This window comes from Hordeum vulgare, chromosome 1H (assembly GCF_904849725.1).
Source record: "Hordeum vulgare subsp. vulgare chromosome 1H, MorexV3_pseudomolecules_assembly, whole genome shotgun sequence".
In the NCBI taxonomy this organism is placed as follows: Eukaryota; Viridiplantae; Streptophyta; class Magnoliopsida; order Poales; family Poaceae; genus Hordeum; species Hordeum vulgare.
In genome coordinates, this window is record NC_058518.1 from 164,838,521 (window position 1) to 165,126,878 (window position 288,358).

Consider the following 288,358-nt stretch of genomic DNA (forward strand, 5'->3'; position numbering starts at 1 on the left):
GCAATGATCTAGAATAGCAGAAGATATCAAAATACAGACAAGCCATGTAAATATCATGCTAGCTATCTTACAATCATGCAAAGCAGTATGACAATGAAAGTACAAGTCATATGAAGTGACGGTGGAAGTTGCATGGCAATATGTCTCTGAATGCCTATGAAAATGCCACGATAGGTAGGTATGGTGGCTGTTTTGAGGAAGATATAATGAGGATTATGTGCAACGGAGCATATCATATCACAGGGTTTGGATGCACCGGCGGAAGTTACACCAATCCTCGAGGTGAGAATGAGCAATGCACAGTACCGAAGAGGCTAGCAAATATGAGGAGGTGAGATTGCGTATGTCCATGGTGTCACATTAGTAATAAAGAACTCGTATACTTATTGAGAAGTTTTATTAGTTTTATCACAAATCATAGTACTACTTGCATGCCCCGAGGGAGAGGGTTGGGAGGAATTAACTATCGCGCGCCTCCGACTCGAAACAACACTAGGATTTCAACAAGGAATATAAATGCTCACACATCATCACCATGCCCTTTTAACTTTTAGACAAACAAGAAGTTAAGACCTCTTAATACCTACACTTCTACAAATCAACAATGATGCACTCATACCCTTTCACATTACCACATCAATATCATTAACCCAAAAAATTTGTTTAATGTGCTACATGTAGGTTTTGATTATCCATCCTTAAATACCTATTATTTTTGGACTAGTATTATAACCCATGCACATTACTGTCAAAAAAATATAAGGGAAGAACGATATTTCAATTATTTCTACAAAAGACCATAATCTAGTGAATATAAGTGAAGCAAAAGAGCATTCTACAAATAACGAGTTTCTATATGTAGAGAAACAGGCTTTCAACTTCAAATGATATAAGTGAAGCACATGAAGCATTCTATTAATCAACCCTGGACTTTTCCATACTAGCATGGTGCATAGATAAAAGTAAAATAAAAGTCACATAGCGCTTCAAGAATTTATGCATATCATGTTAACAAAACAAAAAACAAAACATACTGATAGTTGTTGAAGAAGAAAGATGGGATGCCTTCCGAGGCATCCCCAAGCTTAGACCCTTGAGACTTCTTGAATATTTACTTGGGGTTCCTTGGGCATCCCCAATCTTGAACTCTTGTCTCTACTTATTCTTCTCATATCACCTCCTCGATCTTCGGACACTTCATTCACACAAAACTTAACATAAATTTCATTAGAGAGGTTAGTTCATATAACATCAAATCTCATCATGTCCTGCCATAACATTATTACATATTTATAATCTATCATTAATCAATGTATTCTATCACAATTCTAAGGCTCCCGAGTCAATGGGGATCAACAAGTATTCAAAAATAAGCACGCAAAACAACTATAACAACAATTTGTGGAAAACATGACAGTCCGTAAGATGAAGATGAAACATATACTTATGTATCATACAAAATTGTTAAAAATTACGAAGTGGTAAAACATTTGTATAACAGAAATGTGTAGAAGTTTCAGATTTTTTTTGACATTCCAGTAAATATGAAAAATCAAACGCTACAGCCAAAGTTTCTATTTTTACACATAACATATCAATCAAGAAATTTAAACATCCTAAAGGCAATTCTCGGAACTTTTTCTTGAAAACAATATTCTAAATGACATCTAACAGAAAACAATAAAATAAATTACTCTCCAACAAAAACACATATTATGTGATGAATAAAAACATAGCTCCAATAAGATATACCAATAGTATTGAAGACGAAAGAGGGGATGCCTTCTGGGGCATCCCCAAGCTTAGCCGCTTTGAGTCTTCCATGGATATTACCTAGGGGATGCCTTGGTAATCCCCAATCTTAGGTTCTTGATGCTCCTTATTCTCCTTGTATCAACGTCTCACCCAAAACCTAAAAACTTCAAAACTTCAATCACATAAAATTTAACAAAACTTCGTGAGATCCGTTAGTTTAAGCCACATATCAAAAACTTCAGGTACTGTTATAAGTTGATTCTTATTTTATTTCTTGCATAGGTTACTGTATTCTAACTTCTCCATGGCTTATACTCTCCGGTATAATCCATACCATCATCAAAACAAACAAGCTATGCAACCAAAAACAGAATATGTCTAAAACAGAATAGTCTATGTAGATACATTTAATTGCCATAATTCTATAACTCAATTCTTTTTGGAAAAATAGGAAGGCCTGAAGAATTTAATATCAACATTGTGTAGAAATTCAGCTTAAAAAGGTGTTCAAGTAAAATCAACGAAATTCTGCATTCGACGTCAAAGCATATGTTTTTTGCACCATATCTATTATACTCCTCATACAAATCATCACAAAGGCTTTACTTGGCACATTATATTTATAATACAATGAATATATAAAAGGGTACAATTATTTTTGGTGAAAAGTTTTTGTAATCAAGATTAACAAAGTTTCCATGGGCATAAACAAAGTTCAAGGCTAGCCCCCACTTCAACGGTGCTTGTACTTCTCACTTTCACTTCTCTTTTTGAAAACGCTTTAATTAGGATCCCCACTGTATTGATTTATTTATTATATATATTTTAAAATTACACAACATAAGTAAATGACTCTCTAGAACTTTCGGGTTGTCTCCCTCGCAGCGCTTTCTTTAAAGCCATTAAACTAGGCATATAGAGCTCAAGTAATTGATCCACCCGGATCCCAAGGTATATCATAGTCAATTTTAAGTAACAATGATTTGTAATTTAGTAGTGAGCACAAAGTGATGTATACATGTAACAATGAAGTATAACGCTCTTCCTATGCATTGACATGTCATAAAAGAACAATCATGCACATCAAGTCAAGGCTAATACATAGCATACGTAGTTTCTTGGAATTTTACCATACTGGAAATATAGAGAGGTGAAGACTTTGTTCCTCTCTCATAATAATTGCAAGTAGGATCACCAAGAACATGCATATTATATCCCTCAAAATCATCATGTGTAGTGGTAAAACGCAACCCATCAATATAATCCTTAATAAGTGCAAACTTCTCCGATATGGTGTAGTTGGGAGATTTCAAATATATAATAGGACTATAATGTATGGGTGCAATAGCAAAAATTTCATGCTTAACATAAGCAACTAAAGCAATTTCATGTCCAAAAGCATAAATCAAATTGGTGTCCTGACCACAAGCATATCAAGCATCAAGTTCATCAAAAGGGATATTTCAAATGAATCCAAGGGATCATAGCATTCATCTTTCGGTATGTGGAAAGGGAAATTAAATTATGTATGAGTTGAAGTGTTACCCTCATTAGAAGGTGGGCATGGGTAGTTAATCCGCTCTTCCTCCTTTTTTTTTCTTTGATATCCTCGTCATCTTTCTCATCTAATGAGCTCACAATTTCAGCAATTTCTTCTTCCATAGAACCCTATGAAATATTAGTCTCTTCCAAGGCAGCGGTCAATCTTTCAATAAATTATATAGCATAAGCATTAGAAGCATAGTTTTCACAGAAATATTTAAGTACGACAAAAATTTCAGATTTGTAAAGAGTAGCATCATACATTTCAATCGAAGTAGCAATTTCATAAGCACCCTTAGAAGCAACAAATTCTTCAATTTGTTCAACATCATAATAACAATAGGCCTCCTTGGCAAAAGAAGATAATATTTCATTATCATTGAACACACATTGGTAAGGAAGGTGTTTTTAAGTTTCTTCATAACAACAAGTAAAATCATATATTTTGCATAAATTCCCAGCATAGCAACACAAAGTATTAATTTGATGCCAAAAGAGTTTCCCTTTTTGAGATACGCGATGTCGCACATAATAAGTATGCTCATTTAAAGGTTTTCCCTCAACTAAGATACTTGGGTTTTCAGCACGAGCACAAAGGGATCGAAGATGATCCAAGTAATAAGCATCAATAGAAGGATACATTTTGGATGTTTCCTCAACTTTTGGAGCCGCAAGTACATCTAATTTTTTTTTGGTGTTTTGCATTAACTAACCATAACTAAAGATAGAAAACAACTAATAACAGAAAATAAAAATTACATAGCGATAAAGCAAACAAGCGCACACGAGAAAATCAACCGCTACGGTATTGCTCCCTGGCAACGACATCAAAAAAAGATCTTGGTAACCCACAAGTGTAGGGGATCGTTTGTACCTTTTTTGATAAGTAAGAGTGTCGAACCCAACAAGGAGCTAAAGGTAGAATTAATATTCTCTTAAGTTCTATCGACCACCGATAGAACTCTACGCACACAAACGCTTACTTTACCTACAACAAGTATGAAACTACTTTGCGAGAAAGAAACTAGAAGTACTTAGTAGGTGTAATAAATTGTTTTCCAAGAAAATAAAGAACGTGTAAAAAAAATAGGGGTTATTTTGTAGAAAGCTTTTTGTGTATCGCAAGAGAAATATTGTCCATACAAAACTTAATATAACATGATAGATACTAATCATATGCAATGACAGAGAGGCATACGCTAACACACTTCCGTACTTGAATCATATGCACTTATGATTGGACCTCTAGCAAGCATCGGCAACTACTAGAAATCGTTAAGGTAAACCCAGCCAATATTTTAAACATCAAGTCCTCTTTACTCCCATACGCACACAATTTGCTTACTCGGGTGTAAGCTTCTGTCACTCTAGCCAGCCACTCTAAGCGAATCATGAACACATTGCAAACCCTCTAGCGTTAATCATTCATATGTGTGCCTCACAGAAGGCACCTTAGGATAGAACCATGTAAACACACAACTCATATCAATAACATCATATCAAAATTAACCCGTAGGACAAAAGAAATCTACTCAAACATCATAGGATAGCCCTACATCATTGGGTAATAATATATAGAATTAAGCATCATGTTTAAGTAGATACTACGATGGAGAGAAGAGGTTTTACACCACTGCAAAGAGGAGAGGAGGAGATACTTGGTGATGAGGACGTCAAAATTGTTGGTGTAGATCGTCGTCACGATGGTTGCCATTGCGGCGCTCTAGCTCCACCGGGTGAGAGGGGGAGAGAGCCCCCTCCTTCTTCTTGTTTCTTTGCCTCCTCCCTAGGTGGGAGGAGGGTTTCTCCTCTGGTACATGGCCGCCATGACACTCGGAGGACAGCATCCCCTCCGGGATTGGATCTCTCTCTCTGTGTTTCTCTTCTGTTTTCGCTACCTCTTTTCTAGCCCTTTATCGTTTCTTAAATATCCGGAGATCTGTAACTCCAATCGGACTGAAATTGTCGGGACTTTTATCGGTAAAATATCTTTCTTGCGTACAAAGGAGAGCTCCAACCGACTTAAGGGCTGGCCATAAGCCATCAGGGTGCCGCATCCCCTAGGTCGCACCCTGTTGGCTTGTGGACCCTCGGGCATCATCTTGCATTGATTCCTACTCCCAAAATTCACATATATTCCAAACAAAATCTTCATAAATTTTTCTCTTATTTGGAGTCCGTTTGATACGGATTTTCTGCGAAACAAAAAAGACACAAAAACAGGAATTGTAGCTAGACATCGGGTCAATAGGTTAGTGCTCAAAAATAATATAAATTGGTAAATAATTACTCAAAAGTATCCTAGAATGATAATATAATAGCATAAAAAATAAAATATTATAGATACGTTGGAGACGTATCGGTATATCAATATTAAAAAAAGCCTATAAATGAAACATTGTCTGTTGTCCCCTCTACATGGCGAGTATATGTTTAACATCGTCCAAGTGTGTGTTGAAGCTTTGTAAGTGAAAGTAATGCCTAGCGCAAAGGTTTCAGATATCGATACTATGCCCTCAAAGACAGAACCATTCCATATCGTGAGGATTCCTCTAGACGCCAGGAGCGAAGGAACAAATGCAAATTTATCAAATCCTTTCGGGCATAGAGATCTAATTGTGGTCACATCGATCTCTTGCATTTTTGTTTCTTGTGGGTAGATAACCGCACAACCACTGGCATTAATTGCATTCGAAAGTGCTACTTGCTTCTTACTAGAATTAAGTCTACGGACATTCTAGCAAAATATTACATTTCTGTAGAAGTACCATCAGCGGTAAATTAAATCAAAAGTTAAATATTAAGCACACCCCGCATGGTCAGAGTCCACCTCCATCAGATCTTCGGGACTAGGTACCACACATAGATGAATTTCTTCAACCTGCATCTCAGAGATAGAAGTTCGCGGTGGGATCTCTTTGTTCGAAATACGACCGATTTACCGTAGGATTTTATTAAAAGAAAAGCTAGGGAAAACATGACTACTATAAAATAGATGAAACAAGACATGCAATATAAAATTGAGACGACGAAAGACATGTGCACATATGATCTAGAAGAGAACATATGTAGAGCCGTTCTATATACAGAAGGAATCAAATGGAGTGATGAGAAGAAATGGAACATATCTAGAAGTGAAACTATAGCAAAAAGTTGAGGTAGGAACTCAACTAAAAAGAACATGAGTACGTACTAAGTTGCAGCAGCAGTAGGGTTGGTGTTGGCGTTGTCGTTAGGCATGTTACCCAAGAGGTGGTCGACGTCGGGGAACTAGTCGTCATCCGGGAAGAGATCGTCGGTGTCCGTGATGAAAGCGAGTAGTCGCGCTGAGCGCTCCCCAAAAACCTTATCGCCCTTCTCCCGTACTGTACTTGAAAAGACGGAGTTTCGGAGGCCTACTGTCCCGACCTACGGTGCACGCCGCAAGTAGGGATGGGAAAGAACGTAGCAACAATACAGAGAAAGGAACCGGTGGCGAGAGGAAGTTCTGATGCGTTCTCTCTAGAGAGGAGCAACCTCGCTTTTATAGGCGCAACAGAAGGAGATGAGAGGCCATCGACGGGAGCCGAAGAGAGCGAGGGAGACGAAACGAACAGACAGCAGCATTCGCGTTCAATATCCACTACAACAAAACGTTCGGCTTCCGAGTGGCCTTACGTATACCAGTCGTGCATGGAAAAAATTTAGTTCGGCTAGGCTAATTCCCGCAACCCATGGTGTGGAGCGGCATGGCGTGCCGAGGTGAGGCGGGCGGCGGCGGAGGAGGAGCGCGCGTATGTCTCTCTTGTTCTCAAGCTCATACATGTGTGGAAACATCGTCCCTTATAAGGAGGTCCAACTCCCACTAAACTAGCAATGTGGGACTAAACATTTCCACCTCTTGCCTTGCACAAATGGGCTGCGTGGGCCTCTGAGATTTATTAGGAATTTCTGAAATTATTTAATGGGCTGGCCCAAAATAGATAAAAATTCCACCAATCCGCCACCAGATCCTAGAGGCACACAAAATTGCCTTTGGTTCCAAAACATTATTTTATATACCGATACTGTAGTGGAGACTGTTAAGTTGAACTTTCACCTAGAACTCTATGCTACACTAGTAAGCAATTTGAATAGTGGATTAGGCCTTGAACTGTAAGTTTTCTGCGAATCTAGCTTCACACAGAACCTTCATCGATACTGGGCTACCATGGGACTTCCCTGCGGGTGGAGCTTACGCGTCATACTCCGAGATCTTTCATGAATTTACTAGAGAGCACCCTACTCTCATAGATTGCGACGTTAACAATCAGAATCATATAGGTATGTTCTTCAAAAGATGTTCTGCAGGACAACATCTCTGCTTTAATAAGCCACTTAGAACATATTAAGATATATAGCAACCTGCCATGCAGTTTAGGAAAGTATTGCATCTTCATGAAGTGGTATTATCAATGATAAGGAGACTTTCCTCTGAGTTGACCAACAGTTAGTCTTCCACATCTAATTCACGGGATCTCCGATCACAAAGAATAGGTTACCACTGTGAATAACTCAAATTGTGGGTCTCATACCCATCTCCCTCGATGCATTATCTATCACATTACGTGATAGACCCTTAGTAAAAGGATCTGCCAGATTTTCAGATATTTTGACATAATACAATGCAATCACTTCGGAGTTTCTCATTTTTTCTGACAGATTTTAACCTTCTCTGAATGTGTCTTGATGACTTCATGTTATCCTTTGAGCTTCTCACTTTCATGATCACAGTTTGATTGTCGCAGTTCATAAGGATACCCGGTACAGGTTTCTCGACAACCGGCAAGTCACTCAAGAGCCAGCGAAGCCAATCTGATTCAAATGTAGCTGTATCTAGTGTTGTGAGTTCTGCTTCCGTTGTTGACCTTGTTAAGATCGTTTGCTTGCAATACTTCCAAGAAATAGCACCAACTCCATGAGTGAACACATATCCGCTCGTGGCCTTTATATCATCAACATTAGAGATTCAGTTTGAATCACTATACCCTTCAAGCACCTTTGGGTGTCCAGTATAGTGAATTCCATAATTTGCAGTGCCTTTCAGATAACGCAAAACTCTCTCTAGAGCTTTCCAATGCACATCTCCTGGTTTTGAGACAAACTGATTCAGTTTGCTAACAACAAAAGAGACGTCAGGTCTTGTAGCACTGGCTAAGTACATAAGCGAGCCAATAATCTGAGAAGATTTCAATTGGTCTCTAGCAATTCTTTGATTCTTTCGAAGCAGCACGCTCGCATCATATGGTGTGGGGAGGACTTGCAGTCACTATACCCAAAGCAACTCAAGATCTTTTCCACATAGTGAGATTGAAGCAACGTAATCCCACCATCTTCGTATCTAAACAACTTGATGTTCAGAATGACATCAGCCACTCCTAAATCCTTCTTCTCAAAACAATGAGATAGGAAATCCTTGACCTCTTTAATAACATTCAGATTTGTTCCGAAAATCAGTATGTCATCAACATACAAGGAAATGATAACTCCCTCGCCCCTACCATGGCGATAGTACACACATTTATCAGCTTCGTTTACAACAAAGCATGCAGTTGTTAGAGTTCTTTCAAACTTCTTATGCCACTGCTTGGGTGCTTGCTTGAGTCCATATAAAGACTTCAGCAACTTGCACACTTTTCCTTCGTGACCATCTACTACAAACACACCTGGTTGTTCCGTGTAAATTTCCTCATCCAACTCTCCATTTAGGAAAGCAGTCTTAACGTCCATTTGATGAACGAGTAGACCATGTGAGGCGGCTAGTAAAAGTAGTACTCGAATAGTGGCCAGTCGAGCCATGGGTGAGTAAGTCCTTTTGGGTATAACCCTTAGCCATGAGTCGTGCCTTGTACTTTTCGATAGTACCATCAGGCCTAAGCTTCTTCTTGAATACCCATTTGCATCCTATAGGTTTGCACCCATAAGGATAATCAGTGATCTCCCAAGTTTCATTTCCCAAGAAGGAATCCATCTCAGTACGGACTCCTTCCTTCCAGTAGTCAGCATCTTCAGACGCATAGGCCTCTGAAATAGAACTGCGAGTGTCATATATGAGATACACAAGAAAATCATCATCAAAGGACTTTGCAGGCCTCAGTCTCTTGCTCCTGGTAGGAACTTCATTGTTCTCCTCCACAGTATTTTCATAGTGTTCCATCGAAATGATAGGTTCAGTAATTGTAACTAATTCATGGTTTGATGAATTAAGCATCTCCTGTTTAGATGAGGTAGCTATATCCTTCATGGGAAAGATATCTTCGAAGAAAGTCGCATCATTCGACTCCACGATTGTACCGACATGCATGTCAGATACCTCAGATTTTACAACCAAGAATCTATATCCAATGCTATGAAAAGCATATCCCAGAAAAACACAATCCACAGTTTTTGGTCCTAGCTTGCGCTTCTTTGGGATTGGCACATTGACTTTTGCCAAATCACCCCAGGTTCGTAGATAATAGAGTTTTAACCTTTTATTTTCCCATTCCTCAAATGGAGTTATCTCTTTGTTCTTTGTGGGAACTCGGTCTAGGACATGACATGCAGTCAATATCGTCTCCCCCACCATGCCTTGGAGAGACCCGATGTGTCTAACATGGCGTTAACCAAATCAGTTAGAGTAGGGTTCTTTCTATCGGCTACCCCATTTGACTGAGGTGAATAGGGAGGCATCCTCTCATGGATTATACCATGTTCCGCACAAAAAGAATCAAATTCATTTGAGAAATACTCTCCACCACGGTCGGACCTAAGCCTCTTGATCTTTCGATCAAGTTGGTTTTCTGCTTCAGCTTTATAGATCTTGAAAAAGTTCAAAGCCCCATTCTTAGATTTCAGAAGATACACACGGCAGTATCTAGTGGAGTCATCAATTAACGTCATGAAATATTTCTTTCCACCTTTTGTCAAAATACCATTCATTTCACATAGATCTGAATGTATGAGCTCTAGTGGTGCAAGATTTCTCGTTTCGGCAGTCGTATGAGACTTACGAGGTTGTTTGGCTTGCACACAAACTTAACACTTAGATCCCTTGATGGTGGTGAAGCTAGGGATTAAGTTCAACTAGACTAGTCGCGACATGCAACCAAAATTAACATGACAGAGACGTGAATGTCATACATTTTATTCACTATTGTTGTAAACATGATTAACAACTTTATTGCAAACGTCTGCCAAGGATAAATGGAATATGCCTCCTGACTCGTAGCCTTTACCAACAGAAGTTCCACAATTGGATATTACAAATTTATTAGACTCAAAGACAATCTTGTAGCCATATCTACACAAATGAGATCCGCTAAAAAGATTTTTATTCACGGAGGTGACATAATGCATGTCCTTCAGCCGCATGACCATCCCCGAAGTAAACTTCAGATCGACCGTGCCAACACCATGAACAGAAGCACTTGAACTGTTGCCCATCAGCATGGTGGACGTCCCTGTGGACTAGCATCCTCCACATCAGTGTCACCAATGACAACATTAGTGTACTTTCCGCCTTTCCCATGTTGACGCTTGTCATAATGGTTAGGGCAGTTAGGTGCCCAATGATGAGGATCTCCGCACACATGAAAAAAACCTTTCTTCTTGTCATTCTTCTTCTTGAAGTTGGTGTGTTGTACGGCCTTGTTATTCCCATCGAACTTTGCTTTACCATCAAACTTGTCCTTGTTCTTGAAATTGTGGGGCTGGAAGTTTTTCTTCTCTACCAGATTGGCACTAGAACCCCCCTCAATGCCTCGAGCATGTGTGTCTTTTGCTCTCGCCTTTTCTTCCACATCAAGAGTACCTATGAGTTCCAGAATGGAAAACTCCTGTCTCTTATGCTTCAGTAGGTAGCAAAGTTCCTCCAGGAAGGAGGAAGTTTAGTGATGATGCCTCCAGCAACAAACTTGTCCGGTAGCATGCAATTGAAGTCCTCAAGTTCTCTTGCAAATGGTTGTATCTCATGAGCTTGCTCAACCATGGAGTGCTCTTCAGTCATCCTGTAGTCATAGAATTGTTCCATGATGTACATCTCAGTGCCAGCATCCGAGACCCCAAACTTGGCCTCGAGTGCATCCCACATATCTTTTACATTATCAATTGACGCATAAGCGTCAACTATGTTCTCACCAAGAACGCTCAAAAGAGCAGCCTTAAACAAGGTATCCATTTTCAGAAAAGCTAGCTCCTTTTGAGCATCATGATCTCCTTCAGGTTTGCCAAGAGCGGAATCATAGCAGCTCATGGTTTGAAACCACAAAACAGCTCTCACGCGCCACCTCTCATAGTGGACACCCTCAAACATAGGAGGTCTCATGGAAGCAGCAAAACCACTCGGGCTAAATTTCCTATAATAAGGTTTTTGGATTGTTGGAAATATGAGCAATTTACCGTAGGATTTTATTAAAAGAAAAGGTAGGGAAAACATGACTATTATAAAATATATTAAACAAGACATGCAATATAAAGATGAAAGGAGGAAAAACATGTGCACATATGATCTAGAAGACAACATATGTAGAGCCGTTCTATATACACAAGGAATCATATCAAGTGATGAGGACAAATGGAACATATCAAGAAGTGAAACTATAGCAAAAAGTTGCGGTAGGAACTCAACGAAAAAGAACATGAGTACGTACTGAGTTGCAGCAGCACTAGGGTTGGTGTTGGCGTTGTCGTTGGCCATGTTACCGAAGAGGTGGTCGACGTCGGGGAAGTAGTCGTCGTCCGGGAAGAGATCGTCGGTGTCCGTGATGGAAGCCAATAGTCGCTCTGAGCGCTCCCCGAAAACCTTATCGCCCTTCTCCCGTACAGGAGTCGAAGAGACAAACTTTTGGAGGCCTACTGTCCCGACCTACGGTGCACGCCGTAAGTAGGGATGGGGAAGAACGTAGTAGCAACACAGAGAAAGGAACCGGTGGCGAGAGAAAGTTCTGATGCGTTCTCTCTGGAGAGGAGCGACCTATCTTTTGATCTTTCTTTTATAGGCGCAAGAGAAGGAGGCGAGAGGCCAGCGATGGGAACAGACAGCAACGTTCGCATTCAATATCCACTACAACAAAACGTTCGGCTTCAGAGTGACCTTTCGTATACCATTCGTGCGTGGCAAAAATTTAGTTCGACTTGTTCTCGTAACCCAGGCCGGGGCGGGTCGGCGGTCGAGGAGGAGCACGCGTGTATGCCTCTCTTGTTCTCAAGCTCATACATGTGTGGAAACATCCTCCCTTATAAGGAGGTCCAACTCCTACTAAACTAGCAATGTGGGACTAAACATTTCCACCTCTTGCCTTGCACAAATGGGCTGCGTGGGCCTCTGAGATTTATTAGGAATTTTCTGAAATTATATAATGGGCTGGTTCAAAAATAGATAAAAGTTCCAGCACTCTTTAGCAGTAGGCAAGATATATTGAGTATGTGCAGAGCTGGAGGTAGGGTAGTAGGAGTAACTCTAGTCTTCACCTTGGATTTCTATGGGCGGGCATCACTTGGTGGTGCAACCCTGAATCCATCATAGTTGTTGGACCTAGTTCTACAACGTAGCAAAGTGGTGTCCATTGGAGCAGCAGCTTTCCCACGACGCCCATTGCAGTACCAATAGAGGTAGTCACTCGTGCATGAAGAGCAGGTATCTCCATGTGTGTCTCCCGTGCAGTTTCAGATAACATATTAGAAATGGCATTCACCAGATCAAGCATAGTTTTAGTTAACATACAAGGATCATTGATCATAAAGTTATCTTCCAGACCAGAGGCAACCGGCAGCGGTGCGAGTTCCTGGTCTCCCTCCAACACCTCTTCTATCATAACTCAAGAGGTAACTTGAGGATTCATTGTCATGGTTGTAGCATAGGAAAATTCGAGCCCTGGTTCCTTCGTATCATTTTGGACATAGACCTGCAAGTATTCTCGACGAGTTCCAATAGCCACGAATCCAGGGTACAACTGATGCCAGTAGAGGAAGAAGAGTAGCAAACATCATGTTATTAAGATGTTGACAAGGAACTGGATCTGTGAGGAGAAGAGGCAAGATGATGAGGACATGACTACCTTTGATATTATCACAATCGTTGCATATGCGTATTTATTTGAGGTGATTTCTGATAAAACTCATGCAATGATTTATTTATGTTATCCGAAATAAAAATACTTCACCTGTTTTTATTTTATGCCTAAATGCAGAATGGCTAAACACTTTGTATGAATCACGTGTGATGACATGGGAAGAGGAAATGGTTGGATGCTATTAAAGAGGTCCTCTCATGTCAAAGGAAATAATTAGTTGCTGTTCAAGAAGTTCTCTCACGTCACTTTTAACCCAAGAGAAGATAGAGTCCAAGTCTTTCACGTTCTGGACTCAGATTTAGACTGCACAGACATACTTGTAGCAAAACGCCTTCAACCTTTTCATCCATACTCTGAATTGGGTGATTCTTTTTGGCTCCAAAGTAGATTTTGCTGGCTTTCAGGCCCAATTGGAATCACCTTCAAATTCGTCTGAAGCATGAAGATATCGACCAAACAAAATGACGTTGCACCAGAATCCGAGTCAAACAACAAGTCCAAAGGTGTTGCACCACCTCCACTTGGGCCCATAGGCCTTGTACGACCTAGGGTTAGTTTTAGGCTGCCTTGGGATATCCTACCACCTCCTTGGCCGCCACCCCTTGTTCCTATATAAGTAGATCAACCTAGTAGCTTTTTGGCTGGATTTTGTTTAGATTACAAGTTCACCATAGGTGCAACTTGGCATTTTTGTTTGTGTTCTACGACCAGACAAAGGCGTCACAGAACCCCACCTTCATCAATAAAGCTTTCCTCTTATATTCGCAATATCTTGATTGCATCTTAGTTTCTAGCTTGTTCTTCGTTTGCGTGCAGGAAACAGACCTTCGTGGTTAGGTTGATCGTGATCCGGCATGGTCAGTAACCTCTCGGAGTTAATTTAGTGATTGCTAAGGCGCGACGTCCTCACACGTTCGTAGTCGGATCATCAAAGTCGACTCTACCAAAACGATACCCACGATCAACCTGACCACGAAGGTATGTTTCCTGCACGCAAACGAAGAACAATCAAGAAACTAAGATGCAATCAAGATATTGCGAATATAAGAGGAAATATTTATTGATGAAGGTGGGGTTCTGTGATGCCTTTGTCTGGTCGTAGAACACAAACGAATAACGCGAAGTTGCGGCTATGGTGAACTTGTATTCTAAACAAAACCCAACCAAAAAGCTACTAGGTTCATCTACTTACATAGGAACAAGGGGTGGCGGCCAAGGAGGTGGTAGGACATCCCAAGGCACCCTAAAACTAACCCTAGGTCGTACAAGGCCTATGGGCCCAAGTGGAGGTGGTGCAAGACCTTTGCAATTGTTGTTTGACTCGGATTCTGGTGCAATGCCATTTCGTTTGGTCCATATCTCCACCCTCCGGACGAATTTGAAGGTGATTCCAATTGAGCCTGAAATCTAGTAAAATCTACTTTTCAGCCCAAAAGTAATCACACAATTTGGAGTCCGGATGAAAAAGTTGAAGGCGTTTTGATACAGCTATATCTGTGCAGTCCCAATATGAGTCTAGAACGTGAAAGACTTGGACTCTATCTTCTTCTGGGCTAAAAGTGACGTGAGAGAACTTCTTGAAAAACAACTAATTATTTCCTTTGACATGAGAGGACCTCTTGAATACCATCCAACCATTTCCTCTTTTCTTGTCATCACACGTAATTCATAAAAGTGTTAAGCCATTCTGCATTCAGGCATAAAATAAAAATAGGTGAAGAACTTTTGTTTCGGATAATATAAGTAAATTATTGCATGAGTTTTATCATAAATCACCTCAAATAAATACGCATATGCAATGATTGTGATAATATCAAAGGTAGTCATGTCCTCATCAAAAGATTTGAACCCCATGGGCAGAAAGGCCAAACGGCAGCCATGCGGTTTCATTCCCGTTGTGATAGTCATTCTATCAGGTACTTGCATATTCAGTGTAGAGTTGTTGACAGAATTCTCAGTTAAGATCAGAGCAACATTAGAGCCATTGAAGCTGCTATCGTGAGAAGCTGTAATGGAGTCATTCCAGGTTTTCTTGGCGCTCTCAGTGATATTGTTGTCAGGAACCAAACCATCACTACAAGAGATCTGATATACTATGACGAAAAAGCTCGTGACAGTGGCTCGTAACGTCACCGAATATGATAATGTGTGACGCTACGCACCTAGCATCACATAATCCGCCAAATCCATGACGGCCACATAATCACCGTCACTCATTACCATATTTTGTGACAGTGTTGGTAGTTTCCATGACAGACATGGCTGGGTCACAGAAGAATTCAAATCAGTGATGCTAGTATATTGTCACGTATTGTCTACTCATAAGATCTGAGGAGGTGGGACCCACATGTTAAAAAAGAAACACATTTTAAAAATATATCATAAAAATTGTAAATCCGCTTTGTCAGTAATTTACCATTTTATTTCTTCAAATACTCAACGGGATAAAAGACACCTCGTCACGGATAAAAATTTGCACACAGGCAAAAATTGAACCAAAGACCTTGCACCGAGGGCTTACCAGTTGGCAAGCAAGTTCTCAATGACAATTTGTACGCATAATATTATTTGTTAATACGGAGCACCGATATGTATAAATTATGCGTATCGCCGTCCTGTACGTCATCGATACGCCGATACGGCTGATACGACCGTGTAACAGGTATAGCCGGAGTATCATGTTTTTTTTATTTTTAGAAAAGGTAAAAAATACCGATACGTGTTGTTCATTGTCCATGATACGGCAGCCCAGTGCAAGCCCAATACTAACCCTAACTCGCGTATTCCTTTCACTCTGTTCACTTCACACGCGCACGGCAGGGAATAGGCGCTCAAGCGAGCCGCCGCCGGCGCCTGGACTCGCCTCGCCGCCGTCGCCGGCGCCGCCATCGTCGTCGCCCGAGGCGAGTCCAGCCGACGGCGGCGTTTCACTCTGTTCGCTTCACACGTGCACGGCAGGGGATAGGCGCTCAAGCGAGCTGCCGCCAGCGCCTGGACTCGCCGCTGCCGCTGTCGCCGCCGTTGCCGCCGCCGACGGTGTGGACTAGCCGCCGCCGCTGCCGCCGGCTGGACTCGCCTCCGACTGTACTAGCCTCGCCGCCGCAGCAGCCGGCTGGACTAGCCTCGCCGCCGCATCCAGCTTGAGTCGCTCGCCATCTGGAGAGGTCGCCTCCGCGAATTGGTTCGCTGCCCTGTCAACTCCCAACCCGTCGCATCGACTGAACTCCGTCGCCGTTGCCGGTCATCACTCGCCTGCAAGTAAGTTCATCTGGCGAATTCTGCTCCTCTTTAGTTGATCTATCCATTCATCTTTTTGTCTTCAATCATTAGTGCTGAAGTAGGTTGACATCGTAGTTGATTCAGCAGGTTGGTTCCTTGTAGTTGTAGATTACTATTCAATAGGTTGTAGAGAACACGTGAAGAATTGTGCCAAAATGCTAACCTCCTTAAGCCTTCTCTTTAGCCAATAAAATTCTTCAGTAATGAGGCTCCTCAAAGTACAAGTAGCCAGCCTACATATAGTATGTATAGAAGCCAGCCTGCATATAGTATGGATTTGTTTTAACGAACTGAATTTCTATAGATGTGCAGTCTCTGTTTAAAGTAGCTCATGTGCAGCCGAGCCGTGATCCCTCCTGCTGCTTCTTCTTGACAGGCTTTTGCTGCTAATTCTGCCCATTATTTATGTATTTTCGGGTGAAGCAGTTGATAAGTCCTATACTGTTTAGTATTTTGGGGGTTACAATCCCATTAGACCATTATTAACATTTGTGTAGTATTTTTGGGGTCACTGAGAACGATAGTTGGGGTCCTACGATCACCTGTTCATGTCGTGATACAACACGGACCAATCATTCTTATTGGTGCGGTTCAAACCAAATTTGCAATACTAGTGGTCAGTTTGGTATAACAGATCGTCGTATTAAGAGACAGAGAATGATTTCTAAATGCATTTATCCTTTTTTTGTACTGTATTAACCATCGCACTCTGCATGTATTTAAGTTGCAAAATTTGGTTGGATAGTCTGCATGCAGTGATTATCTCTATAGCTTCTGGGACTTCGTAATGTTGGAATCAAATTATAGTTTGGAGATTAAAGTTTGGTGAGATGTTTAACATGTACTAAAAAAGTATTATGCTTGCTAGACTTCATGGTAAATAATAGTTTCATGTACATATTGAAAATGTATTGCTCAACGTCTTTAGTTTTCAGTTTTTACGAATGTAGGAAATACGAGCAATATTGTATTGTTTACGAAAAGTAAATATTTTTCATATGGCACATGTGTGCTAGTTATAGTATAAGCATATTTTTCTCATGAGTAAATTGATTTTTTGAAGGACAATGGATCGAAGCTGGATACACGGAACTCGTTTCACAACATCGTACTTGAAAGGTGTTGAGGAGTTTATGGATATTGTTCGCCAAAATTTCCCTGAAAATCAAGACGTACTATGCCCATGCCGAAACTGCCTGAATCTGCAACTTCAGAGCCAGTCAGTTGTTGAGGAGCACGTACAGTGCACTGGTATGTCTGAAACATATACGAGGTGGATCTTTCATGGTGAATCATTGAGTGATGATGAAGGGGGTGAGATGGAGGATGTTGCATACACGTCTGATGACGATGACTTTAATGAAGACAACCGAGATGATGTTTCGTATATGGTAGATGATTTAGCTAGGTCTGGAAGGCGAGGCGAGGATCAGCCAAACCTCTATTGCAAGCTAATGGAGGAAGCCAAGAAAGAACTGTACGAAGGATGCAACGAGTTCACACGACTATCCTTTATCATTAAGCTCCTCCATGTTAAGTCATACAACCGGGTCACAAACAGAGGATTCAGTATGTTTCTTGAGTTGTTCAGCGCGGCGTTTCCACATGTTGATATACCGAAGTCATATGAAGCAGCTAAGAGTGTTCTTCGTGAAGTTGGGCTTGGTTACGAGACTATTCATGTACGCAAGTTTGATTGTGCACTGTTTTGGGGGAACTATGCCAACAACACACATTGTCCTGAGTGCGGGACATCAAGATGGAAAGACGCGGAGGGAAGGAAAAAGATACCCCACAAGGTTCTTAGGTACTTTCCTATAATCCCTAGGCTTCAAAGATTTTTTGTGTCAAAGGAACAGTCGGCAGATGCTAGGTGGCACAAGGAGAAGAGGGTCGCCGAGAAAGGTGTTATGAGACACCCAGTTGATGGTGAAGCATGGAAGCACTTTGACAGAGAGCATGGTTGGTTTGCTAAAGATGCTCGTAACTTTAGGCTTGGCATTGCCACGGATGGATTCAACCCCTTTGGAAACATGAGCAACTCATATAGTATGTGGCCAGTTTTTGTCATCCCGTACAACTTCCCGCCGTGGATGTGCATGGACCAATCCAATTTCATGATGTCTTTGCTTATTCCTGGAAAAAAAGCACCAGGAAAGGAGTTCCATGTATTTATGCAGCCATTGATAGCAGATATGATGAAGCTTTGGGGAACCGGTGTGGAAACGTATGATGCATTGATTGATGATACATTTACTTTGCATGCTGCGTTCTTGTGGTCTATTCATGATTACCCTGGACTAGCCACTCTATCAGGCCGTAGCACTAGAGGCTATTATGCATGTGTGCACTGTGATGAGAACCCTTGCTCCGAGGCTCTGGAAAAAAAGATTGGGTATGTTGGGCATCGCAGATTTCTTCCCACCAATCATCGTTTTAGGAGAAGCAAGGATTTCAACGGGTCGGTTGAGAAACGAGATAAACCTCGTAAGTTCACAAATGCCGAAGTGTTGGAGAAGTTAGAGAAAGTTAAGAATTTCAAACCAGGGAAGTATCCAGGCAATAAGAAGAGAAAGCGCACTCTGAAAGATGAACCAAATTGGAGTCAGAAGGTTAGCCTATATGATCTGCCATATTGGTCAAACCTAAAATTAGCATACAACATTGATGTGATGCACGTCGAGAAGAACGTATGTGAAAATATACTTGGGACCCTACTCGAGATTGAGGGAAAGAATAAGGATACAACAAATGCCAGGATAGATTTGCAGAAGTTAGGAATCAGGGAAGATCTGCATCTAAAACCTGATGGAAAGGGCGGAATGGTGAAGAAAAAGGCAGAGTATAATCTCACCAAGGAGAACAAGAAAATATTCTACGAGTATTTAGCTAATGTGAAATTCCCAGATGGGTATGCTGCTAATCTAGCAAGATGTGTGGATCTTGAAACATATAAAGTGCATGGGTTGAAGACCCATGACTGTCACATACTACTTCAGCAAGTCATACCAGCTGCACTAAGAGGGCTTGTGAGAAATGACATATATGAGTCCATTGTTGAACTTGGTAATTTTTTCAGACAATTATGCTCAAAAACTCTTCGAGTTGATGTGCTTCGCCAGATGAAGGAGGATATTTCTGTAATTCTTAGCAAGCTTGAGAGGATTTTTCCACCCGCCTTCTTTGATGTCATGGTTCATTTAGCTGTTCACCTTCCTGAAGAGGCAATTCTTAGGGGACCTGTTCATTATGGATGGATGTATCCAATAGAAAGGAGGCTTGGGCACCTAAAGGGAACAGTTCGTAACAGAGCAAAGCCAGAAGGGTCAATTGCCGAGGCATATGTTGTGTATGAGTGCTTGTCCTACTCCTCTAGATATCTAACAAATATTGAGACAAGATTTAACAAAGAAGATAGGAACAAAGATGGGAAGAGGAATGTTTCTTCTGATGAACTGGCAATTTTTTCAATGGCTGCAAAAGGTCTTGGTGCATCAAAACTGAACCTTTATGATACTGAGTACGACCAAATGGTTTGGTACGTGCTTAATAATTGTCCTGACGTAGACAAGTACATGGAGTAAGTATTCTTGCCATCTTTTTATGCATATTATGCGGTTGGCTCGTAGAGATAATGAATTTTGATGTGTTTATTTTATGTTTGTTGTTGTAGGGTTTGCCGAGAAGAGTTACGAATGAAAGGTGTGGCTGACATTGAGCAAACACTTAAGAAGGAATTCCCTACGTGGTTTGAGAAGCATGTAAGCTATTTGTTTTTGTGTGTCTTATATCCATCTTGCATTACTAACGGCATTAACCTTATCATTTTGATGTGTGGCCATCATGTACAGATTCATAATATAGGAGAGAAGAATGTTTCAGAGGATTTGTACTCGCTATCATGTGGCCTAGACAAGCGTTTACTCGTGTACTCTGCCTGCAACGTGAATGGTGTTCGATATCACACTCTGGATCGTGAGAGGAAGAGAAGAACTCAAAATTCTGGCATCATGGTAAAGGTAGAAAAAAATGGTGCAGAGATTCTGTACTATGCTGTTCTGAAGGAAGTTCTTGAGTTGATGTACTCGAAAAACAAGCATGGTGACAGGTCAGTATATTTGTTTCGTTGTGATTGGTATGATATTACAAGCAAGACGACCGAGTTGAGAGATGATGGGTACTTCAAAAGTCTGAATCATAAGGCTCTTAGGTACAAAAAGGATCCATTCATATTGGCTTATCAAGCAGAGCAAGTGTTTTACATGGAGGACACGCATCTTGGAAAAGACTGGAAAGTGGTACAGACTTTTAGTCATAGACATTTGTATGATCTTCCTGAATCAGAGACGGGTGAGCTCAATGCTACAGATGCATACCAAGAAGATATCATAGCGCCAACTTTTACAGTGAACAATGTTGATCCGGTGTTTCACACTTTTGGTCGTGATGATGAAGAAGGCACACCTGTTGATCCTAAAATCATCGCCGAGATTGAAAAGATTGTCGAAAACAATGATGAAGATAGTGCCACCGACGAGGATGAAGAAGAAGATGACGGGTTGAGTGGAAACAAAAGTGAGCACTCAAGTGATGATGAAGTTTAGCATGCTTTCGGACGTTTGCGCATTCTGTCTTAGGGGTGTGTGCGAGTTGTGCTGGCCTATGTTTATACCGGGTGTTGATGATTGATGAAAGACTTTTTTGATATACACATTGTGGAGACCTCCTTTTATTTTATTGTTATCTAAAAGATAGCACTGAATTTTCTACTAATCCCTAACGATTTTGTTGTTTTTTGTAAACGCTAATGGCCAGTGTCAAATTGCAAATATGAAATATTTTTTCAAACAAATTGCAAATATATTAATTTAGATCATGAAAAAAAAGAACAATGAACCAGTGAACGAGTCGACGAATTATAAATGTCGTCTTGCCATAGCGCCCTAGGCGCGGCGTGGTGCGTCTATGCCGATGGCGGCGGTCTAGACACCTCCAAGGAGAAGCATGACACCCGCATGCGTCCTTGTCCATATGATTTCGCCCAACAGTGTCTCCCAAGATGCATCGCCGCGGGTTCATGTCACCACCCCTGCAACACGACTATGGTGGCGCACCTCTCGGGTGACAGGGAAGCTGCACCACGTCACTGCCTGCGGAGGAACGAGACCGTAACATAGCTTCGCGCCATGCCCTCCCGCTTTGCAGCCCACCTCCATGCCTTGGTCCCCACTCCGGCGCTGAATGGGCGCCACCGGCACCAGTAACACCATGTCCAAAGGGGGCATGCAGGAGTGCACGGGCCAACCACCGGTGCAGCTTTGCCTAACAGCGACCCCTGGTGGCGGCGAGGAGAGGGAGACGGGGGAGGAGGGTGGCGATCGGTGGGGTGGGGTGAGACGCCTGAGTCAATCTTAAAAGTGATTTATTAGTTTGAAACGAAATCTATGTAATAGAATATTTTTGGGAAACGCTTGCCATCAACCGGCTGATAACAACATGTGCGCCCGTCGCCTCCGTGGCCACTGGATCTATCTTAATCGAATGGATTGAGGGTAACTGAGTCGTTGTTGCAATTTTTTCCAACAACTAGTCTGTTGCGGGATCTGAATCTAGCGTGAATCCTTGACCACATTCATGTATTCTTTATCATTTCATCCCGAGGCAGCGGGCGCATCACAAATAAGGTGATCATGATTTGTCGTTCGCCAAATGTCCGATGCGGTCGTTGTTGTAGATTATTATTTTTGCAGCAATACCTTTGTTGCAAAAGTTTTGTAACATGAACTCTGTTGCTAACGTCCGAACGGAACTCATCCTTGTTGCAAAGCTTGTAGTTGAATCTGACGGCTCCCCGTGTTTAATCATATCGCTCCACGGGCGTCAGATCTTTTAAAAAGATCCGTCGGCTGACGCGTAGCATTATATTGCCTAATTTTTTTCGCATCGAAATAATTATGGAAGCCTTTAGTTTTCTGAAAAATATTTTATATTTTTACGACAAAAAATTTATTTTCTCTCCACCAAAGAAACATGTTTCCTCCATTTTTGCAATTTTTTGGCGTCCTACCCCGCCTGTCGGTCACCACAAAAACATCAGCCCCCACGATCTATTCCCGCGCGTAGCATCCCTTGTATCCTCTCGTGGCACTCACCTCTTCCCCCATTACCGCCACCAGCAGATCCTCTCGTGGCACTCACCTCTTCCCCCATTATCGCCACCAGCAGATCCTCTCGTGGCACTCACCTCTTCCCCCATTATCGCCACCAGCAGATCGGAGGTCCTTCGATCAACCCGCTCCAGCCAGGTCGTGAGCCGCCCCTTCCTCATCTACGAGAACGCTGCTGCAGAGCGTGCCGCCACCGGTCGCAAGTTCGTCGATCTCGTCAAGTACGTACTTTATTTGTTAACTGCCCCTGATCTCGTCGTTCTTTGCTACTGTACACGCGGGTGTACAATCTGCTCCTGCTGTGTGCAGACTCTAGACAGTCCACATCTGACAGAGCGTGTTCTTATTATGTTATCAACTGTCTGAAATGTGATTTGTTGATCGATTCATTCATATGGGGCTGGGGTGGATTATACTACAGTCATTGACGGGAGAGTATAGTGCTCCTAGTTTTAGTATACTACACTGCAATTAAATCAGAATGTTATGTGCCTGCACCTGATTCGCCTTGAGACCAGTAGCTTTAATTCTGCATTTTAATTACATCTGCTTATGGTTGGAGAACGGGTATGTGTAGCACCATGGAGATTGTCCTTGGCTTTGTTGGCTGAACTATTTTTTTACATCTGCTTATGGTTGATGCTCTTCAGTGTTTGTGTTGGTTCTCTAGGTGTGCCCAGTTCTTGTATTTTTCTTGTCTCATTTATCTTAAATCTGGGAGCATCCAGTAGTGTTTTGTGTTGGTATTTAGGTGAGCTAGATAGACAGACTTGCTGAGAGTTGACTACATAGTTGCCTGACCCTTGACAAATCTGACTTGTTTTGCTGCAGCTAAGCTAAACTACAGGATGGCCAAGCTAAATTAGGTGCTGCCCAACAAGGTTAGTCAGACTGGTTTAGAGAGTTAAAAAACTAATGTCATATTCTGCTGTTTCCTGTCATATATTAACATATTACTTCATAATTTTCATGACATCCTTCTTTTCCTATGTAGCACGACCATGTCGGCAACACCGGAGTATGAGAGGAACAGGTTGGCAAGGATTGCGAGGAACAAGGCAGAAGGTGCAGCGCCTCTTGCGTACATTAAAAAATTAGCCGGTCAACTGGTATACGGTGGGAGTGGTCAGGAAGAACAAAGGAACAAAGGTAAGGAGGCTGTCAGTGGCTCTGAATATGAGCCAAATGATGATGAGCAGGCTGATGATGCTAATGAGGATTCTTGGGAAGAAGAGGAGCATGAGTCAACTCTACTTATCTCAAAGGCAAGAGTACTATATATATATATTAGTGTATTACATAGTAGATAACACATTTCTTTCTAACCTGTTCATAAACATGTGTTTATCAGTGTTGGTACAGAGATTCTAACCTGTTCCCAACTTATCTGAATCAGGAAAAGCAAGCTTCTACAAAGCCACAAGGGAGAAAGCATGCTCGGCCCAAACCTGTTGTACCTACCACCACAAGAACCACAAGAGCATCACAATAAAAACCTAACCAGACAGAACAGATCCCATCGAGTGACAATGACAATTCACTTCTCCAAACTTCCATGGACAACAACACACCTCAGGCTGATACAGAGATTCAACATTCTCAAGACATGACAAACACCTCTCACCAAATTGATAGCACGGTTACAGTACATGGCCAAGGTATATGCAACATCATCTCTTAACAGTGTTTGCATTCTAGTTTCCACTTTGAAATAATAAAGTTCCACCTTTTTGCTACCTTGTGATGTAGGTGTTGTAGTATGCTCCACTCGTCCAACTAATCCAGAAACCTCAAAGAGGGGTAAACGTAGACCAACCATGGGGCATGGACTACAGGATTATGCTAAAAGGAACGGAGGGATGAAGATGAAGATTGAGTTCTCAGCTGGTAGAGTGAGACCCCTTGACCCTGCCCAAGCAGCCAAGCTTACTTCTCAGTGTGGTATACATGTTCGTAAACACATGCATGTTGCTACACATTGGAAAGATTACAGCAAAGACGGCCTAGACCATCATATTCCTAAGGCTATTGGTCATGTTGCGGTGAGACATTTTCGTTCAGTCTTCAGATTCTCGTTTTCGCATGTCATGCTGTTATTTAATGGTGTATCTTACCACTCACTGTTTTTAGAAACATTTTGAAATGGATCCAAAAGAGGAGCTGTCCAGAAATGTATGCAAAAATATACTCCAGAAAAGTATTCGACAACAACGGTATAGGTTGAAGAGGGATTATAACAATGGTTGTACCTTTCAAGAAGCGTTAGCCAATAAGCCACCCAATGTGAGTCAGGAGAATTGGGAAGCCCTTGTCAACAAATGGTCAGATCCAAGAAACAAGGTCTGTAGTCAAATATGCCACTAGAAACATCTATAATGAATCTTAAGTTTACCTTCCTTGCAATTTTCTTTTGTTGTGACTTTGATATGAGCAACAACACTACTTATAATACTAATATTCATTTGTTCATACAGGAACTTTGTCAAAAGAACAAGGATAACAGAGAAGCTGTCAAGCATCAACAAACTACAGGCTCTAGGTCTTATCCTTCCCATTTCCACCAAATTGTAAGTATTCTAGCTAACTCATTGTTGTCCCATGTCGAATACAACATGACTTCATGTACGGAATAATGATTGTTTGGGACACTTGTAGAAAAAAGACAAGTACAACAATGAGGACCCTAGTCCAATTGAATTTTTCAAAGAGACCCATACGAAAAGAAAGACTGGAAGTATGAGTCCGGCTGCACTTAACGCTTATGTGAGTTTTCTTTCTCTTTTCTCAATGACTTGAATACATGTTGGTGTTGTCTCACTGTTTTGCTGTTGGCGGCTACTTATATTGTTGTTGTGATGCTGCCTTCCTATACCATTGCTTATTCTGCTGTTGGCTGCTGCTGGCTATACTTTAGATAAAAAGTCTCCCTCATATGTTCGAAAGTGCCTTTCTGCTCCCGAGCTCATTTGAGCTCGGGTGAACAGTAAAATCTAAAAAAATTCGAAAAATGTTTAAAAAATTCTGAATTTTTTTTGAGACGAACTTTGACAAAAGTTCTAAGTGCATGCAAAAATTTGGCATGAACTAACATTTCTACAAGGCGTGACAAAATAATCAACATAGATGCTCTGAAAATGCGCATTTTCAGAGCATCCACTTTGTTTATTTTCCCACGCCTTGTAGAAATGTTAGTCTCAAAAAAAGTTAGAACTTTACACTTAGAACTTTTGTCAAAGTTGGTCTCAAAAAAAGTTAAGAATTTTTTGAACATGTTTCGAATTTTTTCCGATTTTACTGTTCACCCGAGCTCAAATGAGCTCGGGAGCAGATACTCGCAAGTTTCAGATTACTTTATTTAGGAAACCATACTTCATATCACACATACATGTATCTCAGTTTTATAGGTGTTTACGGTTCTTATCTATGCTTTTCTAAGTGTATAATCTAACCTTTCAAGAATACATTCTTATACAGACTGCCATGCTAAATAGAAAGAGTGAAGCACAGCCAGAAGATGAGCAGCCAGTATCTGATACACAGATTGTGGCTGGTGTTCTAAAGGAGCATAGCTCCTCGAGCACCTTTCTTTCCACTATGGGGTACCAATCAAGATCTGGGAGGTCTAGGACCTCCGCTTCCACAGAACGTGTTCGAGAGCTAGAAGAAAGAGTCGAACAACAGAAGAGAGATGCAATTGAGGCACATGAGATGTATCAGCGACAATTGACCGAAAGAGTTAAAGCGCAAGAGTCCGCACTTGAAGAGATGCAAAATAAGCAACAACAAGAAATGGAAGCTTTGAAGAAGAGCCAAGAAGAGAAGATGAAATCCTATGAAAAGAAGCAAGAGGAAACAGACAACCTTATCAGTTTCCTCCTACGGAAACATGCAACACAAAACTAAGCAACATACCTAATGGTTCATGAAGGCCATCATTATGTGGTGGTGGTATCTAGAAAATACATATTTTGCTTTTCTTTAGTTATGTTAGTTTCATTACGTGGTGGTGATAACTAGAACTTACATAGTTTGCCTTTCTTTAATTATGTTAATTTCACATTGCAAGTTATTTATTGTCATTTTCTTTGAATGTACGATGATATTTGGTTGTGTTAAATATATATTTTTATTTGGCAGTCGAGTATATATTGTTGTATGTATTGAAATTGAATTTTAATTCAAAATTTATAGTAAAATAAATTTCGAAGTGTTACCAGAATAATATGATATAAAATTAAATAAAAATTAATATTACAGTCACAAAATAATTCTACACAATAATACGTGAAAATATCTGGAAAAAATATTTTTTAATGAAAATGTAATTGGCAAAAGTATTTCCAAAATAAATATTTATTTAAAAAAAGGGAAAACAAAAAAATGAAAAATAATTTATTTTTAGAGAATAAATTCTAATAAAATTACATGACATCAAAGATGACGTCATCCACCTTCGGTGACGCTAATCGGTGAAGTTTTAGGGCCATGGGATGGACTCCTAGGTGTTATGCCAGTGACGATACACCATCTGCACCGTCACTGAAGGTCCCATATTCCGTGACAGTCTTTCGCGCGCCGCGTCACTAGGAGGAATCTGTGACGGTGATTCTGTGACGATGCTCGTGACGCTCAAAAAACGACACAACGAGGTTTTCCATGACGTTTTTGGATATTGCATGATGATAGTAGCTCGTCACAATATACCAGATCCCTTGTAGTGCATCTTGGACTCTTAGTCCTTGCGCATGCAACTAGGCTTGAAAGTTAACCAGATATGGTGGCATCGGGGGGCAGGCCTTTCACCCCAAGAAGCGTCAGCCTGAACCGCATCGCCAATCTCATCATTGTTTCCACGTGGCCCACCATCGTGCGGTGGTGCTCCATTCTGAACAAGCCATTCATGAACATGTTACTGATATAACCATTCTGCCATGAGGTCTGTACCAAACTGTGGGTGGGGGTTTCCATCAAGTGGTGGGTGTTCTTCCCTGTCGGTGGAACTTCAGGAAGAAGGGCATACCATTCACTGCTACGCATGATGGTAATTTGGGTTGTCCACCACTCACAAGCTCCACCAAGTTGATGAATGATAAAGATTTTTGGGATGAGGCACAAATGAATGACTCGCGCATGGATCAGCACAAATTGGTGATCTTTCCTAGGTTGTGCCAATAGATAAGTGAACCAAATCCCCCCACATCTTATTGATGTAATAGTTTGTTTGTTAATCATAAGATAAACTGAACAACATCAGCCAAATCTCTGGCCCAAAGGTGGTTGCTCGCATATTGAGCACGAAATTATGTATGACAAAAGTGATGAGGAGGTCCTCGTCCTCTAGCTCAATCGGGGTATTAACCGATGAATCTATGACAAACGAATCCACAAATACAAAAAACCCAATGCCAAAAGGGTGTTCACTAACCTTAGTAGGAAATAGTTGGAGTTCATGTAGCCGACCTTGATTGTATCTCTGATGTCCGCCCTCCAGTGTAGTGGCACGAAGTGACTAGCCTCCGCAATTGCCAAGAAGTCACGGTTCAGCAGGGCATCAGAGTGACCACTATGCCACTGCGAACGACTTGATCCGCCAGACCTGGCTCAACAGCGAATCCATGAGGGAGGAACGGCACGGGGTTCAACGGGTAGTTCGCCATGAGAAGGGATAACTCTGTTGGTGGAGACGACGGTAGGGGTGAAATAGAGTTGGTGAGAGCTAGTATCCGGGGCTTTTGGGGGATAGTGTAGAATGCGGAGCGTCCGGGGTAAAATGGGAAACATTGGATTTATTAGGTCTCTACTGCCATTTTTTCTCACGTCTGGGTTTATATAGCATGATCGTTCCACGTGTCTATGAAATCCGCAGGCACGACATCGAATGATTCCAGAAGTTTTGTAGCTATGGGAATTCTTGGAATCAACCAAGATTTTTGGGTCCTTGTTTTCAAACTAGGAGTTTTTTATTTGAGCAAGTTACAATCAAAGTCGTTCACATACACGAGCGTACACTCACACCTATTAATGCACGCACGCACACCCTATCCCTATAAGTTCCTTCAAGAGACTAAGCTGACACATCATCTTCAGATTGACGAAGTCACCACTCACGCCTTCTTTGTCGACGGAAACGTCCCCTCCCAGTGAAAGCACATCGCCCAAAGACCTGGAATAAATCCATAAAAATGCAAGCACTAGCGTTAAGTTCTGGGACTTGAACTCTGGTGGACAGGGGATACCACAGTCCTCCTAACTATCCAACCACGGATTGGTTTGCGTTTCCAAACTAGGAGTTGACGGTCGTAGGCTTAGCCAATATTTTACTTGATGGACAATCAATCGCCTTGTGTCGAGGAGTCGAGCACTTGAAGCATATAATTCTAGCTTGGCAACAGATTTTGGGGTGGCACCATTGTAGACTTTTAGCATATAAGACAACCTAGTTGTTGGCTAATTCACAAAGATCAGCCTCATCATAATGGCTTGGGCCAAGTCTACTATCTGAAGGACCCAATAAACGGCAGCCACTCCACATGAGACAGAACATATTTGAATGTAGATGATAGGAAACATTGAGGGGGTGAAGGATAACACATCAATCAAGAAGTTAAAATCTCCAAATTTAATGTGATGTGCTCTCAATTCAATCCTCCAATGCTTCTTTCCTTAGGAACATGGCCAAATGGGCAGGAACTTTATTATCCGAGGTAAGTGGGATAATCTCCGAAGAAGGCTTATGATCATGTTGGGATAATAAATTCTCTTTTGAAATTTGGCTCTCTTGTCTGGTGATCGGGGGTTGTTCAACATGGATGAAGAATAGTTGATGGATGCAGATGGTCCCTCATCATTTTTCTTTGATAAGGACCCATTGAGCATAGGAGTGAGGATAAAGTTGCTAATAGCTTTGATACTGACATCCTTACTAGATGATCCATGTCCCAAAAAGCGCAAGAGATGAACGAATGGCCACTGGATGGCGACTCACCAGATCAGATAAAACCACATCTCCATGCCATTGATTTTTCTTGATTGGGGCATTAGCACATTGACCATTGTAAAGGTGGAAAAGATAGATAAAATCGGGCCAAATTATGCCTTTGAGTCTATAGATGAAATACCCCAACCTTGTTGCTAGCCACTGAAAATCAAAATAAATGTTCACTGATCTCAATCACTTTAAAACCATAATTCATTCCCCCAATGCAGCATTGTAAAGCAACACCAACATATTGCACTCACACAGGAAATGAAGCCAAAGAGAAATAAACCACCAAAAAGAACTCCTTCGTGCCTTGGTAGGGAGAGAAATGAATCGTGGAGCTAAAAATATTGCTCACCTGAGCAGCCAGGGCCAAGTCTATTGCAAACTCCCTGTGTAGGATGCCCTTCATGGTGGAGGAATCCCACTAGAAATTTCCATGTCGGCCGGAGACGAAAACGGTAGTGGAGGCAGGTGGGAGGGACAGGGAGGGAGCCATCGAGGGTATTTGTTAACCCATGCCATTTTCCATTTATATTATCTATCTATCACTACTTATCGCTTGCAATTAACGAGTTCAAGGGGATTGACAGCCCTCTTGCCCATGTTGGGTGCAAGTGTGTGCTCTTTTGTATGTAGGCGTTGAAGACGGGAGTTTGCGTGGTTCTCCTATTGGTTCCATAACCTTGGTTATCACCGAATGAAATACTTATCATGACTATACTGTATCTCCCATCCTCTCTAGGGAAAATATCCCAACATAGTTTACAAGTAGCAGGAAGAATTTCTCACGCCGTTGCTGGGGAGCATGACCAAATACCTATCAAGTACCTTGACACAATTTATCATTCACTTGTTCTACTTTTTATTTTATTTTTCAAAAATATCAAAAACACAAAAATATTTATCTTTGCTACTTTACTTGTTTGCTTTTTATACTTGCTAGTGTGATCATTACTTTGCTTGTTTCATCACTATGTCTCAAGATAATACCAAGTTGTGTGACTTCGCTAATACAAATTATAATGATTTTATTAGTACTCTTGTAACACCGCCACTAGTGCGGAGTTCTATGATATTAATGTTGCATTGCTAAATCTTGTTATGAAAGAGCAATTTTCTGGAAGTCTTAATGAGGATTCTGTTTCGCATCTCAATACTTTTGCTGAATTGTGTGGTATGCAAAAGAAAAAGGATATCGATAATGATGTAGTCAAACTGAAATTATTTCCTTTTTCAGTAAGATACAAATCTAGAGCTTGGTTTTCATATTTACCACATAATAGTATTGCAACATGGGATAAGTGTAAAGACGCTCTCATTTCCATGTATTTTGCTCCTGCTAAGATTATATCTCTTCGTAATAAAATTATGAATTTTAAACAACATGAGAAAGAACATGTTGGACAAGCATGGGAGATAATGAAATTGATGATTAGAAATTATCCCACACATGGCTTGAATTTGTGGATGATTATAAAAAAAAATATGTGGGACTAAACTTTGTGTCTAGAAATCTTGTAGATTCTCCTGTATATCGTACCTTCACGGAGGAGACATTGGGAGAGGCTACCAAACATATGAACAATATCATGACAAATTATTCTCAGTGGCATACCGAAAGAGCTCCAACTGGGAAGAAGGTAAATTCTTTTGAGGAAATTTCCACTTTGAGTAATAAGATGGATCCTCTTATGAATATGGTTGCTAGTAAACATGCTCATGTTGATCCCAATGACATGCAATTATCTACTCTGATTGAGTAAAATAATGATGCTATTGATGTGAACTTTGTCTTTCAAAATAACTTCAACAACAATGCTTATGGAGGAAATCGCAATACTAGATCGTACCCCGTCAATTCCTCTAATAGTTATGGTAATTCCTATGGAAATTCTACCACTAACAATAGTAGGATACACTCTAATGTTGAGAACACCATTAAAGAATTTATTAGTTCTCAAAAAAGTTTTCAATACTTCGGTAGAAGAAAAGTTGCATAAAGTTGATTGTATGGCTAGAAATATGGAAAGAATTTCTCATGATGTGGAAATGCTTAAAATTAAAAAAAGTTCCACCCAAGCATGATATTAATGAGTCCACTAAATCTATGAGTGTATATAGTAATGAAAGTAAGGAGAGGGATGCTAGGTCGAGAGCTAAGCAAGAATTCTTAGAAAAAGCTCTTCCAATCGGTTTTTATCATAATCATGACAAATATATTAAAATTATTGGTGTTTCTACTATTGAATATTTATTTACTTATCTTGAAATTAGTGATAAAGGGACTCGAGATGAGTCAAATTTAGCTAGAAGGCGCCTTGTTTGTTTGGAGGGTGATGAACCTAGTGATAAAAAAAGAAAAAAGTGGTTTGGAGAGGTCAAAAATTTAACTAGTGATGTGCCCAATATCTTGGAATACAAGCAGTTTAATTATTAGAGTTGTTCTATGGTTGAATGTATTTCCTTGTTGCAATCCATTATTAGTTCACCCAACGCCTATGAACAAAGTAAAGCTTTTACTAAACATATCGTACGAGCGATGGTAAAAGCTTACGATGAGAAACTTGAGCTAGAAGTTTCTATACCTAGAAAATTGCATGATGAGAGGGAACCTAGTGTTAAAATCAAGATTAAATTATATGAATGTAATGCTTTGTGTGACCTTTGTACTAGTGTTTCGAGAAAACCTAAATCTCCTTGTGATGTGATTGATCTCACAGATATACAAGATTGTTCCCTTAACTTGCATTTTGGATATTCTACCATTAGGAAACCTTTGGGTAGAATAAATTAGGTACTAATTATTTCTAATAGAAATTATGTGCGTGTATATTACATTGTGCTTGATATTGAGTGTAATCCATATGGTCCAATTATACTTGGTAGACACTTCTTACGAACTATATGTGTCATTATTGATATGGAGGGAAAAATAAGATTCCAATTCCCGTTAAAAAAAGGGACGGAACACTTTCATAGGAACTGATAAAACAACCTTATGATTCTGTCATGGGGCCCACTTATGGACTAAATGTCAAGGATGATATCACTTGGAACTATGCATTATGCCAAGCTAGGGGCATAAAAGGATAGCGCTTGTTGGGAGGCAACCCAATAGTTGTCTTATTTTTTGTGTTCTACTTTATGTTATGAGTTGATATGATTACTAATATTGTAAACATTGTATTTTTATGTATTAATTAGTGTTTTTTTCAAGTAAAGCCTTTGGGATAATTTGGATGATAAGTAAAATTGATATGGTATAATAACAGAAACATTTACGCCGAGTGCAGAATTTCTGTGATTTTACTGGAACTTCTTTTTTATCTAAGTTTTCTACAAGTATTGGTATACAAATTCCCCAGGTTTTCCTAATGTTTCAGAATTTTAGGAGTTACAGAAGTATGCCTTACATGATGATCACTACAGACGGTTCTGTTTTAGACACATTCTGATTTTGCTTGCATAGTTTGCTTGTTTTGATGATGTTATGGATTGTATCGGCGGTATAATACATGGAGAAGTTAGAATACAATACCCAATGCAATAGTGAAATATGAATCAGATTATAACAGTACCTGAAGTTTAAGATTTTCCTATATTACTAACGGATCTCGCGTGGTTTCTGTTGAGTTTTGTGTGTTGGAGTATTAAGTTTTGGGGTGCGATCACGATGGATGAAGAAATAAGGAGTAGGAAGACCCTAAGCTTGGGGGTGCCCAAGGCACCACAGGTTAGTATACTGGGAAGACTCAAGTGTATAAGCTTGGGTATGCCCTAGAAGACATCCCCTCTTTTGTCGTCATTCCATCTGTATGTCACTTGAAGCTATATTTTTATTCATCACATGATATGTGTTTTTCTTGGAGCACCGTGTATTATGGTCTGATTTTGTTAAGTTTTCCACAAGCATTGGTTTCTGGACACACCTACCTGAGAGAAACATGTGTTCACCATGATTTGTTAGAATACTCTATATGCTTCACTTATATCTTTTGAGCTAAGCAGATGCTCTAGTTCTTCACTTACATCTTTTTTAGCACGGTGGCATGTAGATTTTGTAGAAATAATTGCACTATCGCTCTTCACTTATATTTGTTTGAGAGTCTAATGGCAGGAAACCGTAATTTGCATGGGTTATAAGACTAGTTCATATTAAAAAACTTTCGCGTAGTATACAAAAGAGAAATTATGGATTAATGATATTGATGTCATATTATAAAGGGCATGAGTACATGGTTGTCAGTTAGTAGAAATATCGACAATTAAAGGGAGTTAACTTCTTATTCATCAAAATATTTTTTATGGTATGGTTATGATGTGTGAGCATTCTTATTCCTCGTTGAAATCCTAATGTTGTCTATGTCTGGGGCACGATGGTTAACTCCTACAAACCTCTTCCCTAGGGGCATGCAAGTATTACTTTGCTTCAAGAGAGCTAATAAATCTTTGCAATAAGTATATGAGTTCTTTATGACTAATGTGAATCCATGTGTGTATGTACTCTCAACTTTTTCATATTTTCGAACCTCTTCGGTATCGTGCATTGCCCATTCTCACCTCGAGGATCGGTGCAAACTTCGTTGGTGCATCCAAACCCCGCGACATGATACGCTCTGTTGCACATAAGCCGGCTTATAGCTTCCTCAAAACAGCCACCATACCTACCTAGCATAGCATTTCCATAGTCATTGTGATATATATTGCCATGCAACTTTCAATGTTACGTCGCATGACTTGTGTATTCATCATCACATTGCTTTGCATGATCATGTACCTCACATAGTATTTGTGGCAAAGTCATTGTTCATTATTTTTTACATTTATGCTAGATCATTGCACATCCTGGTAGACTCCAAAAGGCATTCATATAGAGTCGTCTTGTTTAGTAGTTATTCACTTCAAGTTGTAAGTAGATAGAAGTGTGATTTTTCATTATTAAAGAACTGTGTGAGTGAGGAAAGGACGATGCAGACAATGATTCATCCACAAGTTGGGATGATACTTCGGATGAAAAATAAATAAAAAGAAAGAAAAGAAAAATAAAAATAAAAGAGAGAGAGAGAATAGAAAGAAAAAGATATAGTATTAAAAAAATAAAAAATAAAAAAAGAGAGAAAAGAGAGAGTGTCATGTTTTTCACACTTGTACTTATAGAAAGCACCATGTTTTTCATATAGAGAGTGTCATGTTTTTTCATTTTCATATGCTAGTGGGAATTTTTACATTATAGAACTTTGCTTGCATATTCCAATGACGGGCTTCCTCAAATAACCGAGGTCTTCATGAGCAAGCAGGTTGGATGCACACCCACTTAGCTTCCTTGAGCTTTCATACACTTATACCTCTAGTGCATTCGTTGCATGGCAATCCCTACTCCTAGCATTGATATCGACTGATGGGCATCTACAGAGCACGTTGGTCCGCCTAGTTGATGCAATACTTTATTCTCCACTTTTACTCCTTTGAAACCTACCACCATATTCTATTCCACCTATATATTATGTACATGGTTCACTCTCATGTATTGAGTGAGGTATAAAATGTTGAAACGCATTAAAAAGTACGATACAATTGCTTGGCTTAACACCGTGGTGTATGGCATTTGTATTTATGTGGTGAAGACGGAGCGATGGGATGCTACTTTGATAAAATGAATGGAGAATAAATATTTTTAGGGATCATATATTTTAAAATTTTATGATAATGTTACTTACGATTATGGATATTACTATGTTGATGTTTATTGATTAATCATTTCTCAATGATCATACGTGAAAGAGATTACATGTTAGGTCGTCTGTCACGTCAAAAATTCTATTTTTATCATTTACCTACTCAATGACGAGCATGAATTAAGTTTGGGAATGCTGATATGTCTCCAACGTATCTATAATTTTTTATAGTGCCATACTATTATATTATCAATCTTGGATGTTTTATATGCATTTATATGATATTTTATATCTTTTCTGAGGACTAACCTATTAACCCAGTGCCCAGTGCAACTTGTTTTCTGCGTGTTTTTTGGCTTTTCAGGAAAACAGTATCAAACGAAGTACAAACGCAATGAATTTTTTAATGATATTTTGGAAAAAAATAAGACCTCAAAGCTTCGGAGAAAGACCAGAGGGCACACGACATGCCCCCAAAACATCAGGGCGCACCCTCCTAGCTTGAGGCCACCTCCCAGCTCCTCCAGCCCTAACTCTGCCTCTAGAAATCATATTTCATTGGAAAAACACCAAAGAGCCACCCAATATACTTCTTCCACCGCCGCAAGTCTTTGTTCCGCTGTGATCCCATCTAGAGCCATGTTCCGGTGCCCTACTGAAGTGGGTCAATCATGGAGGGCCTCTACATCAACCTTGATGCTGCCATGGTGATGTTTGAGTAGTTTAGCACAGACCTAAAGGTGCATAGTTAGTACCCAAATGGCTATCTCTCTCACTATGTTCTTCATTTCCAGGATCAATGTGATTCCCACGGTGATCTATCTTATGTAATCACTCTTTTGCTGTGTGTTTGTTGGGATATGATGAATTGTGGGTTTATGTTCAGATTATGCATGAAAAATATTTGACTTATCTTTGGATTCTTATATGCATGATTATGATAGCTTCATATTTCTCTCCGATCTATGGGTTTAGTTGAGCCAACTAGATGGATTTATCTTCAATGGGGGTGATGCGTTGTAATGGGTTCAATCCTGCGGTGCTCAATCCCAGTGAAAGGAAGGGACATGACACGCATTCTTATTGCTTCCATATTAGGTGAGTATACATCGTCTACATCATGTCAACTTTCTTAAAGTGTTACACGGTTTTACTTAATACTCTAGATGCATGTTGGATAGCGTTTGATGAGTGGAGTAATAGTATACTCTATCATGTCAACTTGCTTATGTCAACTTGCTTCATATTTCTCTCCAATATATATATCCAGGCAGGAGTCGGTCTACTTGCTTACAAACGTGATGCCTATATGTCTGATAATTGACATAAATAAATATTACGTAACTTTCCACTTTTCCATCAATTTCCCAATAATAATTCGTTTACCCACCGTATGCTTTCTATAAGAGAGAAGCCTCTATCAAAAACTATGCCCCTAGTTCTTCACAAATCAAATTTCAAAAACACCAAAAATATTGCTGCCATTAATTTACTTTTATTTTATTTTGCATTTATATTATCTATCTATCACTACTTGTCGCTTGCAAGTAACGAGTTCAAGGGGATTGACACCTCTTGCCCGCGTTGGGTGCAAGTATGTGCGCTACTGTGTGTAGCCGCTCAAGACGGGCGTTCCCGTGGTCCTCTGATTGGTTCGATAACATTGGTTCTCACTAAGGGAAATACTTATCTCTACTATGTTGCATCTCCCCTCCTCTTCAGGGAAAATCACAGTGAATTTTACAAGTAGCATCAAGCCGCTCGAATTACTCAAAGGAGGATACCATACTAACATACTACATCACATAGAGTCAAAAAACATACTACATCACAACCATTTTAATGCATGTTGACATACAAGATAACTCATTATCAACTCCTAGATATTGAAGCATCGAATGAGAAACTATAATCTCTAATTTTCATCACAATCATGTTTACTCATAATATGTTGAATTAAGATCGAATGATATAAACATATTTACAAAAACAGAAAACAAAAAGAGTTCATACCAGCTTCATTTACCATGATCACTTCATAAAATCATCATAATTATTGCCTTTCACATGCACGACTGCATGATGTGAAAATAATAATAGTGCAAGTGTGTCGCAGACTGAACTGGAATGTGTGAAACAACTTATTCAAAGGAGAAAACAATGTAATTTTGTATCTTCATTTGATCAGCAATAATGAATATGAGAACCACTCAACAGTTTCATCATGGTGTTCTCATTTGGGAGGCTCTCTAGGGTTTCTGAAATATATGTGAACTTATAGACCAGAGAAGAAGGCTGGAGGAGCTGGGAGGTGGCCCCAAGCCATCAGGGCGCGGCCACCCCCTGGGCGCAGCCTCTTGGCCATGAAGTTAAAGCTACGGATCAATAGGCTACGGAGATGACCATCAATCGATATCAATGCAAGGAGAAGGGATTGCAATGCCACAGATGCACTATAGTTATAAGTGTATGAAATCTCAGCTAAAGCTAAGTGGGCGTGCGTCCAACTTGCTTGCTCATGAAGTCCTCTGTCATTTGAGGAAGCACGTCATCGGACTATACAACCCAAGTTCTATAATGAAAAGATCCCACTATCATATGAAAATGACAAAACAAGAGACTCTCTATATGAAAAAATTGTGCTACTTCGAAGCACAAGTGTAGAAAAAGAGGTAGTAGCATTGTCCCTTCTCTCTTTATCTCTCATTTTATTTCTTTCTTTTTTCCTTTTTTCATATATTTTTTCCTCCTTTTTTCTTTATTTCTCCTTTTACTTCTCTTTTTTATTTTTTTTCGTCCGGAGTCTCATCCCGACTTATGGGGGAATCATTGTCTCCATCATCCTTTCCTCACTAAGATAGTGCCCTAATAATAAAAAGCATCACACTTCTATATACTTACAACTCGATATGAAAGACTACTAAACACTATGACTCTATATGAATGCCTATGGTAGTGTACCAGGATGTGCAATGATCTAGCGTAACATGTAAACAATTATGAACGATGGCTTTGCCACAAATACTAGGTCAGCTACATGATCATGCAAAGCAATATGAAAATGAGTGTACTAGTAATATGATGTAACGGTGGAAGTTGCATGTCAATATATCTTGGAATGGCAATGGAAATGTTGTGATAGGTAGAAATGGTGGTTGTTTTTAGGAAGATATAAGGTGTCTTATGTGCAAAAGAGTGTATCATGCCTTGGGCTTTGGATGCACCGACGAAGTTTGCACCGATCCTCGAGGTGAGAATGGGCAATGCGCAGTACCGAAGAGGCTAGCAAATGTGGAAGGGTGAGAGTGCGTACATCCATGATTCACATTAGTCATAAATAACTCACATACTTATTGCAAAGATTTATTAGCTCTCTCAGAGCAAAGTATTACTCGCATGCCCCTAGGGAGGAGGTTGGGAGGAGTTAACCATCGCGCGCCCCCGATCTAAACAATACCAGGATTTCAACGAGGAATAAGAGTGCTCACACATCATCACCATGCCATAAAAATATTTATATGAACAACAAATTAACACCCTTTAACTATCGATATTTATACTAATGAACAAGCATGCACTCACGCCTTATCATATTACCACATCAATATAATTAACCCAGAATTTCTCTATTATGTGCTACATGAAGGTTTTGATTATGCACTCCTTGAATACCTATTGTTTTTGGACTAGTCTTATACCCCATGCAAATTACCATAACTATTTATTAAACTCTCAAGAAAATATAAGTGAAGAATGGGAGTTCAATTATTTCTATAAAATCTATACGCAATCGTGCTCTAAAATATATAATTGACACACTAGAGCAATTTCTTAGGTCAAAAGATATAAGTGAAGCACATGGAGTATTCTAACAAATCATGGTGAAAATGTGTTTATCTCAATTTGGTGCGTCCAGAAAGAAATGATTGTGGAAAACTAAAAAACAAAGGCGAACTAAGACACACTGCAATCCAAGCAAAACTCATATCATGTGATGAACAAAAATGTAGCTCCAAGTGGCATACTCATGGATTGAGATGAAAGAGGGGATGCATTTCGGGGCCTCCCCAAGCTTAGACACTTGAGTCTTCCTAGAATTTGACTTGGGGTGTCTTTGTCACTCCTTATTCCTTTATCAATCGTGATAACACCCAAAACATGAAAACTTGAACACACAAAACTCAGTAGAAAACTCATGAGATCCGTTAGTATGGTAGGCAAACCATAAACTTTAGGGACTATTATAAATTGATTAATATTTTATTATTGCATAAGTTAATGTATTCTAAGTTCTCCCTGACTTATACCCCCCCCCCCCCCCCCGTCAATATAATCCATAGCATCATCAAAACTAGAAAACTATGCAAGCAAAAAACTGAATTTGTCTAAAACAGAACAATCTGTAGTCATCAGCAAAAACATCATACTTATGTAACTACGAATGTTCTGAAACAATAGGGAAAGCTGGGTAATTTGTATACTAATATTGTGTTAAACATTCAGATCAAGAATACGTTGCAGTCAAATCATAGAAATCTTGCACTGCGTGTAAAAGTTTCTTTTTTGCATCGTATCAATTCTACTTATCATTCAAATCATCCCAAAGGCTTTAATTGGCACACACACTAATTTAAACTTAAATAACACAATCATTGTAGTAGAAATAATCATGTTGACTTCACTGAAACATAAAGTAGAACAAGAAAAATAAGATAACTATTGGGTTGCCTCCCAACAAGTGCAATCGTTTTATGCTCCTAGCTAGGCATAATGCATTGTTTCAAGCGTTGTCATCTTTGCCACTCAGTCCATAAGTAGTGTTGGGGATATTACCTGTGGTGTACCCAGGCGACTTGGCTTTGGTCGTGGCTCCCCAAGTTGGAGGATACACCCTTTCCAAAGTCTTTATGGATGGTGGCAACAACATAAACATCCTATACTTCGATGCCTTTCGAAGGATCAATCTCTGCGAGAAAGACTTGATGCCGTCGTCCACGGTTTTCCACGGCATTGTTCCGGGTAAGTCGGCGTATCCAATTGGGTGGATTAAACTTAACGTGGCTATTGGCACAGAGTCCAATTACAGGAGCGAGTCACTCATGTTTGAGGTGGTCAAAATCAAGAGCCCTTACCAATCATTATTTGGTAGGCCGGCTTATGCTCGATTCATGGATCGCCCATGTTATGTTTATCTCAAGCTCAAGATGCCTGGTCCTAAGGGCCTATTACGATCAGCGGAGACAGGAAGATAGCCCAAGAGTGCGAAGAAGGAGACGCGGCTTATGCCAAGACGGCTTGCGCGACCGAGGAGCTCAAATTTCACCAAGCCAATGTTGACCCGGCGGATATGACGCCGCTGAAGAGGCCAACAATTGACTCTAAGCCGCCCCTCAAATTCAAACCAACAGACGACACGAAGGTGGTAGACTTCACACCTGGTGACTCAACCAAGCAGTTCACTATTGGGACGGGTTTGGACCCCAAATAGGAAAGTGCGCTCCTCGAAATCATCCGTGAGAATTGGGACATCTTCACGTGGAAACCTTCTCACATGCCAGGTGTACCGAGAGAATTCGCTGAGCACCATCTTAATATTGACCCAAAAGTAAAGCCAGTTCGACAGTATATTGGCAGGTTTAATGAGGAACGATGTAACACAATTGGAGAGGAAGTCACCCAGCTTTGAGCCGCCGGATTCATCATCGAGGTTTTTCATCCTGAATGGTTGGCTAACCCGGTCCTGGTGCTAAAAAAGAATGGCACTTTCTGCATATGCATCAACTACACCGACCTCAATAGAGCTTGTCCAAAAGATCCCTTCGCCCTTCCCCGCATTGATCAAATCATTGACTCGACGGCGGGTTGCGAGCGCTTGTGTGTTTTGGATGCTTACTCAGGATACCACCAGATCAAGATGGCTGTGGCAGACCAGGAGAAAACGTCCTTCATAACCCCCTTTGGAGCCTTCTGCTATGTGTCAATGTCGTTCGGGATCAAGAGTGCGGGGGCGACTTATCAGCGTTGCATCCAGAATTGTTTGCATAACCAGATCGGATGCAATGTCCACGCTTATGTTGACGACATCGTAGTCAGATCTCCGAAGAAGGAGTCGCTCTTGGAGGATCTCAAGGACACTTTTGACAATTTGCGTGTATACCAGATGAGGCTTAACCCCACCAAGTGTGTGTTTGGTGTTCCTACAGGAAAGTTATTGGGTTTTCTGGTGTCAGAACGCGACATTGAAGCTAACCCAGACAAAATTGAAGCGATCACTTCGCTAGGAAAGCCGGCCAATATCAATCAAGTCCAACGCATGGCGGGTCGTATCGCGGCTCTAAGTCACTTGATAAGTCGCCTTGGGGAGAAAGCCATCCCTCTTAATCAGTTGCTCAAGAAAACTGATCGTTTTGTTTGGACGGATGAAGCCAACGAAGCCTTTGAAGCCTTGTAGCAACAACTAGCTAAGCCGCCGGTATTGGCCTCGAGGAGCCTATGCTCTTGTACATCGCGGCTAATTCTAAGGTGGTAAGCATGGCCGTGGTCGTCGAGCGGAAGGAAGAAGGGAAGGAATATCCGGTTCAAAGACCAGTATATTTTATCAATGAAGTCCTGACCTTCTCCAAACATCAGTACCCGTATTGGCAGAAGCTGGTCTTTGGGGTGTTTGTGGAGAGTTGGAAGCTGAAGCACTACTTCTAGTAGCATCCCATCACGATGGTCAGTTATGCCCCCCTTGGTGACATTATACAAAATCGAGAGGCGACTGGACGGATTGCTAAGTGGGCCATTGAGTTAGGACCGCATCATGTGTGATATACTCCCCGTACAACCATTAAGTCTCAAGCACTATTGGATTTCATCAACGACTGGACCGAGTTGCAGATTCCAAAAGATAGGCCCGATCACACATACTGGACCATCTATTTCGATGGATCTAGGTAGTTGGAAGGCTCGGGGGCTGGTGTGGTGTTAACTTTGCCTCAGGGTGACAAATTATGATATGTCCTCTGACTCATGTTTCCATGCACCAACAATGCAGCAGAGTATGAAGCTCTGCTCCATGGGTTGCGACTTGCCAAAGAGATGAACCTAACCTGAGTCAGATGTTTGGGCGACTCAGATCTAGTGGCACAGCAGGTATCAGGCACCTGGGATTCTAGAGATCCCTTGATGTCGGCTTAGAGGCGTGCTGTGTCGGACGTGGCGGGTCACTTTCATGGTTATCAGGTGGATCACATCGATCGACGACTCAATGAAGCAGGAGATGCTCTTTCACACCTCGGTTCACAATGTAAGCCGGTTCCCCCCAATGTTTTTTTGGATGTGTTACATAACCCCTCGGTGAGGCTACCTTCAGAGGAAGATTTGGCGGTGCCGGACCCTGAGTCTCAACTTGTGGCGGCTCTTCGTGCTACCCCAGATTGGGCGATTCTCTACATGGCGTATCTCACACGAGGCGAGTTACCCATGGATGAGTTACTCGCTCGCCAAATCGTTCGTCGATGCAAATCCATGGTCATACATAACGGCGAGCTGCATAAGCAAACCACTTCAGGGGTATTTCAAAGATGTGTCTCTTCCGACGAAGGATGTACCATTATCAACGAAATTCATGCAGGCGACTATGGACATCATGTCGGGTCACGCTCCCTGGTTGACGGCTCATGCAGATGCGGAAGAGATAGTTCGCCGATGTGATGGTTGCCAGAAATTAGGACGCCAGATGCACGTGCCGGCTCAGGAATTACGGATGATTCCAATTACTTGGCCGTTTGCCGTGTGGGGCTGGACATGGTTGGTCCTTTTAAAATGGCATCCAATAAAAAGACTCACCTATTGGTGGCGGTTGACAAGTTCACTAAGTGGGTTGAAGCAGAACCCGTTAGTAGCTGTGATGCATACACGACTGTCAAATTCTTAAAAAAATTGATCTTCCGGTTCGGATACCATCATAGTATCATTACTGACAATGGTACTAATCTATCAAAGGGCGCAATGCAAGAGTTTTGCGGACGGGAGCATATCCGGCTTGACGTTTCTGCAGTCGCACACCCCCAGTCTAATGGACAGGCACAAAGGGCGAATTAGGAAATATTGTGAGGAATCAAGCCCCGGCTTATGGTAATTCTAGAGCGTACTCGAGGATGTTGGGTGGAAGAATTGCCCTCAGTGTTATGGAGTATCAGGATCACCCCAAACCGCTCCACGGGTTTTACCCCCTTCTTTGTGGTCTACGGGGCAGAGGCAGTTTTGCCAAGTGACATCACACACGATTCACTGCGAGTCGCCGCCTATGTGGAACAGGAGAACGAGTTGGCATGACAAGATTCGATGGATGCTTTGGAGGAAGAGCGAGACTTGGCTGCATCGCGATCAGCGATCTATGAGCAGGACTTCCAACGCTATCAGAGCCGCCACGTGAAGAGCCGGACTTTTCAAGAGGGCGACTTAGTGCTCCGGTTGATTCAAGACCACACTGGTATGCATAAGTTATCACCTCCATGGGAAGGACTATTTGTCATCAGCAAGAATCTTCGGAACGGCTCATACTACTTGGTGGATCTTCGCCATGATCGGCCAACTACATAGGTTGAGACAACTCGCCCCTGGATTATAGCCCATCTGCGACCTTACTACACCTAGAGCCATGGGCTTCTTTCTTTTCTGCAAATCTCAGAACTTGTAATCTTTTATTTATAAAGCAATAAAGCCGACACCCACAAACTTCTGAGTCCTTTGCCGTTTCAGCTTCTGGAAAGCATGAGTTTTTATTGTTCTATGAGTCGTCCAAGCATGGAAGCTATCAGTACCAAAGAGCATAAGTCGCCACACTTCACTTGTTTCAAAACTGGGACTGAAAAGCCAAAGAGGACCAAAGTTTCCACGCTGCACGGTTCAAACATGGGCGCCTTATATGGTTTTGAGAATTAAGCCGGCTTACTTGGGAGCTACTAGTTCGCAAGTCGTTTTGCGGTAAGGGCGTAAAACGCTTCTGCAATCCTAAGTCCGGCTTTTCCCTAATCATAGGTCACTTGGGGGCTTCCACTCACTGAGTTCATCCTGAATACCCTCTTGGCTAGCGAAAAATTACCGCATTACAAATGGTTATACTAGACCATGTGGTAGACGAGTTGCCCTATGGACCCATGTACTCTTGGCGAGTCAATCTGCTTTTTGGACCCTAAACTCACCTTGGTTAAAACATGAAAGGTACCAGCCAGAGCCACACATGGAAAATAGAGAAACCATTGGTTCATTGAACCTGCTTCACTGAAGCTTGACTCGCGCCTCATCAGCCGGTCTAAAAAAACTTGGGCTGTTGCAAAAGCCTTCTTAGGGTAGCATTAGAGTTTTGCAAACTCGTCCTATCCTGTCGTAGCTCATCGAGCCGACAAATTTTTACGATTATCTTCGTGGCACTGCCGCAAGGTTTCCTAAACCTTTATATGACTCGTCGTGACTCACTGAGCCGGCTCCTTGCTTATCACTCGCCATGACTCACTGGGCTGGTTTATTTCTTGCCACAACTCATTGAGTCAGCCTATGGTGTTTTTTCCCTGACAAACGGGTTGAAGAAGATATTCAACAAGAACACTTTCAAGCATCAGGATTGGTAAAGGCGATTCATGATTCGCAAAAAGGGATAATGGTTCGGAAATGTCAAGCAAAAGGCATGGATGGAAGATTGTTTCCCTGAATCCTAATAACTATTACATGGTTCACACAGCCATACCGGGCGTCATCTCCCGGTCAAGGAAATATAAAATTCTTTTTCCAGCAATGATTACACCTTGGTTAGACTTAAGCCGCCTCTGGGTCGCCTTGCCTTGAGTTCTCTCCATCTTCAATTTGTAAGTCGCCGAGTTTCCAGTTGCACTTGGACAAGGCGACGAATTCATCTTCGTCGTTCAGAAAGACAGATAGGTCTGCTTCAAAGTCGAAGGGATTCTTGAGCCGGCGAGGAGTCAGGCTGGTCATTCCAAACGAAGGAGGAGTCACCTTTTTGTTGTTGTCATCATACGCAGCCTGGTATTTGTTCAAGTCCAAAGTGGCCGCCAGCTAAGTCGCCGCGGCACGGGAATCTTTCACAACCCGGTGGTAATAGTCTTCAGTAAACTCCGACTCGTCATCCTTCAGCTCAGGGTAACCAACTGCTACTTTCTCTGGCTTGAGTTCAGGGGCATATGCCAGGCATCGAGTGAGGGTGGTCGGACCTCCCTTGCGGGCGGCTGGCCTCTTTAGCTCCTTTACTTGTGGTGGCAACATTGACAAGCAACCCATCATTTTCTTGATGGACTTGATTGGCTTCTTGTTGCCCATCACTGCCTTCATCATCAGCATGCTCCCTGTATATAGTTGCTCCGTAAAGGTGTAAATTGCCTTCAGCTTGAGGATGCAGTCGTCTTGGAGATTGGCGGCTCGAGGACCTACAAAGGATAAACTTCAGTATTTGCAATCTAAATTATGAGTTCTCTTTCCGGACAAGGGAATTGCTTCTTAACAAAGATGGCTTGGGTCATGTTAGAGACGTGCTTTTTTTGCGCGGAGAGCTCCTGTAGGGCGGCTTCTAGCTTTGTCTCGGATTGTTCTGCCCGCATTAGGATGGCGGCTTGATCAGCGTTGGCTTTCTTCTCAAATTTTTGGTGGTCGGCTTTAATTTTGTCTATATCAGCCAGGGCCAACAGATATTTTTCTTCAGATGCAGTCCGAGCATCCTGCTGTTCAGCTAAGCTTTTGTTCAAGTCAGCAAGGGATGGCTCGGCCCGGGTCACAGATTCCTGCAAACAAATTTTGGGGAGACAAGTTTCATAACTATTGCAAGCAACATCCCTGACACTTGGGGCTAATGTATGATTCTATTTGAAATCATACAAAATACAAGACCCGACTCATCTTTTAAAAGATGACCCGGCCCTTGGGGGCTATAGGATGAAGTTTTCATCTCATACAAGACCCTTCTCATCTTTCAAAAGATGACCCGGCCATTGGGGGCTGCAGGTTGAAGTTTTCATCACATATAAGACTCGACTCATCTTTCAAAAGATGACCCGACCCTTGGGGGCTACAGGTTGTAGTTTTCATCTAATTCAAGACCTGACTCATCTTTCAAAAGATGACCCGACCCTTGGGGGCTATGGAAAGATATGGGTCTACCAAATATTGCAACAAACATAATTCATCAAGCAAGACTAGTCTCGTGGAAGGCTAATGAATGGAAGAACACATAATATAGGACGTACCTCATGCTTGACTCTCATCACGTTGATCAAGCTCTTCTCCATTTAATAACTCGTCTCCACGCGACTTACGAAGCCAGATCAGAGTTGGTCAAATTCGAGCTTCTCATAATGGGGAAGCTTCAGTTTACTCATATCTTGTTCTGCGGAAGGATGGGACTCTTTTGATGCATGTTTGGATAACATCGCTCCTGCAGGTTTGGAGTAGCCAGTAGCAGTAATAATTACGGTATCTGGATCTTCAGTCGCCTTGGAAGAGCTCGGCGGGTTAACATTGTCAGTGGTTTCCTTTAAAGAGCCCGGGGAGTCGATCCGGACGTCGGGAATATCATCCGCACGATCATCATGAGCCGCCGTTTGGTCTTCATCAAGCTCTGGGGCAGTGGTGCTCATGCCTAACACCTCAGTCGTCTTAGGAGCAGAAGACAAGTCGCCAGTTTTTCTCTTCTTTGCTTTTTCTCTGAGATGAAGACATCAAAGTTAGAACAAGTATCATTATTGGGAAGGAAAAAAGGTTAATACAAGAACTTACCCCTCTACTCGAATCATTGGTGGAAGAGCTGACATCACTGAGTCGCCAGATGAAGGAGGATAAACCTGAAAGAATAAAAGTTTAAGGAGTGAATGAGTTGTGAATCACATTTTCTACAAGGAGGAGAGTGTGTTCAACATGAGTATACCTCACTTGTGCGCTTCCGACCGGTTGTCTTTTTAGGTAACCCGGAAACTTAGTCGCCAGAACAGCTTCGGGTTTTACGTTTGGGAGTAGACTTCGCCTTCTTCGAAAGGAAATCAGGGTCTAGATAAGCATTTGGGTGAGACATGGGAACTTTTCCACAAATCTACTTGGCCAGCCTAGGTGAAGAGGAAGTTGAGTCGGAAGAAATAGAAATTACCTCAACCGCGTAATCTTGGCTCTCATAGTCATCGTCCTACGCATAAAGGTAACAGGATATAAGCATAAGTCGAAACATAATAATAATAAACAAAAGGGTAAATTTTTACCTCTGACTGTTCTTCGCCGGCTTGGGACTCGCCGACGACGGATGACTCTTTGATGGCGGCTTTGCCCTTGCTCTTCTTCTTCTTCGGTGGCGGCTTAGTTGTTTTCTGGGCGGTCACCTTTGGCCTTCGAGACCAAAATGGATCACCTTTCTCGTGGATAGAATTAAATTTCAAACCTGGAACACTGCCACATATGTTGAAAAAGGTAGAAAGAGGCGACTTAGCTTGTTACCGATGGAGCCGGGTTGGTGAGGCAGAAAGGCTTGAGCCCGACCTTGGCACACTTTTCCGAGGACTCGTCGGTTAACTTCTTGATTATGTCAACAATGTCTTTCTCGGAGAGTCTTCTACGAAAAAAAGCATTGGGGATGGTTCACGCTGCCATCATACTCACACATCAGACCATCCCGGTGACTCAGAGGAAGAATATTCCACTCCACCCAGCAACGGAATTGGTCAACCCGAGTGAGCCCATTATTGGTCAATGACCGCAGCTCAGAGAAGATGGGGATGAATTCTGATTCTTCTTCTTTGGTAAGTTTGTCTGGCAGCTTGAAGTCCATGGGTAAGCGGTCTTCTCTATAACCAGGAAGTGGGATCTCACCGGGAGGAGAAGTGTCACGACAATAAAACCAAGACTCGGCCCAGCCTTTGGGATGGCTGGGCAGGAGGACAGACGGAAACCCACTTCCACGGCGCCGCTGGATGTTGACCCCTCCGAGTTCCAAGTTGGGCCCGTTGGAAAATTCGGTCTGGCGGTTCAGATGGAAGAAGTTCCAAAATAATGGAACTGTGGGCTCTATCTGCAGGTATGCCTTGCAAAATACTTGAAATTGACAGAGGTTACTGCTGGAATTGGGTCTCAGATCCTGAGGGTGAACATTGAGGAAATGCAGGGCATCTCTAAAGAACTTTGACCCGGGCGGTTGGAAGCCTCGTTCAAGGTGATCAATAAAAACGACTACTTCCCCCTTCCCAGGATTGGGAATCACCTCGCCTGGGGTGGTCCGCCAACCAATGATTTCCTTACAATCAAGATGACCCGACTTGACAAATTTCTCGAGAAAGGCGTCATTAATCTTGGTTGGTAGCCAATCGCATTTCGAGATGCTAACCATGACTACAAAAAAGAAGGAACAAGGCGGCTCATTAAGGACCATAGAACGTGGTAACTCATTAGATTGAGATTAACAATATGACTATAGGGACATTATGACTCGCCGTTAGGTGACCAAAGGTCTGGATATGAGGATATTTCTAACTCGTCATATGAGAGATTTATGCTATGTCTACAAAGGTGTTAGGACTCGCCATTCGGTAATCGAAGGCGTAGTTATGGTCATGTTCTAACCCATTGTGGTGGAAGAAGGTGAGTGGCGACCTAGAAAGGATTTTTTTCCTTATGGATATTTCCGGGAGTAGGTTAAATAAGTTTCTAAAAGCAAGCAATGAAATACGGATATACGGGTGGATCAAATTAAGGAGATAATGCTCAAATGAAGCTGCGAAGACTACGGAGCAAGAATGCGAAAGGAGTACCGTATGAATCTATGAAGTGAAAACATCAAAATGGTCAGCAGATGCGACGATGCTACCGTTCTTCAATACTACGGAGTATCTATCAGAAGTATGACTGATGGATCTAAAATAGAAAAGGGATCATCGCTACATTCCGAAGCTAACCTAGACTAGACATGGCAGCGAGGTCTAACCCTAATGCGGGAAGAGTGTTTACATGAGAAAGAAGGGCGGCCCCCGGAAGAGAATGCGGAATGTTTGCGACGGATCCTGCGCCTTCGGTTGGCCTGGAGATGTCCGGACCGCGATGGCTAGTGGCGAAGCTTCGGGAGCGATGAAGAGACAGGGGCGCTGGCGGGAGGAAGACAAAGGTTGATGAGGAAGTCGAAGTGGGGGTAGGTGACGGTGCCCCCACTCCCTCTGCGGTTATTTAAAGGCCATGTGGTGGAATCGAGGCGGCAGGCGCAGGAATAGAGGCGACAAACTGAAAATTTGCAATGATGGCGCATGGATTTCCGGGATAAATAAATAGCGGTGACAAAGATCCATTAGGTGGTTGCGTCATTAAGTCCCGAAATTGGAGGGATAAGGTGATGTCATCAAAAACTGCTTGGTGGCTCAAAAAAATCATGATGGAAGGCGGCTTGTCATTCGTCAAAGGATAGGAGTGATACAAGTCGCCCCCCATGAGTGGAAGTTTATTGGTGTGAATAAATATAAGACAATCTGGGGCCTAATGTTGGGGATATTACCTGCGGTGTAACCCGCCCTAACTGGGCCGGGTCACTGAAGGGGCAACTCATCCTTTGGTAATACAAGCCTTGGCCCAGGGGGCCCAGCAGCCGGATGGCGGTTCAGGAGCTATACAGAGGATAGGCCGCCAAGGAGGTTTCCAGTCTTGGAAAGCACGGTGACTTAGAGATAGAGAAAATCACGATCTTTAGGGTGGCTAGGACTCTTGTAAATCCTAGGTCCTCGACCTGTATATAAAGGCGAGTCCCTGGGGAAGATAGGGCAGGTTAGAAGTCATCGAGAGCTAGGTCAGGCGAGTTACGCCCTCCTTGTAATCGAAACCATCATCAATCTACACAAAACAGGATGTAGGCTTTTACCTCCACGCGAGGGGCCGAACCTGGGTAAATCTGAGTCTCGCTTTCGCTCACCCCCATTGAGTCGCCACCAAGGTGCGATGGCTCCTTCATTAAGTCCTTTCATGAGGACATCTTCCATGACAAAACGATGACAAGTAGCCCTCATGATAGATTCATAAGGTGGTTTATTTCGCTTCCTAGGGAAGTTTTCCATCCCTTTTTTAATGGGAATTGGAATCTTATATTTCCCTCTTTCATATCAGTAATGGCACCTATAGTTCGTAAGAAAGGTCTGCCAAGTATTACCGGACAAGACATATTGCATTCAATATCAAGCACTATAAAATCTACACCCACATAATTTATATTATCAAGAATAAGAACATCATTTATTCTACCCAACGGTTTATTAATGGTAGAATATGCAAGATGCAAGTTAAGGGAACAATTTTGTATATCGGTGAGACCAAGTACATCACAAAGACATTTCGGTATAGTTGGGACACTAGCACCAAGGTCACACAAAGCATTATATTCATATTTTTAAGATTTATTTTAATAGTAGGTTCCGTTTCATCATGCAACTTTCGAGGTATAGAAACTTCTAGCTGAAGTTTCCCATCATAAGCTTTTATCATTACTTCTACAATACGTTTAGTGAAAGATTTATTTTTTCATATGAATTAGGTGAGCTAATAATGGATCGCATCAAGCAAACAAATTCTACTAAATAAAAACTCCCATAATTAAAGTCCTTGTAATCCAAGATAGTGGGCACATCACTAGTTAAAGTTTTGACCTCTCCAAACCACTTTTTTCATTTTTATCATTTAGATCATCGCCCTATGAACAAACGGGATGCCTTCTAGATAAAGTTGAATAATATCCAGTCCCTTTATCATGTATTTTAAGATTATTAAATAAATATTCAATGGCAGAAGTACCAACCATTTGAGATCCTCATCATGATTACCGTAAAAATCGGGTGGAAGAGCTCTTTCTAAGAATTCTCGTTTAGCTCTCAACCTAGTGGTCATATCCTTGCTCTAATTAATATATATTTTGATAAATTTAATGTGATTATTTATATCATGGTTTGATGGCAAATATTTATTTTTTAAGAGTTTCCACATCGAGAGCAATTCTATCCATGTTCCTACCATATCATCAACATTATGCAACTTTCTTATAGCATAGTATTAAAATATTTTGAGAACTAATAAATAATTTAATGGTGTTATTAAGATCAAAGGGTAACCTATTATTATTAGTAGAATTATTTCTATAAGAATTACCATAAGAGTTGTCATATCTATTAGAGGAATTACCTGGATACAACCTAGCATTGAAATTCCCTCTATAAGCATTATTGTTGAAATTATTTCGAGAGATAAAGTTCACATCAACACAATCATTATTTTTCTCAATCAATGTGGACAAAGTCATACCATTGGGATCAACATGTGCATGTTTACTCGCAACCATATTCATGGAGCATCCATTTTATCGCTCAAGGTAGTAATTTCCTCGAGAGAATTTACCTTCTTACCAGTTAGAGCTCTTTAGGTATGCCATTGAGAATAATTTGTCATGATGTTGTCTATAAGATTAGTGGCACCTCCCAATTTCATCTCCATGAAGGTATCACTAGCGGCAGAATATAGAAGATTTCTAGACACAAAGTTTAGTCCCGCATAGAAATTTTGTATAACCATCCATAAACTTAAACCATGCATGGGAGAATTTCTAATCATCAATTTCATTACCTCCCATGATTTTCCAACATGTCATTTCTCATGTTTTTTAAAATTCATAATTTTATTATGAAGATAAATAATATTAGTGTGAGGAAAATACTTGGCAATGAAAGCATCCTTACACTTATCCCATGTTCCTATACTATTACGAGGTAAACATGAAAACCAAGCTTTAGATTTGTCTCTTAGTGAAAAAGGAAATAATTTTAATTTGAAAATATCATTACCCATATTATTTTTCTTTTGCATATCACATAATTCAACAAAGCTGTTGAGATGAGAAGCCGGATCCTCACTTGGACTTCCCACTAGTGTTAGATGGTATAGGAGTAATGATAAAATCATTATTATTAGTATTTAAGAAGTCACACAACTAAGTATTATCTTGAGACATAGTGACCAAGCAAGCGAAGTAACAAGTAAAGCAAGTAAACTAGCAAGTATAACTAGCAAACAAGTAAAGTTAGAAAGTTTAATATTTTTGTATTTTTGATTTTTATAGCAAGCAAAATATAATAGAAAATAAAACGTAGAAAAAGTGAATTATAATTTTTTTAAAGGTACTTGATAGGAAATTGATGATACTCCCCGGCAACAGCGCCAGAAATCCTTCCTGATACTTGTGATCTGTGTTGGGTTTTTCCACGACGAGAAGAGAATGATGCAGCAAAGTAAAGGTAAGTATTTCTGTTAGTGAGAATCAAGATTATTGAACCAATAGGAGAACCACACAATTTACCATCTTCAGCGCCTACACACAAAAGAGCACACACTTGCACCGAACGCAGGCAAGAGGGTTGTCAATCCCCTTGAACTCGTTACTTGCAAATGTTAAGTAGTGGTAGATAAATAAATTAAATATAAAAATTAAATACAAATAATAGAAGGAAGTGGGGTATTTACAAGTTTTTGAACATATATTTGTGAATAGACCCCAGGTCCATAGTTTTCTCTAGAGGCTTCTCTCTAGTAGAAAGAAATTACTGTTGGGAAATTTATAGAAAAGTTCATAGTTATGTAATATTTATTGATGGCAATGATCACACATATAGGCATCACATGTATTAGCAAGTAGACCGACTCCTGCTTGCATCTACTACTATTACTCCACCCATTGACCGCTATCCAGCATACATCTAGAGTATTAAGTAAAAATGGAGTAATACTTAGAGGATAATGACATAATTTAGGGAAAGTATATCCAATAAATATGATGAACCCCATTGTTTTAACCTTAGTGGCAGCAATACAATACGTGTCATGTCCCTTTCAGTCACTAGGATTAAGCACCACAAGATTGAACCCACTACAACGCACCTCTCCTACTGAAGATAGATCGGAGAGAATTACGAAGCTATCACATTCACGCATATAACAATTCATTGGAGACTCAAAAACTATTCATGAATAATTTGGACATAAACCCACAATTCAACAGATCCCAATAAACGCACCGCACAAGAGTGATTACATAAGATAGATCACCGCAAGAATCGTAGTGATCATGGTAATGAAGAACATAGAGAGAGACGTAGATATCCATCTAGGTACTAACTACGGACCCGTAGGTCTAAGGTGAACTACTCACACATCACCATGGGAGCAGCAAGGTTGTAGAGGCCCTCCGTGATCGACCCCCCCCCCAATCCGGTGGGGCGCTGGAACATGGCTCCAAATAGGCACATGGTAGAACAAACACTTGTGGTGGCGGAAAAAGTGTTTTGGGAGGCTCTCTAGGGTTTTTCTAATATATGTGAACTTATAGGTGAGAGAACAAGGATGGAGGAGCTGGGAGGTCGCCCCAAGCCATCAGGGTGCGCCCTATTGAGTTGGGGGCACCCCGTGTTCCGCCCATCTTACTACGGAGCTTCTAGGTCTTTATTTGGTACAGAAAAAATTGTCAAAAAATTTAGGGGTATTTGGACTTCGTTTGGTACAGTCAAGAAAAACCGAAAACATGCAAAAAACTACAACTCACACTTTACACTAGGTTAATAGGATAGTGATAAAAAATAATGCAAATCGGCAAGTAAATGCCTAAAAAGCATCCTAGAATGATAATAAAAATAACATGGAACAATAAAAAATTATAAATACATCGAAGACGTATCAGGGGCTATTGACGGTGCAATACATCGAGGTACCCTACCTCCGGTTGATAAGACCGCCAGACCGGCCATGGAGGCCGGTTGTAGCATGGGCCCCTTGCCACTAACGGTGGGCCTCCTATAGAAGTATATACTTTTAATTGTACAACATTACATGTACTCTAGTAGAAAACTTGGGCATCAAGCTATGTAAACTAACTTGGGCACATTTAACCCTACCCCTCATCCACCTATATAAGGGGAGGTAGCAGCCTCCCAAGTCGGTGTCTCCACATCTCCTCAGATCTCTACCAGATCCAATCCCTTCATCAGACAAACACCATAAATACAACACGACATGCAGGATGTAGGGTATTACTTCACCCGAGGGTCTGAACCAGGGTATAACTGGTGTCCCATGTGTACCCTATTCTAATCCTCTATGGGCAACCTGCCCCATGAGGAACCCTATATACGGATCTGATGGATTTTGGCTCCGTCAATGCACGACTAATCTTTATTTGCAGAAACTTTCTAGATTCTACTACAGGTGGTACATTCATGGGGTAAATCTTGGAGATGCTACTAATCTTCTTGACAACATGACCCAAAACTTTTCCAATAGCACACCGAGCAAGATCCAACTAGTAAGAAGGTAAATTATTTTGGAGAAATTGAAGTTCATACGATTATGTCCATGCTTGCTAATAACAATGTACTATTGATCCAAATGATATGCCATTATCTACTTTGATTGAGAAAAATAAATATAGTGTTGATGTGGCCCCGACTTGTAAAACTTAGCCCGCATACTAGACAAATTATATGTGTATGCATAAACTTATAAAATAGTACCATGAGAACAATCATCATATAATATATAGTCCACAAAGAACTCATGTACTTATTAATACATATCAATGATGATGTACAAATAACTCTCAATACATAGGGAAATAACATCATTACATGATTGCCTCTAGGACATCGTACTAACCATTTGCACACTCCTACCACTTCTCTAGTCAGAGCATCTATGGCCGGACTTGGCAAATCTGACCCTCGAATGCCCATGTACATGCTCAGGCGCATCCACGGATAGTGACCGGTCAAGCCTCAAATAATCTATTCTACAACCACGTACCTCACATTTGGGACCTCAAATCTGTACTATTGCATGCAACGTAAAACGATATTTAGAGGAGTTAGTACCCCTCCGTCGTTCCCATGTCCAACAACCGGCTGCACTCCCAAGAGTGTTGGTCCAATCATCGGCGAGGTAGAGTAGGACATGGGACACTAGCTGGCTCATGGGACTCGAGCTCCCGTCGTCTCCCATGCCCTACTCTTCCTTGTCGGAGCCCGCAACCCGATCGATGTCGGTGGACGTTAGATCGATGACAGATCCCCCTAGAAGGAGTCGGTGTTCACCACAATGCGATTGTGGTGCGTGCATTGGTTCATCATACGGGCCCCCTAAGAATGCGACTCCGCCTCACCAACATTCACCGCCACAAGGGTTGTTCCCGCCTCCCGCGCCAGCTACCTCACATGGTGGTCACGTCGTGCCATGTTTGCGTCGGAGTACAACCATGTTGCGTACTCCAACTCAACATGCCAAGCGAGGGGTTACACGTCCGCCACCGTGTTTAGATGCTAGACGGACATAGAGTTGCTTGGTTTTCCGCCTAAGTTGGTGGATGGTGGGTGCTAGAGAATTTTAGATGGAGGTTAACCTGGAGTTGTGCAGTTCCCAAGATGTGATCCTATCCTTATTTTGGCACAAGGGCCTCGGCAGGGATAGAAGCATATCTCATCCCTTTGAAAGAATGGATATCGTTACAAGTACATGTACTGAAAAGATGAGTATATGGAATTGGCTTACACTCACCACAAGTTACATCAGAGTCACATTAATACAACAACAAATTCAATCATCATAAAGAAGAGCAGGGTCCATCTACGGACAAAAACAAGTGATAAAAGAACGACGGTCATCCTTGCTATCCCAAACTGCCGTCAAGGAACCCATCCTAGATCAATGATGAAGAAGAAGAAGAAGAAACTCCAAATAGCACAATCAGCGCGCTCACGTCAAAGTAACTCTTTACATGTACCTGAAACGGGTGTCGTAGTAGTCTGTGAGCCAAAGGGACTCAGCAATCTCATTTCCAAAGGTATCAAGACTAGGAAAGCTTAGTGTGTGAGGTATGGTTAAGTGGTGACGCTGCAGCAAGCGACTAAGCATTTATTTGAGGTGGCTAGCTTACAAGTACAAGAATAAAAGAGGAGGATGGTCTATGCATAGCGGACATGAACTATTGATGATCAAATGAATGATCCTGAACACCTACTTGCGTCAGACATAACCCCACCTTGTCCTCTTCCAGATAAAGAACTCACGAGAAGATACAGTCACGGTTACACACTCAGTTGGCAAGTTTTTAATTAAGCTAAGTTCAAGTTATCTAGAACTGGATGTTTGTGACAGCCCGAGCCGATGCTCCAGAAGATTCCCCTTTTAATTCGTTGTCGCAGTGTGTTTTATTTTGTTTGTTGAATTCATCACCCATTATGCATCATCTCCATCATCTCTGGTGTGATTTCTTCCCTTGTTGTGTTCATTTGTTTTTCCCTCTTCTCCTAGCCACTCCTTGATCCTTTCCTTTTCCCACCCTCAACTTATTTCAATCCATTGGGATCTTGGGTGTCATACCAACTTCTCTCATTAACTCATTCGCAATGCCTTTGACATTCTTCCCATGATATCCCTTGCACTTTCTTACTTCCCTTTGCTTTCATTTATTTGAGCTACAGATGTAAATGCTCAAATAAATGTTTTTGTTGAGTCCATAAATAATATCTATTGTATAGGGTCACCATCTTAAATCTCTGTCCAATTGGGATTAGTTTGGTTATGGTTAAAATTTAGGCAAGTTTGAAATAAATTCAAAACTTGTCCGAATTTATATTCTGTAAAATCCCCAAACCAATTTTATTAAATCCTCCATATTTTTCTGGCTCCGGGAAAATATCTCGCTTGTTGGAATTCCATCTACATCCATTGTTTTCTTTCTTTGCAAGTTATCTGTAAAAAAATAAAAAAAACAAGAAAATGAGGGAGAGAGAGAGAAGCCCAGCCTGTAACCTAGCGGCCCAAGGCCCAACTGGGCTCCCTCCAACCCTAGCGACATGAGAGCGTCGCTCGATCCCTCCTCCCTCTCCTCCCGACAGCGCCGCTCCCTCCCTCGTCTCGTTCTCCCTCCTCCCGATCCTCTCCTCGGGAACCCCTAGTCCCGATTCCGTCTCCCCTCTCCCTCTCCACCTCGCTCGCCCGCCAGGGAGGAGCTCCCCTGCCCGAGCCGGGCGTCGTACCCGCCAGCAAGCTCGACCCGGTCGCCGCCCAGTCCTGCCGTTGGCCTCGCAGCCAGCATCCAGTGCTGCAAGGAGCTCGCCGCTGCCCTGCCGAAGCTCTTCCAGCGTGACACCCCCTCCTCTGTCGGCCTTCCCCACAACCAGCCGAGAGCCAGCGCTTCGACCCTCCTGCCACCCTGTCGTGCCATGGGTTTCCTCTGTCGCCGCTTGCTGCTTGCTGCTGTCGCCGCTTGCTGCCGCCGCCGTTGTTGCTTGCTGTCGCCGCTTGCTGCTTGCTGCTGATGCTGCTTGCTGCTTGCTGCTGTCGTTGTTTCCTGCTGCTCTTGTTGTGCTGCTGTCGCTTTTGCCTGCTGTTGTTGTTGTGCCTGCTTGCTGCTGTTGCGTGCTTGCTGCTTGTTGTTGCCTGCTTGCTTGCTGTTAGCCGCAGCTGTCCCATGCCCGGCGCCATGAACCGCGAGTAGGACCTCGAGCTCGTCGCCTCCGTTGTTCCGGTGGCCCCTGCCCAAGTTCCACCACGGCTCCCATGAGCACATCTTCCACGTCAAGTTCTCTGCATGAGGCCAGTTCCCCTCGGTTATGTCGAGATCGATTACATGGACGGAAGCCTTGCTAGACCCGAACCTCTATGACCGTCTTCAAGTTTGCGAGTGCAACTACTTCCACCACGACTCGAATGGACATCAGACTCATCAAGTTCCTCTCCAACCCGTGTACGACTATCGTAGCCGAAGATCACGAGTACTACTACTTACACGACGTCCACGACAACCTTTGTTCACCTACACCGCAATGACTTGAACCGCTCCGATATGCACAGGTCGAAGGTATACCGTTGGAACGTTGTCGTGAACCGAGTGCATGTGATGTATGAGATGAACCGTATGCTTGCACCATATATGTGGCTACACATGCTTCTTTTTCTTCTTGCGAGTGTTGTTGTAAGCTTGCATGCATGACACATTCATGGCATAATATCTTGTGTTGCATGTTTCTTGTAACGTAGCGACTTTCAAAGTCCCGTGTGTTAAGTTTGACAGCCCGAGACCGACGTTCCAAAAGATTCCCCTTTATTTCCGTTTCCGTCTTGTGGTTATTTTATTTTGTGGCCTCGTCATGTAGTTTGCATCATGGCATCATGCATGGCATTTTGCATCGTCTGTTACGTGTGGTGTTTTGAGTGTTGTTCTTCGAGTGCTCACCGAGTCGTAGTGCGATAGTAACTCCCCCTCTTATTTCATTTGTATGTGGTTTTGCTAAAGTTCTGTTTTAACCCCTATTTAAAAACAATCGTCTTCTTTTAAAGAAAGTCATTTTATTAAATGTGGGGGCAACCCCTCTGGTTTTTTTGTTATTTTTCCTTTTATTTATTTTTAAAACAAGAGACCCATTTTCATTTATAAAAGTGGGTATTTTATTCTTTTGTAAAAAAAGGGTTTTGTTTTATTCTTAAAAAAGGTTTTATTTTTATTTGTTTCAAAAAAAATGCCAAAATTATTTTATGGTTGGGGTTTCAATTTTCAAAGGAGTCAAAAGCATTTATTTTTTTATTTTGTTCAAACTTTTCCCTTTTTGTTTGAGTTTCTGTTTTTAATAGGAAAAAAACAATAGAGGAGAAAGGCAAAGGAAGAGGGAGCCACCAGGCCCAAGGCCCAGCAGGCTCCCCTCCCCTGCCCTAGCGCCCCCAGGCCCGATCCCTCTCCTGTGTGCGCCGTCGTTCTCCCATGCGTGGTCGTCCTCCCCTCGTCCCGATCCCCTTCTCCCCCCCACCTTCGAGCGGCATCCTCCTGCCCCTGCTCGCAGCGCACCTCCCCTCCAGGCCGCCGTGCTCGCGCTGCCCCGCCGCAGCTGTCCGCGTTCCGCCTCGCCTCGCCGTCTCCCGCGCCCCCCCTGGCCTCCCGTGGTCGTCGCCCCCACGCCTCCCGTTGCCGGTGCTCGCCCCTCGTCCCGAGCTTGACGTCGACCGCTGCAATGCCCTCCTGCAGCAGGCAGAGCTCGCGCCGTGGCCCCGCGCCGCCCCGCCGTGGATGCCTCCCCGAGCCGCCTCGCGTTCCCTGCCGAGCCGCCCCTCCAGGGCCCGGCCTCCTCCTCCGCCGGTGCGCGTCCTCTGCGCACCGCCGTCCTCTGGAGCCGCCTGGCTCCATCCCTGTCGTTCCCCTGCCGAGCTTGTGCTGGTGCTATGCTTTGTTGTTGCTGTTGTCGAGCCTGCATGTGTTGCCGTTCTATTGATTGCTGCCCTGCTGCTTGTGCCGTCTTGCCACCGGTGATGTTGCTTGCTGTTGCTGTAGTTGCTGCTAGTTGCTCGCTGCCACTACTGCGTTTGCTGTTGATGTAGATGCTAGCTCGCTAGGTTGCTGAGCTTATTGTGCCTATGTGCTTGGAGTTGCTCTTCCTGATGCATGCTATAGCGTAGCTAGCTAGCTTGTACTGGTGTTGCCTTGCCTGCTTGCGTTTGGCCTACTGTTGCAGAGAGTTGTAGTTGCTGCTATGTGGTTGTAGATTCCCTACTAGCTTGCTTGCTTGCTGCTGCTAATTAGTTGTTTGCTTTGCTTGCTAATAGATGCTTGCTGTTGCAAGTTGATGTTGTTAGATGGTGGCATGTTGCGTTGTGTCGCCGTTGCCTGCCGCTAGTGCTTCTTGCGTCGTGTTGTTGTTTGATGTCGCTGGTTATGTCGGCGAAGACCGCGTGCGCCATTCCCTCCTTCATGGAACCGACAAGATCGGTGAGTACCACGATGTCCTCGATGACCCCCGGAACGTGTTCGGCAACCGATGTGAAGACCGTCACCCGACGCCGAAGATCGTGTACCGACGACAAGAGAACGACTACAGTCGACGAAACCCGAGTACCAGTACTTCCACGACGACAACTACTTCCACGACGTCCGCTACGAACCGATCCGCTCCGATATGCACGCGTCGAAGGTATACCGATGGAACGTTGTCGTGACCGAATGCATGTGTTGTATGAGATGAATGTATGTTTGCGTCGTATGTTTCCCATTGCACGTTGTCCCTCTTATGTTGGGCCCTAACACATGGGAACCCGGTAACCGGGATCACCCCATCTTTATTTAACGTTCCCACACACAATCCCTATATGTTGGCACGATATCTCGACGAGTTATCGGGGTAGGAACTTTGCCGTGGCATCATTTTCGTTTTTCCGCCATGGTTCCCTCTCGCTCGACGTGGCGACACATGTTTCTTTCTCTTCTTGTCGTGGTGTTGATGAACTTGCATGCATGACGCATTCATGGCATATATCGTGTGTTGCATGCCTCTTGTGCCATAGCTCTGTTCTAGGTTTCGCGTGTTAACCGACTAGGATGTCATGTAGGATCATCGCTTCACCCCTTGCCATGTTAACAACAATTAAGTATTGCCGTGTAAATAATTGGGAGTGAACTAAATGATTAATCGTGGAGTTTCGTCGATATGTAACTCGTTGCATATCGAGCTTCACTTAATGTGTAGTGTTTGCGTGAGGTGAATAGCCATGCCATCCCTTGCATTTTAACTTGTTCATGCATCATATTAGGATATGCATCATGTTGTGCATTGTGTGGTGAATATTTGTGTTGATGTTTGTTTCCGGTTTGCTCCGTCTCGATAGAGTTCCGCAAGCGTGTCGGAATGTGAGGACCCGTTCGACTACGTTGGTTCGCCGACTTCTCGGAGTTGTTCTTCTTCCAAGCGGGATCTCAGGCAAGATAACCATTTCCCAGATATCATTACTATCATTGCCATGCTAGTTTTACTGCTGCTATCGATTATGTCCCGTTGCCTACCACATGTTAAATATCAGCCTCTCAACCATGTCATGATAACCTTCAACATGTTCGACCTAGCAAACCACTGATTGGCTATGTTACTGCTTGCTTAACCCTGTTGTTAGCGTTGCTAGTTGCAGGTGTAGTTGCTTCCATGTGATAACATGGGTTTCTTATTATATCACCCTATTTAAATGCTATTTAATTTAATGCACCTATATACTTGGTAAAAGGTGGAAGGCTCGACCTTTCTAGCCTGGTGTTTTGTTCCACCTTTGCCCCCTTAGTTTTCGGCTACCGGTGTTATGTTCCATAATTGAGCACTCCTAACACGATCGGGGTTGTTATGGGAACCAAACCTTGAGTTGCCGAACTTTGGTACTACATTTGTCCAACAACTAATGAACTGCATAGGGAGTAATTAACTCGAGGAAATTTAATCAACCCCCGGGCAGTGCTCCTCATGAGTGTTGGTCCACCCACCTAGCAGTCGGCGGAGCCACCACGGGGCAACTCAAGGTTTGGTTCCCGTCCACTTTGCATAGACGGTGTGTCCTGAGAACGAGATACGCAGCTCCTATCGGGATCGTCGACACACCGGGTGGCCTTGCTGGATTAGTTTTACCTTTGACGGATTATCTTCTGCATCGGGAATCCGGTGATGCTTTGGGTAATCTCAGAGTTTAGGTTTTCCACTAGGGAATCCGACGAGATCGAGAGCTTCGTGATTGAGGATTTCTATGTGGCTTGTGGTAATTTGTGATGGACTAGTTGGAGCACCCCTGCAGGGTTAAATCTTTTCGGAAATCCGTGCCCGCGGTTATGTGGCAACGTGGAAACTTTGTTTAACACTGGTTCTAGATAACTTGAAGTTAATTAATTAAAATATGCCAACTATGTGCGTAACCGTGACTGTCTCGTTTGTGAGTTCCTTCTCCGATCAAGGACACGGTGGGGTTATGTCTGACGTAGGTAGGTGTTCAGGATCATTCATTTGATCATCAGTAGTTCACGTCTGTTACGCATAATTCTTCCCCCTCTTATTTCTTGTACTCGTAAGTTTAGCCACAAAATATATGCTTAGCCGCTGCTGCAACCTCACCACTTAACAATGCCTCACCCATTATGCTTTGCTAGTCTTGATACCTTTGGAAATGAGATAGCTGAGTCCCCTGTGGCTCACAGATTACTACAACACCAGTTGCAGGTACATGTAAAGGTTACTTGACGCGAGCGCATTGATTGTTCATTTGGAGTTGCTTCTTCTTCTTCTTCTTCATCGATCTAGGGTGGCTTCCAGGCCGGCACCCTGGGATAGCAAGGATAGACGTCGTTCTTCTTTTCTCGTTTTTTTTGGTCCATAGTCGGACCCTCCTCTTACTCTTGATAAATATGTAATGTACTGATGTGACTCTGATGTAGCTTGTGGCAAGTGTAAGCCAATTCTATACATATATATATATTCTTTTCAGTATATGTACTTGTAACGATATCCATTCTTGTGACACGACGAGATGCGCTTCTATCCCTGACGAGGCCCTCATGCCAAATTGACGATAGGGTCGCATCTTGGATGTGATAAGTTGGTATCAGAGCAGTATTGTCCTAGGAGCCCCCTTGATTGATCGAACTTGGTCGAGTTGGGTCTAGTGAAAAACTACTTTGAGTCTAGTTATATATCGGAGAGTAGGATTCTTTTTTCTCCTCTTCTATGCTCTGGTGAGGAATCTTGACGTAATAATTTATTCTACTCCTCTTCTCACTCAAATTTTTTTTAGGATCACACGGATATTTTTGGAATCTATATGATGCCGATGTGACGGAGTTCTGTCTTGGTGCCTCCTGTCTGACTTGATTTTCTTCTGGGGAGTTGAGCTCCAGGGGATTCTCGAGCACATCGTTATCATTTAGATTTCTTAGTATCTCAGGACCAAGGATGTTCGTAATTGCTTCAATACGAGTAGTGGCGAGATAACCCCGATGTCCCCACTACTAGTGCAGATTGTTCGGGAGTACTGCCATACTTTGTATCATTGTGATCACGAGTGTCTGTAGTAGATGAAGGTCCGAGATTCTGGTTGTGTGTTGACAGATGTGATACAGGTGACGGGTTAGTATAGGAGTTGTGTGATATTACTCCATGTATACGTGTACCAGATTGCATGACCAGATATTTCGGGAATTCTTAGGTAGGAATTCAAGTAGTTACTTATAGGACAATCTTTCAAAAAATGCATGATGTTAGGTTGGGGTTCGACATCCAGTGGATTCATTTGTTGACGGTCGACTTAAAGCGGTTCTCGTTGTGTCTCAAAGAGTCCTTGTAGCTTGCTACGACTCGGGGACGCTTCGTATGTCGGGTGCACTGCCTTGCACTTGATGTCTACTGTAAAATCGAGCCCGTGCGATCCTGTCGACGAAAATATCGGACGAAATCTCTCTCATGAGTTTGTTTTAGCTTGTTTCATAAGTCTCTCCCTTTGTTTTGTTGATTATGGTAATTCGAGTTGCTTCGATGTCAAGTAGTGATTTCAGATCTTTCCTAAGTGTTGTTCTCATAGTTTTATGAGAGTGCTAATTCTTTTGCTCAATGAGTGGTCTTATCAATTCTTGTCTACTGGAGTTGTCATATCTATTCTTTTGCAACCAGTTTGCTTCTCTTCAGTAAATTCAATCCTCCCTAATTGATGAAGATCATTCTCTCAATTCTTTTCGGGGTTCGTCTCATCTGTCTCAAGTTGTCTTTGTTTCTTCCCGCCCTCCCTCCCTTTTTCTTCGGTGATTCAATTTTCATCCAAGAGTTTTCATTTCATTGTTGTTCCCGCTGTGTTTTCTTCCGTGTGCTATCTGGTGTTTCATTGTGATGATTCTCAAGAGTTCTAGTGCATCATTCCTTCAATCTGGTTATCTTTTTTCCTGTGAATTTAATTCAGCTATCCGTGTCATCTTTTTTTTGACCGGCTACTGTAGGGAAACCCCCCCCCCCCCACAACCTTTTTTTCTTTTATTCCCATATATAAGAGCAGTATGTACAAGAAGAAATTAGAATGTACAAAACGGAAGAGGAGCTAAGTCTACAAACCTCAAGGAGGCAAAAAGGAAACCCATTTAAGGAGATCATCCGTGAAACTAGCCTTAATTCTATGAGCTAACAGGGAAATGTCATGAATGAAGCCAGATCTCCATTTTCTGAACTTTGGCTGCTCCTGGTTGAAGACCTTTGCATTTCTGATAGTCCAGATGTACCAACATGCAGTGAAGACCACCTCAGCAAAGAAGGGGTTATGGAAGTCTCTTTTAGCAGCAACAGTAGCACTTCACATGGATGGACCCTGCCATGTGATCTGCAGGTAATTCCAGACCCTAGTACTGAAAAGACAAGTGAAGAATAAGTGATCTATGTCTTCCTTGACTCGAGCATGACATAGAACACAGAGATTGGAGTCGGAAACATTCCAGTGATGTCGTTCAAGCATGTCTTGAGTGTTAAGCCTGTCCATGATGAGCATCGAGGCAAACATCTTAATCCTCATGGTACAACAGCTTTTCCAGATCCAGTTGAGTAAAGGGTTTGGTGTAATACTGCTGTGAATGTGAGTATAGTATCTCTTGGCTGTGTAGGCCTTAGCATCTTTTCCCCATACCCATTTGTCAGAGGCCTGATGATCAACATCCAGGTCTTGAAGCAAAGATTGGACTGAAAGCAGCTCCTGGTAAGCTTGAGCAGACAATGGCAAGTGGAACATAGAGAGCATGTTGTCATCATAAAAGGCTGTAAAGACCTTTTGAGCTATGCAGAAAGGATCAACCACAAAAGAAAACAATCTTTGGAATCTAGCTGCCAGAGGCCTAGTGGAGTTTCCAATCAACCAGGAGTCAGACCAAAACAGGAAGGAGTCACCCTTGTTAGGCTGAACATATGTAACTGATCTTAATTTGTCAAGCCGTTTAAAGATATCCTTCCACCAAAAAGAACCACAAAGGGCAGTTCCCTGAGGTACTGTGTCATGATTGTAAGTGTTCCAAATCAAGTGAACCCATGGGATATCAGCATAATTTAGAAATTTATCAACATGCTTGAGCAGGAGTGCTTCATTCTGGATTGCTAGGTTCATAATCTAACCCGCCTTTATTTTTAGGTCTGCACACCTGAGGCCAGGTAGCAAGAGGGGGTGGATGATCTTGCCTATTTTTCTCCATAGACATTGCCTTTGAATTCTTTCAAGCTGCTTTAGTATGCCTGGTGGGATATCCAGACTGCATAGAAACAAGATAGGCGCAGAAGACAGTGCTGAGTTTAAATAATGTAGCCTTCCCCCCTGAGCTAGAAAAGATGAACTAGCACTGAGTCTTCTTTCCATGTTATCAACCAGTAGCATGAGATCAATGATTCTTGGTTTAGTTGTCCCAGCTGGTAGGCCAAGGTATGTGAAGGGCAAAGATCCCACTTTGCAGCCAATGGAGTCTGCCAGATCCTAGAGTTGCTGTGGAGGACTGTTAACAGGTAGAAGGGCAGATTTGTGATAATTCACGTGTAATCCACTGGACTGGGAGAAAAGTAAGAGCATTTTCTTGAACTGTAACAATTGAGGTTTATCAGCAGGTAGGATGATAAGGGTATCATTAGCATATTGCACTATGGGGAAATCCTTATCATTACAAGGTATGGGCAGTTGAATCTGATCCTCCACCAGCAGTTGCTTAACCAGAGGCTGTAAAAAATCAGCAGCAATAGCAAAAAGCAGTGGGGACATGGGATCTCCCTGCCTGACTCCTTTCTTGCACATAAACTTTTTTCCAGGCACACCATTGATTAGGACCGCAGATGAGCCAGAAGTTAGCAGCTGCTGGACCCAGAGTATCCATTTGTCATTGAAGCCTTTGTGTCTGAGAATCTGAAAAATGAACTCATGTTCCACAGAGTCAAATGCCTTTTCAAAATCCAGCTTGAGAATGACTATAGGTTTCTTGGATTGATGGCATTGGTGCAGGTACTCCATAGTCCATCCAACAAAATCTAGAATGGTTCTAGACTTGATAAAACCATATTGATTCTTGTGAAGACACTTCACAATCTGCAACTGTAGCCTGTTAGCAATCATTTTGGACAAAAATTTGAGACCCATCCCAGTAAGTGATATTGGTCTGTAATCTCCCACTTGTTCAGGTGATCTCTTCTTGGGAATCATAGTAATATAAGATGAGTTCATGTTCTCAAGTTGAGCATGGCCAGCATGGAAAGCAGCAGCAAGTTGATAAAACTCAGGGGAGATAATGGGCCAGCATTTCTTGAAGAAAAGACCATTAAACCCATCAGGACCTGGAGCTTTGTCAATGGGCATTTCCTGAACAGTCTTGTCCATTTCAGACTTAGAAAAAGGTTCTGTGAGAATATCTAGACGCTCCACCTTATGAAGCATGGATTGTAAATCAAATGCCATGATAATGCCAAGAGAAGTTCCCATTCTATCCTTAAAAGATGCCCAAAAGCATGCAGCAATTTGATCATGATCGGATATGATGCAACCATCATTTAACTTGAGAGATGCAATGGAATTCCTCCTATATCTCTCAGTAGCCATAGCATGGAAGAATTTAGTGTTTTCCTCACCAACTTTAACAAATCTGATAGTGGCTCTCTTTTTCCAGTATAAGCACTGGAGATGCAAAAGATGCTCCAAATGTAATTTAACAATTTTCCTGAAATTAGCCTCTCGTCTGAAAAGTGTCCTCAATTCCTCAAGCTCATCCAAACACAACACAACTTGATTACATCTGGAGATGAACGTTTTCAACTGAGATAGATTTGTTTGCCACTTTTTCAGAGCCTGCCTAAGATGTTTCATCTTATCCATAATGACAGCAGTAATATGGGTTTTCCTGGAAGGAATGAGCCAGGATTGCTGAACACATTCCATGAAGCCCTCCATTTCAACCCAGTAGTTTTCAAAGCAGAATAGGTTGCACTTAGGGATGGAAGTGTTGACAGTGACCACACAATGAACATGATCAGAAGCTGTCTTTGCAAGGGGTAGCACTTGTGTAAGAGGATATGAGGAGATCCAGTTGGCTGATGTGAAAAACCAGTCAAGCTGCTCCAGAAGAGGGGAGTCTTGCATATTCGACCAAGTGAAAGATCTACCTTTAATGGGTAGTTCCAGCAATCCCAGATGCCCAATAATTTCATTGAAGATGAACATGTCATTTAGATCAGCCCCAGGAAGGTTTCTGTTCTCAGGGGATCTAATGAAATTAAAATCTCCAAGAAGCAACCAATTATCCCCACTGGGTATATGAAGATTGTAGAGCCAGCTAACAAAAAGATCTCTGGCTTCACCTTGACAAGGACCATAGACATTCACCAAAGTCTAGGATTCACCAGTGTGATTTGAGGTAAAGGAGATGATCAAGCAATAGGGTGTGCATTCAACTAACTGACCAGTAAGAATGGAGGAGTTCCAAAGGGTGATAAGCCCCCCTGATGCATCCCTGGAGGGAGAGTAGGCAAACTGATCAAAGCGTTTGGGACAGAAACATTTGACTGTACGAAACTCAATTGACTGCATTTTGGTTTCCTGCAAGCACACCACAGCAGCTAGGCTCTCATCAATCTTGTTACAGACCGCACGTTGCCTATGGTCTGAATTTAGGCCACACACATTCCAACACAGCACATGCCAACTCCTCATAGAACGACTATCCATTGCACAATATATATAGACCAAAAGCAGGGCTATGTAATAGCCTGTGCGACCAAGGTTCAGATAACCAAAAGACAGAGCAAGCAGAAGTCTCACAGTACATGGAGCCAGTATAGTAACAAATTAACATATGTGAATTAAACATTAGCAGACGATGGCGCGGAATCAGCAGGATCTTCCATAAGTCGATCCACCGTTAGCTTCTTAGGGGCAATGCCTAGTGACTGCCCAACCTCGTGAATCACCGGAATAGGAGTGGCAGGAGGTACTTTCACATCATCAGTCTCCTGCATGGAGAGGGCATTGGCTTGGCCTTGGGCTTCCTCTTCTTGGGGACGTGCGCTGGCAGCTCCTACAGAATCGGTTTGAAGCCATCGCGCTTGATGGAGCCGCGAGTACATTGACGAACAGAGGAGTCGACGACAGGAGTGGCCTTCTTGCATGTCCCTTTCTTCGTTGGAGCAGGAGAATGAAAAGAGAAGTCCTCCGCAGATGAAGGATTACCTCCTGCACTGAGAGTGTGCTGCAAGCAGGCTCTGGAGGTGGTAGCACTGGAGTAGCACGGTCGAAGGCCGTCGCCCATGATCGCTTGGGGATCATAATGGGCTCCAGAATTGGCATCTCCAGCTGGCGAGGCACGTGCATAGAAGTAGCAGCTCCCATGAGAGCATCAAAAGTGCGGGACTAGGATAGAACTGGCGGCAGAGGAGGCCCGTAAAAAACCGAGGCATCCCCAAAAAAGAGGTTGTCAGACTGAATGTGAGGGGGTTTGTAGAGAACAATTGCCAGAGGATTGTCATCTTGCGCCTCCTCCATCGCAAGTACATCCTCCTCCGGCTCAGCATCATGACCCTGGGCAGCCGGTGCCATGTCAGCATCAGGGGCAACTGGGTTAGCCACTATCACCTCCAGGTCAGGGGCCGGGGGTGCTTGATCAGCAGGTTCCGCCTCCATGTCACCCTGCGGCTGAGGGTCGAGGTCCACAAGCTCATGAACCGAGTCTGATGAAGAACGACTCGGTTGATCAATCACCATGGACTCTTGATACTGAACAGGATTAGCGGCAGGTGCTTCCGTGGCTGCTTCAGTTTCCCATCCTCCTCCATCAGCGGCTGCCGGCGGCTGTCCCCAACCACCCGCGTCAGCAGCAGCAGCAGCAGGAACCACTGGATCTTCAGGTGCCAGTGGCACCGCATTCCAACCCAATGCAGGGTACGGGGGCAGAGCAAATTGCAGATTGTCGTTGACGAGATTTCCAGGAAGCGGGTGAGGGTTGCCATTGAGGGGCATGGGATCCTCATCATTAGGCAGTATTTCAGCAGCCACCACCCCCAGGATGTATACCGGTGCAGACCAGGACACCTTGCCCCCCCAAGCAGCATATTCAGAGAAGTTGATACTGCGAGGGACAAGTCGGTCATCTGGGAACGAAGAAAACACGATGGAACGAACCAAATAAGGATCATCACTGACCCAATGGTGGAACTCTCCGAAGGTGTTGACAGCAGCCCGCAGATCTTCAGTATTGCGGAAGTCGAGGGGGACTCCCAGAATCATGAGGAAGCCATGGCGAAAACCCTCTTGCCCACGGAAACCAACTCCCTGATCATGTCGCAGGAAGCGCACCACAGAGTTATGAGCAACTTCCTGCGGAACCATGTGGATCGCAGCATAGCTCTTCGCCGCATCTCTGAGTTCAAATAGACCAATGCCCTCAAACCATGGCTGGGCAGATCGGACATGCAACCCTCGGTGAAGAAGAAGAGCAGCTACTTCTTGTTGTACCTGGACCATGTTGTCAGCCGGGGGCGCTGGGTGGACGTCAGCGATTACGAAACGCTCATGACGTCTGGTGATGGGGACCGCAGCCGTGGTGTAGGTCAGAGGCAGCTGGTCAGGACCTCCGTCGATGATGTTATGGCCAGGCGGGAGGAAGAACTCAGGATCAAGCTCGAAGTTCGCCATTGCGGGAGGCGGTGGCGGAGTGGCAGGCGGCATCTCGGAGGGAGTTCGAGGATACGACGGCGATGAGACAGGACGGAACTGTGCTGCAGGCGTTGCGGTTTCACCAAGAGTATCAGCAGTTCCCGAGATATCAGCGACAGGGGAGGTGGTGGGTCTCTTATAGTTCCAAGTAAGACAATTATTACGCATAAAAGAGGCTTCTCTAGATCGTGCGTGGCCCACAGTGCTGTCAGCGAATCCAGGCGAAGCCGTGCAGTTGGCAGATAGATGTCCCCGAGCGTTACAAATCGAGCAAGAAAAGATTTCCTCAACCATGTCATTAATAAGTTCATCAAAGGCCAGATGGGCTTCCTGCGAGGAGGGAATATCCATCCTAGGATTAGGTTCGGGCCGGGAGAAGGAGGTAACCTCAGCAGGCTCATTAATGAGCGTGGAAATCGGCCCAGAGTCCAAACTTTCCACCGAAAATTGATTCTCATAATTCAAAATACCAAGAATCTCGGCGGGATCAGCTGCAGCACCTTGTTGCATGGGATAAGTTCTGTTTAATTTGGCAATTTGAAAATCATCTCCGGGAGATACGGGGGATGAATCTTGGCGAGAAACTGTGCCAAACGTAATATGCGGCGTGGCTGTCGTCCACCGGAGTTCGGTCGGCGGTGGCGCAGAGATGATGACGCGTTCAGGAGAAGGCACCAAATAACCAGCCTGTTCAAGCGTGAGTAGCTCCTGGTGGGAAACAGGACATCTGTAACCCTTGCAAACCTCATATTGCTGGAGGGATGCAAATGTGAGCTTATTTCAAACAGATGATCCAGATTTAAGAGAAGATTTTAGGGGTCTGGAATGCATTGCCATCAGACCTAGAGAGGCTCTCCTCTTAGATGGACTCACAATAATCCATTCAGCATCGCATTGCTTCTTCCACAGAGCGAATTCCTGACGCCAATTAGGACCACCATGGCCCCATAGATGAAAAAAGCACTTAAAACTTGAGCATTTGAACGAGCGTAAGTCAAGAATATGAAAACCAACTTGCATGCAGGACACTTTGAAGGAGAAAACCGAGTCTGTCACTTGAGAGACACGGAACTCAATAGCCGATCCCCCAATCACAGATTCCAGAGCTGCGGCGACTTTGTCCGTAGAGAGACGGAACACATGACGACCAAAAGAAACCACCATGATGAAAGAGCGGTGGTGCTTCATAGGGTGCACCGTAACACCAGAGTGACGATAAACCTCATCGGCGAAAGCCAAACCATGCGAAAAATCCAGATCCAACGTAGAACCACCCATGCAAGCCATGCACGACCACGTGAGGGGGGTCGGGAGGGTTCACCTGAGCAGAGGAGCGGTGAGGAGGGAGGATACGCCGGCTAGAGCGCCAGATCGCCATGGGGTCGCCGCGGTGGGAGGTGGCAGGTGGGAGTCGCCATCTTTTTACCCTTGCCCTTTATCCGTGTCATCTTATCCATTCATCCTTGTAATTCTTTCCTATATTGGAAATTCTTATGAGCCTATCTTGTTACTAATTCCTCTCTCTTTCTATCCGTAGTGTTAAAGATATTTGAGATGTTCTGGTTTTCAATCCTTCAGTTATTTCGAGGTGATAACCTCATCTAGTATTCTTGTACCGGTGCAATATCTCCCGTTCTAGCAATCTTTTCAACGTTGTTTCTTTGAGTGGGCCCATAACCCACAGGTTTTCCCAGGATCTTATCTGGTTCTTTAATCTTTTCCGGAGACCTCCAAATCTTTTCAACTATGACGTAAGTGTGAATTTCATCAGTCACATTCTTCTTCAAGATCTATTTGAATTAATTCTCATATTGGCTCAACCTTTCATTCTTCTTTATTCTGGAGTGTCTCATTAATGCTTGGTGTTGTTCCTCGTCATTATTCTCAGCTTTCTATTCGAAGGAGTGTTTCTCTCAGTCTTGCTTCCTTCTCGCGAAGACTGTCATCTCAGCATCGTGTATCCTCTCATTTGTTGTCAATCACGAGTATCCCTTTCTGGCTATCCGGTGCATTTCTGAGTTGTTTTTATTCTCGATCCTCCGAAGGCCATCATTTTAGAAGATTCTTCATTCTCAGCTTTCAGCTTTCATCCTCAATTCTTCTCAATTGTTGTCTCTTCATTCGTCTCTCGATTGTCCGGTGTCTTGTTTATGTTTTTATCTTAGGTGGATCATAATCTCTTCGTTATCTTGCATCTCCATTAATTCTTGGTATTCCCATTCAATTGTGAATTCTTATCGGTGCTTCCTTCAATTTTGCCTTAAGTGGTGCTTCTCTCTCTATCTCTTCAAGATTCTTTCAAGAGGAATAAGTTGTATGCTAAATCCATTGCTTGTCATCAATTAAATTGATGAAGGATAAGCATAACATAATTCTTATTCTTGTTCATAGTAATCTGAATTCTTCTTCCGTAGTGGCAAATGATATCAATTCCTTTTTCTCAAGTGTTCTTATATTTTCTTTTCTGGAGTTCCAAGTTCCATCAAGTATCTCTTCGTGAAGCTTCATCGAAGACTTTGCAAGGCTTCAATCTTATTCTTTCATCCTTCATATCTTTGCATCACTCATTTGTATACGGAAGTCCTTCGTGGTGGTTCGTCAAGATTTCATTCATTCTGAAGTGTTGTTCAAAATTCATGTTGGAATACCTCAAGTATTCTTTCTCTTGCATCTACAGTGCATTTGATCTTCCTTTATCCTTTGAGGTGGTATTATAGCATTCTTGTTAGTGTAGGAGTCTCGAAGAGATTTTCTTTCAAGTGTGAGATAATTAAATCCACCGATTATGTGATCATGATATATTTTCAACCCATGATTTCTTCTTTGAGCTATCTTGGTTTGGATTTCACCTAAAGCTTTTCCTATGGATTGTTGCTATCATGGTGCTTGTCATTAATCCAAGTTCTCAATGTATCCTCTTGGTGTAAGGAATTGTTCATATCTTGTTTCTCCCAATCAATCCTTGTTTCTGTTTGTGGCTGGTTGTCACTTCATTAGTTTGAAAAGGTTCCCATAAGCCCACTACTTACTTGTTCTTTTCATTGTTGTTTTCCAACGACTCCGTTCAATTCTTCTTGCAAGGGTGCTTACCAAATTCATTGAGATAGTAGTTGTCATTCTTTTCTTCATTCTCTTCTTCCATATGAGCTAGTTCCTATTCTATTGTTCCAGAGGCCTTGTGATATTGCTCTTTTGGGTCAATCTTGTTGTTCTATCAAGGTTGTGGTGTTCCCTTGTTCTATTTAGTTGTTTGTTCTGAATATTGTCTATTTCTTCCATCTTATCGAATTTTTTGTCCCATTTTCCTACCGAAGTGCTGCCGAAATTTTCCGTGAATTCTTGCTTCTTTCTCATATCATTCCTCATCTCTTTGCAACCTTCAAGGATCGTTGGTTTCACTCGTTTGTCAACAAGTGACTAAGTTTTACCTCTTGCTTTCTCCTCCTCTCCCCCCTTTCATTCTTGGATCTCGGGGCGAGATCCTCTTGTAGTGTAGGAGAGTTCTGACATCCCGAGACTGACGTTCCAGCAGATTCCCCTTTATTTCCATTTCCGTCGTGTGGTTATTTTATTTTGTGGCCTCGTCATGTAGTTTGCATCATGGCATCATGCATGGCATCTTGCATCGTGTGTTGCGTGTGGTGTTTTGAGTGTTGTGCTTCGAGTGCTCACCGAGTCGTAGTGCGATAGTAACTCCCCCTCTCTCCCCTCTTATTTCATTTTTTTGTGGTTTTGCTAAAGTTCCGTTTCAACCCCTATTTAAAAAAAGATTCGTCTTCTTTTAAAGAAAGTCATTTTATTAAATGTGGGAGCAACCCCTGTGGTTTTTCGTTATTTTCCTTTTTTTTATTTTTAAAACAAGAGACCCATTTTCATTTATAAAAAGGGTTTTGTTTTATTCTTCAAAAAGGCTTTATTTTTATTTGTTTTAAAAAATGCCCAAACTATTTTATGGTTGGGGTTTAAATTTTCAAAGGGGTTAAAAGCATTTATTTTTTTATTTTGTTTAAACTTTTCCCTTTTTGTTTGAGTTTCTGTTTTCAATAGGAAAAAAACAATAGAGGAGAAAGGCAAAGGAAGAGGGAGCCACAAGGCCCAAGGCCCAGCAGGCTCCCCTCCCCTGCCCTAGCGCCCCCAGGCCCGATCCCTCTCCTCTGTGCGTCGTCGTTCTCCCATGCGTGGTCGTCGTCCCCTCGCCCAGATCCCCTTCTCCCCCCTTCGAGCGGCCTCCTCCTGCCCCTGCCCGCAGCGCACCTCCCCTCCAGGCCGCCGTGCTCGCGCCGCCCCGCCGCAGCTGTCCGCGCGCCGCATCGCCTCGCCGTCTCCCGCGCCACCCCTGGCCTCCCGTGGTCGCCGCCCCCACGCCTCCCGTCGCCGATGCTCGCCCCTCGTGCCGAGCGCGACGTCGACCGCCGCCACGCCCTCCTGCAGCAGGCGGAGCTGGCGACGTCGCCCCAGGTCGCCCCGCCGTGGATGCCTCCCCGAGCCGCCTCGCGTTCCCTGCCGAGCCGCCCCTCCAGGGCCCGGCCTCGTCCTCCACCGGTGCGCGTCCTCTACGCGCCGCCGTCCTCTAGAGCCGCCTGCCTCCATCCCCGTCGTCCCCCTGCCAAGCTTGTGCTGCTACTGCGCTTTGCTGTTGCTGTTGCCGAGCCTACATGTGTTGCCGTTATGTTGATTGCTGCCCTGCTGCTTGTGTCGTCTTGCCGCCGATGATGTTGCTTGATGTTGCTGTGCTGCTAGTTGCTCGCTGCCATTGCTGCGTTTGTTGTTGCCGTAGATGCTAGCTCGCTAGGTTGCTGAGCTTGCTGTGCCTAGCTGCTTGGAGTTGCTCTTCCTGATGCATGCTGTAGCGTTGCTAGCTAGCTTGTGCTGTTGTTGCCTTGCCTGCTTGCGTTTGGCCTGCTGTTGCAGAGAGTTGTAGTTGCTGCTATGTGGCTGTAGATGCCCTGCTAGCTTGCTTGCTTGCTGCTGCTAATTAGTTGTTTGCTTTGCTTGCTAATAGATGCTTGCTCTTGCAAGTTGCTGTTGTTAGATGGTGGCATGTTGCGTTGTGTCGTCGTTGCCTGCTGCTGGTGCTGCTTGCGTCGCGTTGCTATTTGATGTCGCTGTTTATGTCGGCGAAGACCGCGTGCGCCATTCCCTCCTTCAAGGAACCGACAAGATCGGCGAGTACCACGACGTCCTCGATGACCCCCGGAACGTGTTCGACAACCGATGTGAAGACCGTGAGCCGGCGCCGAAGACCGTGTACCGACGACAAGAGAACGACTACCCTCGACGAGACCTGAGTACCACTACTTCCACGACTACAACGACGTCCGCTACGAACCGATCCGCTCCGATATGCACGCGTCGAAGGTATACCGATGGAACGTTGTCGTGACCGAATGCATGTGTTGTATGAGATGAATGTATGTTTGCGTCGTATGTTGCCCATTGCACGTTGTCCCTCTTATGTTGTGCCCCGACACATGGGAACCCGGTAACCGGGATCACCCCATCTTTATTTAACGTTCGCGCACACAATCCCTATATGTTGGCACGATATCTCGACGAGTTATCGGGGTAGGAACGTTGCCGTGGCATCGTTTCCGTTTTGCCGCCATGGTTCCCTCTCGCTCGCCGTGGCAACACATGTTTCTTTATATTCTTGCCGTTGTGTTGATGAACTTGCATGGATGACGCATTCATGGCATATATCGTGTGTTGCACGCCTCTTGTGCCGTAGCTCCATTCTAGGTTTCGCGTGTTAACCGACTAGGATGTCATGTAGGATCATCGCTTCACCCCTTGCCATGTTAACAACAATTAAGTATTGGCGTGTAAATAATCGGGAGTGAACTAAATGATTAATCGTGGAGTTTCGTCAATATGTAACTCGTTGCATATCGAGCTTCACTTAATGTGTATTGTTTGCGTGAGGTGAATAGCCATGCCATCCCTTGCATTTTAACTTGTTCATGCATCATATTAGGATATGCATCATGTTGTGCATTGTGTGGTGAATATTTGTGTTGATGTTTGTTTCCAGTTTGCTCCGTCTCGATAGAGTTCCGCAAGCGTGTCGGAATGTAAGGACCATTCGACTACGTTGGTTCGCCGACTTCTCGGAGTTGTTCTTCTTCCAAGCAGGATCTCAGGCAATATGACCATTTCCCCAAATACCATTACTATCATTGCCATGCTAGTTTTACCGCTGCTATCGATTATGTCTCGTTGCCTACCACATGTTGAATATCAGCCTCTCAACCATGCCATTATAACCTTCAACCTGTTCGACCTAGCAAACCACTGATTGGCTATGTTACTGCTTGCTTAACCCTGTTGTTAGCGTTGCTAGTTGAAGGTGTAGTTGCTTCCATGTGATAACATGGGTTCCTTGTTATATCACCCTATTTAAATGGTATTTAATTTAATGCACCTATATACTTGGTAAAAGGTTGAAGGCTCGGCCTTTCTAGCCTGGTGTTTTGTTCCACCTTTGCCCCCTTAGTTTTCGGCTACCGGTGTTATGTTCCATAATTGAGCGCTCCTCATGAGTGTTGGTCCACCCACCTAGCAGTCGACACACCGGGTGGCCTTGCTGGATTAGTTTTACCTTTGACGGAATATCTTGTGCATCGGGATTCCGATGATGCTTTGGGTAATCTCAGAGTTGAGGTTTTCCACTAGGGAATCCGACGAGATCGCGAGCTTCGTGATTGAGGATTTCTATGCGGCTTGTGGTAATTTGTGATGGACTAGTTGGAACACCCCTGCAGGGTTAAATCTTTTTGGAAAGCCGTGCCCGCGGTTATGTGGCAACGTGGAAACTTTGTTTAACACTGGTTCTACATAACTTGAAGTTAATTAATTAAAATATGCCAACTGTGTGCGTAACCGTGACTATCTCGTTCGAGAGTTCCTTCTCTGATCGAGGACATGGTGGGGTTATGTTTGACGTAGGTAGGTGTTCAGGATCATTCATTTGATCGTCAGTAGTTCACGTCCGTTATGCGTAATTCTTCCCTCTCTTATTTCTTGTACTCGTAAGTTTAGCCACCAAATATATGCTTAGCCGCTGCTGCAACCTCACCAATTAACCATGCCTCACTCATTAAGCTTTGGTATCTTGATACCTTTGGAACTGAGATTGCTGAGTCCCCTGTGGCTCACAGATTACTACAACACCAGTTGCAGGTACAGGTAAAGGTTACTTGATGCGAGCGCGTTGATTGTTCATTTGGAGTTGCTTCTTCTTCTTCTTCTTCATCGATCTAGGATGGGTTCCAGGCCGGCAGCCTGGGATAGCAAGGATGGACGTCGTTCTTCTTTTCTCGTTTGTTTTCATCCGTAGTCGGACCCTGCTCTTACTGTTGATGAATATGTAATGTACTGCTGTGACTCTGATGTAGCTTGTGGTGAGTGTAGGCCAATTCTATATATATATATATATATATATATATATATATATATATCTTCTTTTCAGTACATGTACTTGTAACGATATCCATTCTTGCGACACGACGAGATGCGCTTCTATCCCTGACGAGGCCCTCATGCCAAATTGAGGATAGGGTCGCATCTTGGGCGTGACATTAAGCGACTAGGATGACATGCATATCGAGCTTCACTTAATGTGTAGTGTTTTCTTGAGGTGAATTGCCATGCCATCCCTTGCATTATTCATCTGTTCACGCATCATATTAGGTTGTGCTTCATGTCGTGCATTTGCCGTGGTGAATATCTGTGTTGATGCTTGTTTTCGGTTTGCTCCATCTCGATAGAGTTTCGCAAGCGTGTCGGAATGTGAGGACCCATTCGACTATGTTGTTTGCCGACTTCACGGAGTTGTTCTTCTTCCAAGAAGGATATCAGGCAGGATGACCATTCCCCAGATACCATTACTATCATTGCGATGCTAGTATTACCGTTTCTATCGATTATGTCTAGTTGCCTACCACATGTTAAATATCAGCCTTTCAACAATGCCATGAAAACCTTCAACCTGTTCACAACCTAGCAAACCACTAGTTGGCTATGTTACCGCTTGCTTAACCATGTGTTAGCGTTGCTAGTTGCAGGTGCAGTTGCTTCCATGTGATAACATGGGTTCCTTGTTATATCACCATATCTATGCGATTCAATTTAATGGACCTATATACTTGGTAAAAGGTGGAAGGCTCGGCCTTCCTAGCCTGGTGTTTTGTTCCACCTTTTCCCCTTAGTTTCGGCTACCGGTGCTATGTTCCATAATTGAGCGGTCCTAACACGATCGGGGTTGTTATGGGGACCCCCTTGATAATTAATTTTACGTTAAAGATGGTCTGGCAAGGCCCAACTTTGGTACTACATTTGCCTAATAACTAACGAACTGCACAGGGAGTAATTAACCCGAGGAATTTAATCCACCTCCGGGCCAGTTCTCCTCATGAGTGTTGGTCCCACTTGAGCGATGTTCGGTGCCCCCTGGTCACCCAGGGTTTAGCGATCCCGACGTCTAGCTCATCCCTCATGTCCTGAGAACGAGATACGCGGCTCCTACCGGGATCGTTGACACGTCGGGCGGCCTTGCTGGATTACTGTAACCTTTGACGATATATCTTGTGCATCGGGATTCCGGTGATGCTTTGGGTAATCTCAGAGTTGATGTTTTCTACTAAGGACTGCGACGAGATTGCGATCTTCGTGATCGAGGATTTCTATGTGGCTTGTGGTAATTTGTGATGGACTAGTTGGAGCACCCCTGCAGGGTTAAATCTTTTCGGAAAGCCGTGCGTGTGGTTATGTGGCAACGTGGAAACTTTGTTTAACACTGGTTCTAGATAACTTGAAGTTAACTTAATTAAAACTTGCCAACTGAGTGCATAACCGTGATTGTCTCTTTCGAGAGTTCCTTCTCCGATCGAGGACACGGTGGGGTTATGTCTGACGTAGGTAGGTGTTCAGGATCATTCATTTGATCATTAGTAGTTACGTCCGTTATACGTAGATCATACCCCCTCTTATTTCTTGTAATCGTAAGTTTAGCCACCAAATATATGCTTAGCCGCTGCTGCAACCTCACCACTTAACCTACCTCACCTATTAAGCTTTACTAGTCTTGATACTTTGGAAATGAGATTGCTGAGTCCCCTGTGGCTCACATATTACTACAACACCAGTTGCACGTACAGGTAAAGGTTACTTGACGCGAGCGCGTTGATTGCTCATTTGGAGTTGCTTCTTCTTCTACTTCATCATCGATCTAGGATGGGTTCCAGGACGGCAGCCTGGGATAGCAAGGATGGACGTCGTTCTTCTTTTCTCGTTTGTTTTCGTCTGTAGTTGGACCCTGCTCTTCTTCATGATGTTTGATTATTGTACTGATGCAACTCTGATGTAGCTTGTGGCGAGTGTAAGCCAATTCTATATATATATATATATATATATCTCATCTTTTTAGCACATGTACTTGTAATGATATCCATTCTTGCGAAACGACGAGATGCGCTTCTATCCCTGACGAGGCCCTCGTGCCAAATTGAGGATAGGATCGCATCTTGGGCGTTACAAGTTGGTATCAGAGCAGTACCGACCTAGGAGCCCCCTTGATTGATCGAACTTGGTCGAGTCGAGTCTAGTGAAAAACTACTTTGAGTCTAGTTATATATCGGACAGTAGGATTTTTTTTCTCCTTTTTCTATGCTCTAGTGAGGAATCTTGACGTAATAATTTATTCTACTCCTCTTCTCACTCAAAAAAAATTTAGGATCACACGGATATGTTTGGAATCTACATGATGCCGATGTGACGGAGTTCTGTCTTGGTGCCTCCTGTGTGACTTGATTTCTTCGGGGGAGTTGAGCTCCACGGGATTCTCGAGCACATCGTTATCATTCATATTTCTTAGTATCTCAGGACGAAGGATGTTCGTAATTTCTTCAATACTAGTAGTGGCGAGATAACCCCAATGTCCCCAGTACTGGTGCAGATTGTTCGGGAGTACTGCCATACTTTGTATCGTTTGATCACGAGGGTCTGTAGTAGCTGAAGGTCCGAGATTCTAGTTGTGTGTTGACGGATGTGATACATTGGACGGGTTAGTATAGGAGTTGTGTGACATATTACTACTTGTATCCGTGTAGTATATTGCATGACCAGAAATTTCGGGAATTCTTAGGTGGGAATTCAAGTAGTTACTTATAGGACAATCTTCCGACAAATGCATGATGTTAGGCTGGGGTTCAACATCTAGTGGATTCTTTGTTGACGGTCAACTTACAGCGGTTCTCGTTGTGTCTTAAAGAGTCCTTGTAGCTTGCTACGACTCGGGGACAGTTCGTATGTCGGGTGCACTGCCTTGCACATGATGGCTACTGTAAGGATCGAGCCCGTGCGATCCTGTCCATGAAAATATCAAACGGAAATCTCTCTCATGAGTTTGTTCTGGCTTGTTTCATAAGACGCATCCTTTGTTTTGTTGAATATGGTAATTCGAGTTGGTTCGATGTCAAATGGTGATTTCATATCTTTCCATGAGCTGTTCTCGTATTTCTATGGCAATGCTCATTAAATTCTTTTCCTCAATCAATTGTCTTATCAATTCTTGTCAACCGAAGTTGTCATGTTAATTCTTTTTTCAACCGGTGTGCTTCTCTTCAGTGAATTCTATCCTCTCCAATTTTGCAAGATCAATCTCTCATTTCTTTCCGGAGTTCATCTCATCTGTCCCAAGTTGTCTTGGTTTTTCCCGCCCTCCCACCCTTTTCTTTAATGTTTCAGTCATCATCCAAGTGCCTTTATATTCAGTGATGATTCCGCTATCTTTTATTCTGTGTCATATCCGGTGATTCTTTGTAAAGATTCTCAGGAGCTTCATTTTCATCTCTATTTGGTCTGGTTATTTTTTCCAGTGAATTCAATTCAGTTGTCCGTGTTCATCATATCCTTTTCATCCTTGTATTTTTCCTGTGTTGGAAATTCTTATCAAGTCTTCGTGTTGTCAATCCTCTCTTTTCTATCCGGAGCGTTGAAGTTATCTCAGTACTTCTTGTTTTTTTCAATCCTTTCAATTATTTCGAGGGCCTCACTAATGGCCCACAAGTATAGGGGATCAATCATAGTCCTTTCGATAAGTAAGAGTGTCGAACCCAACGAGGAGCAGAAGGATCTGACAAGTGGTTTTCAGCAAGGAAAAATCTGCAAGCACTGAAATTGTCGGTAACAAGTGATTGTGTGGTGAGATGATTCGTAGCAAGCAACAAGTAACAAAAGTAGCAACGGTGCAGCAAAGTGGCCCAATCCCTTTTGTAGCAAGGGACAAGCCTGAACAAAGTCTTATAGGAGGAAAAACGCTCCTGAGGACACACGGGAATTTCTGACATGCTAGTTTCATCATGTTCATATGATTCGCGTTTGTTACTTTGATAGTTTAATATGTGGGTGGACCGGCGCTTAGGTACTGCCCTTACTTGGACAGGCATCGTACTTATGATTAACCCCTCTCGCAAGCATCCGCAACTAAGAAATAAGAATTAAGACAAAGTCTAACCATAGCATTAAACTAGTGGATCCAAATCAGCCCCTTACGAAGCAACGCATAAACTAGGGTTTAAGCTTCTGTCACTCTAGCAACCCATCATCTACTTAATACTTCCCAATGCCTTCCTCTAGCACCAAATAATGGTGAAGTGTTATGTAGTCGATGTTCACATAACACCACTAGAGGAAAAACAACATACAACATATCAAATTACCGAACGAATACCAAATGCACATGACTACTATTAGCATGACTTATCCCATGTCCTCAGGATAAAAAGTAACTACTCACAAAGCATAATCATATTCATGACCACAGAGGTAATGAGTAGCATCAAGGATCTGAACATAAACTCCTCCACCAAGTAATCCAAATAGCATCAACTACAAAGAGTAATCAACACTACTAGCAACCTTACAAGTACCAATCGGAGTCGGGAGACGGAGATTGGTTACAAGAGATGAACTAGGGTTTGGAGATGAGATGGTGATGATGAAGATGTTGATGGTGACGAGTCCCCTCCGATGAGAGGAGTGTTGGTGATGACGATGGCGACGATTTCCCCCTCCGGGAGGGAAGTTTCCCCGGCAGGATCGTCCTGCCGGAGCTCTAGATTGGTTCTGCTCAAGTTCGACCTCATGGCGGCGGCTGATATGTCTCAAATGTATCTATAATTTTTGATGGTTTCATGTTGTTACCTTGTCTTCTTTGGATGTTTTATATACCTTTTATATCTTTTTTGGGACTAATTTATTAATTCAATGCCAAGTGCCAGTTCCTGTTTTTCCTGTGTTTTTTACTCTTTTCAGATCTGATTTTGGAACAAAGTCCAAACAGAATAAAATCCCCGAAATAAATTTTTCCAGAATAGAAGAAGATCAGGGGACTTGAGGGCCAAGGCAGGAGGCCCACAGGAAGCCCACAAGCCCTGTTGCCGCGGCCAGGGGGCCCGCGGCAACCAGGCTTGTGGCCTCCCTCGCGCTCCCCTGCTCTAGCTCTTTGGCCTATAAATTCCCTAAAATCCCAGAAAAATCAGGGCATCCACGAAAACACTTTTCCGCCGCCGCAAGCTTCCGTTTCCACAAGATCTCATCTGGAGACCCTTCCCGGTGCCCTGCCGGAGGGGACTTTGGAGTTGGAGGGCTTCTACATCAACATCATCGCCTCTCCAATGACTCGTGAGTAGTCCACTTCAGACCTACGGGTCCGTAGTTAGTAGCTAGATGGTTTATTCTCTCTCTTGGATCTTCAATACAAAGTTCTCCATGATCTTCATGGAGATCTATCCGATGTAATCATCTTTGGCGGTGTTTTTGTCGAGATCCGATGAATTGTGGATTTTTGATCAGATTATCTATGAATTATATTTCAGTCTTTGGTGATTTCTTATATGCATGATTTGATATCCTTGTAAGTCTCTCCGAGTCTTGGGTTTTGTCTCGCCAACTAGATCTATGATTCTTGCAATGGGAGAAGTGCTTGGTTTTGGGTTCATACCGTGCGATGACCTTTCCCGGTGACAAAAAGGGAAGCAAGGCACGCATCGTGTTGTTTCCATCAAGGGTAACAAGATGGGCTTTCATCATAGATTTGAGATTGTCCATCTACATCATGTCATATTGCTTAAGGTGTTACTCTGTTCTTATGAACTCAATACACTAGATGCATGCTGGATAGCGGTCGATGTGTGGAGTAATAGTCGTAGATGCAGAAAGTATCGGTCTACTTGTTTTGGACGTGATGCATATAGATATGATCATTGCCATAGATGACGTCATGACTTTGCGCGGTTCTATCAATTGCTCGACAGTAATTTGTTCACCCGCCGTCTACTTGCTTTCATATGAGAAGCCACTAGTGAACACTACGGCCCACGGGTCTATTCACAACTATCGTCTCCACTTTCACGTTTACTTTGCTTTGTTTCCTTTTTTCTTTCAGTTCTCACTTTGCAAATAACCTATAAGGGATTGACAACCTCTTCATAGCGTTGGGTGCAAGCTCTTTGTGTTTGTGCAGGTACTTGTGACTTGACGCGATCCTCCTACTGGATTGATACCTTTGTTCTCAAACTGAGGGAAATACTTACCGCCGATGTGCTACATCACCCTTTCCTCTTCAAGGGAACACCAACGCAAGGCTCCAAGGCCGAGGGGGAATCCTTTGCATATTTGCCAAGGAAGTCCCTATAGGCTTAGCCCGTAGCAAAAGGATTCCTGGCGCCGTTGCCAGGGAAGGTCTTTGGTTGCCGTAGCAGCGGCGAAACCACGAAAAAGCTCCTCCTGATTTTTTCCTGGACGAAACCCTTCATATAGCAAAAGAGGGGAGCAAGTGGGCCAGTGGGCGGCCCACAAGCCCTCATGGCGCGGCCTGGGGGGTGGCTGCACCGTGCAGGCTTGTGGGCACCCCCTGGTGCCCCTCTGGCACTTTTTCGGCCCAGTATTTTTGATAAATCAGGAAAAAAATCCTCGTTGATTTTTATGGCGTTTGGAGTTGCGCAGAATAGGTATCTCAACTTTGCTCCACTTTCAGGCCAGAATTCCATTTGCCGGCATTCTCCCTCTTCATGAAAACCTTGCAAAATAAGAGAGAAAAGGCATAAGAATTGTACCTTGAAGTGAAATAAGAGCCAAAGAAGCGATAAATATCAACATGAAAACATGATGCAAAATGGACGTATCAACTCCCCCAAGCTTAGACCTCGCTTGTCCTCAAGCGAAAGCCTAGCTCAATAAATATGTCCACATGTTTAGGGAGAAAGGTGTCGACAAAACAAGATATGAACATGCATGCATCATGATCACGGTCAGAACAACATACCAACATATAATCTCTCATGCTAAAGTGATAATTCCTTCACAAAGTAAAGCATGGATCAAGAAACTTATCGAGAAGTAACAACCGATAGCCTTTAGTCATTGAAGAAATTGCAATTTATCACAACATCAGAAAGAGTCAAATAAGAGCTTGTAAAGATAATCCACATACTCAATCATTCTTTCGTTCTCTACAATTTCTAGAACTCACGTGGTACTCATGAGATCAAAGTTTCAGCTGGACACAGAGAAAGATAAGGGCTTATAGTTTTGCCTCCCAACTGCTTACCTCAAGGGTAATGCCAACAATAACAATTCATGAATACTTACCTCCAAGTTGACATATGAATATAGATCTTTCCCAAGCATGTGACGGTAGCCAAGACAAAGGCAAAATAAGGAATTGGTGATGACCATGACTCTTTCAAGGGAAAAAAGTAAAGGTACAAGATAGGCCCTTCGCAAAGGGAAGCGCAGGTTGTCAAGCGCTTTTGAGGTTTGGATGCGTGTCCTCTTAGTGCGGAGGAACGTCACTTTATATTGCCTCCTACGATAAAGAACTTTATTATGCAGTCTGTCGCTTTTATGTCTTCCTCATCACAGGTTCGTACAAAGCTTATTTTCCACACACTAATAGATCATACATATTAGAGAGCAATTTTTATTGCTTGCACCGATGACAACTTACCTGAGGGATCTTATTCAATCCATAGGTAGGTATGGTGGACACTCATGGAAAAACTGGTTTGAAGGTTTATGGATGCACAAGTAGTAACTCTACTTGGTGCGGGAGGTTTTGGCTAATATGAGGTGGAAGCAATCGTCACATGCAAAGGGATCTCTAATAATATAACATTGTTAGGAGCCAAGCAAACACAATTCATTATGTTGTCTTCCTTGTCCAACATCTACTTCTAGGCATGCAATAGTTTAGTGAGTGTTCACAATCATAGATGGTGTCAGAGATGATATATTTATATGTGAACCTCTCCTTCCTTATCACTTCCTATTAATTGCAACAATGACCAAGGTCTACGTTTGCCTACCCTCAACAAGTTTCAATCATCAGTCTTTTTGTATGTGAAGCCATCACTTCCCATAAGATCATTACATGATCTTTCATGCTTTTTTTCTATTCTCACTCTTTTGATCATGGCAAGAGGCAAAGCCCTTCAACTAAGACACTCTTTATTATATGGCTCACGAGCAAGAATACATCGGGGGAGACACAAAGCAAAACTCAAGACTAAAACACTAAGACTTTTTACACTACTAGAGAAAGAGAAAACTGAAAAGGAAAACTAAAAAAAAGGTAAAGGCAAAATATGTGATGGTGATACGATACCGGGGCAACTCCCCCAAGCTTGGCAAAAGCCAAGGGGATTGCCCATACAAATGCTCAGTTGTCTTCCTTTGGTGGTCATGGTGGAGTTGTTGCAACGTGAGTTTGATCCTCCGTCTTCCAAGGCATAAGTGCTCCATCATGGAAAGATGAACGAGTCTCCGGAATCCTCAAACTTGCACCCAACCATATTGATTTAAATCTATACTCATACTCACAGTTTTGGTTTTGCAGGTCATAGATCTGACCCTGGAGTTGATCAGTCCTGTCATAGATCCTGGAGAGATGCTTCCCAATGTCATTGGCATCAATCATGTGCTTGTTGGTGAACTCCGTGATCATCATGTGGTTGACGTTGAAGACTTGTTGCTCCACCATCCCTTGGCACTTGAAGACTTGTTGCTCCATTGCTTTGAGCCTCGTCTCCACGCTTCCGGTCTTCTTAGGCACCTCAACATCACGGATGTGCAACATCCCCTCACGCATCTCGATAGATTGAGGGTGTTGCAGCACTCCCGTGAGGTAGGGATTGATGACCTTCTCGAAGATCTTGTCCTTCGAAGCTTTCGGGGAAGTCATGGCGATCTAGATCTACAACAGAAACAGGCTCGAAACGAAAAACAGAGGAAATCTGTATGATGCAGGGGTTAGACCAAACGGAAGTATATATAATGTTTTATTCAGGCCAGAAGGAGTACCCCGCACGAAAATGGAGTCTGGGAGGCGCACGAGGTGGCCACAAGCCCTCACGGCGCGTCCAAGTGGTGGGCCCGCGCCGTGCAGGCTTGTCGCCTCCTCGCACACTTTCCGGACTACTTCCAATTTTTGTATTTTTTTCAAATATTCCAAAACGGAGAAAATTTCCTACTGGAAAAGTTTTGGACTCTGTTTTCTTACCAATCACATACCTCTTCGTTTTCGGAGTCTGAAATAGGCTGATAAATGTCCCTTAGGTATTCTTCCGGAGTTATGGTATTGATGATATTGCTTTCAACATTTATGGGAATACGTGAGATAAAATGCTTGATTCTCTGCCCATTTTCCACTCTCGTACAATTACCTTCCATGTTGTTGATCTTGATAGCACCGGAACGATATACTTCCTCAACAACATAGGGACCTTCCCATTTAGAGAGAAGCTTGCGTGCAAACAATCTTAAACGAGAGTTATATAGCAAGACATAATCACCTACATTGAACTCACGCTTTTGTATCCTCTTATCATGCCACCTCTTAACCTTCTCTTTGAAGAGCTTGGCATTCTCATATGCCTGAGTTCTCCACTCATCAAGTGAGCTAATATCAAATAACCTCTTCTCATCGGCAAGTTTGAAATCAAAGTTGAGCTCTTTGATTGCCCAATAAGCTTTATGCTCAAGCTCAAGAGGTAAGTGACATGCTTTACCGTACACCATTTTGTACGGAGACATGCCCATGGGATTCTTATAGGCAGTTTTATAAGCCCACGGTGCATCATCGAGCTTCTTAGACCAATTCTTTCTAGACTTGTTGACAGTCTTTTGCAGAATTAGTTTAATCTCTCTATTACTTAGCTCTACTTGACCACTGGACCGAGGGTGATAGGGAGACACAATTCTATGGTTGACATCGTACTTAGCAAGCGTTTTATGGAAAGCACCATGAATGAAGTGTGAACCACTGTCGGTCATTAGATATCTAGGGACTCCAAATCTAGGGAAGATAACTTCTTTCAGCATCTTGATAGAGGTGTTGTGATCAGCACTACTAGTGGGGATAGCTTCTACCCACTTAGTGACGTAATTAACAACAACTAGGATGTGAGTATACCCGTTGGATATTGGAAAAGGTCCCATATAATCAAAGCCCCAAACATCAAATGGTTCAATGACAACTGAATAGTTCATAGGCATTTCCTGACGTTTACCGATATTACCTACTCTTTGACATTCGTCACAAGACAAGACAAACTTACAGGCATCCTTGAAGAGAGTGGGCCAATAGAAACCTGATTGCAATACCTTGTGTGCAGTTCTATCTCCTGCATGGTGTCCTCCGTAGGCCTCGGAGTGACACTTCTGTAGGATCTGTCCCTGTTCATGTTCAGGTACACAACGTCTAATAACAACATCTAATCCTTCCTTATAGAGGTGAGGATCATCCCAAAAGTAATGTCTCAAGCCAAAGAAGAATTTCTTCTTTTGCTGGTACGTGAAACTAGGTGGTATGTATTAGGCAACGATATAGTTTGCATAATCAGCATACCACGGTGCACTACGTGAAGCATTGATGACATTCAATTGCTCATCGGGAAAGCTATCATCAATAGGTTGTGGGTCATCAAGAACGTTCTCCAACCTAGACAAGTTATCTTCTACTGGGTTATTAGCACCCTTTTTGTCGACAACGTGCAAATCAAATTCTTGTAGCAAGAGAACCCATCTAATAAGTATAGGTTTAGCATCTTTCTTCTCCATGAGGTACTTAATAGCAGCATGATCAGTGTGAATAGTGACTTTGGAATCAACTATGTAAGACCTAAACTTTTCACATGCAAACACGACTACTGAAAACTCCTTCTCCGTAGTAGCATAGTTTCTTTGGGCACTGTCTAGAGTTTTACTAGCGTAGTGAATAACATTCAACTTCTTATCAACTCTTTGCCCTAGAACAACACCAACAAAATATCCACTAGCATCACACATGATCTCAAAAGGTAATAATAGGTGCAGTTACCAAAGCCCTCTTAAGTATTTCGAAGGCTTCCTCACAATCATCGTCAAAAACAAAAGGAATATCCTTTTGTAAGAGATTGGTAAGAGGCCTAGAAATCTTAGAGAAGTCTTTAATGAACCTTCTATAGAAACCAACGTGACCAAGGAAACTTCTTATACCTTTGATATCTGTGGGGTATGGCATTTTCTCGATTGCATCAACCTTAGCCTTATCGACTTCAATACCTCTTTCTGAAATTTTATGTCCTAAGACGATGCCTTCATTAACCATAAAGTGGCACTTCTCCCAATTCAAGACAAGATTGTTGTCTTTACATCTCTGTAAGACTCGATCAAGGTTGCTGAGCCAATCATCAAAAGGAGACCCGTAAACGGAAAAGTCATCCATGAAGACCTCGACAATCTTTTCAAAAAAGTCAGAGAATATAGCCATCATACATCTTTGAAAGGTGGCAGGTGCATTACACAAGCCAAAAGGCATACGTCTATAAGCAAAGGTACCGAAAGGGCAGGTGAAAGTGGTTTTCTCCTAATCAGATTGTGCAACTGGTATTTGGGAGAATCCAGAATAACCGTCTAGAAAGCAGAAGTGTGTGTGTTTGGACAGCCTTCCTAACATTTGGTCGATCAAAGGCAAAGGGTAATGATCTTTCCTAGTGGCTTTATTCGGGGTTCAACTCATCCTTATCATCAGGGACAGCGGTAATGCCTCCCTTCTTAGGGATGCAATGCACCGAACTCACCCAATCGCTATGAGCAACATGATAGATAATACCCGCTTCTAGGAGCTTTAGTATTTCTTTTCTTACTACTTCTTTCATCTTAGGATTTAATCTCCTTTGATGATCAGCAATTGGTTTGAAATCAGGATCAGTTTTGATCTTGTGCTGGCATAGAGTGGGACTAATGCCCTTAAGATCATCAAGAGTATATCCAATAGCAGTACGGTGCTTCCTCAGAGTTTTTAGTAACTTCTTTTCTTCATGCTCTGAGCGGCTAGCACTAATAATGACAGGATATATCTCATTTTCATCCGGATAAGCATACTTAAGAGTATCAGGCAACTGTTTTAGCTCGAACACAGAATCACCCTTTGGTGGGGGTGGATCCCCAAGTAGTTCAACAGGCAAGTTATTATTAAGGATAGGATATTGTTCTAAGACAACTCTCTCTATCTCATCCCTTTCATCCATATGCATATCATTTTAATTCTCAAGCAAGTATTGCTCTAAGGGATTAGTAGAAGGCACGACAATAGAAGATATGGCAATAGTTTCATCCTTACTAGGCAACTCTTTTTCATGAGGTTGTCTACCAAACTTGGAGAAGTTGAACTCATGTGACACACCTTCAAAGCCAACAGTGACAGTTTGCTTCTCACAGTCAATATGAGCATTGACAGTATTGAGAAATGGTCTGCCAAATATGATGGGACAAAAGCTATCTTGTGCGGTAGCAAGAACGAGGAAATCAGCAGGATACTTTGTTTTACCACAAAAGACTTCAACATCCCTAACAATTCCCACAGGGCAGATAGTATCTCTATTGGCAAGCTAAATAGTGACATCAATAGGCTCTATCTCAACAGGTGCAACCTCATCTTTGATTTCATCGTATAAGGATTGAGGTATTCCACTAACACTAGCACCCACGTCACATAAACCATGATAACAATGATCTCCTATCTTAATAGAAACCACAGGCATGCCAACAACATGCCTATGTTTGTCTCTAACGTGAGGTTTAGCAATTCTAGAAGCATCTTCACAGAAGTGAATATTATGTCCCTCAACTTCTTCAGACAGAAGATCTTTGATAATAGCAATGCTAGGTTCAACTCTAATTTGCTCAGGGGGTGTAGGTGTTCTAATATAGCCTCTACGTATGACAGTTGAAGCTTTAGAATGATCATTTATCCTAACAGGGAAAGGTGGTTTCTCAATGTAAGCACTGGGAACCACATGATCATTATAGGCAATGACTCTCTCTTCAACTGGAGTGGGTTTAACTACATTGACTTCTAAAGGAGGATGGTATTTAAACCACTTCTCTTTGGGGAGACCAATATGAGTGGCAAAATATTCACAAAATGAAGCTACTATCTCAGAGTCAAGTCCATACTTAGCGCTAAAGTCACAAAACGTATTTGTCTCAACAAAGGACTTAACGCAATCAAACGTGAAATTCGTACCTGACTCCTTACCTTCTTCAAGCTCCCATTCTTTAGAGTTGTGTTTAATTCTCTCCAATTAATTCCATTTGAAGTCAATATCTCTCTTCATAAAAGAACCGGTACAAGAAGTGTCAAGCATGGTGCGATCATCATGAGAAAGTCGAGCATAGAAGTTCTGAATGATAATTTCTCTCGAGAGCTCATGATTGGGGCATGAATATAGCAATGATTTAAGCCTCCCCCAAGCTTGAGCGCTGCTTTCTCTATCACGAGGCCAAAAATTATAAATATAATTCCGATCATGATGTACTAAATGCATAGGATAAAACTTTTGATGAAATTTCAATTTCAACCGATTGTAGTCCCATGATCCAGTATCATCACATAGCCTATACCATGTCAACGCCTTATCCTTCAAAGATAAAGCAAAGACCTTCTTCTTGACCTCGTCCTCGGGCACACCTGCAAGCTTAAATAAACCATAAACGTCATCTACATAGATCAGATGCAAGTCTGGATGTGATGTTCCATCTCCTGTAAAAGGATTAGCCATCCGTTTCTCAAGCATACCCGAAGGAAATTCAAAGCAAATATTTTCAGTAGGTGCAGCAAGTTGAGGAGCAACTCTTTGTGCTTCTGTTCGAGGTGAACATACCCCGAACAAGCCCCTCAAAGGATTAGTATCCATAGTGACAAGTGACAACAAATTTCAGCACACTATATGAACGTTTCCTTACGAAGTTCCACTTACCAAAGGCGCTTCACTCCCCGGTAACGGTGCCAGAAAAGAGTCTTGATGACCCACAAGTATAGGGGATCAATCGTAGTCCTTTCGATAAGTAAGAGTGTCGAACCCAACGAGGAGCAGAAGGATCTGACAAGTGGTTTTCAGTAAGGAAAAATCTACAAGCACTGAAATTGTCGGTAACAAATGATTGTGTGCTGAGATGATTCGTAGCAAGCAACAAGTAACAAAAGTAGCAACGGTGCAGCACAGTGGACCAATCCCTTTTGTAGCAAGGGACAAGCCTGGACAAAGTTTTATAGGAGGAAAAACACTCCCGAGGACACACGGGAATTTCTATCATGCTAGTTTCATCATGTTCATATGATTCGCGTTCGTTACTTTGATAGTTTGATATGTGAGTGGACCGGTGCTTGGGTACTGCCCTTACTTGGACAAGCATCCCACTTATGATTAACCCCTCTCGCAAGCATCCGCAACTACGAAATAAGAATTAAGACAAAGTCTAACCATAGCATTAAACTAGTGGATCCAAATCAGCCCCTTACGAAGCAACGCATAAATTAGGGTTTAAGCTTCTGTCACTCTAGCAACCCATCATCTACTTACTACTTCCCAATGCCTTCCTCTAGGCGCAAATAATGGTGAAGTATTATGTAGTCGACATTCACATAACACCACTAGAGGAAAAACAACATACAACATATCAAATTACCGAACGAATACCAAATTCGCATGACTACTATTAGCATGACTTATCCCATGTCCTCGGGAACAAAAGTAACTACTCACAAAGCATAATCATATTCATGACCAGAGAGGTAATGAGTAGCATCAAGGATCTGAACATAAACTCTTCCACCAAGTAATGCAACTAGCATCAACTACAAAGAGTAATCAACACTACTAGCAACCTTACAAGTACCAATCGGAGTCGGGAGACCGAGATTGGTTCCAAGAGATGAACTAGGGTTTGGAGATGAGATGGTGCTGATGAAGATGTTGATGGTGACGAGACCCCTCTGATGAGAGGAGTGTTGGTGATGACGATGGCGACAATTTCCCCCTCCGGGAGGGAAGTTTCCCCGGCAGGATCGTCGTGCCGGAGCTCTAGATTGGTTCTGCTCAAGTTCCGCCTCGCGGCGGCGGCGAAACCACGAAAAAGCTCCTCCCTGATTTTTTTTCCTCGACGAAACCCTTCATATAGCAAAAGAGGTGAACAAGTGAGCAAGTGGGCTGCCCACAAGCCCTCATGGCGCGGCCTCGGGAGGTGGCCGCACCATGCAGGCTTGTGGGCACCCCGTGGTGCCCCTCTGGCACTTCTTCGGCCCAGTATTTTTGATAAATCGGGAAAAAAATCCTCGTTGATTTTTATGGCGTTTGGAGTTGCGCAGAATAGGTATCTCAACTTTGCTCCACTTTCACGCCAGAATTCCAGTTGTCGGCATTCTCCCTCTTCATGTAAACCTTGCAAAATAAGAGAGAAAAGGCAATCCCTCCTTCTATCCAATTGTTTTCAATAGTGGTTTATTTAAGTGGGCCCATAACCCAGAGGTTCTTTCCTAGGATCTTATCTGGCTCTTGTAATCTATCTGGAGTCCTCCAATTCTTTTAAACTATGACATAAGTATGAATTTTATCAGTCATATCCCTTCTCCAAGGCTTATTCGAATTAATTCTCTTATTTGGCTCATCCCTTGCATTCTTCTTTACTCCGGAGTGTCTCACTTGTTCTTGTTGTTGTTTCTAGTCATCATTTTCAGCTTTGAAGACCGAAGGAGTGTTTCTCTCAATCTTAGTCCATTCTCTTGGAGATTCATCATTTCAGCCTTGTGTTATCATCTTGATTTGTTGTCAATCGTGAGTAATCCCTTTCTTGCTATCCGGTGCATTTCTGAGTTGTTTTTATTTCTCGTTCCTCCGAAGGCCATCATTTCAAAAGACTTCATCGTTCTCATCTTTCAACTTTCGTTCTCTATTTCTTCTCCATTGTTGTCTCTTTGTTCGTCTCTCGATTATCCGGTGCCTTGTTCTAGTTTCTCTCAGGTGGCTCATGATCTCTTCATTCGCATGTATCTCCATTAATTCGTGGTGCTCCCATTCAATGTGAATTCTTACCGGTGCTTCCTTCAATTATGCTTCAGGTGGTGCATATCTCTCTCTCTCTCTTCAATTTTCTTTCAAGAAGAATAAGTGGTACGCTAAATCCGTTGCTTTTCATCAATTAAACTTGATGAAGGATAAGCATAACATAATTCTTATTCTTGTTCATAGTGTTTTGAATTCTTCTTCTGGAGTGGCTCATGGTATCAATTCTTTGTCTCAAGGTGTTCTTCAAGATTCTGGTGATAGTAGTTGTCATTCTTTTCTTCATTCTCTTCTTATGTATGAGCTAGTTCATATTCTCTTGTTCCGGAGGCATTGTGATGTTGCTCTTTTGGGTCTATTATGTTGTTCTATCAAGATAATGGTGTTCCCTTTTTCAATTTAGTTGTTTGTGATGAATCTTGTCTATTCCTCCCATCTTATCGAATTTTTTGTCCCATTTTCCTACCAAAGTGCTGCCAAAATTTTCCGTGAATTCTTTCATGTTTCTCATATCATTCCTCATCTCTTTGCAACCTTCAAGAATTGTTGGTTTCACTCGTTTGTCAAAGAAGCGACTAAGTTTTACCTCTTGCTTTCTCATCCTCTTCCCCTTTCATTCATGGATCTCGGGTCGAGATCCTCTTGTAGTATAGGAGAGTTGTTGCAGCCCGACACCGACGCTCCAGAAGATTCCCCTTTTAATTCGTTGTCGCAGTGTGTTTTATTTTGTTTGTTGCATTCATCACGCATTATGCATCATCTCCATCATCTCTGGTGTGATTTCTTCCCTTGTTGTGTTCATTTGTTTTTCCCTCCTCTCCTAGCCACTCCTTGATCCTTTCCATTTCCCACTCTCAACTTATTTCAATCCATTGGAATCTTGGGTGTCATACCAACTTCGCTCGTTAACTCATTCGCAATGCCTTTGACATTCTTCCCATGATATCCCTTGCACTTTCTTACTTCCCTTTGCTTTCATTTATTTGAGCTGCAGATGTAAATGCTCAAATAAATGTTTTTGTTGAGCCCATAAATAATATCTATTGTATCGGGTCACCATCTTAAATCTTAGTCCAATTGGGGTTGGTTTAGTTATGGTTTAAATTTAGGCAAGTTTGAAATAAATTCAAAACTTGTCCGAATTTATATTCTCTAAAATCCCCAAACCAATTTTATTAAATCCACCATATTTTTCTGGCTCCGGGAAAATATCTCGCTTGTTGGAATTCCATCTACATCCATTGTTTTCTTTCTTTGCAAGTTCTTTGTAAAGAAATAAAAAAACAAGAAAATGAGGCAGAGAGAGAATCCCAGCCTGTAGACCAGCGGCCCAAGGCCCAACCGGGCTCCCTCCAACCCTAGCGACAGGAGAGCGTCGCTCGATCCCTCCTCCCTCTCCTCCCGACAGCGCCGCTCCCTCCCTCGTCTCACTCTCCCTCCTCCTGATCCTCTCCTCGGGAACCCCCTAGTCCCGATTCCGTCTCCCCTCTCCCTCTCCATCTCGCTCGCCCGCTAGGGAGGAGCTCCCCTGCCCGAGCCGGCCGTCGTACCAGCAAGCGAGCTCGACCCGGTCGCCGCCCAGCCCCGCTGTTGGCCTCGCCGCCAGCATCTAGTGCCGCAAGGAGCTCGTCGCCGCCCAACCGAAGCTCCTCCAGCGCGACACCCCCCTCCTATGTCGGCCTTCCCCGCGCAACCAACCGAGAGCGAGCGCTTCGACCCTCCTGCCGCCCTGCGGCGCCATGGGTTTCCTCCGTCGCCGCTTGCTGCTGTCGCCGCTTGCTTCTTGCTGCCGCCGCCGTTGTTGCTTGCCGTCGCCGCTTGCTGCTTGCTTCTTGCTGTTGTCGCTGTTGCCTGCTGATGTTGTTGTGTTGCTGTCGCTGTTGCCTGCTACTGTTGTTGTGCCTGCTTGCTGTTGTTGCCTGCTTGCTGCTGCCTGCTTGCTTGCTGTTGCTTGCTTGCTGTTAGCCGATGATGTCCCATGCCCGCCGCCATGAACCGCTAGTAGGACCTCGAGCTCGTCGCCTTCGTTGTTTCGGTGGCCCCTGCCCCAGTTCCACCACGGCTCCCGTGAACACATCTGCCACGTCAAGTTCTCTACGTCAGTCCAGTTCCCCTCGGTTACGTCGAGATCGATTACATGGACGGAAGCCTTGCTAGACCCGAACCTCTACGACCGTCTTCAAATTTGCGAGTGCAACTACTTCCACCATGACTCGAATGGACATCGGACTGATCAAGTTCCTCTCCAACCCGTGTACGACTACCGGCATCGAAGATCATGAGTACCACTACTTCCACGACGTCCACAACGACCTTTGTTCACCTACACCACAATGACTTGAATCGCTCCGATATGCACGCGTCGAAGGTATACCGTTGGAACGTTGTCGAGAACCGAGTGCATGTGATGTATGAGATGAACCGTATGCTTGCACCATATATGTGGCTACACATGCTTCTTTTTCTTCTAGCCAGTGTTGTTGTAAGCTTGCATGCATGACACATTCATGGCATAATATCTTGTGTTGCATGTATCTTGTAGCGTAGCAACTTTCCAAGTCCCGTGTGTTAAGCGACTAGGATGACATGCATATCGAGCTTCACTTAATGTGTAGTGTTTGCTTGAGGTGAATTGCCATGCCATCCCTTGCATTATTCATCTGTTCATGCATCATATTAGGTTGTGCTTCATGTCGTGCATTTGTCGTGGTGAATATCTATGTTGATGCTTGTTTTTGGTTTCCTCCGTCTCGATAGAGTTCCGCAAGCATGTCGGAATGTGAGGACCCGTTCGACTACGTTGGTTCGCCAACTTCACGGAGTTGTTCTTCTTCAAAGCGGGATCTCAGGCAAGATGACCATTTCCCTAGATACCATTACTATCATTGCCATGCTAGTATTACCGTTGCTATCGATTATGTCTTTTTGCCTACCACATGTTAAATATCAGCCTTTCAACAATGCCATGAAAACCTTCAACCTGTTCACAACCTAGCAAACCACTGATTGGCTATGTTACCGCTTGCTTAACCATGTGTTAGCGTTGCTAGTTGTAGGTGCAGTTGCTTCCATGTGATAACATGGGTTCCTTGTTATATCGCCATATATATGCTATTTAATTTAATGGACCTATATACTTGGTAAAAGGTGGAAGGCTCGGCCTTTCTAGCCTGGTGCTTTGTTCCACCTTTTCCCCTTAGTTTCGGCTACGGTGTTATGTTCCATAATTGAGCGCTCCTAACACGATCGGGGTTGTTATGGGGACCCCCTTGATAATTCGTTTTAGGTTAAAGCTGGACTCGCAAGGCCCATCTTTGGTACTAAATTTGCCTAATCACTAATGAACTGCATAGGGAGTAATTAACCCGAGGAATTTAATCATCCCCCGGGCCAGTGCTCCTCATGAGTGTTGGTCCCACCTGAGCGATATCCAGCGCCCCCTAGTCACCCAGGGTTTAGAGATCCCGACGTCTAGCTCATCCGTCGTGTCCTGAGAACGAGATACGCGGCTCCTACGGGATCGTCGACACGTCGGGCGACCTTGCTGGATTAGTTTTATCTTTGACGAGATACCTTGTGCATAAGGATTCCGGTGATGCTTTGGGTAATCGCAGAGTTGAGATTTTCCACTAAGGAGTCCGACGAGATTGTGAGCTTCGTGATCGAGAATTTCTATGCGGCTTGTGGTAATTTGTGATGGACTAGTTGGAGCACCCCTGCAGGGTTAAATCTTTTCGGAAAGCCGTGCCCACGGTTATGTGGCAACGTGGAAACTTTGTTTAACACTGGTTCTAGATAACTTGAAGTTAACTTAATTAAAACTTGCCAACTGAGTGCGTAACCGTGACTGTCTCTTTCGAGAGTTCCTTCTCCGATCGAGGACACGATGGGGTTATGTCTGACGTAGGTAGGTGTTCAAGATCATTCATTTGATCATCAGTAGTTACGTCCGTTATACGTAGATCATCACCCCTCTTATTTCTTGTACTTGTAAGTTTAGCCACCAAATATATGCTTTGCTAGTCTTGATACCTTTGGAAATGAGATTTGTGAGTCCCTTGTGGCTCACAGATTACTACAACACCAGTTGTAGGTACAGGTAAACGTTACTTGACGCGAGCGCGTTGATTGCTCAGTTGGATTTGCTTCTTCTTCTTCTTCTTCATCGATCTAGGATGGGTTCTAGGCCGGCAGCCTGGGATAGCAACGATGGACGTGTTTCTTCTTTTCTCGTTTGTTTTCGTCTGTAGTCGGACCCTGGTCTTCTTCATGATGTTTATGTATTGTACTGATGTGACTCTGATGTAGCTTGTGGCGAGTGTAAACCAATTCTATATATATATATATATATATATATATATATATATATATATATATATATATCTCATCTTTTCAGGACATGTTCTTGTAACGATATCCATTCTTGCGAAACAACGAGATGCGCTTCTATCCTTGACGAGGTCTGATACGTCTCAAACGTATATATAATTTTTGATGGTTTCATGTTGTTATCTTGTCATCTTTGGATGTTTTATGTACCTTTTATATCTTTTTTGGGACTAACTTATTAATTCAGTGCCAAGTGTCAGTTCCTGTTTTTTCTGTGTTTTTCGCTCTTTTCAGATCTGATTTTGGAACGGAGTCCAAACGGATAAAAATCCCCGAAATGATTTTTTCCCGAACGGAAGAAGATTAGGGGGTTTGTGGGCCAAGCCAGGAGGGCTACAGGGAGCCCACAAGCCCATTCTCCACCCCCAGGGGGCGGCGGTGGGCAGGCTTGTGGCCTACCGGGCGCCCCCCTAACCTAGATCTTGCGCCTATATATTTCCTAAAAATCAGAAAAAAATCAAGGAATCCATGAAAATACTTTTCCGCCGCCGCAAGCTTCCGTTTCCGCGAGATCTCATCTGGAGACCCTTCCCGGTGCCCTGTCGGAGGGGACTTTGGAGTTGGAGGGCTTCTACATCAACATCATCGCCCCTCCAATGACTCGTGAGTAGTTCACGTTAGACCTGCGGGTCCGTAGTTAGTAGCTAGATGGCTTCTTCTCTCTCTTGGATCTTCAATACAAAGTTTTCCATGATCTTCATGGAGATCTATCCGATGTAATCCTCTTTGGCGGTGTGTTTGTCGAGCTCCGACGAATTGTGGATTTGTGATCATATTATCTATGATATATATTTGAGTTTTCGCTGATTTCTTTTATGCATGATTTGATATCCTTGTAAGTCTCTCCGAGTCTTGGGTTTTTTCTGGCCAACTAGATCTATGATTCTTGAAATGGGAGAAGTACTTGGTTTTGGGTTCTTACCATGTGGTGACCTTTCCCAGTAACAGTAGGGGCAGCAAGGCACACATCATGTAGTTGCCATCAAGGGTAACAAGGTGGGCTCTGTCGTAGATATGAGATTGTCCATCTACATCATGTCATCTTGCTTAAGGCGTTACTCTGTTCTTTTGGACTTAATACACTAGATGCATGCTGGATAGCGGTCGACGTGTAGAGTAATAGTAGTAGATGCAGAAAGTATAGGTCTACTTGTTTTGGACGTGATGCCTATAGATATAATCATTGCCATAGATGACGTCACGACTTTGCGCGGTTCTATCAATTGCTCGATAGTAATTTGTTCACCCACCGTCTACTTGCTTTCATGAGAGAAGCCACTAGTAAACACTACGGACCCCGGGTCTATTCACACCTACGTTTCCACTTTCGCTTTTACTTTGCTTTGTTACTTTGTTGCTTTCAGTTCTCACTTGGCGAACAATCTTTAAGGGATTGACAACCCCTTCATAGCGTTGGGAGCAAGCTTTTTGTGTTTGTGCAGGCTCTTGTGATACTCCTTCACTGGATCGATACCTTGGTTCTCAAACTGAGGGAAATACTTACCACCGCTGCGCTACATCACCCTTTCCGCTTTGAGGGAACACCAACGCAAGGCTCCAAGGCCACGGGGGAAATCCTTTGCATATTTGCCTAGGAAGTCCCTTAAGGCATAGCCGTAGCAGAAGGATTCCTGGTGTCGTTGACACGCTTATTTCTGGCGCCATTGGAAGGTCTTTGTTTGCAGTAGCAGAAGTATTTCTGGCGCTGTTGCCGGGGAAGGAGAGATCTATCCAAGTAGGTCTCACAAACTCATCTCCTGCATTTACTTTTTTGCCAGTTGCCTCTCGTTTTCCTCTCCCCCACTTCACATTTGCCGTTTTCATTTGCCTTTCTCCTTTTCCTTTTTTGTTTGCCTTTTTTGTTCGCCTTTTTGTTCACCCTTTTTCCTCGCTTGCTTTCTGTTCGCTTGTGTGCCATGTGCCTTCAATATGCTTGCATCTTTGCTTGCTGAAAATCTAGTGATATGGATCCTCATCCACTTGCTAATCTCTTTAAGAGACCCACTTATGTGGAACGAATTGCTAGTGAGTTGAGGGCACTTGACTATCTTTATGGAATTTTGCTTGAGATGCGTGAATCTGAAAATAGTGATTCATGAGGGCTCCTTCGATGAAAAGCATGATTGCAATGGTTTCACTATAAATTCTATTAGTGACAATCATGCTAAAAATATGCAAAACCCTAAGCTTGGGGATGCTAGTTTTGCTATGTCCACTACTTGTTACAATACTCATGATTGGGGTGATGATCTTTCTTATGATCTTGAAAATTTGTTCAAACCTCATGATGAATATGATATTTGCAATAATATTGAAAGTGGGTTTGGAGAAGTCATGACTTTAGTTGATGATAATCCCACTATTTTTGAAGAGCGTCAACTTTGCATGCATGTGGATCATGAAAAGAATATCCTACGGGATAGCTATATTGTTGAATTTGATTATGATCCCACATGTAATTACTGTGAGAGAGGAAAATATTGTGGTAGAAACTTTCATGTTACCAAATTACCTCTCATTATGTTGAGATTGCTATTGTTTCTTTCTTCTTCCTTGCATTTGGTAACTATTGGTTGTCTTGCCAATTTGTTTTCGTATAAAATGCCTATGCATAGGAAGTATGTTAGACTTAGATGTGATTTTCACATGCTTTCTGATGCTCTCGTTGTGCTTCAATTCTTGTCTTTTGTGAGAGCATCATTGAATGCCTAGCTAAGGGCATTAAACAATAGCGCTTGTTGGGAGGCAACCCAATGAATTTTTCCTTTTTCTTTCTGTTTTCCACACTTTCATAATTCTGTTATGATTGTGTTTTTTGTGTTTCTTTTTGCGTTTGTGCCAAGCAAAACCATTATGATTAGTCTTGGGGATGATCCTTTGGTCATGCTGGAAAAGACAGAAACTTTCTGCTCACAAAAAGAATTTTCGTTTTTTTTTCTGTAAGAGCTTTTGAGTTGATTCTTTTTTCTGCTGATTGTCACGCAAATTCTTCAGACTGTCGTAATTTTTCATAATTTTTGAAGTACCAGAAGTATACGACATATACAGATTGCTACAGAGTGGTCTGCTGTTAACAGATTCTGTTTTTGTTGTGTTGGTTGCTTATTTTGATGAAACTATGGATAGTATAGGGGGTATTAGCCATGGAAGATTGAAAATAGAGTAGCCGAACATCAGCATAACTATAATTTAAGTTTTCTACAGTACCTAAGGAAGTCGTGGTTTGCTTTCTCATACTAATGTTTTCACGAGTTTCTGTTCAAGTTTCGTGTTGTGAAGTTTTCAAGTTTTGGCTGAAGTTCTTATGGACAAAGAGATAAAGAGTGGCAAGAGCTCAAGCTTGGGGATGCCCAAGGCACCCCAAGAGATTAAAGGATGTCGTAAAAGCCTAAGCTTGGGGATGCCCCGGGAAGGCATCCCCTCTCTCGTCTTCAATCCATCTATTATGTTACATGGGGCTATATTTTTATTCACCACATCTTATGTGTTTTTGCTTCGAGCGTCTTGTATCGTAGGAGTCTTTTATTTTTGTTGTGTCACAATCATCCTTGCTGCACACCTAGAGAGAGAGACATGCACTCACTGTGATTTTGTCGAGCTTCACTTATATCTTTTGGTAGACAATTCAGCTCACGTGTGCTTCACTTATATCTTTTGAGCTAGATAATTTTGCTCTATGTGCTTCACTTATATATTTTAGAGCACAGCGGTGCGTGACTTGATAGTTGATCTATGCTTTGAAAGTAGTCTCAAAAGGGGTAGTTATCCAAAGTGATACGAAAACTTCCACCTTCATGTTCATTGAATAGTTAGAGAAGTTTGATTCATCTCAATTAGTTTTGAGTCGTGATTTTGGTAATATTGAAGTTATGCTAGTAAGGTGTTGTGGATCTAGAAATACTTGTGTTGAAGTTAGTGATTCCCGTAGCATGCACGTATGGTGAACCGCTATGTGATGAAATCTGAGCATGATTAGTCTATTGATTGTCATCCTTTGTGTGGCGGTCGGGATCGCGCGATGGTTTATACCTACCAACCCTTCCCCTAGGAGTATGCTTTGAATGCTTTGTTTCGATTACTAATAAAACTTTTGAAACAAGTATATGAGTTCTTTATGACTAATGTTGAGTCCATGGTTTAAATGCACTTTCACCTTCCATCATCACTATCTTCTTAGTGTCGTGCAACTTTCGTCGGTGCACAAAACCCACCATTAGCCTTCCTCAAAACAGCCACCATACCTACCTACTATGGCTTTTTCAAAGTAATTCCGAGATATATTGCCATGCAACTACCACCATGACATGTGCCACCACGTCTACATTGCCATTGCATGATCGTAAGATAGCCAGCATGATGTTTCCATTAATGTCTATGCCATGCTAGATCATTGTCACGGTACACTACCGAAGGCATTCCATATAGAGTCATCGTTGCTATAAGTTTTGAGTTGAAAGTGTGATGATCATCATTAATGGAGCATTGTCCCATGTGAGCAAATAAAAGAGGCCAAAGATGCCCACCAAAAAAAAAGAGGCCAAAGAGCCCACCAAAAAAATGAGAGAAAAAGAGAGAAGGGACAATGTTACCACTTTTCCACACTTGTGCATATTAAGCACCATGATCTTCATGATTGAGAGTCTCTTGTTTTGTCACCACCATATGCCTAGTTAATGTGACCATCTTCTCCTTGTTTTGTCTTGCAACCGCCACCACACTCCACACCATCTATAGTGCTAAAACCATGACTCACGCTCATGTATTGCGTGAGAGTTCAAAAGGTTTGAGAAAGTAAAGGTGTGAAACAATTACTTGGCCAATACCGGGGTTGTGCATGATTTAAGTTCGTTGTGCAATGATGATAGAACATAGCCAGACTATATGCCTTTGTAGGGATAACTTTCTTTTGGCATTGCTATTTTGAAATTTCATGATTACCTTGCTAGTTTGCTTGAATTATTATTGTTTCCACGTCAATAGCAAACTATTGTTTTGAATCTAATGGATCTGAACATTCACGTCACATAAGAGGAGTTACAAACGACATCTATGCTAGGTAGCATGAAAGCATCAAAAATTCATTCTTTATCACTTCCCTACTCGAGGACGAGCAGGAGTTAAGCTTGGGGATGCTTGATACGTCTCAAACGTATCTATAATTTTTTATGGTTTCATGTTGTTATCTTGTCATCTTTGGATGTTTTATATACCTTTTATATCTTTTTTGGGACTAACTTATTAATTTAGTGCCAAGTGCGAGTTCCTGTTTTTTCTATGTTTTTGGCTCTTTTCAGATCTGATTTTGGAACGGAGTCCCAACGGAGTAAAATCCCCGAAATGATTTTTTCCCGAACGGAAGAAGATCAGGGGGCTTGTGGGCCAAGCCAGGAGGGTTACAGGGAGCCCACAAGCTGCCTCTCCGCCACCAGGGGGCGGCGGTGGGCAGGCTTGTGGCCTCCCTGGCGCCCCCCTGACCTTGATCTTGCACCTATATATTCCCTAAAAATCAGAAAAAAATCAAGGGATCCACGAAAATACTTTTCCGCCGCCACAAGCTTCCGTCTCCGCGATATATCATTTGGAGACCCTTCCCGGTGCCCTGCCAGTGGGGACTTTGGAGTTGGAGGGCTTCTACATCAACATCATCGCCCTTCCAATGACTCGTGAGTAGTTGACTTCAGACCTACGGGTCCGTAGTTAGTAGCTAGATGGCTTCTTCTCTCTCTTGGATCTTCAATACAAAGTTTTCCATGATCTTCATGGAGATCTATCCGATGTAATCCTCTTTGGCGGTGTGTTTGTCAAGATCCAATGAATTGTGGATTTGTGATCAGATTATCTATGATATATATTTGAGTCTTTGCTGATTTCTTTTATGCATGATTTGATATCCTTGTAAGTCTCTCCAAGTCTTGGGTTTTTTCTAGCAAACTAGATCTATGATTCTTGCAATGGGAGAAGTACTTGGTTTTGGGTTCTTACCGTGTGGTGACCTTTCTCAGTGACAGTAGGGGCAGCAAGGCACACATCGTGTAGTTTCCATCGAGGGTAACAAGGTGGGGTCTATCGTAGATATGAGATTGTCCATCTACATCATGTCATCTTGCTTAAGGCGTTACTCTGCTCTTTTGGACTTAATACACTAGATGCATGATGGATAGCGGTCGACGTGTGGAGTAATAATAGTAGATGCGGAAAGTATCGGTCTACTTGTTTTGGACGTGATGCCTATAGATATAATCATTGCCATAGATGACGTCATGACTTTGCACGGTTTCTATCAATTGCTCGACAGTAATTTGTTCACCCACCGTCTACTTGCTTTCATGAGAGAAGCCACTAGTAAACACTACGACCCCCAGGTCTATTCACACCTATCGTTTCCACTTTCGCTTTTACTTTGCTTTGTTACTTTGTTGCTTTCAGTTCTCACTTGGCGAACAATCTATAAGGGATTGACAACCCCTTCATCGCGTTGGGAGCAAGTTTTTTGTGCTTGTGCAGGCTCTTGTGATACTCCTTCACTGGATCGATACCTTGGTTCTCAAACTGAGGGAAATACTTACCAGCGCTGCGCTACATCACCCTTTCCGCTTCGAGGGAACACCAACACAAGCCTCCAAGGCCACGGGGGAAATCCTTTGCATATTTGCCTAGGAAGTCCCTTAAGGCGTAGCCGTAGCAGAAGGATTCCTGGTGTCGTCGACACGCTTATTTCTGGCACCATTGGAAGGTCTTTTGTTGAAGTAGCAAGGCACTCGTTCCAAATTGAGGATAGGATCGCATCTTGGGCGTGACAATGTTAAACAAAGTTTCCAAGTTTGCCATATAATCGCGGGCACAACTTTCCAAAAGATTTAACCATACAGGGGTGCTCCAACTAGTCCATCATAAACTACCACACGCTACGCCGGAATGACCTCGGTCAGGGAAAGCCGTGATCTCCTCGGGTTCCTATTGGAAAACCTCAACCTCGAGATAGCCGAAAGTATCCTCGGAATCCCACGCACGATACGCTCGAGAAAGGTAAAACAAGTCCAACAAGGCTGCCGGCGTGACAATGATCCCTGTGACGCCCTTGATTTGATTGTACGCTAATCATACCCGCAAATGCGTACGACCAAGCTCAAGGACTCACGGGAAGATATCACAAGACAAGTATAGACACAAATAAAAACATACAAGCTTCGTATTACAAGCCAGGGGCCTCGAGGGCTATAATACAGAAGCTCGATAAACACATGAGTCAGCGGAAGAAACAAATATCTAAGTACAGACATGAAACATGATAATGCCTTAGATAAGGCTAGCACAAAAGATACAGTGGTCGAACGAGGCGAGGCATCCTTCCTGGAAACCTCCTAAACTACTCCTGGTCGTCAGTGGCCTCCACCTAGAAGTAGGCACTGTCGGGGTAGCAGCCGTCGGCGGCGGCATACACCATCTCCTGGGCTCCATCATCTTGTCGCAGCAACGGATCAAGGGGAAAAGGGGGAGAAAAGAATCAATGAGTACTCATCCAAAGTACTCGCAAGACTGACATCAGAACTATGGTAAGTATGCATCACTATCAAAGGAAGGGGTTTTATGTGGACGGACTGCAGCAAAGCGGAATAGAGAGATAAGACTAGTCCTATCGAAGACTAGCATCTTTAGGGGTCTTGCAGCAATAGACGAGAGAAGAACAGGTAACACAAATAATAGTCATATTGACAATATTAAATTAAGGTCACGCCCAGAGATCCTCCCTCGCCTCCCTGAGAGGAAGCAATCCCGGAGCAAACATTCCAGTTAAGTAACAGTTGTAGTTGTATAAGATCGGGGCACAACTCCAAGTCGTCCTCTAACCGTCGACACGGCTATCTGAATAGTTAGTTTTCATCCCTGCACGGGTGCACCAAGTTTCCCGTCACGCTCGATAAACTCTGGCCGAACACACTTTCCTGGGTCATGCCCGGTCTCGGAACATCGACACGTCGCAGCCCCACCTAGACTCAACAGAGAGGTCAGCCTGTCGGTCTAAATCCTAAGCATGCAGGGGTCATGGGGCCATCACTCTTTGCGCTCCTGCACGATGCGAGGGCGGCCGATGTCATTCCTGGCACCTCTTATACAAGAACGGTGATAATCTAGACCACTCGGGCGCCGCTCCATTGCTAACGTGTGAAGAGCTTCGGCTGATACCACGACGTCGAGTACCCATAACTTATCCCACGTAGACGGTTTGTGCGAAAAGGTATCACACCAACCCAGATCAAATACCCAAATCCATTAACATTTTAATTAACTCATCAACACATCCACGCGGGAATCCACCCACCAATCATTTATTCATCAATGTTCCCAGTAACACCGTCAAGTAACTGTGTGGTTCTAACATGAGGTGGGCCGATGTATCACCCTTAATGGATTCCGAATTCAAGGTGACCCGGGAGAAATCACACTCGATGGGCCATGCTTGATGGGTTTTATGACTGAGTCGTTATCAGAGGTGGTGAAGGAGGAACCACCCTTTCAGAACTACCGCCGGTCAACTACACTACAACGCTAACATCGGAGTACATAACGAGGTGTCATTCGGTACTCAATAGTAGCTCTGGAGCATCGTAGAACTAAGTGGGGTGAGTGATGTGTCGGGTCTTGGCTCGTTGATTAGTTGATTGAGACTTGATGATAAAGCGGGGGCCACTTGACTAAGGGGGCAAAGGGGATGACTGGTCCACCTATACTAAATAGTTTTAAGGTGCAGAAGAATAATGTAGCAGTTTATCAAAAACAGGCTATGCATCAGATATAGGAGCTAATTACAACGGTAGCAAAATTCTAATGCAATCATGTGGGATAAACGATAGGTGATATAGGAATGATCAAGGGGTTTTGCTTGCCTTGTTGCTCTGTGGCAAAAACGGATCGTCGACCGGGAAGTAGTCGATCACTAGATCATCATCGGTCTCGGGGTCTACCGGAAACGAAGTAACAGAGGGGAAATACAACAAATAATAGAGCAATAAAATGCATTACAAAGCATGCCAAGGTAATAAACTGAGCTAGGGGTGACCTAACGCAGTACTAAACATTATAGACGAAGTGGGAAAGTATCTCATGATATTTCCCGGGTCGATGGCTATTACCGCACAAACGATCCTAATGCAAAATGTCCATGTTCATCATGCTAGAGGCATGTGACAGATGAATGGATAGTGTAATCAGATTCGTTAGATTTTTCTAAGGAACTTCCATATATAAAATCTTTTCATCTGACTTACGGTTTATTTTCTCTTAATTTTCAAAGTTTTTAAAGATTTTCTTGAAAAAAAATTATTATTATTTCAGAAATATTAAAAAAATGCTAGGTGCACCCCGTCGAGAGCACCCAATAGGGTAACAGGGGCTGACGGGAGGGGCCCAGTTGATTGGTTAACCAGCGAGTCAATAGAGACTGACTCGTGGGTCCCTCCCGCTAAGTGAGAAGCTGACTAGTACGGCCCTATCCACCAAACAGTGGTAGGGCCCCATCTGTCAATGTCTGTAACTAAATTATGTTTATTTTTAAATCCTGGTTTAATTAACGAAGTGGGTCCAAGTCAGCACTGAGTAGTACTGTTTGACTAATCATTGATTTAATCTAACCTAAGTACGTGACTCGCTGGACCCACGGGTTAGTGACCCAGCACGCGGTGGTTGGCATTTGCTCGTGTGGTGGCGCACCGTTGTTTCTCCGGCGAGCACCAGGGACTGTGGGGTGGCTCGAAATCGCAGCTCCGGCCACTATTTAGTGCGTTACGACCAGCCAGGAGAAGCTAGAAAAGCCGCCAATTCATCCCGACCATCGGGGGAAGCTTGGGTGGTCGGTAGTGGCGCTGGCAACGAAGGGGGGCGACGGTCGGTTCGTGTGAGCGGCAGAACAGCAGCAGCAGCAGCACGTGGGCGAGTTATCTAGGGAGCGGGATCAACGGAGGGGATGCTGTGGAGCAGGCCCACAGGACGCACAGGTGATCAAGAGCACGTGCGGCCTACGCACGATGGCAATGGCGGCCGGCAAACCTCGGCAATGACGGCAGCTAGTTAGCAAGGGCTATGGGGCCCATAGAGACGGAGGAGCGGTGAGAGGAGCTTACCGGCGTTGATGGGAAGGCCTGATGAAGCCGGAGTCGGCGGAGAGGAACGAATTCAATGGTGGCGTGCGCTGATGACAACAAGGAAAAGTGGTCGATGGCGGCGCTTGATAACCCACAAGTGTAGGGGATCGCAACAGTTTTCGAGGGTAGAGTATTCAACCCAAATTTATTGATTCGACACAAAGGGAAGCGAATGAATATTCTCAAGTATTAGCAGCTGAGTTTTCAATTCAACCACAACTGAAAGATTAGTGTCTGCAAGCAAAGTATCAGTAGCAAAGTGGTATGATAGCAACGGTGCAAGAAACAGATCTGTTGACGGCAGACTATTCCTCACTTGTTGTATCAATGGCGCCAGTAAAGTGTTGCAGCAAGTAACAACCAAGTAGCAAGTAACAGCAGTAGTGACATCAGTAGCAAGTAACAACAGTAGTGACAGAAGTAGCATGGACCAGTAGTAAAAGACTCGTAGGCAGTGGATCGGTGATGGATGAGTATGGCGGATGTGATTCATCATGTAACAGCTATAACACGGAGAGATAAGTAACTAGCTCCCGTTCGTCAATCTAATGTAGGCATGTATTCCGTATGTAGTCATATGTGCTTAGGGAAAAGAACTTGCATGATATCTATTGTCCATCCCTCCCGTGGCAGCCGGGTCCTTATGGAAACTACGGGATATTAAGGTTCTCCTTTTAATGAAGAACCGGACCAACGCATTAACACGTGGTGAATACATGAACTCCTCATACTATGGTCATCTCCGGGAGTGGTTCCGGCTATTGTCACTCCAGGGTTGCCGGGTCATAACACATAGTAGGTGACTACAACTTGCAAGATAGGATCTAAAACACACATATATTGGCGACAACATAATAGGTTCAGATCTAAAATCATGGCACTCGAGCCCTAGTGACAAGCATTAAGCATGGAAAAGTAGTAACAACATCAATCTCAGAACATAGTGGATACTAGGGATCAATCCCCGTCAAAACTAACTCGATTACATGATAGATCTCATCCAACTCATCACCGTCCAGCAAGCCTACGATGAGATTACTCACGAACGGTGAAGAGCATCATGGAATTGGCGATGGAGGAATGTTGATGATGACAATGGCGACGATTTCCCATCTCCGGAGCCCGGAACGGACTCCAGATCTGCCCTCCAGATGAAGAACAGGAGGTGGTGGCGCCTCCGTATCGTAAAACGCGATGAATCCTTCTCCCTGATTTTTTTCCGGGCGAGACGGAATAAATAGAGCTGAGTTTGGATGTGGTGGCGCCACGTGGGCCCCACAAGCCCTCACAGCGCGGCTAGGGGGGTGGCCGCGGCCTGTGGGCTTGTGGCCCACTGGTTCACCTGCTCTGGTGGATCTTTGCGTAGGTATTTTTCATTGATTCCACAAAAAATCTCCGTAAATTTTTAGGTCATTCCGAGAACTTTTATTTCTTCAGAAAAACAACACCATGGCAATTCTGGTGAAAACAACGTTAGTCCGGGTTAGTACTATTCAAATCATGCAAATTAGAGTCCAAAACAAGGGCAAAAGAGTTCGAAAAAGTAGATACGACGGAGACGTATCAGCGCTATCGCCTGGCTCCGGCTCGATCCAGTGCTCAAGTGGGTCGAGGAAGGTGAGGCGGAGCTCCATGGCTAGTCGGAGTCGAGGGAGGAGGATGGTGGCCGTGAGCTCAGCTTGGCGCAGCCATGGCTGCACTCGCCGAGCATGGGGAAGGGTTAACACGCGAGGAGAGGGAGTGCGGGAGGGGCTAGGGTTGGAGGGAGCGAGAGAGAGAGAGGAGGGGCTCGTTCTTATCCTCCCGGGGCTCGAAGGCTGATCGCGAGCATCGGGTGCTATTGCGTGCTCGGCCTTCTCCTTTCGCACGCGCGAGGAAGGAGAAAGGCTAGCGTTGGTAGGCTGGGCCAGTCTGTAGCACCGGGGCCTCACAACCGAGCAACCTTTTCATTTTACTTTATTTTTAATTTCTCATTTCTGTTTTATTTATTTTTAGTAATTATTCTCTTTAGCAAAAATGTGTGACGTGGTCCACTAAATACCTTGCAATGTTCTGCATGGCCACACACAATATGAGGATTATTAGAATCATTTTTGAAATCTCCATTGAATTTAAAATGTTTTTAAATTGCAATATGCTTCTATTATTTAAGGTGGGGCACACAAATGGTTTGGTGATGTTGTTTTCCATAACATCAATTGTTTTGGTATTTTTCATAAATGTGCAACAATTTTCCCACAATGTTTGAGGATTTATTTTATCAAATTAAATTTAAATCCCTTTTATTGGTGGGATTTGAAATGATATCTGAATTCCAATGTGATCACTATAGGTTGATTACGGGGGTTACTGTAGCATAATCTGGGGATGTCTCAACTCTCCAATAAATGAAATTGTCGTCCCGAGAATTCAGAGGTAGAGGTAAAGGGGAAACGTCTGGTTCTGAAATTCTAACGAGTCTCCTCGGTCTTGTTTGCTCTTCCTCAAGAAATTGATCCCTTTTGTTGTTGTCTTCAATTCTCTGTTTCAGGTCATCGTGATGAAGTCGTCATCCTTCCTTCGAGATCTTCATCGTCCTACGAATGCGATATAGGGAATAATTCTGGAAGAACATAGATACACAAAGTTGGGCAGCTAACGGCAAACTCTGTGAAGAAGATATGAATTGATTCCTCGAGTTATAACTCACGAAATTCATTGAGACTAACATGCGATGGTACAAAGGTTTCGAATGGTTAGGCAATCGTTTCATGCCTAAACAGAGATGAAAGGTGGGTTTAGAGCAATGGAAATAAATATTGATTATGATAATGAATAGATCGTCCCATTGAACGGTGGCTCGGCAATTTCATATGAAGCCAAGTGCAAAGGATACTTTGGAGTCGAAAGATGTACACGAGAGTCAGGTTTTGATCCTGTGGAACTTTGGGTTATGGGTCCACCATGTGGGCGAAGAGTAGGCAGAACAGTGACACCTTGCACGGTCTTGATAGCAAGACCTATCAGAGGATAACCTGTCAGTTATGTTGGCAACAACGTCGGTAGCAAGGGCGAGGGACGAATAGAACCATTTTCCTGCTCGTTTAAACGAGGCGGGCCAATAGGCAAGGCTCTCGTCCACCGGCGGCTACCAGAATGTTATCCACAATAGTAACAGGGTCTTACTGATAGAGTTGTACACCGAGGTTTTTACCTAAGTAGGGAATTACCACTGCTCAGATAAGTTATATTACAAGAAAAGGGTTAAACATGCCAATGGAAAGGAAAAGGTGTCCACACACACAAGTATCTAGAGTATACCATTCCCGAGGGAAATAGAGTATGGTATACAATATAGGTCATCAAGTACATAACCATTGTGATAAAGGGGCAAGGAGAATCATGATGTTTATCCATACCATACGGTTTCGATAATCGATGAGGAACAATTTTGCATTGCGCTTCCAATGTTCGTGTTGAAATTTGAAGTACCACATCTGTGATTCGAGGTAGCATCGACATGGTCATCAGATAAAGGTCGGAATTTGGGTACACAAAGGATCCATCAAGAACAACTTACAAAACAATGTTGGAAATATGCCCTAGAGGCAATGATAAAATAGTTATTATTATATTTCATGTTTCAAGATAATCGTTTATTATCCATGCTATAATTGTATTGAATGAAAACATAAATGCATGTGTGGATATATAGACAAAACAATGTCCCTAGTAAGCCTCTAGTTGACTTGCCAGTTGATCAAGGATGGTTAAGGTTTTCTAGCCATATGCAAGTGTTGTCACTTGATGACTGGATCACATCATTAGGAGAATGATGTGATGGACAAGACCCAAACTATAAACGTAGCATGTGATCGTGTCATTTTGTTGCTATTGTTTTCTACGTGTCAAGTATTCATTCCTTTGACCATGAGGTCATGTAACTCACTGACACCGGAGGAATACCTTGTGTGTAGTAAACATCGCAACGTAACTTGGTGACTATAAAGGTAATCTAAAGGTATCTCTGAAGGTGTCCGTTGAGTTAGCACGGATCAAGACTGGGATTTGTCACTCCGTGTGACGGAGAGATATCTCGGGGCCCACTCGGTAATACAGCATCACATATAAGCCTGGCAAGCAATGTGGCTAATGTGTTAGTCACGGGATCTTTTATTACGGAATGAGTAAAGATACTTGCCGGTAACGAGATTGAAATAGGTATAGGGATACCGACGATCAAATCTCGGGCAAGTAACATACCGAAGGACAAAGGGAATGGTATACAGCATTATATGAATCCTTGGCACAGAGGTTCAACCGATAAGATCTTCGTAGAATATGTAGGATCCAATATGGACATCCAGGTCCCGCTGTTGGATATTGAATGAGGAGTGTCGCAGGTCATGTCTGCATAATTCTCGAACCCGCAGGGTCTGCACATTTAAAGTTCGGTGACGTTTCGGTATAGTTAAATTATAGGTGTTGGTGACCGAAGGTTGTTCGGAGTCCCGGATGAGATCACGGATGTCACGAGGGCTTACGGAATGGTTCGGAAACGAAGATTAATATATAGGATTGTTTCATTTGGCCTTTGGAAAGATTTCAGGCATTACCGGGAGTGACGAATGGGTTCGAGGTTTTCACCGGGAGGGGGCCACCCACCCGGGAGAGAACCCAATAGCCCATGGGTGGCGCACCAGCCCTTGGTAGGCTGGTGAGGCCAGCTCAATGGGGCTATGTCAGAAAGAAGAAAAATCAAAGGAGAAAAAGGGAAAAAGGAGGGAGGTGGGAAGGAAGGAGGGGACTCCTCCTTCGCCAAACCGAATTGGAGTTGGAGTCCCCTCCTCCTCCACTCGGCCGACGCCCTAGGTGCTGTCTTGATCCCCAAGGATAGCCCCACCCCTCCTCCTATATATAATAGAGGCTTTAGGGTTTTTCAAGCACAACTTAAGCCACGTACAACCCTAAACCTCTACTTCGTAGTTCTTCCTCTACATCGGTTTTCTACACAGCTCAGGCGGAGCCCTATAGGAACAGATCATCACCATCAATGGCACGCCGTCACGCTGCCGGCGAACTCATCTACTTCCCCGTCTCTCTTGCTGGATAAAGAAGGCGGAGATCGTCATCGAGCTAAACGTGTGCTGAACGTGGAGGTTTCGTTCGTTCGGTGCTAGATCGGGACGGATCGTGGGACGACGGTGATTTGAATCACAAAACTGTTCCACTACATAAACCCCGTTTCTTAGATGAACATCACCATGATAGATCTTCGTGTGCGTAGGAAATTTTTTGTTTCCCATGCAACATTCCCCAACAGTGGCATCATGAGCTAGGTTCACGCATAGATGTAATATCGAGTAGAACACAAAAGTTTTGTGGGCATTGATGTTCGATTTGCTGCCCTCCTTAGTCTTTTCTCAATTCAGAGGTATTGTTGGATTGAAGCGGCCCGGACCAGTATTACTCGTACGCTTAGGAGAGACCGGTTTCATCAACTAACATGCAACTTGTTGCATAAAGATGACTGGAGGGTGATTGTTTCTTCAACTTTAGTTGAATTGGATTTCACCGAGGCGGTCCTTGGAGAGAGGTTAAATAGAAATTTGCACGTCTCCATTGTGGTTTTGCGTAAGTAAGATGCGATCATACAAGATACCCATAGCAGCCACGTAAAAGATGCAACAACAAATTAGAGGACGTCTAACTTGTTTTTGCAGGGTATGCATGTGATGTGATATGTCCAAAGACATGATGTGATATATTGGATGTATGACATGATCAAGTTATAATAGTTAAATATCGACTTGCACGTCGATGCTACATCAACCGACAGGAGCCATAGGGTTGTCTTTAAACTAAAATTTGTGTTTGCAGATGCGTTTACTATATTGCTGGGTTGTAGCTTTCGTAGTAATAGCATAGATAGCAGGACAACCTCGATGGCGGCACGATGATGGAGGTCATGATGATGGAGATCATGGTGTGGCGCCGGTGACGATGAAGATCATGCCGGTGCTTTGGTGACGGAGGTCAAGAAGCACAAGATCATGGCCATATCATGTCACTGATGAATTGCATGTGATGTTAATTATTTTATGCACCTTATCTTGCTTAGAACGACGGTAGCATTATAGGGTGATCCCTCACTAAATTTCAAGATAAAATTGTGTTCTCCCCGACTATGCACCGTTGCGACAGTTCGTCGTTTCGAGACACCACGTAATGATCGGGTGTGATAGACTCAACGTTCACATACAACGGGTGCAATACAGTTGCACACGTGGAACACTCGGGTTAAACTTGACGAGCCTAGCATGTGCACACATTGCCTCGGAAAAGAAGAGACCGAAAGATCGAGCATGAATCGTATAGTTGATATGATTAGCATAGAGATGTTTACCACTGAAGCTACACTCAACTCATGTGATGATCGGACTTGAGTTAGTGAATTTGGATCATGCCACAATCAAGTAACTAGAGGGATGTCTATTTGAGTGGGAGTTTATTAGTAATTTGATTAGTTGAACTCTAATTGTCTTGAACATAGTCTAAGTCCACTTTGCAATATCTTATGTTGTAGATCAATGGCTCACGTAGTAGCAACCCTTAATTTCAATACGTTCCTAGAGAAAGCTAAGCTGAAAGATGATGGTAGCAACTTTGTAGACTGGGCTCGTAATCTGAGGCTCATCCTACAAGCTGGGAAAAATAATTATGTCCTTGATGCAGCGCTAGGAGATGAACCACCTGCTACGTCTGATCAAGATGTTTTGAACGCTTGGCAAGCACGTAAGGAGGACTACTCAGTAGTTCAATGTGCAGTCTTGTATGGCTTAGAACCGGGACTTCAACGATGCTTTGAACGTCATGGAGCATATGAGATGTTCCAGGAGTTGAAGTTTATCTTACAGAAGAATGCCCGGATAAAGAGGTATGAGACCTCCGATAAATTCTATGCTTGCAAAATGGAGGAGAATTCGTCTGTCAGTGAACATGTGCTCAAAATGTCTGGGTACTCAAACCGTCTAGCTGAGCTGGGAGTTGAACTTCCGCAAGAGGCTATCACTGACAGAATTCTTCAATCACTGCCACCTACCTACAAGAGCTTTGTGTTGAACTATAACATGCAAGGGATGAACAAGTCACCCGGCGAGTTATTCGCGATGCTGAAAGTAGCAGAGTCAGAACTCCGGAAAGAACATCAAGTGTTGATGGTCAATAAGACCACTGGTTTCAAGAGAAACGACAAAGGCAAGAAGGGTAACTCCAAGAAGAGCAGCAAAATTGTTGCCACTCCGACGAAGAAACCCAAGGCTGGACCTCAGCCGGAAACATAGTGCTATTATTGCAAGGGGATGGGTCACTAGAAGCGCAACTGCCCCAAGTATTTCGCTGATAAGAAGGCAGCCAACGCCAAACCAGGTATATGTGATATAAATGTTATTGATCTGTACCTAACCAACTCTCGTAGTAGTGCCTGGGTATTTGATACCGATTATGTTGCTCACATTTGCAACTCAAAGGAGGAACTGCGGAATAAACGAAGGCTGGCGAAGGATGAAGTGACGATGCGCGTGGGAAATAGTTCCAAGGTTGATGCAATCGCCGTCGGCACAGTCTCACTTCAGTTACCATCGGGATTAATTATGAACTTAAATAATTGTTGTTTAGTGCCTGCGTTAAGCATGAACATTATATCTGGATCTTGTTTATTACGAGAGGGTTACTCATTTAAGTGAGAGAATAATGGTTGTTCTATTGTTATGAGTAATATATTTTATGGTCATGCACCCAATGTGAGGGGTTTGTTCATATTAAATCTTGATTGTGATGACACACATATACATAACATTGAGACCAAAAGATGTAGAGTTAACAATGATAGCGCCACCTTTTTGTGGCACTGCCGCTTAGGTCATATTGTTGTAAAGTGCATGGAGAAACTCCATGTTGATGAGCTTTTGGAGTCACTTGATTTGGAATCACTTGACACGTGCGAACCATGCCTCATGGGCCAGATGACTAAGACTCCATTCTCCGGAATAATGGAGCATGCAAGTGACTTGTTGGAGATCATACATACTGATGTGTGCGGTCCAATGAGTGTAGAGGCACGCGGCGGATATCATTATTTTCTCACCTTCACTGATGACTTGAGTAGGTATGGATATATCTACTTGATGAAGCACAAGTCTGAAACGTTTGAAAAGTTCAAGCAATTTCAGAGTCAAGTTGAAAATCATCATAACAAGAAGATCAAGTTCCTACGATCTGATCGAGGGGGCGAATATCTGAGTTTCGAGTTTGGTGCTCACTTAAGACAATGTGGAATCTCACAGTTGACACCGCCTGGAACACCACAGCGTAATGGTGTGTCCGAACATCGTATTCATACTTTGTTAGATATGGTGCGATCTATGATGTCTCTTACCGATTTGCCATTATCATTTTGGGGTTATGTATTAGAGACACCTGCATTCACTTTAAATAGGGCACCATCAAAATCAGTTGAGACGACACCATATGAGCTATGGCATGGCAAGAAGCCAAAGTTGTCGTTTCTTAAAGTTTGGGGATGCGATGCTTATGTCAAAAAGCTTCAGCCTGAAAAGATGGAACCCAAAGCGGAAAAGTGTGTGTTCATAGGTTACCCAAAAGAGATAGTTGGGTACACCTTCTATCTCAGATCCGAGGGCAAAGTGTTTGCTGCTAAGAACGGAGCTTTTCTTGAGAAGGAGTTTCTCTCAAAAGAAATGAGTGGGAGGAAGATAGAACTTGATGAGGTTGTGGAACCTCAGCTCCAACAGGATGGTCGCACAGGGCAGAAAGAAATCTCTGTCGAGGCAACACCAGTTGAGGAGGAAGCTAATGATGATGATCATGAAGCTTCGGATCAAGTTACTATCGGACCTTGCAGGTCGACAAGATCACGTACTGCTCGTGAGTGGTGCGGGAATCATGTCTTATCTATCATGTTGTTAGACAACAATGAGCCTGCAAATTATGAAGAAGCAATGGTGGGCCCGGATTCCAACAAATGGTTAGAGGCCATGAAGTCCGAGATAGGATCTATGTATGAAAACAAAGTATGGTCTTTGGAAGTATTAGCTGAATGTCGCAAGGCTATTTAGAACAAATGGATCTTTAAGAAGAAGACGGACGCGTACGGTAATGTGACCGTTTATAAAGCTCGACTTGTGTCAAAGGGTTTTTCTCAAGTTCAAGGAGTTGACTACGATGAGACATTCTCACCGGTAGCGATGCTTAAGTCCGTCCGAATCATGTTAGCAATAGCTGCATTTTTCGATTATGAAATCTGGCAGATGGATGTCAAAACAGCGTTCCTTAATGGTTTTCTGAAGGAAGAGTTGTATATGATGCAACCCGAAGGTTTTGTCTATCCAAACAATGTTAACAAAGTATGCAAGCTCCAGCAATCCATTTATGGACTGGTGCAAGCATCTCGGAGTTGGAATAAGCGCTTTGATTAGGTGATCAAGGAGTTTGGGTTTATACAAGTTGTTGGAGACTCTTCTATATACAAGAAAGTGAGTGGGAGCTCTGTAGCGTTTCTAATATTATATGTGGATGACATATTGTTGATTAGAAGCAATGTGGAGTTTTTAGAGAGCGTAAAGGGTTACTTGAACAATCTTTTTTCAATGAAAGACCTAGGAGAAGCCACTTACATATTAGGTATTAAGATCTATAGAGATAGATAGAGGCACCTAATAGGACTTTCACAAAGCACATACCTTGATAAAGTTTTGAAGAAGTTCAAAATGGAGCAATCCAAGAAGGGGTTCTTGCCAGTGTTACAAGGTATAAAGTTGAGTAAGACTCAGTATCCAGGAACTACGGAAGATAGAGAAAAGATGAGTACCGTCCCCTATGCTTCAGCCATAGGGTCTATCATGTATGCAATGCTGTGCACAAGACCGGACGTCAACCTGGCCATAAGTATGGCAGGCAGGTTTCAAAGTGATTCAGGAGTGGAACACTAGGCGGCGGTCAAGACTATTCTGAAGTACCTGAAAAGGACTGAGGAAATGTTTCTCGTTTATGAGGTGACGAAGAGCTTGTCGTAAAGGGTTACGTCGATGCAAGCATTGACACCTATCCAGATGAATCTAAGTCTCAAACAGGATACGTATTTATTCTCAATGGGGGTGCGGTAAGCTGGTGCAGTTCCAAGCAAAGCGTCGTAGCAGATTCTACATGTGAAGCGGAGTACATGGCTGCCTCGGAGGCAGCTAAGGACGGTGTCTGGATGAAGCAGTTCATCACGGATCTTGGAGTTGTGCCGAGCGCACTAAATCCAATAACTCTGTTCTGTGACAACACAGGTACCATTGCTCTAGCAAAGGAACCAAGGTTTCGCAAGAAGACCAGACACATCAAATGACGCTTCAACCTCGTCCGCGACTATGTCGAGGGAGAGGACGTAAATATTTGCAAAGTGCACACGGATCTGAATGTTGCAGATCCGCTGACTAAACCTCTTCCACGAGCGAAGCATGATCAACACCAGAACTGTATGGGTGTTAGATTCATTCCAATGTAAATCATATAGCGATGTGAGACTAGATTATAGACTCTAGTGCAAGTGGGAGCCTGTTGGAAATATGCCTTAGAGGCAATGATAAAATAGTTATTATTATATTTCCTATTTCAAGATAATCGTTTATTATCCATGCTATAATTGTATTGAATGAAAACATAAATGTATGTGTGGATATATAGACAAACCAATGTCCCTAGTAAGCCTCTAGTTGACTACACTACTAGGGAAAACCCTAGTAGTAGCGTTGGGTTTAGCCTTATTAGTAGCGCTTAGTCAAGCGCTACTGTTATCGCACTACAGCTAAATCCTAGTAGTAGCGCAGGTATGGGCAGCGCTACTGCTAAGTACTATTATCAGTAGCGCTTGCCTGCCCAGCGATGCTGCTAACTATAGTAGTAGCTTTTGCCCCTATAAAGCGCTATTGCTAAGCAGCGCTACTGGTAAGTAGTTACCAACGCTACTGCTAAATTTTGCTTCTTTCACAGCTTTATACCCTCTACGTATTTCTGATGTATTTATACAGATTTTATATAATATTTTCATCACATCATATTAAACATACACCATTATAACATATCATAGACATACAACAGTCTCATCATACCATCATCATCATCATTGTCATTCAACACAAAATATCATCACATAATCTAAAAAATAGCGATACATAAGTGCGATCATGTCATGTCTCGAAAAAGTGCAACTGCATGTCCATGGCACACCCACCAGTTTCATCATCTCTATCTACAACATGATGTACAAGAGAAGAGCGATCAGCATGAGGAAGAGCGCGACTATGTAGTACCGACGGTCCCGCCCCTGCTCATGCTGGAGTGTCGACCTGAAGTAACTACTTTCCTCTTCGGCTCTGGTGTCGAACCCTCTGTGGGTAGGACCCGGGTACCTGTGCACCTGGGCCTGAGCGGCTGGCCAGTGATCGTAGACTCCTGGAACCCTCCCAACGTACATGACGTAGTAGTGCTTCGCCATCTCTGATCTAGGTACCTGCATCGTGAGTTGTTGATTTGAACGATAATATGCAACATAATGTACTTAAGAAAACAAAGAGGCATGATTACCAAAATAAAAGCAACCAATAGTAAACATAAATGACGAAGTTACTCATACCCAAACTAATTAACTAGAACGATCTATGCTAGTTCAGGACCACGGTTTAGTTACATCACATAGTTTCAAAGTTTTGCCAAAGTTACATCACATTGTCATTGACAATCAGTCGTTCAGGTCCTCGTCCCAATCTTCATAGTCAGGCGAGGACGCACCCGAGCGTCGTGAAAGGGTTCATGTCCAGACGCTGAGAGACTAGCAGTGCTCGGACATCAACCCGCGTGATTGCCCCATTGTAGAACATCCCCGTTGGTTCGAGGACTTGCTTCGTGATCACTTGGGCTAGTTCACACTATACGTCATAAAACTCAGCTCAGATTCGATGATCCGGTGTCGTTCCTATGCTTGTGGCCCAGCTGACAATCTCGGCATCTTCGATAGTAGCTGACATGTGAAGGCGTTGATTATCCCTTCTAAACTCCATCAGGTGATGCATGAGGTAGAATCCATCAGCCATACTGTTGTCCGGTTGCTGGATGCAGCAGAAGTCGGTTTTATGGCCGAAAGCCGGTGCTTTACTCCTGGTCTTTTTCACCTTGATATATCCACCAGTCAGGCTGAAGGTCCACAGGGAAGAGTCAGAACACTCTTTACGTGCGTGTAATCCTTTTTCTTGAGGTTCTTCGACGAGTCCAAGTAGATAGCATGGGAGTATTCCGGGAACAGAACGATGAGGATGGCGCCGCCCCCGCTACGCAAATTAAATACACCTCAAATTAGCCTCCATGCTTGCAAAGGAATGAAACATGTACGATAGGATATGCGCGGATGACTTACGAGGGATGATAAGGCAGGAGAATCACTTCCTCATCCTTATTAGCAATCATGAAATCGCCGAGGTACTTGCTCGCATAGTCACGGTGCTCTTTGCAAACTCCCAAGAAGTACTCGTGCATATAGTATGGGTCTGTGACGCAGATATATTTGATGCTCTCCATATTGATGATGGAGTTGAGATACAACGCATACATGCGGATGAACTCGAAATCCAGTTTGGTCATGTGGAATATGTTGTAGATGTAGTCAAATCATAGAAGGAACTGATTCGCGGGCCAAGTATCGACGTACATCTTCCCACCAGGCACATGAGCCGCGTAAAGTGGGTATCTTGGATGTTTCGAGGCGAGAAGGTTTTTCTCTCTGGCCAGCACATCTCCATGGAGTCTCTTTAGATCATTGTTGAGTATGTGGTCTAGCGCTTTGGCAGGTAGGATCAGCTCGCCGACGATGTGGACAAGCGGCTTAACTTCGACACGTATTCTGTCTACCACCAGGGGTTTTAGAGGCGGTTGGCTGCTTGAAGCACCTATGGCACCTTTAGGTCTCTTGGTTGGTCTCTTCCTTTGCTTCTTGGGGGCGGTGGTAGTGAGCGTACCATACCTTCCCTAACCACCACCCCAAGTGTCCTCGGGCTAATCAGTGGACGGGCCTCGGGGGGTTGCTGGGTAGAGGCGGCATCTGGAGGCGTCTCCTGCGAGGATGGCTTGAAGAGAGACTTTTTGCATTCCGCCTTAGGACGTTCCGGCTCTTGCGAATCAGGCAGCATCAAGTCATCATCTCCACGGTCATAGCCTGAGTCTTCGGCGTCCTGAGCCATCAATCCATCATAGGCAGTATTGAAATACCGGTTCGGGTCCTCATCATCATCCTCCGTGCCATCATCAACATTTGCTTCTTCGACAGCAGGGGCGACATGATCTAGAACTAATGGAGGCTCTCCCTCGCGTCGTACGCTACCATCATCCACCACGACAGGTGCAGGTAATTTGGTAGGTGGGGTGGTGTTCATACCTTCTTGAGAACTTGGCGTTGGCATGATACTGGGCTCCTCGAGACGAATAAGAGACTTCGGCAAAGTCAAGAACTGGTTCTTGCATCCGCCAATAAGCATAGGGGTCTCCTCGTCACAGGTTGGTATCGGAGGAGGCAAATCTTCGAAGCACGCTAAGACACTAGACACGTTAACCTTGAAGACGCCAACGTGCATCTGTCGGTTGTGGAACATGCGGTCCTTCGGCTTCACGATGGTTGCCTTTCCCATAGCCACCTTCTAGCCCTTGATGTCGTAGAGTAGGGTGCACGGGGTGTCGTCGACCTATACGAAGGAGACATGTCTGCGACATCAAACATATGAAAGGCAACTGAAATGGAAGACTATAGACATGCTGGTGAAAAGGGTATAACACGTAATTATTGTGAGGGCATCGAGATCAACCAGCACGGAAGGCCCACCGAGCATGCCAGAGACAGAGATCGGGCTACTATGAACAGGAACGGGACCTTTTGCGTTTTCTTCGGCAGGTGTTGGTGCTTTGGTGTTCGCCGAGTTCCTCCCGCCAAAGCTGGGAATTGGGTAGTCCTCCGGCCGTGCATTTGGATTGCACTTTGACCAACTAAAAATTGCCGGAATCAAGTTGGCCACCGCGTCAGTGACCAACCCACTTACTACGTCCACCAACTCTTCTTTGGTCTCAGCTTTGGTCTTATTGACTGCAATCGCGACTTTCTCGTCGATGCTCTCCTAAGTGACGACCAAGCGTCTCTTCCCTCTATCATCTGGCCCCTCGGGGTAGCACGTCTTCCACGAGGCACCATCTCTGATGCCGTGCACACATCCATAGGACGACAGCTTGTCCATCAGGGCCTTTTTCAGTATGTTTAGGGCCCGGTTGAATGGGGTGACCCACTTGGGCCTCGCCGACGACTGTGACGACTCGTCGCTTTCGGCTGCCTTTTGGTGCTGCTCTTTCTGCAAAAGGAACGTGGATGGTTTACTAATGTGACAAAACTTGCAGTCAAATTGATTGGAAGCTAATATGATAATGTGATAATATAACAATTACCAGAACTATCATGAACTCCCTCGTGTTCGGGTCCGTGTAAAAGATCTTTTTGACTTTGTCCAACTTGTAGTGGGCCCAGATCCAGTCATGCTCCAGCGGGTCGGTGAACTCCGCCAATGGGTCTGGGATCCCGAGACTTTCACGTTCGGCGTCCTCCTTGGCCCATATGTGCCTCTTCCCCTCATACCCACGGCTTCCGAGGCGGTGGGGAGGCGTGTTCCTGGCCTGGAGCGCCTTCATTTTCTCCGACTTTTTCTTGACGTCTTCTTTTTCGCAATTCAAAAGGAATTTTGCAAAGTCCTCTTCCGTTATTGTCGGATTATCAACATGAATCTTGGACCATGGTTCGTTCTTCGCAACCGCTTTTTTCACCCGAACTTTCCAGGAGGACAAGTCATTGGTGAACGTCACCATCGCCTTCTCGTTTATCTTTGTCATGGCGGGGTCCTTCGATGGGTCTTTGTATTCCTTTTCATCCCGGTCGGGGAACATGAACCTATTGTGTGACTTCTTTAGGAGCATGTGCTCCATATGTGGTATCTTCTTCAACCTCTCGCCGTTGATGTTGGCGGTTCCCTTGAGGATGCATCCAAGTTGATTGCCCCAGCACTTGCGCGCTTCCTCTGGCGCCGTTGGCTCTAACTTCAGGGGGTGAATCTCTGTGACCACAATTTGTCCGATGCCAAGCTCGTTTGGTTTTCGTGTCCTCTTCTTCTTCGGTGCTTTAACGGCTACGACATCATCGTTGCCGGTCTCGGGGGCAGTGTCGGTGTTGGGGCCGGTGTCGGCGCCGGCTTCGGGACTGGGACCACTACTGCCACCATGCAACCCCATCTCGTGTTCATCCAGGTATTCGAAAAAGTGATTTGCTGCCTCCACGGGGTCTGCGGAGTGAGCAGAACCACCCACGACTTAGGTGTCGGTAGACATGTTTCCTATGCAACAATTGTAAATAAAAGATATAATGAAGAGAAAAAAGGGGCCTATATTTGGTCAGAATGTTGATTAATTCCACTTCCGGCAAATCCTGGGTACTCGATATGTCCTAGTTTCTAGCACAAGTCAAGCCGAAAATTTCGGCATGACCTTCGCTAAAAAGTGGACATATGGAGCGCGTGAAATTTGCCGGAACGGAAATGAATCAACATTCCGGCAAAACATAAGCCACTCGGATACCATGACACCATCACAAGATTAATTATACATATATAAACAGAAAATAATTCACACTAGTTCCATCAAGCACTATATCTACACTAGTTCCATCAAGCACTATCTACACTAGTTAAAAAATCACTAATTAAAAAAATTCCATCAAGCACTATCTACACTAATTCCATCAAGCACTATCTACACTAGTTCCATCAAATATAAACAGAAATTTCCATCAAGCACTATCTACACTAGTTCCATCAAGCACTATTTACACTAGTTAAAAAAATCACTAGTTAAAAAAATTCAAGCAAACACTAACTACACATCAGCCATATCCATGCATACCAAAGCAAAACATTTCAAGTTCAGCAAGCTTGGGACCTTGCCGGGGGCTGGGGGTCGGGTACCAGCTGCCAAAGAGCACCTTGCCGGGGGGGTCGGGTACCTGCTGCCGAAGAGCACTGACAGAGAGAGAGAGAAGGTGGGGGTCGGGTACCTGCCGGGGCCTCACCTCAACCCTAGCCGACAAGGAGGGGTGGCGGCACCGATGGGAGACCTCAGGGTGGCGACGGCAACGCTGGGTGGAGTCACTCCGGCGGCGCGGGGAGGAGTGAGGGGCGGCGCGGGGAGGAGTCAGGGCGGCGCGTGGAGGAGTCAGGGGCGGCGCTGGGGGTGACGGCGATGCTGGGTGGACACGGGCGGCGGGGGGAAGAATTGGGGAGGAGTCAGGGGCGGCAGGGAGGAATTGGGGACTTAGCGCGCGCAGCGGTTAGCTCGAACTAGCAGTAGCGCTTTTTTATTTCCACCGCTATTGCTATAGCCGTTAGGAGTAGCGCTAGTTTAGAACCAGCGCTACTCCTAAGTAGCGGTATCGCTGGAACTAAAAAAGTAGCGCTGGAACTAAAAAAGCGCTACTCCTAACGTTATTTTCTTTATTATTTTCTTATTATTATGTTTCTTTATTACTTTATTTTTATTATGTTTCTTTCTTACTTTCTTTTTATTATGTTTCTTTATTACTTTCTTTTTATTATGTTTCTTTATTACTTTCTTTTTATTATGTTTCTTTATTACTTTCTTTTTATTATGATTCTTTATTACTTTCTTTTTATTATTTGTTTTTCTCCCGACGACGACGGCGTCTCCCTCCCCCCCCCCCAATGCGTGAATATCACCGTAACCATCCAAGTGGTAACATATCATTTGACCGATAACGGTTACTTAAGTGCGTACACAAAATAGATACAAATATATAAATGTAGGTTTCTGATCAGCTAAGTCGACGACGTTTCACATTGAGCTTCTTCCCTTTCTTGTTCCTTGCCGAGTAATTGATCCCTTCCTTGTGACTTTTCCGGAGCCATGGAGTACGATCTTTCCGCCGCCATGTAGTCTTGATTCTTCTTTTCATCTATGCTTCATCGTCATCGTCATCTTCCCTCATCGGGTTGCCGTATTGGTCATAGTTTTCCTCGTTAGCGACTCCATCCATTTCGATGATGCTCCTTTTGGATCTCCTCACGACAACACGGCTGGGATTGGCAGGGTCGGTTATGAAGAAGCATTGTGTCACGTTCTTAGCATGCACCCATGGCTTATTTTTGGAGATGATGTTAACGTTCACGGGAGTGCTCTTCGCGTCGGGTATAGACATGGTGGTGAAATACTTGTATTCTCTTACGACGTCCTTGGCCCATCTGACACGGAACATCGTCGCATCATGCATTCCAGCATAGTCAAGCTCCCATATCTCTTCGACCCTTCCATAGAATCTTTCAGTTGTGCCGTTGGTGTCGGTCACGCATTGAATTGTCACCCCAGAGTTCTGGTCATCACTGTCCATGTCTTTGGCCTCCGTGTAGAACATGTACCCATTGATATCGTAGGACTGATAGGTCGCGAGCTTGGGCGCAGGGCCATGTGCTAAGGCGTGTATGAGCAATCCGTCCGAACTGCCCTCTTACAGGGGATTTTCAAGAACTTGATCTTTGAACCAATGCAAGAAAGTATGATTGTGCTCTACAGTAACTTCGTCGTCCGTCTTGAGCATTCCCTTATCACGGTACTTCTTTGCGATGCTTTCTTTCTGTCATGCCACATAATCATCTACCACATCTAGGTGGTGTAGCACTACTAAGTTAGCCCTGTCAAAGTCGTTCTGTCGTTCCGAGTGGTCCACGTGCAATTCCCTCCGGTTGTTGTTGTGACCATCTCCATCGAGCTTCCCATCGTGCTTCTTGACGGGCAAACCAACAACAGGGTCTCCGACGCTTATATAATTTTTGCAAAAGGTGACGCACTCATGCGTCAGATACCCCTGGGCAATGCTCCCTTCGGGACGGGACTTGTTACGAACGAATCCTTTGATGAACTCATTCATCCTCTCGAACGGCATCATGCTGTGAAGGAATGTCGGCCCAAGGTCAATGATGTCGTCCATGATGTGGACACACAGATGCACCATGACATCAAAGAATGCGGGCGGGAAGTACATCTAAAGCTCACATAGTATGACAACGATCTCTTCATGTAGCCTTAGGAGCTGCTTCACACTTATGTACTTTCGAGAGATAACGTGGAAGAAGTTGTAGAGACCAATAAGCGTGTCACAGACGTGCTTTTCCATTATCCTTCTAATGGCAACCGGGAGTATCTGCCTCATCATCACCTGACAGTCATGATACTTCATCCCGCTGAACCTTTTCTTCTTGGGGTCTAGAAATCTACTTATCTTCCCACAATAACTGGAACTAACTTTGATTCCCATAAGGCACTTGATGAATTGATCGATCTCCTTCGGACTTAAGGTGAAGCAGGAAGGGGGGCAATAATTCTCCTCCTTCTTCTTGACTTTTTTGCCCCTTTCCCCTCCTCTGCCTCGGTCTCCATCTCCTCCATCAACTTTTTATGGTGCATGCCTTTCCTAATCTTCAAATCTTCCAAGTCTTTCTCTGCCTTCCGCCCATCCTTGGTCTTCTCCAGCAAGTTCATCAGTGTGCCAAGCAAGCTTTCGAGGATATTCTTTGTGATATGCAATTGATCAAGGCAATGAGGAGTGTCGTGATTGGGCCAGTACTCCAAGTCCCAGAAACAGACCTCGTTTTCCATACCTTCAGCAGCGGCTCTGGTGCCTTTTTGATCTTTCCTGCGCAGGCCATTGTTCCCAGTTTCTCAACAGCTCGTCGATTTTGGCTCCGCTCCTCTTACATGGAGGTCCTCGAAGGTCAGCCAACCCATTGAATAGATCTCGACGCTTTCTCCACGGGTCATCCTTCTCGAGCCATCTATTTTGCCCCATGTACAAGATTTTCCCAGACCCGCCATCTCTCGTTGACGTAAGCTACTGAGACCTTGTCTCATCCATGCACCTCGTGCATCCGCAGTATCCATGGCACACCTGGCCTGAGGTGTACCCGTAACCGAGATAGTCATGCACCGTCATCATCAACACAACTCTCATATGGAAATACTCTCCTTTGCTGGCATCCCATGTCCATGCCGGTGATTTCCATACCGTGTCTAGGTCCTCTTGCAGAAGCCCCATATACAGGTTAATACTATCTCGGTTGTTTTGGCCCTTGAATCAGCATGCACATGTGTATGTACTTTGTCTTCATGCACTTCCATGGGGGGAGGTTGTACATCCATACAAACACGGGCCATATGCTGTGGTTGGTGTTCTGGTTTCCAAACGGATTCATGCCATCGGTACTCGCACCAAGCATGATGTTCCTTGGATCTTCTTTAGCAAATCCATATACGGTGTTGAATTATCTCCACTGGCTACCATCTACGAGGTGTCTCAGCCTCAGATCATCTCCATCATCGGGCTTCTTCCTCTCCGCGTGCTAGCGCATGAGCTTTGCTTCCTTACGATCTACGAAATACCGCTGCAGACGGGGAGTGATCGGAAAGTACCATACAACTATCTGAGGAGCTTTCTTTCCTGCCTTCTTGTATCGAGAAGCATTGCACACTAGACAGTTGGTTTTTCCGCGTGCTCCCCCCGATAGATGATGCAATAGTTGATGCATGTGTGTTGCCTAATGTGCGGAAAATCAAAAGGGCAAACGATTTTCATGGCCTCCTCGACACTACTAGGACACAGGTTCCCCGCGGGAAGAACTTTATTATGTAGATACTTCAAATGCTCACCGAGGCTTTTGTCTGTCCATTTGTTTTTGTCCTTCGTCTTTAGAAGTTAGAGCGTGAAACTCAAGCGGGTCACCTCGGGATCGCAACCGTCATATAATGGAGTACTCGAGTCCACTTCAAGTTGAGCTAGCTTGTCCTCCTATCTAGAAGCAGCTCTCTTGGTAGTCATACTCTTGCGAAGGAGGTATTGAACATGAGGGTCTTGCACGACTGCACTTAGTAGTGTCGAAGACTACGGCGTGACCACCGCGTCTTCTCCGCCATGTCCGGACTCTTCTTCGCCGTGTCCGGAATCTTCTCCGCTGCTGTCATGTCTGGCACCATCGTCTTCGTGTCGATCGATCATCTCTTCATCTAGCCCCATGTCGTTATTCCCTGCCATTTGGACGTCCTCATCATCATCATCATCATCTTGTTCACTTATCCACCGAGTATAGCCATCCATGAAACCATTCATCAGCAGGTGTGCATTCAAAGTGCCACGATCAAAAGGGTCAAAAAGGACTCTTTTCTTGCATCTTGCACACGGACATCTAATCCTAGTTCGATTATTTGCATGCATGTCCATCACCGCGAATTGCATGTACTGCTCCACCTGCCATCCACTAACCTTCATGACCGACTGCATGTTATAACAAGCAAAAGGGTTATCAAATAAATAATGCATGCATGCTTCAAAGTCATATAAAATTTTGGCATGACCTTGCCTAAAAATAGGACATATTGAGTTTGCTCGAAATTCACCGAAACGGAAATAAATCGACATTTTGGCAAAACATAACAACTCTATCGGATGGCATTTCACACTCGCACAAATCTCTGCATATATATATCACAAACACATATATTCTCATTCACACACATATTCCCATTCTTTAAGTGAACAACTTTTTACTCACCTATATATATCTCCCGAGAGAGACCGATCGAGTGAGATGATGAGAGAGACCAGTCGAAAGAGCATGCGTGGATGGATAAATAGCTAGCAAGATCTAGTTGTTGGGGAGGAGAGGTGAATCTAGCTATCTAACTAATGGAGAGGGAGTTATGGTGGAGGGGGGAATTAATATAATGGAGAGAGAGTTATGGTGGGGAGGAGATGTGAGAGAAGTCATTTATGAAGGAGAGTTATGGTGGAGGGGGATATTAATGAGGATAGAAGAGAGGTAGGATGAAGAGAGAAGAAGAGCAACAATGGTGTGTAGAGTGTGTAGAGGGGAGAGGAGGGGGAGAGGTGAAAGTGGGGGAGAGGAGGGGGAGGGGAGGGGGTAAAAAGGTGGCAGTCAAAACTAGCAGTAGCACTGGATATCAGTGAGCGCTACTGCTATTTTATTAGTAGTAGCGCTGCGTCAGAGAGAGCGCTACTACTAAGTGCCGTCAACTAGCGGCAGCGGTGGTGCAAAACAAAGCGCTGCCGCTAAACACTTAGTAGTAGCGCTGTATTTTGGGCAACCATGCTACTACAGCTATCGTCGGTGGCCTAGTCTGGTCCCACATAGTAGTGGCGTGTTTTCACAAAGAAGCGCTACTGCTAAGGTGTTAGGAGTAGCGATTAGCTGGACGGTATACTCCTAATTAGCAGTAGCATTTTTTTTGCTATTGTTAATTAGCTAGCCAGTTGATCAAGGATGGTTAAGGTTTTCTTACCATATGCAAGTGTTGTCACTTGATGGCTGGATCACATCATTAGGAAAATGATGTGATGGACAAGACACAAACTATAAATGTAGCATGTGATCGTGTCATTTTGTTGCTACTATTTTCTGCGTGTCAAGTATTCATTCCTATGACCATGAGGTCATGTAACTCACTGACATCGAAGGAATACCTTGTGTGTATCAAATGTCGCAACGTAATTGGGTGACTGTAAAGGTGCTCTATAGGTATCCCCGAAGGTGTTCATTGAGTTAGCATGGATCAAGACTGGGATTTGTTACTCCGTGTGACGGAGAGGTATCTCGGGGCCCACTCGGTAATACAACATCACATATAAGCCTTGCATGCAATGTGGCTAATGAGTTAGTCACGTGTTCTTGTATTACGGAACGAGTAAAGAGACTTGCGAGTAACGAGATTGAAATAGGTATAGGGATACCGACGATCAAATCTCGGGCAAGTAACATACCAAAGGACAAAAAGAATGGTATACGGGATTATATGAATCCTTGGCACACACGTTCAACCGATAAGATCTTCATAGAATATGTAGGATCCAATATGTAAATCCATGTCCCACTGTTGGATATTGATCGAGGAGTGTCTCAGGTCATGTCTACATAGTTCTCGAACCCGCAGGGTCTGCACACTTAAGGTTTAGTGACGTTTCGGTAAAGTTGAGTTATAGGTGTTGGTGACCGAAGGTTGTTTGGAGTCTCGGATGAGATCATGGACGTCATGAGGCTTTTCGGAATGGTCCGGAAACGAAGATTGATATATAGGATTGTTTCATTTGGCCTCCGGAAAGATTTCGGGCAATACCGGCAGTGTACCGGGAGTGATGAATGGGTTTCGGGTTTTTACCGGGAACGGGCCACCCACCCGGGAGAGAACCCAATAGCCCATGGGTGGCGCACCAGCCCTTGGTGTACTGGTGGGGCCTGCCAGATGGGGCTATGTCGGCTGGAAGAAAAATCAAAGGAGAAAAACAAAAAAAGGAGGGAGGTGGGAAGGAAGGAGGGGACTCCTCCTTCCCCATATCGAATTGGAGTTGGAGTCCTCCTCCACTCGGCCGATGCCCTAGGGGCTCTCTTGAGCCCCAAATCTAGCCCCTCCCCTCCTCCTATATATACTAGAGGTTTTAGGGTTTTTGAGACACAACTTTAGCCACGTGCAACCCTAAACCTCTACTTCGTAGTTCTTCCTCTAGATTGGTTTTCTGCGGAGCTTGGGCGGAGCCCTGCAGGAATAGATCATCACCATCACCGGTGCGTCGTCACGCTGCCAGAGAACTCATCTACTTCCCCGTCTCTCTTAGTGGATCAAGAAGGCGGAGATCGTCATCGAGCTGTACGTGTGCTGAACGCGGAGGTGCCGTCCGTTCGGTGCTAGATCGGGACGGATTGCGGGACGACGGTGATTTGAATCATGAAGCTATTCCACTACATCAACTGCATTTCTTAACGCTTCCCGCTTATTGATCTACAAGGGTATGTAGATCCGATCTCCCTCTCGTAGATGAACTTCACCATGATAGATCTTCGTGTGCGTAGGAAAATTTTTGTTTCCCATGCAACATTCCCCAACAAATAAGTCATACGATTTCCTCATGGAAGAATGGTTAACCTTACATATGGAAGAAATTATAACACTAGGCCCTTCGGCCCGGTGTGCTAGACAAGACATCACCGTATCATGTTACATAAAGACCAAAGTTATATTTATTGTAAAATGTTCGAACCATCATATCTGCCCGAGATTTAGATTTGGTTGGTGTCAGGATACCTCAGACTCGGGATGCCTCACAAGAAATAGGGGCAAAAAATCGACAAGATGGTGATGCCAGATCCTAGGGATATGAACTACGGAAGAAGGTATTGGATCATGAGTTGGATTGTAAGACACGTGAACACAATCTCAAGACATTTGCGCCCACATGGAATTCTTACCATGAAATGCAACCGAGTTCTGATTTGAGAACCATCATAGAGGATATCGAGGTCCTTGTGTAAGCCTGGATTAGCCCTTATGAAGGAACTTCTTTCCCTTGATCTAATCAGTCACTGGCTTGGGGTGCTAAGTGTGACATCCCCGGATTATGATCGAGTGATCTATGTATTTAAGCTACAGTAACCGAACACTAATGATGCTAGGTCATCATATTAACTAAGCTAGATTTTTGCTTAATAAAATCAAAGCCAAATTCAATTGAAAATGAAGTCAATTATTATTTTTTCTTCAAACATAAAATAAAAATGTTCAAAATGTTACAAATATTCCTGAGAAATGGTGGGGTTGAAATCAAATTTTTATAAAATATTGAAGTACCCTTAACCTTTTTAAAATAGAGCCAACAACATTAAATTAAGTATTTTCAAAATAAACAAATAGTTTGGTATTTCAAAGTAATTGCAACTTTGCGTGCTAACTCAAAATATTGCCTACCAGTTAGGTGTTAACTTTCAAAAGCAACAAAAACCATTAGGTATTAAAATAAAATGCAAAACAGGAAATAAAAATAAATAAATAAAGTGGAGAAAGAAAATTAAAAATAAAAGACCCCCCCACCCTAGTTGGGCCTCAGCCTAGCCGAGCCAGCCCACCGGTCCACTTATCCAAGGGGGTATAAAACCCTAGCTCCCAAGCGTAGCCCAACCGGTTCACCACTCTCCCCTCACCCCGTGCCTCTCTCCGCCTCCAGGCGGTGCCACGATCCCGCCCTGATCGGCCCGCCGTGCGTCGCCCCTCCGCCGTGACACCCTGACGGCGCCTCCTCGAGCCACCACACCGAGCACCCTGGGGTTCCACCTCCCCAGCGCCCAACCGCCTCGCTGGCCATCGCCGGAACACCGTCGTCGCGGCCCTTGCCGGCCACCGCGCCTCATCACCCGAGTCGCTCCGGTCATCCCCGACTCCTCCCCACCGGCGCCGTCCTCCGCCTCCCCACGCCTATAGCGCCCCGGCCTCGCCCCCACTGCCCTGACCCAGCATTGGCCATTGTTGTCGTCGTCGGCCACTACAACGCCGGCGCCCTCTAGTCGCCTCCACTAACGGCTGCCTCCTCCCCTGCCCCGCAGGATCTCCCCCGAGCCGTTGCTCGACTACAATGGTGGTGAGCCACCGGGGGCTCCTCCCCTCCTCTCCTCTCTTCCCACTCCCACTCCGGTGAGTTGCCTCGCGCTCTGGCCACGCCCCGCCCATGCCCGCTCACCATTAGCACCTGTGTCCACCGCACCTTGCCAACCCGCTCGCGCCACCGTGATTCTCTATCGTTGATCTCGTGTTAGTTCAAAACAATTCGAAAAATAAATCGAGCTTTTTAGAGTTTGTCATAAACCCTATATACTTAAAACAGAAATAATAAAAGAATAAATAAATAAATAAAAGAAAGTATTTAAACAAATAATAATAAAAAGAAAAAAAGAAAAAGAAAAAGGAAACCCCCCCTGGCCAACTGGGCCAAGTGGCCCAGCTCGCCACAACCACCCCTTCCCGGCCCAACCCGCGTGGGGTATAAAGCCCCCACCGGGCTGAACCCTAGCGCCCCGCTACCCATCTCCCTCCCCGCCGACACATCTCTACGGCCGAAGCCTCCCACCTCTCTAGATCGCTCTCCCCCACCCTCCCTAGCGCTCGAACCCCCTGGCCTCCCCACCTCGCTGACCACCCCATCCCCACGATCCCCCCACGCCCCTGGTTCCTTGCCGGTCGGTCCCTCCCTACCAGATCGCCACGAACCACATCCCCTTCGGCCTCAACCCCCCCCCCCCCCCCCCCCCGCGCGCGATCGATCTCGCTCGCACCGGAGCCCCCTCCTTCCTTCCTCTCCCCAGCGCGCCTAGAACCCCCAGTTCCCCCACCGAGGCCCTGCCTCCCAACAACACTCCACATCCAGCGCCGGTCGAACCACCCCTGCACCTCCTTCCGCCGGCGACCCCCCCCATCGCCCTACGCCTCCACCTCGCCCTCCTCTTCCACCGGTGCACCACCCTGTCCCGCCGGCCGGAGCTCCCCACGGGGCCGACCCCCACTACCGGCGAGCCCACCTCCCGTCGGCCGGAACTCGCCACCGGTGCCCTCGGCCGGGGCCCCTCCAGCCACGGCGGCCCTCCGCTGCGCCGCCCCGTCGCCGGATTCACCCATACCGGCCCGGGATCACCTCCTCAACGTCGTCACCATCACCGTGGGCTCCTCGCCAGAACCGCGCCGACTTCCCGTGCACTCCGGATTCACCGGGCCTTCCCGTCAACGCCGGTGAGCTCCGGGCCCCGGCCATCCTCTCCTCCTCCCTCTCCCGGTTCCGTTCCGGCGATCGTCGTCACGTTCCGACGCCGTTGTGCTCCGGGAGGTGGAGGTGGAGTTGCCTCCTCTCTCTCTGTGTGGAGAGAGAGCCTGTTAACAAAGAGGTGGGAGATGAGAAATTGGAAAAGAAAAATAAGAATATATTAAAAGCATGAATGTTTTATGTATTATGTATTGTGTATGTATTATACGTATGTGTGTATCCTGTATGTATTGGGTATATATGCATGTATGTAAAAAGAATACAATATGTGTATGTGTATTTTGTGTCACTTACCGGTGGGGCCCAACCCCCACTCGCACTTACAGGGAGGCCCCACACGTTGTTAAATAAAAATGAAAATATAAATATAAATATAAAAATAAATATATGTTTTTATTAAATAAATAAATAAATAATTAGATATATTATTTAATTAATTAGTTAATTAATTAAATGGTTGATTAAGTAATTAGAATAATTAGAGTATGACACGTGGGTCCCCCACTAAATTAATCTGATTAAATAATATTAAACCTAATTAAAAACTTGTGTGTGTGACGCATGGGACCCACTGGTTAGTTGACCAGTCAACTGTTGATGTCAGTATGACATCATGCTGATGTCATAATTGCATTTAATCAATTTAATTAAATCTGTTTTTTATTCGTAAATATTGAATACAACTTTAAAAATTATTATAAATTAATCCGTAAGTCATATCAAAATACTTTCAACACGAAAGTTGATCAGCAGAACGAGACGAACCCGGATACACGGTCCATTCGTCTCTCACGCGTCCTTAGCATAGAAAACATGGAACTTTTCCATCGTTTCCCGTCCGACCGGTAGTAGCCAGGGACACGGAAAATATCGTCAGATATTCTTCCGACCCGTCTGTGACGGATGTTTCCTGCGTTAGCTCATGCCTAGCTTGCATATTGCCATGTCATGCATCGTGCCGCATCTGTTGCTATTATTTATTGTTTCTTCCCCCTCTTCTTACCGGTAGACCCCGAGACTGACGCTGCCGCCGAGTACTTCTGCGAGCCCGTCGATCAGCCTTTTTACCGCAGAGCAACAAGGCAAGAAAACCCCCTTGATCATCCCTATATCGCCTATGTCTTTCTCCCTCATGCTTGCATTAGTATTTTGCTACTATTGTAGTTAGCTCCTATATCTGATGCATAGCCTATTTTTTACGAACTGCTACTTTCAGTACTGTACTTTAAATCTTCTTAGTATAGGTGGAGCAGTCATCCCTTTTGACCCCGTAGTCCAGTTGCCCCGCTTTGTTTTCAAATCTCGATCCCTGGTCGACGAGCCAGACCCGGCACAGCACATACACCCCCCTTTGTTCTGCGACGCTACAGAGATACTATCGGGTACCGAGGGTGACACCTCGCTAAGTACGCCTGATGATATATCTGTAGTACAGCTAGTTGGTCGTGGTTATCGAGGGTCATTCCTCTTTTACCATTCCCGACGATGCCTCTGTCGTGCAACCCCTCAAGTGTGGGACCCCGAGGGTGATTCCTCTAAGCCCACCTTGACGGATACATCGTTCAGAATCCAATGAGGGTGATACCTCGGATTCCCCCCGATGTTACAACCACACGGTTATTCGACCATGTTACCAGGATCATTGGTGATTAGTTGTTAGACGGGTGGATTCCCGCGAGATTGTGTCGATGACTTAATTAAAATGATAATGGATTTGGGAATTTGATCTGGGTTGGTCAGAAGGCCTTATTACGCACTAACCGTCAGCATGGGAAGAATTATGGGTACTCGATGTCGCGGTATTCGCCGAAGCTTTTCAGATGTCAGCAATGTAGCGGCGCGCTGCTACTTCTCAAACAAGAGCGTCAGAAATTGACACGTTGATGGAGATTTGCTTCCGTTGGTTTTTCCCTTGAAGAGGAAAGGGTGATGCAGCACGGGAGCAGTATGTGTTTGCCTCAGTTTGAGAACCAAGGTATCAGTCCAATAGGAGAATCTTGTCAAGTCCAGAGTACCTACGCAAACACAAAAGAGCTTGCACCCAACGCTATAAAGGGGTTGTCAATCCGTTCAAGATTGATTGCAAAGTGAGATCTTAAGGCGGAAAGTGCAACAAAGTAAAAGAGTAAGGCTGAAAATATGGTGTGAAGTAGACCCGGGGGCCATAGTGTTCACTAGAGGCTTCTCTCAAAATAGCAAATATTACGGTGGGTGAACAAATTACTGTCGAGCAATTGATAGAACCGCGCAAAGTCATGACGATATCTGAGGCAATGATCATACATATAGGCATCATGTTCGAGACAAGTAGACCGATTCTTTCTGCATCTACTACTATTACTCCACACATCGACCACTATCCAGCATGCATCTAGTGTATTGAGTTCATGACGAACAGAGTAATGCTTTAAGCAAGACGACATGATGTAGAGGGATAAACTCAAACAAATGATGAAAACCCCATCTTTTTACCCTTGATGGCAACAACACGATGCGTGGCTCGCTACCCCTTCTGTCACTGGGTGAGGTCACTGCACGGTATGAACCCAAAACCAAGCACTTCTCCCATTGCAAGAATCATAGATCAAGCTGGCCAAACAAAACCCACAACTCGAAGAGAATTACAAGGATATGAAATCATGCATATAAGAGATCAGAAGAAACTCAAATAAGATTCATAGATAATCTGATCTTCAATCCACAATTCATCGGATCTCGACAAACACACCGCAAAACAAGATTACATCGGATAGATCTCCATGAAGATCATGGATAACTTTGTATTGAAGATCCAAGAGAGAGAGAAAGCCATCTAGCTACTAGCTATGGACCCGTAGGTCTATGGTGAACTACTCACACATCATCGGATAGGTCATGGTGTTGATGAAGAAGCCCTCAGTATCCGAATCCTCCCTCCGACAGGGCACCAGAACGTGCACCAGATGGGATCTTGCAGAGACAGAAGCTTGCGGCGGCGGAAAAGTACTTTCGATGATCTCCTGATTTTTTATGGAATTTTTGGGAATATATAGGCGAAAGACCTAGGGCAGAGGTGGCCCAGGGATCCCACAAGCCTGGGAGGCGTGGGCCCCCCTGGCCGCGGCTAGGGGGATTGTGGGGTCCCTGGTGGCCCCCTGCCTTGGTTCCCAAGTCCCCCGATTGTCTTCTGTTTCGGAAAAATCTTTTTGGAAGTTTCGTTGCGTTTGGACTCCGTTTAAAATCCTCCTCTGAAAGGTGTCAAAAACACGGAAAAAAACAGGAACTGGCACTTGGCATTGAGTTAATAAGTTAGTCCCAAAAAAGATATAAAAGGCATACAAAGCATCCAAAGTTTGACAAGATAATAGCTTGAAATCATCAAAAATTGTAGATACGTTGGAGACATATCACGCGCGCCCGAGTGGTCCCGAGATGCATCGCTCTTGTGTTAAGGGGTGCTAGGACTAACATCGGTCGCCCACGCATCATGCAGGAGCGCGGAGGGCAAGTGGGCCCATGAACACTGTGTGCTTAGGAGTTAGACCGGCGGGCTGGCCTCTCTGTTGAGCTTAGGTGGGGCTGCGATGTGTCGATATTCCGAGGCCGGGCAGGACCCAGAAAAGTGTGTCCGCCAGAGTGTTATCGAGCGCGTCGGGGAATATGTTGTGCACCCCTGCAGGGAAGAACTTATCTATTCGAATAGCTGTGTCCATGGTCATAGGACGACTTGGAGTTGTGCCCTTATCTTATACAACTACAATTGTTATTTAACTAGATTTTAGTTGCCCCGGGATTGCTTCCTCGCAAGGAGTCGTGGGAGGATCTCTCGGCGTGACCTCACTTCAATAATGCTACAACAATATGACTATTATTTGTGTTACCCCTGTTCTACTCTCGCCTATTGCTGCAAGACCTTGAAGATGCTAGTCTTCAATAGGACTAGACCTTTCTCTCTCTATTCCCGCATTGTTGCAGTCAGGCCACATATAACCACCCCCCTTCTTTGATACGGATGCATATTTAGAATAGTTCTGATGTAAGACTTCCGAGTACTTTGGATGAGTACTCACTGTTGCTTTGGTCCCTCTTTTCCCCTTGATCCGTTGATGCGACCAGATGATGGAGCCCATGAGATGGAGTTTCCTGCCGACGCCTGCCGCCCCGATGGTGTCTTCTTCGTGGAGGCCGCCGAAGATAGGAGTAGTTAGGAGGTTCCCAGGTAAGAAGCCTCGCCTTGTTCGATCGTGTTTCTTTTGTGCTAGCCTTCTCTAAGGCACCCCATGTTTATGTTTGTACTCAGATATTGTTGCTTCCGCTGACTCGTGTGCTTATCGAGCTTCTGTATTCTAGCCCTCGAGGCCCCTGGCTTGTAATATGAAGCTTGTATTATTTTATTTGTGTCTAGAGTTGTCTTGTGATATCTTCCCGTGAGTCCTTCAGTTTGATCGTACGCAAATGCTTGTATGATTAGCGTACGATTAAACGGAGGGTGTCACAGCGCCTTTGTCCAGCGGCCCGCGCCACTCTGCGACACTTCGCCATGACTGCGGCCGGAGCTCTGCTCCCGTGGGCGCCCAACCGCGCGTACTAGTCGCACGCCTCGCGCCCCAGGCCTCACTACCTCTCGCACGGGGTTGTGCCCCACTACGCCGGCCGTCCCCCCCCCCCCCCCCCCCCCCCGCGCGCGCGCGCTGCCAAGTACCTCCGTGTATTTTGACAGTGGGGGTTAACCCCCTGGTAGTTAATTTGGGGTAAAATCCCCCCTTATAGTAAATGACAGCACGGGCCCACGCCAGTGCTTATTAGAACGGAGATTAAAAATAAGAAAATAAATAGATAAAAATATTACAATATTAATAAGTAAAATATTAATTATATTATTTGTTAAGGACTTAACTAGCTCTTGATTAAATTACTAAATTAATTGGATTACTTAATTAGTTAGGAGTTATGACATGTGGGACCAGCCCCATTAAACAACTAATTAAACTTGTTATTGAATTATGTTAATTAATTAAATAGAGACTTAAGGATTAACTAGATTAGCTAATTACTATGCTAATTAGTTAATTAAACAAAGAATGGCACGTAATATGAAGCTTGTATTATTTTATTTGTGTCTAGAGTTGTCTTGTGATATCTTCCCGTGAGTCCTTGAGTTTGATCGTACGCATTTGCTTGTATGATTAGCGTACGATTAAACGGAGGGTGTCACAGCGCCTTTGTCCAGCGGCCCGTGCCACTCTGCGACACTCCGCCATGACTGCGGCCGGAGCTCTGCTCCCGTGGGCGCCCAACCGTGCGGACTAGTCGCACGCCTCGCGCCCCAGGCCTCACTACCTCTCGCACGGGGTTGTGCCCCACTACGCCGGTCGTCCCCCCCCCCCCCTGTTGGAAATATGCCCTAGAGGCAATAATAAATTAGTTATTATTATATTTATTTGTTCATGATAATCGTTTATTATCCATGCTATAATTGTATTGATTGGAAACACAGTGCATGTGTGGATACATAGACAAAACACTGTCCCTAGTAACCCTCTAGTTGACTAGCTCGTTGATCAAAGATGGTCAATGTTTCCTGACCATAGGCAAGTGTTGTCACTTGATAACGGGATCACATCATTAGGAGAATCATGTGATGGACTAGACCCAAACAAATAGACGTAGCATGTTGATCGTATCATTTTGTTGCTACTGTTTTCTGCGTGTCAAGTATTTGTTCCTATGACCATGAGATCATATAACTCACTGACACCGGAGGAATGCTTCGTGTGTATCAAACGTCGCAACGTAACTGGGTGACTATAAAGATGCTCCACGGGTATCTCCGAAGGTGTTCGTTGAGTTAGTATGGATCAAGACTGGGATTTGTCACTCCGTATGACGGAGAGGTATCTCGGGGCCCACTCGGTAATACAACATCACACACAAGCCTTGCAAGCAATGTGACTTAGTGTAAGTTGCGGGATCTTGTATTACGGAACGAGTAAAGCGACTTGCCGGTAAACGAGATTGAAATAGGTATGCGGATACTGATGATCGAATCTCAGACAAGTAACATACCGAAGGACAAAGGGAATGACATACGGGATTATATGAATCCTTGGCACTGAGGTTCAAACGATAAGATCTTCATAGAATATGTAGGATCCAATATGGGCATCCTTCTCGAACCCGTAGGGTCTGCACACTTAAGGTTCGACGTTGTTTTATGCGTATTTGAGTTATATGGTTGGTTACCGAATGTTGTTCGATGTCCCGGATGAGATCACGGACATCACGAGGGTTTCCAGAATGGTCCGGAAACGAAGATTGATATATAGGATGACCTCATTTGGTTACCGGAAGGTTTTCGTGCATTACCCGAAAAGTTTTGGGCTCATCGGTAGTGTACTGGGAGTGCCGGGAGGGGTGCCGGGGACCATCTGGAGGGGTGTCACGCCCCAAGGGGTCCCATGGGCTATGGGAAGAGATAAACCAGCCCCTAGTGGGCTGGAATAAGTTCCCACTAAGGCCCATAAGGTTTGAGAAGGAAAAAACACAAGGTGGAAAGAGTTTCCAAGTGGGAAGGTGGAATCCTACTCCAAGTAGGATTGGAGTAGGAATCCTCCACCTCCAATTTCGGCCAAACCTTTAGGTTTTGAGGCTGCCTCCTCTCCTCCCTCCCTCCTATATATAGTGGGGTTTTAGGGCTGATTTGAGACAACTTTTTCCACGGCAGCCCGACCACATACCTCCACGGTTTTACCTCTAGATCGCGTTTCTGCGGAGCTCGGGCGGAGCCCTGCTGAGATTAGATCACCACCAACCTCCGGAGCGCCATCACGCTGCCGGAGAACTCATCTACCTCTCCGTCTCTCTTGCTGGATCAAGAAGGCCGAGATCATCGTCGAGCTGTACGTGTGCTGAACGCGGAGGTGCCGTCCGTTCGGCACTAGATCGGAGCGGATCGTGGGACGGATCACGGGACGGTTCGTGGGACGGTTCGCGGGGCGGATCGAGGGATGTGAGGACGTTCCACTACATCAACCGCGTTTCTTAACGCTTCTGCTGTGCGATCTACAAGGGTACGTAGATCGGAAATCCCCTCTCGTAGATGGACATCACCATGATAGGTCTTTGTGCGCGTAGGAAATTTTTTGTTTCCCATGCGACGTTCCCCAACAGTGGCATCATGAGCTAGGTTCATGCGTAGATGTAATCTCGAGTAAAACACAAAAAAAATTGTGGGCGGTGATGTGCGTTTTGCTGCCCTCCTTAGTCTTTTCTTGATTCCGCGGTATTGTTGGATCGAAGCGGCTCGGACCGACATTACTCGTACGCTTACGAGAGACTGGTTTCATCGCTACGAGTAACTCCGTTGCTCAAAGATGACCGGCGAGTGTCGGTTTCTCCAACTTTAGTTGAATCGGATTTGACCGAGGAGGTCCTTGGATGAGGTTAAATATCAATTCATATATCTCCATTGTGGTGTTTGCGTAAGTAAGATGCGATCCTACTAGATACCCATGGTCACCACGTAAAACATGCAACAACAATTAGAAGACGTCTAACTTGTTTTTGCAGGGTATGCTTGTGATGTGATATGGCCAACGATGTGATGTGATATATTGGATGTATGAGATGATCATGTTGTAATAGTTAATATCGACTTGCACGTCGATGGTACGGCAACCGGCAGGAGCCAAATGGTTGTCTTTAAACTAACGTTTGTGCTTGCAGATGCGTTTACTATATTGCTAGGACGTAGCTTTAGTAGTAATAGCATGAGTAGCACGACAACCCCGATGGCGACACGCTGATGGAGATCATGATGATGGAGATCATGGTGTGACGCCGGTGACAAGAAGATCGTGCCGGTGCTTTGGTGATGGAGATCAAGAAGCACATGATGATGGCCATATCATGTCACTTATGAATTGCATGTGATGTTAATCCTTTATGCACCTTATCTTGCTTGGAACGACGGTAGCATTATGAGGTGACATCTCACTAAAATTTCAAGACGAAATTGTGTTCTCCCCGACTGTGCACCGTTGCGACAGTTCTTCGTTTCGAGAAACCACGTGATGATCGGGTGTGATAGACTCAACGTTCACATACAACGGGTGCAAAACAGTTGCACACGCGGAACACTCGGGTTAAGCTTGACGAGCCTAGCATGTGCAGACATGGCCTCGGAACACATGAGACTGAAAGGTCGAGCATGAATCGTATAGTTGATATGATTAGCATAGAGATGCTTACCACTGAAACTATTCTTGACTCACGTGATGATCGGACTTGAGATAGTGGATTTGGATCATGTACCACTCAAATGACTAGAGAGATGTACTTCTTGAGTGGGATTTCTTAAGTAATATGATTAATTGAACTAATTGTCATGAACATAGTCTAATGGTCTTTGCAAATTACGATGTAGCTTGCGCTATAGCTCTACTGTTTTTATATGTTCCTAGAGAAAATTTAGTTGAAAGTTGAAAGTAGCAAACTTTGCAGACTGAGTGTGTAAAACCGAGGATTATCCTCGTTGCTGCGCAGAAGGCTTATGTCCTTAATGCACCACTCGGTGTGCTGCACCTCGAGCGTCGTCTGTAGATGTTGTGAACATCCGACATACACATTTCTGATGACTACACGATAGTTCAGTACAAAATACTTAATGGCTTAGAAGCAAGGCACCGAAGACGTTTTCAAACGTCACGGAACATAAGAGATGTTCTAAAGAGATGAAATTGTGATTTCGTGCTTGTGCCCTTGTTAAGAGGTATGAGACGTCCGACAAGATTCTTCGTCCACGAAGTAAAGGAGAAAGGCTCAATCGTTGAACATGTGCTCAGATTATCTGAGTACGACAATCGCTTGAATCAAGTGGGAGTTGATCTTCCAGATAAGATAGTGATGGTTCTCCAAAGTCACTGCCACCAAGCTGTGAGAGCTTCGTGATGAACTATAACATATCAAGGATAGATACAATGATCCTTGAGCGATTCGCGATGTTTGACACTGCGAAAGTAGAAATCAAGCAGGAGCATCAATAGTTGATGGTTAGTAAAACCACTAAGTTTCAAGAAAGGCAAGGGCTAGAAGGGATACTTCGTGAAACGGCAAAGCAGTTGCTGCACTAATGAAGAGACCCCAGATTAAACCCAAGACCCGGGACTAAGTGTTTCTGTTATGAGGGGAACGGTCACTGAGGCGGAGCAACTCTAGATACTTGGTAGATAAGAAAGCTGTCAAAAGTCAAAAGAAGTATATTTGATATACATGATGTTGATGTGTACTTTACTAGTACTCCTAGTAGCACGAGGGTATTGGATACCGGTTCGGTTGCTAAGTGATTAGTCACATGAAATGAAAGCTACGGCATAAACGGAGACTAGCTAAAGGCGAGGTGACGATACGTGTTGGAAGTGTTTCCAAGGTTGATATGATCAAACGTCGCACGCTCCCTCTACCATCAGGATTGGTGTTAAACCTAAATAATTGTTATTTGGTGCTTGCGTTAAGCATGAACATGATTGGATCGTGTTTATTTCAATACGATTATTCATTTAAAGAGAATAATGGTTACTCTATTTGCTTGAATAATCACCTTCAATAGTTTATTGAATCTCGATCGTAGTGTTACACATGTTCATGATATTGGTGCCAAAAAGATACGAGGTAATAATGATAGTACCACTTACTTGTGGCACTGCCGCTTGAGTCATGTTGGTATAAATTACATGAAGAGGCTCCATGCTGATGGATCTTTATACTCACTTGATTTTGAATCACTAGTGACATGCAAATCATACCACATGAGCAAGGCCTTGTTTTCATTGAGATGAAACAAGATAGTTACTTGTTGGAAGTGATATATGTTGATGTATGCAGTCCAATGGGTGCTGAGGCACGCAGTGGATATCATTATGTTCTTACTTCAATGACGATTTAAGTAGATAGAAGAGTATTTACTTAATGAATCACAAGTCTGAAATATTGAAAAGTTCAATTCTGTTTCAGAGTGAAGTTCGTCGTAACAAGAGGATAAAGTGTCTACGATATGATCATAGAAATGAATATCTGAGTTACGAGTTTTGGTACGCAGTTAAGACAAAGTGGAAATTGTTTCGCAGTTCATGCCACCTGTAACATCATAGTGTGATGATGTGTCTGAACGTCATAGCCACGCACTATTTGGTATGGTGCATGCTATGATGTCTCTTATCGAATTACCACTATCGTTTATGGGTTATGCATTAGAGACAACCGCACTCACTTTAAATAGGGCACCGCGTATTTCCGTTGAGATGACACAGTATAGACTGAGGTTTAGAGAAATCTAAACTGTCGTTTCTTGAAAGGTTGGGGCTTCGACACTTGTGTGAAAAAGTTTCAGTCGAATAGGCTCAAACCCAAAGCGGATAAATGCATCTTCATAGGATATCCAAAACAGTTGGGTACATCTCCTATCTCAGATCCGAAAGCAAAGTGTTTGTTTCTAGAAACGAATCCTTTCTCGAGGAAAGGTTTCTCTCGAAAGAATTGAGTGGGAGGGTGGTAGAACTTGATGAGGTTATTGAACCATCACTTCAACCAGTGTGTAGCAGGGCGCAGGAAGTTGTTCCTGTGGCGCCTACACCAATTGAAGTGAAAGCTGATGATGGTGATCATCGAGCATCGGATCAAGTTACTACAAGCCTTGTAGGTTGACAAGGTCACGTACTACTGCAGAGTGGTATGGTAACCCTGTCTTGGAGGTCATGTTGTTGAGCAACAGTGAACCTACGAGTTATGGAGAAAGCAATGGTGGGCCCGGATTCCGACAAATGGCTGGAGGCCATGAAATCCGAGAGAGGATCCATGTATGAAAACAAAGTGTAGACTTTGGAAGAACTACTTGATGGTCATAGGACTATTGAGTAAAGATGGATCTTTAAAGGAAGACAGACGATGATGGTCAATCGTCACTATTAAGAAAAGCTCGACTTGTCGCAAAGATGTTTCCGACAAGATCAAATAGTCGACTATGATGAGACTTTCTCACACGTAGCGATGCTAAAAGTCTGTTGGAATTATGTTAGTAGTTGCTGCATTATTTGTGAAATATTGCACATAGGAATGCAAAAACATTGTTTCCTCGACGGTTTCCTTGAGGAAAGATTGTATATGATACAACCAGAAGGTTTTGTCGATCCTGAGGATACTAGCAAGTATGCAAGCTCCAGCGATCCTTCAATGGACTGGTGCAAGAATTTCGGAGTTGGAATATGCACTTTGATGAGATGATCAAAGATTTGGGGTTTGTACAAGGTTTATGCGAAACTTGTATTTCCAAAGAAGTGAGTGGGAGCACTATAGAATTTCTGATAAGAATATGTGGTTGACATATTGTGGATCAGAAGTAATGTAGAATTTCTGTAAAGCATACAAGGTTGTTTGAAAGGAGTTTTCAAAGGAATACCTAGATTGCGCTACTTGAACGTTGAGCATCAAAGATCTATGGAGATAGATCGAAAGCGCTTGATAGAAGTTTCAACAAGATGCATGCCTTGACAAGTTTTTGAAGGAGTTCAAAATAGATCAGCAAAGAAGGAGTTCTTGGTTGCGTTGTAAGGTGTGAATTTGAGTAAGACTCAACACCCGACCCCAGCAGAATAAAGAGAATAGACGAAGGTCGTCTTCTATGCCTTGGCCGTAGAATCTGAAGTATGCCATGCTGGGTACCACACCTGATGTGTGCCTTGACTCAAAGTCTGTTGGGAGGTATACAGAGTCATCCATGATTGAATCACTAGCAACGGTCAAAATTTATCCTTAGTAACTGATGGACTAAGGAATTTTTCTCGATTATGGAGGTGGTTAAAAAGTTCGTCGTAAAGGGTTACGTCGATGCAAGCTTTGACACTAATCCGAATAACTATGAGTAGTGAAACGGATTCGTATAGTAGAGTAGATATTTGGAGTATTTCCGAATAGCACATAGTAGCAGCATCTATAAGATGACATAAATATTTTTGTAAAGAACACACGGATCTGAAAGTTTCAGAACCGTTGACTAAAACCTCTCTCACGAGCAAGACGTGATCAGACCCCATAACTATATGGGTGTTGGATTCGTTGGAATCACATGGTGATGTGAACTAGATTATTGACTCTAGTGCAAGTGGGAGACTGTTGGAAATATCCCCTAGAGGCAATAATAAATTAGTTATTATTATATTTCTTTGTTCATGATAATCGTTTATTATCCATGCTATAATTGTATTGATTGGAAACACAGTGCATGTGTGGATACATAGACAAAACACTGTCCCTAGTAAGCCTCTAGTTGACTTGCTCGTTGATCAAAGATGGTCAATGTTTCCTGACCATAGGCAAGTGTTGTCACTTGATAACGGGATCACATCATTAGGAGAATCATGTGATGGACTAGACCCAAACTAATAGACGTAGCATGTTGATCGTATCATTTTGTTGCTACTGTTTTCTCCGTGTCAAGTATTTGTTCCTGTGACCATGAGATCATATAACTCACTGACACCGGAGGAATGCTTCGTGTGTATCAAACGTCGCAACGTAACTGGGTGACTATAAAGATGCTCCACGGGTATCTCCGAAGGTGTTCGTTGAGTTAGTATGGATCAAGACTGGGATTTGTCACTCCGTATGACGGAGAGGTATCTCGGGGCCCACTCGGTAATACAACATCACACACAAGCCTTGCAAGCAATGTGACTTAGTGTAAGTTGCGGGATCTTGTATTACGAAACGAGTAATGATACTTGCCGGTAAACGAGATTGAAATAGGTATGCGGATACTGATGACCGAATCTCAGACAAGTAACATACCGAAGGACAAAGGGAATGACATACGGGATTATATGAATCCTTGGCACTGAGGTTCAAACGATAAGATGTTCGTAGAATATGTAGGATCCAATATGGGCATCCAGGTCCCGCTATTGGATATTGACCGAGGAGTCTCTCGGGTCATGTCTACATAGTTCTCGAACCCGCAGGGTCTGCACACTTAAGGTTCGACGTTGTTTTATGCGTATTTGAGTTATATGGTTTGTTACCGAACATTGTTCGGAGTCCCGGATGAGATCACGGACGTCGCGAGGGTTTCCGGAATGGTCCGGAAACGAAGATTGATATATAGGATGACCTCATTTGGTTACCGGAAGGTTTTCGTGCATTACCGAAAAAGTTTCGGGCTCATCGGTAGTGTACTGGGAGTGCCGGGAGGGGTGCCGGGGACCATCAGGAGGGGTGTCACGCCCCAAGGGGTCTCATGGGCTATGGGAAGAGATAAACCAGCCCCTAGTGGTCTGGAATAAGTTCTCACTAAGGCCCATAAGGTTTGAGAAGGAAAAAACACAAGGTGGAAAGAGTTTCCAAGTGGGAAGGTGGAATCCTACTCCAAGTAGGATTGGAGTAGGACTCCTCCACCTCCAATATCGGCCAAACCTTTAGGTTTTGAGGCTGCCTCCTCCCCTCCCTCCCTCCTATATATAGTGGGGTTTTAGGGCTGATTTGAGACAACTTTTGCCACGGCAGCCCGACCACATACCTCCACGGTTTTACCTCTAGATCGCGTTTCTGCGGAGCTCGGGCGGAGCCCTGCTGAGATTAGATCACCACCAACCTCCGGAGCGCCGTCACGCTGCCGGAGAACTCATCTACCTCTCCGTCTCTCTTGCTGGATCAAGAAGGCCAAGATCATCGTCGAGCTGTACGTGTGCTGAACGTGGAGGTGCCGTCCGTTCGGCACTAGATCGAAGCGGATCGTGGGACGGATCGCGGGACGGTTCGTGGGACGGTTCGCGGGGCGGATCGAGGGACGTGAGGACGTTCCACTACATCAACCGCGTTTCTTAACGCTTCTGCTGTGCGATCTACAAGGGTACGTAGATCGGAAATCCCCTCTCGTAGATGGACATCACCATGATAGTTCTTCGTGCGCGTAGGAAAATTTTTGATTCCCATGCGACGTTCCCCAACACCCCCCCCCCCCCGCGCTGCCAAGTACCTCCGTGTATTCTGACACTCGGGGTTAACCCCCTCGTAGTTAATTTGGGGTAAAATCCCCCCTTATAGTAAATGACAGCACGGGCCCACGCGAGTGCTTATTAGAACGGAGATTAAAAATAAGAAAATAAATAGATGAAAATATTATAATATTAATAATTAAAATATTAATTATATTATTTGTTAAGGATTTAACTAGCTCTTGATTAAATTTCTTAATTAACTGGATTACTTAATTAGTTAGGAGTTATGACATGTGGGACCACCCCATTAAACAACTAATTAAACTTGTTATTTGATTATGTTAATTAATTAAATAGAGACTTAAGGATTAATTAGGTTAGCTAATTACTATGCTAATTAGTTAATTAAACATAGAATGGCACGTGGGTCTGCTGCGGCAACAAAAGTCCTTGCCTCGCACGTAGGAATTCTTCTTGTTACTTCTCTGGTTTGCGTCGGCTTTTCCCTTGAAGAGGAAAGGGTGATGCAGCACAGGAGCAGTAAGTATTTCCCTCAGTTTGAGAACCAAGGTATCGATCCAGAAGGAGGGCCTCGTCAAGTCCAAAGTACCTGCGCAAACACAAACAAGCTTGCACCCAACGCTTCAAAGGGGTTGTCAATCCCTTCAAGATTGTTTGCAAAGTGAGATCTGAAGGCGAAAAGTGCAACGAAGTAAAAAGTGTAAGGCTGAAAATATGGTGTGGAGTGGAACCTGGGGGCCATAGTGTTCACTAGAGGCTTCTCTCATAATAGCAAATATCACGGTGGGTGAACAAATTACTGTCGAGCAATTGATAGAACCGCGCAAAGTCATGACGATATCTAAGGCAATGATCTAGCATATAGGCATCAAATCCGACACAAGTAGACCGATACTTTCTGCATCTACTACTATTACTCCACACATCGACCGCTATCCAGCATGCATATAGTGTATTGAGTTCATGACAAACAGACTAACACTTTAAGCAAGATGACATGATGTAGAGGGATAATCTCAAACCAATGATGAAAACCCCATCTTTTTACCCTTGATGGCAACAACACGATACGTGCCTCACAACCCCTTCTGTCACTGGGTGAGGTCACCGCACGGTATGAACCCAAAACCAAGCACTTCTCCCATTGCAAGAATCATAGATCTAGTTGGCCAAACAAAACCCACAACTCGAAGAGAATTACAAGGATATGAAATCATGCATAAGAGAGATCAGAAGAGACTCAAATAAGATTCATAGATAATCTGATCGTAAATCCACAATTCCTCGGATCTCGACAAACACACCGCAAAAGAAGATTACATCGGATAGATCTCCATGAAGATCATGGAGAACTTTGTATTGAAGATCCAAGAGAGAGAAGAAGTCATCTAGTTACTAGCTATGGACCCGTAGGTCTATGGTGAACTACTCACGCATCATCGGAGAGGTCATGGTGTTGATGGAGAAGCCCTCCGTGTCCGAACCCCCTCCCCCTCCCGCAGGGCACCAGGACATGCCCCAGATGGGATCTTGCGGAGACAGAAGCTTGCGGCGGCGGAAAAGTAATTACGATCGTCTCTTGAATTTTTTGGGAATATTTGGCAATATATAGGCGCAAGATCTAGGTCAGGGGACCTCCAGGGGGCCCACGAGCATGGATGGCGCCCCCGCCCCACTGTCCGCGGGGTGGGGGCTTGTGGGGCCCTTGGGGCTCTTCTGGCTTGGCTCCCATGTTCTCCGATCTTCTTCCGTTCCAGAAAAAATCTTTTCGGGGATTTTCTTCCGTTTGGACTCTGTTTCAAAATCTCCTCTGAAAGGGATCAAAAACATGGAAAAAACAGGAACTGGCACTTGGCACTGTGTTAATAAGTTAGTCCCAGAAAATAAATAAAAGGCATGCAAAACATCCAAAGTTTGACAAGATAATAACATGAAACCATCAAAAATTATAGATACGCTGGAGACGTATTAGGGTCCAACCCCCCTAATTAAATGTGATTAATGCTAATTAACCCGAATTAAAAATTTGTCTATGACGTATGGGACCGAGTGGTCATATTAACCAATCAACAGAGCTGTTGACTGCTGATGTCATGCTGGCATAAGGCTGATGTCATAATTCTAATTCTTGAATATAAATAGTGTGTTTTAAATTCTGAATATTAATAGAACTTTAAAAATTAATATAAAATAAATGTAAGCCAGATGAAAATAATTTATACATGAAAGTTGATCGGAAAAACGAGACGAACCGGATACGCTATCCGTTCGTGTGTCACGCGACCCTAGCATAGCGTACGTGGAACTTTTCCATTTGTTTCGCGTGTCCGGTACTAGCCAAAGACCCGGGAAATATCTTCTGATATTTTCCCGATCCGTGTATGACGGATGTTACTCCGTTAGTGCATGCCTAACCCTGCATATTGCCATGTCATGCATCGTGTTGCAACTGTTATTGTTATTTATTGTTTCTTCCCCCCTCTTCTTAACAGTAGACCCGGAGACTGACGTTGTTGCCGGGTACGAGTACCCTCCTGACGACCAGCCCTTTGCCGCAGAGCAACAAGGCAAGAAACCCCCCCCCCTTGATCATCCCTATATCGCCTATTTCTTTCTCCCTCATGCTTGCATTAGAATTTTGCTACTATTGTAGATAGATCCTATTCTGATGCATAGCCTGTTTTTGATGAACTGCTAGTTTACTGTACCGTAATCTAAACTGTTTAGTATAGGTGGAGCAGTATCCCCTTTTCCCCTTAGTCCAGTTACCCCCGCTTTTTCGTCAAGTCTCGATCAACTGATCGACGAGCCAAGACCCGACACAGCACTCACACCCCCGTTAGTTGTACGACGCTGGAGAGCTACTATCAAATACCGAGAGTGACACCTCATTACGTACTCCGATGTTAGCGTTGTAGTGTAGTTGATCGGCGATGGTTCTCGGAGGGTGATTCCTCCTTCACCACCTCCGATAACGACTCTGTCGTACAACCCATGAAGCGTGGCCCATCGAGGGTGATTCCTCCCTGACCACCTTAACGGTTACATCGTTCAGAATCCAACGAGGGTGATACCTCAGATCTCCCTGATGTTACAACCACGCAGTTACTTGACCGTGTTACTTGGAACATTGATGAATAAATGTTTGGCGGGTGCATTCCTGCGTGGATGTGTTGATGAGTAAATTAAAATGCTAATGGATTTGGGTATTTGATCTGGGTTGGTTGGAGACCTAATTCGCACTAACCGTCTACGTGGGAGAAGTTAAGAGTACTCGACGTCGTGGTATCAGCCGAAGCTCTTCAACCGTCAGCAATGGAGCGCCGCGCGCCCGAGTGGTCTAGATAATCACCGTTCTTGTATAACAGGTGCCAGGAATGACATCGGTCGCCCACACAACATGCGGGAGCGCAATGGGTGAGGGGCCCATGAACCCTGCGCGCTTAGGATTTAGACCAGCGGGCTGGCCTCTCTGTTATGTCTAGGTTGGGCTGCGACGTGTCGATCTTCCGAGCCCGGGCATGACCCAGGAAAGTGTGTCCGGCCAGAGTTTATCGAGCGTGACGGGGAATATGTGGTGCACCCCTCCAGGGATGAAAATTAACTATTCGGATAGCCGTGTCCACGGTTACATGACGACTTGGAGTTGTGCCCTGATCTTATACAACTTCAACGATTACTTAACTAGAATGTTAGCTCTCGGATTGCTTCCTCCCAAGGAGTAGAGGAAGAACCTTTGGGCATGTTTTTAATTAATATTGTTGCAACAATATGACTATTAATTGTGTTACCAATTCTACTCTCGTCTATTGCTGCAAGACCCCTGAAGATGCTAGTATTTGATAGGACTAGGCTTTATCTCTCTATTCTCACATTGATGCAGTCAGTCCACATATAGCCCCTCCCCTTGATGCTGATGCATACTTAGCATAGTTATGACGTCAGTCTTGCGAGTACTTCGTATGAGTACTCACCATTGCTATGCTCCCCCTTTTCCCCTTCATCCGTTGTTGCGACCAGATGATTGAGCCTAGGAGATGGCGTTCCCGCCCGACCACGACTGCTACCCTGACGGTGCCTACTACTACATGGAGGCTGCTGACGACCAGGAGTTGATAGGAGGTTCCCATGCAGGAGGCCTCACCTTGTTCGATTCTTGTATCTTTTAAACTAGCCTTCTCTAAGGCATTATCTTGTTACATATCTGTACCCAGATATTTGTTGCTTCTGCTAACTCGTGTGATTATCGAGCTTATGTATTCTAGCCCTCGAGGCCCTTGGCTTGTAATATGAGGCTTGTATGTTTTTATTTGTGTCTAGAGTTGTGTTGTGATATCTTCCTGTGAGTCCTTGAGCTTGGTCATACGCATTTGCGTGTATGATTAGTGTACAATCAAATCGAGGGCGTCACAAGTTGGTATCAGAGCCGACTGCCTGTAGGTAGCCCCCTTTCCAACTCCTTGGCTGAAGTTGATTCTAGTACTTGAAAAACTTTACTAACATTGTTGTGTGGCTTACGGGCCCACATCTCAATCGGGTGGTATTAGTATTGTTTACTCCTTTTCTATACTGTGGGTTCTACTCTGTCTTCTCTTTCGGGTTAAAGATTTTGCTGACTCTAACTTTATGTTCTCATAAATACTTCCTCCCGGAGAGCCCCACATTCCCGATGATGGCTTGATTCGTCACAACACTCCGAAGATACTCTCTGATGTTCTCTTGAGAACTTGTACTCATCACCTTTTGTGATTCCCTTCTTCTGTCAATCCCTATGGATGACTACATACAAATGTCGTGCATACCTTCTTTTCTCGTTGCTCTTGTTTTTACATGTTACAACGAATTATCTCACTCGGAATTAGTTCATCCTTAGTTGTCATGGGTTTCATAAGTCCCTCGAATTGCTATTCGATCTTCCCAAATCCTCAGTAGTCTATTGCGCTTGACCTTTCTCGCCTGCTTGCATTATGGTTAATTCCATTATATAGCAACCATCATTTAAATCCTTTGTGGTTTTCCTTTGATCTTATTGATTCAACCTTTGTGTGAATGTAGACTATCATCAGTTGATTCTCATAAATTAGCTTTCCGGCTCGGACGTCTTTGCAGACAGGAGCTAGTTCTCCACAAATCAACCATAACTGATTGTCCATCTAAGTCCATTCAGTTTTCTTGTATTTGATCGGAGCATCTAAATCTGATACACCAACCTGGTAATCATAATTCCTTTGGAAATTGAGTATCGGTATTTTTCACATGATGCCTTGTATTCTATCTTCCTCTGATCTAGTACCGATACTCACATCTGGACCTTTGTGGACCGTCACACCCATTGTTGGGTTATTATTCGACGACATCCTTTACAATCAAAATTCTTGTGATATTCTTCCCACGATATCTGATGCCATTTGTTAAATTGTATCTTCTCCCTCTGATAAATTGTATCCTGCGCTTTTCTCGGACATGCTCGGTTGTCAAGCATGTGTTGATTACTCTTGAAGTTGTGGTATATGTTCATAAGATGCCCCGATGGGTTGAACCTATGCCTTCCTAACTTCGTGTGATCCCAAGAGTTTTCACGAGACTTACTCTTCTCGTGTTTTGCCGGATATTCTTTCAAATCTACAACTTCATCAAAGGCGAGGAGTAAATGGCAAGTGATGCATTGATGAAGTGGGAGTCGACCTTGAACTTTGTGTTCATACCCATGGAAACGTTGTTAGTCCTATCATAGCAACTTCTCGTATCAATAATCATTCATTCTATGTTTTAATCTCGTACCTGTGATTTGGTACTTTGCAACCATGGTTCCAACCATGTAGTTCTACTTTGGTTTCATTCTCAGACAAGTTAAAGTTCTTGTTTCTTCAGACCAATTCATCGGTCCAAGCCTTAATATTGATCTACCTCCGAGTATTATCCCTTTTAGCTCGAGAATATCACGGAGCTACATAACTTCTTGTGAGCTCCTCATCGGCTATGATATTTCGTTGATTCCAGTTTCCTCATGTTTTGAGTCATTGGACACTCAAGTACATCGATAACTGAATTGAGTACGCATTGCGATTCAACAACTCTTAGTAATCTTCCTTGTTTATGAGTTTGTACTTGATCTTGTCATTCAAGGTGTTAAGCTACATCATCTCGTCATGCTAAAGCTTGACCATGCTATCTATGTCCTCCATCCCTGGAACGCATTTCCAACTGCGTGTTAAGCTCACATCGAGCTTTCAACATCATGTTGGTTGTCTTGAAAGACAATCTCAATTCTGAGCTAGCAGTCTTATCTGCGGTTCCAACAATCTTTCGCTTCGTCATTTCCTTGCTTGATGTCGTTGCTAAATGATTGCGTCTTCATGTAACCTCTCGACACATGTGTCGTGATCGTCACCAGCATTTTGAGCTCTTGCAGCGTATCAATCAAATGCACGTTGAGAAATACCATCCCTTCCCTCGATGAATTGTATTATCATCGACATCCTTGTTGCCTTCCCTCCAACACAAATGTGTTCGTGTTTTGTGTTGTCCTTTAAGTTCCTTGCTAATTCAGCTTATGTTATCTTCTACCTTGGAGTATTACCATCTTTTATGTCAGGAATGTTGTGAGCATTGTTGCACCTCTTAAAGGATTCTTGATATAGTGATACTTCTCGCCATCACCATCCATTTCTTGGCCTCGTGTTGTTTATAACCGGAATACCAACAAGTGAACCTTGATGTGTGATTCCAATAATTCTGGCAACCCTATTGCCTTGAGGCTAACAACTGATTGTTTCATTCTTAGTGTGTTGGTTATTGACTCACCATTTTACCATCGGTCGTGCTACTTAGTCTGTATTTCCGAGTGCACCCTTCGACCAATGTTTAATTTTTGTTGTTCCCTCAAGCATACGTCATTATATCATTTGATTTGATAAATGGTATCTCCTTGTCCTTATAATTTTGGAAATTCATCCCTATCGAAATTTTAAGGGATTGTTGTTGAGCCCATTGGCCACACCCTCAACTTATCCATATTTCATGATGAAGCTCTTGAAAGCATTATCTATGTGCTTAGCTCGTGAAGAATAAGTTTCATAGAAGAACTGTTTTCCAAAACTCACGTACATTCTTGCCGCCGTGAATATGTGAAAGTTTTGTTTAGCTTTCTCTGGGATCGTCCTAATTCATTCACGCATGTGTGAGGTATTATAGGTTTTGAAGAGTTGCTATCTTCACACATATAACTTGTCTTAGGACCCCAAGCCACTGGCTGATTGGATCAAGGAAATTAAGTTCCGTCATAAGAGCTAATCGAGGCTTGCACAAGGACTTTGATGTCCTCGATGATGGTTCTCAAATAAGAACTCGGTTGCATTGTGTTGTAAGAATTCCATGTGGGCACGAATGTCTTGACATTGTGTTCATGTGTCTTACAATCCAACTCATGATCCAATACTTGCTTCCGTAGTTCATATCCCAAGAATCTTGCTTCATCATCTCGTTTGTTTTTGGTGGTCCCCTTTTTCTTCTCACGCATCCTGAGCCTGAGGTGTACTGACACCAATCAGATCTGAATCTCGGGCATATATGATGGTTGGAACATTTCCCAATAATTATAACTTTGGTACTTATGTAACCCGGTACGATGATGTCTTGTCAAGCACACCTAGCCGAAGGACCTATTGTTATAGTCTTGTTTGGCAAGGTTCACCACTCTGCCATGACGAAATTGTATGGCTTATTTTATGAGTTGTTCGTCATGTATCTTTTGTGTACCCAAAGTCCAACCTTTATCTGATGACCATGTCGATGCTACCTCAAAGCATGGATGTGGTACTTCAAATTTCAACAGGAACACTGGAAGTGCAATGCTAAATTGTTCTTGATCAATTATCCAAACCGTATGGTATGGGTAAACATCATGATTCTCCTTGCACTTTTATCAGAATGGTTAGGTACTTGATGACCTATCATGTATACCATACTCTATTTTCCTCGGGAATGGTATACTCTAATACTTGTGTGTGTGAACACATTTTCCTTTCCATTGGCCTGTTTAACCTTTTCTTATAATCTAAATTATCTCAGCAAAGGTAATTCCTTACTTAGGTAAAAACCTCGGTGTACAACTTTGTCAGTAAGACCTTGTTACTATTGTGGATAACATTATGGTAGCCGCCGGTGGCCAAGAACTTTGCCTATTTGTCCGCCTCATTTTAACAAGCAGGAAAATGGTTCTATTCGTTCCCCGCCCTTGGTACCGACGTTGTTGCCAACATAACTGATAGGCTATCCTCTGACATGTCTTTCTATCAAGACCATATAAGATGTCACCGCTCTGCCTACTCTTGGCCCACATGGTGAACCCATAACCCAAAGTTCCACAGGATCGAAACTTGACCCTCATATACATCTTTTGACTCCAAAGTATCCTTTGCACTGGGCTTCGTATGAAATTCCCAAGCCACCGTCCAATGGGACGATCTATTTAGTATCGGAAGCAATATTTATATCCGTTGCTCTAAACCCCCTCTCATATATGTTTAGGCATTAAACGATTGCCTACTCGTTTCAAACCTCTGTACCATCATGTTCTATTCCCAATGAATTTCGTGAGTTACAACTTGAGGAATAATTCATGTCCTCTTTTGTGAGTTCACCGTCAGGTGCCCAACTTTATGTAGCTACGATCTTCCAAGGTTTTCCCTATTGTCGCATTCGTAGGATGATGAAGATCTCAAATGAAGGATGACGACTCCATCAGGTTGACATCAGTCAGACTAATGAATACATCAATAAGAAGGATCAACCCCGTTGATGAGAGCAACCAAGACCGAGAAGACGCATTAGAATTTCGTAACTAAACATTTCCCCCTTCCCCTACCTCTTAATTCTCGGGACGAGAATTTCTTTTAGTGGTGGAGAGTTGTGACATCCCGAGATTATGCTAGAGTGATCTATGTATTTAAGCTGCAGTAACCACACACTAATGATGCGAGGTCATCATATTAACTAAGCTAGATTTTCACTTAATAAAATCAAAGCCAAATTCAATTGAAAATGAAGTCACTTATTCTTTTTTTCTTCAAACATAAAATAAAAATGTTCAGAATGTTACAAATATTCTCTCAGCAATGGTGGGGTAGAAATCAACTTTTTGGAAAATATTTAAGTACCCTTAACCTTTTTGAAAGAGAGCCAACAACATCAAATTAAGTCTTTTCAAAATAAACAAATAGTTTGGTATTTCAAAGTAAAATGAAACTTTGCGTGCTAACTCAAAATATTGCCTACCAGTTAGGTGTTAACTTTCAGAAGCAACAAAATCATTAGGTATTAAAACGATGGTGAGCCACCGGGGGCTCCTCCCCTCCTCTCCTCTTTTCCCCTCCCACTCCGGCGAGCTTCCTCGCGCCCTAGCCACGCCCCGCTCGTGCCCGCTCACCGCTAGCACCCGTGTCCACCACACCCTGCCCACCCGCTCGCGCCTTTGTCCCATGGACCTCATCACCCTGCGACGCTCCCGCATGGCTGCGGCCGGAGCTCTGCTCCCATGGGCGCCCAACCCCGCATACTGGCTGCACCCCTCGCGCCCCAGGCCTCAGTGCCTCCCGCACGGGGCTCTGCCCCACTACACCTGCCATCGCCCGCGTGCACCGCACCCCCCTCGAGTACCTCTGTGTGTTATGACAGTGGGGGTTAACCCACTGGTAGTTAATTTGGGGTAAAATCCCCCCTTACAGTAAATAACAGCATGGGCCCACGCCCCTCCTTATTAGAACGAAGATTAAAATAAGAAAATAAGAAAATAAATAGATAAAATTGTAATAATATTAATAAATAAAATATTAATTGGATTATTAGTTAAGGACTTAATTAGCTCTTGATTAAATTACTTAATTAATTGGATTACTTAATTAGTGAGGAGTTATGGCATGTGGGACCAACCCCATTAAACAACTAATTAAACATGTTATTTAATTTTGTTAATTAATTAAATAGAGACTTCAGGATTAATTAGATTAGCTAATTACTCTGCTAATTAGTTAATTAAATAGAGAATGGCACGTGGGTCCAACCCCCTAATTAAATCTGATTAATGCTAATTAACCCTAATTAAAAATGTGTATATGACGTATGGGACCCATTGGTCATATTAACGAGTCAATAGAGTTGTTGATTCCTCATGCTGACATCATGCTGATGTCATAATTCTAATTATTGAATTTAAATAATATGTTTTAAATTCTGGATATTATTAAAACTTTAAGAATTTATCTAAAATAAAAGGGATTTTTAATTTATGTGCCCCTCGTTCGTTAGTTCTACTCATTCATCCCCACGCTCTTAACTTTTGCTCACTTTTCCCCACTCCCTTGCTTGAAACCCTCACAACAGGTTACAACGGACGTTGCCATTGGGTCGATGCCTTTGACCGTTAACTCTGACGAGTGGGGCCGCGTAGGGCCGAGTCCACCTTTGACAGTTTACCCATATAGTGGTTTCGTATGCTGGCCATACAGTGGTATTCATATACGTGGGCGCATGCAACTGACCGCGGTCGTGGGGTAGGACGTGTCCATGGGACATGCCCGAAACGTCCCATCATATAAAGAGGGGGAACCACCTCCCAGCGCATCGCCCCTACCATTTCCCCCAAATCCCCTCCCTGCCGCATCGTCTTCCTCTCCCCCACCGACATCATCTCACTCTCCTCCATTGCCTCCACCGCACCATCTCGCTGTCCCCCACCGCATCCTCTTCCTCACCTTCATCGCCTCCATCTATCCGATGGCGGAAGCTCATGGCGACGCCGGCGCAGCGGCCGGAGATGTAGTGGAGTTGTAGGGCGCGGTGACGGCGGATGAAGTGAAGGATGTTGGTGGCGTCCACGGCGGTGTGGGGAAACTCGCAACCGCTACGGATATAGAGAAGGAGGTGCCGGTCTCCGCCTCAGTGCTGCTGGAGCAGAAGGTGACGGCGTCGAGCGGCGCAGTCCATCCCGATACCCCTCATGCGCAACCTGGCGAGGAGCAGGAGGTATTTGCACTTGCTTGTTAGTTGCAATGTTTAGGATATTAGCTTGTAGAGTTAGTTGCATTGGTTAGATTGTGATTCATACGGTAGTACATATGGTTAGAGTAGTTGTTTGACGGATGGGCCGGGGTTTTCTATATGGGGGTGGGGTTTTTTTCGTTGCAAAAATGCTAGATAGATCTGTATGAGAGATAGGGATCTATGTGCTTCAATGCTACACATATGTATGCTTATTAGATTTGTTTTTAATGTTACACAAATTGGATTTTTTAATCCTACAGACATGTATGCTTATTAGATTGGGTCCCTATTAGATTTGTTTTTGAATGCTACCAGATTGGGGTTTTGAATGTCATATGCCCAAATGGAATCCATTGATTAAGAAGTTATTTGATTCATTAGTATATAAATTTGTCCACAATATGTGGTTATATTAGCTCTGTTGTTCAATGTGTGTGCATGACAATGGAAAATGCAAATATGATCATAGTATATTAGCCCTATGATCAATGTGTCATGTGTGCATCTCTAAATTTTCAATTGGCTTCTGTATTTACTAGTGATGGATGTAATTGTATATTCACGAGGATGATGGATGGGGGAAAAAGAGGAAGCTGGCCTTTACTCGGTTCGACCCGTACGATCCAGAGTACAGTGACGACGAAGAATATGAGGTAAGCCTACTTGAAATTCAGATTTTTCATTTAGTTCCTTCGACGTGGTGTATATGAATCTATAATCTATTAATGCAATTCATTCATGTGTGCCGTATGATTCTGGAGAAGATGTGTACAAGGGCAACTTCGCGTCCTTCATAGCGAAGGAGATGGAGAAGATCAAGGCCAAGGGAGTTGCTTCCTTCTACAACCGCAAGATCAAGAAATGGCGCTGTCCCTACTGCACCACCAAGCCAAAGCCAAAGGATGGCCGCTTCGATCACCTTGTGTCTCATGCAGAGGATGTAGCGATTCGCGGGGAGGACTAGATGATCACGGGGAAGCATGCTGCCCTCGCGAAGGCACTGACTCCGGTGTGATGTGATGATGTGATGAACTGAATGTAGCAGCATGTTTTATCTTTATCTTTTGGGTTACTTTTGGTAAACTGAATGTGGCTGTTTATGATGTGATGAACTGAATCTATGGTAGTAATGTATTAGGGTACCCAATGTATTGTGCTATCTATATTTATCTGTCCTTAAATTTGCCTGTGGTGTATGATTACTTCTGTTTAGATGTGGTGAGCTATGAGTTTAGGTGTTCAATGATCACACATGTTGTTTCAGTGTTGCTTCACTGATTAGACATGCTGCAAAAAAACCTTGGCAAACTATCTATATTTGTATAGGAGATCAAGTGTGCAAAATTTGAGGTGATTTAGAGGATGTCAAAGAGATTTCAATTTGAGAAATGTGCTCCAAATGAGCTCCGAGGCTAGGGTAAACAACCCCATTTGTAATCAAGTTTTTCTTGACCTACTCTAAATAAGCCAAATGTTTTTTATTAACACCTATTCAATCTATATACTGTAGATTCGAAGTCTCGCTATTTTTTGAATTAATCTTCATATTTTTACATTTTCTTTTGAAAAATATGCTTTAATATAAAAAATATTAAAAAACACATTTAAAATATGAAAATGTAAAACTAAGTTCACATCCTTCTTATTCACTTTGAAATAAAGCTTTGGTGATTTTTTTTGATTTTTTAAAAAAATTCAAAAACAGAAGGTAACCCTACCTCATCTCTTTGAACTCTATGAACTCTTGTAGGTGATAGCTCATATGTGTGAAGGTTTTCTCATGAAAATGACCATAAATGTTGTGTCCTTAAATTTTCCTGTGGTGTATGGTTACTTCTGTTTAGATGTTTTGACCTATGAGTTTAGGTGTTGCAATGATCACACATGTTGTTTCAGTGTTGCTTCACTGATGAGACATGCTGCAAAAAAAACCTTGGCAAACTATCTATGTTTGTATAGGAGATCATGTGTGCAAAATTTGAGGTGATTTAGAGGATGTCAAAGAAATTTCAATTTGAGAAATGTGCTCCAAATGAGCTCCCAGGCTAGGGTAAACAGCCCCATTTGTAATCAAGTTTTTCTTCACCTACTCTAAATGAGCCAAATGTTTTTTATTAACACCTATTCAACCTAGATAGTGTAGATTCGAAGTCTCACTATTTTTTGAATTAATCTTCATATTTTTACATTTTCTTTTGAAAAATATGCTTTAATATAAAAACTATTAAAAAACACGTTTAAGAAATGAAAATGTAAAACTAAGTTCAGATCCTTCTTATTCACTTTGAAATAAAGCTTTGGTGATTTTTTTTTCTTTAAATTTTCAAAAACAAAAGGTAGCTCTACCTCATCTCCTTGAACTCTATGAAATCTTGTAGGTGATAGCTCATATTGTGAAGGTTTTCTCATGAAAATGACCATAGACCAAGTTTATTATTTTTGGTTGGTAACATGTCACATAAGACAACATTGTGCGTTGGTTTCATATATTTTTTTTAATTAATGGTGCTCATTTGACCTCGATCGTGCCAGCTAGGGTTTTCTCATGAAAATGACCATAGACCAAGTTTAGTATTTTTCCTCGTTAGTGTGTCTTATAAAACAATGAACGGCGAAGGTTTCATATTTTCTCGATTTTTTTTAAATTAGTTATACTCAGTCAAAGCTTTTGTAACTCCGTTGACCAGCTCAAAACCCCTCTAAACCCCGCGGGGTTTCTCCTAACCCTAGCTCCCAACGTCAGCCGTCCTATCACATCCTGGCGCCAAGCGGCAGCCCTCAGATGTGGTCTTCTAGAAGGAATTCAGTGGGCAGGCTGCGTGCAGGCTCCGGGCCGTTGGATCACAAGGACGGCTCTGCATCGTTGGATCGTGGGGCGATCCGCGAGAGGCGATCCCGTTGGTTGTGCTCGGCTACTCGCCCACCACTGACTCCGCGAAAAAAATGATCGTGTTGGGCCCAAAAGGAAAACAAGCTCTAGTTGGGCTGTCGAATCGCGTCATTTTTTTGCATCGTTTTTTCGCATCTTTTTTTTTGCATCGTTTTTTGCATCATGTGTGAACGTGCTGGCTCTTTCACATTTGACCCCGATCACAGTCCACTCATCAAACCAACCATAGTTTCCCACGCGTGTACACTCCTGATGCCGCGGTGGGTGTGAAAACGGGGCGGTTTAGGGTTTAGGTTACAATGGCTATTTAAGCCGGACGGACACTACCCTCCCCCAGTCGTAGCTCTTCGCCTGCTCTGTTTTCCCGCCGGGACCCGAGCACTCCCCTCTCCCATCCCATCAGCCATGCCACCACGCCGTCAGTACTACACGATCGAAGAACGTCTCTACCTCCTTCGGCGGGCCCAAATTCGGAGGCAAGCAAGGCTACCTCTAGAGGATTTCGAGGAGCTGGAGGAGGAGGCGCCGGAGGAGGAGGCGCCGCCGCAGGAGTCGGAGGTGGAGGCATCGCCGGAGGAGGAGGCAGCGCCACAGGAGCCGGAGGTGGAGGTGCCACCTCAAGAGCCGGAGGTGGAGGTGCCGCCCTAGGAGCCGGACGTGGAGGCGCCACCGCAGGAGCCTGAAGTGGAGGCACCGCCAGTCTACTATCTGTGGCCCGACCAAGTGGTGATCCTGAACTCCATCCGCTCGGAAGCAGCTGCGCAGGACCGACGTCTTCGTCAGTAGCAAATGCAGGTAGCGTGGGCGCCGCAGGAGGAGGCATAGGTGGTGGCCCAGGAGGACCAAGCTCCAGCGCAGGCGGATCAAGCCATCTCCGACTACGAAGACGCATAGTGCACTAGGCAGTACATAGGATATATATCGTAGGCTTCCCTATATTATATGCTTTCGTTATTATGCTATGTGAGCTATGTTTGTTGATGCTTCAGCATTTATGCTTTCGGTATTATGCTCTATGAGCTATGTTTGTTGATGCTTCAAAAAATATATTACATGCTTTTTGTTGATGCTTAAAAGCCTAATACCCTAAAATACCTAAACACTAACCCTAAACATAGAACTGCACCCTAGCCTTGGTCTGCGGCACTTGGAAGGTGGAGACGCGTGCGAGAAGAGAGGAACTAGTGGCAGCGACTGTTGCTGTGTCCGTGACGGCGCGCATGCAGACAGCCTAGCTCGATCACATCGCATGCACAGCAGGCTTCGGTATCATGGCGGTGCACGTCGATCGGTATGCCCTACAGTGTAATTGCCATGCTGAATTGATGCTGCAGTGGTCAAAGGCTGAGACGGTGTGAACTGTGAATCGATCGAGGAGGCGACACACGCTGCATCCCGTGGCGGCTCACAGGAAGGTTGCATCCGTGGCGGGGCGCATCGACGCATGCTGGCAGGCAGGCGGGCGGTTCATGTCGCGCATGCATAGCAGGCTTATTGTGGCGGCTAGCATGCAGAAATCATGGCAGCTCGCCACTTTAATTGCCACGTTGAATAGATGCGAGTGGATCGGAGAGACAAGCGTGTGACATGAGACGAACCAGCAGAAGCGACCGTCCCTGCGTCTGCGGCGGCTAGCATGTAGAAAGAGGCCGGTCAGCGTATGTGGCGGCTCGTGTGCATAAAAACGGGAGGTTCGCGCATCGTGGCAGCGGGCATCAGCGCATGGAGGCATGCTAGCTACGTGCATGCATAGCAGGCCCATGTCGTTACGGCGCACGCAGGGCCCAGCAGCGACGGTCCCTGCGTCTGTGGCAGCTAGCATGCAGAAAGAGGCCGGTCAGTGTACGTGGTGGCTTGTGTGCAGAAGGAGGGGAGGTGAGCGTATCGTGGCGGCTCGTGTGCACAAAGAGGGGAGGTCAGCGCATCGTGGCGGCGCGCATCAGCGCATGGAGGGAGGCTAGCTACGTGCATGCATAGCAGGCTCATGTCGTTATGGCGCGTGCAGGGCCCAACAATCTAACCACGGCCCAACGAGCGAATAGCGACATCGTTCGACGTGGCTCCAATTGTCAAGTCCAACGGGCGACATAGTCCAGCATGGCCCCACTTGTCAAAGTTAACGGTCAAAGCATTGACACGACGGCAACGTCCACTGTGACCAGTTCTGAGGGTTTTGGGCAAAGGAGTGGGGAAAAGTGAGCAAAAGTTAAGAGCGTGGGGATGAATGAGTAGAGCTAACGAACTAGGGGCACAGAAATAAAAAACCCAAAATAAAAGGTAAGTGAGATGAAAATAATTTATACATGAAAGTTGATTAGAAAAACGAGATGAACCTGGATACGCTATCCGTTCGTTTGTCACGCGTCCCTAGCGTAGTGAACATGGAACTTTTCCATCTTTTTCGCCTGTCCGGTAGTAGCCATAGACCCGGGAAATATCTTCTGATATTTTCCCGATCCGTCTATGAAGGATGTTACTCGTTAGTGCATGCCTAGCCCTGCATATTGCCATGTCATGCATCGTCTTGCACATGTTGTTGTTATTTATTGTTTCTTCCCCCTCTTCTTATCGGTAGACCCTGATACTGACGTTGCTGCCGGGTACGACTACCCTCCTGACGACCAACCCTTTGCTGCACAGCAACAAGGCAAGCAAACCCCCCTTGAGCATCCCTATATCACCTATTTCTTTCTCCCTCATGCTTGCATTAGAATTTTGCTATTGTTGTAGATTGATCCTGTTCTGATGCATAGCCTGTTTTTCATGAACTGCTACTCTATTGTACCGTAATCTAAACTATTTAGTATAGGTCGAGCAGTCATCCCCTTTGCCCCCTTAGTCCAGTTACCCCCGCTTTTTCGTCAATTCTCGATCAACTGATCGACGAGCCAAGACCCGACACATCACTCACACCCCCCTTAGTTGTATGAGGCTGCAGAGCTACTATCAAGTAAGGAGGGTGATACCTCGTTACGTACTCCGATATTAGCGTTGTAGTGTAGTTGACCGGTGGTGGTTCTCGGAGGGTGATTCCTATTTCACCACCTCCGATAACGACTCTATCGTACAACCCATCAAGCGTGGCCCATCGAGGGTGATTCCTCCCAGGCCACCTTGACAGTTACATCGTTCAGAATCCAACGAGGGTGATACCTCGGATCCCCCTGATGTTACAACCACACAGTTACTTGACCGTGTTACTGGGAACATTGATGAATAAATGTTTGGTAGGTGGATTCCTGCGTGGATGTGTCAATGAGTTAATTAAAATGTTAATGGATTTTGGTATTTGATCTTGGTTAGTCGAAGACCTTATTCGCACTAACCGTCTACGTGACAGAAGTTATGGGTACTCGACGTCGTGGTACCAGCCGAAACTCTTCAGACATCAGCAATGGAGCGGCGCACGCCCGAGTGGTCTGGATTATCACCGTTCTTGTATAAGAGGTGCCAGGACTGACATCGGCCCCCACGCAATATGCAGCAGAGCAATGGATGAAGGGCCCATGAACCCTGCGCGCTTAGGGTTTAGACTGGGAGGTTCGCCTCTCTCTTGAGTCTAGGTGGGGATGCGATGTGTCGACGTTCCGAGGTCGGGCAAGACCCAGGAAAGTGTGTCGGCTAGAGTTTATCAAGCGTGATGGGGAATATGTGGTGCACCCCTACACGGCTGAAAATTAACTATTCGAATAGTCGTGTCCACGGTTACAGGACGACTTGGAGTTGTGCCCTGATCTTATACAACTTGAACAATTACTTAACTGGAATGTTTGCTCCAGGATTGCTTCCTTGCACGGAGTCGGGGAAGAACCTCTGGGTGTGTCTTTAATTAATATTGCTGCAACAATATGACTATTACTTGTGTTACCTGTTCTACTCTCATTTATTGCTGCAAGACCCCTAAAGATGCTAGTCTTCGATAGGACTAGGCATTCTCTCTCTATTCTCGCATTGTTGTAGTCAGTCGACATATAACCCCTGCCCTTGATACTGATGCATACTTAGCATAGTTCTGATGTCAGTCTTGCAAGGACTTTGGATGAGAACTCACCGTTGCTTTGCTCCCCCTTTCCCCATGATCTGTTGCTGCGACCAGATGATGGAGCCTAGGAGATGGCGTTCCCCGCCGACGACGATTGCTACACCGACGGTGCCTACTACTACGTGGAGGCTGCTAACAACCAAGAATAGTTAAGAGGTTCCCAGGCAGGAGGCCTCGCATCGTTCAATCATTGTATCTTTTGTACTAGCCTTCTCTAAGGCATTATACTGTTTCATGTGTGTACTCAGATATTTATTGCTTCCGTTGACTAGTGTTATTACTGATCTTCTGTATTCTAGCCCTCAATGCCCATGGCCTGTAATATGAAGCTTGTATGTTTTTATTTGTGTCTAGAGTCGTGCTGTGATATCTTCCCGTGAGTCCTTGAGCTTGGTCGTACACGTTTGCGTGTATGATTAGCGTACGATCAAATCGAGGGCGTCACACTAAGACAAGTTATATGAAGTGAAGATAGAAAATCTTCAAAACATGTAACACTTCGCACATGCGTGAATGATTTGGGGTGACCCGAGAGGAAGCGAAACAAAACTTTCACATATTCACGGTGGCAAGAGTGCACGTGAACTTTGGGAAAACACTTCTTCTATCAAATGTATATTTCAGGAGCTAGGCACATAGACAACGCTTTCAAGAGCTTCGTCATGAAACATGGAGAAGTTGAGGGTGTGGCCGATGGGCTCAGCAACAATCCCTTAAGATTTTTATGGGGATGAATTTGCAAAATTACAAGGACAAGAAGATACCATTTGTCAGATCAAATAATATGATGACGTATGCTCGAGGAAGCATCAACAACTAACCATTGATTGGAGGGTGCACTCGGAAATACGAAATGAGTAGCACGACCAATGCTAGACTAGTGAGTCAACAACCAATACACCAAGAATGAAACTATCATTCGTTAACTTCAAAGCAATAGGGCTGCCAGAGTTATTGGAATCACACATAAGAGTTCACTTGTTGGTAATCCGGTTAGAAACAACACGGGGACCAAGAAATGAATGGTGATGGCGAGAAGTATTACTATATCATGAATTCTTAAGACATGTGCAACCCTCACGACATTATTGACATAAAAGACAGTAATTCTCCAAGGTAGAAGATAACATAAGCCGAATAGTAAGGAACTTAAGGGACAACACAAACCTGAACAAGTTTGTGTTGGAGGGAAGGTACAAAGGTTTGTCGATTATAACACCAATCATCGAGAGGCAAGGATAGTCTTTATCATCAAGAATCTGATTGATACCCTCGAAGAGTTCAGAATGCTGATGATTGATCACGACACTTTTGTCGAGATGTTTCATGAAGATGTAATCGTTCAGCGACGACATCAAGCAAGGGAATGATGATGCGAAAGGTTGTCGGAATCATAGATAAGACCGCTAGTTTAGAATCAAAATTGCCTTTCAAGACGACCAACATAATGTTGAAAGCTTCATGTGAGCTTAACGCACAGTTGGAAATGTGTTCCTGAGATGGAGGCGTAGATAGCATGGTCAAGCTTTAGCATGACGACGATGATGTAGATTAACAGCTTGGAACGATAAGATCAAGTACAAACTCGTAAACAAGGAAGATTACTAAGAGTTGGTGAATCGCAATGCGTACTCGATTTAGTTATCGATGTACTTGAGTGTCCAACGACTCAAAACATGAGGAAACTGGAATCAACGAAATATCATAGCTGATGAGGAGCTCACAAGAAGTTATGTAGTTCTGTGATTGTCACACCCTGTTTTTACTACCATATTCTCTGTATTGTGAAAATATGAGCTTGTTAAAACTTTTTCAAAACTAAGGATGCGAGTGCCATGATTGTCATTGTATGCTTGTGTGTGTAATCATGAGATGATAAAAACCCATTTCACAAATATTCAATTGCTTCTAAAAACCTTTACTTGATTCTGATCAAGGTAAAAACCCTACTTTGAGTTGCACTACATGCCCTTGATGGCAAGAGGTGCTTCTACCCAAAGTTGGTGATCTGATTTTAACTTGTCTTTATATTCCAAAACCACAAAAATAATTATTTTTATAATTATTTCCCTAATTTAATTGCATGTCCATTTCTCAGGACAGAATTGGTATTCCTACATGGAAAAATACTTTTCTGCCCTAGAAAAATCTGATTAAATTTGGATATGATCATAAGGACATCAATTTTCCATACATAATATTTTAAACCCTATTTTATATTATAAATATTTGAATAAAACACTGGAAGCCATTTCTGTCTGTTTTGACCTTTTGAAATATTTCCAAAGGAAATATTCTCAATAAATCCTAGAAAACTCTAGTGGTATCCCTAAGCCATATTTGGTGTCCACATAAAGTTTCACCTTGATCCAAGGTGATTAAGGACCCCAAATAACCCTAAAACCCCTTCTGTCCAGATTGAAGTTATAGAAACTCTACATAGCAAAGTTTATCCAATGATGCTGAAACTTTGCAGGAGTGCCTAATACCTCAAATTAGGGTTCCACACCAAAAATGGGATTTGTGGGACTTAGTTTGCCAACACTCTCTTTGGAAGGGACAGATCTGGTCAAATTGAAGTGTTTTAAAGTTTACAAAGCTAAACTTGTCCAATGGAGCTCAAACTTGGTGAAACCCCGTGTTTTAGCACCAAACCCAAACCTGTTAAGTTACAACACCTGTGGTGGGGTGCAACCCCCTCAAACCTCTGCCGAGCACCTTCTGACAGATGGAAAAAGCCACCTTAGCCACAGCTAAACCCAACCCCTTTTCTCCAAACTCATAGATTAGGTGGCCAGTAGCCATATCTAACCCTAGTCAACTGGCCCCTCACTGGTTCAAAGTGGAAAGGCCAAAAATTCCAATTTAGGTTTCAGTTCAAGGCTGACAGCACCAGTATTTCTTGTCTCCCTTGACCAGCCGAAGCACCCACGAGAACCAAACGGCTAGTCACACTCCCAGCCAGTGTCAGGACATGCTAGACACGTCCAAAGTGCCTCAGAGCGCACCAGCATGCCGTGGCATGCCAAAACTGCGCTCTGGGCGTGCTACAAGAAGCCACCAAGGTGCAGGCAACGCTCTCGGCCAATTCCAGCCTCCCTAGAGGTGTCCAACCTCTTCCCCGACAACCCCTCTGCATCGAGCAACCCTCAGGGCCCCTCCTTCTCTCCCTCTGCTCGTGTGCACCAGAACCGGCCAAGATTGCGCGGCCACGGGTGCTCGACTCCTCCCTCTCTCCCTCTGCAGCAGATGGTTCTCGCAGTCCAAAACCATGTCCTGAGACCGTTGTTTCTACCCCAGCCCCTCTCTACACCCCCATGTGCGCCACGGTGAGTCACCGTCGCGGGCGTATTTATAGCCCTCCCTCTCGCTCCAGCACCCCTCAGATAGCTTCACCATGACCACTAGCATCTCCCTAGCCACCCCAGCAAACCAGCAGAGCCCCGGTGCTCGAGATCGACCGAGGCCCCTCCGCCTCGGAGCTCCGATCGATCTTCGGCTACACAACGGCTCCTGCGCCCCTCGACCCACCAAACTGATCCCCTCAACCCTTGAAGCTTTCCCCTAACTCGCCCGAGCGTTTCCGTGTCTCTAGCCACCTCCTCGACCACCTCCCGAAATTCCTCCGTCGCGGCCTCCTTGTCGTCGGCGAACCCCTGACTCTCTGACGTTGTTCCGAGCACCAACAGGTAGGCGACGTCAAGGCGAACCCATTCCAGTCCTTGTTGGGGTTTGAGAGCGTTGACAGCCTCGCCGGCGTGCTCCTCCTCCTCTATGCCAGAGGTAGGAGACGACCCCGACAAGTGTGTCCCACCTGTCGGTGGCCCAGTCTCCTCCCCCGCACTGTCCACACCCACTGACCGCAGGGCCCCGCACGTCAGGTTCAAACCTGACGGCGTGTGCGCGTGGGCAGGTTCTCGGTTGGCCATGGGCGAGCCCAGTTCCAGGCCGAGTCAGGCCAGGGACTTAGCCCGTTTTATTTTATTTTAAAACCTGATTTCTAAGTTTTTTATAAAAACATTTAACAAGTGGAAAAATATAATTTTTCCACTATTATTCTTCTAAAAATATGTAGTATTTAATAATATGATTGGATAAATTTTTCTACAACTATTCTGTTTTACAATAATAAAAAGGACTAAATTAGAATAGTTTTTCTTTTGTTTGGTTAATTATAAAAATGTTCCTTCAAGAGAATTTGAGGCAAATATTTTTCAAAATGACAACTTAGATTTATCAGTAATAAAGAACATTTTTTAAATAACTTTGTGATATATTTTTTTGTGAGCTATTTCTTATTTATTCTTTTATCGACGATAGAAAATCCGTGTGATGAGGGAATCGGAACGAAATACCTCGAAGACCCCGGATACCTAGCTGACCAAGGCAAGCAGCCCTTTGACCATGACTAAGCATATGTTATATTGCATGTTAAGATAGCAAGTATTTCCGTTGCATACGATCATAAGTGCTAGTAAATCATTTGATATGATGTTACCGATGGCTTCGTGGAGCACATGCATTGAGCTTGATCCTACCCTTTTGAGGATCACACTATTATCATGTTGACAAGTAATGCTAGAGTATATAGCATCAGCATGTTGTTGGTTCGAACAAAGATTTATGAAAACCCCGTCGGGTGCCACTAATGCCCGAGGGTGATGATGAGTTAGGTGGCCACTTTTGGTGAAGTGGTGCACCGTGTATTTGTGTGAGTATGGTTTTGGAAATGGGATTAGATTTATGATGTGTCGACTGTCCCAACCTTACCAGTACGACCATGTTACCCCTTATGGGACGGGGCTATGTTGATTACTCTGGTTGGTGCTAGCAAAGAGCCACATTACTAGTGGCGGGAGTGATGTGTGGTCACTCTCGTGATGGGGTCATGCCAGGTAGGACGACTATGCCATTTTTATGAGTTCCAGGCACACCGTTGGTCCCCGCATGGTTGATACTGTCGAGAGTCGGTGCTCGTAAGACGTACAACATGTGGGTTGGGTACCAATCGAGTGGACCTCTTTGTCTAGTATCGTCAGGAGAAAGGCATTGATCGGGTACTTACCTCGGGTATGTTATATACCCGAGTCGTGGATGACACAGAAGTTTCCCGGATCTTGTGGGTCCAGGGTACTACCTCTGTAGAGTGTAAAACTATTCGAATAGCCGTGTCCACGGTCAAGGACAGTTGGATAATCCTGCTTAAACTACGTCCAGTTATTTCCGCATAAACCAAGTGTGTGTGAGCTGTGTTGAAAAAGGAGTTGTTATGAAAGGAATTATATGACCAAGTTCGGAGACTTGTCATATAGGGTGAACCCGAAAGGTTCAGCCCTCGACAGATATTTTGATATCTGTAACCTGTTCTTCAAAAGTAATTATTTTAACTTAATGCATACCTATGATCATGTTTATTTACCACCAAGAGACATCGGCCAAAGATGCATGTTATTGTTATCCTTCACTTTCATTGTTCAAGTCATGGGTTGTTTGCGAGTACCTTCGAAGTACTCATTGGCTTGCCACTGGTTATCCTATTGACCAGACATGGAAGGACCGGAGTTTGGAGATGAGTATGTCTTCGGAGACGCCCCTGCGAACTAGGACGCTTCCAAGTCAGAATGCATGTCGATGTAAGCTTGATGGCATGTGCACCCGCTTAGCCCCTATCATTTCCGCTTCTAGTTGTATTTGAGTGATTTGGCCTTAGGCCCTGCCCTGTGAACCTGACCATTCGGTCTTGTGTTGTAATAATCGGTACTTGGATGTAAGACTCTTTTATTCGGTATCTGTGTTCGGTGAGCATTGATCTCTGGCATCAATGAGCACGGCGATCTCGACTCGTAAGTCGGGGTCCCCACAGTGATATTCTCGGGATACGAGGGATAATACTCGGAGGTAGATAAACATTAAGGCTTGGACCGATGTATTGATCTAAAAAAGATAAGTGCTTTAACTTGTCTACATATGGGATCAAAAGAAGAACAACCCTGGTCGGAACCACGATTGCAAAGGAAAAGTTCACAAATACCAAATCAAATTATACCAAGGGAATTTTATGGTTACGAGAAGCTTCTATGATAGGATCAACGTTGTTTCCATGGGCATGAACACAAAGTGCAAGGTCGACTCCCACTTCATCAATGCATCATGTGCTATTTACTCCTCGCCTTTGATGAGGTTGTAGCTTGGAAAGATTATCTGGCAAAACACCATAAGAGTAAGACTCGTGAAACTCTTGGGATCACATAAATTTAGTAAGGCATAGGTTCAACCCATCGGGGCACCTTACGAACATATACCACAAACTTCAAGAGTAATTAACGCATGCTTGACAACAAAGCATGGCTGACAAAAGCATAGGATACCACTGTATCAGAGGGAGAAAACACAATTTACTAGTGGCATCATGCATCGGGGGAAGAATATCACAAGAATTTTTCAATGTAAAGGATGTCGTTGAATAATAACCCAAGAATGGGTCTGGCGGTCCACAAGGTACCTGATGTGAGTAATGGTATTCAACGAGAGGAAGATAGAATGCAAGGCATCGGATTATAGAACCTCTCAAAAATATTGATACTTAAATACCAAAGGAATTTACGATTACCAGGTTGGTGTATCAGATTCGGATGCTCCGATGAAATACAAGTAAGTTGAATGGACTTAGATTAGGTAATCAAACAAGGTTGATTGGTCAAGAAGCAGCTCCTGTTTGGAAAGACGCCTAAGCCGGAAAGCTAATTAAGATTAGCAACAGATGATTGTGTGCATTCACACAAAGGTTGAATCAATAAGATCAAAGGAAAATCACAAAGGATTCTAAAGAATGTTGCTGGAGATATGGATTTAACACTTATGCAAGCAGGTGAGAAAGATTAAGAGCAATACGCTACTGAGGATTTCAGAAGATCAAATAGTAATTCGAAGGACTTGCGAAACCCATGACAACTGAGGACAAACAAATCCCCGCTAAGATAATTTTAATGTACCTTGTAATAAAAGAGCTACTGGAAAATGAAAGTCTAAACGAGATTTGTATGTAGTCATTCATAGGGGTTGACGGAGGAAAGGAATGGCAAAAGCGATGAGCACAAGTTCTCGAGAGAACATCAGAGAGTATCTTCGGAGTCTTCTGACGAATCAAGTCATCATATGGAATGCGAGGCTCTCCGGGAGAAAGTATTTACGAGAACCTAAAGTTAGAGTTATCAAAATGTTTAACCCGAAAGAGAAGAGAGATCAGAACCTAGAGTACAGAAGAGGAGTAGAAGATACTAATACCACTCGCTTGACATGTGGGCCCGTAAGCCACAGCATCAAAGTTAGTAAGTTTTTCAAGTACTAGAATCAACTTCGGCCAAGGAGTTGGAAAGGGGGCTACCTACAGGCAGTCGGCTCTGATACCAACTTGTGATGCCCTTGATTTGATCGTACGCTAATCATACACGCAAAGGTGTACGACCAAGCTCAAGGACTTATGGGAAGATATCACAACACAACTCTAGACACAAATAAAAACATACAAGCTTCATATTACAAACCAGGGGCCTCGAGGGCTAGAATACAGAAGCTCGATAAACACACGAGTCAGCGGAAGCAACAAATATCTAAGTACAGACATGAGACATGATAATGCCTTAGAGAAGGCTAGCACAAAAGATACAGCGATCGGGCAAGGGGAGGCCTCCTGTCTGGGAACCTCCTAAGCTACTCCTAGTCGTCAGCGGCCTCCACGTAGAAGTAGGCACCGTCAGGATAGCAGTCGTCGTCGATGGGATACACCATCGCCTGGGCTCCATCATTTGGTCGCAGCAACGGATCAAGGGAAAAAGGGGGAGCAAAGCAACGGGAGTAATCATCCAAAGTATTTGCAAGACTGACATCAGAACTATGCTAAGTATGCATCAGTATCAAATGAAAGGGTTTAATGTGGACTGACTACAGCAAAGAGGAATAGGGAGAGAAGACTAGTCCTATCGAAGACCAGCATCTTCAGGGATCTTGCAGCAATAGACGGGTGTAGAACATGTAACACAAATAATAGTCATATTGTTGCAGCAATATTAAATTAAGGTCACGCCCAGAGATCCTCCCTCGACTCCATGCGAGGAAGGGATCCCGAGGCAAACATTCCACTTAAGTAACAGTTGTAGTTGTATAAGATCGGGGCACAACTCCAAGTCGTCGTGTAACCGTGGACACGGCTATCTGAGTAGTTAATTTTCATCCCTGCATGGGTGCACCAAGTTTCCCGTCACGCTCGATAAACTCTAAACAGACACACTTTCCTTGGTCATGTCTGACCTGGAACATCGACACGTCGCAGCCCCACCTAGACTCAACAGAGAGGTCAGCCCGCCGGTCTAAATCCTAAGCACACATGGGTCATGGGCCCATCACCCTTTGCGCTCCTGCATGATGCGAGGGCGTCCGATGTTAGTCCTGGCACCTCTTATACAAGAACGATGATAATCCAGACCACTAGAGCGCGCGCCGCTCCATTGCTGATGTCTGAAGAGCTTCGGCTGATACCACGACGCCGAGTACCCATAACTTCCCCCACGTAGACGGTTAGTGTGAAAAGGTCTCCGACCAACCCAGATCAAATACCCACATCCACTAACATTTTAATTAACTCATTGACACATCCACGAGGGAATCCATCCGCCAAACATTTATTCATCAATGTTCCCAGTAACACGGTCAAGTAACTATGTGGTTGTAACATTAGGGGGACCCGAGGTATCACCCTCGATGGATTCCGAACAATGTAACCGTCAAGGTGGCCCAGGAGGAATCACCCTCGATGGCCATGCTTTATGGGTTGTACGATAGAGTCGTTATCGGAGGTGGTGATGGAGGAATCACCCTCCGAGAACCACCGCCGGTCAACTACACTACAACAGTAACATCGGAGTACGTAATGAGGTGTCACCCTCGGTACTCGATAGTAGATCTGCAGCATCGTACAACTAAGAGGGTGTGAGTGATGTGTCGGATCTTGGCTCGTCGATCAGTTGATCAATACATGACGATAAAGCGGGGTCCATTGTACTAAGGGGGCAAAGGGGATGACTGGTCCACCTATACTAAACAGTTTTAAGGTGCAGAAGAATAATGTAGCAGTTTATCAAAAACATGCTATGCATTAGATATAGCAGCTAACTACAATAGTAGCAAAATTCTAATGCAAGCATGAGGGGGAAAGAATATACGATATAGGAATGATCAAGGGGGTTTTCTTGCCTTGTTGGTCTGCGGCAAAAACGGATCCTCGACCGGGAAGTAGTCGATCACCAGATCATCATCGGTCTCGGGGTCTACCAGAAACGAAGTAACAGAGGGGAAACACAATAAATAACAGAGCAATCAAACGCATTACAAAGCATGACAAGGTAATAGATTGAGGTAGGGGTGACCTAATGCGGTATTAAACATTACTGACGAAGTGGGAAAATATCTCACGATATTTCCCGGCTCTTTGGCTATTACCGCACAAACGTTCCTAATGCAAAATGTACATGTTCGTCATTCTAGAGGCATGTGACAGATGAACAGATAGCGTAATCTGATTATTTGGATTTTTCTGAGCAACTTTCATATATAAAATATTTTCATCTAACTTACGGTTTATTTTCTATTAATTTTCAAAGTTATTTTCTTGAATTTTTTGTTATTATTATTATTATTTCAAAGATATTGAATAAAACGCTAGGTGCACCCGGTCCAGTGCACCCAACAGGATAACAGGGGCTGACAAGAGGGGCCGAGTTGACTGGCCAACCAGCGAGTAAATATAGGATGACTGGTGGAACCCTCCCGCTGAGTCAGCAGCTGACTGGGCCAACCCTATCCACCAAACAATGGTAGGGCCCCACATGCCAATGACTGTAACTAAATTATGTTTATTTTTAAATCATGGTGTAATTAATGAAGTGGGGCCAAGTCGTCAGTGAGTACTACTGTTTCACTAATCACTCATTTAATCTAACCTAAGTACCTGACTAGCTGGACCCACGGGTCAGTGACCCAGCGCTCGGTGGTCAGTGTTTGCCCGCGCGGTGGCACGCCGGTGTTGCTCCGGCTAGCACCATAGACGGTGGGGTGGCTCGGAATCGCAGCTCCGGCCACCATTTAGTGCGCTACAACTAGCCACGAGCAGCTAGAGGAGCCGCCAATCCATCCCGACCATCGTGGGAAGCTGGGTGGTCGATGGTGATGCCGGTGACGAAAGGGGTGGCAACCGATTTGGGCGAGCGGCGGAACAGCAGCAACAACACGTGGGCGAGCTACCTAGGGGGCGGGATCAACGCAGGGGACACCGTGGAGCACGCTCGCAGCACGCACGGGTGCACAAGAGCACGTGCGGCCTACGCGCGACGGCAATGGCGGCCGGCAAAGCTCGGCAACGGCGGCAGCTAGTTAGCAAGGGCTATGGGGAGCGCACAGAGAAGGAGGAGCAGCGAGAGGAGCTCACCGGTGTTGATGGGAAGGCCCGATGAAGCCAGAGTCGATGGAGAGGAACGAATTCGACGGTGGCATGCGTCGATGACAGCGAGGAAGAGCGATCGATGGCGCCGCTATCTCCTAGCTCTGGCTCGATCTAGTGCTCAAGTGGGTCGAGGAAGGTGAGGCGGAGATCCATGGCTAGTCGGAGTGGAGGGAGGAGGATGGTGGCAGTGAGCTCAGCTTGGCGCAGCCATGGTTGCACTCGGTCGGGCATGGGGAAGGGGGAACACGCGAGGAGAGGGAGTGCAGGAGGGGGCTAGGGTTTGCGGGAGCGAGTCAGAGCGAGGGGGGGCTCGTTCTTATCCTCCTGGGGCTCGAAGGCCGCTCGCGAGCATCGGGTGCCATGGCGTGCTCGGCCTTCTCCTGTTGCACGCGCGAGGAAGGAGAAAGGCTGGCACTGGTGGGCTGGGCTATAGCACCCGGGACTCACATTCGAGCAACCTTTTCCTTTTTGCTTTATTTTTAGTTCTCTTTTCTGTTTTATTTATTTTTAGTAATAATTCTCTTTAGCAAAAATGTGTGACGTGGTCGACTAAATACCTTGCAGTGTTCTGCATGGCCACACACAATTTGAGGATTATTAGAATCATTTTTGAAATCTCCATTGATTTTAAAATGCTTTTAAATTGCAATATGGTTCTAATATTGAAGGTGGGGCCCACATAAATGGTTTGGTGACGTTGTTTTCCATAACATCAATTGTTTTGGGATTTTTCATAAATGTGCAACAATTTTCCCATGATGTTTGAGGATTTATTTTATCACATTAAATTTAAATCCCTTTTATTGGTGGGTTTTGTAATGAGATTTGAATTCCAATGTGATCAAGCACTCTTTTGCAAAATGTTTTAGCTTAAATCTAGGTGATCACTGTAGGTTGATTACGGGGGTTACTGTAGCATAATCCGGGAATGTCACAATCTCGATAGGAGCCGCGTATCTCGTTCTCAGGACTCGACGGATAAGCTACGTGTACGAAGGCCGGATAGAAATCCCCCGAGTTGCCGCGGGTGGCCCCGCACAGTGCTCTGTTTTGGACCAGCACCATCAGCGCTGGCCCCCCTGTATTATGTTGAATTACTCCTCGAGTTCATGACGCCCTATGTTTTTAGTATTAACATAATTATTATGGTGGGAAAATATAGTACCAATGTTGGGCCTTGCCAGACGAGATCTATCCCAAAACAAAAATCTGGGGGGTCCCCATAACAACCCCAAGCATGTTAGGAGCTCTCATTTATGGAACATAACACCGGTAGCCAAAACTAAGGCGACAAAGGTGGAATAAAACACCAGGCTAGAAAGGCCGAGCCTTCCACCTTTTACCAAGTATATAGGTGCATTAAATTAATTAGCATAATATGGTGATAAAACAAGGAACCCATGTTTTCACATGGAAGCAATTGCACCTACAACTAGCAATGGTATCGAACGGCTGAGCAAGCGGTAACATAGCCAAATAAGGTTTGCTGGGTAGTGGAAAGATTAGAGGTTTCATGGCAATGTTGGGAGGTTGATATTTAACAGGTGGTAGGCAGCGAGACATAGCGATAGAAACGAAAAAACTAGCATGGAAATGATAGTAATGGTATCTAGGGAAATGATCATCTTGCCTGTAATCCTGCTTGGAAGAAGAACGAATCTGTGAAGCAGACGGACCGACGGAGTCGAACGGATCCTCACATTCCGACACGCTTGCGGAACTCTATTGAGACGATGGAAACCGAAACAACAATCAACACACAATATTCACCACGGCACATGCATGATATGATGCACAACCTAATATGATGGATGTCCATTTCAATTATGCAAGGCATGGCATGGCAATTCACAACAATCAAACACTACACATTAAGTGAAGCTCAATATGCAACGAGTTGCATATTGACGAAACTCCACATTTGAACTACTTAGTTCACTCCCATTTAGGTACACGTCAATATTAAATGTTGTTAAACATGGCAGGAAGTGAAGCGTAATTAAACTACCTATCTAGGCATTTTAAATGAGGTCAGAAATAACATATAGCATCCCCGAAATGACCCCATATGTTAATTTGGAAATCTGTCCAGATCTGAACTAACATGTTTTTACGGAATAAAGTGGTTCACGTGATTCTACACGTCGTTCTAGTCCTATATATATATATATATATATATATATATATATATATATATATATATATATATATATATATATATATATATATATATCATTGCAATGGAGCTACGGTTCGAAAGAGATGATCACCGCAAGATATGATGCCATGAATGCAATATGTATGCAAATTGCAGCCACAAGCATTCCAAACCATGAAGGCAGCAATATAAAATGAAACTACACGATATTCTAAGAAAGTTTCATATATGACACGTTCCAGACGGAGCAACGGTTCAACAATTACAAGCAAAACAAGAAATGGCTACAATATGCCAAAACAACAAGCTACATGATTCTAAAATGCTCAAACAAGGCATGAGACAATAGTGGTAAAGATGCACAACAACATCCTACTAAATAGAACTAGCATGGAAGCATGAATCACTAATAACTGAGCTCACAAAATGGCATGTTGCACACAGTTTCAGACTTAGAGAAAACAACAGTTTTGACAATGCAGTTTTCAACCAGAAGGCATATTGGCAGCAGTTAAACTATATGCTACATGGCATAGAATGACATGAAAATTTACAGTATGCTAGAGAATCTTAAGCACTACAAATAACTCCATTGCACCAATCCGAAAGGAGGTGTGGGTCACTACAAAATCTCATCGCAAGACAGCAACAAAATATTACAGATTCCAGACTTTGAAATATTTCCGCATCTCAAAACAACACTATTTCCTAGTATGCTGGCAACAAGAAAACAACACCTAAACATGGATTTCTACAGGAACCAAAAATACCCGGGGCTAACATGCATGTCCAAGGCCATGACTCATGTTCAAAACTAATTCATATCATGCACGAAATAATTCACATGAAATAAACAAGAGGGCAACATGGCAAAATATCACGCACACTAACTTCCTCAAAAGATAAAACTAAATGCACAGTTAAATTCTATGGATTTTTCTGCCCCGAAAATATATATAATATGTGGGGTTCTAAATAAAAATAGTGCCACCACATATATGCGAGAATAGGACCTAAACCCGACATAGCAATTTTTTTTATGCCACCTACATGAAAACAATGAGATGACTATTTTACCATGCATGGAAATACGTTGCAAACAACATGAACATTTTACATACTAGGATTGAGCAATCCGGATGCACACATAAATAGCTACGAAATTAACCACCATAATAAAACAGTATGCAAATCCATGCAAAAGGCAGGTCAAACAGTTTCAAACATGCATGCAAGTTGGAAATATTAATGTACACGATATTCTACACGTTTTACATATATAACATGCCTCGATCCGACACACGGTTTAAAAGTTACGGGCATTTTAATATACGCATGTTTTTCTAAAAAATACTAAATTCGCACGACCTTAAGAACACTATACGGGCCGGATTTTTCTATTGGGCCAAATCAGAGGCGCGCTGAAAACTATAATGCACGTAGGGCGCGAAATAGAGGCTCGGGTCGGCTCACCTTGTGCCGAGAAAGGTCGGTCGGGCTGGAGGCGAAGTGGGCCGACTTCGGCTGGAGGAGGCCATGCGGCTGTGCCAGCTCGTGGGCTGGGCGAGGCCCGCCACGCCGATGCGAGCGGCGGCCCACGGGGCACGAGGCGGGGAGCGGGCGACCTGCTCCTCCCGTCCCCGATCGGGAGTAGGCGGACCACCGGCGGCTGGAACTCCGGCAAGCCGGGGACGGGGCCTACTCCGGCGGGTGGCGGGGGCGCTCTACCCCTGTCCACGGGGCTCACGGGAGATGGCGGGGTCTTGGGCAGACGACGGCGGGTCGGCTCCCGATCTAGATCAGTGAGATTTCGGCGGCGGGCAGGCGAGGTTGCGGGGCGTTGGAGGGGCTGCGCACTCCGACAAGGCCCGGCGTGGCGGCGGGGCGTGGCAGGGAGATGGGGCTCCAGCAAGATCGCGACTATGGACGTGGTGGTGGCTACGGTGGCCATGGGAGGCCGGATTGCTCTGCGGTCACCCAGACATGTCCGGTTTCACCGCGGACATGTCCGGTAGGTGGGGATTTAGGCGATTCAGGGCCTTTGGATGGAGATCCAATGGTCCAGATCTGACCCACAGATGGATTTCGGGAGAGAGGGGAGGTGGAGATAGCAGGTGGGGTTCTTGAGGGGGTGGCTACAAATTTGTCTAGGGGTAAAACCCTAGTGAAGTGAGAGAGCGCTCTCCATGGGGTGGTTCTTATATAGGGTTTGGTCTATGGTGGGATGGACCTCGTTCGTCCATTCGCGATCCGACGACCACGAACGGAGGAAGTGGCTAGATGGGTCTAGTGGGCTGTGTAGTTGGGCTATGAAGGGATGAGAGGGAAATGGTGCGACCCGTGACAGAGTTTTTAAAACACCGAACGTCCGACAATTAAACCGGCTATAGTGCCGCTATATAATAAACGGTACGGATATCATACGAGCTCCAATTGCGACGAAAATTGGCAGAAGGCCTATCTATATTAAAATATAGCCGCACGCCAACTTTCAACCCAATACGGGGATATTTTATACACACTTCTAAAAACAAAAATTATAATGCTGTCGCGGACGCGTGCGTGTGTGGTTGGTCTCAAAACGGACAACGATGAAAACAGAGAGAACCGACAACTAATAACGGATGCAAGTTTTAAAAACTGATGGCAACGGAGTGCCGATGCAATGTGGATGATGTGAATGGTGCGATGATGAATGCAGCAAACAAATAATCACACGACGACAATGGAATAAAATGGGAATCTTCTGGAGCGTCGGTCTCGGGCTGTTACAAGTTGTGACATTCTGATCATGCGGGAGGTGGAAGATGGGTTACTCTCGGCAGTGTGGGGGTGTCGATGCACCGGGATGTTATGGTCTTGATGGCAAGGTGTTGCGGCGATGACGATGTGACGCAAAACGGAAAATGTTGTCCCAATTCGATGGGAAGCGATTGAGGTGTGTGACGTCACATATGAAAAAATATTGCCCGTCCTCGAGCGGCACTGCAGCGACGACACATGTGGGTGTTGTTCTCCTCTTTGGAGGTGTCGATGTGGTGTGTCGGCATCTCCTTTTCATTTGGGATGTTGTCTCCGGGCGAAAGCTTAGGTTCGGCGAAGGCAGTACCCCGACGTCGTTCCTCAGTTGGGAGCATCGCGTGTGGAGACACGATTGGAGGTTATGTGTTGTGTTCCTCCGATGCTCGTTGTAGGTATGGGTAGATCTTCATGGGAGATGCTCGTTGTAGGTATGGGTAGATCTTCATGGGAGCAATGCACGACGATACATGTGGGTCCAAGACGATGGCTTTCTCGGGGCCGGCCGAGTCTCGCCATCTACTTGACATCTCCTTTTAGGCAATTAAGGGTGGTTGGTGTGTTCGCAAGGAAAGTTCGGTGAATGTTGTTGCTCTTTGAGGTGACCAGTGATGTTTGAAACACGGATTTGATGTGTACTTAGGGCATGCTCCTTTGTGTTATGTTTGTAATATATGAGGTGGCTAATGTTTGCAGCAAGAGTTTGTTCCTTGTAGTTGTCTCCGTCTTCCTTTTTTGTGAAACCTTGTAATTGTCTTCTATCTTCCGTAAAAAATATGTTACGCCGGCGGGTACTCTCGAAAAAAAGGGATTTGAAGGAAACCCTTGGAGATGCTCACATTGTTTTAAAATCTTTTTCTTGCAAAACTGACATCCATCGGGGTAGGAATAAGTCGCTGTCCACGTCTTCCTCAACCATACAAAATTACAAGCAGATGCAAACAGTTCCCGCATTGTTTTTCCCAGCATAGACTTTTATTTCTTTCCTTTCTAGAAGTCATTTTAGGAGCTTCTAGCATTGAAAGTGATGCCTTGGTTTATCTACACATGCTTAGAAAGGTACTTACAAGTTGCAACAAGAGGATTGGGATGACGAGACTTTAATTGTTTGACTTCAAATCAAGTTATCAATGTGAATCGAGCCTAGCAAAGGTAGCATGGACGGAACGGAAGCATACAAGGATGGTCTTCTTTCCATCCTCGTGATTTTCTATTAGCATTCAAACGGTTGGCAACCTAACTTTACAGAGGAAAATTCAGACATTAGGCTCACCAATCATGTCAGTTACAACCACAAGAACCCATGATTAACCAAAAATTGCTGAAACAAATATATCCTCATATCCTTTGACTACGGTGCTACAGAGATAAATTATCCATTTACTTCCACCTCAATACAGTGAAGGAGAACTCTTCCACCAATTTATATATTACAGCTCCATTCCAAAACATACAAGTCAAAATCCTCAACCCCAAGCGTTACTGGAATGTTATCCAAGAACATAGTACAGTAGGCATCTAGTTGTCTCAAATGCACCAAAGAGGCAAAACCACTCCATATGCTTACCTGTTACATACACATACTAGGTATGCATACATAACCATGAGGTCGCTAGGTGCAGTTGCTAAGATCTAACGCATCACTAGCTAGCTAGTACAAGTACACAAGTCTACATACTAATCCTTACGAGAGACATATATATGGAAAAAAAATGGAGAATCTACCGGTCTGTAAAAGATGGAAAATTCCTGCTAGACTTTGAAGCTTCTGTCTTATTCATGCTGATTCACAAGTCCGCGCCGGTGAGGATGCTATTGTTCAAGCGGCGATGTAGGTGACTGAACTGCTAGCCGCTCCGATACCTCAGCAAGAGATGTGAGGTTGCACTTGATCACGGCCTCAACGAAGTAGCAAGTCTCGTCCTTTGTGTTACCGTCAGGCACATCAACCACGAAGGACTCAATCACAAGTGTCCCTGGCCGCCCATCAATACTCTGTGGGTGGACTGTTATGATGGATGAGTAGTTCTGAAGAAGAGGGAACACATCAGATCAGCATGGATCAAGCATTGACCCTGTTTGGATACTCTAACTCGGTTAGAGGTTAGAGTTAGATTCTAACCCTGGACTAACCCTAAACTAACTCTAACCAAAGAGGTGTTTGGATGAAAGGGTTCGATTGTCAATAAATGCATCTTTTCCAATCATTTGGCTCCTTTATCAAGGATTTGGTGTGGTGAAGGTAGAGAGAAAAGTAACTTTTTGTGGGCCCAACCCAACTCTAACCCAAATAAGCACCTCTTGGATGGGTTAGTTTTTTTGGATGGGTTAGATGCATCTAACCAACTCTAACCCTCCCTGTTTGGATGTTTTGGGGTTAGATTGGTCCAATCTAACCAACTCTAACTCTAACTCATGGATCCAAACAGGGCCAATAGCTTAAAGATCATTAGTGCAGACATGTCTGACAACAAAAACTTAACTTTTCAAGCAAGGCAACTGTGGCAAAATTCTTCTTGCAAGGTTCAAGATAGAGTAAAACCACATGCACATCATGTTCCTTCTAAAGGTAGACAAAGCAACAAAATTCACACTGCAAACTATTACGACCATGTTCCTTCTGTAGTGGGTCAAATACCTGATTTTGTAAAACTGCAGGACAAGCACTTGTGACCTCTTCAAAAGCTAAATGTTTCCTTCCCAATTAGTAACTACAGATGCACACAAAGTGAGTAAAATGCTATGATGTGTCACAACACTCTCAATGAGACTGTCAGTTCTAACAAATGGCGTACCCATGCTGAAAACACCCACACAAGGTGGGGTCTCGAGAATGGAATTTCTAGACAGCCTTATATTGCATAATAATTCTGCAAAGGAGGCTGGTTCAAGAATCTACCACTGCGCCAGGCCCACCATTTCTAGAGCTTGAGTTCTAAAATGGCAGACAAAGTTATTGAATTCAATTTTATATTATCCGTATATTTTGCAGGATCTAGCTATTATTATCTATATGACTATGTTAGCATCAGACTTGTAATGGAGCATTTAGGCACTAGACTTGTAATGGAGCATTTGGCACTAGACTTGTAATGGAGCATTTAGGCACTAGTAAGAAGTAGAGCAAGAAATGGCTAGTGAAAGCACGAACCCTTAGCCGGTGATCGCCTCCAACAAACTTGACACTGAGGATATGCTCGTCGTCATCCAGCTGCTCGAGCCTCTCGGTGCTAGTTGTCGCCGGCAGGCCGGTCTTGACGTTGACCTCCCGCACGCTGCCGATCTCGAGGTCGCCACCGCGCACCACGCAGCGGCTGACGAACGGCTTGTACCGCTGCGGCTGGTCGAAGCTCCGCACTAGCGACCAAACCTGCAAACCCAGTAGTACATGAATCAAACAGTCCGCGTGATGAAACATATATCCATCTGCCCGGGCGATTTGGGCCGGGAAAACAGAGGGGAATCGGCACATTGAATTCTACCACACAGACGTCATCAACAAGCCAATAGCCGAACAAGATCGCCAAACGAAGCGCAGCAAAACGAGAATCCCAGATCCAGGAAATACCCACCAACCGAGGCAAGCAGGGCATCAGAATCCATTAACCCACGCAACAGTGAAAGGTACAGCAAAGGAAGGAAGGGAGGGGCAGGGGAAAGGATGGGGGTCTCACGAGGTGGACGGGGGCCTTGATGTGCTTGACGAGCGCGGAGGTGCACTGATTCTCGCCGGGCGCGTGGCCGTGCAGCCGCCGCATGTAGTCCGCCTCCGTCGCAGCCCCTCCTCCACCTGCGCCGCTAGCCGGCTCGTGGCTGAGCCTCCAGACACGCGCGCCGCCACCTACGAGGCCCACCATGCCAGCAACTCGGATACCCGCTGCCACCGCCGCCGCCGCCACTCCTACCGGTGGTTGGCCTGGCCTCCCCTCCTCTGCCGCTGGCTTTCTTTTTCTCCTCCTCTGCTGCTGCTTGGGGAATGGCTGGGTTGGGCTAATCGGTTTGGTGGGTTCCTTGCACGGGCGGGTACAAAAATCTGCGGGGTGAAGGGAGAGGCGGGCCCACCCACGAGTTATCCATGCGCAGACCCCGAGGGCAGGGAACACCGGCAAGCTTCGATGGAGCGTGCGCCTGGTTCATGGACCAGAGCGTTGTTTCTTAAGTGAAAAAGTCTATTTTAAACCCTCAATTGGTAGAGGTCCGACGGAATAAACCCTTAAATTAAAATCCCGGTCGATTGTATCCTAAACTATGCAATCTCGGTCTAAATTAAACCCTAGCAAAATTTTAACCGGGATTTATCTCATAGGCTGGCCCGCTTTAGTTTTTTTCCGTTTAAAAATAAAAAATTCAGAGGACTTACACCACGATTATGCATGATTAGGCCGACCAGAAAAAAGATAGCAAAATTTGAGGACTGCTGAAGTGAATAGCGTGCATGCCGGTACATGCGCCCGCTGGCACACGGGTCATCAGTACTAATCAAAGTACCATGCATGGCTTGGTCTGTAGCTAATTAACTGCGCCCGCTGGCACCGCACTAGCCCCGGCTCCGGTGGCGCGTATGCCGGTCCGGTCCGGCATGACGGGCCATGCTAGTTCGCGACCTGAAAATTACTACTAGTACTCACAACCGCTACAGGGAAAAAGTTTATTTTATATCTATACATAACTTGCTGCTAATCGTTCTCATCTCTTGATGGAAAAATCACTAACACATACACACATCTATTCACGATTCGCTGGGCCTGAATATATGGGTATCCGCAGCCATAGCGCTCACCTATTGGACCACAGACACACATTAATTTGTATTGCATTAAAACGAAAGGAAAAAAACTTTGTATAATATAGGAAAAATAAATAGTAAAAAACAAAAATAAATTATAAATATAAAATAGAAACAGAAAAGAAAAATTAAAACGAAAGGAAAAAACCAGAATAAAAATTAAATAAAAGGAAAAAGAACGGGAACATTTTATGAAATTCCAAAACAAAACTGGGGAAATGCAAATATTTTTAAACTCCCCAGTAAAATTTGATAAAATATATTTCTAAACCTGGCCGCTCTACTGTAGCGAATATGAATCACTTAATGTAGCGAACTAGAATAAGTTGCTGCAGCAATATTTTTTGTTTGAAAAAAGTGTGCTTTTTTAAAGTGTACATTTTGGAAATGTGCAAACATTTTCTGAATTTCTGAACAAATTTAAAAAATCGAAAAAAGTTGCTGAATTTATAAAAAATTATGTGTTGAACAACTTTTGCATATGCATTGAACAATTTTATTAAACTACTAGTGATTTATTCTCACAATTTCATCACGTTTTTTCAAAATTAGTTAATTTTTTCTAATGCATGAACTTTCTGCCAAATTCGTGAACATTTTCTTATTTCCGTGAACTATTTCAAATTTAAAAAAAAAAAAACAATCCCGGCCATGCTTTACAATCCCGGCCTGACAAACAGTCCTAGGGTTTGATTTAGACCGGGATTGCATACTTCAAGGTGCAATCGACCGGGATTGCATACTTCAGGGTGCAATCGACCGGGATTTCGATTTTGGGGTTCATTTTGCCGAACCCGTACGAATTCAGGTTTAAAATGAACTTTTTCCTTTCTTAGGGCATGTAGTAGTACAATTTAGGCATCACCTTCCAAGTGCCTCCGCCCTTTCATGTAAGTAAAAATAGATGAGGGCACTAGTTAGTTTATCAAACACTTGACGTATAGAACTGCCCCATCAGATCCATGTGTGACGTATACATCTTTACTTTTTACTATACTTCACATGCACAAAAAGAGACTAGCTCACGGAAAGTGTGCTGAGAACCTTAAATGATAAATAGTAAAATTAAAAAAAATCAAAAACTGTAAACTTTTGATAACAAACATTGACAAAAGTTCTAACTGCCTGCAAATTTTCATTACTATATAATGTTTATGACAAAAAAACAAAAATCGATACTGCAAAATGCTTTTGAAAGTACCATTGTCGGAGTATCGATTTTGTTTTTTGTCACACCTCACACACAAATGTGATTTTGTGATGAAATTTTGCAGGATGTTAGAACATTTGTCAATGTTTATCACAGAAATAGTATTTTTTGAATTAGTTTAAATTTTACTGTTCACACTACACCATGATAGAGCTTTCGTGACACGTCTATGTGTCGGCATAGGGTACCTTTGCCAACACATAAGTTGTCGCTAACATCAATGCTGATAGAAGACGGAACAGTCGGATGACTTGCTGTTAGCAAAAGTATTGCCGACAGTTATTCACTTCCTAACACATTTTCAGTCGGCATACACTCTACCTATGTCGACAGACTGCCTGCATACATACACCCTACCTTTACCGACAGTTGGTTTGTGGACATACACCCTACCTACGCTGATAGTTCGTGTGTGTGCATACATCCTACTTTGGCTCACACATGAATTGTCCTTATAAGTACTAGCAAAAGGACCCATGCGTTGCAACGGGAGAAAAACAATTATAATCTTCAATGGTGCTGATCATATTATGTCTTTAAAATTTTAGGACAATTTTCTTGAAATGCATGAACATTTTTTTGAATTAGCAAACATTTTTTCAATTGCACTCAAAAAATAACACACAAACTTTTTTTCAAAATCCTGGACTTTTATTGTTTTCACTAACATTGTTCTCAAAATTATGAACATTTTTCTGAATATGTGAATATTTTTACAAAAGTCATGAGCATTTTTCGAATTCACAAACATTTTATATTTTCTTTAAACTTTTATTTCAAAATTCACAGTTTTATAAATTGCAAAAGCTTTTCAAAGTTCTAAATTATTTAAACTAAAAAATAGAACAGAAAAATGAAAATAAAAAATGAGACTAAAAATAGAGGCACGAACTGTTTTTAAGATTTTTACACGGACTTTTGTTCAAAATCGTTGACCTTTTTATTTTATGGACATTTTCTCAAAGTTTAAACATTTTTCCATATGCAAACATTTTTCAAAACTCCTGAGTAGTTTTTGAATTCTAAAAAAATATATGTTTTTTCGAATATTTTATTTCAAAATTCTCAGTTTCTTAAAATTGAGAAAAGTTGTTTGAAGTTCTAAATTATTTAAAGTAGAAAAACAAAATGGAACTGAAAAGAAAAAAAATTAAAAAATAAACTAAAAAAACAGGCGCCCACGCATGGGCCGGTCCAAACAGGTGTGTTGCATCTTTTTCCAACGCCCAGACTGTAATATAGAAGGTGCCTACATGGGCCGGCCCAGTCCGGATATTTTCCTGTTTGAAACGTTTTTTATGACTTATAGGTGGCATTGATGGGTAATTTTAGTCAACTTTAAGGGTAATTTGGATGACGTACGGAAGAAGCACTATTTGCTTTATTAGTAGGTAAAGATATATCTTTGCCAACACTTTTTCTGTTGGGCTAGGCACATACCTTTGCCCCCACTTATGTTGTCTATATATGTACCTATCTTTGCTTATACTTATTCTTCTCGGCTAGGGACATACCTTTGCCGACACTTATGCTGTTTGTATAAATATATATCTTGGCCAACACATAGCTTGTTCCTGTAGGTATGTATGTTTGCTCACACTTTGAATTTGTTTACCAACACATGAATTGTTGGTAAGTAATGCACAGTCAAACCAATAATTTCACATATATACTTAAATGCAATCGACAAACAATATCAAGATGGAGACAATTTACAACAATGATTACAAGTTCACAAAGATACATATATTGACATAGGTTCACAAATAGCCATATATATCACATAGGTTCACAAATAGCCATATATATCACATAGGTTCACAAGCACAACTAGAAGTATAGTTTAACCATACAAAACACACAAGTCAGATGATCCGAAAGTTTCTACTCCAAGTCCTTCTCACATGAGCACAAAGTTTCTACTCCAAAACACTTGAAGCACCAAATGGTCCGAAACACACATGATTGAAGTTGGCTTCCAAACTACTGTGAACAGTCGTGTATGTTCCATGATACTCAAGTCCTTCTCACATTCAATGCTAGGTGGCTAAGTACCTGAAAGTATTCCATACGAATTTGTAAACAAAGCATAATCAACTGAAAAGTTGTTCAAAGCTCATGAACAATGATATGACATTATTGTACTATCATTACTAGTACACATGTACCAAAGTGTACATCAACATTCAACCATCTTGTAATATTCCCATCAGATTACACAGTTACCAAATAAAACTTAGTTTCCAAATTAAATGCACTTAGGAGCCCATGCAAAACATACATATGTACCAGACAGTAATGTATCGTTCGACCAAGATACTCGAAACACGCTATTTGTATCTACTTTTTTGTATGAATAAATATGGAGCTATAAACAAAAATAGGTGCACATAAATATGGAGATTGACAAATAACTATAGATTTTTAGTTGTTAAATGTCTCCAAGGTGGGACAAGTGCCAAGGGCTGGTGAGAAAAAGGTGCACACAAATATGGAGATTGTAAATTTGATGTGTATCATAGTACCTGCACCTCCAAGCACATTAGTTTTCTTCTTGGGGTCTTTGATCTGTGACAACAATCACTACTAAATAGGTGACCGATTAGCACAAAATAAAAGAAATCAAGTGCTCTAGATTATTACCATAGCAGATGGACATGCAATCGATTTCCCCTTAGCATCTCCCATGGTCAACACATTCCCAAACAGACGAGGCAACTGAGTATCCCTTTTGAACACCGAATAGATGAAAATTTCGACATATTGAGAACCTAGGGGCTCACCCCCCCCCCACCACAACATTTGGATTAGTTGTTTGAATTGTTCCTTTCGCAACAACAACATTTAAAGGTCTAGTTATGCTATATAGTGTCACATATCTTCCACCCTATAGGAAAAATTAGCAATTTAGAATATAATCATGGTAAAGAAGCAAGTTCATATAGCATCATATTGGCAATTAAAGCCCAAAAGGGAAGGAAATATTTACCCCTTGTTGTCTATTATGTTTCTCAACATTAACAATTCTTCTTCCAGTAGGAGTGTCATCATTCTGCATAGAAGCATTTGACTCCGCCACCTCCTCTAAAATAGCATTACATTTTCCAGCATTATTGGCTTCTCTTGTCATTATGTTCTACATCAAAATCAAGCATTATATATGTTAAATATAATAAACTACAACGAGATCAGAACATTACATGTTCCACTATTGCAGATTTACGGTATAATAGAACTAGTGCTACCTGGTGTGGAGTATTTGGTTCATGTCTAGGTGTGCTATTGGTTTCTTCTTGTTGCCCCTATGAAGATAGAAAAAGTTTCCTCATCTCAGCCATTTGCTTCTTCATGTCATCCATTTGGTCTTACAGATGTTCCACTTTTTGGTTAGATACATGACACTTTTCCATTTCTATTTGAAGCTTTGTAGATTTATACTCGTGGGTTCCTGGCAACTCTAGGTCACATGGAGTTGGCCCCGAACCAACAACACGAACATATCCATTTTTTTCTTTTCCACAAACAAATGCAAACAAATCACCGTCCTTAATACCATTCTCCAACAATTTTGGGTGCTTTAATGCTTCATCTTGAAGTTCTTTGTGTAGATTTCAGTAATTGTTACGTGTTCGTATTTACTACATAAATAGAAATATGAAAGTAACCGAGAAATTCAAGTGCATCTAAACTTACAATTCTTACTGCAGACCCTTCTTGAGGAAGTCCACTAATTCGATGTGTATGTGTTTCAATAAACAATTCATGTCTATGTGGGCGGCGCTTGAGCTCCTCGGTCTATGTAAAGTGATAGAAAAGATTAAAATAATGAGCAAAATGTGCAAACATCAAAGTTTACAACAAGAATAGCATGGTTGCATACCATTTCAGTGTCAATCCGAGCAAAACTCTTACTTCGAGACGTGTGATTTTGCGTGTGATGTGCTCGATTATTTTTACCTCTTAGTGAGCGAGCCTACCAAGTGGTTTGACGAAGATCAAGTCACACAAGCAATCATGTCACACAAGTAGAATCAAAGGTCAATACTAACCTAACAAAGAGCATACCTTAGCTTTGGAGTCAACCAAAATGCAACAAGCAACTTCCATTGGTCAGGATGAACTCTAGCATTACATGATGCTATAAGTTCATCATATTCATATGATTCATCATAATAATCCCTCTTTAGGTACGATTTGAAGTCTTTCCATTTAATTTGTGTTGCTTCCATGTACCATTGGAAAACTCGTTCGTCTAATTCCCAAAACAACTGAAAAATGGGCATTTGAAAATAAGCATTAGAGAACAATATAGCAACAGCAACCAATACAATATAGCAGCAGCAACAACCAATAACAATATAGCAGCAACAACCAAGTACTGAAAGGTTCTATTCTTAGCAAACTCTCATTACCTTTGCATCGGTCCATAAAGCAAGTTTTTAATTGTAATGAACAAGTGAATGAATGGCACTCAAGACAAGCTACCTCACCCTAGGTAGCACACCCATGAGTGTAGCCTAAACCTGGAAAGTCATGAATGGTGCAAAGGATGACATCACGAAAATCAAATATTTCAGAGTTAGAAGCATCAAATGTCTTCACACCATGATAGTACATATCTACTATATCATCTACCAAAGGCTCAAGATAGACATCCATATCGCTACCAGGTGCCTTAGGGCCAGGAATGAGAAAAGAAAGAATAAAATTAGTCTGCTTCATTCACATCCAAGGGGCAAGGTTGTATGGAATCAAAGAGACTGGCCAAATACTGTAAGCAGTCCTTGTTGACCTTCTGGATTAAATCCATCAGTTGTTGCAGCCAATCTTAAATTGCAACTATCATTACCAATTAGTGGATGTTTGGAATCAAAATCCTTCCAGAAAATAGCATCCGTTGTGCACCTAATCAAACCATCTTTGGTCCGTTGTTCGTCATGCCACCTCATGTCAGTTTCAGTTTTAGAGGACATAAAGTACCTTTGAAGCCTTCTTTTAATAGGAAAATAGCGAAGAACCTTTCTAGGAACTCTATGTACCCTCTTCCCATCACGACTCTTCTTTTCTGATTTCCACCTTGAAATTTTACACTTTGGACATTTATTCTCCTTATCAAATTCATTTTTGAATAGTACACAATCATTTTCACAGGCATGAATACTAACATACCCAAGCCCAATAGATTTAACTTTTTGGGAAGTACTGAACCTTTGGGGAATGCATCACTCGGTAACTCAAGCACCATGTCAAAAATTTTGATATTCCATCGCCCAAGAAGTTTCATGTGGAGCAATTTGACAATAAAACACAATTTTGAGAAGTTTTTACACCCAGTGTATAGTTCATTGTTGTCATCATCAACCATCTTCAAATAAGCCTTCGTATCATCATCAACATCCGTCCTAGGGTTGATATTGTCCTCATTGTTCTCTTCCAACACCCCTCATCATCTAATCCACAAGCTATGTCTCGCAAGAAATTAGCTAATTCATTATCTGCTGGCGAAGTCTCTACTTCTATCTCCTCAATATTAGGTCTAGCGTGGCTAGATTCTCCATGAAATAACTATATATGATACCCCTCCATGAAACCCTCACATATCAAATGCTCACGTACTTCTGTTGCTGTTCTCCATATAGAGTTCAAACATATCTTGCAAGGACATAAGATTTTGTTTCCATTTGTTGAGTTAATAAAAGAAAACTCAATAAACTTGTCTAACCGTTGTAGATACTCATTTGTGTGTCTACATGTAATTGTTATTCTTGATATCAGAACAGATCATGACAAAATTATATCGTTTATGAGTTTGCAAAAAAGGAAAATTGATGTACGTATGCTTAGACAACCAAAATTTGTCCATTGTGCACCCTTAAAATCAAAGTTGCCAAGTATGTGAATTTGGTCAGTGTGGTAGTATTAGCTTTGCATCAGTGAAGCAACAATCATTATTCAAGAAATAGAAGTACAAAACAAAAACCATTCAACCAACAAATACACATTCTTGTTCAGTTATCTACTATCACAAACATCTGCATATGGACAACTACATTTAGATACACAGAAAGTAATCTAGGGAGTAGTTGATGCTTACTCAGGGCACAGAGATGGACCCGTAGGACTGGAGCAGAGATGGAGCTTGGCCGGAGAAGGAGCCTAACATCAGTAGAGCAGAGATCTGGTAGCAGCACTTCAGAGGTCCGGCAGGAGCTGGCCCGAAGATGGAGCTCCGGTAGCAGCAGAGCACAGGTCCGGCAGCAGCACGCCCGGAGGTGGAGCTCCGGCTGCAGCAGGAGTCCGGAGATGGATCCCTGGCGGTGGATGGGAGCCCGGATATGGATCCCCGACGGCAGCAGGGACATGGACGGGGATTGACAAGGACGGCGGCTGGATGTCAGGGGGAGGGGTGCGAGGACGACGGCGATGGCGGCGACTCGATCTAGGCTAGAGCTCAGGGGGAAGGGTGTGCAAGGACGACAATGGAGCTCGGGGGGAGGGGGTGCGAGGACGGCGATGGATCTCGGGGGGAGGTGGGTGTGAGGACGATGATGGAGCTCGGAGGAGGACGGAGTGGAGCGCGAGGGTGGTGGCGACGGTGGCAGGATTGGATCAAACACGAGGGCGACAGCGGTGGCAGGATTGGATCAAACGCGAGGTCGGCAGCAGCGGCAGGCACAGGTTAGGTTGGGTCGATTTGGGGTATTTCGCAGGGAGGGGGTATTTTGCACAAGGGATACTTTGGTACAACAACCAAAAATTTCGCTCACGCGCCCAAATCGCGTGCCAAGGCAGTCGATTGACACGTGTCCATCTTTACCGACACTTAATCTAAGTCTATACACCCTATATACGCCGACACATTTTAAATCGCTAAATACTTACCTATGTCAAATGAAAAACTGTCAAGACCCATACATATGCCGACACATAACACGTTATTAAGCAATTACTGACAAATAGATAGTTGCTTAGTGGTTGCCGACACATAATGTGTCTACAGTGATGTACCTTTGCCAACACATGTTGTGAAGACAAAACTTAAAAGCTACGGTGACAGTTATTTTCTGAAGATTATTGGACCTTTGCCCACATAAGTGTGTCATGTAAGCTCTACCGTGGTCTAGTGTCACCCGAGCTCATTTGAGCTCGGGCTCACAAACTCCATGTCCCTAGCTCACCTCGTCTCTCGCTTTTGCCTCTCTTTCTTGCTTGTAAGCTACCCCTCCGTTCCGAAATATAAATCTTTTAAAGGATGTCATTAAAAACTATATACAAAACAAAATGGGTGAACCTATACTCTAAAATATATCTATATACATCCGTATGTAATCCATAGTGAAATCTCTTAAAAGACTTATATTTAGGGACGGATGGAGTAGAAGGCTACTTCCTATGCAAGATCTCGCTTTGGTCTGCAAGCATTAGGTTGAGCTTACTTGGACAGATTATAATGACGTCAAGTGTTGGTGCAGCCGTCGAGAGTGGCCCGTTGGCCATGCCATTAGAACGACGGTCCCATTTATCCAGTCGACATGTGCAGGACAAAATATCTTTGGTCATGTGACCCACGAAAGACATTTACATGTCATCGCGAGCTAGGTCAATAAACAACGGGCAAGGCTATCTTTAAAAATTTGAGGTTTCGGAGCAAAACTACTAAATAAGACCGTGATAAATTTGAAAAATAAATATAAAAATATATATATTCTTAATCAATATATTTTAGAAAAAATATTGAGGAATGACACATTACATTTTTTTACATGTACTTTTTAAAGTAAAGTTGCTTGAAACACATATCATGTGGTTATAACCTTAAAACTTATAAGTAATTAAATACAATATAATTGGTTTAGTAGCTATTGTTAGTGTTCAGAGAATAACAAAAGACATATCGGGTTCTCACCTTAAGCACATCGCCAATAGAAGATGCAAATTTGAAGATGTAAAACAGGAAATGTAAAAGTTCACATCTCTAAAAAATGCTTTTTACATCTCCAAAAAAGTTCCAACCCTAAGAGACGATGCAAAATGGAGATGTAAAAGAGCAACTTCACTAGAAGATGCAAACTAGAGATGTAAAACCGGACACCGACCGCGCGGCTGTTGTTTGGCCGCAGTTCAGCCGCTGTACAACCGCATTTGCACATTGAATTTTCATAATTCTCCCAAGAAAAGTGCATCATGAACCAAAGTTTTAAATCCTAAAAGTAAAAGTCAATTGTCTCAAACGAAGTTCTTGGTCCAACAAATAAAAATGCACATAGGCATCTCACTCAATTTGAGTCCTCTCTGTTGTCACTAGTATTGTCTGTATGATCATCATCAATGGTTTCTTTCTCGACATTTTAATGTGTTGAAGTCTCATTATCGCGAACTTCATCGGAAGCACCTCCATTGCCACCTCCCATGCCGCTCGTGTTGCCGTTGTAGCCACCTCCAATGCCACTCATTATGTTGCCGCCGAAGCCACCTCCCATGCCACTCATTATGTTGCCGCCAAAGTGTGGGATCGAGAAGGGACATCTAGAGGGGGGTGAATAGACTATTTGGCAAAATAAAAACCTAACATTTTCCCAGTTTTATTGCTTCGCAAGTTTTAATAATTCTAGCAAGTCTAGCACCCTCTACACATGCAAGTCAACAAGTATAGAAGTGAAAAGTAAGGACATGCACATGTAAGTATGGAGTAGAGATAGGAACATCAAACACAAAGATAACACGGAGATTTTTGCGTGGTTCCGATAGGTTGTGCTCTCGTACTTCCACGTTGATGGAGACTTCAACCCACGAGGTAACGGCTGCGCGAGTGCATGAAGGGCTCCACCCATAAGGGGTCCATGAAGAAGGAACCTTGTCTATTCCACCATGGCTTACGTCCACTAAGGACTAGCGTCACTGGGGGTAGATCTTCAAAGTATGCGATCTCCTTGGCCTTACAAACTTCTTAGTTCAACTCCACATGAAGTCGAAGGATCCCAAGTGACACCTAAAAAGTCTAGGAGACACCACTCTCCAAAAGGTAATAGATGTGTCTAAGTGCATCTAGTGCCCTTAGTGATTTTGGTGGTTTGAAGACTTATAGGTTAAGGAACTAATGTGTTTGTATGTGTACACAAGCTCTATAAGTCGTTGAGGAGCTTGAGTTATACGATAAATATCGACCCCTAAAAATGAATGTCTTCGGCTGAAGAATTTGGTCTTAACTTGAAGACTTTGATCGCGAAGAAATTGTGATAAAATTGATATTCCTCATGAAGATATTGAGATGAGGAATTCGCTGTGTACCGAAGAAAAATAATCCGAACACTTTAAAGCGTGAAGATTTACTCTTTCTGTTTCATTTTATTTACTCTTGAGTCATAGGAACAACGTACTGTTAAAGGGGGTCGAAGTAATACTACGGAATGAATTTCCTCATGATGCTCAACCCAAGCCTAAACCTACAAAACCCTCAAGTGAGGAATATGAGAGACACGAGGACTTTCACAACTGAAAGTTCCGACCGTTGCCGCGACACGCGCCACCTCACTGATCTTATCCACTCAACGGTCACAATAGTTAAGGTCTTTTATGTCAAATCATGTCGGGATGCTCCCAGGCTATAAATAGCCGCCCCCACAACCACTAGCTGCTTGGTTGCTCCAAGAGAAACTAACACTTGTCATTTAGAGAAACCCAAATTCCTCAGAGTCTTTGAGAGAAAATCATCAAGTGAGGAAATACCCCAAACACCAAATCCCAAACCAAAAACCAAGTGATTGAGCATCACTCAAGAATTTGTTCGTGTGTAGAACTGAAGCCTTTTACCTTTGAGGACTGTGCATCGTCTAGACGGTTAGGCGTCATGGTCTAGAGCATCCAGCAATCAATTGTGGATCGCTGGGTGACCGAGTTTGTGAGGGTTTGGAAGTCTTCCTTGAAGACTTACCACGAGTGTTGGGCTAGGACCGTGTGTCCTTAGCTCAAGGAGAATAGAGTACTGACTATGTGTCCCGGAACTGTGTGTCCTTTGGTTTCAATACCAATCCGCTCCAAACCAGACGTACAACTGTCACAATAGTTGGAACCGGGTCATCAACCACTGTCTTCATCGAGCTACGGGTTCTATTTCTTCAACTCTTTCATTTCCTCAAAATTGTATGTTGAAGACTTTCATCTGTGTTGTTTGAAGAATTTGTCTGAAGACTTTCTCTTAATTTCCTCAACCTGAAATTCTTCACTCGAGTTAATCTTCACCCGCATTCTGCGTACCTGCATACTGTGCGAAACAATTCATAATCTTCACCAAGTAATCAGTTGTAGTAGTCTTTGCCCTTCTGATCCTGCGCTATTTCCGTTGCACGTAATTCATCATTGAGGAATTTCCTCACAAGGATTTTCCTCAGCGATGAAATTCTAAAAATTGCCTATTCACCCCCCTCTACTCGATATAACGCATTTTCAATTGGTATTAGAGCAAGGTACTCCCTTGTTCTGTGTGATTTTGGTTTAAACATCTGGAGTTTTAGTTATGTCGACTGCATGTATGATCAAGGTTACTGCAGGATGTCCTACCTTCGAAGGAAAGGACTTTCCCTACTGGAAGACCAAGATGCAGATACATCTTTAGGCTATTGACAATGATCTCTGGTACATTGTGGAACATGGTATTCCCTCCATCACTGCTACTATCTCTGTCGCTGATGTGAAGAAATTCAAGAAACTTGATTCTCAAGTGAAGAATATGATCTGTGGCCATCTAAGCAAAGGTCAGTATGGCAGAGTGAGTGCTTTGGGCACATCTAAGCTTATCTGGGATAGGTTGTCCAAAGTTAATGAAGGAATTTCAACTCAGCATGACTCTCGTGTTGATGTTCTTCACAATCTCTTCAATCGCTTCAAGAGGCTTGACAATGAAAGCTGCCAAGATACCTTTGATCGCCTCACTAACATCTCAAATGAACTGCAAGCACTAAGAGCCAGAGACATCACTGACCATGAAGTTGGAAGAAACTGCTAAGATCTCTGGATCCATCATTTGATACACTGGTTCTGATGATTCAAGAAAGAGGAGACTATAAGATGGTTGATCTTGGTGATATACTTGAAAGACTTAATATTCATAAATTCCAACGGGAAGAAAAGATAGATCTGTATGGACCAAGCTACTCAAGACCTCATGCGCTGAAGGCCAAAGCAATTTCCTCATCTGAAGAAGAAGACTCAGATTGCAGCATTGGTGACCCTAAAGAACTTGGACAGGAGCTTGCAATGCTAGGAAATTCCAGAATTTACAAGGCCTCACCAGTTTGGTAAATCTTCAAGAAGAGATATGAGGAAATCAGAATCTTCATCTGAGTACTAAAAGAAAAGAACTTGCTACAAATGCAAGAAATCTGGTCACTATATTGTTGATTGTCCTCCCTGGGTGACAGAATTAAAGAAGAAGAAATAAAAGGATGAAAGTTCTGATGACTCGAAGAAAAAGAAAATATCTTCAAAATCATCATCCTCAAAGTCCTGATCGCACAAGAAGACTAGTTTCAGAAAGGCTCGGGCACTTGCTACCTCTTGAGCTTGCGTTGGTTTTTCCCTTGAAGAGGAAAGGGTGATGCAGCACAGTAGCAGTAAGTATTTCCCTTAGTTTGAGAACCAAGGTATCAATCCGGAAGGAGTATCAAGATGAGGCACCAATGTACCTGCGCAAAAACAAACAAACTTGCACCCAACGCTATAAAGGGGTTGTCAATCCCTTCATGATTATTTGCAAGGTGAGATCTGAAGGTGGAAAGTGCAACAAAGTAAAAGTGTAGAGCTGAAAATATGATGTGAAGAAGACCAGGGGGCCATGGTGTTCACTAGAGGCTTCTCTCATGATAGCAAGTATTACGGTGGGTGAACGAATTACTGTCGAGCAATTGATAGAATCGCGCAAAGTCATGATGATATCTAAGGTAGTGATCATACATATAGGCATCACGTACGAGACAAGTAGACCGATACTGTCTGCATCTACTACTATTACACCACACATCGACCGCTATCCAGCATGCATCTAGTGTATTGAGTCCATAACAAATAGAGTAACGCTTTAAGCAAGATGACATGATGTAGAGGGATAAATTCATGCAATATGATATAAACCCCATCTTTTTACCCTTGATGGCAACAACACGATGCGTACCTCGCTACCCCTTCTGTTACTAGGTGAGGACACCGCACGGTATGAACCCAAAACCAAGCACTTCTCCCATTGCAAGAATTATAGATCAAGTTGGCCAAACGAAACCCACATCTCGAAGAGAATTACAAGGATACGAAATCATGCATATAAGAGATTAGAGGAGACTCAAATAATATTCATAGATAATCTGATCATAAATCCACAATTCATCGGATCTCGACAAACACACCGCAAAAGAAAGATACATCAGATAGATCTCCATGAAGATCATGAAGAACTTTGTATTGAAGATCCAAGAGAGAGAAGAAGCCATCTAGCTACTAGCTATGGACCCGAAGGTCTGTGGTGAACTACTCACGCATCATCGGAGAGGCAATGGTGTTGATGAAGAAGCCCTCCGTGTCCGAATCCCCCCTCCGGCAGGGCACCAGAACGGTCCCCAAGTGGGATCTTGCGGAGACAGAAGCTTGCGGCAGTGGAAAAGTATTTTCGTGGCTCTCTCTGGTGGTTTTGGATTTTTAGAGAATTTATAGGCGGAAGAAGTAGGGCAAAGGAGCCACGGGGGGCCCATAAGCCTGCTAGGCGCGCCCCCAGGCCGCGGCTAGGGGGCTTTTGACCTCCCCCGAGGTCCTTTGCCATGGTTCTCAAGTCCCATGCGTATCTTCTATTATGGAAAAATTCATTCCGCAGGTTTTATTCTGTTTGGACTCCGTTTAATATTCTCCTCTGAAAAAGGTCAAAAACATGGAAAAATAGAAATTGACACTTGGCACTGAGTTAATAGGTTAGTCCCAAAAAAGATATAAAATAGCATATTCATGCATACAAAACATCCAAAGTTGACAATATAATAGCATGGAACCATAAAAAATTATAGATACGTTGGAGACGTATCAAGCATCCCCAAGCTTAACCTGCTCGTCCTCGAGTAGGGAAGTGATAAAGACTGAATTTTTTATGTGGAATGCTACCTAACATATTTTTCCTTTGTAACTTCTTTCTTGTGGCATGAATGTTCAGAATCGTACTAGTTTACTATTGACATGAAAACAATAATACTTCAAGCATACTAGCAAAGTGATCATGAACTTTTGAAGTAACAAGGCCAAAGAAAGTTATCCCTACAAAATCGTATAGTCTGGCTATGCTCCAGCATCCCCACACAACGAATTTAAATCATGAACAACCCCGGTATTGGCCAAGTAATTGTTTTTGCACTCTTACTTTCTCAAACCTTTTTTTACTCTCACGTAATACATGAGCGTGAGCCATGGATATAGGACTATAGGTGGAATAGAGTGTGGTGGAGGTTGTGAGGCAAAAAGGAGGAGATGGTCACATTGACTTGGCGTATTAATGGGCTATGGAGATGTCCATCAATAGATATCAATGTGAATGAGTAGGGATTACCATGCAACAGATGCACTTAGAGCTATAAGTGTTTGAAAGCTCAAAAGGAGAACTAGTGGGTGTGCACCCAACTTGCTTGCTCACAAAGACCTAGGGCAATTTTGACGAAGCCCATCATTGGAATATACAAGACAAGTTATATAATGAAAATTCCCACTAGTATAAGGAAGTGTCAGAACAAGAGACTCTCTATCATGAAGAACATGGTGCTATTTTGAAGCACAAGTGTGGAAAAAGATAGTATCATTGTCCCTTCTCTCTTTATCTCTTTTTTTTGTTTGGGCTCTATGGCCTCTTATCATTTTTTTGGTGGGCATATTTGGCCTCTTTTTTTTATTTACTCACATGGGACAATGCTATAATAATGATGATCATCACACTTTTATTTACTCACAACTCAATACTTAGAGCAATCATGACTTTGTAGGAAATGCCTCTAGCAGTGTACCGGGATGTGCAACGATCTAGCCTAGCGTATGACGTTGAAACATCTCGCTAGCTATCTTACGATCATGCAATGGCAATATGTAAGTGATGGCACAAGTCATGAGACAGAATGGTGGGAGTTTCATGGAAATATATCTCGGAATGGCTATGAAAATGCCATAATAGGTAGGTATGGTGGCTGTTTTGAGGAAGGTATATGGTGGGTTTGTGCACCGACGAAAGTTGCGCAGCACTAGAGAGGCTAGCAATGGTGGAAGGTGAAAGTGCATCTATACCATGGACTCACATTAGTCATGAAGAACTCATATACTTATTGCGAAAGTTTTATTAGTAATCGAAACAAAGTGCTAAACGCATACTCCTAGCGGAAGGGTTGGTAGGTGTTAACCATCGCGCGATCCCGACCGCCACACAAAGGATGACAATCAATAAATCAATTATGCTCCGACTTCCTAACACAGCGGTTCACCATACGTGCATGCTACGGGAATCACTAACTTCAACACAAGTATTTCTAGATTCACAACACCCTACTAACATAACTCTAATATTACGAAATCCATATGTCAAAACTTAATTGTGAGGAATCAAACTTCTCTTACTAATCAATGCACTTGGATAAGTAAGTTTTTATTATATCCTCTTTGGATGCCTATCATCTTTAGGACTACTTTCATAGCACACGCCAATTACCAATTTACTTAGAGAGAGCACTCTCAAAAAGTTATAAGTGAATTTCGAGAGTTTTTATTTCTACAAAATATGACACTGCCGTGCTCTAAAGAGATTTAAGTGAAGGACTAGAGCAAAGTTATCTAGCTCAAAAGATATAAGCGAAGCTCAATGGGTATTCTAGCAAATTCACAATGAGTGCATGTCCCTGTCAAAAAGGTGTGCAGCAAGGATGATTGTGACACAACAAAAAGAAAATACTCCTATAATACACGACGCTCCAAGCAAAACACATATCATGTGGTGAATAAAAATATAGCTCCAAGTAACGTTACCGATGGATTGAAGACGAAAGAGGGGATGCCTTCCCGGGGCATCCCCAAGCTTAGGATTTTTGGTGTCCTTGAATTTGTCTTGGGATTCCTTGGGCATCCCCAAGCTTAAGCTCTTTCCACTCTTTATCCCATTGTCCATGAGAACATCACGCAAAACTTAAAAACTTCACAACACAGAACTTAAACAGAAACTCGTGATATCATTAGCATAAGAAAACAAACTACCAACTCTTTAGGTACTATAGTAGACTTGATTTCTATTTATATTGATGTTAGATTACTGTATTCTCACTTTTCCATGGCTAGTACCCCCCGATACTATCCATAATTTCATCAAAATAAGCAATCAACACAACAAAAACAGAATCTGTCAAAAACAGACCAGTCTGTAGCAATCTGTATACTTCGTATACTTATGTTATCCCAAAAATTCTAAAAAATCATGAAAATTAGGGAAATTTGCATATAAAACAGAAGAAAAAAGAACCAACTCAAAAGCTCTTTCTGTATAGGAATTAAAAATAATTTCGTGAGCATAAAGTTTCTGTCTTTTTCAGCATGATCAAACAACCATCACCAAAACTAATCATAAAGGTTTTACTTGGCACAAACACAAAAAGAAACACAAAAAACACAACATAACATAATTATGATGGTGTGGAAACAACAAAACAGAAATCAAAAAGCAAAGATAAATTCATTGGGTTGCCTTCCAACAAGCGCTATTGTTTAACGCCCTTAGCTAGGCATTATGCGATAGAATCAAGTATCGTCGTCTTTGGTGCTCAAACCATAAGTAGCCCTCATCATGGATTCATAAGGCAATCTTATTTTATTTCTAGGAAAGTGTTCCATGCCCTTATTTAATGGAAATTGAAATCTAATATTCCCTTCCTTCATATCGATGACAACACCAATAGTCCTAAGGAAAGGTCTACCAAGAATGATGGGACATGTCGTATTGCAATCAATATCAAGCACAATGAAATCTACGGGTACATAGTTCCTATTTGCAATAATAAGAACATCATTGATCCTTCCCATATGTTTCTTAATAGTAGAATGCGCAAGATGCAAATTAAGAGAGCACTCATCAATCTCATTGAAGCCTAGAACATCACATAAGGACTTTGGAATAGCGGAAACACTAGCACCCAAATCACACAAAGCATTGCATTCATAGTTTTTAATCTTGATTTTGATAGTAGGTACCCACTCATCATGAAGTTTTCTAGGAATAGATATCTCCAACTCAAGTTTCTCTTCAAGAGATTTCATCATAGCATCAACGATATGATCGGTAAAGGCCTTATTTTGGCTATAAGCATGTGGAGAGTTTAGCATGGATTGCATCAAGGAAATACATTCAATCAAAGAGAAACTATCATAATTGAATTCTTGAAATCCAAAGCAGTAATTTCACTACTACTCAAAGTTTTGATATCCTCTACTCCACTTTCAGTGCTTTTAGCATCAAGATAAATAGACTCCGAATCATTGGGGCGTTTCTCAACAAAGTGGATTCATATCCAGCCCCATCATCATTAGGATTGACATTAGAAAACAAGGATTCAATAGGAGTCACACCAAGCACTTTAAGATCTTCGTGATTCTCATCACATATTTCAGGTTTAGCAGCCATTTTATTGACTAAGGTAGCCTGTTTATCAGAAATCTGGCCTACCAATTTTTCAAGACGAGCAAACTGAGAATTTAACGCAAGGAATTCTTTGGCCATATCATCAACTTCTTTATTCATAAAAGCAATAAAAGAATTTTGCTCCCTTAGTTCTCTATGAAAGTAACTATTATAATCAAACTTTGTAGACATGAAGCCTTTAACACTAGTTTCAATCTTTTCCAACCTTTTATAGTAAGCATCATAATCCTTTGGTTGGGCCATACAGGTCTTAGCAGGCAGACAAGCGCACAAGCGAAAAGAAAGCAACCGAAAGAAAAGGGCGAACGAAAAAGGAAAATATTTTTGTAAATTTTGTTTTTCAGAACTGGGGGAGAGGAAATGAGAGGCAAAAGACAAATAATGTAAATGCAAGAGATGAGTTTGTGATAGTTACTTGGATATGCTTCACTTTGAATACTCCCCGACAACGGCGCCAGAAATTGGCACGTTGACGGGAGACTATTCTTGACTTGATCCTCCCCGGCAACGGTGCCAGAAATTCTTCTTGCTACCTCTTGAGCTTGCGTTGGTTATTCCCTTGAAGAGGAAAGGTTGATGCAGCACAGGAGAAGTAATTATTTCCCTCAGTTTGAGAACCAAGTATCGATCCAGAAGGAGGGTCTCGTCAAGTCCAGAGTACGTGCGCAAACACAAACAAGCTTGCACCCAACGCTTCAAAGGGGTTGTCAATCCCTTCAATATTGTTTGCAAAGTGAGATCTGAAGGCGGAAAGTGCAATGAAGTAAAAAGTGTAAGGCTGAAAATATGGTGTGGAGTAGACCCTGGGGGCCATAGTGTTCACTAGAGGCTTTTCTCAAAATAGCAAGTATTACGGTGGGTGAACAAATTACTGTCGAGCAATTGATAGAACCGCGCAAAGTCAAGACGATATCTAAGGCAATGATCTAGCATATAGGCATCACGTCCGAGACAAGTAGACCGATACACATCAATCGCTATCCAACATGCATCTAGTGTATTGAGTTCATGACAAACAGAGTAACGCTTTAAGCAAGATGACATGATGTAGAGGGATAATCTCAAACCAATGATGAAAACCCCATCTTTTTACCCTTGATGGCAACAACACGATACGTGCCTTGCTACCCCTTCTATCACTGGGTGAGGTCACCGCACGGTATGAACCCAAAACCAAGCACTTCTCCCATTGCAAGAATCATAGATCTAGTTGGCCAAACAAAACCCACAACTTGAAGATAATTACAAGGATATGAAATCATCCATAAGAGAGATCATAAGAAACTCAAATAAGATTCATAGATAATCTGATCATAAATCCACAATTCATCGGATCTCGACAAACACACCGCAAAAGAAGATTACATCGGATAGATCTCCATGAAGATCATGGAGAACTTTGTATTGAAGATCCAAGAGAGATAAGAAGCCATCTAGTTACTAGGTATGGACCTGTAGGTCTATGGTGAACTACTCACGCATCAACGGAGAGGTCATGGTGTTGATGGAGAAGCCTTCCGTTTCCGAATACCCCCTCCGGCAGGGCACCAGGACGTGCCCTAGATGGGATCTTGCGGAGACAGAAGCTTGCGGCGGCGGAAAAGTGATTACGATGCTCCCCTGATTTTTTTGGGAATATTTGGGAATATATAGGCGCAAGATCTAGGTCAGGGGACCTCCAGGGGGCCCACAAGCCTGCATGGCGCGGCCCCCTGGCCGTGGGGTGGGGGCTTGTGGGGCCCCTGGGGATCTTCTGGCTTGGCTCACAAGTCCCCCGATCTTCTTCCGTTCCAGAAAAAATCTTTTCGGGGATTTTCTTCCGTTTGGACTCCATTTCAAAATCTCCTCTTAAAGGGGTCAAAAACATGGAAAAAACAGGAACTGGCACTTGGCACTGAATTAATAAGTTAGTCCCAAAAAATAAATAAAAGGCATGCAAAACATCCAAAGTTTGACAAGATAATAGCATGAAACCATCAAAAATTATAGATACGTTGGAGACGTATCAAGCATCCCCAAGCTTAACTCCTGCTCGTCCTCGAGTAGGGAAGTGATAAAGAATGAATTTTTGATGTGGAATGCTACCTAGAATAGTTATTCTTTGCAACTTCTTTCACGTGGCATGAATGTTCAGATCCGTAAGATTCAAAACAATAGTTTGCTATTGACATGAAAACAGTAATACTTCAAGCAAACTAGCCAAGTAATCATGAACTTTCGAAATAACAAGGCCAAAGAAAGTTATCCCTACAAAATCATATAGTCTGGCTATGCTCCATCATCCTCACACAACTAATGTAAATCAGGCACAACCCCGGAATTGGGCAAGTAATTGTTTTCGCACTCTTACTTTCTCAAACTTTTTATCACTATCACGCAATACATGAGCGTGATCCATGGATATAGCACTATAGGTGGAATAGAGTGTGGTGGTGGTTGTGAGACAAAAAGGAGGAGATGGTCACACTGACTCGGCGTATCAATAGGCTATGGAGATGCCCATTAATATATATCAATGTGAATGAGTAGGGATTGCCATACAAGAGATGCACTAGAGCTATAAGTATGTGAAAGCTCAAGAGGAAAACTAGTGGGTGTGCATCCAACTTGCTTGCTCACGAAGACCTAGGGCAATTTTGAGGAAGCCCATCACTGGAATATACAAGCCAAGTTATAAAACGAAGATTCCCACTAGCATATGGTAGTGACAAAGCTAGAAGCTCTCAATCATGAAGAACATGGTGCTAACATGAAGCACAAGTGTGGAAAAAGATAGTAACATTGTCCCTTCTCTCATTTTTTTTATTTGGGCTCTTAGGCCTCTTTTTTCTTTTTCTTTTCTTTTCTATTTTTTTTTTGTTTTTGGGCTCTTCGGCCTCTTTTTTTTATTTCCTCACATGGGACAATGCTCTAATAATGATGATCATCACACTTTTTAGTTACTCAACGCTCAAAGATCACAATGATGATGACTCCATAGGAAATGCCTCCGGCAGTGTACCGGGATGTGCAACGATCTAGTATGATCATGCAATGGCAATATGAGAGTGACGGCACAAGTCATGAGACGGAACGGTGGGAGTTGCATGGAAATATATCTCAGAATGGCTATGAAAATGCCATAGTAAGTAGGTATGGTGGCTGTTTTGAGGAAGGAATTTGGTGGGTTTGTGCACCGGCGAGAATTGCGGGGCACTAGAGAGGCTAGCAATGGTGGAAGGTGAAAGTGCATCTATACCATGGACTCAACATTAGTCATAAAGAACTCGCATACTTGTTGCAAAAGTTATTATTAGTAATCGAAACAAAGTGCTAAACGCATACTCCGAGGGGAAGGGTTGGTAGGTGTAAACCATCGCACGATCCCGACCTCAACACAAAGGAGGACAATCAATAGATCAATTATGTTTCGACTTCCTAACATAGTGGTTCACCATACGTGAATGCTACGGGAATCACTAACTTCAACACAAGTATTTCTAGATTCACAACACCCTACTAACATAGCTTTTAATATTACCGAATCCATGTCTCAAAACTAATTGAGAGGAATCGAAACTTTTCTTTCTATTCAATGCACATGAAGATGGAGGTTTTTGCATCCTCTTTGGGTACGTAGCACATGGGACTACTTTCATAGCATAAGCCAACTACCAAATCACGCACCATCATGCTCTAAAGATATAAGTTAAGCACAAGAGCAAAAGTATCTAGCTCAAAAGATATAAGTGAAGCACTAGAGCAAAAGTATCTAGCTCAAAAGATATAAGTGAAGCACTATGAGCATTCTAGCAAAATCACGATGAGTGCATGTCTCTCTCTCTCTCAAGAAGGTGTGCAGCAAGGATGATTGTGACACAACAAAAATAAAAGACTCCTAAGATACAAGTCGCTCCAAGCAAAACACATATCATGTGGTGAATGAAAATATAGCTCCAAGTAATGTTACCGATGGATTGAAGACGAAAAGAGGGGATGCCTTCCCAGGGCATCCCCAAGCTTAGGCTTTTTGGTGTCCTTGAATTTGGCTTGGAGGGACTTGGGCATCCCCAAGCTTGAGATCTTTCCACTCCTTATCTCTTTGTCCATGAGAACGTCACCCAAACTTGAAAACTTCACAACACAAAACTTAAACAGAAAGTTGTGATGACATTAGTACAAGAAAACAAACTACCACTTCTTTTGGTACTGTAGAAAACTTGAATTCTATCTATATTGGTGTTGGGCTACTGTATTCTCACTTTCCCATGGCTAGTACCCTCCGATACTAACCATAGTTTCATCAAAACAAGCAACCAACTCAACAAAAACAGAATCTGTCAAAAACAGACCAGTCTGTAGCAATCTGTATACTTCGTATACTTCTAGTACCTCAAAAAATCTGAAAAATTACTACGGTCTGGGAAAAAAGCATATCAATCAGAAAAAAATAATCAAATCAAAATCTCTTTCTGAATAAAAATGAAAAATTATCTCGTGAGCGAAAAGTTTCTGTCTTTTTCCAGCAGGATCAAACAACCATTACCAAGACTAGTCATAAAGGTTTTTCTTGGCTCAAACACAAAAAGAAACACAAAAAAACACAATCACAACAGAATTATGAAAGTGTGGACGCAACAAAACAGAAAGAAAAAGATGAATTCATTGGGTTGCCTCCCAACAAGCGCTATTGTTTAACGCCCTTAGCTAGGCATAGGAGCGATAGAATCACGTATCGTCGTCTTTGGTGCTCAAACCATAAGTAGCCCTCATCATGGATTCATAAGGCAATCTTATTTTCTTTCTAGGAAAGTGTTCCATGCCCTTCCTTAAAAGGAAATTGAAATCTAATATTCCCTTCCTTCATATCGATGATAGCACCGATAGTCCTTAGGAAAGGTCTACCAAGAATAATAGGACATGTAGGATTGCAATCAATGTCAAGCACAATGAAATCCACGGGTACATAGTTCCTATTTGCAATAATAAGAACATCATTGATCCTTCCCATGGGTTTCTTGATAGTAGAATCAGCAAGATGCAAATTAAGAGAACACTCTTCAATCTCATTAAAACCCAGAATATCACTTAAAGACTTTGGAATCGCAGAAACACTAGCACCCAAATCACACAAAGCATTGCACTCATAGTTTTTGATTTTGATTTTGATGGTAGGTTCCCACTCATCATGAAGCTTTTTAGGGATAGAGACTTCCAATTCAAGTTTCTCTTCAAGAGATTTTATCATAGCTTCGACAATATGATCGGTAAAGGCTTTGTTTTGGCTATAAGCTTGTGGAGAGTTCAACATGGATTGCATCAGAGAAATGCATTAAATCAAGGAGCAACTGTCATAATTGAATTCCTTGAAATCCACGATAGTAATTTCATTACTACTCAAAGTTTTAACGTCTTCTACTCCACTTTTAATGCTTTTAGCATCAAGATAGATGGACTCCGAATCATTGGGGCACTTTGCAACCAAAGTGGATTCATATCCAGCCCCATAATCATTAGGTTTGACACAATAAAACAAAGATTCAATGGAAGTCACACCAAGCACTTTAAGATCTTCGTGATTCTCATCACGAGGACACGCCTTTTTAAGCCATTCATGTCTAGCACGAATTTGGGTGGTTTTTTCTTGGCTCTCTATCAAGGAAACACGCATAGCTTTCAAAGTTTCATCCATGTTGATTTTGGGAGGAACACATTTAACTTTTACAGCATCAACATCACAAGAAACCCTATCAACGCTCTTAGCCAAATTGCCAATTTTGAGTAGTTTTTCCTCTATGGACGCATTGAAAATCTTTTGAGAGTTGATGAACTCTTTGATATTACTCTCTAGATTAGAAGGTAATCTATTGTAATTTCCATGGGTATTGTTGTAGGAGTTGCCAAAGTTATTAGAGGAGTTACTAGGAAAAGGCCTAGGAACATAGTTTCCTCTAAAAGCGTTGTTGTTGCCCAAGTTATTCCTACCAACAAAATTAACGTCCGAGCTAGCGTTGCTACTCTCAATCAAAGAAGACAAAGGCATATCATTAGGATCCAAAGGAGCACTTCTACTAGCAACCAAATTTATTAACTCGTCCATCTTAGCACTCAACGAGTTAATTTCTTCTATAGCGTGTACCTTCTTACTAGTAGGTGACCTTTCAGTGTGCCACTGAGAGTAGTTCGTCATGATGTTGTCTAAGAGCTTTGTGGCTTCTACTAACGTGATTCCATGAATGTTCCACCTGAGGCGGAGTCCAAGATATTTCTAGAACCAAAATTCAAGCCAGCGTAAAAGATTTGAATAATCATCCAAAGACTCAAGCCATGAGCGGGACAATTGCTAATCATTAATTTCATTCTCTCCCAAGCTTGTGCAACATGCTCATGATCAAGTTGCTTGAAATTCATGATATCATTACGGAGAGAGATGATCTTAGCCAGCGGAAAATACTTGGATATATAAGCATCTTTGCACTTATCCCAAGAATCGATACTATTTTTGGGCAAAGAAGAAAACCATGTTTTTGCGCGATCTCGCAACGAGAAAGGAAAAAGCTTCAATTTAATCACATCATTATCCACATCTCTTTTCTTTTGCATATCGCAAAGCTCAATGAAGGTATTGAGATGGGATACAGCATCTTCACTAGGAAGGCCAGAGAATTGCTCTTTCATAACAAGATTCAGGAAAGCGACATTGATTTCGTATGACTCTGCACTAGTGGCGGGAGCAATCGAAGTACTAATAAAATCATTATTATTAGTATTCGAGAAGTCACAAAGTTTGGTGTTTTCGTTCATGGTGACTTCAGCAAGCAAGCAAGCACACGAGCAAACAAAAAGCGGGCGAGAAAAGGGCAAACGAAAAGGCGAACGCAAAAGGAAAATTGGTGAAGTGGGGCAGAGGAAAACGAGAGGCAACTAGCAAATAAAGTAAATGCAAGAGATGAGTTTGCGACACCTACTTGGATGAGTTCTTGACTTGATCTTCCTCCCCGGCAACGGCGCCAGAAATCCTTCTGCTACTTCTCAAACAACAATGCTAGAAATTGACACGTTGACGGAGATTGGGCTTGCGTTGGTTTTTCCCTTGAAGAGGAAAGGGTGATGCAGCACAGGAGGAGTAAGTATTTACCTCAGTTTGAGAACCAAGGTATCGATCCAGAAGGAGGGTCTCGTCAAGTCTAGAGTACCTGCACAAACACAAACAAGCTTGCACCCAACGCTTCAAAGGGGTTGTCAATCCCTTCAAGATTGTTTGCAAAGTGAGATCTGAAGGCAAAAAGTGCAACGAAGTAAAAGTGTAAGGCTGAAAATATGGTGTGGAGTAGACCCTGGGGGCCATAGTGTTCACTAGAGGCTTCTCTCAAAATAGCAAGTATTACGGTGGGTGAACAAATTACCGTCGAGCAATTGATAGAACCGCGCAAAGTCATGACGATATCTAAGGCAATGATCTAGCATATAGGCATCACGTCCGAGAAAAGTAGACCGCTACTTTCTGCATCTACTACTATTACTCCACACATCGACCGCTATCCAGCATGCATCTAGTGTATTGAGTTCATGACGAACAGAGTAACGCTTTAAGAAAGATGACATGATGTAGAGGGATAATCTCAAACCAATGATGAAAACCCCATCTTTTTACCCTTGATGGCAACAACACGATACGTGCCTCGCTACCCCTTCTGTCACTGGGTGAGGTCACCGCACGGTATGAAGCTAAAACCAAGCACTTCTCTCATTGCAAGATTCATAGATCTAGTTGGCCAAACAAAACCCACAACTCGAAGAGAATTACAAGGATATGAAATCATGCATAATAGAGATTAGAAGAAACTCAAATAAGATTCATAGATAATCTGATCATAAATCCACAATTCATCGGATCTCGGCAAACACACCACAAAATAAGATTACATCAGATAGATCTCCATGAAGATCATGGAGAACTTTGTATTGAAGATCCAAGAGAGAGAAGAAGCCATCTAGTTACTAGCTATGGACCCGTAGGTCTATGGTGAACTGCTCACGCATCATCGGAGAGGTCATGGTGTTGATGGAGAAGCCTTCCGTGTCCGAATCCCCCCTCCAGCAGGGCACCAGGACGTGCCCCAGATGGGATCTTGCGGAGAGACAAGCTTTCGGCGGCGGAAAAGTGATTACGATGCTCCCCTGATTTTTTTGGGAATATTTGGGAATATATAGGCGCAAGATCTAGGTCAAGGGACCTCCAGGGGGCCCACAAGCCTACATGGCGCGACCCCCCTGGCTGCGGGGTGGGGTCTTGTGGGGCCCCTCGGGCTCTTCTGGCTTGGCTCCCAAGTCCCCCGATCTTCTTCCGTTCCAGATAAAATCTTTTCAGGGATTTTCTTCCGTTTGGACTCTGTTTCAAAATCTCCTCTGAAAGGGGTCAAAAGCATGGAAAAAACAGGAACTGGCACTTGGCACTGAATTAATAAGTTAGTCCCGGAAAATAAATGAAAGGCATGCAAGACTTCCAAAGTTTGACAAGATAATAGCATGAAACCATCAAAAATTATAGTTACGTTGGAGACGTATCAGCGTGAAACTGCCAATTCTTCACCAGAATCATCAAATGCTTCTATCGCTACAAATTCTTCAAATGTTCCTGTGGTATCAAAGTCCTCACTTGAGGAAACCAAAAATGCTATTGACGAAAATGCTGGGCTGCATGAATTATATGTGACAGGCATGTACAAAAGTTTCAAAGGGCAACAAACCCTTTGCGATGTGCTCAAAAAGCAGATTTCGAACACGAACCCGATGAAAGAAGGAATTGCCTTCGAGAGGAAATTGAATGCTGATGAATCATACTGGAAACCTGAGCAGTACACCAAAACATCATGGGTTGCTGCTAAAGGAACTCATGTTGATCCATCTACTCTAACAGGCTTTGCATGTGAATTATCCTATTCCTCAGATGAGTCATTTGACTCCAACTACAAACTGTTCAAAAATCAATCTGGTGAAGTATTTGGTCGTTATCTTGGAACTAACTTCAGGAATGGACCACCCCTGAGGAAAATATGGGTCCCCAAAATTTGCTTGGAAAATCTTCAGGTGAATGTCCTCATGAGACCACATGTGAAGAACCTGAACCCCAGATCAAATTCCTCAGGTGGACCAAAGTCTTCAAGAGGACCAAAATCCTCAACTGGTCAAAACTATGCTCATACTCGTGCTAATGCTTCTGATATGCAGGGAAACTACAAGGGATATGAATATGAGCATTATTCCTCAAATCATTATGTTCATAAATCCTCAAAGAACTTCTCTGCCTATTCATTTGAATACTCTAACCCTCCTACTCTGAAACGAAGTGCATTATCTTCAATGCCCCCTTTCTCCTATGGTGCTCACAGGATGATGAACTCTTTGCCACCCCTTCAGATGTGTGTGGTGAAGAAATTGAACTAATCACTTTTGTAGGTCAGGTCTCTAGATGAAAGGCATCATCTCAAGAATTTGCTGGAGACCCGAGGAAAATGGTTGATTGGACACAAGCTAAAATTGATGAAATGATAACATTTCACACGCCCTCAAAATTACTATTTATGATTAAATTGAAATCATATTCTTCAATTCTGAAGCATATGAGATGGTAAGCTGTACTAATTCATCTGCAGGATGACACACCCAAGAATACTGAGTGGGTTCTTGACAGTGGTTGCACAAACCACATGACTGGTGATAAAAGCTTGCTGATGAATATGCCACTGACTCCATCACCACTTAAGCAAATCACTTATGCTGATAAAGGTAAAAGCAAAGTATTGAGACTTGGCAAAGTGGCTATTTCCAAGGACACGCACATGGACAAAGTCATGCTTGTCGAATCCCTTGGGTATAACCTCATGTCAGTCTCAATGCTTTGTGATCTTGATATGGTTGTTATCTTTTAAAAACATAGATGTGTAGTCATCATCAAATCTGACAGATACAAAGTCTTCGAAGGCTTTAGGGGAGGAGATTTGTACATTGTTGATTTTTGCACACGTACTCAACCAGCCACATGCTTACTAGCAAAAACCTCAGAAGGCTGGCTATGACATCAAAGACTTGGTCATGCAGGCATGAGGAATTTGCACACGCTGGCGAAGAAGAAGCATGTAATTGGCAGTGAATCAGTAAAATTCCTCAAGGATCACCTCTGTGGTGCTTGTGAGTCTGAAGAAAGGACCAGATCCAAACACCCCTCAAAGACTATCATGACTACCACTCGTCCGGTTGAATTGCTTCACATGGATATGTTTGGACCTACTCATTATGCTATTCTAACCAATGCAACATCCTTATATGTCTTTGTCATCGTTGATGACTATTCTCAATACACTTGGGTACATATCATTCTGTATAAAACTGAAGTGCAGCAAGTCTTCAAACGATTTTCCTCAAGGGCCTCGACAAACTTCGGCGTCAAGATCAAACACATCAGGCGTGACAATGGGACATAATTCAAAAACACTGGTCTTCATGATTATCTTGATGAACTTGGTATTACTCACGAATTATGTGATCCTTATACTCCTCAACAGAATGGCGTCGTTGAACACAAGAACATGACTCGGGTTGAAATGGCATGGACCATGCTTGAAGAATATCAGACACCTCGTCGTTTCTGGCCTGAAGCAATCAACACTGCTTGCCACATCAACAACAGGGTATATCTTCACAAATTCCTCAAGAAAACCTCATATGAACTCCTCACTGAAAAGAAACCCAATGTAAGTTATTTTAAAGTCTTCGGTGCAAAATGCTGGATTAGAGATCCTCACCATAGTTCAAAATTTGCACCTAAAGCATATGAGGGTTTTATGCATGGTTACGGAAAGGACTCGCACACCTACAAAGTCTTCAACACCTATCACAACAAGGTTGTTGAAACTGTAGATGTGTAGTTCGATGAAACTAATGGCTCGCAAAGAGAGCGATTGCCTCCTGTGCCAGACAAATTATCTCCTCAGGAAGCTATCAAGTTCAAAGTTGCTGAAGACATCATTCCTACTGAGAAAATTGCTGAAGAAATCGTCCCCAGCACTGATGAAATTCAAGAAGGTGCACCTGAGTAAATTGCTCCAGATCAAATTCCTCAGCCCAGACATATTCCTCAACCAGCTCATCAAAGGATTGGAAATGAAGTAGAACTTGACAAAATCCTCGATGACATCAATGCGCCAGGTCCTCCCACTCGCTCAAAAGCTTCACATTTAGTTAAATTTTGTGGGCATTCCTCTTTTGTGTCTATCACAAAACCCTCAAAAGTTGTTGAAGTCTTCATGGAACTTAAATGGATTCAAGCCGTGCAAGATGAACTTCTTCAGTTCAAGCTAAATGACGTATGGGAACTCGCCAAACGACCAAATCCTCGCAAGCACAATATCATCGGCCCCAAGTGGAATTTCTGAAACAAGCAAGATGAGGATGGTCAAGTGGTGAGGAATAAGGCACGACTTCTAGCCCAAGGCTACACACAGGTTGAAGGAATTGATTTCGATGAAAGTTTTGCACCTGTTGCTAGACTTGAAGCTATTCGAATACTACTCGCTTATGCTAATCATCATAACATTAATCTATATCATATGGATGTGAAAAGTGCATTCCTCAATGGTAAGCTTGAGGAAGAAGTATATGTTCCTCAGTCCCCAGGTTTAGATGATCCTAAGCATCCACACAAAGTCTTCAGACTCAAAAAGGCACTCTATGGCCGCAAGCAAGCCCCTCGGGCGTGGTATGATACATTGAAGGAATTCCTCATGAAGAAAGGCTTCAAACCTAGTTCACTCGATCAAACTCTTTTCACAAAATCTTATGACAATGAACTATTTGTGTGCCAAATATATGTCGTTGACATTTTTTTGGTTGTATTGACAAATTACAGTGATGAATTTCTGTACATGATGAGTGAAGAATATTAGATGTCTCTGATGGGGGAGCTGAAATTATTCTTAGGTCTTCAAATTCGTGAACAACGCAATGGCATATTCATATCACAGGAGAAATAGCTCAAGGAAGTTCTGACGAAATTCGAAATGCATGAATGCAAAGACGTCAAGACTCCTATGCCTACCAACGGCCACCTGTGCACTGACGCAAATGGTAAAGATTTCGATCAGCAGGTGATTGGCTCTTTATTGTATCTATGTGTATCTAGGCCAGATACAATGCTTAGTGTTTGCATGTGTGCTCGTTTTCAAGAAAAACCGAAGGAATCACAGCATAAGGCTGTGAAGCATATTCTTCGATACTTAGCTCACACACCAACACTAGGATTGTGGTACCCCAAGGGCTCAAATCTTCATCTCCTTGGATATTTTGATTCTGATTGTGCCGGTGACCGTGTGGATCGCAAGTCAACATCTAGAACTTGCCATTTCCTCAGAAGATCATTAGTCTGCTAGTCCTCGAAGAAGCAGAACTGTGTCCCTCTCTCCACTGCCGAAGCTGAGTACATTGCTGCTGGATCCTGCTGTGCTCAATTGCTATGGATTAAGCAAACCCTGAGAGACTACGACATCAACATGAAGAATGTGCCCCTCTACTGCGACAATGAGAGTGCAATCAAGATCGCCTACAACCCAGTACAACACTCGAAGACTAAGCACATCCAGATTGGTCATCATTTTCTTAGGGACCATGTCCTCAAGGGCAATATCATCATCGATCATGTGAAGACTGACAATCACCTAGCAGATATTTTTACTAAGCCCTTGGATGAGAGAAGGTTTTGCAAGTTGCGGTGTGAGGTAAATATCCTAGAGTCTTCAAATGTTTTGTGAAAACATGCACACATCCTAACACTTATGCAAAATTGATGACTTACATGTGCAACACACGAACAATCGATTTTCTTCAATCTATGAAGAAAATCACCCTTAGTGTGAAGAAATTAATGTAGAATTTTGTTCTCAGGGCCCTACGACAATTGTACGCGGCACGTGAAATAATAATTCTTATATGGTGGGTCACGCTACCACCCAATATTTGTCTAAGTTACAGAAGAAGGCAGAAGCAGATGTGAATAAATTCAATGATGAGTCTGCTGCTGCATCCACTGCCGCCACCTCTTCAGCTGCCAAGGCCTCTACTGTTGGAAATATGCCCTAGCGGCAATAATAAATTGGTTATTATTATATTTCCTTGTTCATGATAATCGTTTATTATCCATGCTAGAATTGTATTTATTGGAAACTCAAATACATGTGTGGATACATAGACAACACACTGTCCCTAGTGAGCCTCTAGTTGACTAGCTCGTTGATCAAAGATGGTCAAGGTTTCCTGGCCATAGGCAAGTGTTGTCACTTGATAACAGATCACATCATCAGGAGAATGACGTGATGGACAAGATCCAAACTATAAACGTAGCATATGATCATGTCAGTTTATTGCTAGTGTTTTCTGCATGTTAATGTATCTGTTCCTATGACCATGAGATCATGCAACTCTCGGACACCGGAGGAATACCTTGTGTATATCAAACGTTGCAATGTTACTGGGTGACTATAAAGGTGCCCTACATGTATATCCAAAGGTGTCTATTGGGTTGGCATTGATCAAGACCGGGATTTATCACTCCGTGTGACGGAGAGGTATCTCGGGGCCCACTCGGTAATACAACATCACAACAAGCCTTGCAAGAAATGTGACTAAGGAGTTAGTTACGGGATCTTATATTACGGAACGAGTAAAGAGACTTGCCGGTAACGATATTGAACTATGTATGGAGATACCGATGATCGAATCTTGGGCAAGTAACATACCGAAGGACAAAGGGAACAACATACGGGATTAACTGAATCCTTGACATAGAGGTTCAACCGATAGAGATATTCATAGAATATGTAGGATCCAATATGGACATGCAGGTCCCGCTATTTGTTATTGACCAGGGAGTGTCTCAGGTCATGTCTGCATAGTTCTCAAACCCATAGGGTTTGCACACTTAAGGTTTGGTGACATTTCGGTATTATTGAGTTATGTGTGTTTGGTAACCGTAAGTTGTTCGGAGTCCCAGATGAGATCCCGGACATCAATAGGAGCTCCGGAACGGTTTGGAGGTAAACATTGATATACAGGAAAGTGAGTTTTGAACTCCAGAAAAGTTTCGGGCATTTCCGGCAGTGTACCGGGAGTGACGAATGGGTTCCGGGTATCCACTAGGTGGGCCCACCCACCCCAAAGGGTCTCATGGGCTATGGGAGGACGTGGACAAGCCCTTGGTGGGCTGGACGAAGCCTCCACTAAATCCCAAGGCTGATTGGAGGTGGGAAGGTTAGAAACCCAAAGGTGGAAAAGGTGGAAATGGTTTCCAAGTGGAGAGGAGGAATCCTACCCCTAGTAGCATTGTATTAGGACTCCTCCACCTCCAGTTGCGGCCAAACCTTGAGGGTTTGAGGCTGCCTCCTCCCCTCGCCCCTCCTATATATACTAGAGGTTGTAGAGGTGAGGGCCAACCGTAATTTCCACGTGCTCCCTCTACTTCTCTTTAGATCTATTTCTCCTCTAGTCTAGTTTGGCGGTGCTTAGGCGAAGCCCTGCTGGATTAGTTCACCACCACCACCACCACCACGCCTCCGTGCTAGACAACTCATCTACCTATTCACCCCTCTTGCTGGATCAAGAAGGCAGGGATCATCATCGAGTTGTACATGTGCTGAACACGGAGGTGACCTCCGTTCGGCACTAGATCGGGATGGATCGCGGGACGGATCGTGATGAGATCGCGGGACGGGCTGTGATTTGGATCGCAAAGATGTTCCACTACATCAACTGCATTATATACGCTTCCTCTTAACGATCTACAAGGGTATGTAGATTCACTCTCCCCTCTCGTAGATAATCATCACCATGGATAGGTATTGCGTGTGCGTAGGAATTTTTTTGTTTCCCATGTGATGTTCCCCAATAGTGGCATCATGAGCTAGGTTCATGCGTAGATGATATCTCGAGAGGATCACAAAAGAGTTTGTGGGCGTTGATGTTCAATTTTCTGCCATCCTTAGTCTTTTCTTGATTCGACGGTATTGTTGGATTGAAGCGGCCCACACCAACTTTACTCGTACGCTTACGAGAGACCGGTTTCATCGACTGACATGCAACTTGTTCCATAAAGATGACTGGCGGGTGTCCGTTTCTTCAACTTTAGTTGAATCAGATTTGACCGAAGCGGTCCTTGGAGAAGGTTAAATAGTAATTTGCATATCACCGTTGTGGCTTTGAGTAAGTAAGATGCGATCATACTAGATACCCATAGCAGTCACGTAAAACATGCAACAACAAATTAGAGGACGTCTAACTTGTTTTTGCAGGGTATGCATGTGATGTGATATGGCCAAAGACATGATATGATATATTGGATGTATAAGATGATCATGTTGTAATAGTTAAATATCGACTTGCACGTCGATGCTACGGCAACCGACAAGATCCATAGGGTTGTTTTTAAAGTAACATTTGTGCTTGCAGATGCTTTTACTATATTGCTAGGTGGTAGCTTTAGTTGTAATAGCATAGATAGCGCGACAACCTCGATGGGGGCACGATGATGGAGATCATGTTGCAACGCCGGTGACGACGGAGATCATGGCGGTGCTTTGGTGATGGAGATCAAGAAGCACAAGTTCATGGCCATCATGTCACTTATGATTTGCATGTGATGTTAATCCTTTTATACACCTTATTTTTCTTAGAACAACGGTAGCATTATAAGGTGATCCCTCACTAAAGTTTCAAGATAAAATTGTGTCCTCCCCGACTATGCAACACTGAGACAGTTCATCATTTTGAGACACCACGTGATGATCGGGTGTGATAGACTCAACGTTCACATACAACGGGTTGAAAATAGTTGCACACGTGGAACACTCGGGTTAAACTTGACGAGCCAAGCATGTATAGACATGGCCTCGGAACGCAAGAGACCGAAAAGTTGAGCATGAATCATATAGTTGATATGATCAACATGGAGATGTTCACCACTGACACTATACTCAACTCATGTGATGATCGGACTTGAGTTAGTGGATTTGGATCATGCGCCACTCGAATAACTAGAGGGATGTATATTTCAGTGGGAGTTATTAGTAATATGATTATACTAGTGGGGACAGGGCCTATAGCCCCGGCTCATAAGGGGCTTTAGTCCCGGTTCACCAACCGGGACTAAAGGGGCGGGACTAAAGGCCTAACCTTTAGTCCCGACCCTGTTCCAAGCCGGGACCAAAGGTGCTCCACGTGGGCGCGTCGGAGCGCCCTCAAGGGTAGGCCCTTTAGTCCCGGGTCTTAACACGGACCGGGACTAAAGAGTTTCTGCAGATTTTGTTTATTTTTGGGTTTTAGGGTTTAGGTGTTCGGGAGATTAACGTGATGCTTCGTTTGGTGTTCAGGAATTAGTTTTCATATAATTCTAAATAGAAATAATTATGCATATATATATATATAATATTAACTTATCTTACAAGCGAGCATATATATACAATTATATGGAGGTCTGAATTATCGGGACTAGAGCCTGTCTATTCGATTACATGGACCAACATCAGTAATGGCCCCTAGCTACACTAAATCGTCCTTTGTCATCTATAGCTTCCGTCCTCAAAAAGGTCGCAAGATCCTCTGCAACAACAATCGCGCGTTGCTCTGGTAGGGAGTTCTCCCTCATGGCCGTGTACTATATAAGAAGAGGAGATGAATATTAATATCAATCATGATAACAAAGAATGACGGGTAAAAATAGAGGTGTGAATGTTCATTTCTTACGTCGTATCTGTGATCCTTGTGCTCAGAGGTAAACGTGCGACTGGTCTCGCAAACATAGTATCCGCATAGATGCGTCCCCCGTGGCTGCTGGTCGCACTTTACGAGAATAGAATATATATAATCAAAATAATAATCTAGCATCATAAATGTATTGAAAATAGAAGTATATCATACTACTACTTACCTGAGCCGCTCTAAAGGTCAGCTTCTCACGCTCGATACCGAGAGTCACGCACTTGAACTGCTTCCAAACCCTGCCCGACAAGGAAAATGATTTGCTAAGTTTTTCATTAATTGATATATCAGAAAATCATCGAAAGAGACCGATAGAGTGCAAGAAAGATTGAAATTACCCTTGGAGCATGTCCTGCAGGCTTTGGAACTGTTCCAAGGGTCTCAATAATGGGTCGAAGGCATCAACTCTTCCCTTATCAATTTGAATGTCCAACAGAATCCAATGGAAGCTGCACATGTGTATATATATGTGTGTGTGTGTGTGTGTCAGTAACTTATCAATTACACTTATAAGTGAATGGACACAACAGAGTAAAGACCCTCACCTGAAGTTGTATGGAAACAGTATGTGGTCACATAAATTTTGATCTTTTAGAAACCTTACAAGGTTTTCCTCCGTCTCCTTGGGTTCATCAGTTAGCGTCGCTATATGTATTTTCTGGGTCAATAAACCCAATATTTAGGATGTTCCTATTTTTGCAATCCAGAATCTTCATTCTGCATAATAGAGTACAAGTTATATGTAGATAATGAATTGAAATAACTAAACAAGTTATATGTAGACAACGAATTGAAAAACTTACAGACAATAGCAACTCATAAGCGATTTGTCGAGGGCGTTGGCATTGTACATCTGGAAGAGTTCATCAAAGTCGATATGGATTTCTTCGGGGTGGTCGTAGTACTCCCGTGGGACACTCACCACGATCATCGTTCTCCCATTCTTTGATTCACTTAAGTACCATGTATGCAAGTAACACATATTTGTTGGAAGATCATCTTTGCTGACCAAAGGCGCTCCCATGAAAAACTGTGGCTTAGGGGCTACCACAGCCTTGGGTAACCTGTCGTCTTGGGAAGCCAGAACGTCTTCAACCGGATACCCCATTCATCCGCCCACTTCTTTGCTAATTCCAAATCTTACCCCTGCACCAGAGGGGGGACATTCTCAGGTAACACCCTGAGGGGTGGGATCGACTGTTTGGCCTGTTGTCCAAGCTGAGGAACGTCTGATATTTTTTTGCTTGCAGTTGAACTTGATTTGCTCCCACTTGCACATGCACGTGATCTGCTCTTTTTCACTTCCTTCTGCAATGTGCGTGTATAGTCATCAGGTTTATGGTGTAAGTTATACTATGATGGAAGGTTCGTGAAGTATTTTGCAAATGCTATTTGCTTCTCGGTGTATTCCGGGCGGGGCTCGGGTTCCTTCGTTTTCATCTGCGCATCATGATGTTCCTTTGCTATCCTGGCGTTTTCCTCGGCGGTACGATCATAAGGTCTGATAGGAAGATTAGCATGAGGTACCTTTGGGAGGGGCGACAATTTGCGCTTTGGGGAGCTCCGTCGCTTAGAAATCATCGGCGGAGCGTTCTTGCTGGCACGCTTCCGCTTAGTATCCGGAGCGGGCGGCGGCGGAGACGGACGACCCAAGTCCGGCGTCGGTGATCGAGATGGACTCGTGTTGTGCTGGCCGTCGTCATATGGAGGGCTTGGAGGTGATGGAGGTGTAGGTGACCCGCGACGACTCGGAGGCGGTGTTGTCCTTGGAGCCGAGCCTGGAAGCTTGATGTAGTTCTTGTCCCATAGGATGACTCCACCCAGTACTTCTCCGAGTGTCCTCTCATCTTCGGGTCCAGCTATGTCGAGCTCCATATCATGAAACCCCGCCATGATTTCATCCACCCAGACTTTAGCAAAGCCAGCTGGAATCTCACGGCCATGCCAGCATGCATCAGGGCCAGAAGGTAAAGCTTGTCCGACGGCCACCTTCACGGACATGTTCTTGAATTTTTGATGGAGTTCACATGATGTTGACTCCTTGATTCCATCCACGGCGTAGCCGGGACCACCCTCTATCATTCTTCGTGCATCGTCAGGCGGGGCCTCAGATTCAGCCACGCTGCTTTTCCGCTTAGATTGGGCACCGGTAATATCGAGTGCAGGATCTTCCTGGCGTGCTACTCCTCTAAGCTCACCAATCTACTTCTGTTGCTCGTTAATCCTGGCAAGCAACTGGTTGAACTTGTCATTCTCCTGATCCTGCTGTCGCTTCTTTGCTCTCGCTCGGCTTCTGTAAGTGTCTTGGTCTCTGGCAAACCCAAGCCACCACGGGTAAGAAGGACCGAAGCCTCGCGTTCGTCCTCCATGTTCGTCATTGCCGAGGACCAGTGTGAGCAAATCTTTCTCTCTATCTGCAGTGAACTGTCTTTTTCCCTCCTTAATTTCTTTCACTATATTTTTCCAATTCTCCCTGGGTATCCTAAGACCGTCACTGCAGATGAGGTCCCCTGTTTCTTCGTCGTACGAACCACCATGCGCAAGGAACCAATTTCTTGCTCTCAATTCCCACTCATCACGGAGTGGTTCAGGTATGATGCCTTTAGCTAGCAGATCTTGCTCTTTCTTATCCCACTTTGGGATGGAAGTCTCATATCCCCCTGACCCCAGCTTGTGGTGATATTTCTTCTTGTCGGCGTTTCTCTTGTTCTTTTCTGATAATGCCTGGGCATCTTCTGACTCCTTGTACTCTTGAAATGCCTTCCAGTGATTCGCCTGCTTGGCTAGATACCCCTCGAATACTGGCACTTTCTTTGTCTTCAGATAATTTTTTCATAGCTTCTTCTTCCAGCTACGGAACAGTTCAGCCATCTTCTTTAGAGTCCACTGCTTGACTTTGGCCCTCAGTTTTTTGCGGCGTCTTCATTCTCACATTCTGGCAGGTTGAAATGTGACATGAGATCATTCCAAAGATTATCTTTGTACCTTTCGGCGACATAGTCACTATCGGCTGCCCCTTTGCACTTGTTCCACTCCCGAACGCTGATCGGGACGTGATCCCTAACGAGAACTCCGCATTGCTTCTTGAATGTGTCAGCAGCATTCTTAGGAAGCTTGGGTTCGCCCGTAGGCAATATCACCTCAAAGGTGTAATGCGTCCGTGCATCCAACTTTCTAGTCGGGCCTCGTTTCGTAGCTTTGCTTGATGTGGAGGCCTAAGAGGGAGAAACATTCGTCAAATGAATGTATATGTATACAATATAGAGCTATCTCCAATATTTTTCACATATTACAAGTGATTGTCGAACTTCATATGTATACCTCACCGGACTTTATTATTTCTCCACCGGCTTCTCCACCGGCTTCTCCATCAGTGGAGCTATCACCTTCTCCGTCATTGGACCTATCTCCTGCCCCATCGGCTTCATCTTCGTGTCGGTCGACCTCCATTCCATATACGGAGGGGTTTAGATATGACGACGGAGATTCAGCCGGTTCAACGTCGGGGCCGTCTTTGATTATATCTTCGAGAAGTTCTTCCTCTTCGAGGTTCCTGATATGTTGATCCATAGTTCTGCAAAAAACGGACATTTGATTAACTAATAAACTAACAAACTATATAAGAGGGGTTGGAAACTTCCAAGTGTCGTTTTATATAGGAGGACCTTTAGTCCCGGGTCTTGGTTAGAACCTAAACTCTAAAATATGTCTAACGGATTCTCTTAACCTTTAAGGATTTAACAAAATGGCGACATTCTAGATGTGTAGAAAATGATCCTATTTTTCCTGATCTCATCTACCCTTCTATATGTCACATTGTCTAGTGTCAAAGGACTTTGTTGAACTTGGTACCAAAAAAGAATTATTCTATCAGGAACTCCGTTCCAAAATAACTTTAGTCCCGGGTCGTGGCTCCACCCGGGACTCCTAGATTTCTGCATAGTATTCAAAGTAGGAGTACTTTTCCAATTTGAGCATTCAATAAGCAAAACCAAATCGTAAAATAAAGTAGTATTAAATTAGCATGCATTCAATTATAAGCAAAACTACATCATCTCTTTTGTCCGTACATCATCGAATATTATCACTAATACTCCTCGAATACTATCATACATATAGCATCACTGATACAGCTAGAATCGTCGTGCTCGACGGGTATCGTCGCGGGCGGTGGAAACCCAAAGAGAAGGAACCATCACAGGATCATAGCTCCAGTGAGATCCCTGAAGAACCTGCCAGGTATGCTCGATCCTGCCCTCCAACGCAACCATGTAGTGACGGACGTGCTCATCCTCCTCGCTGACACGGTGACGTACCACCTCCGCGGTGTCCGGAAGCCTCGGCACCATCACTGGCCCACGCGACCGCCACCAAACAAGGATCGGATCAACAAGGGGCTGGCTCCTCACCAACCTACGCCCCCCCGGAAGGTTGCACGTCCCAATACCAGCCGGGCGAGCCCAGTCCCGGACATGGCCCCTCTGATCAAGCAGGTGTCCTCCGTCGAGTCGACGACGAGGATGCAGGATAGGCATCGTAAAATGAACTAAAAAATAAACTAGTCCTATTAATTTTCTTGCTAAAAATAAACTAATTGTCTATATCATAAAATAAACTATTAACACTTAAGCATATACAATAGCAAAATTAAGCAATAATCTAAGAAATACTAATTAAGCATCTATATACGTAGAAATGTCTTCTTCTTCTTCTTCTTTCTTATTTTCTTCTCCGTTCTTCTTCAACTTCTCTTCTTCTACTTCTCTTCTTCTACTTCTCCTATTCTTCTATTTTTCCTCTTCTTCACCTCTCCTCCTCTTCTTATTCTCCTTTTTCTTCTTTTCTTCTCCTCCTCTTCTTATTTTCCTTTTTCCTAATCTTATTTTCTTATTTTTGTTCATCTTTCTTCTTCTTGTAACCCTAACCTAATTCTAAATATTACTAACCCTAATAATCTAGCACAAACCTTATAACAATAGGAATTAAATGACAAAAAAAATCTTTTCTTCTCCTTTTTCTTCTTTTCTTCTCCTTTTTCTTCTGTTCTTCTCCTTTTCTTCTTTTCTTCTCCTTTTTCTTCTTTTCTTCTCCTTTTTCTTCTTTTCTTCCCTTTTTCTTCTTTTCTTCTCCTTTTCTTCTTTTCTTCTCCTTTTTCTTCTTTTCTTCCCTTTTTCTTCTTTTCTTCTCCTTTTTCTTCTTTTCTTCTCCTTTTTCTTCTTTTCTTCTCCTTTTTCTTCTTTTCTTCTCCTTTTTCTTATTGCCTTCTCCTTTTTCTTATTTTCTTCTCCTTTTTCTTCTTTTCTTCTCCTTTTTCTTCTTTTCTTCTACCAGCCGGAGTGTTCGGGAGGAGGGGGCGGGGGGCTTACCGGCCGGAGTGGGAGGGGAGGGCGTCGACGACGGCGAGGAGGACGGCAGGCGGCGGCCAGGAGGACGGCGGCGGCGAGGAGGACGACGACGACGGCGAGGAGGACGGCGGGCATCCTGGCGGCGTCGAGTTCGTCGGTGCCGCACCGGGCAGGAGAGTCCGAGGAAGAAGAACGAAATGGCGGTTTGGGTTGGAAATTTCTAACTCCCACTTATATAGGTGGATCTTTAGTCCCGGTTCGGGGCTCGAACCGGGACTAAAGACACCCTTTAGTCCCAGGTGGAGCCACGACCCGGGACTAAAGGCCCTTTTTCGGCAGACCAAAAGGCGGGAAGCAGGGGCCTTTAGTCCCGGGTCGGGGCTCGAGCCGGGACTAAAGACACCCTTTAGTCCCGGGTGGAGCCACGACCCGGGACTAAAGGCCCGTGCTTGGCACGCGGCAGGCGAGGGGCTTTAGTCCCGGGTCGTGGCTCCACCCGGGACTAAAGCCCCTCCGCTGGCTGCACGATAAGTTTAGTCTCACCTCGCCCAGCGAGGGGGTCTAACACTAGTTTATAAGCCCCGTCGCAGCAGCTCCATTGAGCTCCTCTCTAAAGCAGGCTTACGGGCCTAAACTGACTGTAAATTTAAAAATTGAAACTATATTTGAAATTATGGAGAAAATTAAACCTGAATTCAAAGTGAGGTCACTTTGAATTTAGGTTTAATTTTCTGTACAAATTCTCATATAGTTTCAATTTTTTTCTATTTTCAAAATTAACTATTTTTTTATTTTCAATTAAAAACTATGTTTATTAAAATTCTTTTTGCATATTTGGGAATTTGACAAAACTATGATAATGAAAAGTGCTTGAAATTGAATAAATAATTCAAAACTATTTTCTATTTTAAAAATTAATTATTTTGACTATCCAAACTATTAACTATTTTGTTATTTTCAATTAAAAACTATGTTTATTAAAATTCTTTTTGCATATTTGAGAATTTGACAAAACTATGACAATGAAAAGTGTTTGAAATTGAATAAATAATTCAAAACTATATTCTATTTTAAAAATTTATTATTTTGACTATCCAAACTATTAACTATTTTGTTATTTTCAATTAATAACTATGTTTATTAAAATTATTTTTGCATATTTGAGAATTTGACAAAACTATGATAATGAAAAGTGTTTGAAATTGAATAAATAATTCAAAACTATTTTCTATTTTCAATATTAATTATTTTGACTATCCAAACTATTAACTATTTTGTTATTTTCAATTAAAAACTATGTTTATTAAAATTATTTTTGCATATTTGAGAATTTGACAAAACTATAATAATGAAAAGTGTTTGAAATTGAATAAAGAATTCAAAACTATATTCTATTTTCAAAATTAATTATTTTGACTATCCAAACTATTAACTATTTTTTTATTTTCAATTAAAAACTATGTTTATTAAAATTATTTTTGCATATTTGAGAATTTGACAAAACTATGATAATGAAAAGTGTTTGAAATTGAATAAATAATTCAAACCTTTTTTCTATTTTCAAAATTAATTATTTTGACTATCCAAACTATTAACTATTTTGTTATTTTCAATTAAAAACTATGTTTATTAAAATTCTTTTTTGCATATTTGAGAATTTGACAGAACTATGATAATGAAAAGTGTTTGAAATTGAATAAATAATTCAAAACTATTTTCTATTTTCAAAATTAATTATTTTTACTATCCAAACTATTAACTATTTTGTTATTTTCAATTAAAAACTATGTTTATTAAAATTCTTTTTGCATATTTGAGAATTTGACAAAACTATGATAATGAAAAGTGTTTGAAATTGAATAAATAATTCAAAACTATTTTCTATTTTCAAAATTAATTATTTGACTATCCAAACTATTAACTATTTTGTTATTTTTAATTAAAAACTATGTTTATTAAAATTCTTTTTGCATATTTGAGAATTTGACAAAACTATGATAATGAACTCCGTACTTTTTGTGTGTTCAAAATGCACCATTCAAAGGCACATCACAAAATTTCAACAATTTCTGACTTCATTTGGTATTCTTCGTGCATTTACTTATTTGTTTTGAGCTAGTTGACCCTGAAATTGAAAAGCACTACAAATGAACTCTGAAAATGTTGAAAGTTGGTATGCTATCATCATTTCACCCACATAGCATGTGTTAAAAAGTTGAGAGGGCTACGACAAAAACTGGATGCACTTCGTGTACAAAACGGACAATCTCTCTCGAAGTATCAAGGTTTCGAACGAGAACTCATCTCTTACAAAGGGATTTCATTTTGTGAACTTATTTGAACTCCATACTTTTTGTGTGTTCAAAATGCACCATTCAAAGGCACATCACAAAATTTCAACAATTTCTGACTTAATTTGGTATTCTTCGTGCATTTACTTATTTTTTTGAGCTAGTTGACCCTGAAATTGAAAAGCACTACAGATGAACTCTGAAAATGTTGAAAGTTGGCATGCTATCATCATTTCACCCACATAGCATGTGTTAAAAAGTTCAGAGGGCTACGACAAAAACTGGATGCACTTCGTGTACAAAACGAACAATCTCTCTCGAAGTATCAGCGTTTCGAACGAGAACTCATCTCTTAGAAAGGTTTATTAAAATTCTTTTTGCATATTTGAGAACTTGACAAAACTATGAAAATGAAAAGTGTTTGAAATTGAATAAATAATTCAAAACGAAAGGTTTAGTACATTCCTTACATGCATTACATATAAGGTTTAATACATTATTATATTATTGCACCAATATTCCTATCTATTATTTCTGTTTTCTTCTGGGTCGTAGCCATGGAGAATCTTCATCATTCAGTAGAATGCTTGGGGGTCAGTTTTCACTTTGAAGGGCGGAATTTCATGAAACTTATTATAATCTACTGACATGTCTGTCTTGTCATCTACTCCCACAATGTTTCTTTTCCCTGAAAGAACTATGTGGCGTTTTGGCTCATCGGACGATATCTTCTTTTGCTGATTTCTTTTTCTCGTTTTTTAGACATGTCCTTCACATAGAAAACCTAAGCGACATCATTGGCTAGGACAAATGGTTCGTCCATGTACGCAAGATTGTTGAGATCCACTGTTGTCATGCCGTACTTTTGGTCTACAACTACCCCGCCTCCTGTTAGCTTCACCCATTTGCACCGAAACAAAGGGATCTTAAAAGTAGGTCCATAGTCAAGTTCCCATATATCCTCTATGTACCCGTAATATGTTTCCAAACAGTGCCCATTCTCGTCTGTTGCATCAAAGCGGACACCACTATTTTGGTTAGTGCTGTTTTTATCTTGGGCAACCATGTAAATTGTATTCCCATTTATCTCATACCCTTGGAAAGTACATATAGTCGAAGATGGTGGCCTGGCAAAAAAGGAAAGCTGATCTCCAACGGTGTCGTCATTCATGAGATGTGTCTACAACCAACTGCCGAAAGTCTTCTCGTGTTCCCCTTTAATCCAAGAGTCAGCCTTCCTCGGGTTTTCAGAGCGTAGAATATTCTTGTGGCTCACGATATACGGAGCCACCACGGTGGAATTGTGTAGAACTGTGTAGTGTGCTTGAGAGAAAGAATGCCCGTCCATACATACTTTTGCTTTCCTTCCTAGTGTGCCTTTTCCTGTCAGCCTACCCTCATACCAAGATTCGGGAACACCAATCGGCTTAAGATCAGGAAGAAAGTCCACACAAAACTCAATGACCTCCTCTGTTCCATAGCCCTTGGAGATGCTTCCTTCTGGCCTAGCACGGTTACGAACATATTTCTTTAAGACGCCCATGAACCTCTCGAAGGGGAACATATTGTATAGAAACACAGGACCGAGAATTCTAATCTCTTCGACTAGGTGAACTAGGAGGTCTGTCATTATATTGAAGAAGGATGGCGGGAACAACAACTCAAAGCTGACCAGACATTGGACCACATCAATCTGTAACCCTGATAGACTTTCTCGATCGATTACCTTCTGAGAAATTGCATTGAGGAATGCACATACCTTCACAATTGCCAGGCGAACATTTTCCGGTAGAATTCCCCTCAATGCAACCGGAAGCAATTGCGTCATAAGCACGTGGCAGTCATGAGACTTTAGGTTTTGGAATTTTTTGTCTTTCATACTTACGATTCCCCTTATATTCAACGAGAAGCCAGTCGGGACCTTGATACTGAAAAGGACTTCAAAGAAGATTTCCTTCTCTTCCTTAGTAAGAGCGTAGCTGGCACACCCTTGAAACTGCCTTGGATGCATGCCATCTCTTCCTTTATGACGTTCCTGGTCCTCCCGTGCTTCCGGTGTATCTTTTGACTTCCCATACAAGCCCAGGAAGCCTAGAATATTCACACAGAGATTCTTCGTCAGGTGCATCACGTCGATTGCCGAGCGGACCTCATGGACTTCACAGTAGGGTAGCTCCCAAAATATAGATTTCTTCTTCCACATGGGTACGCGCTTATCAGGGCCGTTAGGAACAAGTTGGCTGCAAGGACCCTTTCCAAAGATTACTTTTAAATCTTTGACCATATCAAATACTTCAGCACCAGTACAGATGACAGGCTTCCCCCGGGGTTCTGCCTTGCCATTGAAATGCTTGCCTTTTTTCTTTAAGGGATGCTTGGGCGGAAGAAAACGACGATTGTACGGGTACACATTCTTCCTACATTTGTCCAGATATATACTTTCTGTCTGATCCAAACAGTGCGTGCATGCATTGTATCCCTTGTTTGACCGTCCTGAAATGTTACTAAGAGCAGGCCAATCGTTGATGGTTACGAAAAGCAACGCTCGAAGGTCAAATTCCTCTTGTTTGTGCTCGTCCCACACACGTACACCTGGTTTGGCCCACAACTGTAAAAGTTCATCAACTAATGGCCTTACGTACACATCAATATCGTTGCCAGGTTGCTTTGGACCTTGGATAAGCACTGGCATCATAACGAACTTCCGCTTCATGCACAACCAAGGAGGAAGGTTGTAGATACATAGAGTAACGGGCCAGGTGCTGTGACTGCAACTCTGCTCCCCAAAAGGATTCATGCCATATGTACTCAGACCTAACCATAAGTTCCTTGCGTCAGCTGCAAATCTCGGGAACTCTCTGTCGATTTTTATCCACTGCCGACCATCAGCGGTGTGCCTCAACTTATTGTCTTTCATACGATCTTCCATGTGCCATAGCAACAACTTCGCATGATCTTTATTTCTGAACAGACGTTTCTACCGTGGTATTATAGGAGCATACCACATCACCTTGGCAGGAACCCTCTTCTTGGGTGGCTCGCCCTCAATATCACCAGGGTCATCTTTTTTGATCTTATACCACAATGCAGTGCATACCGGGCATTTATCCATATTCTCGTAGTTCTCAGCGCGGTAGAGGATGCAGTCATTAGGGCATGCATGTATCTTCTACACATCTAATCCTAGAGGGTAGACAAGCTTCTTTGCTTCGTACGTGCTGGCGGGCAATTCGTTCTTTCTTGGAAGCATCTTCTTCATCAGTACTAGCAACTCTTCGAATGACGAGTCAGTCACACCGGTCTCTGCCTTCCACTTCAGCAATTCCAGTGTGCTACCCAGCTTCTTCTGGCCATCTTCACAAGTTGGGTACAACAATTTGTTGTGGTCCTGTAACATCTGCTCGAACTGCAACCTCTCCTTTTCTGTGTCGCAACCTCGCTGTGCATCAGAAATGACCCGGCCAAGATCATCAGCGGGCTCATCTGGTTCCCGTTCTTCATCCTGATCTTCTTCTTCATTGTCTTCCATTGCGGTATCATCATACTCAGGGAACATAGATCGGTAGTTGTCATCATCGTTCTCTTCTTCTTCATCGTCGTCTTCCATCATAACCCCTCTTTCTCCGTGCTTGGTCCAAACATTATAGCCCGACATAAAACCGGACCGAAGCAGGTGGCTCTGAATGACTCTTGAGGAAGTGTAATCCTTCTCATTCCGACATTCAACACATGGACAAAACATATAGCCACCACCATGCTTGTTCGCATCGGCTGCATCTCGAAAAGAATGCACGCCTTCTCTATAAGCGACTGTGCATCGACCACCGTACATCCATGGATGGCTCATCTGCGTTATACGACAGTATATCAAATACAATCACGATCCTAAAAATTAGTACCGCACGGTCTAAACAAGGAAATATAGTTGCTAACCTTTTAGAAAAAATAGAAATAAAGAGGAAGAGGTTTAAGCGTGGCTCGGGCATCTCATATCGTAGTTGTGTTCGGTGAACTGAAGCGGCATCGCTCTAACACACATTTCAACAAACACCTCTAGTGCATCAAAAAAATGGAGAGCTAGCACACACCCACACTCTTCCATCCAAGAAAAATGCAAGGAAGAGGGGAGAGGGGGCTGTGCTATATATAGGTAGAGGACTTTAGTCCCGGTTTGAGACACAAACCGGGACTAAAGGTGGCGCACATGCGGGCTGCACACCGCGTAGCCCGTTAGTCACGGTTTGAGACACAAACCGGGACTAAAGGCTCCTTACGGGCCGGGACCAAAGCCTCTTGGGCGGCATTGCGATTTGGGGCGACGTGGCCGGGCCTTTAGTCCCGGCCCAGAGGGAGGCCGGGACTAAAGGGTCCAGGCCAAAGGCCCGTTTTCCACTAGTGTTAGCTAAACTCAATTATCACGAACATAGTCAAAAGGTCTTTGCAAATTATGTTGTAGCTTGCGCTGTAGCTCTACTGTTTTTGATATGTTCCTACAGAACATTTAGTTGAAAGATGATAGTAGAAATTATGCGGACTGGGTCCGTAAACTGAGGATTGTCCTCATTGCTGTGCAGAAGGCTTATGTCCTTAATGCACCACTCGGTGTGCTGAACCTCGAGCATTGTCTATGGATGTTGCGAACATCTGACATACACGTTTTTGATGACTACGTGATAGTTTAGTGTGTAATGCTTAATGGCTAAGAATTGAGGCACCAAAGACGTTTTGAACGTCAGGGAACATATGAGATGTTCCAAGAGATGAAATTGGGATTTCATGCTCGTGCCCTTGTTCAGAGGTAGGAGACCTCCGACAAGATTCATTGTCTACAAAGTAAGGGAGAAAAGCTCAATCATTGAGCATGTGCTCAGATTGTCTGAGTGCTACAATGGCTTGAATCGAGTGGGAGTTAATCTTCCAGATGAGTCAGTGATGGTTCTCCAAAGTCACTGCCGCCAAGCTACTAGAGCTTCATGATGAACTATAACAGACCAGGGATAGATATGATGATCCTTGAGCTATTCACGATGTTTGAAATCGCGAAAGTAGAAATCAAAAAGGAGAATCAATTGTTGATGGTTAGTAAAACCACTAGTTTCAAGAAGGGCAAGGGCAAGAAGGGATACTTCATGAAACGACAAACCAGTTGCTGCTCGAGTGAAGAGACCCAAGGTTGAACCCAAACCCAAGACTAAGTGCTTCTGTAATGAGGGGAATAGTCACTCAAGAGGAACTACCCTAGATCCTTGGAATATGAGAAGGCTGGCAAAGTCGACAGAAGTATATTGGATATACATGATATTGATGTAACGACTAAGATGCGGTTCTTTCCGATTTGGGGAACGAGGCCCCGAATTGGAAAGAAGCGCATCTTAGTGTTTCGCAAGCACGGTAACATAGCACATACATAATAATAGTAGAATGACAATAAGGGATTCAACTGCCATCTCATAAATATATCAGAGTTACAACACGCATCCAAACAAGGTAGTTCCGCTACGGACTACAAAACATGAGAAATGACTATGCTACCCTGCATGCTTGCCCACGATCACGACCACACCCCAGTCTTCTGGATAGTTCACGTATAGGCGGTCGTTCTCCTCATCGTACTGCCACGCCAGCTGCGTGCCATCGGGATCACCTGTCTTAGGGGTACCTGAACCTGTTGGTGTTCTGAAGGAATCTGTGAGCCACGGGGACTCAACAATCTATGACCTCTGTGCCACAACTAGTCAAGTTATTAGGTAAGGAAGGTGGAGTATTTAGGTTGCATCTTCCTAAGCTTTATAGTGGCTAACTTACGTAGAACATGTATTGAAGGTGGTCTATACTAGCGGTCGATGATTAGCTGATCAATAAGTGATCCTGAACACCTACTTACGTCAATCATAGCCCCACCGTGTTCCCAATCGAAGAGAGGTCTTCGAAGGGGACAGTCACGGTTACGCACACAGTTGGCAATTTTATTAGAGTTATGTTTAAGTTATCTATAACCGGATGTTAACAAATATTCCAAGTTGCCACATAACCGCGGGCACGGCTTTCCGAAAGATTAAACCCTGCAGGGGTGCTCCAACTAGTCCATCACAAACGGTCACGGGCCGCAAAGTAATCCTCTATCACGAATCTCGTAATCTTGTCGGATTCCTTAGAGGAAAACATAACCTCTGGGGAGAACCAAAGCTTCACCGGGATTCCTATACGCAAGATATATCGCTAAGGTAATACAAGACTAGCAGGACATCCCATCGTGTAGACGACCCTGATAAGAGCCGCGTATCTCAGTCTTAGGACACGACGGATGAGCTAGACGTTGGGATGGCTAAACCTCTAGGTGACCAGTGGGTCCCCGGACATCGCTCAGGTGGGACCAACACTCATGAGGAGCACTGGCCCGGGTTGTTGCTAAATTTCTCGGGGTAGCTATTCCCTATGCAGATTATTATTAAGTGATTAGCAAATTAACACCAATGTTGAGTCCTGCCGGACAAGTCTTAACACTACACGGTTTATCAAGGGGGTCCCCATAACAACACCGAACGTGTTAGGAGCGATCAGTTACGGAATCAAACACCGATAGACGGTAACTATGGCGGCAATAACGGAACAAAACACCTGGCAAAAGGCCAGGCCTTCTGTTATTTACCAAGTATATAGGTGCATCAATTAAATAACAGATTTAACATAATAATATCAAGCTCATGTTATCACATGAGACAAAGCACCTGCAACTAGCAACGCTAACATTAGTAGCTGAGCAAAGCCTACTTAGCCATTCAAGATTTGCTAGGAAGGGATAAGTGTTTGGGTTTCATGGCAATATCAGGAGGCAATTATTTCAGTGGTAGGCAGCGAGCATATGACGAGGAAACGTAATCTAGCATAACAAGTCTAGAGATGGAATCAAGGCCATATCATCTTGCCTGTGATGTCCTCAGCTTGGAACTGCTCTTGTTCGTCCTACACGTACACTCCCGGATCCACGTACTCGTTCTCCGATGCCGGTGCTACCCAACATAAAAATAGCATCCAATTAACAACAACACCTCAAGATCCAACAAGCACATGATGCATGAGATGAATATGAACATGCATCCCTATTCTACTCACTAGCACAAGCATAAGAAGAAAATACAAGTTCCTGGACAGAACTGCACTCTAAGCTATCTTGACATGCATGAGGTTGACATGATCAGATGCGTCACGTGAAAATGATGCAAAAACATCTAAAGAACATTACAAACGGAGCTACGGATCAACGGGAAACAACGAAACAAGAAATGACGTCCTACGTATCCAAATCATCACAACACACACCAATGGCATACTTCTGGTATTTCCAGGTTGCCAAGACATAAAACAAACCAACATAGATGGGGTGGTGCAAGGAATATCACCACACCATCATCTATGCACTCACAAGCATCAAAACATCAAAACTATACAATGTGCCATAAACAGCATCATAGCATTCTCAGAGCTACATGCAAGGCACCTACATCCACCCAAATATGCCAAAAAGGATATGTGGCAGTAGCTATCCAAGAGTACTACAAGCACAAGCAAAAACATAATGCAAAGGAGTTTCACACAGAAAGTTACACAGCTGCTAACTTGACAAAAAATATCAGTTTTCACGGACTTCGTGAAAATTCCAGATTCTCACTAGCTGTTTATGTTCTGAAGCATTTTAACAGCACCCAAAACAATATCTGCAGGACTCCAAATGGAATGAAAATTTAGAGAGCGCTAGACAAACACAAAATCTACAACTTTCCAGTTGATAGCTAAGGCTGATTCACAACACATGGACCTCTACAAGCACATCAACATGAGAAGAAAAATATAAGCAGATTCTCAGACTTAGTGAAAATCACAAATTTTCACTAAACTGGAATTTCAGCCACATGCCTACTTTGTCTGAACACAACTTGCACATGTGATCTACTAAGCATGAAACAAAACCAACATGCCATAGAGGGGTTCACCCTCTAATGCCACAACAAGTAATCAACCACTTGGGCTCACCATATCTCATGGAACCAAGCTCCAAACATAGAACAAATCTGAAATATGACATTCTCAGAAAGTGTTCCAAAGGAAAAAATTACTTCACCAATGGATTCCTAGGATGATTCTACCCCAAAGACATATATAAAACTTGTGTGCTTGCATAGAACAATTGGGCACAAACTAGAAAAGAAAAACTACATGGAATCACATATAGTGAATAGTGCATCATCACATGTGCTATTCATTAGAACAACACCTACACATCCACTTGTACTCTAACAACACCACATTGGTGCACACGAGGGTAGACCTCATGTTCATGTGCCTTAGCACACCACCACACACACTCATAAAACAAGCACAAGCATCACAATCACATTCACATACTAAAAGTAATACTCCACTAACTTATACTCTCATCAAGCTTTCTACCCCTACACACACAAGCTAGCACATGTGCTCATCAAGGAATATCATGCCATGACATGTCTGAGACATACACACATAAGCACACACACACTCACGTACACCACATACTTGCACTAGATAGGACACACACACATACAACATGCACTGGGAAAACACCCACACATGCTTCTCACTTGCATAACATGGACTCACCTCATTAGTGCCATACATCCACAAGGTGCACACACACATACATGAACCTACACATACATATATGCAAATCAACCTACATATGCATCTCTACCAAGAACATCCTACACACATGCTCACAAGCCTACTCCAACAACTATTCACAAATTAGCAAAACACTATGAAGTACATGCTGTTTGAGGGGAGACAAAATGCCCCCCATGGAGTAAAGCACTCCACAGCAACAACTACATCAAGCCAAAGGAAAACAGCACAAGAATGTAGAAGAAAAAACTAAAAGGAGGGGGTAGGAATCGAAGCCTAGACCTCCTGGTCACAACACAGGAACAACACCACTGGGCTAAGGTGCTCTGGCTCGACAGATACAAAGACGAGAGTAGGAAATGCTCTCTGCTAAGCTACTGTGCTGAAAGAAATAAAATGCAAAAGGGTGCCGAGGGGGAATCGAACCCACGACCAGCTACTGGCACCAAAACCACCACTACCACTCTGCTATTAGATGGGATCTTAACAGGGGAGGGGAGTTTACCCTTTTGATTAACCCCTCTCAGCAACTCCTCTGCCCGACGGTGGTTGGAACAGGGGACGTTTCTCGCCGGCGATACACTACAAATCCAGCTACGACTGCTAGATGGAAGGGAATAGGAGTTCCCACAGTTCCATTTCAACTATTATCTCTGCTCGAGAGGCCCTACAGCGACGGCTCGACGTGACACGATGGCTCCGGCGACAGGGAAGGAACGTCGTTGAGCCTATGGCCTACTGCTCGCGATCTGAGACAGGAAGGAAGGGGAGATGGATCTAAATCACCTACTGGACGAGGTGGATGCTTCGGCCGGGGAGGAAGTAGAGGAAGAAGGGGAAGTAGCCTCTCAGGGGAGATCATCGGGGAAGAAAGCCGCCGTCATGGAGGGAGTGGAAGAAGGCCGATCTTGTCGTCCTAGCCGCGGGAATGGATTCCTGGAGGACCCCCGCGTGCTCGCCGAGGCATCGGAGGGGAAATAGATGTACGGACGCAATGGTGAGGAGCTTCTCAGCTCTCGGCCATGGCGGAGGAGGTCGATCCCCTTCCTGGTGTCGACGACAGAGAGGGGGAGAAGGAGATGGGATGGAGGTGGCGGCGCGAGAGGGAAACCCTAAGCTGCACGGACACCAAGGGGGGCCTTTTATGGAGGAGGAGGGGCAAGGGACGCGCCTCGACGTCCGTGACGGCGTGTGCTGCCGTTGTTCTGCCCCTATCTCTGAAGAAAGACACATGGAGGAAGGAGAACAGGATGGCGTCTACAAGAGAAGGAGGCAGCTGGGCCTGCTAGTAGGAGGAAGACCACTAGTAGCGCCAGATAGAAGGATAAATAATTCCCTGGGGTTTTCCAAATACAAAAATACCAGAGAAAGGAAATAAAGCATAGACAAATCTGTCGGGGTTCAAAACAAAACAAACATGCCCCTCGTCATAAGAAATTATGACCTATTTGAATAAATTATAAAAAGAATATTTGGAGCAACTAAATATTTACAAAACAGTATTATTGGATCCGTTTTGTAATTATTTGCGCCATTTAAAACACCTTTTCAAAACAGCAAATCCCATTCTCATATCCACCACAAAATAATGCTAACACATGGGCATTTTATAAATAGGAATGGAACAAGAGGAACTTGACCTTGAGATAAATAAGAGGTAGATGGTTTTGAAGCCTATGCAAACCACAAAGTTATTCCTACTATCCAACCACATCTTCATCACTCCAATAATCACACACGTCAACACATGACAACTCATGTCAACACATCACCACAAATGATCACTAGGCAACAAACCAAGACAAGGATGAAATGATAGTGATGCATGCATGCAAAGGAAGAACAATGCAAGGTGACACATGAAATCATAACACATAGAAGCTCTCATATCAATGACAAGTTGGACCCACATGGAGAAGGTTCCAAAAAGGGAAAGATACACTCTTGGGGCATTACAAACTCTCCCACACTACAAAAAGATCTCGCCCCGAGATCTACGCCTGAAAGACTCTGGAAATTCAGAATGAAGGTGATCCTCGCGTTCCCAAGTAGCCTCTTTATTGGAATGGTGTGACCACTGCACTTTGAGAAATTTGACAGTTTGTTGCGGGTCTTGCGCTCCGTCGCCTCGAGAACCGCAACTAGATGCTCACGATAAGATAGGTCAGGCTAAAGGTCAATGTCTTGAAGATGAACAGTGCGCTCGGGGGTCTTGAAGCACCTCCGGAGCTGAGAGACATGGAACACATCATGCACATTTGCAAAGTTTGACGGGAGCCCAAGCTGGTACGCAAGGTCGCCTCTCTTGCCAACCACTCTGAAAGGACCCACGAAACAAGGCGCAAGCTTGCCTTTGATGCCAAAGCATTGCGTACCCTTCATAGGCGACACCTTGAGATAGACGAAGTCATCAAGATCATAAGACATGTGACGATGCTTGTTATCATAATAGCTCTTCTGACGGGACTGAGCTTCTCTGAGGTTATCGCGAATGACCCGACACATCTCCTCAGCTTCTTTTATCAAGTAATTCCCAAGAATCTGATGCTTGCCGGTCTCTGACCAGTTGAGCAGGGTACGACACTTCCTGCCATAGAGAATTTCAAACGGAGCCTTGCCCGAACTAGCTTGATAACTGTTGTTATATGAGAACTCAGCAAAAGGCAGACAATCCTCCCACTGCATGCCAAAAGAGATAAAACAGGCTCTCAGCATATCCTCAAGAACTTGATTGACTCGCTCCACTTGACCACTAGTCTAAGGATGAAAAGCTGTGGTGAAGCGTATCTTCGTGCCCATCGCAAACTGAAAAGAGTCCCAGAACTTGGAAGTGAAGATACTTCCGCGATCCGAAGAGATCATCATAGGCACGCCGTGCAAAGACACAATCCTGGAAGTGTACAACTCTACAAGCTGAGCTGCCGAAATGGATTCCTTGACTGGAAGAAAATGAGCCACTTTACTCAACTTGTCGGTGACGATGAAGATGACATCATTACCCTTCTAGGACTTCGGAAACCCGGTGACGAAATCCATCTCAATGTGGTCGAACTTCCATTCGGGAATGGGCAATGGATGCAAAAGACCTGCTGGATGTTGATGCTCTGCTTTAACCCTTGGACATACATCACATTCATTTACAAACTGAGCAATCTCACGCTTCATGCGAGTCCACGAGAAGGTCTGTTTCAAGTCCTGATACATCTTGGAGCTTCCAGGATGAATAGAGAGCAAGGAGTTATGAGCTTCTTCCATGATTACCTTTCTGAGATCACCTTTCGGAACGACAAGACGACCCTCAAAGAACAACGTGTCTATGGCATCAACACTGAAGCACTTATACTTGGGAAGACCCATTGCGACGCAAATCTTGACTTTCTTCACCATTGCATCAAGAAGCTGTGCTGCTCGGACCTGATCTTCCAAGGTAGGAGAGATTTGAAGGTTTGCAAGAAAACCCTGAGGTACTAACTGAAGGTTGAGCCTCCTGAAAGACTCACAAAGGTGAGGCTGGAGAGGTTGCAGAATGAGACTATTGCAGTACGCCTTCCTGCTCAAGGCATCTGCCACGACATTAGCTTTGCCTGGCGTGTACTCAACACTCGGATTAAAATCTTGGAGCATTTCCACCCAACAAGTTTGCCGGAGATTCAGCTTAGGCTGAGTGAAGATGTACTTGAGACTCTTGTGATCGGTGAACACTTCAACCTTTCGTTCCAACAAGAGGTGTCTCCAAGTCATCAGAGCGTGTACCACAGCTGCTAGCTCAAGATCATGCACAGGATAATTCTTCTCCGCTGGCTTCAACTGCCTGGAGGTATAAGCAACCACTTTATTATCTTGCATCAGAACTGCACCAAGACCCTGGAGAGAAGCGTCGCAGAACACCTAGTAAGGTTTGGAATCATCCGGAGGAACCAAGACTGGAGTAGAGGTGAGCTTCTCTTTGAGTGTGTCGAAGTCCAACTGACACTCTGGAGACCAAGCATACTTCACACCCTTCTGAAGAAGACTTGAGAGCGGCTTAGCAATCTTGGAGAAGCTCTCAACAAACCTTATGCAATAGCTTGCGAGCTCGAGAAAGCTTCAAAGCTGCTTCACATTCTGCGGAGGCTCCCATTCAACAATCGCCTGCACCTTCGACAGATCAACTTTGATGCCCTCGGCAGAGATAACGTGACCAAGATAGATGACTTCCTTCAACAAGAACTCACACTTGGAAAACATGGCATACAATTTGTACTCCCTCAACTTATCAAGCACCAATCTGAGATGTTCTTCATGTTCTTCCTCAGTTTCAGGAAAGACCAGAATGTCGTCGAGATAGAGCAAGACGAAGTCATTGTTGAACGGAGAGAATATGTAGTTCATTAATCAACAAAATGTCGGAGGAGTATTTGCTAGACCAAAAGACATGACCGTATACTCATACGAGCCAAAATTAGTCCTAAAAGCAGTCTTCGGAATATCTTCTTCGCGAATGCGATTTTGATGATAGCCCATTCTGAGATCGAGCTTGGAGAAGATCTTAGCCCCTTTTAACTGTTCGAACAACTCAGTTATGTTCGGAAGTGGATACTTGTTCCTGATTGTCTTCTTGTTCAATGGACGGTAATCAAGACACAACCGGTCCATGCCATCCTTCTTCTTGACAAACAGAACTCCACAGCCCCACGGAGACGAGCTCGGTCTGATCAGACCCAAACGCTCCTGCTCATTGAGTTGCCTCTTTAGTTCCTTCAACTCTTCTGGACCCAATTTGTACGGCTGTTTGCACACAGGCTCAGTACCTGGTTCAAGCTCAATGACAAATGAAACTTCTCGGTGCGGAGGCATACCCGACAGCTCTTCTGGAAACACGTCTTCATATTCGCAGACCACTGGGACTTGCGAAATAGGATTAATCTCACCCTTTTCATTAAAAGAGAACAGACGGATTGTATCATCGCGTGCTGCGAATATAATCACGTCCTCCGAAGAGTGGGTAAGCTTCACTTTTTTAGCTTCACAATCAATCGATGCCTTGTTCATGGCCAACCAGTCCATACCAAGGATCAAATCAATGTCAGACTTGCCCAAGACATACGAAGAAGCCAGAAAAGAATAAATGCCCATCTTGACAGAAACATCTGGAGCACGAGTACTAGCTTGCATTACCTTGACTGGAGAAACTACTGATAACGGACTGGGAAGCTCTTCAACAAGAACATTATGCTTGGATGCAAATGGAATAGAGAGGAACGAATGCGAAGCACCAGAATCAAACAACACTTTAGCAGGAATATCATTAACGAGGAGGTTACCCATGATCACATCTGACGAGTTTTCTGCCTCAGCCGCATTCACCATGTTGACTCGAGCTGACCTGGGGTTGAACTTCACGAGAGCATTGCTTGGAGGTTTGCCTGGAGGAGGAGGTGGTAGACGGAGCTGAGAAGTGCACTTGTTGGCATAGTGACCTTTCTGCCCACACTTGTGACAAGTAACCTCTGCTGGCTGACGGTACTGTGTCTGAGGAGGTCCTTGCTTCTGATGCTGGAATCTCTACTGAAAGAATGGGTTGGGTGGGTGGGAAGAACCACGACCACCAGAATGCTTGAGCTGCTGCGAGTGCCGAGGAGGAGGAGGAGACACCCGAAACTTCTGTTGCTTTTGAACCACCTGAGTAGAGGAAGAGCTAGAATCTCTGAAGCGCTTCTTAGAATTCTCCACCCTGAGTAAGGCTGCCTCTGCCCTGAGAGCTAAGTTGTAGAACTTGTCGAACTCCTCAGGATCGTGCAAAGCAAGAGCTAACTGCAAATCTTCTTTCAAGCCACCTCTGAACTGATAAATCTTGCTTTTCTGATCAGAGATATCCTGCAAGCCGTATCGGGCTAGCTCGTGGAACTCGACGTTGTAGTTGTACACAGAGTTACCACCCTGCTTCAAGCGCCTGAACTTCTCACGCATTTCCTCCACAAAGCTGGACGGAATGTAGTGGGATCTGAAGTCATGGCAGAACTCATCCCAAGTGATCACTCTAGCGCCCCTGGAATCCTTCAACTCTTGCCACCAGATAGATGCTTTCCCCTTCAGCTGGAATGTAGCAAACTTGACGAAATCCTCAGGACGAACATTGCTGCACTCAAAATGCTTGTTCATGTCGCGGATCCAATCCTCAGCATCAAACGGCTGTTCACAAGAAGTGAAAATCTTTGGCTGATTCGACAGGAACTGACTCAGATTAGCAAACGGATTGCCACCATGCTGGAAATTGCCTTGCTGCTGATTAGCCCTCTCTTGCAACAACTGTAGCAGCATCTGAGTATTTGCATTTGTAGCAGCCATCATCGTTTGCCAAGCCTCTACAGGAGGAGGCGGCGGCGGAGGAGGATTCTCCGGAGGAGGAGGTGGTGGCGGAACATCCTCACGCCTTGGATTCTGACGAGTTGGTGGAGCCATCCTGAAGACGGACAACACATTAGCCCACATAATAAATTGAAGGAATTGCTGAATCAAAATGGAAGGAATATCTGAATAGGAATATAAGCAATTGCACTCGAAGAAAATAGTATGAATGCTTCCTAAAGTGACGGTCGACAAAATTCTGATTAAGACAACTGCAAACAAGTATGAGCTAGAACTGCTCGGAACAAACATATGATCGAGATTTCATATGATATCTTCGTGGATAAGATCACACGGGCTCGAATTTACAGTAGCCATCCTGTGCAAGGTAGTGCACACGACTTACGAAGTATCTCCGAGTCGTAGCGAGCTACAAGGACTCTTTAAGACACAACGAGAACTGCTGTAAGACGACCGTGAACAAACACACCCACTGAATATCGAATCCCAACCTCACATCATGCATCTGTACGAAGATTGTCCTATAAGATACTACTTGATACCCCACCTATGAATTCCCGAAATATCTGGTCATGCAATCGGTACACGGATACAAGGAGTAATATCACACAACTCCTATACTAACCCGTCACGTGTATCACATCCGTCAACACACAACCAGAATCTCGGACCTTCATCTACAACAGACCATCATGATCACAACGATACAAAGCATGGCAGTACTCCCGAACAATCTACACCAGTACTGGGGACATCGGGGTTATCTCGCCACTACTAGTATTGAAGCAATTATGAACATCCTTCATTCTTAGATACTCAGAAATCTAAATGATGGTGATGTGCTCAAGAATCCCCTGGAGCTCAACTCCCCGAAAGAAATCAAGGCAGACAGGAGGCACAAAGACAGAACTCTGTCACATCAAAATCATATATATTTCACAAATACCCGTGTGATCCTAAATTTTTTTTGAGCGAGAAGAGGAGTAGAATTAAGATTTCCTAAGTCGGGAACCTCACCAGAGCATGGAAGAGGAGAAAAAAGAATCCTACTCTCCGATATAATTAAGACTCAAAACATTTTACTAGACTCGACTCGGCCAAGTACGATCACACAAAGGCTCCTATGGTCGTAAGGCTCTGATACCAACTTGTAATGACTAAGATGCGGTCCTTTCCGATTTGGGGAATGAGGCCCCGAACTGGGAAGAAGCGCATCTAAGAGTTTCGCAAGCATGGTAACATAGCACATACATAATAATAGTAGAATGACAATAAGGGATTCAACTGCCATCTCATAAATATATCAGAGTTACAACACGCATCAAAACAAGGTAGTACCGCTACGGACTACAAAACATGAAAAATGACTATGCTACCCTGCATGCTTGCCCATGATCACGACCACGCCTCAGTCTTCTGGATAGTTCACGTACATGCGGTCGTTCTCCTCATCGTACTGCCACGACAGCTGCGTGCCGTCGGGATCACCTGTCTCGGGGGTACCTGAACCTGTTGGTGTTGTGAAGGAATCTGTGAGCCACGGGGACTAAGCAATCTATGACCTCGGTGCGAGAACTAGTCAAGTTATTAGGTAAGGAAGGTGGCGTATTTGGGTTGCAGCATCCTAAGCTTTATAGTGGCTAACTTACGTAGAACATGTATTGAAGGTGGTCTATACTAGCGGTCGATGATTAGCTGATCAATAAGTGATCCTGAACACCGACTAACGTCAATCATAACCCCATAGTGTTCCCGGTCGAAGAGAGGTCTTCGAAGGGGACAGTCATGGTTACACACATAGTTGGCAATTTTACTAGAGTTATGTTTAAATTATCTATAACCGGATGTTAACAAATATTCCAAGTTGCCACATAAACGCGACACGGCTATCCGAAAGATTAAACCCTGCAGGGGTGCTCCAACTAGTCCATCACAAACGGTCACGGGCCGCAAAGTAATCCTCTATCACGAATCTCGTGATCTCGTCGGATTCCTTAGAGGAAAACCTCAACTCTGGGGAGAACCAAAGCTTCACCGGGATTCCTATACGCAATATATATCGCTAAGGTAAGACAAGACTAGCATGTCCTCCTGTCGTGTAGACGACCCTGATAAGAGCAGCGTATCTCAGTCTCAGGACACGACAGATGAGCTAGACGTCGGGATGGCTAAACCTCTGGGTGACCAGTGGGGACCCGAACATCGCTTAGGTGGGACCAACACTCATGAGGAGCACCGGCCCGGGTTGTTGATTAAATTCCTCGGGGTAGCTATTCCCTATGCAGATTATTATTAAGTGATTAGCAAATTAACACCAATGTTGGGTTGTGCCGGACAAGTCTTAACACTACACGATTTATCAAACACCGGTAGCCGGTAACTATGGCGGCACTAACGGAACAAAACACCCGGTAAAAGGCTAGGTCTTCCGTTATTTACCAACTATATATGTGCATTAATTAAATAAAAGATTTAACATAATGATATTAAGCTCATGTTATAGCCATTCAAGATTTGCTAGGAAGGGATAAGTGTTTGGGTTTCATGGCAATATCAGGAGGCAATTATTTCAGTGGTAGGCAGCAAGCATTTGACGAGGAAACGTAATCTAGCATAACAAGTCTAGAGATGGAATCAAGGTCATACCATCTTGCCTGTGATGTCCTCAGCTTGGAACTGCTCTTGTTCGTCATGCACGTACTCTCCCGGATCCACGTACTCGTTCTCCGATCCCGGTGCTACCCAACATAAAAATAGCATCCAATGAACAACAGCACCTCAAGATGCAACAAGCACATGATGCATGAGATGAATATGAACATGCATCCCTATTCTACTCACTAGCACAAGCATAAGAAGAAAATACAAGTTCCTGGACAGAACTGCACTCTAAGCTATCTTGAAATGCATGAGGATGACATGATCAGATGCGACACGTGAAAACGATGCAAAAACATATCAAGAACATTACAAACGGAGCTACGGATCAATGGGAAACAACGAAACAAGAAATGACGTCCTACGTATCCAAATCATCACAACACACACCAATGGCATACTTCTGGTATTTCCAGGTTGACAAGACATAAAACAAACAACCATGGATGGGGTGGTGCAAGGAATATCACTACACCATCATCTATGCACTCACAAGCATCAAAACATCAAAACTATACAATCTGTCATAAACAACATCATAGCATTCTGAGAGCTACATGCAAGGCACCTAGAGCCACCCAAATATGCCAAATAGGATATGTGGCAGTAACAATCCAAGATTACTACAAGCACAAGCAAAAAAGATAATGCAAAGGAGTTTCACACAGAAAGTTACACAACTGCTAACTTGACCAAAAATATCAGTTTTCAGGGACTTAGTGAAAATTCCAGATTCTCACTAGCTGTTTATGCTTTGAAGCATTTTGACAGCACCCAAAACAATATCTACAGGACTCCAAATGGAATGAAAATTTACGAAGTTCTAGACAAACACAAAAGCTACAACTTTTCAGTTGATAGCTAAGGCTGATTCACAACACATGGACCTCTACAAGCACATCAAAAGGAGAAGAAAAATATAAGCAGATTCTCAGACTGGAATTTCAGCCACATGCCTACTTTGTCTAAGCACAACTTGCACATGTGAGCTACTAAGAATGAAACAAAACCAACATGCCATAGAGGGGGTCACCCTCTAATGCCACAACAAGTAATCAACCACTTGGGCTCACCACATCTCATGGAACCAAGCTCCAAATATAGAACAAATCTGAAATATGACATTCTCAGAAAGTGTTCCAAAGGCAAAACCGACTTCACCAATAGATTCTTGGGATGATTCTACCCCAAAAAAATATATAAAACCTATGTGCTTGCATAGAACAATTGGGCACAAACTAGAAAAGAAAAACTACATGGAATCACATATAGTGAATAGTGCATCATCACATGTGCTATTCACTAGAACAACACCTACACATCCACTTGTAATCTAACAACACTACATTGGTGCACATGAGGGTAGACCTCATGCTCATGTGCCTTAGCACACCACCACACACACTCATACAACAAGCACAAGCATCACAATCACATTCACATGCTAAAAGGAATACTCCACTAACTTGTACTCTCATCAAGCTTTCTACCCCTACACACACAAGCTAGCACATGTGCTCATCAAGGCATATCATGCCATGACATGTGTGAGACATAGACACATAAGCACACACACACTCACATACACCACATAATTGCACTAGATAGGACACACACACATACAACATGCACATGGGAAAACACCCACACATGCTTCTCACTTGCACAACATGGACTCACCTCATTAGTGCCATACATCCACAAGGTGCACACACACATACATGAACCTACACATACATATATGCAAATAAACCTACATATGCATCTCTACCAAGAACATCCTACACACGTGCTCACAAGCCTACTCCAACAACTATTCACAAATTAGCAAAACACTATGAAGTACATGTTGTTTGAGGGGAGACAAAATGCCCCCCATGGAGTAAAGCACTCCACAGCAACAACTACATCAAGCCAAAGGAAAACAGCACAAGAATGCAAAAGAAAAAAATAAAAGGAGGGGGTAGGAATCGAAGCCTAGACCTCCTGGTCACAACACAGGAATAACACCAATGGGCTAAGGTGCTCTGGCTCGACAGATACAGAGAAGAGAGCAGGAAATGCTCTCTGCTAAGCTACTGTGCCGAAAGAAATAAAATGCAAAAGGGTGCCGAGGGGGAATCGAACCCACGACCAGCTACTAGCACCAAAACCACCACTACCACTCTGCTACTAGATGGGATCTTAACACGGGAGGGGAGTTTACCCTTTTGAGTAACTCCTCTCAGCAACTCCTCTGCCCGACGGTGGCCGGAACAGGGGACGTTGCTAGCCGGCGATACACTACAAATCCAGCTACGACTACTAGATGAAAGGGAATAGGAGTTCCCACGGTTCCATTTCAACTATTAGCTCTACTCGAGAGGCCCTACAGCGACGACTCGACGTGACACGGCGGCTCCGGCGACAGGGAAGGAACGGCGTCGATCCTATGGCCTATTGCTCGCGATCTGAGACAGGGAGGGAAGGGAGATGGATCTACCTCACCTACTAGACGAGGTGGATGCTTCGGCCGGAGAGGAAGTAAAGGAAGAAGGGGGAAGTAGCCGCTCGGGGAAGATCGTCGGGGAAGAAAGTCGTCGTCGTGGGGGGAGTGGAAGCAGGCCGATCTTGTCGTCCTAGCCGGGGGAATGGATTCCTGGAGGACCCCGCGTGCTTGCCGAGGCGTCGGAGGGGAAGTAGATGTATGGGCGAGACGGCGAGGACCTCCTCAGCTCTCGGCCATGGCGGAGGAGGTCGATCCCCTTCCTGGTGTCGAGGACAGAGAGGGGGAGAAGGAGATGGGATGGAGGTGGCGGCGCGAGAGGGAAACCCTAAGCTGCACGGACGCCAAGGGGGGCCTTTTATTCAGGAGGAGGGGCGAGGGACGCTTCTCGATGTCCGTGACGGCGTCTGCTGCCGTTGCTCTGCCCCTGTCTCTGAAGAAAGACTGACGGAAGAAGGAGAACAGGACGATGTCTACAAGAGAAGGAGGCAGCTGGGCCTGCTAGTGGGAGGAAGCCCACTAGTGGCGCGAGATAGAACGAAAAATAATTCCCTGGGGTTTTCCAAATAAAAAAAATACCAGATAAAGGAAATAAAGCATAGACAAATATGTTGGGGTTCAAAACAAAAAAAATGCCCCTAGTCATAAGAAATTATGACCTATTTGAATAAATTATAAAAAGAATATTTGGAGCAACTAAATATTTACAAAACAGTATTATTGGATCAGTTTTGTAATTATTTGCGCCATTTAAAACATCTTTTCAAAATAGAAAATCCCATTGTCATATCCACCACAAAATAATGCTAACACATGGGCATTTTAGAAATAGGAATGGAACAAGAGGAACTTGACCTTGAGATAAATAAGAGGAAGATGGTTTTGAAGCCTATGCAAACCACAAAGTTATTCCTACTATCCAACCACATCTACATCACTCCAATAATCACACACAACATCACATGACAACTCATGTCAACACATCACCACATATGATCACAAGGCAACAAATCAAGACAAGGATGAAATGATAGTGATGCATGCATGCAAAGGAAGAACAATGCAAGGTGACACATGAAATCATAACACACAGAAGCTCTCATATCAATGACAAGTTGAACCCACATGGAGAAGGTTCCAAAAAGGGAAAGATACACTCTTGGGGCATTACAATTGATGTGTACTTTACTAGCACTCCTAGTAGCAAGAGGGTATTAGATACCGGTTCGGTTGCTAAGTGTTAGTAACTCGAAATAAAAGCTACGGAATAAACGAAGACTAGCTAAAGGCGAGGTGACGATATGTGTTGGAAGTGTTTCCATGGTTAATGTGATCAAACATCGCACACTCCCTCTACCATCAGGATTAGTGTTAAACCTAAATAATTGTTATTTGGTATTTGCGCTGAGCATGAACATGATTAGATCGTGTTTATTGCAATACGATTATTCTTTTAAAGAGAATAATGGTTATTCTATTTACTTGAATAAATACCTTCAATGGTTTATTGAATCTCGGTCCTAGTGGTACACATGTTCATAATCTTGATGCCAAAAGATACAAAGTAGTAATGATAGTACCACTTACTTGTGGCATTGCCGCTTGAGTTATATTGGTATAAAATGCATGAAGGAGCTCCATGCTGATGGATCTTTGTACTCACTCATTTTTGAAACGTTTGAGACATGCAAACCATGCATATTGGTATAAACGCATGAAGAAACTCCATGCAGATGGATCATTTGGACTCACTTGATTTTGAATCACTTGAGGCATGCAAATCATACCACATGGGTAAGATGACTGAAGGCCTTGTTTTTGCAGTGAGATGGAACAAGAAACTAACTTGTTGCAAGTAATACATTTTGCTGTGTGCAGTCCAATGAGTGCTGAGGCACGCAGTGGATATCATTATGTTCTTACTTCACTAACGATTTGAGTAGATACAAGAGTATTTGCTTGATGAATCACAAGTCTGAAATATTGAAAAGTTCAAGCTATTTCAGAGTGAAGATCGTCGTGACAAGAAGATAAAATGTGTACGATATGATCATAGATATGAATATGTGAGTTGCGAGTTTGGTACACAATTAAGACAATGTGGAAATTGTTTTGCAACTCATGCCACATGGAGCACCATAGTGTGATGGTGTGTCCAAACGTCATAGCCACGCCCTATTGGATATAGCGCATACTATGATGTCTCTTATCGAAATACCACTATCGTTTTGGGTTAGGCATTAGAGACAACCGCATTCACTTTAAATAGGGCACCACGTAATTCTGTTGAGATGACAACGTATGAACTATGGTTTGGAGAAACCTAAGCTATCGTTTCTTAAAAGTTTGGGGCTACGGCTCTTATGTGAAAAAGTTTCAGTCTGATAAGCTCAAACCCAAAGCGGATAAATGCATCTTCATAAGATACCCAAAACAGTTGGGTACATCTCCTATCTCAGATCCGGAAGCAAAGTGTTTGTTTCTAGAAACGAGTCCTTTCTCGAGGAAAAGTTTCTCTCGAAGGAATTGAGTGGGAGGATGGTGGAAACTTGATGAGGTTCTTGAACCGTCACTTCAACCAGTGTGTAGCAGGGTGCAGGAAGTTGTTCCTGTGGCGCTGATACCTCTCCAACGTATCTATAATTTTTGATGATTCCATGCTATTATATTATCAACTTGGGATGTCTTATATGCATTTATATGCCATTTTATATCATTTTTAGGACTAGCCTATTAACTCAGTGCCTAGTGCTAGTTTCTGTTTTTTCTATGTTTTTGACCTTTTTCACAAAAGAATATTAAACGGATTCCAAACGGAATAAAACCTGCGGGATGATTTTTTTCCATAATAGAAGATACGCAAAGGACTTGAGAACCAAGGCAGGAGGTCTCGGGGGAGGTCACGAGCCCCCTAGGCGCGCCCTAGGGGGGCGCCTAGCAGGCTCGTGGGCCCCCCGTGGCTCCTCTTCCCAACCTCTTTCGCCTATAAATTCTGAAAAATCCTGAAACCACCAGAGAGAGCCACGAAAATACTTTTCTGCCGCCGCAAGCTTCTTTCTCCGCAAGATCCCATCTGGTGCCCTGCTGGAGGGGGATTCAGACACGGAGGGCTTCTTCATCAACACCATTGCCTCTCCGATGATGCGTGAGTAGTTCACCACAGACCTTCGGGTCCATAGCTAGTAGCTAGATGGCTTCTTCTCTCTCTTGGATCTTCAATACAAAGTTCTTCATGATCTTCAGGGAGATCTATCCGATGTAACTTTCTTTTGCGGTGTGTTTGTCGAGATCTGATGAATTGTGGATTTATGATCAGATTATCTATGAATATTATTTGAGTCTCCTCTGATTTCTTATATGCATGATTTTGTATCCTTGTAATTCTCTTTGAGTTATGGGTTTCGTTTGGCCAACTTGATCTATAATTCTTGCGATGGGAGAAGTGCTTGGTTTTGGGTTCATACCATGCGGTGTCCTCACCTAGTGACAGAAGGGGTAGCGAGGCACGCATCATGTTGTTTCCATCAAGGGTAAAAAGATGGGATTTATATCATATTGCATGAATTTATCCCTCTACATCATGTCATCTTGCTTAAGGCGTTACTCTGTTTGTTATGAACTCAATACACTAGATGCATGCTGGATAGCGGTCGATGTGTGGAGTAATAGTAGTAGATACAAAAAGTATCGGTCTACTTGTCTCAGACATGATGCCTATATGTATGATTATTTCCTTAGATATCGTCATGACTTTGCGTGATTCTATCAATTGCTCGATAGTAATTCGTTCACCCACCGTAATACTTGCTATCATGAGAGAAGCCTCTAGGAAAACTATGGCCCCCGGGTCTATTTTACACATCATATATACAGATCTACAAAAATACCAAAAATACTTTGCTGCACTTTTATTTATTTTTACCTTTCATCTCCTTCAGATCTCACCTTGCAAATAATCGTGAAGGGATTGACAACCCCTTTATCGCGTTGGATGAAAGTTCGTTTGCTTTTGCGCAGGTTCATTGGTGACTCATCGTGATACTCCTACTGCATTGATACCTTGGTTCTCAAACTGAGGGAAATACTTATCGCTACTTTGCTGCATCACCCTTTCCTCTTCAAGGAAAAAACCAACGCAAACTCGAGAAGTAGCAGGAAGAATTTCTGGCGCCGTTGCCGGGGAGTATTCAAGTGAAGCATATCCAAGTAACTATCGCAAACTCATCTCTTGCATTTACATTATTTGCCTTTTTGCCTCTCGTTTTCCTCTCCCCCACTTCTAAAAACAAAATTTACAAAATTATTTGCCTTTTTCGTTCGCCTTTCTTTTGCTTGCTTTCTGTGTACTTGTTTGCTTGCTAAGTCAATGATACACCTCCAACGTATCTATTATTTTTGATGGTTCCATGCTATTATCTTGTCAAACTTTGGATGTTTTGTATGCCTTTTATATATTTTTTGGGACTAACATATTAACTCAGTGCCAAGTGCCAGTTCCTTTTTTCCGTGTTTTTGACCCTTTTCATAGGAGAATGTGTCCAAATGGAATAAAACTTCCGAAAAGATTTTTTCCGGAACAGAAGATACGCAGGGGATGTGAGAACCAAGACAGAGGCCACCAGGGGAGGCCACAAGCCCCCTAGGCGCGGCCAGAAGGGCCCACGCCTAGCAGGCTTGTGGGCCCCCATGTGGCTCGTCTACCCTACCTCTTCCGCCTGTAAATTCCCTAAAAATACAAAACTGTGCGAGAGATCCACGAAAATACTTTTCCGCCGCCGCAAGCTTCTGCCTCTGCAAGATCCCATCTGGGGCACGTTCTGGTGCCCTGCCGGAGGAGGGATTCGAATACGGAGGGCTTCTTCATCAACACCATGGCCTCTCCAATGATGCGTGAGTAGTTGACCATAGACCTTCAGGTCCATAGCTAGTAGCTAGATGGCTTCTTCTCTCTCTTGGATCTTCAATAAAAAGTTCTCCATGATCTTCATGGAGATCTATCCGATGTAATCTTCTTTGCGGTTTGTTTGTTGAGATCCAATGAATTGTGGATTTATGATCAGATTAGCTATGAATCTTATTTGAGTTTCTTCCGATCTCTTATATGCATGATTTCATATCCTTGTAATTCTCTTCGAGTTGTGGGTTTTGTTTGGCCAACTTGATTTATGATTCTGGCAATGGGGGAAGTGCTTGGTTTTGGGTTCATACTGTGCGGTGACCTCACCCAGTGACAGAAGGGGTAGCGAGGAACGCATCATGTTGTTGCCATCAAGGGTAAAAAGATGGGGTTTACATCATTGGTTTGAGTTTAAGGCGTTACTCTGTTTGTCATCTTGCTTAAGACGTTACTCTGTTCGTCATGAACTCAATACACTAGATGCATGCTGGATAGTGGTCGATGTGTGGAGTAATAGTAGTAGATGCAGAAAGTATCTGTCTACTTGTCTCGGACGTGATGCCTATATGTATGATCATTGCCTTAGATATCGTCATGACTTTGCGTGGTTCTATCAATTGCTCGACAGTAATTTGTTCACCCACCGTAATATTTGCTATTTTGAGAGAAGCCTCTAGTGAACACTATGGACCCTGGGTCTACTTCACATCATATTTTCAGCCTTACTCTTTTACTTTGTTGCACTTTCCGCCTTTAGATCTCACTTTGCAATCAATCTTGAAGGGATTGACAACCCCTTTATAGCGTTGGGTGCAAGCTCGTTTCTGTTTGCGCAGGTACTCTGGACACTTGGTTTGATTCTCCTACTGGATTGATACCTTGGTTCTCAAAACTGAGGGAAATACGTACTGCTCCTGTGTTGCATCACCCTTTCCTCTTCAAGGGAAATACCAACGCAAGCTCAAGAGGCAGCAGAAGGATTTCTGACGCTGTTGCCGGGGAGGATCAAGTCAAGAACTCATCCAAGTAAGTGTCGCAAACTCATCTCTTGCATTTACTTTTTTTGCATCTTGTTTTCCTCTCCCCCACTTCTGAAAAACAAAAATTTACAAAAATATTTGCCTTTTTCGTTTGCCTTTTTCGTTCGCCCTTTTCTTTCGCTTGCTTTCTGCCTGCTTGAGTGGGATAGTCTACTTGTCCTCATGCCTAGATCACCGCTTCGAACGATATCCCGAGAACGAAGTTCTCAATTTCAAACAAAATGAGGAAGAAAACTTAAAGGACGCTTGGTATAGGATTTGCAATGCTCAGAGTAGGTCTACTCGTAAGCAATCTACTACCATCCTGCTTTGTAGCTTTTATGTGGGTATTTCCCCTTGGAATAGGTATGTTCTTGACACCATCGTAGGCGGAAATTTCTTGGGTAGCCATACCGTTGTTTCTTACGGAGCTTTAATAAATTTGGTAGGATCACCCCCACTCATGTTCAATGGAACTACCTTAACTCTGGAACATGTGATGCGTAGGCTCGATATCATTGAAAATAAAGTTGCTACGATCGAACTCATTGAGAATTTGGATAAAAAGATACACAATCAAATCATTCAGTACGGATTCAAGGTGGGAATGGCTTTGAAAATTTTAAAGGAAAAGGAACCCACAGTTAATGAAAAACTAGGTCATGATTCCGCTAGGATTGGCATACTAGAGGATGTTATAACCAACTTGGGTTCCGCTTTTGCCGCTGTGCAGAAAACTCCAAATTTTGCCTACAATAAGGCCACCAAGTCTGTTTTTGTTCCTAAAAATAGTGGTGTACCATCTAGTAAGAGAGATGAAGACCTTAAGATGATGAGTGATCATTCTACTTATGGTTTGAGCACCAAAGACGACGATACGTGATTCTATCGCCTTATGCCTAGCTAAGGGCGTTAAACAATAGCGCTTGTTGGGAGGCAACCCAATGAATTTATCTTTTTCTTTCTGTTTTGTTGCGTCCACACCATTATCATTCTGTTATGATTGTGTTTTTGTGTTCCTTTTTGTGTTTGAGCCAAGCAAAACCTTTATGACTAGTTTTGGTGATGGTTGTTTGATCCTGCTGGAAAAGACAGAAACTTTTCGCTTACGAAATTATTATTCATTTTTATTCAGAAAGAGCTTTTCAGTTGATTCTTTTTGCTGCTGGTTGATATGCCTTGTGCCCAGGCTGTCGTAATTGTTAGGAATGTTTGAGGTACCAGAAGTATACAAAGTATACAGATTGCTACAGATTGGTCTGTTTTTGACAGATTCTGTTTTTGTTGTGTTAGTTGCTTGTTTTGATGAAACTATGGATAGTATCGGGGGTACTAGCCATGTAAAAGTGAGAATTTAGTAACCTAACACCAATATAAATATAAATCAAGATTTCTACAGTACCTAAAGAGGTAGTAGTTTGTTTTCTTGTGCTAATGATATCACGAGTTTCTGTTTAAGTTTCGTGTTGTGAAGTTTTCAAGTTTTGGGTGATGTTCTCATGGAAAAAGGGATAAAGAGTGGAAAGAGCTCAAGCTCGGGGATTCCCAAGTCATCCCAAGCCAAATTCAAGGACACCAAAAATCCTAAGCTTGGGGATGCCCCGGGAAGGCATCTCCTCTTTCGTCTTCAATCCATCGATAAGATTACTTGGAGCTATATTTTTATTCACCACATGATATGTGTTTTGCTTGGAGCGTCTTGTATCATAGGAGTCTTTTCTTTTTGTTGTGTCACAATCATCCTTGCTGCACACCTTTTGAGAGAGACATGCACTCATCGTGAATTTGCTAGAATGCTCATTGTGCTTCACTTATATCTTTTGAGCTAGACCATTTTGCTCTTTGTGCTTCACTTAGATCTTTTAGAGCATGACGGTGCGTAACTTGGTAGTTGGCTTGTGCTATGAAAGTAGTCCCAAAGGTGATAGGTACCCAAAGAGGATACAATAAAACTTCCATCTTCATGTGCATTGAGTAGAAAGAGAAGTTTGATTCCTCTCAATTAGTTTTGAGACGTGGATTTGGTAATATTAAGAGTTATGTTAGTAGGGTGTTGTGAATCTAGAAATACTTGTGTTGAAGTTAGTGACTCCCCTAACATGCACGTATGGTGAACCGCTATGTTAGGAAGTCGGAGCATAACTGATCTATTGATTGTCATCCTTTGTGTTGCGGTCGGGATCACGCGATGGTTTACACCTACCAACCCTTCCCCTAGGAGTATGCGTTTAGTAGTCTGTTTCGATTACAAATAAAACCTTTCGCAACAAGTATGTGAGTTCTTCATGACTAATGTGAGTCCATGGTATAGATGCACTTTCACCTTCCACCATTTCTAGACTCTCTAGTACCACGCAATTTTTGCCAGTGCACAAACCCACCATATGCCTTCCTCAAAACAGCCACCATACCTACCTACTATGGAATTTTCATAGCCATTCTGAGATATATTGCCATGCAACTCCCACCGTTCCGTCTCCTGACTTGTGTCATCACTCTCATATTGCCATTGCATGATCATAAGATAGCTAGCGAGATGTTTCAACGTCATACACCAAGCTAGATCATTGCACATCCCGGTACACTGCCGGAGGCATTTCCTATAGAGTCATCATCATTCTAAGCTTTGAGCTGTGAGTAAATAAAAGTGTGATGATCATCATTATTAGAGCATTGTCCCATGTGAGGAAATAAAAAAAGAGGCCAAAGTTGCCTACAAAAAGAGAGAGAGAGATATGGAAAGAGGCAAAAGAGCCGAAACAAAAAAAAGAGAGAAAAAGAGAGAAGGGACAATGCTACTATCTCTTTCCACACTTGTGCTTCATAATAGCACCATGTTCTTCATGATTGAGAGCCTCTCGTTTTGTTACCACCATATACTAGTGGGAATCTTTCTTATATAACTTGGCGTGTATATTCCAATGATGGGCTTCCTCAAAATTGCCCTAGGTCTTCGTGAGCAAGCAAGTTGGATGCACACCCACTAGTTCTCCTTTTGAGATTTCACATACTTATAGCTCTAGTGCATCCGTTGTATGGCAATCCCTACTCATTCACATTGATATCTATTAATGGGAATCTCCATAGTCCTTTGTATGTCGAGTCGATGTGACCATCTCCTCCTTTTTTCCTCACAACCTCCACCACACTCTATTCCACTTATAGTGCTATATCCATGGCTCATGCTCATGTATTGGGTGAAAGTTGAAAAAGGGTTGAGAAAGTAAGTGTGCGAAAAAAATTACTTGGCCAATACCGGGGTTGTGCATGATTTAAATTAGTTGTGTGGGGATGATGGAGCATAGCCGGACTATATGATTTTGTAGTGATAACTTTCTTTGGTCTTGTTATTTCAAAAGTTCATGATTACCTTGCTAGTTTGCTTGAAGTATTATTGTTTTCATGTCAGTAGGAAACTATTGTTTTGAATCTTACGGATCCGAACATTCATGTCACATGAAAGAAGTTACAAAGGATAACTATGCTAGGTAGCATTCCACATCAAAAATTCAGTCTTTATCACTTCCCTACTCGAGGGCGAGCAGGAGTTAAGCTTGGGGATGCTTGATACGTCTCCAAAATATCTATAATTTTTGATGGTTCCATGTTATTATCTTGTCAAACTTTGGTTGTTTTGTATGCCTTTTATATATTTTTTGGGACTAACTTATTAACTCAGTGCCAAGTGCAAGTTCCTGTTTTTTCCGTGTTTTTGACCCTTTTCAAAGGAGAATTTTTAAACGGTGTCCAAACGGAATAAAACTTCCGAAAAGATTTTTTCCGGAACAGAAGATACGCAGGGGACGTGAGAACCTAGGCAGAGGCCACCAGGGGAGGCCACAAGCCCCATAGGCGCGGCTAGGGGGGGGGGGGGCGGCGCCTAGCAGGCTTGTGGCCCCCCTGAGGCTCGTCTGCCCTACCTCTTCCTCCTATAAATTCCCTAAAAATCGAAAACTGCGCGAGAGATCCTCGAAAATACTTTTCCGCTGCCGCAAGCTTCCGTCTCCGCAAGATCCCATCCGGGGCACGTTCTGGTGCCCTGGCGGAGGGGGAATTCGGATACGGAGGGCTTCTTCATCAACACCATGGCCTCTCTGCATGTTCTGGTGCCCTGGCGGAGGCGTCATTCGGATAAGGAGGGCTTCTTCATCAACACCATGGCCTCTTTGATGATGCGTGAGTAGTTCACCATAGACCTTCGGGTCCATAGCTAGTATCTAGATGTCTTTTCTCTCTCTTGGATCTTCAATACAAAGTTCTCCATGATCTTCATGGAGATCTATCCGATGTAATCTTCTTTGCGGTGTATTTGTCGAGATCCGATGTATTGTGGATTTATGATCAGATTATCTATGAATCTTATTTGAATTTCTTCTGATCTCTTATATGCATGATTTCATATCCTTGTAATTCTCTTCGAGTTGTGGGTTTTGTTTGGCCAACTTGATCTATGATTCTGGCAATGGGAGAAGTGCTTGGTTTTGGGTTCATACCGTGCGGTGACCTCACCCAGTGACAGAAGGGGTAGCGAGGCACGCATCGTGTTGTTGCCATCAAGGGTAAAAAGATGGGGTTTAAATCATTGGTTTGAGTTTATCCCTCTACATCATGTCATCTTTCTTAAGGCGTTACTCTGTTCGTCATGAACTCAATACACTAGATGCATGCTGGCTAGCGGTCATTGTGTGGAGTAATAGTAGTAGATGCAGAAAGTATTGGTCTACTTATCTCGGACGTGATGCCTATATGTATGATCGTTGCCTTAGATATCGTCATGACTTTACAAGGTTCTATCAATTGCTCGACAGTAATTTGTTCACCCACCGTAATATTTTCTATTTTGAGAGAAGCCTCTAGTGAACACTATGGCCCCCGAGTCTATTTCATATGATATTTTCAGCCTTACTCTTTTACTTCGTTGCACTTTCCGCCTTCAGATCTCACTTTGCAATCAATCTTGAAGGGATTGACAACCCCTTTATAGCGTTGGGTGCAAGCTCGTTTGTGTTTGCGAAGGTACTCTGGACACTTGGCTTGATTCTCCTACTAGATTGATACCTTGGTTCTCAAAACTGAGGGAAATACTTACTGCTCCTGTGCTGCATCACCCTTTCCTCTTCAAGGGAAAAACCAACGTGAGCTCAAGAGGCAGCAGTCACCATGTCTGAACACATTAAATTGTGTGACTTCTCAAATACTAATAACAATGATTTTATTAGTACTCCAATTGCTCCCGCCACTAGTGCGGAATCATATGAAATTAATGCTGCCTTGCTGAATCTTGTTATGAAAGAGCAATTTTCCGGCCTTCCGAGTGAAGATGTTGCATCCCATCTTAATAACTTTATTGAGTTATGTGATATGCAAAAGAAGAAAGATGTGGATAATGATATGATTAAATTTAAGCTATTTCCGTTCTCATTACGAGATCGAGCAAAAACTTGGTTTTCATCTTTACCCAAAAATAGTATTGATTCATGGAACAAGTGTAAAGATGCCTTTATTTCCAAGTATTTTCCATCGGCTAAGATTATCTCTCTCCATAATGATATCATGAATTTTAACCAACTAGATCATGAACATGTTGCACAATCTTGGGAGAGAATGAAATTGATGATTAGAAATTGTCCCGCTCTTGGCCTGAGTCTTTGGATGATTATACAAATTTTCTATGCTGGTTTGAATTTTGCTTCTAGAAATATCTTGGATTCCGCCTGTAGTGGAACTTTTATGGAAATCACACTAGGAGAAGCTACAAAACTCCTAGATAATATCATGACAAATTATTCTCAATGGCACACTGAAAGGTCACTGCTAGTGCAACAAAAGACCTTCCAATGGCGCCAGAAATAGGTGTGTCGACGGCACCAGGAATCCTTCTGCTACTTCTACGCCTTAAGTGACTTCCTAGGAAAATATGCAAAGGATTTCCCCCGTGGCCTTGGAGCCTTGCGTTGGTGTTCCCTCGAAGCGGAAAGGGTGATGTAGCACAGGGGTGGTAAGTATTTCCCTCAGTTTGAGAACCAAGGTATCGATCAAGTGAAGGAGTATCACAAGAGCCTGCACAAACACAAAAGCTTGCTCCCAACGCTATGAAGGGGTTGTCAATCCCTTATAGATTGTTTGCCAAGTGAGAACTCAAAGCAACAAAGTAACAAAGCAAAGTAAAAGCGAGAGTGGAAACGATAGGTGTGAATAGACCCCGGGGCCATAGTGTTTACTAGTGGCTTCTCTCATGAAAGCTAGTAGACGGTGGGTGAACAAATTACTGTCGAGCAATTGATAGAACCGCGCAAAGTCGTGACGATATCTACGACAATGATTATATCTATAGGCATCACGTCCAAAACAAGTAGACCGATACTTTCTGCATCTACTACTATTACTCCACACGTCGACCGCTATCCAGCATGCATCTAGTGTATTAAGTCCAAAAGAACAGAGTAACGCCTTAAGCAAGATGACATGATGTAGATGGACAATCTCATATCTACGACAGAGCCCACCTTCTTACCCTTGATGGCAACTACACGATGTGTGCCTTGCTGCCCCTACTATCACTGGGAAAGGTCACCACACAGAAGAACCCAAAACCAAGCACTTCTCCCATTGCAAGAATCATAGATCTAGTTGGCCAAACAAAACCCAAGACTCGGAGAGACTTACAAGGATATCAAATCATGCATAAAATAAATCAGCAAAGACTCAAATATATATCATAGATAATCTGATCACAAATCCACAATTCATCGGATCTCGACAAACACACCGCCAAACAAGATTACATTAGATAGATCTCCATGAAGATCATGGAGAACTTTGTATTGAAGATCCAAGAGAGAGAAGAAGCCATCTAGCTACTAACTACGGACCCGTAGGTCTGAAGTGAACTACTCACGAGTCATTGGAGGGGCGATGATGACGATGAAGAAGCCCTCCAACTCCAAAGTCCCCTCCGGCAGGGTACCGGGAAGAGTCTCCAGATGAGATCTCGCGGAAACGGAAGCTTGCGGCGGCGGAAAAGTATTTTAGTGGATCCCTTGATTTTTTTCTTATGATTTTTAGGGAATATATAGGCGCAAGATCTAGGTCAGGGGGGTGCCAGGGAGGCCACAAGCCTGCCCACCGCCCCCTGGTGGCAGAGTGGGGGCTTGTGGGCTCCGTGTAGCCCTCCTGGCTTGGCCCACAAGCCCCCTGATCTTCTTTCGTTTGGGAAATAATCATTTTGGGGATTTTATTCCGTTTGGACTCCGTTCCAAAATCAGATCTGAAAAGAGCCAAAAACATAGAAAAAACAGGAACTAGCACTTGCACTGAATTAATAAGTTAGTCCCAAAAAAGATATAAAAGGTACATAAAACATCCAAAGATGACAAGATAACAGCATGAAACCATCAAAAATTATAGATACATTTGAGACGTATTAGTCACATACTAGTAAAAAAGTGCATGCTATAGAAGAAATTAACTCTTTGAGTGCTAAGATGGATGAGTTAATGAAGTTGTTTGCTAGTAAAAGTGCTCCTCTAGATCCAAATGATATGCCTTTATCTTCCTTGATTGAGAATAGCAATCAAATTTGGACGTTAATTTTGTTGGTAGGAATAATTTTGGTAACAACAATGCTTATATAGGTAACTTTAATCCTAGGCCTTTTCCTAGTAATCCCTCAATTTTGGCAATTCTTACAACAATGCTCATGGAAATTATAATAAATTACCCTCTGATCTTGAGAGTAATATTAAGGAGTTTATTACTTCGCAAAAGACTTTCAATGCTTCCATAGAAGAAAAACTGCTTAAAATTCATGACTTGGCTAGGACTGTTGATAGAATGTGTCTTGATATTGATGCTTTGAAATCGAGATGTGTTCCTACCAAGATTAATATGGATGAAACTTTGAAAGCTATGCGTGTTTCTATGAATGAGAGTCAATAAAGAACCGCCCAAATTCGTGCTAGACATGAATGGCTTAAAAGGGCATGTTCTAGTGATGAGAATCACGAAGATCTTAAAGTGCTTGGTGTGACTCCTATTGAATCCTTGTTTTTTAATGTCAATCCTAATGATGATGGGGCTGGAGATGAATCCACCTTGGTTGAGAAACGCCCCAATGATTCGGAGTCTATTTATCGTGATGCTAAAAATACTATAAGTGGAGTAGAGGATATCAAAACTTTGAGTAGTGATGAAATTACTACTTTGGATTTCAAGGAATTTAATTATGATAGTTGCTCTTTGATTGAATGTATTTCCTTGATGCAATCCATGCTAAACTCTCCACATGCTTATAGCCAAAATAAGGCTTTTACCAATCATATCGTTGATGCTATGATGGAATCTCTTGAAGAGAAACTTGTGTTGGAGATATCTGTTCCTAAAAAAAAATTCATGATGAGTGGGAACCTACTATAAAAATCAAGATAAAAAATTATGAATGCCATGCGTTGTGTGATTTGGGTGCTAGTGTGTCCGCAATTCCCAAATCTTTATGTGATGTTCTAGGTTTCAATGAGATTGATGAGTGCTCTATTAATTTGCATCTTGCGGATTCTACTATTAAGAAACCTGTGGGAAGGATCAATGATGTTCTTATTATTGCAAATAGGAACTATGTGCCCGTAGATTTCATTGTGCTTGATATTGATTGCAATCTGACATGTCCCATTATTCTTGCTAGACCTTTCCTTAGGACTATTGGTGCTGTTATTGATATGAAGGAAGGGAATATTAAATTTCAATTTCCATTAAAGAAGGGCATGGAACACTTTCCTAGAAATAAAATAAGATTGCCTTATGAATCCACAATGAGAGCTACTTATGGTTTGATAACTAAAGACGACGATACTTGATTCTATCGCCTTATGCCTAGCTAAGGGCGTTAAACGATAGCGCTTGTTGGGAGGCAACCCAATGAATAAAATTATTTTTGCTTTTTACTTTCTGTTTTGTTGAGTCCACACCATCATGATTCTGTTATGATTGTGTTTTTTATGTTTTCATTATTGTTTGTGCCAAGTAGAACCTTTATGACTAGTTTTGGTGATAGCTGTTTAATCATGCTGAAAAATACAAAAACTTTGTGCTCATGAAATTATTTTTTAATTCCTATCCAGAAAGATCTTTTGATTTGATTCTTTTTTCTGCTGATTGATATGCAAATTTTTGGGATACCAGAGGTATAAGAAATATACAGATTTCTACAGAGTGTTCTGTTTTTGACAGATCCTATTTTTGTTGTGTTGATTGCTTATTTTGATGAAACTATGGTTAGTATCGGGGGGTACGAGCCATGGAGAAGTGAGAATGCAGTAATATAACATCAATCTAAATGGAAATCAAGTTTCCTATAGTACCTAAAAGTTGGTGCTTTGTTTTCTTATGCTAATGATATCATGAGTTTCTGTTGAAGTTTTGTGTTGTGAAGTTTTCAAGTTTTGGGTGATGTTCTTATGGACAATGGAACAAAGAGTGGAAAGAGCTTAAGCTTGGGGATGCCCAAGTCATCCCAATCCAAATCCAAGGACACCAAAAAGCCTAAGCTTGGGGATGCCCCGGGAAGGCATCCCCTCTTTCATCTTCAATCCATCGGTAACGTTACTTGGAGCGATATTTTTATTCACCACATGATATGTGTTTTTCTTGGAGCGTCGTGTATTATAGGAGTCTTTACTTTTTGTTTGGTAACAATCATCCTTTCTGCACACCTTTTTGAGAGGGACATGCACTCATTGTGAAATTGTTAGAATACTCAATGAGCTTCACTTATATCTTTTGAACTAGGCAATTCAGCTCCCATGAGCTTCACTTATATATTTTGAGCTAGATAATTTTGCTCTAGTGCTTCACTTAAATATTTTTAGAGCACCACGGTGTCATATTTTGTAGAAATAAAAACTCTTGATCTTCACTTATATCATTTTGAGAGTGCTCTCTCTAAGTAACTTGGTAATTGGCATGTGCTATGAAATTAGTCCTAAATATGATAGGCATCCAAGGAGGATATAATAAAATCTTTCATATTCAAGTGCATTGATTAGTAAGAGAAGTTTGATTCCTCACAATTAGTTTTGAGATATGGATATGGTAATATTAGAGTCATGTTAGTAGGGTGTTGTGAATCTAGAAATACTTGTGTTGAGGTTAGTGATTCCCGTAGCATGCACTTATGGTGAACCGCTATGTTAGGAAGTCAGAGCATAATTGATTTATTGATGGTCATCCTTTGTGTGGCGGTCGGGATCACGTGATGGTTAACACCTACCAACCCTTCCCCTAGGAGTATGCGTTTAACACTTTGTTTCGATTACTAATAAAACTTTTGCAATAAGTATATGAGTTCTTCATGACTAATGTGAGTCCATGGTACAGATGCACTCTCACCTTTCACCATTGCTAGCCTCTCTAGTGCAGCGCAACTTTCTCCGGTGCACAAACCCACCATATACCTTCCTCAAAACAACCACCATACCTACCTATTATGGCATTTTCGAAGCCATTCCGAGATATATTGCCATGCAACTTCCACCGTTCCGTCTCATGACATGTCCCGTCATTTTCATATTGCCATTGCATGATCGTAAGATAGCTAGCGAGATGTTTCAACGTCATACGCTAAGCTAGATCGTTGCACATCCCGGTACACTGCCAGGGGCATTTCATATAGAGTCATTATTGTTCTAAGTATTGAGTTGTAAGTAAATAAAAGTGTGATGATCATCATTATTAGAGCATTGTCCCATGTGAGGAAAAAAAAGAGGCCAAAGATTACCACCAAAAAAATAAAAAAGAGAGGCCAAAGAGCCCAAACAAAAAAAAGTGAGAGAAAAAGAGAGAAGGGACAATGCTACTATCTTTTTCCACACTTGTGCTTCAAAATAGCACCATGTTCTTCATGATAGAGAGTCTCTTGTTTTGTCACTTTCATATACTAGTGGGAATTTTCATTATATAAGTTGGCTTGTACAATCCAATGATGGGCTTCCTCAAAATTGCCCTAGGTCTTCGTGAGCAAGCAAGTTGGGTGCGCACCCACTAGTTTTCTTTTTGAGGTTTCACACACTTATAGCTCTTGTGCATCCTTTGCATGGCAATCCCTACTCATCCACATTGATATCTATTGATGGGCATCTTCATAGCCCATTGATACGCCGAGTCGATGTGACCATCTCCTCCTTTTGCCTCACAACCTCCACCACGCTCTATTCCACCTATAGTTCTATATCCATGGCTCACGCTCATGTAATGCGTGAGAGTTGAATTTTTTTGAGAAAGTAAGAGTGCGAAAACAATTACTTGGCCAATACCGGGGTTGTGCATGATTTAAATTCGTTGTGTGGGGATGATGGAGCATAGCCAGACTATATGATTTTGTAGGGATAACTTTCTTTGGCGTTGTTATTTCAAAAGTTCATGATTACTTTGCTAGTATGCTTGAAGTATTATTGTTTTCATGTCAAATTTAAACTATTGTTTTGAATCTTACGGATCTGAACATTCATGCCACAAGAAAGAAGTTACAAAGAACAAATATGTTAGGTAGCATTCCACATCAAAAATTCGGTCTTTATCACTTGCCTACTCGAGGTCGAGTAGGAGTTAAGCTTGGGGGTGCTTGATACGTCTCCAACGTATCTATAATTTTTGATGATTCCATGCTATTATATTATCAACTTGGGATGTCTTATATGCCATTTTATATCATTTTCGAGACTAACCTATTAACTCAGTGCCCAGTGCCAGTTTCTATTTTTTCCGTGTTTTTGACCTTTTACAAAAAAGAATATTAAACGCAGTCCAAACAGAATAAAACCCGCAGGATTATTTTTTTCCATAATAGAAGATACGCAGAGGACTTGAGAACCAAGGCAGGAGGTCTCGAGGGAGGTCACGAGCCCCCTAGGCGCGCCCTAGGGGGACGCCTAGCAGGCTCGTGCCCCCCCCCCCCCCCCCCCGTGGCTCCTCTGCCCTACCTATTTTGCGTGTAAATTCCCAAAAATCCCGAAACCACCAAAGAGAGCCAAGGAAGTACTTTTCTGCCGCCGCAAGCTTCTGTCTCCGCAAGATCCCATCTGGGGACCGTTCTGATGCCCTACCTGAGGGGGATTCAGACACGGAGGGCTTCTTCATCAACACCATTGCCTCTCCAATGATGCGTGAGTAGTTCACGACAGACCTTCGGTTCCATAGCAAGTAGCTAGATGGCTTCTTCTCTCTCTTGGATCTTCAATACAAAGTCACCATGATCTTCATGGAGATCTATCCGATGTAACTTTCTTTTGCGGTGTGTTTGTCGAGATCCGATGAATTGCGGATTTATGATCAGATTATCTATGAATATTATTTGAGTCTCCTCTGATTTCTTATATGCATGATTTCGTATCCTTGTAATTCTCTTCAAGTTATGGGTTTCATTTGGCCAACTTGATCTATAATTCTTTCAACGAGAGAAGTGCTTGGTTTTGGTTTCATACCGTGTGGTGTCCTCACCTAGTGACAGAAGGGGTAGCGAGGCACACATCGTGTTGTTGCTATCAAGGGTAAAAAGATGGGGTTTATATCATATTGCATGAATTTATCCCTCTACATCATGTCATATTGCTTAAGGCGTTACTCTGTTTGTTATGAACTCAATACACTAGATGCATGTTGGATAGCGGTCGATTTGTGGAGTAATAGTAGTAGATGCAGAAAGTATCGGTTTACTTGTCTCGGACGTGATGCCTATATGTATGATCATTGCCTTAGATGTCGTCATGACTTTGCGCGATTCTATCAATTGCTCGACAGTAATTCGTTTACCCACCGTAATACTTGCTATCATGAGAGAAGCCTCTAGTGAACACTATGGCCCCCGGGTCTATTTTACACATCATATATTCAGCTCTACAAAAATACCAAAAATACTTTGCTGCACTTTTATTTATTTTTACCTTTCATCTCCTTCAGATCTCACCTTGCAAATAATCGTGAAGGGATTGACAACCCCTTCATCGCGTTGGGTGCAAGCTTGTTTGCTTTTGCGCAGGTTCATTGGTGCCTCATCTAGATACTCCTACTGGATTTTTACCTTGGTTCTCAAACTGAGGGAAATACTTATCGCTACTTTGCTGCAACACCCTTTCCTCTTCAAGGGAAAAACCAACACAAGCTCGAGAAGTAGCAGGAAGAATTTCTAGAAAAGAGTCTTGATGGCCCACAAGTGTAGGGGATCTATCGTAGTCCTTTCGATAAGTACGAGTGTCGAACCCAATGAGGAGCAGAAGGAAATGACAAGTGGTTTTCAGCAAGGTATTCTCTGCAAGCACTGAAATTATCGGTAACACATAGTTGTGTGATAAGATAATTCGTAACAGGTAAAAAGTAACAATAGTAACAAAGGTGCAGCAAGATGTCCCAATCCCTTTTTAGCAAGGGACAAGCCTGGACGTACTCTTATATAAGGTAAAGCGCTCTCGAGGACACATGGGAATATCTATCTAGCTAGTTCACATCATGTTCATATGATTCCCGTTCGCTACTTTGATAGTTTGATATGTGGGTGGACCGGTGCTTGGGTGTTGTCCTTACTTGGACAAACATCCCACTTATGGTTAACCCCTCTGGCAAGCATCCACAACTACGAAAGAAGAATTAAGACAAAGTCTAACCATAGCATTAAACTAGTGGATCCAAATCAGCCCCTTACGAAGCAACGCATAAACTAGGGTTTAAGATTCTGTCACTCTAGCAACCCATCATCTACTTATTACTTCCCAATGCCTTCCTCTAGCCCCAAATAATGGTGAAGTCTTATGTAGTCGACATTCACATAACACCACTAGAGGAAAGAAAACATACAACACATCAAAATATCTAACGAATACCAAATTCACATGACTACTTATGGCAAGACTTATCCCATGTCCTCAAGAACAAACGTAACTACTCACAACGCATAATCATGTTCATGATTAGAGAGGTATTGAATAGAATTAAGGATCTGAAATATGATCTTCCACCGAGTAATCCAACTAGCATCAACTACAAGGAGTAATTAACACTACCAGCAACCTTACAAGTACCAATCGGAATAGCGAGATGGAGATTGGTTACAAGAGATGAACTAGGGTTTGGAGATGAGATGGTGCTGATGAAGATGTTGATGGAGATGAGTCCCCTCCGATGAGAGGAGTGTTGGTGATGACGATGGCGATGATTTCCCCCTCCGGGAGGGAAGTTTCCCCGACAGGACGGCCCTGCCAGAGCTCTAGATTGGTTCTGCTCAAGTTTCGCCTCGTGGCGGCGGCGTTTCTTCCCGAAACATCTGCCTTGATTTTTTTCTAGGACGAAACCCTCCTTATAGCAGAAGGTGGGAGCCGGAGGGGTAATAGGGGGCCCATGAGCTCCCTAGGCGCGCCCAGGGGGTAGGGTGCGCCTGGCAGGCTTGTGGCCTCCTGGTCGCTCCCCTCCAATATTTCTTCCGCCCAGTATTTTTTATATATTCCGAAATAATTCCTATCTTATTTTCACAGCTTTGGGAGTTGTGCAGAATAGGTATCTCAAACTTGCTCCTTTTCCAACCCAGAATTCCAGCTGCCGGCATTCTCCCTCTTCATGTAAACCTTATAAAATAAGAGAGAAAAGACATAAGTATTGTACCATAATGTGTAATAACATCCCATAATGCAATAAATATCAATATAAAAGCATGATGCAAAATCTACGTATCAACTCCCCCAAGCTTAGATCTCGCTTGTCCTCAAGCGGAAATCGAGATCAATAAATATGCCCACATGTTTAGAGATAGAGGTGTTGATCAAGTAAAATACGGACATGCAGGCATCATGATCATAATTAGAATAGAAATATTATCATATAATCTCTTATGCTAAAGTGACAATTCCTTCACAATGCAAAGTATGGATCAAGAACCTTATTGAGAATTAACAACCAATAGTCTTTAGTCATTAAAGAAATTGTAATTTATCATAACATCAGAAAGAGTCAAATAAGAGCTTGTAAAGCAAATCCACATACTCAATCATCTTTTAGTCTTCTACAATTTCTAAAATCACGCGGTACTCATGAGATCAAAGTTTCAGTTGGACACAGAGAAAGATAGGGGCTTATAGTTTCGCCTCCTAACTATTTACCTCAAGGGTAATGTCAACAATAATAATTCATGATTACTTACTTCCAAGTTGATATATGAATATTGATCTTTCCCTAACACATGACGCTTGCCAAGATAATGGAAAAATAAGGAATTGGTGTCGATCACCATGACACTTTTAAAGATAAAAAGTAAAGGTACAAGATAGGCCCTTCGCAGAGGGAAGCAGAGGTTGTCATGCAGTTTTGAGGTTTGAATGTGTGATCTCTTAGTGTGGAGGAACGTCACTTTATATTGCCTCGTGTGATAAAGAACTTTATTATGCAGTCTGTCGCTTTTATGTCTTCCTCATCACAGGTTCGTACAAAGCATATTTTCCACACACTAATAGATCATACATATTTAGGGAGCAATTTTTATTGCTTGCACCGATGACAACTTACTTGAGGGATCTTATTCAATCCATAGGTAGGTATGGTGGACTCTCATGGCAAAACTGGGTTGAGGGTTTATGGATGCACAAGTAGTATGTCTACTTAGTGCGGAAGTTTTGGCTGATATGAGGTGGAAACAATCGTCACATGCTAAGGGATCTCTAGTCATATAACATTGTTCGGAACCAAGCAAACATAATTCATTATGTTGTCTTCCTTGTCCAGCATCTACTTCTTAGCATGTAATAGTTTAATGAGTGTTCACAATCATAGACAGTGTCAAAGATAATATATTTATATGTGAACTTATCTTTCTTTATTACTTCCTATTAATTGCAACAATTACCAAGGTCTACGTTTGTCCACCCACAACAAGTTTCAATCAACATTTTTTTATATGTGAAGCCATCACTTCCCATAAGATCGTTACATGATCTTTCATGCTTTTGTTCTTTTATTATTCTTTTCTTTAGATCATGGCATGAAGCAAGGCCCTTAACTAAAACACTCCTTATTATATAACTCACGAACTCGATTACATTGGGGGTAACACTAAGAAAAACTCAAGCCTAGATCATACTAAGAACTTTATTCTACTAGATAAAGATATTACCAAAAAGGATCGAACTAAGATAAAGGTAAAGGCAAAAGATGTGATGGTGATACAATACCGGGGCCACTCCCCCAAGCTTGGCACTAGCCAAGGGGAGTGCCCATAACCGTGTTTAATTGTCTTCCTTCAAAGGTGATGGTGATGAAGCAATCCTGTCTTTTAGTTCCAAGAGGGCCATCAATCTTCGATTTATACTTTGGAGATCTGTGATTCGTTTCTCCAGCAAAATGACTTCATGGGTGAGATAAGTATTGCGAACACGAGTTATTTCACATAACCTCAAGAGTTCTATCAATGATGGAGATAGCAGGTGGAGGTAGGGTTGGAGGAAATCCTCTTCCTCAGCTTCTTCCTTGTTGAGCACAGATTGCCCTTCGTCCGATGCAGGATTCTCCTCCTTAGTTTTGCCCTTGGTTTCTTCCAGCAGCTCTTCCTTAGCCTCCGTGACTTCCACCCTTTTCAAATAAGCATTTACTTCTTCGTAGACTTGAGGGAAATCATTCTCCCCGAGACGACATCCTTGCCCTAAATCTGCTACTGTAATAGGCTCGAAACAAAAACAGAGGATATTTGCGTGATACGAGGGTCAAACCTTTCGGGAGATTATATAATGAATTTTTACCGACCAAAGGGAGTATTCCACAAGAGAACGGAGTCCGGGAGGCACACGAGGTGCTCACGAGCCCCCCCCTTCCCAGGTGCGCCCAGGGGGGTGGGGCGTGCCTGGCAAGCTTGTCTCCTCCTCATGCGCTTTCCGGACTACTTTAATTTTTTCTATTTTTCTAAATAATCCAAAACGGAGAAAAATTGCTATTGGAGAAGTTTTGTAGTCGGTTTACTTACCGAATCACATACCTCTTCGTTTTCGGAGTTTGAAATAGGATGGTAAACATCCCTTATGTACTCCTCCGGAGTTATGGTATTAATAATATTGCTTTCAACATTTATGGGAGTACCTGAGATATAATGCTTGATTCTTTGCCCATTTACAACTCTCAGAAAATTACCTTCCGCATTGTTGATTTTTATGGCACCGGAACGATATACTTCCTCAACAATGTAAGGACCTTCCCATTTAGAGAGAAGCTTGCCTGCAAAAAATCTTAAACGAGAATTGTATAGCAAGACATAATCACCTACATTGAACTCACGTTTTTGTATCCTTTTATCATGCCACCTCTTAACTTTTTCTTTAAACAACTTGGCATTTTCATATGCCTGAGTTCTCCATTCATCAAGTGAGCTAATATCAAATAACCTCTTCTCACCAGCAAGTTTGAAATCAAAGTTGAGCTCTTTGATTTCCCAATAAGCCTTATGCTCTAGCTCAAGAGGTAAATGACATGATTTACCGTAAACCATTTTATACGGAGACATGCCCATAGGATTCTTATAAGCAGTTCTATAAGCCCATAGTGCATCATCAAGTTTCTTAGACCAATTCTTTCTAGACCTATTGACAGTCTTTTGTAGAATTAATTTAATTTCTCTATTACTTAACTCCACTTGACCACTAGACTGAGGATGATTAGGAGATGCAATTCTATGGTTGACATCATACTTAGCAAGCATTTTACGGAAAGCACCATGAATAAAATGTGAACCACCATCAGTCATTAAATATCTAGGGACTCCAAATCTAGGGAAAATAACTTCTTTAAGCATCTTAATAGAGGTGTTATGATCAACACTACTAGTTGAGATAGCTTCTACCCACTTAGTAACGTAATCAACAACAACTAGAATATGAGTATACCCGTTAGACTTTGGAAAAGGTCCCATATAATCAAAACTCCAAACATGAAATGGTTAAATAACAAGTGAATAATTCATAGGCATTTCTCGACGTTTACTGATATTACCTATTCTTTGACATTCATCACAAGACAAGACAAACTTAGGAGCATCCTTGAAGAGAGTAGGCCATTAAAAACCAGATTGCAATACCTTGTGTGCAGTTCTATCTCCTGCATGGTGTCCTCCGTAAGCCTCGGAGTGACACTTCTGTAGAATCTGTCCCTGTTCATGCTTAGGTACACAACGTCTAATAACACTATCTACTCCTTCTTTATAAAGGCGAGGATCATCCCAAAAGTAATGTCTCAAATCATAAAAGAACTTTTTCTTTTGTTGGTATGTGAAACTGGGTGGTATATATTTAGCAACAATACAATTAACATAATCAACATACCAAGGTTTACTGCGTGAAGCATTGAATACATTCAGTTGTTCATCAGGAAAGCTATCATCAATAGGTTGTGGGTTATCAAGAACATTCTCTAACCTAGACAAGCTATCTGCTACGGGGTTCACAGCACCCTTCCTATCAACAACATGCAAATCAAATTCTTGTAGCAAGAGAACCCATCTAATAAGTCTAGGTTTAGCATCTTTCTTTTCCATTAGATATTTAATAGCAGCATGATCACTGTGAATAGTAACTTTGGAATCAACAATATAAGACCTGAACTTATCACATGCAAACACAATTGCTAAAAATTCTTTTTCACTAGTAGCATAGTTTCTTTGGTCACTGTCTAGAGTTTTACTAGCATAATGAATAACATTTAATTTCTTATCAACTCTTTGTCCTAGAACAGCACCAACAAAATAATCACTAGCATCACACATAATTTCAAAAGGTAGGTTCCAATCAGGTGGTTGACCAATAGGTGCAGTTACCAAGGCCTTCTTAAGTATTTCAAATGCTTCTTCACAATCATCATAAAAAACAAATGGAATATCTTTTTGCAAGAGATTGGTGAGAGGCCTATAAATCTTAGAGAAGTCTTTAATGAACCTTCTATAGAAACTAGCATGACCAAGGAAACTTCTTATACCTTTAATATCTGTAGGGCATGGCATTTTCTTGATCGCATCAACTTTAGCCTTATCGACTTCAATACCTCTTTCAGAAATTTTATGTCCTAAGGCTATGCCTTCATTAACCATAAAGTGGCACTTCTCCCAATTCAAGACAAGGTTAGTATCTTTACATCTCTGCAAAACTCGATCAAGGTTGCTCAAGCAATCATCAAAAGAAGATCCGTAAACGGAGAAATCATCCATGAAAACCTCAACAATATTTTCACAAAAGTCAGAGAATATAGCCATCATACATCTTTGAAACGTAGCAGGTGCATTGCATAGACCAAAAGGCATACGTATATAAACAAAGGTTCCGAAAGGTCAAGTAAAAGTGGTTTTCTCCTGATCAGATTGTGCAACAGGTATTTGGGATAAACCAGAATAACCATCTAGAAAGCAAAAGTGTGTGTGTTTAGACAATATTTCTAGCATTTGGTCAATAAAAGGTAAAGGGCAATGATATTTCCTAGTGTCTTTATTTAATTTCCTAAAATCAATTACCATCGTATAGCCAGTAGCAACTCTCTGTGGGATCAATTCATCTTTATCATTAGGGACAACGGTAATACCTCCCTTCTTAGGGACACAATGCACCGGACTTACCCAATCACTATGAGCAACATGATAGATAATATCTGCTTCCAGGAGCTTTAGTATTTCTTTTCTTACCACCTCTTTCATCTTAGGATTTAATCTTCGTTGATGATCGGCAACTGGTTTGGAATCAGGATCAGTTTTAATTTTATGCTGGCATAGAGTGGGACTAATGCCCTTAAGATCATCAAGAGAATATCCAATAGCAGCACGGTGCTTCCTCAGAGTTCTCAGTAATTTATTTTCTTCATGCTTTGAAAGGTTAGCACTAATAATAACAGGATATATCTCTTTTTCATCAAGATAAGCATACTTAAGAGTATCAGGTGATTGTTTAAGCTCAAACATAGGATCACCCTTTGGTGGAGGTGGATCTCCAAGTAATTCATCAGGCAAATTATTCTTAAGGATAGGATGTTGTTCAAAGATAACTCTATCTATCTCATTCCTTTCATCCATATGCATATCATTTTCATGCTCAAGCAAGTATTGCTCTAAAGGATCAGTAGGAGGCACAACAATAGAAGCAAGAGCAATAATTTCATCCTTACTAGACAATTCTTGTTCATGAGGTTGTCTAGCAAAGTTATAAAAATTAAATTCATGTGGCACACCTTCAAAGCCAACAGTAACAGTTTGTTTGTCACAATCAATCTGAGCATTAACAATATTGAGGAAAGGTCTACGAAATATGACGGGACAAAAGCTATGTTGTGTGGTAGCAAGAACGAGAAAATCAGTAGGATACTTAGTTTTACCACACAAGACTTCAACATCTCTAACAATTCCCATAGGGCAGATAGTATCTCTATTAGCAAGCTGAATAGTAACATCGATAAATTCCATCTCGACAGGTGCAATCTCATCTTTAATTTCATTATATAAAGATCAAGTTATTGCACTAGTACTAGCACCCATGTCACATAAACCATGATAACAATGATCTCCTATCTTAACAGAAACAACATGCATGCCAACAACATGCCTATGTTTGTCTCTAGCATGAGGTTTAGCAATTCTAACAGCATCTTCACAGAAGTGAATAACATGCCCATCAACATTATCGGCCAAGAGATCTTTAATAATAGCAATGCTAGGTTCAACTTTAATTTGCTTAGGGGGTGTAGGTTCTCTAATGTAGCCCTTACGTATCACAGTTGAAGCTTTAGCATGATCCTTTATTCTAACAGGGAAAGGTGGTTTCTCAATGTAAGCACTAGGAACAATAGAATCATTATAAGCAATGACTTTCTCTTCAACTGGACTGGGTTTTACTACATTTACTTCTATGGGAGGATGATATTTAAACCACTTCTCCTTAGGGAGATTAATATGAGCAGCAAATGATTCACATAATGAAGCTACTATCTCAGAGTGAAGTCCATGTTTAGCGCTAAAATCAAGAAAAGTATTTGTTTCAGCGAAGGATTTAACGCAATCGAACTTAAGATTCATACCTGACTCCTTACCTTCATCAAACTCCCAATCTTCAGAGTTGCATTTAATTCTTTCCAATAAATCCCATTTGAAGTCAATATCTCTCTTCATAAAAGAACCGGTACAAGAAGTGTCAAGCATGGTGCGATTATAATGAGAAAGCCGAGCATAGAAGTTCTGAATAATAATTTCTCTCGAGAGCTCATGCTTGGGGAATGAATATAACATTGACTTAATCCTCCCCCAAGCTTGAGTGATACTTTCTCTATCACGAGGCCAAAAATTATAGATATAATTCCGATCACGATGTACCAAATGCATAGGATAAAACTTTTGATGAAATTCCAATTTCAATTGGTTGTAGTTCCATGATCCAGTATCATCACATAGCCTATACCATGTCAATGATTTATCCCTCAAATATAAGGGAAAAAACTTCTTCTTGAACTCATCCTCGGGCAAATCTGCAAGCTTAAATATTCCACAAACTTCATCTACATAGATTAGATGCAAGTCGGGATGTCATGTTCCATCTCCTGTAAAAGGATTAGCCAACAATTTCTCTAACATACCCGAAGGAATTTCATAATAAATATTTTCAGTAGGTGCAGTAGGTTGAGGAGCAACTCTTAGTTCTTCCGGTCGAGGTGAAGATACCCCGAACAAGCTCCTCAAAGGATTAGTTTCCATAGTGACAAGTGACAATAAATTTCAGCACACTTTATAAATGTTTCCTTACCAATTTCCACTCACCAAAGGCGCTTCACTCCCCGGCAACGGCCCCAGAAAAGATTCTTGATGAGCCACAAGTGTAGGGGATCTATCATAGTCCTTTCGATAAGTAAGAGTGTCAAACCCAACGAGGAGCAGAAGGAAATGACAAGTGTGGTTTTCAGCAAGGTATTCTGTGCAAGCACTAAAATTATCGGTAACAAATAGTTGTGTGATAAGATAATTCGTAAAGGGTAACAAGTAACAATAGTAACAAAGGTGCAGCAAGATGGCCCAATCCCTTTTGTAGCAAGGGTCTAGCCTAGACGAACTCTTATATAAGGTAAAGCGCTCCCGAGGACACATGGGAATTTCTATCAAGCTAGTTTTCATCATGTTCATATGATTCGCGTTCGCTACTTTGATAATTTGATATGTGGGTGGGCCGGTGCTTGGGTGCTGTCCTTACTTGGACAAACATCCCACTTATGATTTACCCCTATCGCAAGCATCCGCAACTACGAAAGAAGAATTAAGACAAAGTCTAACCGTAGCATTAAACTAGTGGATCGAAATCAGCCCCTTACGAAGCAACGCATAAACTAGGGTTTAAGCTTCTATCACTCTAGCAACCCATCATCTACTTATTACTTCCCAATGCCTTCATCTAGGCCCAAATAATGGTGAAGTGTTATGTAGTCGATGTTTACATAACACCACTAGAGGAAAGACAACATACAATACATCAAAATATCGAACAAATACCAAATTCACATGACTACTTATAGCAAGACTTATCCCATGTCCTCAGGAACAAACGTAACTACTCACAAAGCATAATCATGTTCATGATCAGAGAGGTATTGAATACCATTAAGGATCTGAAACATCTGATCTTCCACCGAGTAATCCAACTAGCATCAACTACAAGGAGTAATTAACACTACTAGCAACCTTACAAGTACCAATCGGAGTCGCGAGACGGAGATTGTTACAGGAGATGAACTAGGGTTTGGAGATGAGATGGTGCTGAAGAAGATGTTGATGGAGATGAGTCCCCTCTGATGAGAGGAGTGTTGGTGATGATGATGGCGACGATTTCCCTCTCCGGGAGGGAAGTTTCCCCGACAGGACGGCCCTGCCAGAGCTCTAGATTGGTTCTGCTAAAGTTCCGCCACGTGGCGGCGGCGTTTCTTCCCGAAAGCTCTCCCTTGATTTTTTTTTCTAGGACAAAACCCTCCTTATGGCATAAGATGGGAGCCGGAGGGGTAACAGGGGGCCCACGAGCCCCCTAGGCGCGCCCAGGCGGATAGGGCGCGCCTGGCAGGCTTCTGGCCTCCTGGTGGCTCCCCTCCAGTATTTCTTCCGCCTAGTATTTTTTATATATTGCAAAATAATTCCTCCCAAATTTCATGGCTGTTGGTGTTGTGCAGAATAGGTATCTCAAACTTGCTCCTTTTCCAGCCTAGAATTCCAGCTCCCGGGATTCTCCCTCTTCATGTAAACCTTATAAAATAAGAGAGAAAAGGCATAAGTATTGTACCATAATGTGTAATAACAGCCCATAATGCAATAAATATCAATATAAAAGCATGATGCAAAATGGACGTATCAGCACCTACACCAATTGAAGTGGAAGCTAATGATAGTGATCATGAAACTTCGGATCAAGTTACTACAAACCTCGTAGGTCGACAAGGTCACGTACTGCTATTGAGTGGTACGGTAACCCTGTCTTGGCGGTCATGTTATTGAACAACAATGAACCGACGAGCTATGGAGAAGCGATGGTGGGCCCGGATTCCGGCAAATGGTTGGAGGGCATGAAATCTGATAGAGGATCCTTGTATCAAAACAAAGTGTAGACTTTGGAAGAACTACTTGATGGTCGTAAGACTATTAAGTACAGATGGATCTTTTAAAGGAAGACACACGATGATGGTGAAAACTCACCATTAAGAAAAGCTCTACTTGTCGCAAAGATGTTTCCGACAAGTTCAAAGAGTTGACTATGATGAGACTTTCCCACTCGTAGCGATGCTAAAAGTCTGTGGGAATTATGTTAGCAGTTGCTGCATTATTTATGAAATATTGCACATAGGATGTCAAAACATTGTTTCCTCGACGGTTTCCTTGAGGAAAAGTTGTATGTGATACAACCGGAAGGTTTTGTCGATCCTAAGGTTGCTAACAAGTATGCAAGCTCCAGCGATCCTTCTATGGACTGGTGCAAGCATCTCGGAGTTGGATTATACGCTTTGATGAGATGATCAAAGCTTTTGGGTTTATACAAGGTTTATCAGAAACTTGTATTTCCAAAGAAGTGAGTGGGAGCACTATAGAATTTCTGATAAGTATAGGTGGTTGACATATTGTTAATCGGAAGTAATGTAGAATTTTTGGAAAGCATAAAGGGTTGTTTGAAAGGAGTTTTTCAAAGGAAAACCTGGATAGAGCTACTTGAACATTGAGCATCAAGATCTATAGAGATAGATCAAAATGCTTAATAGAACTTCCAATGAAATGCATGCCTTGACAAGTTTTTGAAGGAGTTCAAAATAGATCAGCAATGAAGGACTTCTTGGTTGTGTTGTAATGTGTGAATTTGAGCAAGACTCAAAGCCCGACCACGGCATCAGAAAGAGAAAGGACGAAGGTTGTCCCCTATGCCTTGGCCATAGGCTCTAAAGTATGCCATGCTGTGTACTGCACCTCATGTGTGCCTTGCCATGAGTCTGTCAAGGGGTACAAAGAGTGATCCAGGATTGAATCATTGTAAAGGGTAACGTCGATGCTAGCTTTGACACTAATATGAATAACTCTGAGTAGTAAATCGGATTCGTATAGTGGAGCAGCCATTTGGAATAGTTTCAAATGGCGCGTAGTAGCACCATATCTAGGATGACATAAAGATTTGTAAAGCACACACGAATCTGAAAGGTTCAGATCTATTGACTAAAAACCTCTCCCACAAGCAAGACATGCTCGAACCCCAGAACTGTATGGGTATTAGATTCATTACAATCACACAGTGATGTGAACTAGATTATTGACTCTGGTGCAAGTGGGAGATTGTTGGAAATATGCCCTACAGGTAATAATAAATTGGTTATTATTATATTTCCTTTTTCATGATAATCGTTTATTAACCATGCTAGAATTGTATTGATTGGAAACTCAAATACATGTATGGATACATAGACAACACACTGTCCCTAGTGAACCTCTAGTTGACTAGCTCATTGATCGAAGATGGTCAAGGTTTCCTGGCCATAGGCAAGTGTTGTCACTTGATACCGGGATCACATCATTAGGAGAATGATGTGATGGACAAGACCCAAACTATAAACGTAGCATATGATCGTGTCCGTTTATTGCTACTGTTTTCTGCATGTCAATGCATCTATTCCTATGACCATGAGATCATGCAACTCCTGGACATCGGAGGAATACCTTGTGTGTATCAAACGTCGCAACGTTACTGGGTGACTATAAAGGTTCTCTACAGGTATCTCCAAAGGTGTCTGTTGGGTTGACATGGATCAAGACTGGGATTTGTCACTCCGTGTGACGGAGAGGTATCTCGGGGCCCACTCGGTAATACAACATCACAACAAGCCTTGCAAGCAATGTGACTAAGGAGTTGGTTACGAGATCTTGTATTATGGAACGAGTAAAGAGACTTGCCGGTCACGAGATTGAACTAGGTATGGAGATACCGACGATCGAATCTTGGGCAAGTAACATACCGAAGGACAAAGGAAACAACATACGGGATTAACTGAATCCTTGACATAGAGGTTCAACCGATAGAGATTTTCCTAGAATATGTAGGAGCCAATATGGACATCAAGGTCCCGCTATTGGTTATTGACTGGGGATTGTCTCAGGTCATGTCTGCATAGTTATCGAACCCGTAGGGCCGGCACACTTAAGGTTCAGTGACATTTTGGTATTATTGAGTTATCTGTGTTTGGTAACCGAAAGTTGTTCGGAGTCTCGGATCAGATCCCGTACATTACGAGGAGCTCTAGAATGGTCCACAGGTAAAAATTGATATATAGGAAAGTGAGTTTTGAAATCCAGAAAAAGTTTCGGGTATTTCTGACAGTGTATCGGGAGTAACGAATGGGTTCCGGGGGTCTACCAGGTGGGCCCACCCACTCCAAAGGGTCTCATGGGGTGTGGGAGGACGTGGACCAGCCCTTAGTGGGTTGGCCGAAGCCTCCACTAAAGCCCAAGGCTGATTGGAGGTGGGAAGGAAAGAAACCCAAAGGTGGAAAAGGTGGAAAGGGTTTCCAAGTGGAGAGGAGGAATCCTACTCCTAGTAGGATTGGATTAGGACTCCTCCACCTCCAATTTGGGTCCAACCTTGAGGGTTTGAGAATGCCTACTCCCCTCCCTCCCTCCTATATAAACTACATGTTTTAGAGGTGAGGGCCAACCCTAATTGCCACGTGCTCCCTCTACTTCTCTCTAGATTTGTTTCTCCTCTAGTCTAGATTGGCGGTGCTTAAGAGAAGCCCTGTTGGATTAGTTCACCACCACCACCACCACGCCGTCGTGCTCGAGAACTCATCTACCTCTCCGCCCCTCTTGCTGGATCAACAAGGCGGGGATCGTCATCGAGCTGTAGTGTGCTGAACATGGAGGTGCCGTCCGTTCGGCACTAGATCGAGATAGATCGTGATGAGATCGCGGGATGGATCATGATGAGATCACGGGAAGGATTGTGATGAGATCGCGGGACGGGGTGCAATTTGGATCGCGAAGATGTTCCACTACATCAACCGCGTTATATATGCTTCCTCTTAGCGATCTACAAGGGTATGCAGATTCACTCTCCCCTCTCATAGATAATCATCACCATGGATAGGTATTGCGTGTGCCTAGGAATTTTTTGTTTCCCATGCGACGTTCCCCAACATCTGCTACAACAATTCCTCAAAAGAAGGGTTTTCTGAAGAAACCCAAAGCCTCAACTAAAGTGACAAAAGAGCAATTGCCTTAGAAGGCTGTAACGGCAGCAAAATATTCAACAGCACCACAGTCTTCACAACCACAACAGAAGCAGCTCATTAAGCATCAACCTGCTCAATCAAGTTCCTCAGTGCCATCTGCCACTAGCTCTGCTGCAAAGTCTTCACCCACCTTATTGAAGACTAAAATGACTGCTGGTAGAGGCATCAAACCAAGTCCTAGCAAAGTCATCAACGTTCCTTCTGCATCAGAAGGAAGTGAAGATTTTGACGAGGAAACACTCCAAGAAATCATCAGAAACAAACAGGAACGGGTTGCACAAGCCTCCGACAGCTCCATTCCTCTAGCCATGGACCCGAAGGTTTTGCTGGATTTCATTGACCTCTAGTATGAAGATCCGAACACCCCTGTTGATGACTTAAAGCTTCCCCCTGGTGTCAGTCATATGGTGGCCACTTTCATCAATGAGGCAAAGTGGAAAGAGCAGCAAGCCAAGCAAGCAAAGGCTGAAAAAATCAAGGAGAAATTCCTCAAGGAGAATCTCCTCAAGCTGAAGCCTGAAGCACTTGTATCAACTCAGGCAGAACTTAAAACCCTAACAGACAAGTATACAAGTCTTCACACTGATCGTCAAGGCGTCAAGGTGAATTTCATCAAGGTTGCATCAGCTGCAGTTGATGAATACAACAAGAGAACGGCCCCACCAAAGCAGCAAACAACACATGAGTCTTGCTACATTGTTCAACTGCCTAAGGAAGATGAAACTGATGAAGCAGCTGCTGATGAAATTCCTCAAGATATTCTAGCTGAAGAAAATGCTCCTACAGACGAAACTGCCAGGCCTGACACTTCACTAGTGCCTGATGAAACTGTTCCTTCACCACAACCCTCAAAGGTGAAGAAAGTGACTCCGTCTGCATCAGACGTGAAGAAGACTAAAGCGGGTGAGAAAGAAGCCAAAAAGAGGAAAGCTTCAATGGCCTCCAAACCCTCAGAGGCCAAATGCCTGAAGGTTACTGAGTCAGAGTCTTCATCAGCCCTAGTGGATGCGACTCCTATGAATGTAGCACCATCATACTTGATCGTTCCCTTTGGAGTTGACTATGTTATTACTGAAGAAGATGAAGAAATGGATGATGCTGAATATGATGAAATCATGGATGAGGAAATAGAGATAGATAACATTCCTCAGTCCAGCACTCTTCCAAAGACCACTGAAGAACAAGTGGGTGATGATGAAACTGAGTGCAGCACTCCAGTAATTCATGATGATTTCTGGGAAGAAACTCATCCTCGCTCACCAAGGTCAACTCAAATTCCTTTGACTCCTGCTGCAACTGAAATCCTCACAGGTTGTGACGGGAAAAGCATTCGTGAGGAATCTGCTCAAGAATCAACTGCATCAGCAGAAGACAATGTAGCAAGAATACTTCAATTGCCTCCTCCAACAAGCAAATTCCTCAAGCTGAGGAAAATGCTCCAACTGAAGAAAATGCTCCAACTAAAGAAAATGCTCCGACTGAAGAAAATGCTACCGTGCCCAATACTGAAACCGCTATTGTTGTGGTCAACACAGAAACAACAATGATAGCGGCTACTCCTGAAGAACAGCATCACAATCTTCAACCGCAGCAGAATCATCCTTTCTCCAAAAGGCCAAAGTTTCAGAAAGAGGTATTCTATGAAGAATGCATGTATTTCACTGGCAAAAATTCATATGACAAGCTTCGCATCAGACACACGAAGTTTTGTACAAGAAATCAGCTTAACTATTATGCTTCAGTGCTGTGTTGGAGAACAAGATATTTCATCATACCCATATTCATCACTATGATATCGAGGAAATACCTTGCTTTGCTCCAGTCCTCAACGTTCTTCACGAAGAAGGATTACTGCCTTTCTGCACTGAGATAGAAGATAGGAACACTGTCATCATTCTAAATACCACCTAGCTTATTATGCACATCCATCTATGATCATGTTTATTTACAGTTAAGCTGCTATCCACCAATACTTCATATTACTTGTTATCATACCAATTGCATTGTTCATATCATGGGCTGTTTGCGAGTACATTCAAAGTACTCATTGGCTTGCCACTGGTTATATTATTGACAAGACATGGAAGGACCGGAGTTTGGAGAAGAGTACGTCATCGGAGACGGCCCTGCGAACTAGGACGCTTCCCAGTCAAAATGCGTGTTGGTGTAGGATGATGGCATGGGCACCCGCTTAGCCCTAAGACTTCTGCTACTAGTTGTATCCATGTGATTTGGCCTTATAGGCCCTACCTTGTGAACTTGACCTTATGGTCATGTGTTGTAATATTTCTATACTTGGATGTAAGACTCTTAATATTCAACATCTGTGTGTTCGGTGAGCATTGATCTCTGGGATCACTGAGCACGTTCATTCGACGATCTCGACTCATAACTTGGGGTCCCTACTGAGCTGGTATCAGAGCCATCCTGACTGTAGGAAGCCTTAGGTAGCAAGGACGATAGCCGAGACGATTAGTGCACTTAGCCCTTACACTTGAGATTTTCTGCACCCACGGAAAATTTCTAACCCTCTCCTACAACCTTGTAGATGGCCGCCGTACCTGAGATGCTTCTGGAGATAGGCTTTCCCCTACTTTTGGAGGATAGCCTCGAGAAGTGTAAAGTACGCCGCACGCCCATCTTCCTCTACCACGAGCACTGGGTCAACGCTGACACCAAGGAATATCACGTGGACATGATAGTGAAGGCTAACGACTCCCCAACTAGTTGGTTCTTTGACGGACCACAGATGGAGAATATGATGTTGGCAGTGGAGACAACCGCACGAGAGGCGCTCGAGCGTCTCCGCGACATCCTTCCCGAGATGGCTAACAAGCCAGCTACTCGTCACCTGCCTTTTATTAAGGACTGGATTGACGGGAGTTGGACACTCTACCCATCTTCAGAGGATGGGACGCCACAAGGTTCCAGACCTACTTCAACCTCTCCGCCGACACCTTGACTCACCTTTTGATCAAGGAGTTGATGACGCTTTGCCAAGAACTACACCAAGTCAAGGACCTACTTCTCCTGGAAAAGATGAAGACCCGCAAGGTCAAGAAGGAAGGAGCACCCGGAGGGCAGTCAGCCATTGCCTTCCGAGGAGGAACACCAGCGCTCCAGGCCACTCCTATTTAGAGTCGCCGTCTGACCGCGGAAGAGTACACTGAGCTCCTCACTGCTTCACCGAGTAAGAGACGTCGTGATGGACCACTTCCATCCCTCACGCCTCTGAAGGAGGACGATACCGATGAGGATGAAGACGAAGACCCTGCAGAACCTGCCTACAAGACCGAGCTGTCCGCCGCTAAGGAATACGACTTAGGCCATTAGGAGTTTTCCCCAAGCGTAGTTGAGTCCATGTATCGGTTCATGTGAACCATGAGTGTTGTGTGAACATGTACGATGCAAGCCGCATTTCTTCCTTAGGTAGCTTTCCCCAAAAACCTTTGTTTAAAAATCTCACACTAGCACGACACCAAACCCCCTTATTAGAGCATCATCCCTTATGATTCCCGGCAAATTCGGCATATTGACGTGTCTACTCCTGTGATAGGATGGTGATTTCAACCTGCACCAACACCTTCGGCAACCCCCGGCTCTACCTCCTGTGGCCAGCAGTAGGGAACCAGTGGGAACGCTCAAGTTGGAGATCACCACGAGCACTAGCAAGGCAATATTCCTCCACCACTGCCTCCTCTGGAGAACCTGACTATGGCTTAGTTTCTCCAAGGTCTCCGAGAGGAACGTCAAGCCAATAATGCCGCCATCCAACAGCTGGCTCAAGTCCCGATGAACAATCTGCCACAAAACAGAAATGGCAACGATCGCTCTACTCTATCTGAGTTCATCTAGACTACACCTCCTATATTCACCAAGACGACTGAACCATTGGATGATGATGACTGGATCCGCACTATCAAAGACCTCCTCGCGCTGGTCAAGTGCATCGATGATCATGAGGTAGTCCTTTATGCTTCTCACTGTCTCGGAGGCATGGCCAGAGCTTGGTGGGACGGGTTCCAGATCATGTGAGAAGGACAAGCTATCACTTGGACAATGTTCAAGGAAGGATTCCGTGCTGCTCACATTCCTCCCGGAATGATGACCATTAAGAAGCGGGAATTCTGAGTTTTAAGGCAAGGCTGTGGAACCGTCAAGGACTATCTGCAGAAGTTTAACCTCCTGTCGACATATGCACCAGAGGACGTCAACACTCAGGCCGGAAAGGTGGAACACTTTATGGAAGGACTACAACAGTCACTCCAGTATCAACTGGTTGTTTGTGAATGTCGGACCTTCTGCGATCTGGTTAACAAGGCCCTCATGTTGGAAGACAAGCGTCATGCAATGGACGACACCCGTAAGTGCAAGGTGATGGGTAGTGGAGGACCCAGTAACCCGAAACCACGCCCATGGCAGACAGCTCCAGCAAGACCTAGTTATCAACAACAGCAGTACAAGGCGTGAACATTCTGCCAGAACTACCATCCTCAGCAGCAAGTCAACACCAAGCGAGCATTCAACCCGCCTAACAATAGTGGAATCAAGACCAACATCCCGGAACAGGTTACCTGTTTTGGATGTGGACAAGTTGGGCACTATTCCAAGCAGTGCCCCAACAAGAAGCCCGACGCACCGCACCCCAATGCACCAAATTAGGGAGAAGGTCAAGGAGCACCAGGTAGGAACCAAGGTCCCCGCAATCGGCAGTACCACATCAGGGGACATATAAATCACATCTTCGCAGAAGAGGCACATGAAGACCCAGACTGCATTCTGGGTACATTCCTCGTCAACTCGACCCCATCAACAATATTGTTTAATTGTGGTGCTTCACATTCTTTTGTTACTCAGAAGTTTGCAGAAAAATGTGGTTTGAATCCTACCCTACTTAACGCGCAAATGGCAATACATACCCCGAGAGCAGTGCTAAGGACCAACCTAGGATGTAGAGGAGTTGGGATCAATATTAATGGGATAAGCTTCTCAGCAGATCTCATCATCATTAAGTCGCAAGGCTTAGAAGTGATCCTTGGCATGGATTGGTTGGCCAAGCACCAGAGCATTTTAGACTGTGCCAACAGAACTATTACCATGACAAGCGACCAGGGGGTCAAAGTCAAGTATGTCCCTGAGCCTACGTCCGCTCAAATCCCGCAAGTAAATTGCCTATCGGGAGAAGAGCTGGACCGAGTGTTGATAGTCTGTGAATACCCGGACGTCTTTCCTGATGAGTTACCAGGGATGCTTCCCGACCGAGACATCGAGTTCATCATTGAGCTGATGCCCGGGTCAAGGCCTATCTATAAGAAGCCTTATAGGATGGGATCCCAAGAGCTAGCAGAGGTGAAGAAGCAGCTGGATGAGCAACTCAGGAAGGGATTCATTCATCCGAGTGCGTCACCCTGGGGATCACCTATTCTGTCCGTGTCTAAGAAGTATGGGACTATCAGACTCTGCCTCGATTACCGTTCTCTCAATGAAGTCACGATCAAGAACAAGTACCCACTCCCCAAGATTGAAGACCTATTTGACCAGTTAAATGCAGCCAAGGTATTTTCCAAGATCGATCTCCGATCTAGATATTACCAACTAAAGACCCGACCTGAAGACATACCCAAGACTGCATTCGTGACCCAGTACGGTCTATACAAGTACACTGTCATGTCATTTGGGTTGACGAATGCCCCAGCATACTTCATGTACCTCATGAACAAGGTCTTCATGGAATACGTTGACAAGTTTGTAATTGTTTTCATCGATGACATATTAATCTTCTCCAAATCCGAAGAAGAGCATGAGCAACACTTGAGGTTAGTGTTGGAGAAGCTTCGAGAGCACCAACTTTATGCTAAATTCAGCAAATGCCAATTCTAGCTGCACGAAGTTGGATTCTTGGGACATACCATGACGGCAAACGGATTGGCGGTCGATCCTTCCAAGATTACTACGGTAACCAACTGGGAGTCGCCAATCGATGTGAAGGAAGTCAGGAGCTTACTCGGACTCGCAAGATATTACCGCAAGTTCCTAGAAGGATTCTCCCGCATCGCTTGACCCATGACTCAACTCTTGAAGAAAGGCAAGAAGTTGGAATGGACGCTAGAGTGTGAAGTAAGCTTTGAGGAATTGAAGAAGATATTGACTACCACCCCGGTATTGGCTACTCCAGATATCAGCAAGGAGTTTGTGATATATTGATATGCCTCCAGAACCGGGATCGATGGAGTCCTAATGCAAGACAACAGAGTTGTGGCATATTTTTCACGGGCACTGCGCCTGCATGAGGAGAACTATGCCACCCATGATTTCGAGTTGGCAGCAGTATTGCATGCCTTGAAGACATGGCGCCATTACCTTCTGGGGAAGCGATGTGAAATATACACTGACCAAAGAAGTCTGAAGTATATCTTTACTCAAAGGGAATTGAATATGAGGCAGCGAAGATGGTTGGTGTTAATCAAAGACTACGACCACAACATTCAATACCACCCCGGTAAGGCCAATGTGGTCGCCGATGCCTTAAGCCGGAAGGCGAGGACCTTGAATTTTATGCTCAAGGAAAGGCTACCCACCTTGTATGAAGAGATGGAAAGCTTCGGGTTAGAGCTACTTGAACCAGGATTCCTAGCTAACCTCGAAATCAAACCAACGCTGGCAGACGACATCAAGGAGGCCGAGTAGGGTCACAAGAGCATTGAAGGCATCAAGAAGAAGATCCAGGAAGGCAAGGCCCCATAATTTTCGGTGGATGAGTGCTGCCTCTTGAGCTTGCGTTGGTTTTTCCTTTGAAGAGGAAAGGGTGATGTAGCACAGAAGCAGTAAGTATTTCCCTCACTTTTGAGAACCAAGGTATCAATCCAGTAGGAGAATCAAGCCAAGTGTCCAGAGTACCTGCGCAAACACAAACGAGCTTGCACCCAACGCTATAAAGGGGTTGTCAATCCCTTCAAGATTGATTGCAAAGTGATATCTGAAGGCGGAAAGTGCAACGAAGTAAAAGTATAAGGCTGAAAATATGATGTGAAGTAGACCCGGGGGCCATAGTGTTCACTAGAGTCTTCTCTCAAAATAGCAAATATTACGGTGGGTGAACAAATTACTGTCGAGCAATTGATAGAACCGTGCAAAGTCATGACGATATCTAAGGCAATGATCATACATATATGCATCACGTCGGAGACAAGTAGACCGGTACTTTCTGCATCTACTACTATTACTCCACACATCGACAGCTATCCAGCATGCATGTAGTGTATTGAGTTCATGACGAACAGAGTAACGCCTTAAGAAAGATGACATGATGTAGAGGGATAAACTCAAACCAA

At 43.2% G+C, this 288,358-nt stretch overlaps 1 protein-coding gene across 1 annotated transcript; it reads right to left on the reverse strand.

The window, feature by feature from the left end:
* Nucleotides 1–182,486: 182,486 nt before the first annotated feature.
* Nucleotides 182,487–185,106, reverse strand: LOC123427887 (abscisic acid receptor PYL5). Its single transcript, XM_045112029.1, has 3 exons — nt 184,761–185,106; nt 184,238–184,456; nt 182,487–183,114 (listed from the first exon to the last, which is right to left on the reverse strand). Exons 1-3 carry the CDS (start codon nt 184,941–184,943, stop codon nt 182,899–182,901), a joined length of 618 nt encoding a protein of 205 aa, XP_044967964.1. The 5' UTR covers nt 184,944–185,106; the 3' UTR covers nt 182,487–182,898.
* Between the last annotated feature and the right edge of the window lie 103,252 nt (nt 185,107–288,358).

Excerpts from the sequence above, each read along its gene's own strand:
- LOC123427887 (XM_045112029.1), bottom strand. The coding sequence starts at position 184,943 with ATGGTGGGCCTCGTAGGTGGCGGCGCGCGTGTCTGGAGGCTCAGCCAC. Across the intron at positions 184,457-184,760 it reads TCAAGGCCCCCGTCCACCTC|GTTTGGTCGCTAGTGCGGAG; the intron begins GTGAGACCCCCA and ends CTGGGTTTGCAG. Across the intron at positions 183,115-184,237 it reads GAGGCGATCACCGGCTAAGG|AACTACTCATCCATCATAAC; the intron begins GTTCGTGCTTTC and ends CCTCTTCTTCAG.